Source organism: Haemaphysalis longicornis, unplaced genomic scaffold (genome assembly GCF_048455015.1).
Source record: "Haemaphysalis longicornis isolate Haplotype H1 unplaced genomic scaffold, Haemaphysalis longicornis Haplotype H1 scaffold_5, whole genome shotgun sequence".
NCBI classification, from domain to species: Eukaryota; Metazoa; Arthropoda; class Arachnida; order Ixodida; family Ixodidae; genus Haemaphysalis; species Haemaphysalis longicornis.
This window is the reverse complement of record NW_027526385.1, coordinates 64425905-64713174: the sequence shown is the minus strand read 5'-3', so window position 1 is coordinate 64713174 and position 287270 is coordinate 64425905. Positions and strand designations below refer to the sequence as shown.

At 46.2% G+C, this 287270-nt stretch overlaps 5 protein-coding genes across 7 annotated transcripts; 1 reads left to right on the top strand and 4 right to left on the bottom strand.

The window, feature by feature from the left end:
- Positions 1-81750: 81750 nt before the first annotated feature.
- LOC144139716 (cytochrome P450 3A19-like) lies at positions 81751-112241 on the top strand. The gene is made up of 10 exons (XM_077671998.1): positions 81751-81774; positions 82462-82699; positions 93393-93523; positions 96040-96136; positions 98953-99016; positions 101588-101696; positions 105431-105522; positions 106501-106641; positions 109105-109267; positions 111947-112241. Exons 1-10 carry the CDS (start codon positions 81751-81753, stop codon positions 112034-112036), a joined length of 1149 nt encoding a protein of 382 aa, XP_077528124.1. The 3' UTR covers positions 112037-112241.
- Positions 112242-117199: 4958 nt separating this feature from the next.
- LOC144138338 (cytochrome P450 3A5-like) lies at positions 117200-165082 on the bottom strand. The gene is made up of 14 exons (XM_077670571.1): positions 164903-165082; positions 150561-150660; positions 149761-149813; positions 144938-145034; positions 142270-142395; positions 140167-140404; positions 138524-138654; positions 136037-136133; positions 133617-133680; positions 126688-126796; positions 123940-124031; positions 123362-123502; positions 120758-120920; positions 117200-117307 (listed from the first exon to the last, which is right to left on the bottom strand). Exons 1-14 carry the CDS (start codon positions 164980-164982, stop codon positions 117218-117220), a joined length of 1581 nt encoding a protein of 526 aa, XP_077526697.1. The 5' UTR covers positions 164983-165082; the 3' UTR covers positions 117200-117217.
- Positions 165083-188385: 23303 nt separating this feature from the next.
- On the bottom strand, positions 188386-211267 carry LOC144138335 (cytochrome P450 3A4-like). The gene is made up of 14 exons (XM_077670568.1): positions 211018-211267; positions 207913-208012; positions 207482-207534; positions 205619-205715; positions 202540-202665; positions 200121-200358; positions 199598-199728; positions 198476-198569; positions 197050-197113; positions 194823-194931; positions 193514-193605; positions 191599-191739; positions 191034-191196; positions 188386-188496 (listed from the first exon to the last, which is right to left on the bottom strand). Exons 1-14 carry the CDS (start codon positions 211095-211097, stop codon positions 188404-188406), a joined length of 1581 nt encoding a protein of 526 aa, XP_077526694.1. The 5' UTR covers positions 211098-211267; the 3' UTR covers positions 188386-188403.
- A 19449-nt stretch (positions 211268-230716) lies between these two features.
- LOC144138336 (cytochrome P450 3A43-like) lies at positions 230717-260660 on the bottom strand. The gene is made up of 14 exons (XM_077670569.1): positions 260427-260660; positions 257447-257546; positions 251008-251060; positions 246672-246768; positions 245956-246081; positions 243223-243460; positions 241172-241302; positions 239650-239746; positions 239158-239221; positions 238488-238596; positions 237218-237309; positions 235080-235220; positions 233259-233421; positions 230717-230824 (listed from the first exon to the last, which is right to left on the bottom strand). Exons 1-14 carry the CDS (start codon positions 260504-260506, stop codon positions 230735-230737), a joined length of 1581 nt encoding a protein of 526 aa, XP_077526695.1. The 5' UTR covers positions 260507-260660; the 3' UTR covers positions 230717-230734.
- A 2635-nt stretch (positions 260661-263295) lies between these two features.
- Positions 263296-281164, bottom strand: LOC144138332 (uncharacterized). 3 transcript variants are annotated; one of them, XM_077670562.1, is made up of 6 exons: positions 278643-281164; positions 276902-277115; positions 275044-275157; positions 274503-274636; positions 270779-271084; positions 263296-267582 (listed from the first exon to the last, which is right to left on the bottom strand). In XM_077670562.1, the coding sequence occupies exons 1-6, from the start codon at positions 281130-281132 to the stop codon at positions 267370-267372; spliced, it is 3471 nt and encodes a 1156-aa protein (XP_077526688.1). In that variant the 5' UTR covers positions 281133-281164; the 3' UTR covers positions 263296-267369. The 3 variants fall into 3 exon arrangements, with proteins under 3 accessions (XP_077526688.1, XP_077526687.1, XP_077526689.1); XM_077670561.1 differs by having other exon boundaries at positions 275044-275235; positions 278643-281161; XM_077670563.1 differs by lacking the exons at positions 276902-277115; positions 278643-281164 and having other exon boundaries at positions 275044-275469.
- Between the last annotated feature and the right edge of the window lie 6106 nt (positions 281165-287270).

Sequence of the window (287270 nt, the reverse complement as noted above, 5' to 3'; positions counted from 1 at the left end):
TTGCTTTCTTCTAAATCAGTGCCCACTTAATGTATTTTTTCATCGGGGCTTCCCTTTACTGGAAAAAGTTTTCATTTGAGAGCGGGTTGCCCTGCTTTACTTTTCCGTCCACAGAATGGAGGGCAGCAGGTGTTAAAACACGGATGCTGGCAATGTACGCGCACTTCACGCTGAACCCCGTAGGTAGGTTGGTGTAGAAGAAAAATTAAAAAAAACGTGCTTCACATCTTCTATTCAAGCGACAAAAACAGAAGTTAACAGTTATCCCCTAATTGTGTCACCATTACTTCTATTGTGCGTAAATCTGCGGAAAGGCTGATCCTATAAATTTTTGAATGGTACACAGAATATATAGTTGGGCAGGTGTGCATTGCCTACATTTATAAAAAATCCACGCTTATATAATTGCCCTTGAATGATTGCCTGGTTGCTAAGGGCTAGTGATAAAGGCAAATGTTTGTGAAGGCAAAAAGACGATAGCTTTTATTGGTCAGACGTCTAACAGGTCACCACAGGCAGCCGTATACAATGTGCCCTAGTAATGCCGCAGAAGTCTGCGAGCAGAATTATCGCTTCGACAAGTCTACGAGCAGTGTGCTGTAGAGACCTTTCAACAATGACGATGCCAGTAGAATACACCACAATAAAAGCATAGACGCGCGAGTAAGCGGTCTATTGCCTTCTAAATGCGGGAGAAGAAGCAGCGTTCCAGCACACAGCACCTACAAAGCCTACAAGGCCATTAAACGGTATAACTGCCACGTAAATATCTTTATAATCTGCTAACAAGAAAATACCGAGCATATGTGTAATGAAGACTGTTTATCTTAACCACGAAGTTCGGACAGCGCAGCCTAAGGAATGGAAGGCCATTTTTGTGGTCTGCGAGTTGCAGAATTCGAGAAGGAAAACAGCCTGCTTATCCTGAATTCAGTCGTTTTTCTTCTGTTTTAGATGCTTTAGCCACCACTCGGGTCGATTGACGCACGTGAAGCGTGTCGTCGTTTACGCTGTGGAGAGCTGGTAGAGCACCACGCTTAACATTGACACCGCTCGTAGAACTTGGCCCGTATACTCTCTACAACTATTGCGTGATGACAGATGTGACAAAGAGAGATACGCTGCGGAAACTCCGGATTACAAATAAATCTAAAATATCCTAGCTTATTATAGCCTTATCTAATTCCCATACACTCATCTTCAGGTTTTCGTGCATCTGTTTAGCTTAGCATTGGTACATATAGCAGTTTGTGTGCCCAGTAACACTGAACCTTCTGGGCGCTCGTCAGGAAGGACTGCTTCGTCAGTTCTTGTTCGAATTATAACTTTGAGTCCTTTCGCTCTCAAAGTTAGCCAACATTCTGCACAGTCGCTCTCGATATTGTGGCACGCAGCCGCGAATAATGTTTTGTGTGGTATAAAAGGTGTTAGGCAGCAGTGAAAGAAGAAAGCATGACTCCTCCCCAACGGAATGATTAGATTTGTAGACTAAAATCAAGCGTTTATTAATAATTCGAGTGTCTATGCAATATTTTAGCCTTGATCAGGTTTGTTGTGTTCGGTGAATCTTGTTCGTTGGCTCAACAAACGAGATGTTCCTCACTTGTATTAACGTGAGATTTGCATGGTGTTCAGGGGCAAATGTCACGTTTCCCCCCCAATATTTGTAGCAGACTTGGCAAAGACTGGCAGCAATTACAACTACCAACAATTGTGCTCCTTTTCTCAGTCATCTCCGAATTTATTTACAATATACCTACTACCTGCAAAATATTTCCAGTGGATAATGGACGTTTGTGATCTATCGACGACGTCGCTTGATCAGTTCGCGGCCTGTGTTCATTAGCCGTCTTATGACAGCTGACTGTTGACTACTTCATACAGCGACGCTCAATTGAATTTCAGACTTCGTTAGTCTCCGGGTACTATGTCTGACTCTGCTGACGTCAACACACGCGTGATCTCAATGTATACTCGCAGCTGCGTGCGATGCGTACCTTGCGCGGTCTCCTCAATGGCCTAAATCGCGCAGATAAACTGTTTCATAAGCTCTCTTAATTTGTTGTCCCACCACGTAACAGCATGTACAGGTGTCGTCAGAAGTAACTGGAGCACGGGAGCTGTGGCCGAACCGCATAGGAGCACCGTGCAGCTGTGCCAGCGCTAAAAAAAGGACCAGAACAAGCATGCGTGCCTGCCGACGCCGATAGCCCCTCTATACTTCTCAACCCACTTCTTTTAACACAGCATCGAGGGTTGTTCGCCGCATACCAGCCTCGGCGATGGCTCTGGTTACAGACCCACCTAATAATATCAGAAAAGAAATATTCTCGCTTCAGATCCCTGCGATTGCGAAGCTTCTATAGAAGCTCCAGTCCGCTCAAAGTGTGTGAGCGACGCTGCCAGATACCACCTCTGCTATCGGCGCCATCGCTGACACCGGTATGCTGCGAATTAATGCTCGAAGCCGCATTAAAAGAGGTTTTGGAAGTAGAGGGCTATCGGCGTTGGCATGCACGCATGCTTGTTGTGCTCCTTTAATTTACGGCCAGTGCAAATACGCGGCGCTCCAATGCGGCTCGGCCACAGCTCCCGTGCTCCAATTACTTGTGACGGCACCTCTACTTCCATACGCGTGTGTGTGTGTGTGTATGTATGCGGTCTTGAGTTCTCGACAGTTTGAGTCAAAGTCGGCTTGGTTTGTGCAAATTCTCCTAAAACGGTGGGCTTGGCTGTATGGTATTGCTATCTTGCAGTGTCTGACATGGTCACTTTGGAAGTGCAAATACTGCCGCGTGTCTGTCGGTTTTCAACACCGTTTAGTTTGAAGCCGAGCTTGCGAAGTAGTAACGGTGACGTCCAGAAAGTTTAAACTGTTTCTAATAGGAAGGCGCAATGAGCGCAGTATTTGACTGCCGCGGTCGCTCCCAGGGGTCTCAAGATTAGAATAAAACCTGCTACTACAGAACTTTTACCGTCCAACATAGAAAGGTGGAAACAGGTAATCGATAAAGCATCCTTTCAATTAACTGAAATAATCCTCAATCACTACGAAACTACGGCCCATTCTCTCCGAAAAAAAGAGGAACTACTCAGTCAGGAACTAAGCAAAAGATAGTTGAACCTCTTAAGCAACTACGAATCCAAGAAGGACTCCGCCATATCCCGAACAAAAGCCCGCAATTTTCACCGAGATACGATTTCTAACACTGGCCACACGCGTAAAAATTCAACAAGCTCCAGCACTAGTAACTTCCACCCCTCTGACAATACAACCAATAATGTCCCTACGACTGTAATTAATGCTTCGACTACTCCACCCCAACCAGTACAGTTTAACAGCAGTACTAATAATTTTCCCTCGTCTGCCGTCACAAAAGAAAATTTAACCGGGAATGTAATGAACCTTTCAAGTATAACCTTCTCCCCAGTTCAGATGAACGTCTTGTCAAAGGGCCTAAACTTTTGCCCGGCTACTGGTGGTTTTGATGAATTTCAACTTTTTAAGCACTTAGATAATTTCGCCAGAAACATGAGGCTACAAGAATACTTCTACGATCACCCTGCAACGGAAGAAGCCCGCAGCACCATACCTAGCTATAAGCACTAGATCCGTCCCACACAACGGGATAGTTGCCTCGACAAGTACATCAAAGCTGTCCAACGCGATGTGCGAAAAGCATACCAAACACAAATGTCTTTCCACCATAACATGACTACCAACGAAAAGAAAGCCCCAGAGGAACTCGCGAGATGTCCCGACATAATTATTAAACCTGCCGATAAGGGAGGCGCCATCGTACTCCTTGACAAAACCGACTATGTTAACGAGGCCAATAAGCAACTATCGGTATCGACGTTCTACAAAGCACTACCCAATTATCCCACTCTAAGACTATAAACAAACCGTCAAAGATAAACTAGCCGAGCTTGTTAAAAATAAACAACAAATGAAACCACGGCTCGTTCCTTGATCACTTTAAGTTCAGTAGCCGGTAAATTCTATCTTCTCCCTAAAATTCACAAGGTGAACAAACCAGCACCCCCCCTTCCCCCCCCCCCCCCCCCCATCGTATCTGGCATTGACACTGTGACCAAAAACCTCTCGTTCTATGTTTATAATCTCATTTGCGACATTCCTCACAGCTTTCCCTCCTCCATAAAGGATACCAATGATTTTCCCTCGGACATCTCAAAAATTCAATTTCTGGCAACTGCCTCCTAGTTACCCTCAATGTAGCGTCACTGTATACTAACATCCCCCATAAAGATGGCACACTGCTGTATCGCTTGAGTATGAGCAGTCATCGTGCGACAAACCTATCGGTTCTTCTACTCTCCAAACTTTCCTTAGGCTTATTCTCGAACTTAAAAATTTTCAGTTTGATGGAGTTCATTACATGCAAGTCAGCGGAACGTCAATGGTAACCCGAATCGGACCCAACTACGCCAATATCTTTATGGATCACCTCGAATCAAACTTTCTTGACACTCAAAATTTCAAGCCACTGTACTATAAAAGGTATATTGACGACATATTCATGATCTGGCAGAACGGTGACGCCGAGCTCCTCGCCTTCATTGAGGCATTTAATTTAGCGCATCCTAGTATTTCTCTTGCGCATTCCTATACGGAACACAGTGTAAGCTTTCTTGACGTCACCGTTACTACTTCCCAAGGACGGCTTCAAATTAAACTGTATAGTACAGACACGCGGCAGTATTTGCACTTCCAAAGTAGCCATGTCCGACACTGCAAGACGCAATACCGTACAGTCAAGCCCACCATTTTAGGAGAATTTGCACAAACCAAGCCGACTTTGACTCAAACTGCCGGGAACTTAAAACCGCCCTCCTGAATAAAGAAGAATACCCCGAACAAGTTATCGACGACGCTATTGTGCGAGCCAACCAATTAGACCGTAACAAAATCTGTAAGAAAAAACCCTCGAACGTTAACCCGCAAACAAACTTTGTTTTAACCCGCTCAGCCTCCGCTCCAATCGTGTGAATCGTACTAAGAAAACATCACAATATCCTAATTCAAAATGAACTCTTAAAAAGCATATTCCCCGAACCACCACGCGTTGTCTACCGGCGTAATAAGAATTTAGGCGACTTTCTTACCAACTTACTTCTTACTAAAAATGTGACTCCAAAATTGCTTCTCCTGACGATAATAAAATGAAAGCCAACCTGTTTAACGATCATTTTAAGTCAGTCTTTACTTAAGATAACGGAACCTGTCCTGACATAAACATTCCTTTGAACCAGCAACTTCCCCCACTTACAGTGTCCGAAGGCAGTGTTCTCACCCTTTTGTTAATGCTTGATACTAAAAAAGGGGCTGGAACCGACAATATACCTAATGTATTTCTCAAAAGATACGCTGAATGGATGGCCAAGTATCTGTCCATACTTTTTACCAAATCTTTGTCAACTAGCTCGCTACCCGCCGAATGGAAAATAGCAAAAGTAATCCGCGTACACAAAAGCGCCAGCGAAGCAGATGCCTCCAACTTCAGACCGATTTCCCTGACAAGCACCGCATGTAAATTACTTGAACATATTATCCTGAAACACATAACTTTTCTTGCCCATGAGCACATTTTATCACCATGTCAGCACGGTTTTCGTCAAGGTATGTCAACTGTCACCCAACTTATTGAATTGATTCATGACCTCTCCTTAAGCGTAGACCACCAGAAACAAACGGACCTTATAATGCTTGATTTCTCGAAAGCATTCGACCGGGTACCTCACACAAAATTATTAAAGAAACTAGAAGCAACCATAGGAAAAGGCGCAATCAGGGACTGGATTAAAGACTACTTGTCCAACCGATCACAATACGTTCAAATTCATCAAGAAAGGTCATCCATAGTCAAAGTCACATCGGGTGTACCCCAAGGTAGTGTTTTGGCATCTATCTTATTTTTAATATTCATCAATGACTTACCTAAAAATATTAGTGTTAACATAAGGCTATTTGCGGATGATTGTATTATTTACCAAGAAATCAATTCCTCCCCCAAGACCATCTATCGCTTAACAGTGCTTTACAAACAGTGTCCGATTGGTGCTCCGACTGGCAGATGACCCTGAACACAACAAGATCAGCCCTTTTAAGAATAACCAGAAAACATCAGATATCAACGTTTTGCTACACCGTTAATAACACTCCCTTGACAGTCGTGAATCAACAGAAATATCTGGGCGTAACTTTAACACATGACCTTAGATGGGACTCCCATGTCGCCAATGTTACATCAGCCGCCTTACGCCGACTCTTTTTTCTGAGACGACGACTAAAGCAGGCACCACCAGAAAAAAAACTACTCGCTTATAATACATTTGTAAAACCAACTTTGGAATACGCAAACGTCACCTGGTTTCCTTACACTAACACACTTATACAAAGACTTGAAATGGTGCAGAGGAAGGCTATTAGGTTTATTTATAACAAATACAGGACAACTGATTCGCCCACAGAACTTCTAAAAAAAGCAGGAATATTAACTCTTAAACAGCGAGCAAAACTTCCTCGGCAGAAGATGTTTTACCAATTAGTTAACAAGCAGTTAAATATAGATAGCTTCATGTATATATCCAAAGCAGAAACCAGATCAACACGACACACGCATCCACTAACACTTCGGGAATACCAATGCCGCACCGACTGTTTTAAGTTCTCCTTCTTTCCACTCGCCATACATGAATGTAACAACTTGCCTTCCTCCGTAACAAGCAGTCCTATTTATGAAACTTTTTCTTCTTTGCTGGAAAATCACCTGCACACATCGATGTAATTCAGTCATAGTAGCTTCGACTTATACCGCATCATGTTGTGTTTTTTTTTCTTTTTTTTTTTGGTATCTCAGACGCTGTTTGCAGCTGCATGATTGTTGTCATGTACTAATACTGAACTGTTACACACATAGGTGCACAAACCGATACTGTCTTGTTTAAATTTTGTATAATGTTGTACGCGTAAATGTTGTATGTTTGTACTATGTTAAAATTGCATTATTTTGCCCTTCCTGCAATAATCCCGCATGGGATTGGCAGTATGAATAAATAAATAAATAAATAAATAAACCTACCGGAAACTACTGGCTGCATGCCCTGTAATAAACCCCGATGTAAAGTATGCCCACACAAGTCCACTACACAGCGGTCCACCAGCACGGCTTCAGACTACTACGTAAATATAAAAGGTAACTTTAACTGCTACACTGCTAATGTCGTATACCTTCTAGAGTGCACTATTTTTAGGCAACAATATATCGGCCAAACTGAAACGCCCTTCCGATTACGGTTCAATAATCACCGCTCTCATGCAAAAAGCTGCCCTTATTTGCCTCTGTCAAGACATGTGAACAGTCCCGGGCATGCATTTGAAAATCGTAAAGCCACGATTTTAGAATCCGCCTTCAAAACCCACCACGACCGCAAGGTTCGGGTATCTTATCTCATTTATAAGTTTGGGTCAGCGACCCTTGGGATTAATGAAAGTTACGGAAAAGTAACGTGCTTATCCTTCGATTAAAATTGGTGGCCTCATAATTTTGATAACTATGTTCATTAATCCCACCCTTGAGTTTCCCATCAGAATTCGCAGAAACTCTCCAAATAGAGCAGCTTTATTAGTCTAATGCGACTCAACAACGCGATTTGTCCTTGGGAACGAGGCCGCGTTCCCCCCACCACTTAGAAATGTTTAACCCTTTGTGATCTATGGACCCTGCCTATACCCTGTTAGGTGCTAGCTCCTGTGCAATGCTCTTTTGTGCTCTGCATCTATTATTTACATCCGCGGGGGGCACACCCAAAACACAATCCTCGTTCATGCCTGTATTTCTCCGTCCGAACCAGTCTCCCCACCCACTGAATACCTTATTGTATACTTTTCCCTTTTTTTTGAAACCGCGATTGTCTATTCTTCCGCACTGTTTGAATTTGCAGCCCATGCCAGGTACGTTTCGTTGTCGTGCTGCAACCTTGACAGCTGTCTTGTTAATACGACCCATTTTTCTCTCTCCCTCTCTCCATTCGCTTCCTTTTTTTTTGTTGTTTTGACATCGGCATACCCGGGCTGCCTGCATAATCTCCATTTCCGATATGTCTTCCGCTCCTTCTCACAGTTTTCTGCCAATCTATATAAGTAATGTGTTCCGAATATTTGTGAAAGCAAAAGCATGTAAGTGTGTAAGTGTGCTCTGTTGAAGGCAAGTCCCGTTGCCGCTACGTAAGTAAACGTTCTTTGTTGTTGTTCTTGCTGTGTATCTGACTCTTTAATTATACTATATATATATATATATATATATATATATATATATATATATATATATATATATATATATATATATATATATATATATATATATATATATATATATATATATATATATATGTCGAACCCGAGCCGAACTGGAAAACGAATAGCGTTTACCGGTTGGCCACAAAACGGTTCAACCATCAGCTGTTGATAATTGGTGGTCAGTGTCATTCGGGGCTTTTCTTTTAAATGCTCTATTTCTTAGCCTCGCCTGTTCCTGCGTCGGACGGTGTCAACAGTTTCGCGTCCGCAGCAGGTGCGCCTCTCCTTCCCTCCTCTCTCTCAACAGCAGCTGGCGCGCGCATGCGTCGTAGTCAGCCCGTTCACTCCGTCGCGGTCTCGGCCTAACAGGTGCGTGATAGCAGCGCGGTGGGTAGTGGAAGGGCGCGCTTTGCTTGCGCATGCGCGCCCTCCCCCCCGTACTGCTCTTCCTCTACTGCGCGCGCTGCAAATATAGCGGCTAGCGGTCGCTCGTGATCAGTCACTGCGTTGCTCCTTCCTTCCTTGGTTGACGCTCGCGCCCACGTTTACTCGTGTCTGCTACTCCAGCATCACGGAAGAAGCGATGGAAGCAACACTGCCTTCAATCAGTACTGAGGCCCCAATGCTCTGCATTTACTCGTGTTCCCCTCGCGGGAAGGCGCGGGAAGGCGCGGGTATTTTTTTTAACGTACCGCCCACTTCACAATCTCTCGCGCACTTTTACCCTCCAGGTGAATCAAAGCGCTATGAAGAACGCTCTTTTTTGTGGCTGAAACAATGTAAAAGGGCTGCGCATTAATACGAAATCGTATGTTGCTGCTGGTCGATCAAGCGGGTTGCAAGGATGGGCAAAACAAATGTGACACTCTCAGCGGCCAGGAGGAGATATGAGCTACCGACTTTTCCCTGTCCTCACTGAGACTATACAAGGGCAGCAAGGACGCGAGATGGCTGCACTGCACACCTATCAAAGTTCACACTCTAAACGTGTCTCGTATTAGTTCATAAAATGCGTTGAAGCTATGGCTGGTTGGCGCAAAATCGTAAAAATGAAAACAGCGCGACTGACGGGACACCGGGAGATAAAAAGAGAGGTGCGCACACTTTTACAAGCAAGACTAACCCCATGCAACAAGAAAGAGAGAAAAAGAATACAACAGGGGACAAGAGAAGACAGGTGCGAATGCAAAATTTCGTGTGTTCATTCGAAATTTGAGAAGATTACAGTCTTTCATATTAAAAGGTGCGGCCAGCATGGGTCACTGGACGCTCGAATTCACTGATTGCCAATGGAGTCTTTTGTGCTACAATCTCTTGTACAGGAAAAGCAGCACTTCATGGCGGTATGGAAGGTCCGATTGTGAGTTCCATGAAACCGGCAACTAAACCACTGGGCCAACCCAAATTCTCGAGGTGTACGGGTCTAGCAGCGGCTGGGAACAATAGCATGTGCAGCCGATTGGAACGAAAAAATGCTTCCCGTGGTCAGAATGAGGCCTTGGTCCCTCACATTCTGAAACCTGCCCCTTACGATTGAGCATTCCTGACGCACAGCATTTTCTCTGGATTCGTAGCGCGGGCCTGGGCTTTAGACTTGGCCGCGGGTTCTAGCACGTGCTAACGAGGTTCATGTTGCGAGAGAGGTGAAAGCCTGTGGACGAAACGTTCCGGGCCTACCAGGCATGGAAATCTTTAAGCGGTAAGTTCGGATGTCCATGTGAGGTGATGACATACGGAGCGGAGACTGGGCGGCCTGCTAAACAACTTGAAAGCAAACTTAGGTTGGGTCAACGGCCCATGGAATGATTAATGATCGGAGTACCAATACTTGGAGATAGAAAACGAGCTTCCTGCATTACAGGACGAACTAGAGGGAAGACATCATAGTCGTAAGAGAAAGAAACCAACTAGGGCTGGCCACGTAATTAGGCGAAATTACAATCGATGGATTACCAGTATGACAGAGTGGACCCTGATGGACGGTTCTAGAAAAAGAAGACGGCCAATTACTCGATGAAGGGACAAAATAAGGAAATTCGAAGGCAAACAATGAACTCCACGGTGCGGGACATGAGGGGTCGGAGGTAGATGGGAGAGGCCTTCGACCTGGCTGTTTGTTCGGTGATGGTGAGTTCCACCTGGCAGTTCGTTGATGGTGAGGATGATGCAACAGCCGGGTCTCCGACGAAGGGAAAGGGGCGCCTGCTCTGCTGTTTCTGAAGCCTTCTACCGCTTGTGCCAGCTGTGCCAAATTTCTGTAGATTGTTGCAGTATCAGGATGCAGACATCATTCCCTTTTGGCTGACGTGATAGCAGCCAAGATATCGAACATGCAGCAGCTCGTTGCCTACCCTATTTCTCTGCTGCGTCTCTTTACACGCTTGGCTTGGGACGAAAATTATATATTATGAAAAGAAAGCCCAACCTAGCTTTTTTAAATGCAGAGAATTTCAGTAACTCACGATGCCACCCGCGTTGGCGTCCGTAGTCCGCGTCCGCATCGCTCCCCCTACACTATATAAAAAAATAATACTTGCCGGCGCCAGGTTTCGATCCTACGACTCTGCGGGCGGAACGCAAGGTACTCTACCAACTGAGCCACAAAGCCGACACAGAGCGGAAGGTTACGAACGTGCCTTATATCCTTGACTCATTCAACCGTCGGCCAGAGGTGCGCCCTCTCCCCCGCGTCCTCCTCGCATTCTCTCCGCTCGCAACGCCCTCTCTCGCCGCGTTCGGTTCGGGCGCACAAAAGGTGGGGACGTGCGCAACGCCCTCTCTCGCCGCGTTAGGTTCGCGCGCAAGAACAGGTGGGGCGCTCGCATCGCGCTCTCTCGCCGCGGTCGGTTCGCGCTTAAACCACATATGTCGTTCGCGCGCGCTGCGGTCGCTAACATCTGTGGCGTGATCGTGACGTCAGCATCACGCGTTTGCGTGGTGGCGATTTCGGCGCTATAACACCCTCTCGAGAGGGGCATTGGATTGGATTCGATTGGATTGGCTTGGATTGGCTTGGATTTGGATTGGATTGGATTAAAGTGGATTGTGTTGGATTGTTTTGCGTCATAGCCGCGCCACGTTGCATCATAGCCGCGCCACGTTGCGTCATAGCCGCTCCACGTTGCGTAATAGCCGCGGCAGGGGGTTCACGGCAGGTTTCACCATCGACTTCATCGACAATGTCTACGCTGGAAGACAACAATTACAACAACAACAACCAATACGTAATCCATACGACTTGCAGGCGCGCCCCCCCGCAGAAATGCTCTGCATTTGATCGTGCCCCTCGCGAGGGGGATGTTTTTTTTAAATAACTGGCCTATGGTAGCCCTCTCAACCCCATTTTGGACTGAAGAACCTTCCACCAGAAAAGATTTTAAAAAATGATGAAATTTTCTTCCACACAAGGTCAGCAGTGGCGTAACAACAATTCAATTAAAAATTGACCACATCTTTCCCCGGGGGGAAACCATGGGGTGAGGCGACGCATCTGGGCGGTGCTTGTTACGGTTGGGCCGACTATCGTGGTAGCAGACCTGTTAGTCTCCATTCAAATCATCGGTGGTCATCAGATGTCATCGGAGCGGCCGCGGTGGAGCGACTGAGCGGAGCGGCGCAGTCATCAAGTTTATATGTACCGCGCGTTAACGGTGAGGGCAATGAGAGAGAGTAGCGCATGCGCATGTGTTAACCGAGCGCTAACACGCGCTGACGCACAGCTGGCATGGCGAGGCGAGCGAGCACTAACGCAAGATGGCGCTGCGGTGAGAGCAGCGTTACCGCGCAGCTGGCGTGGCGAGGACAATGGGGGAGAGGCGTGCGGATGGACGCCAGATGCATGCATGGAGGGACAAGGCGAGTTAAAGAGATGCGTCGCATCTAAAACTGAGTTAACAGTGCGTTATCTCTGTGGTAGCATTCGGGTGTAATAAATTAACATAACAAGAGGAATGAATAATAGCCAAACTCACGTCTCTTGGTGGTGCCTATTGTAGTACCAAGGACGATACAAGGGTTGGCTGAAAAAGTGCATATACGCTTACTTAATACTTGCCCTCATCGCTTCAAGATGGTCCATTGTACGACGCTTATTGAGAAAAAAGTATTATATTGATTGAAACAAATCTGCAGTTATGGCGAGTTGAAACGACTAAACGTTTTTTTGCAATTCATAATAACTCAACTCTGACCTGGTTCGCGAACCGGTTCAGGCTCCTAAACCGGTTCGCGAAACAGTTCGGTGAAATATTTACAGGAACCAGCTGGCGACGAATCGTCTTGTAAATTTACAGATATTTCTTCCTCCAGAAACTGCCTGGCTGCATTGGTGTGTGTTTAAGGGAGTCTTCCCTCATAGAAACAGCTTGCTTTAAACCGGTAATGGATGTGATTTGTTATTTTTACAGATGTCTGTTTCAGTTATGACGCAACCGGTACATACATACATGCATACATACATGCGTACATACATACATACATACATACATACATACATACATACATACATACATACATACATACATACATACATACATACATACATACATACATACATACATACATACATACATACATATTTTCGATATCCATGGGGATCTCCGTGTTCACGTTATTCTCTCATTATCTTTCGCCTTTCAAAAACAATTTTCCCATGAGACATTCACGAGCTGATGCACTAATGCCCTTTCCTTTTGGACTTCGGGCTTTTCTTTCTGCGTTCAGTCAAGCAGCCCTTCATTCCCAATCACAAGCTAGCGCACAGGGAGGACCTGCACTCTTGTGGTCTTATAGCTGTAGACACCATAAGGTGATTAAACATTAGTCGGCTTCCCCTGCCAGTTCGTGGACTCTACAGTCATGACCATGGCTCAAGACAGACAACTGACACATCTTGGCCGTAAAGAGACGTTGAGAGGTCTCACCGGAGTACCCAACGGTAGAGCCCGTAAAGACAGCAGATGACGAGGGAGGTTACCCACGCCAGGAGTACACATGGGGCATTGCGGGTGTTGTTGGACACTCTCACTCTTTCTGTGGTAATAACGTCCGGCTTCCGTGCGGTATTGACTGATTATGGGTGGCTGCGCCATTGCTGGTGTAAATCGATTCTGGAGTAGTAGCACACCACTGGAGCAGCAATAGGGACAGGTCACTGCTGACGATTGAGAAAACTTTGGGTCGGTGAGAGCCAGATGGCGGTCGTGCCTTCATATGTTCGACACCTCTTTGTTGCTTGTTTTTGCGATTCTGCAATTCTTTGTGAACGGTGTCTCGTGCTCGAAAACTGTTTCGATGAATAAGTTCCCCATGTCTCAAGCATATCTATAAACGGTGGTCTCAAGTGCTTCTGTGTGGTTTCCGGACAATTACTGGGCTGGACTACTAGTTTACTCGCGTGCCCGAGAAGGGACAGAAATTGTACGTGGCCGGGAACGCGTACGCCGTGAAAACAATTTGCGGGACAGACGTCTATGCGAAGTGCAATTCACAGCAAGGGAAGCGTATCTACAGCGCTTCTCTTCCGGTCAGTACCATTTTTGTTCGTGTATCGCGGCCTAATAAATTGACTCCAGCGTATACAACGGCGCTCCACTACAGGGGATTGCTTGTGTTATTGTTTTCTCTATTCGCGCAACCACACTAAAATTACTTTTTCTGTGGCCCTTCTTCAGCTCAGTTGGTGTTGTGACTGGTTAGCAATGTATTCTAAGCGCTATTAGGTGATGACAAAGTAAACCCACTTCCACCCAGTGTGATATCTGCTGATAGAGCGGAGCTGCGCGTTGCCTTTACGAAGATTCCGCTCAGTTTCGACTTCTCTCTTGTGAGTAATGTTAGAGCCGTCTTAGCGGCTAATTGTGATAGAATTGGTTCAAGCCGTTCACAATTCTCCGTAAAAGTGTTTCCTTCTCCTTCCCCTCCTTTGCTTAAAAAATAATAAACTCAACTTTCAGAGTACGTAAAACGCATTAAAGGAGACGAATAACGTGTGTCAATGCCACCTTACCTTTCATATCTTCATATCTTGCCACGCTCTCGCTTGGAATGCCTGGCCGAACTCTGAGCACTTCGGGGAACAAAGCAGGGCAGTAAGCGGGATGCGCCTTGACATTAGTTTTGCCACCACCCGCGAAGTGCTCTGAGCATATTCTTCTTCGGCCTTGTGGCGTACGTTCGGGGCCGTGAAAGACGCTGAAAAGAAAAGTTACTGCTGATAAAACAATAGTGGCGGAAACCTTACTATACCTTGCGTTATGCAAAAACTACGGCATGCGATTCATAAATATCGCAGTCTGCGATGTGTATGAAACACTGAAAGACAACGTTTTCGTTTTACGGCCATTCGCGTCGGCGCTGCGCATACGCGGTAATCGTACTCACAATTTTATTCCTTCCACTGACAAAAATGTCGCGGCTTTCTTACGTGACTCTACGTACTGTATAAACCTTGCGACGCTGCTTTTGCGTCCTTGCAACGCTACTTGCGACGCATCTTTCTTTCGGCGCTCCTTCTCCCACGGCTCCCCGGGAAACCTGCACAAAACGACGCCAGGCTACCCTTCGCGATTGTGGCAGTCCTTCATGCAGCAGTAGCGGCGCTGCCTCAAATTCTTTCGTGCAGCATTTCGATCCTTTCGGACACTGCAACTTTCCGGTATAACTATGTTTTTTTAAAAAAAACGTGCGCCACACAGCGTCAAACCGCACGCAGCGCGCGTGTTTCCACGTGTGCTGAACGGCCGGTCGCGATATCCACCGACCCAAAGTTGCTAAGCGGCGGCGAAAGGCGGCGCTGCAGCCGGGGCAAACTTGAGTGTCCGGTGCTTAATTGCGCTTGGCAACAGCAGCGTGTTTTTGTGCCCCGCTGTTTTATTTCTGGCTTTGGTGTCACCCGTACGTCTGTGCGCACTTTATGGCTGTTGTTACATCGTTTCCCCTATTTCCTGGAAATCGGTTCGTATTGGAAAGGCTCGTTTTTCTATTTTAATTTTGCCCTACCGTGCAAAACATGTTTGGAAAGCACGTGCGCGAAAAGCGGTCGAGGTAAGGTACACGCAACTCAACCTTGGGTCCGTTAGCTGGTTTATATAGAAGCAAAGCCTCCACAGACGTATCCCGCGGCTTGTTGAAGATTGATAAATAGAACCTCAGAGTTATCCCCGAATTTTTCGTTCCTCACAGTTCTTTCTAGAGGCAATGTACGGAACAATGGCTTTAAATTGGAATATTTGAATGGTACACCGGTAGATACAATAAAACTTATGGAGGTATGAACAATTCCTGTCTTTAAAGAACCCATGTTTATATGACGGGTGTTCAATGATAACTTTGTCGCTAAGCGCCACTGGTGAACTGAAGTTTATGTACTGCCGCAAGAATTCTAGTTTTTTTGGTAAGGCCCCTATCAATTGACAAGATGCCCCAGTAATGCTGCAGAGCCTGACGGCCAAAACGTTCACTTCGGTAAGTTCATAAGAGAGCATAGAGACCTGCTTCATGTGTCTTCATGGAAAGGATAGGCGTAAATGATACCACAAGCAAAGCCCAGACTCGCGTGTGGGTGGTGTAACTGGTTACGCCGGAGGAAAAACCGTGTTACAGTAGAAAGCAGCTACAGCACAATAACCAAGAGAACAAGATAAACAAATCGTACTTATAACAATAAATGTATTCATAATTAGTTAATAAACAGAGATACCAAGCAGATATATCTTTAAGGCGGTTTATATTAACCGCGAAGTTGCGACAGCGCAGCGTTAAAAATTAGAAGTCGTTTTTCAATCACTGCGAGCGTTTGTTTTCGAGCTGAAGTGCCGGTTGGCTTTTTTAATTTTTTAAGGCACACTAAAGGCTGAATGAAATCTTGTTTTAACTGAAAGAGTATGCGTTTCGTAGCACTCTCAGCTTTGGTTCGACGAGCAACGATGCGTTATTTCCTGCGAAATGCGCAAAAAAAGCTCGAATTCCTCTCTCCCACTTCCGTTTTCTTTTTTCAGGATTTAGGCATCACGTCACAAAATAGGCGCGAGACACCGGTGCGCTCTCGCAACAGCATCTTTTACTTCACTAAACCATGAACGACCAGCGGAAACGTTATTGACCGGGGAAGCTGGCTTTCGCTTTTATTTTTTCTCACCGAGCGAACGAGAAATGCTTTTAACGCTCCAGTGGCCGTTGTGCCAGCCTACACCGGACACCCAGATTTCACGTAGGTCGCGAAGGCAGCAGCGACAAGCGCCGTTTTAAATATCGCGCAAGAGCGGCTTCCCGGCTATCGGCAGCCGTCATTTCAGCTTCTGGCGATCACGTCCATCTCATATCCCGTTCTCTCACGCCATGCGCCAACCTGGCGTGAAAGGCGCACTCGCTTCCCGCAGCTGTCTCGAGTAGTCTTCGAGGCCGGGTGGCCGAACTTCGGAGCGGCTCCACCCGGCCCAAACATAACGAAGCGTACAGCTATGCGCGCACGATGTGCGGATTATTTATCAATGGCGGCTCGCAGCCAGCGGAAGAGAACAAGTTCGGGTTGGTCGGATAACTCCCTGCAGTAAGTGCTCTAATCATCTTGCTCCGTGCCCTAACCTTCCACGGGCGATAAGGTTCAAACGGGGTGCGGGCAAGCCTTAATGATAGCATCATACGCGCTGAGAACGGATTAGAAGCTCAGGCGGTTCGAGTCGCGTATTAAGTACCTGCTCATATCTGGTCCCTTTGCCGCTTCCTCCCGGCGATGTTGCTTGCAGAAGCTCTGTCACTCACCATGATAGGTTATTGACCTCGCTAATTGCGCACAAACGCTTCTTTTAAAATGAAACTGAAATCATGATGGCTGACGTGCGTGAGTGAAGCAGCCTGTCTTGCAGTGTATCAAATCTGTTGTCCGCGTATTTTAAATTACGTGATTTACATTTATCACGTGCTCAACCCCTTCGGAACTGTTTATTTTAGGAACATTAATAGATGCTTCTCCAATGAACTGTCACCGTTCACCACTTTCGTAACGACACAAACCATTGTAACAGAAAGGGTGCGGGTCGCCGGAACCCATTTTAACGTTTCTGGCATTTTCCGCATCCTTAAACAACTCTGAGCCGTGAGAATGGTCAATTCGGATTTCCGGTACCTTAACCTATCGATACAAGTCAACTTGTTTCCACCCTTTCTTGTCCCTTTAAAGAACATGGGCCGCCAGCCCACGGACGCAGGTTCAGCTTGTCGTCGTTTCCGCTTTTGTAAGGCTCGGCAAGCGCGACACTGAACATTGGTACCGCTCGAAGTTCAGTCAAATCCGTGGACAGCTTCGAATCATTCGTCTTGCTGCAGTTGAGTGGCACACGTCAGGCGAAGATCCCGATTTCTTCAACTATACGTGCGTCCACACCCGCGCTTGAGGCTAACGCGACTGTGCACGTGTTCCCAGTAAAGGTACACACTAAACTTTTTTACACCCTTTTAGCCAAAAAGGGTGTAGCATAGGTGGAAAAAGGGTGTTGGGAGGCCTTTACACCCTTTTTCGTGAGTCTCAACACCCTTTTTCTAGCTCTACGCCCTTTTTGTTTGAAAATAAGGGTGTTGATCAACTTCAACACCCTTGGTTTTTCTTAGGGTGTTGAAAGGGTGTGGAAAAGGTGTTCAGTTGTTCATTGAATAAGGCCATGTTCGGATGCATAATAGCACTGTAAAGAAGAAGACATCCCCTCATATACTCCTCTACTCGCAAGAAATTTCCAAACGCAAAAAAAATAATTGCTCTTATGCAATGATCGCTCGTTTCCTTATTGGGTGCACCTCATGTTTAGCTTTGGCACGTGAAACACCAATTTGAACCTTCAAAATTAAGAAGACTGTAGTCGTGTGGCGAAAAGGATGTTTACGAACTGCAACACGCTTGGCTTTCTGTAGGTTGTTGAAACGGTGTGAAATAGGTGTTCAGTTGCAAAAAAAGAACAGCGGAGCTGGGGGTCGACCTAGTTTCTTCCGGTGTTGCTAGGTTTTGTTATGTTTGCTAAGGTTTACAATGTTCTTGCTAAGCCAGGATGACCGCTCAGGGATGAGGCCAAATTTAACCGGATTTTACAATGCTGTTCCAGTGTGCCCGCCTTCTCCCCCCCCTCCCCATTTCCAGGAGATCCAAGAGGGAAACAAGGTAGGTCGGCACCCAGCGTTGCTGTTTCTCCAGCCTTGCACCACTATTGCAAGCTGCCCGAATTTTTTTACCTTTTAGAATCCAAAAAAGACTAGTACCTTTGAAATGGTACAGTAAGAGGTGCGGATTCATAGACGCCCTTGTGCTCACACTCTAACAAGCTCGAAAGCCGACTTCACTGTCATAATACCCTATCTGCGGTGGTGCACCCTTTACAGGCGCCCCAGTTTTTTTCTTTGTATTTTTTTGCTAATGCTGCCGAAACTACCTCCTGAAGCTTAAAGAGATCCACTGGTAATAAATTATGCCAATTCATATTGCTGTAAACACCCTGAGGCACAACCCCCCCCCCACCCGCCCGCTTGTAGAGAATGTTGAGTCCACCCGTGTAAACAGGTACAAAATGCCTCCAAAATACCAACCTCCAAAATGGAGGTCTCTCCACCTTTTTTCTTCGTTGGCGGTCTTTTCTTACACCCTTTTTTTCTTTACGCCCTGTTTCTTAGTTTCGAACACCCTAATTTGTAGCTTTACACCCTTCTGGGAAAAAGGGTGTTGAAATAATGAACACCCTTTTTGAAGGGTGTTGAGGTGGCAGGGAAGATTTGTATGGTATTTAATAAAATTCTTTAAGTTACGGATCAGAAAAACTACCGCGTAATTAAAAAGTTTTTGCAAATCCACGTGCTGATTTGTATATTCTCGTAGTAAAATCCATACTTCCAAAATTAGCGCTAAAATATCAGTTCTTTGCGACAAGCCCACCGACTCCATCTGGGGGCTTTCCTCTGCTGGGTATAAAAGCAAGAACAGCACATGTATTGCTAAGTATACACTCCCTGTACCGCTTGCATCCCGTGTTCCAACTGTAACTTGTACGTATTGGCTGTTTGTGTTGAATGCTGCGCGCTCCGCCGTTTGACATTGCCTCTGCGCATGCCATCACCTCAGAAAAAGGGTGTAAGACTCAATACCCTTTCTTTAGGGTGTACAGCATCCTCAACACCCTTTTTTCATCCACACACCCTTTTTTTGCCGAAACACCTTTTAAGGGTGTTAGCCATGGGACAAGATTTTTACACCCTTTTCGGCCCAAAAGGGTGTTAAAAAGTTTAGTGTGATAGTGCATGCTTTTCTTACGTTCACAGTTTTTACCGCGCATTTTTATATTTTTTTACTATAACGATTATCCAAAACAACGAACTATTTTTAGCGGTCCCTTGAATCGCCGTATCGAGATTTGACTGTACTAGGCGCGCACCCTCTCTGCAACGATTGCGAGGTGATAAAAGAGACACAGGAGATACACTGCATAAACCGGGGATGATAACTGAAAGTAACAAGTTACCTGGCACATACTAAAGCGCCTGAATCCGGCATTCCTGAACCTTGTGAGCGTTCCCTAGAAAACCTCTTTCTTGTTTGGGTCTTCCTGTACGTGTCACGTTTGGTCCTCTTGCTCTCCAAGCCCGCCGCTTTCCTGCCAAATCGCGATCGATATTCTTGCCCCCGATCCCGGAGACAGAAAGGAAAAATATCTATTAAGAGCATCGATGGCGTTTTTCCAGGAGTGGTTCCTCCTTCGAAGGAATCCATCAGCTGACGGAGCAGCAACTGGTCTCCCGGTGAGCAGGACCTGGTTCGAGAGGCTGTGGCTGCACAGTAGTGTCTCCTACGGCTCTGGGGAATGGGGTGAGTGATGCTCTTGTGTGGCATCTGCAAGTGTTAGGCAGCAGGTAGAGACGAAAGCATGACTCCTGTTGGAGCTTGTCGAGACGATTAGTTTGGGGATTAAAACTCATCGTATATCGCCAATATTCCCGAGTGGCTACGTGATATTTTAGCCAAGGTTCAGATTGCCTGATTTTTTTTTTTGCCTGAATTGTTTCTTCGAAACAATTTTGCTTGAGTAGATTGGTGTAGGATTTGTTCTGTATAGAGGAGCAAATTAAAACAGCTGCACAATAAATGCTGCAGACTGAAACCCGACAGCAATCCGGGCAAATAACAACATTTACCTTTCCTCTGTCGTCTCCGAATGAATGTAGAATATAAATATTTTGATGCACTACCAGAATGCCTTCGGGACGATCACAATTTCTCACCGAATTGACTTCAGATACTTGCTACATGAGTTCAAAGCCTTCTTATCACAACTTGCTGAGAACCTATGTCACAAATGGGCGTCCAAGCCCTATTCTACGCTCTCTTCTCTTAGCATTGTGTTACATGGCAGCGAGTGTCTCGTGAAGTTCACATTGATCACACGCGTGATCTCAATGTGTAGTCGTACCGGTGTGCAACGAATAGGCTGCGCGGGCTCTGAAATGGTCGACGTCATCTAATTAGATGGTTTCACCACCTTTACAAATTTGTCTGAATTCTTCTTCCACCCCGTGACAGTATGTATGTATATGTAAGTTTTATAGATGTATGTATGCATGCATGTATTCATTTGTGTATGTATGTGAGAAGGTGTGTCAGCCGGTGCATGGCCGATGTTCTTTGAATTGGCACTAATTGTTTTGCATAGCTTTCCACAGTGGGTAATGCCTATGAAATTAGTAAGTCAGCAGTGAAATCACAAAAAAAATGAAGTAAACAAGAAATAAAAGTAGCGTCTGTCTTCACCACTTGGCTTCTTTGTCTTTTCACGCCCAAGACAGTATACGTTTGCAAGTCGGCGAATCATATCTAAAGCATGCAAAATTTTCTTTTTCTTTTTAAAAGATTGAAAATTGATCCAAACGTCGTGTTTTAGTGCCGCCAGAAGTGCATATGTTCGGAGCTCCAGGTGTCGCTGCAAAGTCAAAGAAAACGTCTTGAATATCAACCCATGAATTGAGCGGTACCTGCGTCACCCGGCGATAATTTATGGTTCAGGTACTCTTTATTCTAGTTTTACAACTGGCGATGCACACCCTATTTAAAGGATCCCATTCTGAATAAAGACGGAATTGTTGCAAAATGTTGAATACAGCATTTCTTTATGGTACTGCGGTACGCGTATGTTAACATCAAAAACGCAAATTCAAGCTACAAAATTTATTAAATTGCTGAGCAATAACATCTAACCATTTATGCAAACCATTCATGGTAATATGTCAATCCAGAACGCAGGGACCACACTAACGTCGTGTCATTTTACTACAAGTTTCCGCATGGCATTTTACACTTTGCGATGGTTTTCTCTAGAAGGCGATGTCTTTTAGTAAAATCAGTAATTCTGTAAGTCTATATTTGTTTGTTGTATTTTATTAATCAGCACTAATCAAACAAGTCATAAAATTTAGCCATGTGTCTGCTCCCTAAGGTGGAAACTTATTGCAAACATGATAGTCTTGTCGGCTCCTCCAATGTAACGCCCTCTTCTCATTTCACTCCTACTCCTGAAACCCTCGTCCTCCCTTCCTACTTCTCTCTTTACAAATGCAGTGCCTGTTCCGTAATTTTATGCAATTTTCTGACGGCATTGAGTTAAAAGAAGAAAATTCGCGCACGGCTATAAGTGGTGGAAAGAATGCAAACGACGTCCAGAAAATATTTTTTTCGTGGTAATGAGTTGAAGAATTCCAATCCCAGGCTAGTAAAAATGTTCAAAATTTGACAATCTGTGCATAAAGCTTTAAACAACATTTCGTGTGCCTTATATGCCATTTTGAAAACTTTGTCATATATTTGGAGAAGGGGGAGAGGAGGAACGTGACATTTTTTCAGCATCTCCAAAATTTCAAGACTATTTTCAAAGCGAAGAATCGTCATTGGACAAAATAAATTCCTACAAAACGCCTCATTGCTCTCCTTGTAGCTTACACGAATGCGTGCATATCAACTATTTTTTCGAAATGTTTTAATGACCTCGGCGAGATTAGGTATGAACAGTATTACTTTAGCTCCGTAAGAGATATAGCAACATCTCCCTAACAACAGTCCTTATGTAGTGCCCATGAAACCGTTTGAATTATGTTGCTACCACAGGAGAGGCAAAATATTGCCGAGTATCTCCCTGGCGTATTGCGTTCAGATTCCCTAACGACAAGTGATTTCCGGGAGGCTGACGTGATCTGCGAAAAGCAGAGGAAAGTTGTAGTGCTGGTGTATATTACCCTTAACACTGGTACCACAACGTTGAACCAATACGGAGGGACAAAGGAGCCTTAGTGGGGGTACAGTCTCTGACATGTCTTCGTTCTTTGTCTCTCACTGCGCTGTCTGTTCGACAACCTGTGAGCATTGATGCTATGAGAAAAGGATGACCTTGTACAGAGTTATATACGCTTCTTTTTATGTAACTGTCGAGGTTCATTTTTTCATTGATTTTCTTATTCTCAGTAAATTGGAGTTGCAAACACATTGGGGTATGGGAGCATACCCATGCGCCATTTGGACATATTGCCTTTCTGCCCACATGAACGAAGCTATGCTTATCTTATTTGTTATAGGGGTTGCCGATTACAGCTTATTAGCTTGTTTATCCTTAGTGAACTCTGGCTTTTATGTCAAGCATAGGTATTTTTAGGTAGAGTTGCTGCACTATGAATTTTAGTCTGCTCTGTGCATACAATAATGGCATGAGTGACGGCTAAGACTTCACACGCATTCTGAGCGCCAAGAGGGTCACCACACAGTAGCCAGTATTAGAAGAACTAAAGTACAATTATCGTGACAATAAATAGCGCGAAGACTTCTAAGTGATAACAAAGAAGCCGTCACTGTCACTGCTTATTTTGCACTTTTTCGCGCATAATTAGCACAACATAAACAGTACCATTTGGCTAGTCCCCAGCGTGATCGCGAAATGTCGTAGCACTTGCGTCGTGACTGACGCGAGTTCCAAAAGGCCTAAGCGGTAGCGAATGCAACAATTAAGGGCCGAGGCCGAAGGCTGGCAAGCGATGGTATTGACGAGGTGCTTGTTCTCGGAAGTGAACCCGCAATTTCGACACAAAATTAATATGCACTTTTTCTTTTTCAGCATTATACACTTATTAGAGAGTTTTAGTATAGCGTTTTAGCTGTAGCGTTAACGTTTAGCGGGCCGCAATCGCGAACGGATAGCGCCTCGTTATGCTATGGTTAGCGTGCCCGCTAACGCTATGGGCGCGCTAAAGTGGTGCTTTCCGCTATACTAAAACTCCCTATTATGAGGCCAGCGTACTTAAACTAACATTGCAAGCATGCCTATATGATCTCATTGTCATTTGCCATCCTGTCCCCAAGGACCCACTGTGGGCTGTGGTGAACTTAAATTCAACACTGCAAATTTCCGCATGAAACTACGAGCCTAATAAAAGAGCTCTGCCACAATGCTTTATCAACTGTTTTGCCTCAACAGGACGCCAGCTACTGTGTTCCCTGTGTTTGAGCAGCGGTCGTGTATTATTGGCCACAACGCTTACAAATTCCTTCTTCCCTAGAAGCACGAGGGATTCGCTTGGCAGTATGGGTCCACTGCTTTGGAACCCAGCCCGCCGAAGTACACGATATAGATTCTGTGTTTCCGACAAACGTTCAGGCATGCAAGCCAGTTGTTCGTATCATATATCTTGTGATACAAGCGGTGTACACCCCTCGTGTACACCCATCTTTCTCAGTTTGCAATTACTCACGGTCAAGGAAGTGTTCACGTCCGTAGGAATATCAAACACTTAGGAAAACAGAAATCATTCCGGGAATGAATGGTAGCGAGCATTAGAGCGTGAAAATGCGAATTAATTGCAAATGTTTTAACCTTGGTGCCACTTGTAGCAAGCAATTCTTGTTCGCTTTAGCCTTCTGTGCTTGGAAGAGAAAACGCCCCTCATTCTTCCCGTACAGTCACACATCTTTAATGACTTGTTTTTAAGCCACTTACCCACGATCACCAATTTTCGTCCGATACTTCCGGAAAGATAATTTCGATACATTATATACAAGACATACATGGTATATTTCCGACAACTCTAAAATCTATGACCGCGTTGTGCTTTTAGTAAACGAATCACTACACACTACAGCGCAAAACCAAAAGGGTATGAATGGACGACATCTTGCATCCAGGGTGCGCGAAGCCTGGGTTGATCCTGCCGCCATCACCATTGGATTGTCAGCTTCTGCATCTTCCCTAGAAAAATACATTTCCTAGGGAGTTCTGAGCCAGGAATGTGTCAGTATTCGTGCCCTTGGTCTCTGCCTGCGTGTACGCTGTCGCGAGGCAATAAGAACTGCTCACAAGCGGGTTAAGACAAAACTTTTAGTTCCCCATTTTGTGAAAAAGTGTCATCGTTCTTGTAGCTGTAGTTGTAGTTGTTCAGTAAACAAGTGGCCACCGCTGTTAACAGTGAAAACACACCTGTGATCCCATGTAATTTCGAGCGGGGTATGCACTTTAACTGCTGGTGCTGTACTAGCTACGTTATCTCCGCCCGTATCTCCGAACAAGTTTTGTCGCTGTTTTTCAAAAAAAATAAAGTTAGCGGAAACTAAGTGAATAGAGAAACACAAGTAAACTGGATGAGTGCTGATGTGTTTCTCTGCTTGTGTTTCTCTGTCCCCGTCGTTCACGCTCTTTTTAATTTTTTTTTGAAGCGATCAACCAGCTCGTCCAACAAAGCATTTCATTAAGTCGGTAGTTGTTCCTTTCATCCTAAATCGCAGACGACCAAGAAATTGGGAGCTCTGAATGGGAACGATCCGGCTTCACAAAATGCACGCTACTATGACTCGAAAACGTAAAAGATGTAAAAGAGTGAGTTTCATGTGACACCTGAACGTCACGGCAGGTAAGTCGAAAAGTCGCCGGACGGCCGAGCGGAACCCTGATTTCTGAGAGGCTGCTGGGTGTGGCAGTCTACTTGGTGACGTAACCAGCGCTGCAAAACAAAAAATAAAGCCAAGAAGGAGACGCGTAATGGTGTCGCAGAAACGAAACCGACTCAAGTAATACACGCCAAAAGATAAAGAAGCGAAAATAAAGAAAGCAATGCAGGCGCGATGTCGCTGTAAATAAGTTGTTACTACGTATCGCCAGGCTATTGCCTTCAGAGCACCTAATTTTAGGTAGATGATCTCTAGAAAGCGAAGAACATAAAGAGTGAAAATGTCCCAATCCCAATCGAGGGCAATCACAAGTAGAGTAAGGGAAATACAGTGGTTTTTGTGGCCACAAGGAATGGAAGCCGAAATGAAACAGGTCCATGGGAGCGACCAACTGGGAATCGGCAAGTACAATTAAAAACAAAAACCGTGAGAATTGTTTCTTCATACCCAAGAAAGCTGCATAAAAATACTTACATGAGAGTATAGCACCCGCAGCATAAGGCTTCGTTACGCTTTGGTGAAGATTGCAATGGAATTGAGCACATTTTAATGGAATGCCGAAACGTCGTGGGAGCGCGAAAATGAAGACAGCTCTAGTTGCCGAAAGAACAGAAGTTTAAAAATTCTGAAAGTACTAACCCACGTGTTGTGCAAATTTGTCTTTGTAGCCTATGTGGGAAGAGATGGGGACATAAGAATTAACAGCTGCCACAGCCAAGGTTTTTGCAAGCGTACTGTCGACAGGAAAATGGGGCCCATGGAATACATAAAGGAATTCATAGCAAAACCTGAATAACTTACGTAGTCTGACATTTCTCATCACCAGGGGCCCAAAAAAGGGACCTTAGATGCGAATCATCTTTACCATTACACAAAAACCACGCCGGACATTTCTCTAGAAGCTGCCGAAATTGTCAGTACTTTTCATGCGCTCCATCGTGCTTAAACGAACGCTAAAACTTACCCAGCCAAAAAATACAGATGCTGTTGACGGCCACATTTTGTAGCGTAAGCTACACTGGGCCAGGTTGAGCGGTTTCGTGTGTGCCGTGAAGGGCCGTTCTGCGCATGCGCGAGGAGGATTGGATTGGTTTGGATAGGATCGGACTACATTAGATTGGATTGGCTTGGATTGGATTGGATTGGATTAAATTGGATTGTGTTGGATTGAAATCCAATCCAATTGGAGTACGGGTGTGTAGAGAATTGGGTGCTCACATTCGCCGGTCTGCGCATTCCAGAGGAGTGACGTCATAGCCGCCGAAGACACATTGGTGCCTGCGCGTGCCAAGCTGGGCGCCAACGTTGCGCAGTAGCCAAGTCTGACACTGCGCCGGAGCCGCTTGATAGCCGTTTCACGTGGCTCCTGAAGAGCCGTGCTGCGCACGCTCGAGGAGCAGTGACTGGACTGGACTGGACCGGGCTGGACTGGACTGGACTGGACTGGATTCGTTTGCATTGGATTGGGAATTGTTTTAGCAGCAGTAAGCATGACAACCAGCTAATCGTAGACAACCAGGAAACCTAAGAATAACCAGCTGAACATTAGCTCACGCTACGTATATCCTGGCATAGCCGAGCTAAGCCACTGCTAATTTTTTTATTTGTGTTGAAGATGGAGCTGCTGAAACAGAAAAGAAAAATTGAGCCCTTTCCATTCCGTTCAGGCTCACAGGCCAACGAACGAAGCTTACCCTCAGGTTGACAATTTACCAAAATGCCCTTATTTTACTGGTTGGTTTGCTGAAAGAGTAAGAATTTTTGTGCCGTCATAGAGCGTGACTTTTCTTGAGACTCCATGGCTATGTGGATGTCGGATTTTAAAAATTGGACAAAATGTGGAACAGCTCAAGTGAGCCTTTAATAATTTGGGTGTTGAATCAACTAGATGAATTACTGCTTTGAACACCCTGCCGACGCTACAACTGTACGTTCATGAAATGCATTTTTTTTTCTTCGAAGTGTTTGGGGACGCGTATTCGGTCGTCACGAACGCACCGTCGCAAAAGATCAATGCATTTCCACAATTTAATGGAACATTAGCTTCACCATCATCATCAGCCCTGATTTGAGTAGGTGCTAATAATTCACTCAGTTGTTTCTTCCAAAAAATTCCCTGAACGACGAGAGGAACTGATATGGTGCAGCGAACGAATTGTGAATCGTTCGAGATACGCAATTGAGCCGCCCAGGTCATTTACAAATTATCAGCCAATTTTGAAGCCAGTCATTGTGCACTTTCTTGACGCCGACGTACTCACGGAATACCCTGTACTAGTACTAGTACAAATACTAGTATTTGCATTTGTACTAGTATTTGTACTCGTCTATTTCCAACTCTGTCGGCCACTTATAGCTCTGGGTACCTATAGCTCTTCAATGGTCGGTTTTCACCCGCGGAAAGTATTATAGACCCCCAACCTGCAGTGCCAACGCCGCAATGCCCTTTTTTATGCTACGAGCAATATTTCAACAGCATGTACTTGTTACATCGCTGAAAAAGGCGTGTATCAGGTACAACAAACGGCTGTATATTCACATAACGTGGTGGGTGTCAACGTTTTCTGTTGCTCAAAAAATAGTTTTTCGTGTGTTTGGGATTATTTTCAATCATTTGCCTATGATCGTGCGGGCGGTAAACTCAATATTAGCAGGAAATGCTCAATACGACAAACATTTACAATTAATTCTTGCAATAGGAAAATTAGGGGGAACAATCTCCGTTAAAAACAATGCCTTTCTGGAGCAAAATCAGCTCCACAAAGTATCCGTTCATTTTTACGGAACACTAGTGCTAAAAACTAGGCCGCATATACCTCAGTCACGGTAAACCTTCAAACAAAACAAAAGAAACGCTGTTGGCAACTCTAGGCTCCACTACGAGACGAGAACTTATTCGTGGCTCAATCTGCCACCTCTTAGCAGTTGTTGATTAGACTTCGAAATGTTAACATCCACTGTATATGCTCAGGCAGGCGTTTTGCATTTTTACTCAGTGGAATACACCGGACATTGTTCATCCGAGCCCCCACAATCAGGACTCTCTACTCCAGCGCCGTCTTCCGTGTGGGCTGATTCGATAACAGTCTACTTTACTTTGTAGACTGTGTTTGGGAGTGGCCTTTACGAGAGCCTACTCCTCCCTCATCGGGATGACCAGTAGTGCCTACTGCGACACCTGCGAGGTTGAAGAGACAATCGAACATGTGCTTTGTTGTTGCCCCCAGTATTCATCGGAAAGACGTGTTTTGGCCGCCGAGCTCAGCCGATTAGAAAAAAACGTTCAAACTAGAGACTATTCTCGGACATTGACCTCTACAATCAACTTAAGGCAACAAAAACCCTCCAGCGTTTCCTGAAGGACACACGCTTGGATGAAAGCCTATAGTGCTACAAAGGGACTAAAGTGTGTGCGTGGCTCCGCTACTATCCCCTCTTTTTCTTCGGCCCTCTCTTTCATCCCCTGAACACCTCTTCCCAGTGTCCAGTCGCAATCCGGGTTCTAAGCCTGGATAACCTCTTGGCCTTTGCTTTCGTTTTTATCCTCCTGCTCCTCAGAGCGTATGCGGGTATGTGGCAGGTACGCCTGCGAGTTTTAGCAATGCCAGCGCTCCAGTACCATCGTTCCTTCTTTCCACGGCATGTACGCGTAGAGGCTTCGAATTGATATCAGTGTTTGTCGCGCCAGCTGCGCAGCTGGCTTGCAGTTGCTACATCTTTAGAGAGAGGGAAATGCCATTATAGCCGTACCATCGGCGACTGTAATAAAGGCAGCCTGTTTGCCATAGAGCGTACCAGCCTAAACCTGCCTCTGAAGATAACAACGACATGTGGGGAGGCTTCGTAACTAGCAACTTGTTTCCACTAAAGATGAACTATGGTGGTTTTTGTAAGAAATGGCATATTTGCAAACGCCTTAAAACCTCGTATCAGGGGGCGTTATCACCTCAAATGTGTTTTAAGCTTATATGTGTTTTAAGAAAACGTTGTATTGAAAACTATCTTTACGGATAAGCTCGAACGAGGAACCCAAGCTTGCTGCTGTGACGCGACAATTCGTGACCACCATTCCTCAATGTGTTGCAAATCTATGTCGCTGAGCTTTCTATAGCCGCTGAGTTTTCTTTTTTGGTGTGTGGCTGAACGAGCGTTGTTGAGGGTGCAATTTTGCAAGTTTGCTAATACGCAAAACGCATTTTTAATTAATAGGCTTCACTGACAGGCGCGTGAGAAAGCCAGCGTTTGAGGTATCAAGCTTTGTAAAGAGCTTCTCTACGTCGGCTTCCCTTCGTTGCAAAAAAGCGGTTCTACCTTAACAAACTTATGTCATATATAAACAACTTACGATTTCTTAGTCGCCCGTATGACGGTTTTTATTACCGGGGGTAGGCTTTTTACGGAATGTCCAGCAACTTCATTTTAATATAGCTTTTCCCGCTCTGTTTGTGTAGGCCGACCTAGGAATGCCACGTTTTCGCTGAGCCGATTCCGTGCAGGCTGCTCACGCCCTAAAAACCATTGAAACATTTCTTTGCACATCTAAGTCGATTTTATGCTTCATAGATTCTGTTCTACACACGATTCATGGACTGTACATATGAACACCACGAATTACAAAGGAATAACAGGAATTACAAAGAAAAAAGGCCGAAGAGCAGAACAGTAAGCAATCGTCAAAGCCGCAACCAATCATTTTTTCTTATACTAACAATACGTCTAAGTATATAAAAAGGCTCGGATTATACCTTGTTTTAACACGAAAGTGTTTTATTCCCGGATACACAAACATTTCAATGACGTCATATCCGTCAAGGAAATGACGCCATTTCAAGAAAGCAAGAGGCCTGTAATAGGTGCACCCCTGTACACAGGGTCTTCAGGCGGGGAAGCAATCTTTAGTGCTAAAGTGTCCGTTATACTGAGGGTTGCCGGCTGTTGGGTTTTATATTTTAATACGAAAGCGTCTTATGCAGGGATACAGCTAGATTTCACTGACGTCATATCCGTCACGGCAATCACGCCAGTACACCTTTGCCGATGCGACGCGCCAGCAGGACGTCGCTCACCAAGCCCACCTACAAGACAGCCGCCGATCCGCAAATCATGCTCAACTGCAGATTTCGCTGCACATTTCACTTTTGCGTTTTACCAATTCCTATGACAGAGGAAGAGACCAGAGTTATTTTTTTTTTATCTCAGGCAGTTCCTCGATCTGCCGTTGTCTATTTGCCACAGCGCATCGTCTATAAGATATTGAGCCATATCGTTCAAGTTGACCTGAAAGAACAAATGTCGTGCAGTGTTTCTGTTAAATCACATTCTTCGGTTTGTTAAACCCAACTGTTAAGAATACAAGTCAGCGATAAACATCTGAGCTGCTCGACGTGTCTTTAAATATCGTCTTATTACGCAACTAAGGGCATGACTTTTAAAAAAATCGGATCAACTTCGCAGGAGCGGCGCGAAGACTGTGCTTACCGCGGGATGGTGGCGCCAGCTGGGTTTTCCTGGTTCGGCTAAGTTCATGCGTTGTTGTACTTGGAGACTCGGCCACGTTTTCTGCGTGGTTATGCTTCTAGATCGCTCAAGTTTTCTGCGGTAGAGTTTTCTAAGAGCAATAAACCCTCGGTCATTAAAGTATGTACAATGTACGCGATCTCGTAGCTCCTGATCTATAACTAGCTGACTTTTCGCAGCCGCTTCACCTGCGTGATATTCAGGATTGGACGAATCCGTTCTAGATTAGCGGTGCGGCGTCTTTTCTGCCATGGTTCCTCTTCTTCGACAGTGATGCGCTGCTTCTCTCGCCACATCTCTCCTTTCGTCAGAGACCCGGCTGTTGCACCTCCCAATAATTTCCAAACTTCACGTTGAGAGCTCTCGATAACTGGCAAATCCGGATCGTTTTGTCCGCACGCTTTCACATGTCTCCCAAAGTAGACCGCGTTGGCACGTACACGCTAGAACCAGTTGCAGCCGGCTCCGCGAAGTCAACGTCCACGAGCTTTTCTGGGCTTCCCACTCTAGGCGCGAACGCACGTGAGCTGACTATGAGAAGAGCCCGTGAGAGATCGCGCTGCGAACCTTGGGCAGAGTGTTCTCGAAGATCAAGCTGTGCTGGCGTGTGCGAAGGAATTATCGCTCGGCGAAGTTTCCCAGAGCACGTTCCAACCACCATCTTAAACAGCCTTTGCTCTTAATAAACAATCACAATTTATACTGCAGGAGCTCGACAAGAGATTTAGACAGAATTGTACAGGCGTTGTGACAAATATAAACCGCCAGGCTACGGAAGACGGCTAAAAGCCAAAATGAGTGAACAAGTATTACGACCACTCACGCCTGATCAGTTGCCACTCTGTCTGCGAGGCGCAAACCAACCAGAAGGAGAACTGTATGAAGGGGAAATAATTCCGTTTGATTATTAACGTCAAACAGTGACTCATTTCTCTTATTGAAATAAATTTTGTATAATGAATTGGCACATTGGGTGCGAGCAAACCATTTGACTCCACGATTCGGCATGGAAACCACTTATATCCCACAACACCGCTTCAAGAAATATGTTCCACGTGACCCTCTGATGTAAATATAGGGTTCAGAAACAAGAGTTCATGTGGGTTTCTGAGCTTTATGTGGTTTCTGAATTAAAGACAGTATATGAGCTCGTTTATGAGGCCTGCATAAACAAGTGTGGAGGTCTCTAAGAGAGGAGTTCTGCTTGTAGTGGGCATAAGCAGGCTGATGATGATAATGGTTATGATGATGATGATGAAACAAGAGCGAACAGACATGTCCCACATTCTAGTCAAGGCACAAGAGTGAATTCAGAATCTGTAATACCTACGGATGACACAGCTGATATTGCGAATGATAGTATAGATCGGACAGAAACACCATTCTTTAAAAATCAATGCATCATCGATGGACTTTTACGATTGCAAATCACCGTCACATCATTTTATCGCGCTAAAATTTAATTGAGAATATCGGCGTTGCGTTACTTGTAAAAGGAGCGAGGAGGCTGCAGGTCTCTGATGGGTGGAACAGCGAAAGTAAACGGCCTGTCAAATTTTAGAGGCTGCAAAAAGAGCCTTTCGACGGTATTTGCAGCAGCGGAAGCAGATATTCCGCAAGTTTTTCTTATCTCACACTGGTGTAAAACTGAAGATGCACTACAAATCTGCCTACATATTCCCATGCCAATATCGAGGGGACAACAATGCCTACCACGAAGACAGCCTTAAGCACGGACCGAATCTCATCATTCTTAAACGTAACTGCAGTCGAACATGGATATATCGAACTCCAAGGGGATCGCGAAATAGTTCGATATATGAAAAATTCGATATAAAACATATGGGCTCTGAGACCTCACCTATGGCGAACGATCACTTACCGATGGGCGCATTCAAGAATGACAACTAAGTCCGCACTCACGACGCAACAGGACGCTTTATTTCCGTGAAAAAAAAATCGCTGATCCTGGCCTGCTTCTTCGTCCTGGAAATGAAATTAAAGACGCTGGTCTCAATCTTCTCGAGGCCGTCCAGGTGCGACAGCCCAGTTCCTTCTATGTCGCCGCAACAACGGCGAATCAAGCTGAACGCAGCGGCCACTTCACCCGCGGAGTACGATCGTGTAGCCGCCTCCTCGCCCGGACGATCTTCACCACTCGAGCTATCGGCCTGGGTTCCTGCGACCGCAGCTACAATATCCTCGTCACCGATGCTTGAAACAGCCTGAACATCGGTGTCAGGTTCACGAAGTCGTCGGCAGACACTCCGGCTGGAACAGCAACCGGGAAAAGGGACGACATCTCACGAAACGTGTCGCCCATGCACTCGTCGTCGTCGTCGCCGTCTTCTGAAGCTTCGGAAAGTTCGGCCGTCACAAAGCCTGCCTTCCGGAAGCAGTTGGCCACGGTCTCCTTCTTCACGCCGTTCCAAGCGCTTGTCATCATATGTATGGCTCCCAGCAGGTCAACCTTAAGCTCGGTGCCCACGCGGAGGTTCATCAAAAGCTTATCGAGGAGTCGCCTCCTGTACCCGACCTTCGCCATGCCCGCGCATTCCTCCACATCCTCCTCAACCTCAATCGGGGGTGCAGCGACCGCCGAAGAGCACCTACCAGCTCCCGCGGCGTTCGATATACCCGATGTCGGGAAAAATACGGTTCGATATAAACGTACGAATTCCTATATTTTTACACAGAATTTTCAAGGGGATAATTTATGAGTTCGATATAGACAATAATTCGATATACCCGTGTTCGATATATCCGTGTTCGACTGTATTCTCTAAGCTACTACAGGGCTCTTTATGTGTGCTGCTGATTGCTTACCTGTAGGCTTTTACGTCGAAACTCGATTACCGCTTCTGCTTTGCTTCTCGTTTCAGCTGCAGGAATCCATTTCAAGCAATGAAAGTACCGTCATCGGCAACCGAAATAACCTCGACCAGTTGTTCAGGTTATCTGAAATGACTGTGCAAGATCTCTGGTTTGATCTTTTCCTATGCTGTTTTAGTAGTAGTGGTTTTTCCAAATACTAACAGCCGAAAATCGGCTACAGGGCTAGGGAGACCAGGCATTTTCTGTGTGAAAGAAAAATGCCTCCCATCTCAGAGTTGCGGTTTGATGGAGCGCTTATCTTCCTGTCTGTACAAGCTGTGAGGCTTCCCTTCAGCTTTACGTCAACATGCATGAAATGTTCTTGTAGCACCAACTTGATATTCGATTTTTTTGTACATGCTGGCGTCAGAACACATTTGGTACAAAATACTCTTCCTAGTTTTAGTGTTCTGGAAATCAACCCATAACCAACGAGTCATAAATGCTGTAATTATTTTTATATAGTGATTTAGAGCCCCAAGAATATATCGGCTTATAAAGTTTTACTTTTTTAGCCTTTCCCGTTCCTCTTCCTCATCGTGATTCTGGTTCTCCCTCCCCTTACCACTACGCTTTTCTACAACCCCGACAATTTTTTTCTTTTTTATAGGACGAATGTCCATCTTATCACAGGATTACGGTGGTGGTCATATTACTGAACTGAGAAAAGTCTTTAGGGAAAGAGTCGGATCATCGCGCAAATGGTGGTCGTTGGCCCGTCACTTGGTGGGGTGGATTCGCCTCATTCCCCATTGGTCCTTGCCTGTAGCTTTGACACGGCAGACCAGACATATCTGCTCAGCGTGATGGGAGATGCTCAGCAGGCCCTGCTTATCAGCGAATCAACAGTGGCCAAGCAATCAGGCTGATCGCCTGCCCATGCATACGTGATGCGAGCCGACAGAACGTCTTCAGGCAAATCATCTCGCTCTGGCTCGCTCCCGGGTTTCTGTTTCGATAAGCAGTGTACATTTTTTGTGTTGTTCATTCAGATAGGAATTACAATTTCATACGATTGAAAGTCCTTCCTTGGAATAGTCAGAACGCCAATTGAGTAGCGTGCGATGTAAAAATTCTTTTTAAACTAAACGGTCACCGGTAACAGAAAACGTCAGACTCCTCGTGCCTAGCATTGTCGGTGCGTTTTGCGTATTCCGTTGAGTCGTTGGGAATGAGCAGCAACCATAATATGTGAAACTGTAATTTAACAACCTAGACAATCTATCGATTCTGCTATTGTCGGGGTAATAGATATTACGTCGCCCGCGGCAGGGGAGAGGATTCTCTGATATAGACAGGACAGCTAGCTATGGCCGCTTGGTCAGCGAGTTGTTCGGATTTTAGGTGCAGAGCACTTCAGGGGCCCGGCTTGTCGTCGTAGCTCGTTCGGTGTGGCCCTTTGTAGCTACCTCAACAACGCGGCGTACCGAGCCCACATAGGACCACATGGCGTCACGCAACCAATCAGAGGCTTCGAAAAGATACCTGCTTCTCCCTGGATCGTTCCCTCAGGCAAAGAGTTAATTGCATACTTTAACGAGCAGTTAAGGTAGTTATAACAGTTCGAAACTGCTGAACAGCTGGCACTTCTCATGCATATCCGCTTTAGTTAGCGCAAAGCACACTTAAGGCAAAATCTGTGTAATTAAGCGCAAGCTCCAGCGTTCATTAAACTAGGAACGCTCGCTGGGTTGGTTTCTAATATCATCATCATCACCACCAGCCTATTTACGCCCACTGCAGTGAAAGGCCTCTCCCATTGATCTCAAATTACCCCGGTCCTGTGCTAACTGCGACCAACTTTCCCCCACAAACTTCTTGATTTCATCTGCCCATTTAACTTTCTGCCGCCCCCTGCTACGCTTGCCTTTTCTAGGGATCCACTCTGTTACCCTTAATGACCAATGGTTATCTTGCCTTCGCTTTACATGCCCTGCCCACATCCATTTCTTCTTCTTAATTTCTACTAATATGTCCTTAACACGCGTTTGTTCCCTGGCCCACTCCGCTCTCTTCTTGTCCCTTAATGTTACACATATCATCTTCAGTTCCATTGCTCGCTGAGTCGTCCTCAATTTAGGTTGAAGCCTCCAAGTTTCTGCCCCGCAGGTGATTACCGGTAAGATGCAGCTGCCATACACTTTCTTCTTCAGGGACAATGGCAGGCTGCCATTCATTGTCTCACAATGCCTGCCGAACGCACTCCACCCCATTCTTATCCTTTTAATTATCTCTGCCTCATGGTTGGGATCCGGGGTCACAACTTGGCCTAAGTAGATATATTCGCTTACCACTTCCACTGCCTCGCCACCTATTTCAAACCGCTGTGCTGTCCCAAGGTTATTGATCATTACTTTAGTTTTCTGCATATTAATTTTCAGGCCCACCATTCTACTCTGTTTGTTCAGTGCGGTAAGCATGCTTTGTAATTCCTCCCCCGAGTTACTTAGCAAGACAACGTCATCAGCAAATCTGAGGTTACTGAGGTATTCTCCATTAACCCTTACTCCCACCTGTTTCCAATCTAATGTCCTAAACACTTGCTGTAAACATGCTGTGAATGACATTGGAGAGATTGTGTCTCCTTGTCTGACGCCCTTCCTTATAGGCATTTCACTGCTCTCCTTATGGAGGATGATGGTAGCTGTGGACGCATTATAGATATCCTCCAGTATTCTTAAATCATGCTCGTCTACATCCTTAATGACTGCTGCGGTTTCGACCTGGTCATATGCTTTCTCATAATCTATGAAGGCTACATATAGGGGTTCAGTATACTCCACGCACTTCTCTATCACCTGATTGATCGTGTGAATAGTCCATTGTTGAATAGCCTTTGCGGAATACCGCTGGTTCTTTAGGTTGACTGAAATCTAAGGTGGCAGAAATTCTGTTAGCGCTTACCTGGGTAAATACTTTGTAGACGACTGACAGTAAGCTGATTGGCCCGTACTTTTTCAAGTCCTTCATGTCACCTTTGTTATGGATTAGGATGATTTTCGCGTTCTTAGAAGATTCTGGTACACTCGCGGTCATTTGGCATTGCGTGTACAGGTTTGCCAGATTCACTAGTAAAATTTGCCCGCCATCCTTCAAGAGGTCTGCTGTTATCTGATCTTCACCAGCTCCTTTGCCCCCATTCATTTATTTCAAAGCCTTCGTTACTACTTCGGTCGTTACTGGTGGGATGTCTATCTCCTCTGAACTACTTTCTCGTTCGGCGTTGTACTGGATATCTGTACAGATTTGTATAGAACTCCTCGGCTACTCTGAATATTTTATCCATATTTGTGATGGCATTGCCTTGCTTGTCTTTAAGTGCATACGCCTGATTTTCCCCCACGCCTAGACGCCTCTTCACTGCCTTCAGGCTGGCTCCGTTCTTTACAGCATATTCGATCCTCTCCATATTATACTTCCGTATGTCAGCTGTCCTACGATTACTGATTAACATCGAAAGCTCCGTTCTATTTTGTCAGCTGGGGTGGAGTTTGTCATGGTTTGCCGTTTCCAAATTAGATCTTTCGTCTCCTGGGAAAGTTTACGAGTGTACTGTCTAGCCATCGTGCCCCCGAATTCTACTGCACACTCCGTGATAATGCGTGTAAGATTGTCGCTGGCTTCCTGTACCGTAAGCTCTGCTTCCTGGGTAAGAGCTGAAAGTCGGTTCTGCAGTGCGATCCTGAATTCTTCTACTTTACGTCTTACTGTTAGCTCATTTATCGGCTTCTTTCGTAGTAGCTTGTTGCGGTCCCTCCTCAAATCTAGCCTAATTCGAGATCTTACCATACGGTGGTCACTACACCTTACCCTTCCGAGCACTTCCACATCCTGCACGACGTCAGGGTTATCACATAATATGAGGCCTATTTCATTTTTATTCTCCCCATTCAAGCTACTCTACGTCCACTTCCGACTCGCCCGTTTACAGAAGAAGGTTTTCATTACGCGTAGGTTATTCCGTTCTGCAAACTCAACTAGTAGGTCCCCCCTGCTATTTCTACAGCCCAGACCATAGTTCCCAACTGCTTTGTACCCAGCCGGATTCTTGCCTACTTTAGCATTGACGTCCCCCATAACTACGGTATACTGTGTTTTTACTTTAGCCATTGCCGATTCCACATCTTCATAGTAGCGTTAAACTAACTGGTTGTCGTGGCTGGATGTAGGCGCGTAGCTTTGTACCACCTTTAGTTTGTACTACCTATTAAGCTTAAATACAAGACCGGCTACCCTTTCGTTAATGCTACAGTATTCGTCTTTATTGCCAGCTATGCTTTTATTGACTAGAAGTCCTACTCCCAGTTCTCTTCTCTTAACTAGACCACGGTAACACAGGACGTGTCCATTTTTCAACACCGTAAGGGCTTCACCTGTCCTCCTAACTTCACTAAGCCCTATGACATCCCACTTAATGCCCTCTAATTCATCGAACGACGCATTTATACTTGCTTCGCTAGATAAAGTTCTCGCGTTAAACATTGCTAGGTTCAGATTTCAATGGCGGCCTGTCCGGCTCCTGGGATTCGTAGCACCCTCTCCTGGATCCAAGGTCTGACCGCCGCCTTGGTCAGTTGCTTCGCAGCCACTGGAGACTGATGGCCGTGGGTTAATTGGTGTATTCATGTGAGGTTGTGGCCATTACTACACAAGGGTGGTCAATCCTGCTCTGGAGAGGGAGTGCTTTACCGGCAGTGGACGCCGAGGTCAGGCCGCACCCCAAGCCTCATTCTGTAATTCCATCATCGCGCGGAACTTTTTTTTTTTGGTGGGAATTGTCCGGCACCGGGATTCGAGCCACGGTCCTTCTGCACGCGCGGCGGATGCTCTACCTCTACGCCACCACTGCACCCTGGACGGGGGGGGGGGGGGGGGGGGGGCGGGGTTATTATAGTAAGCAAAAAAATTAGCAGTGGCTTAGCTCGGCTATGCCAGGATATACGTAGCGTGAGCTAAGCTTCAGCTGATTATTCTCATATTACTTGGTTGTCTAGGATTAACTAATTATGATGCTTACTGCTGCTAAAACGATTACCAATCCAATCCAATTTATTCCAGTCCAATCCAATCCCATCCAATCGCGCCGGCGGTGGCTCCGGCGCGCCAACTGTGCGCCGTGAGACGTCACTGGTCCTCGCGCATGCGCAGCACGGCTCTCCAGGAGCCACGCGACACTGCTAAACCTTCACTTCACTTAACTTTATTACCTTAAAGACCCCCTCCAGGGGGTATTACATAAGGGGTGGTGAGCAGATACAATAAACGAAATACATATGCGGGAGGGGTATAAATACAAAAGGGGTGACAACTTACTGTGAAAAAGGAGGACAGCGAGAAAATTTACACCATCTTCCCGCGAGGGGAACCATGGGGTAGATGCGACACATCGGGGGTTGCCGTTATGTTTCCGTTATGTTAGCTATGTCAACGTGTGGATTGCTGTTGTTGTGTATCCTATTTACGCAGCATGTTCACCCCCGATGCGTCGCATCTACCCCATGGTTCCCCACACGGGAAGATGGTGTAAATTTTTAACCGAGCGCAAGCTGCGCGCTAACGCACAGCAGGCACGGCGACGGGAGCGAGCGCAGCCGAGCGCAAGCTGCGCGCTGACCGCGCTGACGCACAGACGGCGCTGCGGTGAGAGCGGCGGATCGCGCAGCTGCCGCGGCGAGGAGAATGGGGGAGGGATGTGGACTACGCCGCGACAACGCGGGACAAGGCGAGTTAAAGGGTGGCGTTGCATCTAAAATACAAATACAAATACAACTGAAATACTAATGTATTACATGTGCAGAACGGGTTCAAAAAGGACTCTTGAGCATTCAATGTGAAAAGAAACGCGTGACATTTTGCGTAAATGTACAGTGGCACGGGACGGTACCAAGTTCAGCGGAATGTACATTCCACTCTGAGGCTGCGCGAAAAAAGAATGAGGGGCAAATGTCGTGGTATGGGCACGTGGCCGGGCAACATGATAAGAATGAGCGGTGCGGCGAGATACGCGGGCAGGAGGCAAGATATAGGGTGGGTGGCCGACTGTACTGTGAAAGAACTTACGGAGCAAAATGAGACTGGCAATTTGCCGAGGAGTATCAAGGTATAAAAGGGCAGATTTGTGTTTAAGGGATGGAACGCTCACGTTGTATGAATATGAGGAATGAATAAATCTAGCTGCTCGATTCTGGACAGATTCGAGTGCGTCGGTTAACTATGCTTGATGAGGGCTCAATATAGGCGACGCGTATTCAAGTTGAGTACGAAATAAAGATTTGCAGGTTAACAGTTTTACATGCGGGGGCGCGTGACGTAGGTGTCCTTTTAAAAACCAAGCGATCTGTTTGCTGATGATGTGATGATAGTAATATAGGCGCGCCATTTTAAATCGTTACTTCAAGTGACCCCTAAGTAGGTACAACTGTTGGCATTTACCACCGGATAGTTGCCGATATGATAAGAATAGATAGGTGGGTTCTGCGGCGAAGGTGAAAAGAGAGGGATTTGCATTTATTCGGGTTTAGTGTCATGAGCCAACGATTGCACCAGTGTAGCACATGGTTAATATCATCTTGTAATGCGACTTGAGAAGATGTGTTAGTAATGGTACGGTATATTACACAATCGTCCGCAAACATACGAATATTGCTGAATACACGCATCCTCGGCCAGTTCAGCTCACGCGACAAAAGTGGCCGCCGAAGACAAAAAACGGCGCGTTAAAAACTCCGTAGTAATGCTCCCGCACGTGCGAGGTGAAAGCAACCACGAAGAGAACAGAACTACCGCTCGTGCTGTTCTAGGCAAAGGGCGCGCCAGCACTACGAAGGCGGAAATTTGAATTGCATTGGACAAAACCTCTGCTCAATTCATCGGGAGATGAATGAGACAGGGAGGGAAGAGCGTGAGGTGCGGTAGCAGTGAGCGGGAAACGGCACCACCTCCCCTCTGGCAGATTATTCACAGCTTTGCACTTCCGATCGTTTTCACGTTCAGTGAAGCTGGTTTAATTTTTTCTGGACATATGTGTCAATGCTGAACGCTGTCTTAGAAGAGATGTGGAAAGTGTACCGCTCGCCCAGTTTGTTGGTGCCTTCTTCAGCTCCTCTGTCGGCTCTGGCAGCTATAACCTCTATAAACGGGCGCTGACCATCCAGTGGGGACGTCATGACCTGATAAAAAATCCTTATTTGACTAAGCATCGCATGATAAACTCGTTGGCGGTACAAATTATAAGGCTTCAATATATATGCTGTAGTCGGAACTAGCTCAGTAGGGCCTAACAGTTTTGGCAACGAAGAAGAAATTACGTTAGCGCAGTTTGAAGGTCCTCGTCAAACTCGTGATTAAGTCAGACAATCGCAAAAAACCTGGCTAATAATGAACAGACTGTTCCTACCACATAGATCTACCGGTGAATGAAAACCCGTATATAGTACACTTGAAAAAACAACGTCTTTTTGAAACCATGCCGCAACCAAACTGTGAGAGAAACAAGTGAGAGAATTCGCAGCCGCATAATACGGTGCTAGTATGTATCACAAGTCGGAACACCAGTAATTTATTTCAGCAAATAAAATGCTCCAATTATATAAAGACACTGTGATTACGTCAGCATCACTCACGCATTATCTCGCTCAGTTGAAGAAAAAAGTCACCAATATCCCCGTACAAGAACACGTTTAAATATTCTCCTTCGTTATATGCATCCGGAAACCTCTCATTAAAGTTATCATTTGCTTCATGTATTCCAGCCATCCTCATTAAAATTTCTCATTTTCATAAAAATTCTTCCGATGGCAGCTGTCACAGCCACTAGCCAATCCACCAAGTAAGGTAGTAGTAATAACTTTATTTTGCCCAAAAGTTGTGGTGATTTTACCACTGAGCTGTTCACTAAGTAATCTAGACAGCGGGGATCCCGGTGTTTTGGGAGCTCGGTGTCTTCAGCGAACTAGGCGAGGGCTTCTTGCACGTCGGCAGCTGGGCTAGAGGTGGCAGCCTCCCACTCTGGTAAAGATGGTATGTAATGAAGGATGGAATGATTTCTTCTACGTGATGCGGGTATTACTAGACATGACCAAATGATGTGGTGAAGTGATTCTCGTTCCACAGAACAGAAGAGGCAAGCGTACTTATATTACCCAGGATATATGATGGACATGAGATGTGGAGTGGGGAATGATAATGTTTGAAGCTGCCTGAGAAGGACTGCAAGCCTTCGACTGAGCGATGAATGCGGTGGTGGAAAAACTGCCTGATCGAGGTCGAAATGGTCGAGGATATCGCCGAAAGTATGGAGGTGGTCTTTTTAACCGAAAGGTTACGGGCTATCTTCAGGTGTCCCATGAGGCTCTTCGTGACCCATATCTCCAGCAGTCTCATTGGCTCTCTCAGAATGTGCCGGTGACCAGATGATGCGGAAGCTCCGACTATACGGTGTGGGCCCTTGCGACAGGGTTGCCAAGGTTCTAGATGATACCCCGCCGTTAATAAATTTATTACGGCCGATTTAGAATAGGTTTTATGTTCAGATGTGGACACCGGCTGTGGGCTATGGCTAGACCGATTGCCATTTCCTCTGCCTCTGTGCAGGAAGTGCAGCTTACAGATGCTGTAGCGATGGGGCTCCCCTTGGAGTCGACCACCACTAGTACTTATGCGTTCCTGTCCGGAAATGGGGCGGCATCGGTGTATACCACCGGAGACCCCGGTGGGTGTTGTTTTGCAAAAGCCTTCGCTCTTGCCTCACGGGGGTGCATTCGCCTAGGCGTTGGGGACACTCTGATGACATTCCTCAGAGGAGACGGAATGGCAACAAGTCGTGTGTAGTGTGGTGTTTGTGGTACCAGGCCCAAAGACATCAGGATGCACCAACCGGCAATACTGCGAGAGAGTCTCTCTATCTGTGCGGTTCGCTGTGCCTCTATAAGATCGGAATGGGTATTGTGTATCCCGAGGGGCAGTAGGTTTGCAGTTGATATGGGTTGAGGGAGGCCGAGCGCTCACTTGTGTGCCGTACAGATGAGGTTATCAACTTTCTCCTGCTCCGTCTTCTGCAGGGTGACAAGAGGCAATGCGTATGTAACGCGCGAAATGACGAAGGCCTGCACCATATTAATGAGGTTGGACTCCTTGATGCCCTTGTGCCTTGTCGCAACCCTGGAGATGAGCCGGGTGGTTTGATATACCCCCTTCTGATCTGCCTTAGTGCATCTGTATGCCGGCCATTAGCATTTAGGCGGAGTCACAAAACCTTTATGGAGTGAACTATGCGAATTTTGGCCCCTAATGATGTGGTTAGGTTAAATAGCGGTGGTTTTTTTATGAGGTTTATAGATGAAAAGCTCCGATTTTGGGGGGGAACGCGATAAGCCGCTTGTAACTGCGTACTCCTCAATAACTTGGCTTGCCCGTTGCAGGCTTCCTGGATTTGGCCGTCAAAGCCTCGAGACATCACAGGGTGATGTCGTCTGCATAGATGCAATGATGTAGGTAGGGTATGTCCGAGAGAAGCGCCGGGAGGTTTGTTATGGCGAGGTTTAATAAGAAAGGCGAAAGTACCGGTCCTTGGAGGGTTCCTAGGCTGCCCAGCTTAATGGGGTCCGAGCGGATGTTTCCGAAATGAAGGGTGAGTATACGAGATAAGAGGAACGATTTAATGCAGTTGTACGTGCGTTCTCCAAAGCCATTGTTATTCAACATCTGTAGTATGGTTGATGTCGTGTAGTGTCGAAGGCTTTGGAGATACCTAAACCGATCATAACCTTAGTTCTGTGCTTTGGCGCGTATGCCGCATCCAAAATGTGATGTTGTAGTTGCAACATAAGATCCTGAGTGCATAGACGAGGGCGAAATCCTAGCATGGTGTGAGGGAACAGCTGAGTCTCTTCGGCGTGTTCCGTGAGTCGCGTAAGGTGTGTTGGCCGTCGGAAGGCCGCTACCCATTGAACAATTCCCATGTCGCCACCAAAAACGCCAGGCGGGGGTCTGGCGTTCATTTGGTGTGGGCAGCCACATGTTAGTCCTAACATTACTCGTTCGTCCAGCGACATCAACCGGTGCCCGAAATTTACCGTACAGCGACGTTGTTTTGCACGTGGGTAGGCTCAACGTTAAGGCAACGTTAGGTCAAGTTGGATTATAAGCCTAACAACATAGCCCTCAAGTTTATTGGCCAGTGATGATGGGAAGAGCTGTCAAAGGCTGATGGCCAATTCACCGCTTCCAATTCGCCGCGCCGGGCACCTACGTACACATTACATTTCACATCCAATCGTGAAGAAAGTCGGATGCATTTTGACATCCCCAGAGCAAGTTCAGATGCCCCCGTATCTTTGATGCCCCCGTAACTAATAATGAATATATTTTGTTGGTATAAGCACGATCTAATTATCTTGTGCTGTTGGTTGATGTACTGGAGCTGCTGTTGACTGGAACACGGTTTTTTCTCTGGCGTAGCAAAATAAACCGCCCACTGGCGAGTCTGCGCTTTGCTTGTGGTGTATTCTACGCGTATCCTTTTCTCGAGGACACACGCAGCAGGTCTCTATGCTTTTTCGTGAAGTTCTGGATGCAATCATTAGGGCCGTTGGGATCTGCAGCATTACTGTGGCACTTGTCAATTGCTAGAGGCCTGAGCTAAAACATCCCGGGCCATCTCCACTTACGTGAAACCTGGTGAGGGCCGAAGAATGCATTGTATGGGAGTATTCTTGGCGCCTTGGCGTCTTTGCCAACGGAGATGAAACAGTTTGGGGGTACAGGTATACATTTTCTGTAAAAGTCTATTGTCTTTGAAGCACGAAGCTCTCTAGCGCAAGGTGTAAACAAGTGTTCCGGTGTCTTTTTAGTACGCTATATGAAGCACTCCACCACGAGGCGTACACGAGTGTCCCGGTGTTGTTTTAATACGCGTTACGTTCCAGCGCGAGGCGTAAACGAGTTTCCCAGTGTTTTAGTACCGTGACTACACAAGACGAATGACGACTACTGGTACGACAACGACGACAGGAGACGCCAACATCTCAGCCCCAAAAGGGCTTCGCCCCTAAAACTAGAATTCTTATGGCATCACATAAACTTCAGCCCACCAGTGTCCGTTTGCGACAAAACTATCATTGAACAGCCATTACATAAACATGGGTTCTTTACAGGCCGAGATCATTCATGCCTTCATAAGATTCCTGGTCTGGCAACCATGGTAGCCCTCCGAAAAAAATGGCGGGAAAATTTGCGGCTACGGCAGCCGAAATGCTACCGTTTATTTTTACGAACCGGTGAACCATTGAAATCTTCCAATTTAAAGCCATTGTATCGTACATGTCCGCAGGAAATAACGCTCAGACACTGAAAAAAGCCGGGGATAACTCCGATGATCTATTTTTCGATCGATAATCAAGCTGCAAGGTGCGTCTGTGGAGACTTTTCTTCTACATAAACCACCCAACGGACGGAATGTTGAGTTGTGTGTACCTTACCTCGACAGTTTTTCGCACACGTGCTGCCAACCATGTTTTGAACGGAAGGCCAAAGTTAAAATAGCAAAACAAGCCTTTCCGATGCGAACGCCTTTCCAGAGTGTACAGGACGCATTGTAAACAGAGCCATAAAATGTGCACAGACATATCGACGAGTTACAAGTCCAAATTTAGAAACCGGGGCAAAAAACTCGCTGCTCTTCCCAAGGATAACAAAGAACCTGTATGCTGCTCCAGTGGTGTATTACTGCTCAACGGATTGACTTACTCCAGCAACGGCACAGTAGTCGCATTTGCCGCACGCAATCGCCACCCATCCCACCCAATAACGCACGGAAGCTGCACCTTATTACCACAGCAAGAGTCAGAGTCTCCTGCAACACCCGCAATGCCCGATGCGTACTACTGGGCGTGGGTAACCTCCCTCGTCGTCTGCTGTCTCTACGGGCTCTACCGTTGGGTACTCAGGTGAGACCCCTCACTGTCTCGTTAGGGAAAGATGCGTCAATTTGTGTGTCTTGATTGGTGGTCATGACTGTAGAGCCTACGAACTGGCAGGGTAAGTCGACTATTGCTTAACCATCTCATGGTGTCTGTAGCGATAAGACCGCAAGAGTGGAGGGCCTTCCTGTGCGCGCAGCTTGTGATTGGGAATGAAGGCTGCTTGACTAAACGCTGCAAGGAAAGTTTGAAGGGCATAAGGCAAGCAGCTCGTGAATTTTCTATGGGAATACTGTAATTTGGGAAGGCGAAAGAAAATAAGCGAATAACACGGACACAAGGACACCCGCATGGGCATTACACATAAGCATTCATGCTTGCATTTATGCATGTATGTGTGTCTGTCGCTTTCTTTCTTTCAAAAAAATATACCTGACCTTCAACATTATCCCCTTTGTTTTCCTTGGCTTTCTTGACTGCCTACACTTATTTTTGTCTTCATTCAACGAGCCCTTCATTTGCCATTCTAATTCGCTATATGCATAGCGAGAATCCCGGTTATAGCAGTTTTTGTTGCCATAGGTAGCTTACGAGGGTTCAACGCTGCTCGACCGTTCCCACATGTCGTAGACGCTCGTGTCACGGCCCGGGGGTTAAAAAGAAGGTCCCCTTCACCATGAGCAGTCGGAGTGGCGCTGGCTAGCACCTCCAAGCAAAGGAAAAAATTACCTTGACATAAATACCCAAGAAAGGGGCGGGGAAAATAGCCCCACTGGTAGCGTAATGATCATCGCACCGGACGCGTATTCCGGAGTTCGTGGGTTCGGATCCCACCCGGCGGACGTTTTTTCTCTACTTTCTTTCTTTCTTTCTTTCAAAAAATATATCTAAATATATCTGACCTACCACATTTTCCCTCTTGGTTTCCTTAGCTTTCTTGACTGCCTACTCTTATTTCTGCAATCGTTCAACGAGCCCCTCATTTGCCACACACACACACACACCCATATAATTGTATATATATATATATATATTTATATATACATGTGTGTGTGTGTGTTGTGTGTGTGTGTGTGTGTATGGGTAGGTGTGTGTGTGTGTGTGTGTGTGGGTGTGTGTGTGTGTTTGCGTATATATTGTAAAGGAGATAGCCGACGCATGGGTAGCCGGTTAAAGAGGAGTTTATTGACGGTCGAGGCGTGAACACACAAGGACAGAGCAGGATTCAGCGAGCTCGCACGGCAAGCATCCTTCTGCTTATTTTTTTCACACCTCTGCACTGCATACCCGCATGGGGAGATAGCGCTGCGTTATGTCTACTTGTTCTAAGGCATCCGCTCATACTCCGCTATAATCACCCCGCCCCCTCAAAGAGGAGCCCTCCTGGCGTCTCACGGGGATGATACCACGAATGGTTCAACGTAAGGCTTGAGATACTAAATGTGAACGATCTCATGGCTGCTACCACACAGGTCGGCCGAAGGGGTTACCGGCTCGACAACGTAATTTACCGGAGACGTACGTTCAACATCGCGGTAGAGACCTTGATATCTCAAAATTAAGTAAGGGGATAGTCCAGTTGACTTCTTCGGGACCCACAGCCAGACGAGAGAGCAGGGCGAAGCGCTACTGGCAGGCGTGGATTCATCATGGCAAGGCTTCTGGCGAGCCTGTTCGTTGGTCTTGAAGGATCGTGCTAGTTGGCGGCACTCTTCACCATGTGTGACAACTTCAGAAATAGACCTGTTTCGGAAGCATCGGCGTAGTACAGAACAATCTTGTAGTTGGGACAGGAGGACTTACGCCCCTGAAAAAGAAAAAAGGGAGAAAATCCGGCTGTGGGCTGTGTGGCGGCATTAGAAGCGTATGTGACAAAAGAAAGCAGAGCATCCCAGTCAGAATCATCTGGTGCCACATACATAGCCAGCATGACGCCCTGTGTGCGGTTTAAGCACTTGGTTAGGCCGTTTCATGGCGGGAGGAGGCTCAAGTGGTACGGTGGACGGTGCGGAAACCTGTCAGATGCGCCCCGATGACTTCCGATAAAAAAACCTTCTCCGCTCATGGAGGAGTCGCGCGGCACTCCACACTCTAAGAAGTTGAGGAATGCTGGGCACTCTGTCTAGGAGTAAAAACTTTCGTCCCATATTTCACTCCCTTTTGAAGCATTGGGCTAATTAATTGAGAGACTAATTAACAATCGCCTCATGCACTATTTGGAGAATGTGCAACGATACTTCCACCCCTCCCAAACAGGCATTCGTCCCAACGTGAGCACATATGACAGCCTCTGGCTGCTGCGCAGAGTCATCAACCGATCCTGCTACGGTAGAGGAAACCCAGACATTGTCATGGCCGTTGACTTACGCAAGGCGTTTGACAACGTCCGCCAAAAAGTTATTTTGGAGGAACTTCCAAAGGCGTACCCGAATGTAAGAGCTCAAAAGTGGATACGAGTTTTCTCACAAGGCCGACCTTTAAGACTCCATGTGTCACACCCTGGCTGGGAACCCACTACCTATTACGTAGACCGCGGGGTCCCTCAAGGTTCGATTTTAGAACCGGTTCTATATAATCTAGCCAGGACTAGGGTGGCACTACAGTTGGAAGTCGACACGGCTGCCCGCTTTACCATTTATGCGGGAGACGTCACTGTTTGGACTGAAGCAGCCGACTTTGACTATCTTGGGGACCAAACAGTAGAACTGCAAACCACGGCACATAGCCTCGAGCTGACTCTTGCCGACCTGGGACTCCAGCTCGCTCCCGAAGAGACTCAGCTCTTGGAGGTATATGGCTTCAAACCACCTCAATCCGATGTCATACAAGTTATTATAGCCAATCATACAATACAAGCCGCTACAGAACCCATTACCCTCCTCGGCCTACCCATCGGAACAAAGAACAGCGTTGGAATATGGCTGCAAAAATTTAAGGAAAAGTGGAATAGTCTGCTCCACACCATCCGCAGACTTTCGAACAAGTACGGAAGAGCAACCCAAAAGGCCACCCTGACAATGGCAAAAGCTGTCACAGTGAGCACTCTCATGTACGGCGCTCTCGCCTATGAACTCAACAAAAGCCATACAAGAGCCCTCCAAGTGTTGCACAGGGCAACCCTTCGAAACATCAGTGGTTTGCCTAAGCACACACCTAACCAGAAACTGGAACAGGCAGTTCCCCTTCCTCCCATTGAGGACATCATCAACGAAACCAAGGCGCAGGCTGAATTCAAACGTCTTTTAACACACCAAGGACATGCCCTCACTGCATGGGACGTGCGCAGCCCAACAACACCTTGCACGTTCGCCACCCCACTTGATCGATGGAGTCACCCAGAAATCGTAGCCACTACGCACAGCAAGCCGATTAGGTGAAACAATCCCGCACTCCGCCAACAACGCATCCGACGCCTTCAGATGACAAAACTTGAAAACGAAGTTGACATCTACACAGACGCCAGCGTAAGCTTAAATGTCATCGGACTGGCCTCGACATGCCGGAGGTTCCTGCCCTCTCGGGGTATCAGACCATGTTCAACAACCATGCCACGAGCCTTAAAGCATAACTGCATGCCATCAACCATGCCATGACATTCCTTGCGTATGATACTCATTATCCTCTTCCGCCATCTATCCGTACCCTCACAAACTCTTATGAAGCACTGGAATAAAAAAATTTACAAGACCACATATCCCTTGGCTCATCAGATATAATATACCAAGCGCAAATTTTGCAACGGAACAAAACACAAGTACGCATTGAGTGGGTACCGGGCCATGAACCCTCTTAATTGGGCAACCAGGCGGCCCATGAGGTCGCACAGGCGAGTGCACATTTACAACCTCCACTCGCGCCGGACGAAGAGCCGAAAGGGTCACCTACACCTCCACCGGCGATGCGACTCCACCGGTATAAGAAGGACCGAAGACACCTACTGAAAAACAAAACTCAAGCAGGATATTTGAGCGCTTTAGAACTGCTACTACGCTCCAGTGAAATCTTTGTCAAGAAATGTCTCACCGACGCAGCCTACACACCTCAAATGTATCGTAAATGGTACACTCCCCATTCGCCCCCAAGATGCCCATACTGTCAGACAAGTACCTCAGCAAACCTCACTCATCTCGTGTTGTCATGCCCTACTTTGGCCAAACACCGAACATTCACGGCACCACAACTGCACCTTGATCTCCAACAACTTGACAAAAAATTAATCCACCAAATAACACTTTATTCTCTAAAGAGCGATCTGGCACGAGTTGTCTGAGCGGAGTCTTCACCGGTCCTACTCCCAATGGACTATCTTGCCTGGCCGACCAGTTGTGACGTTCTCGTTTCAAGCGTTAAGCTGAAAAAAACCGAACCCGCATAAGCGTGAACAAGACGCTACGCAGTGCAAGCCAAGAACTTCCCTACTGCCCCAGTGCTTTTACTACCCTCTACCCTTTCCCTTCCCCTGTTTAAACCAGTGGTCTACCGTTTTCAATAAAAGTTTTACTACTACTACTACTTCCCAGGAGTGGCGCTTGGCCGTCAAAACGAGAGGCGAAATAGTCTTCGTGAGATTTACTTGCAGCTTTCGAGGCGGAGTACTTGAGCTCTGTAAGAGAACTGCAAAATCATCTCCAAGGCGTTCCATCACTGTCCGTCACCCCTTTATGCGTGAATAAGCTCCATTGGCTGCGGCGTTACCGGGTACTACAGAATGGTACTACTACTCCCTCTTGGAAAGCATCCCGTTACGCCCCAAGAGCGTTCTGCTATTCCCCGCGAGGCAGTTTGTTTTTGCTCCGCCTGCTACTACCCCCCTCCCCACGATGGTACTGTAGACAGTTACAAGCAAACAGAAAAGGACGAGCTATTTTGAAACAGAAAAGAAGAAAAAGCGAGCTCAGACTTTATTTTCTAAGAAAATATCACAAAAATCCGTTCATTCTGCAATTTTACGCAAAAGACAATTTATTTGGAATTAAAATATCACAGCAAGAACAGTTCCTACACCACATCCACACAGAAGGAGATGTAGCTCCTATTTAGGACACATTCAAGAAAAATTCTGAAATAAAAATGCAGCAAAGCAACTCAGAACATTGAAACTACAAACATTAAATTAAGACTATAAAATTGACATTAACACACAAATGAAAAGATGCTGGCATTAGTAGGAAAAGCATCAGTAGAACTCCAGCAGTGGGAGGCTAGTTACAGTAATAAAATAAAGCAAAATGGCCTTAGTACATAGGTGAGGGCTTCACATGGACCGGAAAGCCAGCTCTTTTTTAGGACACATTAAAAACCTTTACAAATTAATTTTGCGAAACAAAAATCTTGGACTGAAACAATTCAGCTTGAATTACTATTATCGCATTACAGATGCCATTAACATAAAGATAAAAAGACATTGACAGAGAAACTCTGCAACACATATATGTTGGTGGAAATATAGGACACCGCAAGAAACATTGCCACGGGGTTTTGTAGTAGGGGTGGTTCTCAAATGAGGATGCGCTAGTAAGATTTAAAGAAGGCATAACTCGGCATTAAAAACAAACACGTTTGAGCGGACTGCTTCACAATGTTGGTAGCGGCATTCAAAACAGTACAAACCAGGACACTGGGCTTGACCGAAGTAACGTCTCCAGAATAAAGAAGGTGCGCTTCGCCTTTAAAGCGTATTACGCACTGAAGAGCCAAAACACAGACAGTACCAACTGGAACCCCTCCACGATGTCCAAGGCTGTGACAAGAAGTGCCTCGAATGCGACGGCCACTCCTCCTTACGCCTCGAGGCTCTCTCTAAAAAAAAAAAATCTTCGGGCAGATAGCATCTTTTCCTGGTTCGTAAATCGGCAGAAAGAGGGGACAGCCAAGATAAGTTCTACAATGAAAAAAAGAAATGAACGAGGTGAAACAACGTTAAATGAAGTTTATTGGGTGATAGCGTAGTTTTTCGCGCCGAGAGCCCGCAGTGAACCCGTATGGGAATGCAATACTGCTTGGCGCAGTCACCAATATATATGCGAATGCGAGGTGATCTTGGGTGCAGCCACCCTCCTTGTGCCAGTTGGCCAATGTCATACCAGACAGCGCGCCCTACAGCTCTATCTGCCTACGCACTGCGCGCCAAACCCATCAGTGTTTTAAAGACGATTGTCTTTCTTGGGCTACTTTAACCCAGAAATTTTGGTCTGTCTGTATCCATGTCTGTCCGTCTGTCTGTCTGTGACTCGATTCAGCCACCCGGCCAAAGAAAAACTGAAATTGCGCAATAGTCTTATATACTCACAGCCACATATATGTAAATGTCTAAGCCCGGTTTATATGTTCATACTTGTCAACTTTGTTGAACAAGAACAAGACATTACGCAAATATAAGACAGGAAATTAGTACACAAGGGATATTTACAGTGTTCCTTTATTACGAAATTCATGGATGCTTGGTTTTTCGATAGCAAATGATATTCTACATCTACTGCAGAAACCCGCCGCCTCCTTGCGGCATATAAAAAATCACGCGGCAACAGCAACGGAAGGTTCCACTAGCTAGCTTCCACGTTCTGCTTGGAACGCACGTGGAGCACGGCCACGCGGCTCTATAAACCTTCTAGTCGGCCGCCTCCATTCACGCGCGTCTCCGCCGTACTGGAGCGCTGGCATCGAGGAACCCGGCCTGTAGCAGTGGAACGCGGTAAATTCAAATCGCCTTGCGCAAACCTTTAGTGTGTTTACCTTGGAATGTGCGCGACAGTACCGGAAAAGCATGAGAGGTGAGCGGGAAAGAAAAGGGGGGCATTTCCTTGGCAAATTTCTACAAAGACTACCGTCTTTTGACGACATTTGCAACCAAAGGAGTAGATACGCAGCCAATTTTTTATGTTTACGTGTCCGTAGCTTCCATTGTTTACCCCGCTATCGTTCCCGGTAAAACCATTGCACAACATTTAAGTACAGAGAACTCTTTGTGTAAGGTCATAATCCCTGTTAATTTGGATTGGATTTCATCGTCTTCAGCCGACTGCAACGTAAGGCCCATTCATTATACGTGTGGAAAAGTTCAGTGTGGAAAAGTTTCTAGTGGGTCACATAGCTACTGTTTACTTCATTTCGAGTACGCTTGTTTACATACACGCTGCAGATCACAACATTTGATGAAAACCAATAGGCTCGTTATTGAGCTATCAGAACGCTCGAGCATTAAGGGGGTAACCACATGCAGCGACGGCAACAAGTGACGCGAAAAACGTAACGTAATTGGTACGACAAACAGTGTGGGCGACAGTGACAAGTGAAAAAAAAATAATGCATTGCCGCCAATTCCCTCCGTCGACGTCGCTGCCGCTCGCTTGTGGGCTGCTTCTGGCCGGGAAAAAGCCCGCGACGGCGACGGCCCGTCGCCTGCCGCAGTCGCCGCCGCCGCCGGCCTGTGTAAAAATTTTTTGCTTGTCTGTTTCGCCCACAATAACTGTTTGTTGTACCCATTGAGTGAGGTTTCTGGCGTCGCTCATCGCGTGGACGCATGTAGTTACCCCTTAACAGTTGCGGGCGTCCTACCGCCTCGCGCGTCGACAATTTCCCCCGCCTCATCCATCCTTTACGATAAGCCAGGCGCTTCTTTTGCGGCTCGTGCAAACGGATGCCTTCCCTAGCAGAGCTCGACTCCACCACATCCATTCGACAGAATTCCCTTCGTCAGCAAGCCACTGTGTGGAAGCACGCCTCACTAAATCATTTCGTATGTAAGTGCCCCCAAGACCTCTTCCCTCTAATCAGCAGCAGCGAGCAGTGGAGCAGCGCTTCTCTGACCACTTGCTGGGATAAAGTTATCTCCTCCTCCTCCTTGTCCTCCTCCTTCATCTCCTCCTCCCCGAAACATCCCGTTTCCGTCCATCGTGCCCTCAATCAAAACGCAAAAAGCCTGTCTGGAAAGAATTTCAGTCTGCTGCTGTACGCGCCGTGGTCACTAAAATTATTGTGATTGTAGTTACTGCTAGGCGCTACTAGCGCTCATATATCCACTCAGCTTATTGTGCACAATTCTTGGGAGCCGTCCAGGTAGCCAGCCACTGCACGGCAGCCACTCTAAACCTAGCCGCCGAGCTAAAAGTACAGGATAGCGCTGCCACTATTCGAGCGACCGCGCTTCTTACCTGCGAAAACAATCGGCTAGCAGAAACAACCGGCTAGGAAGTGGGTATGCTTGGGCTTGACAAGCGTGCTCAGGGGACACTTGGCGGTCGTCGGGAGGCACACACACCCGAAAACTAGGCATTTTCTTGGTTTTGTTAACTGCCGGGCGGTCGCCGCGAGACCCGCGCTCACGTGCGCACGCTCGGCAATTTCTTGGTATTTTCGACTGCGGACACAAAAATTATGCTTTGCTAACAGCTTCGCTGTATTAAGCACGTCTTCCACACAAAACTGCGCAACAGGGAGTCCATTATTTTCTCGAATTTCCCTGGAGCATTGTAGAGACCAAATGACAGAACCTGGAGTTGATAAAGGACATCAGGTGTCACGAAGACAGTTTTTTATGATTAGAAACAGTGCAAGAGACATGACGAGGAAACTGACAAGGACGGGCGCTGAATCCTTACCGACTCGCCCAGCTTCGCACAGTTTTTGAGTGGTCTGTCTGATAGACTGCTATCTGCCAGTATCCAGATCTCAGGCCGACGGAGGAAATGTATCTGGCACCGTGCAACTAGTCTTTAGAGTGGTCAATGCACGGAAGCGGGTGGACATTTTTTTCGTGATTTTGTTTAAATGCATTAAATCCATGCAGAAATGCCAAGCGCCGTCTGTCTTCTTAACTAACACGACAGGAGACGCCCACGGACTAAAACACAGTTAAACGATTCATTTGCTGAGCATTTTCTCGACCTCTCGTTGGATCGCGAGGCGTTCAGCATGAGATACGCGATAGGGCCGTCTGCGCATTGGTATTTATGTGGTCTTTCACAGCACGTGTTGTACTTAGTGGACGGCTGCCTAAACCAAATATTTTTATACGACGTCAATAGAGAGCGAAGCGCGTCGGCGACCAGTTGCGAGAGATCGCGGCCTATCATCGTTGTGATTTCATTCGCTGGGAGGGACGACTGCATGGTAGGACCTAAACAAGGAAGCACGGTCCCTACCGGAGTAGTTGCCTCATATGCATCCAAAGGGCTCAGTTTTGAAAGCGCCGTTTTCTTCGGGAGGACTTGAGGGAAGGAACCGAAGTTGGGGAAAGGAAGATAGAGCTCGTTGTCAACAATAGCTACTATAGTTTGCGGCAGAGTGACATTGCGTGTCAAGAGTACCTCCAGAATAGGTGAGACAATGTAGTCGCCGTCGGCAACAGCGCAGATCGGTGATAAAGATATGTAGCTTTCGGTGTTTGGCCGTAAGCTACACGTAACCATATAAAGCACTTCAGTAGGGGACCCGTAGATGAAATTAGAATGATCAGAATTTGAAGCCCGATAATCGATGGGTGACAGCTATACAGTCAGTGATCATCTTGGAGTGTCCCGTTTGTTAAAATTTTCATTTCGAAACTTCTGAATGCATCACACCTTATCACTTCCTCCCGATCGATACAAATTGTATTCGTTATGTTCGAAAGTGGGCAGCATAGTTTTAAATAAGTTGCCATCATTTGTACAGGTGCCGTCTAAAGTAACTGGAACACGGTCTCGTAAATTAACAGGAATTTCTTCTCCCCGTCTGCGTTTAAAGGGGTAATCCCTAACAGAAAACGTTTCCTGTAAACCGATTGGGCTGCCATAAAGCCAGTAAGACAGATATTCTGTGATATTCCAAAATCCTCGTTCCATTTGCTTATGACGGCACCTGTAACTCCTTGTTGCCTATTTTTTGCGGTGCAGGGAGCAGCGGAAGTGCTTCGAAGCTTTTAAGGACACTGGAATACCAGGACCGGCGATTGACAGTATCATCAATGGAAACGCAGACGCCTTTTGGAAGCCAGTACGTTCACCGACGATAATCTCATTCTTTGCCCTCACACTTTTCTTTGCAGAGGCGTTCACAAAACTGTTTAAACGTTTTCCACATGCCCTTAGTCTTACCTGAAACATGCGAGAAAAATTCCTCGGCAGACACCAGTGTTATATATACCTGTCCAAAAAAGTAAAGGCTCTGTGGAATAAAATTTCCTTTTGTTAGTGTGCGCTGCGGACAAGTGATGGCGCTGTGGAATAGAATGTTATCTTGTCAGTAATTGCGTTTGCTATATAAACACTTTGTTCGCATGCAGTGGCGCTCATGAATTCCATTTCTTCGCATTCCAGACTCAGATTGAAAGCCTAAGCCGCTGGCTCAAACAGTACGGTGATGTTTTCGGGTGAGTTCAAAATGTTTCAGCAGCCGCCGTGCATTCTAAAGTGTTTTGGACGACAGGAGGGCTAGAGAATCAGAAGGAGAGGGGGTGGTACTGGGTCTACGTGGTGGCGACCGCTGGGATGTAGAACGAAGGCAACGAATGCATGCCGATCCTCTCCTTCTGGTTCACGTCGCTTGCAACGAGTGGGGCTCGTTTTCGGCAACGCTGCGGTGAATATGCGCTCTGCTTGAGCACAGTGGCTTTACGTATGTATGGAATTTCGGTTGCTTTATCTACTGCCGAATAAAACCAACCAAAGCACTTGCGTCTCTGGGACACTGGTCTTAGCTCTTGCCGCTCTGTTCTCCTGTAAATTCGTTTGTGACGAGTACAGAAATTCCTAACCACAGTAGTATAGGACCCCAGTGGACCTCGTGCATATATACTTTTGCGACACTCAGAAAAAGTAAGTTTGGCTTGAAAACAACTCATACGAGTTTTTTTTTTTTTTTGGAGTCCGTAACGTTCTTTTCCGAGTAGTCGGGCAGCCAGGACAACGTAACGCCCAACATCCATGCAAGAACACCGAATTGGCGGAAATAACACATTTAAGTGCTATAATAGCGTAAATGGAGTTAATTGGTACAACGGAATTCGGAAAACTAGAAAATAAGAAACGTAGAAAAAATCAACTAACTCCAAAATCAACTAATTATACACCACTTAAAGAAAAAAAGATAAAGAGCAGACTTTATTGTCATGCCTTTTAAGACGATTACAACGGGCGGAAATGTCCGGTGTCTTCGTCCCAACGGACGGCAGTCAGGAACCCATGGTCCCTGAAGGCGTCCTCTGCCAGTTGGATGACAGCAGATTTTACCATAGCTGAGCAACGCGGCCTCCCGTTGCTCGTTACTTCTTATATATGTATATATATATATATTGTGAGGCCGTAGATAGCAGGCGACCAGACCGTGGCTTCGTAGCTCCTTTATTCGGAGGCGAGTCGACTAGAACGCAAGATGGCGATCAAGCCCCAGCACTGATGATGATCTCCGAAGAAGCGGGCTCGTCGATGATGATGAGTTTGTACAGGAAATGAAGAAGTGATCACCTCAAGCCGGTGGTGATGATAGTGGCCAATTGCTACCTATGGTGGCATACAGGCTGTAGCCTCAAACAAAGCTCACACTAATGCCCCCTCTTGGGAAAAGCGGCCGCCTGGCCGCGGATTAGGCAGGATCACGGCGAGTGAAGGCCTTAAGCCGGGACACGTGTACAACCTCTGTACCGCGACGACGACGGTCCGAAGTTCCACAAACTGGGGTGACGCGATAATTGACGGGTGAGGTCGCCTCGAGAATCTTGTAAGGACCAAGGAAGCGGTGTAAAAATTTCTCGCAGAGGCCGGGAACGCGGACCGGTGTCCAGATGAAGACTTCGTCACCAGGGGAGAAGTAAACAGATCGATGAGCAGTGTCATAGCGTTGTTTGCGGTCCTGTTGACTAGCTTCAGTGCGCGTGCGAGCAATCTGGCGGCAATGTGCGATGCGAGAAACGAATTGTTCGGGGGACGATGCAGAAGGGGAAACCGGAGCGGTAAAGAAGCAGGTATCCAAAGTGTGTGAAGGGTGCCGACCGTACACAAGGTAGAATGGGGTGTATCCTGTGGTGCGTTGAACTGCGGTGTTGAAGGCAAAAGTAACAAAAGGTAGGATAGTGTCCCAATTTCTGTGATCAGGCTGTATGTACATCGAGAGCATGTCGGAAAGAGTGCGGTGAAAGCGTTCCGTAAGTCCGTTAGTTTGAGGATGGTAACTCGATGTCATCCTGTGAGAGGTGTTAGCAGCTTGAAGTACATCGGAGAGGACCTGCGACAGGAAGCTCTTGCCCCGGTCACTTAGGAGGACGCGAGGTGCGCCATGGCGAAGTAAGATATTGTGCAAGAAAAAGTGAGCGACGTCAGCAGCGCTGGCCGAACGAAGTGGAGCCGTCTCCGCGTAGCGAGTTAGATGGTCAACGGCCGTGACGATCCAGCGGTGACCAGTGGCCGTCATAGGCAATGGACCGTAAAGGTCAATACCGACCACTTCAAACGGTGTAGCTGGGCATGGAACCGGCTGCAATAGACCGGCGGGTGGAGACGTAGATCTCTTGCGATGTTGACATGGCGGGCAGGAGGCGACGTATTTGGCGACACTGGTAGACAGTCCCGGCCAAAAGAAGCGACCTCTGATGCGCTCGTATGTCTTGTGAAATCCAAGGTGGCCAGCGGTTGCGTCATCATGGAAAGCTTGCAAGATGCTTGAACGAAGGCAACGAGGCACAACTGGAACCCATCCGGCACCATCGGTGTGGTGGTTGATACGGTGAAGCGCGCCATCAACCAACCGGAAATTTCGTAGTTGCCGACGTAGGCGGCTATTAGGTGGTTGCGTCGAACCGGTGAGCCGATCGATTATGTTTCGGCAGTAGCTGTCGGCGCGTTGACGGGCAACCAAGTCGCGGAGATCAGCAGACGTGACATCTATGGGTGCAATGGGCAGGTGGAGCTCATGGGTGGGTGTCACCAAGTCGTCCGACGACTGCGTGAGCGGGCACCGTGAAAGCGCGTCTGCGTCGAGGTGCTTGACTCCGGACTTGTACGTAACCGTAAAGTCGTATTCTTGCAAGCGCAGCACCCACCGACCAAGTCGCCCAGACAGGTTCTTCAATGAAGACAGCCAGCACAATGCGTGATGGTCTGTAACGACCGTGAAATGTCGGCCGTAGAGATATGGCCGGAATTTTTGTACAGCCCATACAACCGCCAGACACTCTTGCTCAGTGATTGTATAGTTCTGTTCCGATTGTGTCAGAGAGCGGCTCGCATAAGCTACGACTCGTTCACGCAACTGGGCATCTCGCTGTAGCAAAACGGCGCCGATGCCTTGCCTACAAGCATCGGTATGGAGTATGGCGGGTTTTGTGTCATCGAAATGACATAGTACTGGTCCGGAAGTAAGTGCCTGCTTGAGGTCTTCAAAAGCTTTTTCGCAGTCATCAGTCCAGACGAAGGAGGTTCCGGAATGCAGTAGCTGGTTGAGGGGCGAAGCCAGAGTGGAGAAATTACGGACGAAACGACGAAAATATGATGCTAGACCGAGGAAACTGCGAAGGGCTTTTTGGTGTTGGGGGCGAGGAAAATTGGCGACTGCGGAAATTTTGTCTGGGTCGGGCCGGGTACCATCCTTGCTAACGACGTGACCGAGAACCTTGATAGATTTTTGGGCGAAGTGACATTTTTTGGTGTTCAAAGTCAGGTTGGCGTTAGCCAGACTAGTCAATACTTCATCAAGTCGTAGGAGATGTTCAGAAAAACTCGACGAAAAAATTACGATGTCGTCAAGGTAACATAGGCATGTCTTCCATTTAAGGCCGCGAAGGACTGTGTCTATCATGCGCTCAAATGTAGCAGGGGCATTGCACAACCCAGGTTCTGAAGGACAAGTGCGTTGAACGCGAACTCGCCGATCCCCTTCAGAATGTGACGGACACGGTCGGACTCCTGCATATCATTGTCGACGCGGCGGCACAGTGCTAGAACATCTTCGATGTACGAGGTATAGGTCTCGTTAGCTTGCTGCTTGCGGACATCCAGTATCCTCTTTGCGTTGTCGCTCCGAGCTTTAGTGGAGCCAAAAATCTTTCGCATCTCCGTAGTGAAGCCAGCCCAATCGGCAAAGTCGTGTCGGTGGTTTAAATACCATGTCTCAGCGACTTGCTTAAGAGAGAAGCCAACGTTCAACAGTTTGTTGTGATCATCCCACCTATTGAACTGGCTGACGCGGGTGTAACTGTCCAGCCACTCCTCCACGTCTTCTCCCCGAAGACCATAGAAGTGGGGCGGGTCGCGCTGGGGGCTGGTCACGATGCACTGCAGGGGCGCTGAGACAGCGCCACTGGGAGTATCTTGCGACATGGGCATTGGTCCCGAGGGCAAGCGGCGACCGGAACGGAGCTCCAGGGGTGTCGAAGGAGAGGTACAGGTCGGGATCGAGTTGCACCTCCACCACTTGTGAGGCCGTAGATAGCAGGCGACCAGACCGTGGCTTCGTAGCTCCTTTATTCGGAGGCGAGTCGACTAGAACGCAAGATGGCGATCAAGCCCCAGCACTGATGATGATCTCCGAAGAAGCGGGCTCGTCGATGATGATGAGTTTGTACAGGAAATGAAGAAGTGATCACCTCAAGCCGGTGGTGATGATAGTGGCCAAGTGCTACCTATGGTGGCATACAGGCTGTAGCCTCAAACAAAGCTCACAATATATATATATATATATATATATATATATATATATATATATATATATATATCATCATCATCATCATCATCACCAGCCTATCTACGCCCACTGCAGGGCAAAGGCCTCTCCCATTATTCTCCAATTGCCTCGGTCCTGTGCCAACTGTGACCAATTTATCTCCGCAAATTTCTTTATCTCATCTGCCCATTTAACTTTCTGCCGCCCCCTGCAACGCTTGCCTTCTCTAGGGATCCACTCTGTTACCCTTAATGACCAGCGGTTATCTTGCCTTCGCATTACATGTCCTGCCCACGTCCATTTCTTCTTCTTAATTTCTACTAATATGTCTTTAACACCAGTTTGCTCCCTGACCCACTCCGCTCTCTTCCTGTCCCTTAATGTTACACCTATCATTTTCCGCTCCATTGCCCGCTGAGTCGTTCTCAATTTAAGTTGAACCCTCTTAGTGAGCCTCCAAGTTTCTGCCCCGTAGGTGAGTACCGGTAAGATGCAGCTGTCATACACTTTCTTCTTCAGCGACAATGGTAGGCTGCTATTCATTATCTGAGAATGTCTGCCATATGCACCCCACCCCATTCTGATCCTTCTAATTATCTCTGCCTCGTGGTTTGGATCTGGGGTCACAACTTGGCCTAAGTAGATATATTCGCTTACCACTTCCACTGCCTCGCCACCTATGTCAAACCGCTGTGCAGTCCCGAGGTTATTGATCATTACTTTAGTTTTCTGCATATTAATTTTCAGTCCCACGGTTCTACTCTGTTCGCCCAGTGCGGAAAGCATGCTTTGCAATTCGTCCTCCGAGTTACTTAGCAAGGCAACGTCATCAGCAAATCTGAGGTTACTGAGGTATTCTCCATTAACCCTTACTCCCACCTGTTCCCAATCCAACGTTCTGAATACTTCTTGTAAACATGGTGTGAATAGCATTGGAGAGATTGTGTCTCCTTGTCTGACACCCTTTCTTATAGGTATTTTACTGCTCTCCCTATGGAGGATGATCGTAGCTGTAGACCCATTGTAGATATCCTCTAGTATTCTTACATAATGCTCATCTACCCCCTGGTTCCGTAATGCCTGAATGACTGCTAGGGTTTCGACCGAGTCAAATGCTTTCTCATAATCTATGAGGGCTATATATAGTGGTTCAGTATACTCAGCGCACTTCTCTATCACCTGATTGATCGTGTGAATATGGTCCATTGTTGAATAACCTTTACGGAACCCTGCTTCTTCTTTAGATTGACTGAAATCTAGGGTTGCAGAGATTCGGTTAGCGATTACCTTGGTAAATACCTTGTAGACGTCTGACAGTAAGCTGATCGGCCTGTAATTTTTCAAGTCCTTCATGTCGCCTTTCTTATGAATTAGGATGATGTTCGCGTTCTTCCAAGACTCCGGTACCATTGCGGTCATTAGGCATTGCGTATACAGGTTTGCCAGTTTTTCAAGTACAATTTCTCCGCCATCCTTCAAGAGGTCTGCTGTTATCTGATCCTCACCAGGTGCTTTGCCCCCTTTCATTTCTTTGAAAGCCTTCCTTACTTCTTCGGTCGTTACTGGTGGGATGTCTATCTCCTGTGAACTACTGTCTCGTTCGGCATTATCCTGTGTGTCCTGACTACTGTACATATCCCTATAGAACTCCTCGGCCACTGTGACTATTTTATCCCTATTTGTGATGACATTGCCTTGCTTATCCTTAAGTGCATACATCTGATTTTTCCCCACGCCAAGACGTCTCTTCACTGCTTTCAGGCTACCTCCGTTCTTTACAGCGTATTCGATCCTCTCCATATTATACTTCCGTATGTCAGCTGTCTTACGCTTATTGATTAGCTTGGAGAGCTCCGCTAGTTCTATTCTGTCAGCTGCGGTGGAGATTCTCATGGTTTGCCGTTTCCTAATTAGATCTTTCCTAATTATATATATATATATATATATATATATATATCAGGGTGTCGAACCGGAACCGAACCGAAAATTGGAACCGAAACGGTATTTTTGCCGGAACTGAACCCGACCGAACCCGAACCCTTATTTTTTGAGTCGGCTGAACCCGAACCGGAACTGAACCGAAAAAAGAAATAACGGTTTCCGGTTCTCGACAAAACGGTTCGACCATCCCGTTATTGGTAACGGGTGGTAAGCGTCATTAAGGGCTTCTTTCTTTCACGCGCCATCAAATTCGCAATCTCTCGCTCACTTTTACGCTTTCAATGAATCAAAACGCTCCGAACGCGCTCATCACGGTCCCAACATGGTGACAATTGATTGATTGATTTATTGATTGATTGATTTTGAGGTTTGTTAATGCGCCCACGCAATGCAGGCGATGAGGCGCACCGCAGTGGAGGACTCAGGATTAATTTTGACCACCTGGTGATCTTTAGCGCGCGCCGAAATCTCGAACACACGGGTGCTTTCGCTTTTCGCCTCCATGAGAAAAGCGGCCACCACGGCCGGAAATCAAACCCGCGTCGTTCGGCTCAGCAGCACAACGCCATAGCCACAACATGGTGAAACTTCTGCACACCAGTATAGCAATTAAGGCCCCTAATTGCAATGGTATGTTGCTGATGGTCGAGCAAGCAGGGTGCAAGGCTGGGAAGAAGAAATGTCAAACTCTTTGCAGCGTACGCGATGTTTGAAGCACAGAATTCGCCCTTCCCGCGGTCGCCGGTGCACCTGTCACCACGCCCCCACAAGGGGCCTTTAAAGGCTCAATAAAACGTTTGTCGCTCTCTCACTCTCGCTCATTGGGACTGTGCGAGTGCAATCAGTCCACGAGATTGTTGCACCGTGTACCCGCCAAGGTTCAAGCCCTACATTTGCCTATGCCTATTTGCAGCAGCTAAAGAGTGTTGAAATTTTGGCTTTTAGGTACAGTCGGGGACTTAATTTTGCAGACCACGCGAGCGCGTGGCAAAAGCCACCGATGCGCGCTCTGGAGGCCCGGCGCCTGTTGTCGAGACCAGCGCGGCGCGCATGCGCATCCTGTTTTACTCGCGGGCACGCCGATTTTCTCGCTTCCTGCAGCGGTGCTGCAATGGTCACTCAAGCACCGCATAGCGACGCCTTTGTAGCATTCCTTTCTTCCCGATGGCACATTTGGGCCTAACGTGACGATTGCGAGGGCTTTGGCGCAAGTGCTCCTCGCGCCCTGATAAACACTTGCGCGGAATGCTTTATTTGTTTGTTTGGTGCTTTATCGTTGATAGACGATGAGACCAGCGGCTTGCGAACGGCGTCGCCGAATGAAGCGCGCATACGAAGCAGTCTCACGGCACCGAGCTACCGACGGCGAAATGCCAGCTATATGAATAGCGAACCTTTATACACCTTGTTTATTTTGTAATTTGGCCACTGAACATATATTCCAGCTCAATCTCCGCTGCCCATAAAGTAGGCGATTTGCAAGTTTTATAAATGAAATTATTTCGGTGTTGTTGCTCCCTAGTTAATTACATCAAAATGATAAAAATACGTGCTCCCATAAATTGTCTGTTCACTCTACCCACCGCATTCGTAAAAATGGCACCTCGGGTTCCCATTGAATGCCGCAAAATTATTCGCTACCTTTGAGAAGCCGTTTTTCAAAGGGAAGTTTGCCGGCTTACTAATAGACCAAGACATTCTGTTATCCCAGGAATTCTTGCTTACTGGGATGAATTGCTCCAAGGCCAGAGCAGTTCTTCAAGGTCGGCTTGCACTATTTCATTATGAGGTTTTAACGCGCCGATACTACACAGGCGATTAGGCACGCCGTAGTTGAAAGCTCCGGATTAATTTTGATTACCTGGGGATATTTAACATGCGCCGAAATCCCCAACACACTTGAGCATTTTCGCTTTTGGCCACCATTAGAAAAGGGCCACCTTGCAGATGCCAAGCGGACGGAAGGACAAGGTCAACAACGAAACCGGAGGACAAGCTGATTATTTTTCAGTGGCTGAACACCCGTTCATTAGTGACAAAAACATTCGGAAGGCCCTAAGTAGCGATCAGTATTACGGCGAAAAGTAGCGAATAATGTTATGGCATTCTTCGATGGGAACCCGGGGTGCCGTTTTGAATAATGCCGACGCGCAGAACGAACAGACAATTAAAATGAGTATGTCTTTCAATCATTTTTAAGTAAGGAAGTAGACATTAAAAATAAAACAGGATTTCTTTTATAAAACTTGCAAATCACCTACTTTATGAGCAGCGGAGGGTGAGCTGAAATATATGTTCAGTGGCCAAATTACAAAATAAACAAGGTGAATAAAGGTTCGCTATTCATATAGCCGGCATTTCGTCGTCGGTAGCGCGGTACCGTGAGACTGTGCTTCATACGCGCTTCATTCGGGGACGCCGTTCGCAAGCCGCTAGTCTCATCGTCTATCAATAATAAAGCACCAAACAAGCAAATAAAGCATTCGGCGCAAGTGTTTATCAGGACGCGAGGAGCACTTGCGTCAAAGCCCTCGCAATCGTCACGTTAGGCCCCAAATGTGCCATCGGGAAGAAAGGAATGCTACAAAGGCGTCGCTATGCGGTGCTTGAGTGACCATTGCAGCACCGCTGCAGTAAGCGAGAAAATCGTCGTGCCCGCGAGTAAAACAGGACGCGCATGCGCGCCGCGCTGGTCTCAACAACAGGCGCCGGGCCTCCAGAGCGCGCATCAGTGGCTTTTGCCACGCGCTCACGTGGTCTGCAAAATTAAGTCCCCGACTGTACATGCCTTATCACAACAATTATAACAGCGCCACAAACGGGACGCAGGAAGAAAGGGACGCACATATGTTTGTTACTGGTTCGAGACATCGGCTTTTTACAAGCGACGAGAACCTCACGAAACGAGAAAGAGTGGAAAATAGGGCGAAGGGGCCGGAGAAATAAGATTCTTAAACGTACTACACGGGGATAAGAGAAGCTTGACTGATTATGAGGTTTAACGCACTGACGCTACACAGGTGATGAGGCGCGCCGCAGTGGAGGGCTCCGGATGAATTTCGTCCACCTGGGGATCTTTAGCGAGCGCTGAAATGTCGAACCCACGGGCGTTTTCGCGTTTCGCCTCCATCAGAAAAGCGGCCGCCGCGGCTGGGAATCCAAACCGCGTTTTTTGGCTTATCAGCACGACGTCTTAGCCACTAAGCCACCGTGGCGGGGGAGGTAAGCGAAGATACGTGTCTATTCGAAATTCTAGAGATTGTGTTCTTTCGAATTGACAGGTGTGCCGAGCGTTGGGAACTGCACGTTTGGTTTCGCTGATATATACTAGCGTGCTTGACAGTCTCTTGTACAGGTAAAGCTGCTCTTCACAGGCGAATAAAACGCCATGTTGTGTGCGCGGGCGTGTGGTTCCGCCCTTTACGTGGAAGTTTTTTTTTTTGTTGATTGTTTTGCAATGGGGATGCAGGCAGCATTCGCCCTTGATTGTCGCAGTAAGCCCGATAACGAAGGGGCCGCAGCCCGTGGTCGGCGATATTTTCCCCCGCGTCTTCTTACATGCTTGGCCAAGGATCCCAAATGGACCATGAAAACGCAGCCCTACCTTGCCTTATTTGAAAGATCTGCCTTTGGTGACTCGTTAATGACGTTGTTTTCTTAAGAAGTGGTGATGAACACCGAAAAAACTTTCAAATTTTCTGCCACCCAGCATCAGCAGTGACGTAACAAGTATTTCAAGCAAAATGGGCAATGTCTTAAGTCATTATTAGAATCCCAGCAGTACAATGAAACGAAACAAGGGGATCCAATCAATAATACACCCATGTCTCTTGGCGATGGCTTTGTGTCTCTAGGACGACAGTAGGGGTGGTACATAGGGGTGGTACAAAAGAGGCTGGTACATTTCCTGTTACACCTGGCCTAGATTTTCAAATTTAACAGAAGTATTGCCGCTCATTAAAAAAAAAAAACCACTAGTTCGAGTGAAGAAAAAAATACTTCAGTTTTATGACGAATTTAAACTATACAAAACTGATTTTTCGCACCTTGCTAATAATTCAGTTCTGAACCGGTTCGCGGATCGAATTAGTCGAACCGGAACTGCACCCGAACAAAATAAATTTACCTGAACTCGAACCGTAACCGAACCCGTATTTTTTTCGGTTCGACACACTGATATATATATATATTGCCGCGAAACATGTACGGGTTTGTTTATTTATTGTTTTTTTTAATGCCCGGCCGCGCCCGGCTTTGTTATCTGTGTCCCACGGGAAGCGCGAGTTTCATTCTTTATTTTTATGCCGCACGGGCTACCTCATTCAGATAAGCAGACTGTTTCGCCCTAACGTCGCTAGCCAAGAATAATCTTCTGTGATCTACAATGTTCTGGATGTGAATCGACAGTTCCAGAAACACTCGCGCCGAAAGATAAAAGCCTGCAGAGCAGACGCCGCGGCATTCCTTTCGACGACACTCGCTCGCGCAAGTCAATTTGTCGACCGCTGCTTCGCAGCCTCTGTATTCTTTTGAGTTGTTAGGGGAGCACAAGTTCGCTCCAATAAACGTGTTTTCCTTGAAGACAACTGCACCGTCTTTGGCCACGTGACGTCTGGTAGAGGTGCTGGGTACCCCTCTGTCTAAGGGCGACGGCGGTTCAACGCGAAGCTTTCTCGTCAGAGGTTCATTGGTTGTCGTCTCAGTTTGGAATCTGACTCGCAGACGATGTGGACGTTATCTCGTTGACCTTTGATTTTGAATCTCGCGCAGTTTGTACTTTCCATCGCCGAGTGTTTGACTTTGAACATTCGCAATTTTGCATGAAGAAAGCTTTGCATGAAGAAAACTACTGTCGACGAAAAAACGAAAAAACCAGATCGACATGGCTCATACACAGGCACATCAGATGCTGCGGCTTTTGCGGGGCATTTTTTTAAAACGCAAGCTTTCGTGAAAGCGACTGCTGGTGGCCTGTCAGAATCCTAAGGGATTTGTTCATACACTGACTGGTGAACTTAAAAGCTCTGATCAGGTCTCTGGACACACGGCGCGTGCGTGATAACGGGCCTAAATTTTGTCAAAATGATTACTTAAAAATTGCGAAAAGGAACGGTTCTAGACACGGCAATACGCGCGTCGATCATAGCATACCTTTATCTCATGAACGACATATGGCTATAAACTTTGATCGTTCGTGGTTGTCTTTACGTTTGTAGTGGGCAAAAAGTTTGTCGCATGGGTCCCTTCTTCATTTGCGATTTGGGTCTTTCAAGTTTTAAGGATCGATTGAATGCACTTTCAGCGAAGGTTTGACGCACTTTAGGCAAAGATTTTGTTGACGCAGTGTTGATGTCACAAAACGTTCGCGCTTGTTTCAACCATCTGTTGAAACAGATGGTACAGCCTTTCATTCGCCTGTTCGCTACTTGATGCTCTAAGGAACTGAAGTTCGCAAATTTTCCACATTTTCTTTCTTTTCCATACGCAGATTCTACCTAGGTACGGTCCCTGTCGCTGTTATTAAGGATCTGAACATGATAAAGGAACTTTTCAATAAGGAGTTCAGCAAATTCAGTCCGAGAGGGGTGAGTGTGCATTGCAACTCCTGAACTTCTTGCTGACATTATTCATTCATTCAAATTTCAAGCACAACGACTTTAGTGAGTCACACAGCCACTACAATTTTTTTAAAACAGATCCAGGAACCACGAGCCAATCACAGGTGCTTAAATAGTCTCGAAAAGCCGAAGGAAGCCGCTGTAACATCGATAATGTTCCTGCATAAATAATGCTTCAAGTTGTGCACAGAACCTAATAGGGTTGTTAGATGTTGGCAGCCGCACACAAATTCGTCGCGCATATGCGTGCTTCTCTGCTAATTTGTCCGAAATGCGACAGTCTCCTGACCCCTGCCGCGTAACCGCCATCCGGACACATCCGCACGCACCTTATGCTGTTCCTCTCCTGCCTCGTTCCCCCTATTGGGGTATGGCGTAGATCAATTTTGCCGCGTATGAACTGCTGGCGCGACATCTTCTGGTGGCGCGCCAGCCTCCTTTGTATCTTGTGGTTAAAACATTCTTTTCAATTTCTTTTCTTTCCTCTCACAAAAATTGAGCACACATGTACGATTAATTAAAAAAAACACGGCAAGCACTGCTATGTACTGACGCTCTCCCTCAAATGTTGACAAATATAGAGAATATTTTTCTTAAATGTCTAAGGGCCGTATTCTGAGTCCCTCCTCCACTCCATCTGCTCCCTCCACTCGGTTGAGGAGAAGTTTCCGCGATGCTTATGCATGAAGAAATTATTTCAAGGATCTCCTCCACCGGAGGCTCGGGTGGAGGAAGTGCTCAGAATACCAGGGTAAGATAAAAAATAAAAACGTCTCCTATAAAATATAAACGTCTCATGCAAGAATTCCTTAAAAGTTTTCTCCGCTGCTGAATCAAGGCGCGGACATACATACATACATACATACATACATACATACATACATACATACATACATACATACATACATACATACATACATACATACATACATACATACATACATACATACATACATACATACATACATACATACATACATACATACATACATACAGACAGACAGACAGACAGACACCCAGACAGGCAGACAGACAGACAGAGAGAGCAAAATATTTGCGTTTGAGCAGCTTATGCACCCATTCCAAAGGTTAATTTCTATGCAAGTCTTAAGCACAAGAATAAATGGAGAGCCAAATGCTGCACAGCTGCACATGAAGCAGCTTTTATTAGTAACAGTCTCTTAAAAACGCAAGATGTCGGCGTTCTGACCAGCACACTCCTTAGTGTTCAGGTTATCCTGCTGTGACGCGGCTGTTGCGTGAGGCGTTTGGTCTGACAATGGAGCGAAGGCTTTGGCAAAGATGATCGCTGTCCCAGTTTCCCTCTCGGCTGGCGAAATCAAGATATGACTGCGGAACATCCGCAACAGCCGCGTCATGTCAGCGAGGCTCTTCGCGTCGACAGTAATTCTCTAGCATGCGTAATCGTGCGAACGACCATTAAAACGTGGAGCCGGATATGTATGAGCAGAAACACGCTAGAAGAATTCTTCCAATTGTTACTGTGTGGAAATACGATCGCCTCTAATTTTTCAAAACAAGCCTGCCCACGTATTGCCGTCAACAAAATGGTAATTACTATTTTTTGTCAATTGGGGCGCTGGCAGCAATAGTTATCATTTCCCATTGTGCCCCCTGGCCACATAGCTTATTCGCACACGTGGTCTTCGCGTGCCTCCCAGGGCTAAATTTTAAGAAAACCATAAGGCTCTACTTTGAACACCCGTTATATCTTCCCAGCAAAGATTTATTATATTAGGAAGTCCGACATCTTCAAGGAAATATTTTTCTCTTAGCACAGAAAAGGATTGTTGGCAAAGTGTAAGATACGAAATGATACAGAAGGAATGGGGCTTTTTAACAGTAATAATTTCAAACAGATTTAATACAAATTTTAAAAAACATCAGAACAAGAAAGTAACAAAACGCAAAAAGAAATGATGAAAACATTAAAGTGCTACTTTTCACAGGGACCACATAAAAATTTTGAAATGTACACTTTGAACATAAAACGCTTTCAGAATAATGCCGAAAATATGAGCTGCGTAAGTGCAACAGGTATTTACACGCAAAAATATAAGTAAAAACACGAACAGCCGCACGCTGCTCCGGAGTGCTACGCCAGTGTCAACACCAGCCCGTCTTCGAGGAGAAAACTCTCGACTTTCTGTGCTGTCGGATCCAAAGGTCTTCGCCGAACGACGTCGACACCCTGGACATACGAGAGTACAGGACCGGATCCGTTTACAACAACGCGCTCCCGCGATAGAGCGATCGGAGAAGAAAGCGATACGCACCGGCGCATACCTGGTGATGCTCTGTTGCGACTTGACGAGCTTTTGCTGTGTGCACTAAAGTCTGACGAATCGAAGTCGTATTTAGTGTCTGTCCTGCTATCATCGTGCACAGATTCAAGCTGAGGTACATCTAAATCCGTCGAAATTCTGTCTTCGCGCGAAGCATCGGCGATCGGTGGTGACGCCATAACTGAAACCACGTCAGCTCGTCTCCCCGCCGGTGAAGGACGTTTAAAAATTCTCCCGACGGCAGAAAACCGAAAATTAGAAGCGAAACTGATAAAATACTTCCTCCTTTACCATTTAGATGACGTTAACAATCCAGAAGGGCTCGAAGAGCGCCAGAAGTTGAATTTGTATTCATCGATAGCATGCTATTGATGGTAATAGGCGGGGCCACAAATGTGTTAAAGGGGCTTAATGTACAAACTAACGCCTTCGCCATTTTAACAGAAATCCTCCTCGGCAACTTTTGAAATTTTCTTCAACCAGACAAATAGATGATCCGTCACATCGAGTACCATTCACGCAATTCAGCCAATACAGGCTTGTCGTTTATATCGACTAAACCATAATGTTTTCCAAAATTCCGATGTAAAGGATTACATAGATTCATTCTCGAACATCCTCAACACCTGGTGACCTTAGCCCAGTTTGGCGTTGCCAGTGGCCTGGCGAACGTGATTTATAGAGCGTCTACCTCCCTCCGAAGGTCACCCCCTATTACCCCTCCAGTGACCTTCGGTCCTTCCCTTCCTAATAAATGAATTTATCATCATATAGCGACCACGAGACTCTATCGAGACTCGCAATAACGTCTATTATTGAATGCGTCGGCTTGCACTGTTAGTATAGCAATAATTCTTTATTAACAATGGGGATGTTGTAGATCGAACGTTTTCCCTTATCTGCTGTAGGTGGCCTGTCACGCAAGGGTAGGACCCGGTTCCCAGACCCGCCAGTGCACTCGTAGAAACCGGCTAACAAAGCCACCTATAGAGAGCGCTGTGGTTTCGCAGAAGCTTAGTCCTCTCCTCGCCATCGTGGGAGGGAAATGAGAGGGAATCTTCCGCCGCTGACGTTTTGCTGCCGGTTCTTTTGCGCGAACCCTAGAATTCTTGCGGCTCTCGGGGACTCGCCTGCTCCGACGAGTGCGCGTTGAAGTTCGAGACTACAAAAAAAAAAAAAAAGAGGAGCTCCACCGTTTCACTAAATTTCAGATTGGATACAGCGAGCTTCCAATTTTCTCGCGTATTTACGTCTAATGCTTACTTGAACCTGTTTCTTTCAGATGCGAAGCAGCTTATGGTCACGCATGCTTCCTCCGCCGCTGTGAGGCCGCCGTTGTGCGGCGTCCACACCCCCACTGCACATGCTCATCCTCCTGCTACCTCCTCTCCTCTCCTTGTCTTATCTCCTCCCCTCTCCAGCATTCCCCCTCTCCTCTCCGACGCTCCTCTCCTCTCCGGCATTCCTCCTCTCCTCTCCGAAGCTCCTCTCCGGGATTGCACAACGAATGGCGACACCTGCGGCTCCGCGCGCGATAATTCGAAGCAGCTTAGAGTTAGAGGCGCGACGGTAGCCGCTGCATACTCCGCTGGGGGCGCCACTGTATCTCCGCAATATATAAATGACGCACCCGGTAAGTGAAAAGTTTGGTAGTTACCTTGGAAACCAAACGGTAAATATAACGGTAGCTACAAACCTCAACTTAACGGAAACGACGAACTGAGAACTAATGGGAACTTGAGTCGACCCCATGGCTGCGTCGCATACTACTCAGCGTTACCCTACGGGAAAATGGTGATTTTTCTTCCGTTGGTTTCACCAGCACGTGATGCACCTGTACGAGGTACAGCCCCTCGTGTGTGATAGCATCGCGATCGCCTGTGGACCTGCATGGAAGGAGGCGAGGACATGCATGCAGCCGTTCTTCAGCCCATCGAAACTGAAAGCGGTATGTGATCCAGCGCTTTACCCTTGTTATGTAAGCAGCGTGTTCTTCAAAGTACGGCTCGGCTGGAGCGCCTGTGGTCAAGCCGGGGGTGGGGGGGGGGGATGGGTAGGGGGAGACAAATGGCAAAACCTGTGTTTAAGCAACCAAATTAAATTCCTGTACTCGCTTTCTAGCGTCACTTAAGAGCAGTACCAAGTTGTGACGGAAATTCCGCTATTTGAAGAGATGCACGTAGTCCGTCGTAATATATAAAACACAATCGCATAGACGTAATTCGTAGCTAAGTATAAGCCAAAAACACTTCAATGCAATGGGCCCATATTGCGCGTCCGGCGTGAAGCCACTCAGGAAAAAAAAATAAGTCACATGATTGGGTTGCAGAACCTCTGCCTAATTTTTCAAAAGCTTCAAACTAGTTTCTTAATTTGAACATCATTGTTCTTGCGCGAGTACAATAAATTACTGACCTCCTACTGCAGATATGCTCCGTATTCTGCCAAGCAGTTAAGAAAAAATGCAGTAGCGCCACCATAACGCAGTCCGAACCTACCCTGGAGGCCCGTAGTCAATTTTCGTACTGACTCATTTTTTTCCCTTTATTAATATCGAAGCTGTTGAGAAAGTCGTTTGTGTATGGTGTCCGCAATTAAAAATACAAACAAAATTCCGAGCGCTCGTTGACGCGTGGCTCTAGCGCAAGTTCGTCAAGCCAAGCAAACGCATGCACTTTGGGATATTGGCCAACATCGGCCAACATTGCCCCCAAAAAACAAACTTAGCATTCGCTATGTTCTGGCAACACTTGCTCGGAACAAGAAAGACACGTCATGGCGGCGTTCGTTCGTCCTCCTGTCGTCGTACGCATGCGCTCTGAACCGTAGCAACTTCAATGTCGAAACTGCTGTAGGAGATCACTGATTCCTGCACATGGTGCGACCCTTGTGGCTAGTTTGGACGGCCGAGGGGGAAAAGGCCGATCTGCTTCGTGGGGCTCGGAGTGTAAAGCTTCCGCTAGAGGCGATAAGTAGCGCTTGCAGAGTGACGTACAACAACATCAACCAAAATGGCGAGCTGACTACTCTGGACTTCCTCAACAGAAGGTCATTTAAAGGGGCCCTGCAACACTTTTGTCAACTTTTTTAAAATCTTAAATGCTTGCCGAACGTAGTCACCCAACACACCCAGTACTTATATTGGGGGTCGCAAAGTACCTCGCCAAATATTACTGCTGTACGCCCATCAGGTAACCTGGAAACTCGCTCAAAAGATTTTTCTCTCTTTCCCGGCTTTGATGCTCTTCGACGGCGCGAATTGCGGCAGTGAGGCCATGTAGCGGCTGTTGACCGGTTTTCCTTCAGTTGCATCAATGAATGCTTTTCGATAGTAACTTTAAAAATAAAGCCGCAAAAACAAAGAAGAAACGGAAGTCGTATCTGGTGCGACGAGCAAATCACACAGGGCTGCTCCGTGCTGGCAATAACTGTAGCTTTATCAGCGCTTTCAGACGCGAAGGAACGAGTGAAAGCGTTTATCGAAAGGGTTGCAGGGTCCCCTGAAATGCCATGCCGGCGATGTCAACTACTACACCGGAACTATGCTAAAACCCAACAGCTTCGCCATTCAAACGCCGCCTGTATTAACATTGCCTGACGCGTCGCGCGCTTTTCAATGGGAAGGGTAGGTACGCTTAGTTCAGGCACTGATCCGCTATGTGGCGCCTGCCGGCGGACATCTCGCCTTACGTCAATGCTCGCGAGTCGCGAACGCTGCACCCACTTCTACGACGTGTGTCTGTCAGCTTGCCTGTTGGGCTTCAAGGGCCGTTTCGCTTACATCTTAGCCGTGACGGGGCGCTAGTTCTGTGGCGCACTGGGGATCTCGTTGAACGTGTCGCTCGCTTCATACTTGCTGCATTTTTCCAAAGATAAAGACGGAGGCGGACTGAAATAGTCTAAGAACATACTGATTGTCGGGTAGACATATAGCTAACAGAAAAACGATATTTTCGGATGGGGCAGCCGTTTTTTTACTGATATTTTTCTTTCTGGAGTATTTAGAGAAGAAAAAATGGCGTGCACGTTTTTTGTTCAGGCGCTCACTTCTACGATTACTTTCCAATAAAATCACGTGCTTGTAAACTTCAGAAAATTATTTGAGACAAAAGGATAAGCAGCTGCGATCCCGCCACGCTGTCCTGGCGCTTCTACAGTACAGTCCTCAATTTTAGAAATGCGTACCGATGCGGAGTGCGAACAGGGGGGGGTCAAAACAATACCTAAATGCGGAGGGGATAGAGGGGTGATACTCCACTCAGAAAATTTCAGGGCCTGTAATCAGAGTAGATAAGCGCGCAAAGCCGGCATCAGCCTGCGGCAGCGCAAGGGATTTTGCTTGGTGACAAAGAAAGTTTTATCAGTGACAGGCCAAGCCAGACAGGCATGGTGAAAAACAAGAAGGCGTAGGAGCGCCGCCTCGGGAACGCTAAACAAACTTTCCACTATTTTGCATAGTTTCCGAGAAGCGGCGCTGGCTGGCGCACACAAAAGCACGCTGGAAGGCTACGGAGCGGGGAAGGGTAGGAGAGAGCAACAGGAGAGTGGCTGTTTGGCCATTTTTTGCTCACGCGTTAGGCACTGTTTATACAGGCGGCGTTGGCCATTCAAGTCTTGCGCGTGAGTGCAAGCTTCCCTGAATTTTTTTACTCTTCACAGTGAGGGCCAATATTTTGCACCACAGAAAGTCAATGGTGGTTTTTCGCACGATGGGGACTTACAAACTTTTCTTACTTGGGAGTCGACAACTTGGCAGTTTTAGGAAGCTGGTAATTTTCCGCGCGCTAACTGCTTGCTGGTGGTCGTAGCCAGAAGAGTATTAGTCGTTGTCTATTATGTATAGAAACTTTGTCGTTTGTGCGACAGAGAGAGACAAACAGCTTTATTTCCGAGACCAAATGACTGCTCGGCTCTTAGAATGGAAGTGTTACAAAGACTGATCAATTGTAGCGCTGTGTTTGTGACGTGGGTCATTAATGCGGTCCAATGGTGCTTAAGCTCTTCGTAGGTGACAGCCATGCCTCCTTGCTCGAATTGGCTGAAATTGGTTGGAGCAAATATCTGAACGTTGCTTGTATATTTGCGCATATCCAGAGGGTATGTTCATTGTTGGAGTAGGCAGTGTGGCCATTTGGGAATATATGAAAGCGCGTCCCTACTGCGTTAAATGTGTTGGGTTTGGAGCGTGCCGGTTTGTGCTTGTCGAATGAGAACCGGTTCAGGATGGGTGAATTTGATAGGGTAGGGTACGCTGGTTCTACGATTGCTGTCGTCTAGTCACTACTGTCCCGCGAGTGCGATTCATTTCTTGGCGGTACTCGTTTAGGTCATAGAAGTGAGGCCAGGGTATTTGGTTGCCCGTATCATAAGGAGCGGCATGGGCTGAGGCTTAGGGCTTCTTACTCCCCTTCACACCTGCGTGTCCAGGGACCAAGATTGCAATAGTTTGATGCTTAGGAGGGTTTCGTGTGATAGTAAAAGATGTTTGGAGCACATGAAAAAGATTGTGTTTTCTCGGAGATTGCTAATGGCCTATTTGCTGTCAGCTTTGACGACCAGCTTCGCTTTGTCTGTTGTGTCCTTCTACGCCGTTGGAAGTAGCTTGGAGCTCCAGATATGTGGACGATGGTGCGGGAGAGTACTTAGTTGCAACAGAATTGCATTAAATAGTATAAAGCGACGCCCTAGAGTACTTTAGCATTTTCATGCGTACACAAAAAACCCTTGAAAATTCACGTGTATTTTAAGACGAGGTGCTCCGTAGCACGCGCTCTGGGTCTGCAGTAGGGAAAAGCGGCTGCCGGAACAGTGCGCCGCAGACGACGTAACAGAAACGCAGAACGCAAACAAGCGAGTGGAAAGATGGGCGAGCGAATCCACCATAGTCGTAAACCTTTCATTAAATGGCGTCATGAAGCAAGCGGACAAGGCGACGGCGGTACAGGGACCCCGTTAGAAACCGTAGAGGGGAAGCAAACCCCCAAGAAAACCTTTTCAAAATGCAAAAGGAGAGAGAGAGAGAGAGAACAATCTTTAAAGAGTCTGGCGATGTCAGCCGAGCTAAACCGTCTGGCTTGCTACGCCAGATGAATGCTGTGACAATGATGATTACAATGATGAAGAGGAACACATGATTTGAACTATTTACAAAGTCTGATCAAGGGTTGTAGCTTTTAGATAGGTCAGTAAAGCTTTAGTGGCACGAAAGGCACGTTTGGAAGAATTCCAGGGACCTAATACGCCTCTCAGTTCTAATTGATTTGATTGATTGTAGGGTTTAATCCGCCGACGCAACGCAGGCGATGAGGGCCGCCGTAGTGGAGGGCTCCGGATTAATTTTGACCACCTGGGGATCTTTAACGTGCGCCGAAATCTCGTACACACGGGCGTTTTTTGCTTTTCGCCTCCATCAGAAAAGCGGCCACCGCGGCCGGGAATCGAACCCGCGACCTCGTGCTCAGCAGCGCAACGCCTTAGCCACTGAGCCACCGCGGCGGGTGCTTCTCAGTTCTAGCCCTACGGAGAGCGGCCGGCCCAGAGACACTGCAAGGCACACTCTTTGCGTACACAAAATCAATCAGTCCACCTCGCCTCTGTGGGCACAGAGGCGAGGTGGACTGATTGATTTTGTAGCAGCAGTATCGCGTGTAGGCCACGTTCAACCGCATGCGGTGGAGTACTGTTTCATCATGCTTCAAAATTCCAGGTGGCATGCTAAAGTTACAGTGCGGGTCGATAGAGTGGAGGGGCGCGTAATGATGGGATGCGTCTGTCGAAGTCCAACGCTGCATGCTCCATGCCACACTGGATGCAAGTGCTGAAGCATCTTTCCGAGAAAATGGTACCGGTACTTGTGGTCCACGTTTGTTATGCGCTATGAATGCAGCAGCGTCCGCCTTCACATTTCCAGTTATTCCGCCATGGGCAGGAACCCACTGGAGTGTTATTTGATGACGCGCCTGCAGAAATTGAAGATGCAAAGCATGTACATCAAGCACAAGCTGATCCTTGGGGAAAGACGCCAAACATTGCAGTGCAGCCCGAGAGTCCGTGAAGATGGCCCACACGCGTGCAGGCTGCTCGATGATATAAGCCAAAGCCAGCCGCAGAGCTGCGAATTCGGTAGCCGTAGATGAGGTTTTGTGGCTTAGAATGGCACTGAGGGTGGTGCGAGATGAAGGTATCCACACCGCGACAGTGGATGATGTGGATGACACCTATCCATCAGTGTACAGATGTGCGTGTACTCCGTATGTGTAGTGGATATATTCAAGGGCAAAAAACCGCAGAGCGGCAGGCGGAATATGCTCCTTGCTTGAAGTTCCGGGCACTGTGGTCACTATTTTTATCGTTGGGAACATCCACGGCGGATGCAGCGGAAGACCTGGCGGCTGGTAATGATGAGGTAGGAAGTCACGCACTTCAGGGACCGAACTTGGCGCTAAAGGGTGATCACATTGCCTTGCCACAATCCGCAGTCGCACGCGAAGAAGCTCCTGCGTGCTGAGAGCCAAGGGTGACAGGCGTCGGCACTCCGTCAGTGTTCCCACAGTCGAGGTAGTTCTCGGGACACCAATGCAGGTCCTCAATATCTGTGCTTGCATGGACTCTAGAGCCTTTATCGTTCCTTGAGAGAGAGGGGCCAATACAGGGATGCTGTAACGTATCAAACCGACGCAGAGCGTTTCTTATAGCCGAAGGAGAGAGTTAACAGAGCAACCGCCGGAGTTACTAGAAAGCATACGGAATATGCGGGCGATTGATGAGAGCTTCTCCTTGAGATGGCGGACATGAGGTGACCAGGTGAGCGACCTGTCGAATGTCACCGCCAGAAACCTATGGTTGGAAACGTATGGGATGTCATTGCCTCCAACAGTGAGCCCGTAGTGCGTGAGGTCCCGCTTCGTAAAAGCCAACGCTGCACATTTGCTTGCCGAGATTTCCAATCCTCGTGCTGCCAAGAACGCTGCAATGTATTCGATTGCTCACTGCAGTCTCGATCGTAGCACACGCCTGTTACAGCCAGAGCTCCATATGCAGATATCGTCCGCGTACAGGGAGATTTCAACCGACTGCGGCAAGCATTTCTCCAGGCCTATCATGGAGATGTTGAACAGCGTGGGGCTTATCACCCCTCCCTGAGGAACACCTTGGGTCACTCTGTCTGCTGCTGTGTCGCTGCTGTCTGTGGACATGTAGATGTACCTATCGGAAAGGTAGTCTGATAACCATGCATACATCCGGCCTCCGATACCTGAAGATTTCATAGCCGAGCGAATAGCTTCATGCTCTACGCATTCATAGGCTGATTTGATGTCCAGGAACACGGCAATGGTAACGTTTCGCCTATATTTGGCTTGTTTAATTCTGGTTGCAAGCGCGATGGCATTATCGATGCTGCTGCGGCCTTTGCGGAAACCAGACATCTGTGGCGGGTATACATTTCTGACTGTCAGATCCCAGTCCAAGCGATAGAGCACCATATTCTCCATGAGCTTGCCTACACAGCTCAAGAGGGCTATGGGACGGTAGGAGGCGATGGCAATTGGAATTTTCCCTGGCTTGAGAACAGGCGCAATGCGAGCGTGTTTCCATTTTGGCTCTAGACGGCCAGTCTCCCACGAGCGATTAAAAATGTTTAGGAGGAAGCTTTTCCCCTTTTCGCCTAAATGGGACAGGGTTGTATAAGTAACTCCGTCCGGACCTGGGGACGTGGATTTTTTTATAGAGGTCAGTGCCGCAAGCAGTTCTGCCATTGAGAATCTCATGTCCATTGAAGACCACAACTCTGGGGAATCCTCACTCGGGGGCGAAGATAGTGGTAGCGCAGGTGTCGGCGTCATGGTAATTTTCCTACACAAGGCGTTCGAAACGTGTAGATCAGTCGTGTCCGTGCTGAGTGCAATGGAGTTAAATGGGTGCAGATGCGTTGGTGGGGTCTGCAGGCTCCGAACCAGGCGCCATATCCTGGAAAGCGGCTTCCTCGGGTCCAGCTTCGAGCAGAAGGACTCCCATTCGTGTTTGGCAAGCTTGCCCATATGCCTCTGGACTGCCGTCTGAGCACGCCTGGAAGCTCGGATATCCTCAGGGGATAGCGTCCGACGGGCTCGTCTTTCTGCTCGTCGACGATCTGGTCGAAGCCTCGCGAACTCTGAGTCAGCAGCGCTGTATTTAAGAGGCAACCTCAGCACCTTGGTGCTAGACTTGCGAGCTCTTGACATTGTTTCCGCGAAGGACTCATATGAGCTCACTGAGTCCGCACACTCATCCATCACAGTTGTGAATCCTTCCCAGTTTGAGTAGCGAACGACACGCTGAGATCGAATACCCGTAAGGCCATCCACTGAAATGTAGGTCGGCACGTGGTCGCTGCCATGCCCTTCAATGTCCGCTGTCCAGCTCGTCCTAGCAATAAGTTGCGAAGAGACGACCGTGACGTCAAGCACGCTGGATATCTTGCCCCGGAAAAACGTTGGCTCTCCAGTGTTGACGACGCACATACCGTGCCGTTGAGCAATGTCAAGGAGGCACCGCCCTTTGACTGTCGTTTTTACACTGCCCCAGGAGGGATGGCGAGCGTTGAAATCCCCTGTCAAAATGTGCGGTCTTGGTGTGGCGCTGATTATGCTTTCTAGGCGGTTTGTGTTCAATGCCACTCCAGGCGGAATGTAAGCAGCAATTATTGTGAACGATAAACCAGCTCCCTGCACAGTTGCTGCCACGTATTCATTCGATGCGTCCGGTGGTAAGCTATGCACCACTGTGGTGAGGTCGTTTCTCAGGGCCACTAAAACTCTTGTTCTACGGCAGTTGTCGACTGCGCAACTGTGTACCCGGAAAGGCGTATATCCCTCGTCAATCGTGATTCTGAAATAGCAATCACGGGAAATTTGGGCTTTTGAGCGAGTTTACGCAGATCCGAAAGACGCTGTTTGAGTCCGCAGGCATTCCACTGAAAAATTGTCGCTTTGTCATGAATTTCCTGGACTCTGGGGGCAATGACTGCACAAGTAGTAGCAGCTACCGCCATTGTGCAAGGAAAGGAGAGACATAGTTCAGGAGAGTCAAGAGCGCCACGGCTACTGGGGAAGTAAGGGGGGCGAGAAAGATACGAACAGCCTCCGCGAGAGAGGACAGCACAGAACGCCAGCCCTCGGTGCTTCCATCACTCGCACGGTGAGCTGGCATAGACGCCCGACGAGCAGAGTTCGAAAACCGTGCAGCTGGAGTAGGAGTCGTAGCTGGCGACGAATCAGGCGCGACCACATGAACATATTTTGAAGAACGTGCAGCTGGTGTAGGAGTCCTAGCTGGTGACGGATCAGGCGCAGCTGTCGATGCAGACGATGCCGCAGCTTTTGGGGAAGACTCGTGGGTTGCCCTTGGAGCCCGCTCTGGCAGAGCTTCTGCAGAAGGATGCTGCTACTGCGGCTCGAGCCGTATGACCGGTAAATCCGGGAACTCCTCCTCGAAGTTCATGGATATGAGACTCGCAGGTGTCCGTTCTGGCTTTTCCGAGTATTCTTTGTGGCCAGCGTGACGCCGCTCTAGCAGGGTGGATTTTGCTGACTTGTACTCAACATTGTTTGCGGCCTTGAATTTCAAAATCGCCTTCTGATCGTGGCGGACGGAGCAGTGAAGAAATGTGGATTTGTGCGTTTTGCTGCAATTTGTGCACTTTAGCTTGTCAGCAGAACAGGATGCACAATCGTGACTGTCACCGCACTTGGAACACCGAAGCGAAAATTTGCATACTTCTGCCACGTGTCCGAAGCGCTGGCATTTTTGCATTGCCGAGGTGTTTCCCCGTAGTCATTCACACGGTAGCGCGTGTAACCGATGACGACGTACTCAGGTATAGTTTCTGTGGAGAACACGATTTGGACACTCTCCGAAGCTTTTCCAAGTCTTCGAGCTTTTCCAAGTCTTTCCAAGTCTTCTTTCCAAGTCAAGTCTTCGAGCGGACATGACTGGTACTCTGAGACGCAACGCGTTGAGAATTTCAGGATCCGAAAGGTCCTTGGCAACTCCCCTGATCACACCCATGCCGCAGTTGCTGGGCCGTGGCTCGTATGCCTTCACGGAAATTCCAGCAATAGAAGAGATTTGCAAGAGACGCTCGGGGGCGTCGGCACTGCGTGTGTCAATCGCGAGAAGGTTGAGGTGATAGTTTGGACGCATTTGCAGCACGCCATTTGGAGCCAGAGATTCCAATCCGTCTTTGACAGCACCCGCCGCGGTGGCTCAGTGGCTAAGGCGTTGCGCTGCTGAGCACGAGGTCACGGGTTCGATTCCCGGCTGCGGCGGCCGCTTTTCTGATGGAGGCGAAAAGCAAAAACGCCAGTGTGTACGAGATATCGGCGCACGTTAAAGATCCCCAGGTGGTCGAAATTAATCCGGAGCCCTCCACTACGGCGCGCCTCATCGCCTGCGTTGCGTCGGCGCGTTAGACCCTACAATCAATCAACCGTCTTTGACAGCAAGGGGATTGTACCGCGTAATGATTTTGGAGGCATCAACTGGCTTAATGACTACGACGACGCCATGTCGTAAGGGGTTCGGGATTGTGCTGAGATCAAGTGGCCTGTATGAATCTTTAGAGGCACGGCGGCGCTTCGGGGTTTGCACAGGCTGAAAAGGCTCCGTTTGCTCAGCTAACGAAGTGGAGTCATTAGCGTAGATGACAGTTTCGGAGGCAGAGTCGGTAAGTTCTGACACGCCATCCATGTCATCCGGCAGAGGTTGATCAGAGGGATTCATTACAGGACTCACTTGTCCCGGGGGAAGCGACGACCCGGAGGACCCAAGAAGGGTGCTGCAGGGGCTTGTAGCGGCAGGTACCTCATAAAACAACGGAAGAAAGCAAGGCGTATTAGGCTTTCAATCGGGCATAAACAGTTTCGCCTTCGGTAGCCCTTAGCAACGGTTGAAATTTCCTGTGACGTCGGTTTTGTTACGTGGCCTTACCATGGGGATTGTATTCGGTGAACTGAATGAAGATTTGTCGAAATCGAAAAGCGAGATTTTTACGCGTTTTGTATTGGGGACATTGTATAGCTGTGCCCCACCGACCAAGCACAACCGACCACCCAGCCGCGCACGTCCATCGGTTCGAATATAACACAAAATTGCGCCTGCAGTTGAAAGTACACCTATCAGTGTATATGATTGTGGCAAGTCACTCCGATAGTCATTAATTAATGACAGTGACTTTACAGTTCCGCCGGTCATCCACCTTCCGAGGATGGAATAGCCTTGAACATTTCACGATATTGCCAAAAAATTCACGTATACTCAGCCAATTTTGCTCTTAGCCTGTACGTTGAATCTTTATGTTTATTTTGGGACGCTAACAAACCCGGCATGCGCTGCATAACATGTTTTTCCTCAGGTGATGCCTTCCCTATGGGACTGCCAAAACGAGTTCATAGATGTTCTACACACCTGTTCCAACGGCGGTGCTGAAGTAAATATCTCCATGCTGTGCGAGCGATTCACATTCGACGTCATTTCCAAGGCTGCTTTCGGCATCGACACCGGGGTGCAAAGAAACCCGGCCAACCCTCTCTTCGAGACGGCCGTAACTGTCTTCCCAAAATTCATGAACGGGTTCGCCTACCACGCTTGTCGTAAGTTGCAACTCCTTTTATTCTGCCAGTATACAGAGATTCAACTTTTTAATTGAGCGTAGCTTGGGCAGATAGTGTTGCGACTCATGGCAAGAAACTAGTAGTAAAACATACCAAAAGGGCTCCAGATCACATCAGAAAAAAACTGTTGTTGCCATGGGTGGGTTCGTTTTCACGCCCTTTTCAGTGCCCTCCAGTGACGACAGTATTTATATAGTGCTCTGCAGTGTCTCCAGCCACCTGAGCTAGCGAGGCCTGGGTCAGAGGGTATTTGCTGAGCAGCGTGGCCTCCCACTGCTCCTCGTTCGCAATTTTAAAATAAAAGTCCACCAGGGGGCCAGCCTATGCGGGCGAGATTCACATCGGCTCCGCGAAGTACTCGTCCTCTGACGCATCAAGTTGATGCAAGGCCACAAAACCAGTACTGGTCGACAGACATTATCAGCGTGATCACCGGGAGAACAAATTTTCTTCAGGCAAGCCATTGTGTCTCATTTTACGAGCTCGGAAACTTTCGAAGCGGTGGCCGCCACGCTAACCCTAAATCAAGGGTTAGCTGGCCAGCGGCGGTTACGCAATAGCGTCCTTGACCATGAACGTGCAAGCAGAAATGGATACCACCCCTGCCCTGGAACCCGGCCCCGAGCTGAGCATCCAGGACGGAAGAATGGCAATCGCAGTCCACGGGTCCGTAGAGGACGAGGAAACACCGAAGGCGAGAGCGGGCTGGCTACAAGTGCGGTACGGTCGTGGCCGGCAGGCAACCAACAACAACAGCGACAACGGCACGGGAACATCATATCAACCCCACAAGTCGTCGGAGACCACTACGGGCCAAGGTAGGCCCACCACAACGCTCACCCGAGCACAATTCGCTCGGAAAGTCAACAATGCAACCGAGAAAGCAGCCCGCATGCCGCGCGACATGGCTAGAGACGAGAACAAGGTGGTGATCAGACCACGAGGCGGACTCACAGTGGGAAAAGTTAAGCCTACCAACCTCATGCGGGCCATCGCAAGGGCGGCAGGCATGGACCTACAAGATGCAGCGGCAGAAGACACGGCTTACCCCAACGCCGCACAAAATATCATCGTGGTCAGCACTCCTAGCGAAGAGAGAGCCAATCGATACGCGGATATCCGAAGAATCGAACTGGACGCACAAACTTTCGAAGTCTACGCCTACGGCACGGCACCGGACAACACGGTAAGGGGAGTTATACACAATATCCCCGTAGAAGACACAGAAGAAGACATCAACGCATATCTCAAATGTAGCTACAATTCGACGGTCCTCGGAGCACATCGCATCGGTACATCCGAAGCAGTCATAGTCCTGTTCCAAGGCGACCGGGTACCAACCCACGTCAGATACGCCGGAGTAATGATCAAGTGTACAATTTATAAGCAACACAGGGAGGTGTGCAAGCACTGCGGCCAAGTAGGACATCGCAGGGATGTTTGCCCCACGCCCAACCTCAAGGTCTGCTTCGGCTGCGGAAAAGCCGATCCGGACCAAGACCACGAAAAGACATGTCAACCACACTGCAAACTATGCGGAGGCCAACACCCAACCGGTGACAAGAACTGCAGGAACCGATACAAAACGCCGTTTCAAGTCAAGAAACGCCAGTGGGAGGCCAAAAACGCAAAGACCGCTGCAAACGCCGTCGGGGAGTCTCGCCCATCGTCAGAATTAAAGACGAGACTATCGAGGAAAGACGAATTCCCAGAACTACCAAGCGCTGGCAAGAGAATACGTCATCCTTCATCGCGCGGCGCCAGCCGCGAGAAATCGAGCAGTAAAACAAGAGGTGCCAAGACAGCGGGATCGCCGGCAGCGACCGCCGCCGCAGGTGTGACATGGGTCCGAGTAGCAGCCGCCAATGGAGGCGGAGCCAAGCAGCAGACCGGCCAAAGTGGCCTGCGCTCACCCAGCCGAGGAGACAACGACAGAATACAAGCTCTAGAGAAGATGGTCAAAGACCAACAGGAAACCATCGCCAAGCTAACCAAGCAACTCCAAGAAATCTTCGTCACGGGAAGGTGCAACATGGCAGCACCGCCAAAGACTCCTCACGAGATGTGGCTAACAACGACGGCAAACGTAGCAGTCACGGCACCTACTGCACTCCCACCAACAGAAGTAGACGTCAATCACAACACTGCAGGCGGTAACAATGAGGAAACAGAGACGGAGGAAAGGGAAGACGGCGAAATCATTGAAACCGACCAGAACACATACTCCCCGACGCCAAGGCCAGTTATAGCCGAAGACCCGGAAAAGCTGAACCACATCGGCTTCTCGGTGAGACTCAGCCACAACACCAGAAGAATCGAGAGAATTGAAGCTCGACTCGACAAGCAAGGAGCGCAAATAGACAAGCTTGTGGCACAGTACGGAGAAATCAAAGTCAGCCTGGACGAAACCAAGGCCCAGTTTCGAGACCCAATCGCCAGACTGGAGCAATACCTATACGAGAAGCTAGGGGCGCCAAGTACAAACGTGACTGGCCACAACGCCGCCGGAGACACGACCCAACAACAACAACATCATTGCTAAGAAGACCCGTACCACACTCAAAGTCTGGCACTGGAATGCCAATGGCCTCCGATGCCGACTGGCACTACTGCAACAACACGTGCAAGCCGCGGACCCCCCACCAGACATAATAATGGTCCAAGAAACACACCTGGAAAAGAAGCCAACACTCCCCGGATACAGAACGCACGCAACACCTCCCAGTACGAGAACCAGCTCCAAGGGTGCCGCGCAGGGAGTGTGCACGTTTGTCAGGAAGGATCTAACAATCATCCCACACGACCGCTTCCTCGGCCAAGACACCGCCCTAGAGATGTGTGCGACCGAGGTGGTGGTCGGCAAAAAGAAGCAGACAACAGTCTACGCCATTAACGTGTATAGCAATCCACAACACCGAAGTCAACGGTTCAAAGCGATGTTCCACAAGACGTTGCGACAGGTTGGAAACAACCCAACAATAATAGCCGGAGACTTCAACGCACAGCACAAGGAGCTCGGATACGGGCTCACCTCGGCTAAGGGTAAAAATCTGCTCGAGGAAGCCGAAGAGACCGGGTTCGAGCTCATCACAGATCCACAGCAACCGTCCCGCATCGGTACCTCCACCGCCCGAGACACCAACCCCGACCTCGCCTTTGTGCGTCTCCCCAGCGGCAAGGCGTCCAAGTGGCGAAACACGGGGCATAGTCTCGGGAGCGACCATTACATCATAGAAGTGGAGGTCCCCATCAGGGGGGCGGACGCAAGGACCAACAAGAATACACACAAGCACAGGTTAACCGATTGGAATGCCTTCCGCCGAATCGACACCGACTCGACCATCGAAGATATCGAGCAATGGACCACGAAGATGGTGGAGGCCAGCAAACAAGTCACAAAGGAGATTGAAACCGACGAACAGATCCATGTCATGGACCCAAAACTGGCCTATATGATCGAGGCCAGAGGATCCCTGCAAAGACGATGGAAGAGACCCCGACATCTACGAAGCCTGCGCAAGCGCATAGCGCACCTCGGCCGAGATATCGAGAAGTACATTCGCCAGCTATGCGCTCAACAATGGCACGCCATATGCAACGAGGCCGACAGACAGCCGCACGCCAGCAAGACGTGGAAGCTCCTCCGGCACCTGCAAGACGAGACGCAAAGCAAGGCATATCAACATCACAGACTTGCCCAGATCGTCTACAAGGCAACCAAGACGCACGGTACTGAAAAGCTTGCCAAGCTACTCAATGAACAATACCTGCCTGCCACCCCTACCACTGACCACCCACATTATAGAGGAACGGCAAACCCCGAACTCGATAAAGACATAGAAGAATGGGAGGTCCGCAGAGCGGCGCAGGAACTGAACTGCAGATCGGCTGCTGGTCCGGACGCCATAAGCAACAAGATTCTAAGAAACATGAACGAGACGGCAATCAAAGCCCTAACGATGTACTACAACAAATGCTGGCGCTCGGGTGAGCTCCCAAAACAATGGAAGACAGCCCGTACAATACTGATCCCAAAACCGAACAAGGCAGCCAGCATACAGAACTTACGACCTATCTCCCTTACATCATGTGCAGGGAAGGTGCTGGAACATGTCCTGAACAATCGGTGGCAAGACTACCTGGAAGAGAACGACATATACCCCGACACCATGCTGGGATTTAGACCAAAGCTCTGCACACAGGACGCAATGCTTCTCCTGAAACATGACATGCTCGAAACTCCCAGCAAAGTTGACTGCAAGGCGATCCTAGGCTTAGACTTGAAAAGCGCCTTCGATAACGTCCGTCACTCCGCCATCCTGGAACAGGTCAACAGACTTGGTCTAGGAAAGCGGACGTATAACTACATACGAGCCTTCCTGTCACACAGGACGTCCAGCATCCAAATAGGGCAATTACAGTTCGAAGACCGAAAGCTGGGCAGCATAGGCACGCCACAGGGGTCGGTCATCTCCCCACTACTATTCAACTTAGTAATGATACCGGTGGCCGAAAGGCTAGCCCAGCTGCCGGACCTACGACACACCATATATGCAGACGACCTGACGCTGTGGGTAACAGGAGGCTCGGACGGACACATCGAGGAGACGTTGCAGCAGGCAATACATACCGTCGAAACCAGCCTCCACGGCACGGGGCTACACTGCTCACCTCAAAAATCGGAGCTGTTGATCATACCACCCTCTGGCCACCGAAGAAAGAAGGGAGAACAAGAAGCACACAGAAACATCAACCTCTACACCAAAGACGGAACCACCATCCCGCACGTCAATACCATCAGAATATTAGGCCTACACATGGACGCAGGCAACGGTAATCACACGGCGCTCGAAAAGCTGCTAACGAAAATAGGCATCACCACCCGCCTCATAAAGAGAATTTCGACGCGGCGTGACGGCATGCGGGAAGCCAACCTCCTGCGACTACTGCAGTCGTTTGTGGTGAGCCACGTATCGTACGTGGGCTCTTTCCACCGATGGCTGCAGTACGAGCGGGATAGGATTAACGCAGCCATAAGGAAAGCCTACAGAACGGCTCTTGGACTCCTGCCATGTACTAGCAACCAGGCCTTGGCGTCCTTGGGAGTCCATAATACTCTCGAAGAGATATGCGAGGCTCAGCGTACAGCGCAGATACAACGACTACAGAACACCAGGACTGGCCGGAAGATTCTACAGCGTGCGGGCCTCAGCCCGACAACAACTAGAGAAGAGGAAGAGGCTAACATGCAAAGAAAGAAGCTGCCGGCTATCATTAGTAGACAGCTGGTGATCTCGCCGCTCCCGCGCAACATGCATCCGCAGAGGGACAAAGAGCGCAGACAGGCCAGGGCCAGAGCGCTGACCGAGACCTACGAAAATGACCGCACGGCTATGTACGTCGACGTCGCTCAGATGCCGGAAAGACCACAGCACTTCGTAGCAGTGGTAATTCGCGCTGCGGACGGAAACACAGTCAACGCGTGCAGCCTCCAAGCCACCAATGCCGAGCAGGCGGAAGAGGCCGCTATCGCCCTAGCTCTGTGCGGCGGCGACGAGGCCCGAACTGTACTGAGCGACTCGCAAATGGCAATCACCAACTACTCCAGAGGCAAGGTGGGAATGGTGGCAGCCCGCATCCTCCCCAAGCACAAAGAGACCACAACGCACATAAGGTGGTTCCCGGCTCATGTAGGACCCATCGCCGGGGGTGTTGCCAACCGCAACGAGAAGGCGGACGCCGTCGCACGAGAGCTCGCGCGCCGTGCGGCGCCCCACCGCCTCGCCTCTCAGATTGCGGTGGAGAGCGCCCCTGACATGGAGCCCATTCTCAACTACAGCGAGGTCCTGGCCTGGCATAGAGTGGAAAGGGCGCAACTACCCCCGCCCCACCCAAGATTGAACAGAAGAGAGGGGGTGCTGCTACGACAATTGCAGACGAGGACAGTCCTCACACCGGCCCTGGCTCGACACATGTGTCCCGAACTCTACGGGGAAGTGCTGTGCAGTGTGTGCGCGGACGAACCTGCAACTCTGGCCCACATTATGTGGGGGTGTGGTGCGAGTGACTACAGTGCAGTGTCGGACCCACTGCCACCGGACATGGTGGACTACGTTAGTTCCTCCAACCCGAAGGAACAGCTCATCGCCGTCCAGCGGCTCGAGGACGCCCTTGCCCAGCAGGCGCGAACGGGAGACCCTCCATCCCCTAGCGGGAGGAAGCGGGCTCGCCAAGTAGCCAAAGCTGGAGCACTGGCCTAGAGTTCCCCGACGTCTAGCCTCCCGATAGGGGGCGGTGAAGCCCTGCGTGGCCTGACCCGCCCCTGCACGCCGGACACAAATAAATGTCATTTTCTCTCTCTCTTTAAAATCAAACGGAATGCTCTTAAGTGTTTGTAAGGTTTTTATTGGCAGGACCAATTCACATGTGGTAGATCTGTGTATTGATAGGCAAAGAGGGCATTGCTAACAGTGCAGCACAGGGTCGTACACTAATAGGACGGCAAAGGTGGAAAAGGTAAATGTTTGAATTTGGCGCCATACTTGGCTTAAAAGCTGAAACCTTGCTGCTGCTAACTGCAGCTTTTTATATAGAAACCTGCATATTGTGGTTCGTGGTTATTTGGCATGCCTTATTGCCGATTGATAACAGGAAACTCGCGGTTGATTTGTGGAGGACATACGCTGCTGACGCTCGCCATCGACACACTGGTTATTGTTGGCGGATAACAGCAGTCATCATTAGCTTAAGCGGAAGCCTAAACCATAAAACGGTGTTTGTGCCTTTTGGTTCTGCCAGAATAGCACATGGGTGGCAGACGAATGAAACCGGAATTTTGTGCATCATTCAGTCATGTGTGAACCACTGAGAAACTGCGGTATCACTAAGTACATATTGGGCGTATGGTTATCTCGTTTCCAAGAAAATATTGCAAAGAAGAAACAAAATGGGTAACTAAATACATGTTCAGTACCGCATCCAATGGTTGTAGTTCTTCTACCCCGAAACACAAAACACATGAAGAAAACAATTTGATGCGTTTATCTCATTGACGCCTCAATGAATTTTTGGGGATCCGCTGAAGCAGAGTCCTTCAGTGCCTTTCTGATCATGCAACTGCGCCGTCACGCTATGCGAGAGCTTTGTGCACTGCCCAAGGAGGCCGCGCCGCGGCGCTGGTGTTGAACGGAGGGCAGCCAGGGGCATTGTCAGAGCGCATTTGGCAGGGAATGGACCACGGAGTAAGATACAACAGACGCTCGCCACCTTATCAGCAGCGCGCTTTCGCTTTACGTGTCATGGGCCGCTCAAATGGACTTATCATTTTGTGAGTGGCGAAAAAATTTGGAGCGAACGGGCATGCTGCTGCTGCGTTCCTGCCTGCCGGTCTGGCTACAGAGCAGCGGCGGCCGCCCGATGCCCTCCGATCTGCGGTGGCGCCCCTCGCGGTAGCCTTTGTGCCCGTACGAAACTTGGCCGGAAGTTTCATGACCAGAGAAGCATTGAAGGACTCTGGCTGAAGCTTAAAAAATTAGCAGTGGTTAGCTCGGCCATGCCAGGATATACGTAGCGTGAGCTAATGTTCAGCTGGTTCTTTTTAGCTTTCCTGGTTGTGTAGGATTAGCTTGATTATCATGCTTACTGCTGCTAAAACGATTTCCAATCCAATCCAATAGAATCCAGTCCAGTTCAGTTCAGTTCAGTTCAGTTCAGTTCAGTTCAGTTCAGTTCAGTTCAGTCCAGTCCAGTCCAGTCCAGTCCGGTTCTGTCCAGGACAGTCACTGCTCCTCGCGCATGCACAGCACGGCTCTTAAGGAGCCACGTGAAATGGCTATAAAGCGGCTCCCGCGCACCATCAGACTTGGCTACTGCGCAACGGAGGCGCACAGATGAGCACGAGCCGGCGCCAGTGCGTGTGCCGCGGCTATGACGTCACTCCTCTGGAATACGCAGACCGGCAAATGTGCAGACCGAATTCTCTACACACCCGTACTCCTATTGCGATCCACTACAATACCATTTAATTCAATCCAATTAAATCCCAATCCAATCCAATTCAATCGAGTTGAAGCCAAGCCAAGCCAAGCCAATTCAATGCTCCTGGCGCTTTCGCAGCACGGCCCTTCAAGGTCCCCGCGAAACTGCTCAACCTCGGCCAGTGTAGCTTACGCTACAATACACATGATTTGTTTCGCCCGCGCCAGCACATATGCGCTATTGCTTTAGGGGTAATTTAACAAAACTATTTGTGGGGCTAGTTGGTTCATGATACTTAAAAATGTGTTTAGCGTAAAAAACCAACGACAGTACACAAGCAAGGAGACGGGACAAGCGCTAATCTGGGATTTGGGGTATGCGTGGGCCTCCCACTACAAGCGCTCCAGAACTTGCCCACACTGCTTTCGAGCTCGTGTAGGACTTGAAAATGACTTCCACAAAGTTTAATTTTGAAGAAGCTTTTTCCTGGAAAAAACAAAACATAGATGCACGCAGGCAGCCACGTTCCTTCTTCGTGGCTTATAGACACAGCCTAATCATTGATCATATTCTTAAACAATAATCACATTCTACCAGGTCACTAGCGTGTTATCTGAAAGCGAACATGTTCTATAACCAATTAAAAATAAAACTGCGAGACCTTTGCGCCTCATTACGTGTGTTATCCGCGAAAAATAGGCGGCTGAATGGGTATGTATACGTAGACCGCACAGTAAATGGAAACTTCTGGATAGATCGTCAGGCTTTACAGGTGAATGTCTCCATCACTTGCAAATCCTCCTGACCGTGTGTTTGGGTATTATGGGTTGCAGTGTTGATGTAACAGCCGATAGAGAATAAGTGCATGAAACTCTGAGCTTTGGACGGCAGTTGTCTTCATTAGCCAAGTTCATTGAATTTGCACGTGACAATTGTGTTCGCCCTACACTCAGCGATAACTTTAGATGAACCAAACATTGAGTCTAGGCACGTAGCCCATGCTCGTGCAATGGGCCGGGTCTACAACTACTCCCGCTATCAAGGTGATAAAATGTGTGGGTGTGTGTTGCACCAGTTATAGAAACAGCGACCGGAGCACCCGCCTCAGCGACGAATTTTACAGGGTGAAGTTTTGTCAGCTCCCTACGCCAATCCGCTCTTGTACTATAAAGCGGATTGTTTTACTCGCTTTCGTACTCTGGCCACCGTACATAACAGGTAATGTAAATTATTGATTAGTTTGGCGCAGTTGTGGGAAACACCGGGAGGTCCTGACACAGGCACATTTTTTAAAGCAAAGCTTTCTACCTCTACCAGCCAACGGTTCTTTCGTGGCGAGCGGGACAAGATACTCCCAACGCGTCTGCGGAGGGTCAGGCCGGTTATCACTCACGGAGGAAAGTCTAGATGGCGCGGCGAATTTACCCAGCGTTCCCCGCGTGCTCACACCGGCGGACCCGTCGGCGCGACCCGCCTTTGTCATCTGCTTTAGCGACGGTTTTTTTGGGCCTATTCTGGCGCAGCTTCGCGTCCATTGCGCGCTCCCTTTGTACGGCTTCAATAAATTGTTCGACAAAACATCCTGGGTAACCCGCACACGACGGAATTAAGTGGTCGTACGGCAAAGATACGTTAAGGAATGGTTTGCAGGGGGGGAGATGGGGGGAAACAAGATAAACAGACCATATACAGACATGTGGCCGCTAGACAAACACTACCTTTCGCGCACTGCTTGCACGAATGGGACTCCGTTTTCTAAATTGGGGAATACCAGTTCGGTTGTGTTTTAACAGGTATTAGAAAAGGCGAAAGGAGTAATTTGTTCTGATCAACAGCGATTATAAGATTTCCCTCGGCATTCTCACCATTCTCAAACATACTAAACTAACTAGTTTATATCAGTGTACCACTAAGCGGAATTTACTCGGTGTCCGCGCTTGTGTCGCACGGTGGTTTTGGCCCGATCTAGCACATCAATATGGCTAAGTTAAGCTGTTTCACCCATCAAATGACGCTCCTCTCCGTTTTCTTTCTGCCGACGCACGTCCGGGCTACAGCGGCGGCGTCTGGCACTATAGCCCGGCCGTTGCCGACGCTTCTGCGTTCGGGACGCCGCCCCTGCGAATTCTAGGTAACCGAAGGCAGAATCTCTGGTTTTACTCTTTATAATAGAGCCACGTGTGTGAATTCACGTGACGTGGCGTGGGTAATAGTTGTGGGTGTCGTTTTCAGTTTTGCTTTCCAACCACCTTCATGGCGTGGATTGGAGCCAACTTTTTTACATAATACGAAATAAATACAAATAGCCGCTGTTTCATTATGATGCCGGCAAACGCAGCGCCGCGGCTGAATACTATAGTCCCGAGGTAGGCTTCAGAAACAATTTTATATTTCAGATTTGTGCCATACCTGTGCACCTAGCCGGAATCTACAAAAAAAAAATGGGTTCGGTGTGCTCGATTATTTTGTGCATGAACCTCTCCATTTGAAACGAAGTGTCACAGTTTGAACAAAATCGAGATAAATACCGGATCTTACATTAAAAAGTGGGCGTTTTTTTTAAACATGTAGCCACGGGTTTTTTGCTGTAGCCGTGTGATTACTCCGGGGTAGATTATTTCCTGTGAAAAAAAACTATGCAACTAAATTGCCATTGCGTACGTTTCTACCAAACGGTGTTCCGTGGTCATTTCAGAGAACCTGTACAGCTGGCCGTGGTTGCTTCGGTTGTTAGTGAATGTCCTCAACAAGCTCTTGTCGGATCCTGTCATTGAAATGAGGAACAAAGCGAAGGCTGTCATCGAGTTCCGACGCCAGAATCCCCAGGTCAGAACCATCACCAATGGGCGGCAAAGCAGCGCGGCGCAGTGCTAGCTTAAACAACAGGTGGTCTCATTGCCTGTGACGTCAATGTAAGGTTGAAGTTCTGGCTAGTTTGTCCAACAAGGTCCAGACTTCAGCCGTGCGTGTGTTTTTTTACCAACGCTTTCAGGAACACGGTTCCTTCAACTTTGTCTGATAGCTATTTTTCATGAGGCCCGATTTAGCGTGGGAACCAAAGGTACGCTTTCAATGTTAAGAAAGAATTATTTCAATGTACGAGATATGCTGTTTGCCATCATTATATAGAAGTTAATCGTGCCCCTTGCTAAGGACTTTCACTTGTATTATTCTAGTTTAAAAGTCAACAAATCAACCATGAGCGGTCATTAACAACTGAGCTGTTGTACAAACCCCAAGTTCGCCGCTGCAAAAAAAAAAAAAAAAAAACCGCAAGAAAATGCGGAGCGGTCGTGAGCGCGTGAAGCCCGTTCTACATGGGGCGAATTTCGCTTGCGAATTCGCAGCTGCGGCGCCGCTCGTGAACCAAAACGATCTATTCTCCTTGCTGTGGCGAATTTCCAAATGCTTGGAAGAGTCGAACTTCTCTTGTGAACGCCGCTTAGCATTTGGCAATATGTCGCAGCAGTGAAAATAGGAAAATAAATTGTTTTGCCGCACGGGCGGCGCCGCAACTGCGAATTCGCCCCATGTAAAACGGGCTTGACTCTCGTCGAACGCAGAGTCCCTGGTTCGGGCAGTGGTGTTCGCAAAATAAAAAAAAAATCTCGAGCGCTGCCGTCAACCGGTACCGCGCATGTAAATAAAATACTGCAGTACTTATGCTAAAGATTCAAAGGAACCCTACTTGGGAGAGGTCACCGCGGCCACCACATTCTCTAGAAGCCATTATCCATAATTGCAGAGATGGCTTCCCGAGTTCAAATTCTTCCCGTGACGAGTGGCAGGTCTCGCTACCGCAGCCTCGTGTCGATGACGAAGAGCTGGTGGAAGTCTACTAGACTGAGGATGAGTTTGCGTCCACCAATCACCGCGAAAAATACGGCGACCGCTTCGACGCATATGGCGATGTTTACTAGCACCGCAACTACGCAAATAAAATGCAGGCAGCTTGGTGTGGGACTTGAGCTGACGGCTGTTTTGAGTCCTTGGTCGGGTCCCGGTGAGGCCACACGAGCAACCAAAGCTCTCTTGGAATTTCTCCGGAGCACAGAAGTAAACAGAATTTTGTGAATGAACATTTCTGGTGCATCAAAAGACAAATTTTCGTTTTCACTTTTATTTTCCTTTTTATTTTTCTTCTCTCATCTTGCGTATCGAGCCAACGCGACGGCTCGGCTAACATAGCTGGTCTTCATAACCGTTATTCTCTCTGTGTCTCTCTCTAAAAAATGATACTAAAACTTAACTCTGTGTCCAGCAATTCCTACGTACAACAGCTTCGCCATTCAAGTTTTGCGCGTGGGGGCAAGCTTCCCTTTTTTATGCAAGTTCACCGCTTCTCTCAATTAACGCTGTTTCTTTGCCACGCTTTTTATGATGTTACTCTTAATTTTGAGGCAATAAGGTTATTTTTGCCTTCCTTCTGTATTAATCATGATTCTATAAACAGCGCCTGGGATGATTCCTATTGCCTAGTATTCCCCCCTGACCTGGCAGCGTCACAACTTTATTTGATTCGCGGTCATAAAATAAAAAAGTGGCTGCGTATCTGCTTCTTTCGTTACAAATGCCGTCAAAAGACGATAGTCTTTTTAGACATTTGCCAAGAAAATGCCCCTCTTTGCTTTCCTGCTCAGCTCTCATGCTGTTCCTGTTCCGTCGTGCTCATTCCAAGGTAAACACACTAAGGGTTTCCTCAAGGCGATTTGAATTTACCGCGTTCCACTGCTACAGACCGGGTTCCTCGATGCCAGCTGTGCAGTACGGCGGAGATGCACGTGAATCGAGGCGGCCGACTTTAATGTTTATAAAACCGCGTTGCCGTGCTCTACGTACGTTCCAAGCAGAACGTGGAACCTGACTTGTGGAACCTTTCGTTGGTGTTGCTGCGTGATTTCTCATATGCCGCCAGGAGGTGGCGCGGGCACCAGCAGGCGGAGATTTTCTGGAGTAGATGTAGAATATAAATTGCTATCGTGAAAACAAGCATTCAGGAATTTTAATAAAGGAACACTGTAAATATCCCTTGTCTACTAATTTCATGCCTTATATTTGCGTAGTACCTTGTTCTTGTTCAACAATGCTGACAAGTAGGAACATATAAACCGGGCTTACACGTTTACACTTGGCTGTGTGTATATAAGATTATTGCGCAGCATTCATTTTACTTTGGCTGGGTGGCTGAATCGAGTCACAGACAGACAGACAGATAAAAAAACCTGCGTTTCTGCCTAGTTTCAAATCTGAGCATAACCAGGCAATTCTTTCGTGTGCTGAGCTCTTATTTTACACCAGAAAGATTGTGGTTTAAGGTTGAAATAACGGTATTTTTGTTTCAGGTGAACCTGCCCGATTTGGCCCAAATCCTTATAGACGATGCACTTAGTAGAAGAGACGCCGGCAGTAAACTGGATCTTTCAAAGACAGAAAACCGAGGTACTTGTACAAACTTCCCTTTAATTTGACGCGGGGAGTTTCATTACGCCAACATAAATAGTAGCCTCGGCATGCCCAACTTTGCTGCATTCTCATTATCTCAATTAGGCTGCAGTGGAAATCGGTGTCTTCTAAAAGATATGAAGAAGCTTGGGCTCTGGAGCATTTATTATAATGGCCGTGCGAGTTGTTTGCGTATGAGCTGTCATAGCTGGTGCCGCACTCCTTTATTTCACTGTTGTGCAGCGTGCACCGAGTCACAACACCGTTTTAAGCTTGACAAGCCACGCCCACTGCTCCGTAGAAATGGGGATAACCTCACCGATTGCTCCTTTATTGAAACTTCTATTGACCGCATATCCTGTTCTTTGCGCCATCTCTAGAACAATGAATATGGAGCGCACGAGCGCCATCAATATGCAAAAAAATCGAAGGAATGTTTTTTGGATGACCGTCATGCAGGTATTCTTGGCTCATTTGGTGACAACGCAGTGTAAGTAGATTAGCGGAAACACAGAGTGCGGCCAGAAGCTGTCAGAAGAAAGCGTAGCGGGAACAAGTTGCGAATTTCTACCTACGGGCGATCAAAAAAGTCACGAGGGTTTAATATTTTGATATGGCTGTTTATGTTGCCTCTGAAGTCTTCCTAAGCGCTTTTGTGCGAAGTAGTAAAGTTGCCCGAAGGGTACTCTCTATACGAATCTTGGTATCTGCAAAAGCAGTTATCCCTGAGTTTGTGTCCCAGCGCAACCTACTCACAAAGAAAGGCTAAATTCTTGCTTCCTTCGCGAGATTGTGCACACTGCAACGGTAGACTGAGCCCAACAAAACTGAACCTCCACACGCATTCTCAAATCACAGAAGAAGATTAGCCCTCCCTGTTGGCAGTTATGGGTAAGCAGAATTTTAAGGCGACTACAGTTATTAGGTTGCTGGGTCAAAATTCAAGGGCTCCTGTGTACAGGCGGAACATACGATAACGCGTGGGTGACGGATTAGGAACAGGGTAAGAAATTTTAAGAGGAAAAGAGGTAAATCTGCGTCTTGCTCGGAATATAGCCAGCGACCCGACACTCTCACCTAATACAAGATGTCTAATACTGCAAACGCCTCCACCTGCTATGCCCTTTTATCCAGTATCCTTACATCTGTCCTGTTCAATTGAACGATTTCTAGTTCTCTCTTTTTCTCTGCCTCTCTCTCGCTTTTACTATTCTCATTAACCATTTTACACCACAGAAGGGAGTAAACCTTTCTATACATAACACAGTCAACTGTGACCAGCCAAGTTTGTTGCTTTAGCTTGTCTATATCCCAATGCCCGTCTTGATCTTAGCCCCTGTTTACATTTGGTATCATTTGATTATCCAATATACAATTACATATACACCATTAAACCGCGGCATTTGTACGGAGCAAAGCAAAAATACTGAGCAAACTTGCCGTATGAATTCGGTCTACCCAAACATAGCTGCCACCCTCAAACACATTGTCATAGTCAGCAATGTTCAGGATAGCAGCGGAAATTAACGTACAATCTTTGAACCTCCATGGCTTAAAGAATTGCCGTTTGAGTCGCTTCCAAAAGTTCCGTTTTATTAGGACACTCGTGGTCCAGTCTCGGGTTGATTAGGCAGGTCGCTGAGCAGTGTGATGGTGCAGTTGTTAAACACGGGGCCGAATCGAAGAGTTAGTGACGTCGTTCACTTTACCCTGTAGACGGTCCACCACTTTGTCCTCTCCGTAGTGGATTGCCCAAAGCTCTGACAACACATCTGCCGACAATTAACTACAAAAGTGTACACGCCACAATGGGGGTAAGATGGCAGGGCACTAACCAGAATTTTTTTTTTCGGAGGGGGTTATGGGTGTTTAGAATGGCGGAGTTTTGCCGATGGAACAGTAAGTCTCCCTCACACCCTCCTGGAGAATATATCGGAGGGGGTTAGAGCCCCCAAACTCCTCCTCTGGCTACGTCCCTGTAAGATGGTACCTACTACGTGGAGCTCTTCCCTTAGCATAACCCGGCCTGAAGATTGACATTGTGCGGGCCACGGCACCACCCACGAAGGCCAATCACTTTGCCCATAGGCAGGCCTAATCTGAAGTCATACTCCGGAAAAATCAAACAAAAACATCTCATCCGATTTTGCTACATTACATGTGCCCCAATCAGTCCCCCGCCACATGAAAATTCTGCGCAAAGCTATGTTCTCTAATTCATATAATGTTGGAGTGCGCATATAATCTTGGTGTACGCATATAATCTTGGTGTACGCACTCTGCGGTAAAACATCGGCAGATGTTTTACCGCAGATTCAAGGGTATACTTTCCATGTTTATTTTAAATTATCAGAAGCGATGGGAACTGGTGTTGCCGTTTATAACAACAGTTTCAGAGGAACCACCAGATCATTTGGCCTGCGTAACGTTGCAGTGGATTGTGGTGTGGTGTGCATTCGGCGCTCATTGAATGCGGCACAACGCCATATATTGAACAAAGAAGCAAGTTAGATAATTCATAAGATGCAGATTGTTCGTCTGTTTAAATTTACGCCCAAATGACAAAATAATAAAACGACTGGTTTCGCACATTGTTTTACGAGTCTCTTTCTTTCCACCGTAATGATAGCCCACAAGAGGCACAATATCAACGCTGTGTACCGACCACAAAGTAATTCTTCATGCATTTCAAGAAACCGACCACAAAGCCAAGCAAAATCGTGATGGCTCGTTAACCTGAGGCGTTTTCTTCGCTCCGTGGTAACGTAGCAAGAAATGAGAATGGCTGACGTTTTCTTGGTTTTCTCTCTTAGCGCCTCTAACTAAAAAAGAAATGGAAATCATGGCCGGACATATTATGGCTATTTTTGTGGGAGGGTAAGTTTGTTTTTACCTTTATCGCAATACGCAATCATAAAAAAATGTTAAGACCGATGTTGGCAGTTCATGCAGAATTTCCGGAGTGGTATTGACGTCCATGATGAGGATGACGATGCCTAATGCTGCGGCCTTGAATCGTAGTGGTGGAGAAAGCTTTGTAAGTAAAGGCCGAATTTTAGGCAATAAAAAGCTCATTTTAGGAGGCACAAATAGTCCGACACATCCGACTTCTATTCTACAACGTCTTAAATATAAGAACCATTAATATTGCATAAATTCAAATAAGTTCAAACGAAGACGTGTGGTAACTGTATCTACGACAGGAACACAAAGAACGACATTGTTTATGATGGCACAAAAACGCTAACAGCTCATTATAGGCTTTCAATGGTCCCATAAAACTGCTAAACTAATGAAGATCGATTAGCCTATTCCACAACACCCTGTTCACCTCCATGTTCAATGGCCACTGTCGCCAACTCGCGCTCCGTATTTAAGTGAAACAGGCATGAAAACCAAATATGTGAAAGCTGGGAATGCCCATTTCAAGCGCGCCACTTTGTTTCTGCCTAAAGTATTATAAATTGCGGGACAGCAAAAACACATACAAGTAATCAACGCAAGAGGGTCGCCGGTTTATTAAGAAATTAACACGTTCGTACATAGCGCTGTTACGCACAACCCTAACAATTCTGCCATAAAGAGTGATGTTATCCGAATTCAACGGCGAAATGTCAATTTAAGTAAAAAGTAGCACTCAAAGAAATCAAAAGCCACGTGTACTCAAGATTTGTTTTCTTTTTTTGCTTTTCACTATCCTTTCCTGTGTGGGATCTCCGCAGTTTTGCGTTCGCCAACCGCTCGCGCAGTGACAGCGCTGCGGCGTATGCTGGCTTACATGTCCAGCTCCCCTGCTACTAGAGGTTATTTTCCTTGAGTTGGTTGAACTATAGGTTGGACTATACAGAGTTCAGAACAGTGAATGTTGCCTGGTAACCGCAATAACGTTCTAAAACTGCACTGGAAATAGGAACAAGCCACGCATTTTACTGACTGTACGCCAAGCTACGGGTACCGGTTAACTATGGGTACCTAAATGTGTAATGTTAAGCCTAACATGGTACCGTGGCTTACCAGTGTCACCCCCTCCCCCCTTTTGCTTCCCCTTCTCTTTTCCGCTACCAACAAATAAACCGCAAAACCAGGGTAGTTTCAATAAAGCAACTCCACAAAGCAGTTGCGTCGAAACATCCTCGAAATCAGCTTATGTGAACTTGAGCAATTCTTTATCGGTCCAGTCTTTTGACTGTTCTTGCCAAAAGTCTGGCTACTGGGTGATGGTGGTCAATCGGGCTAGTGGGCTCTATACGCTCACATTTTTAACGCGAATGCACTGTTTGCCATGCACCACGGATCCCCGGCCATATATTGCCTTGTAGAGTGCATTTCCGAGGGGCTTGAATCTTGGCGTAAAATAAAATAGAACGGGAAGAACGGGAACAAACCAAAGACAAGTAGACGAAACAAGCACTCACTACCAGCTCACTCATTTCGTGCAAACTTGAAGGTAAATACAAATGCGCATACGCTATTCAGGAGAAAAACCACCCACAGAGCACGCTGATGGTGTTTCGCCTTCCTGGTGTGTCCGCAGCCACAACTGTGGGGCGATAGCATTTTGCGTAGGGCAGTTTTCATGATACCAATTAGTTTATATTGAGCGCTGGCTTTGCCCAATTGTCCATATTTCGTGCCCTTCTTTTATATATCTATTTTATTGAACACCTTGAATTTTCACAAAATGTTGAAGTGGCAAATGTCAAACATTTATTCTTTTTAATAGTGTCAACATATATTATTTATCAAAGAAGAGCAAAAGCATCATGATGATGATGAAGGGTTTTTTATGGCACAAGGCCGACTAGGGGCAAAGAGCGCCAAACTGAAGGTACGTCATGGGATCGGTGTGCCAGCAAATACTAAATAATTGCAGTTACAATATGCGTCAAATTAAAAGGCAATAGAGATGGCTGATGTAAAGGGCCAGGTGATCATTGTGCTGGATAAAAGATAAGGTGTAAAAATTTGACGTTGTTGAGAAATTGGAAGGTAGGGCTGTTAGAAATCATGGAAACATAACCAAAAAGTACGAGGGGGGCAGAGGAATGTTTCCTCTGTATAACTGCGGGAAGTGTTTATGTCGTATTGTGTTGAGTGCCTTGCATCGTATCAGTATGTGAATCACGGATAAGTGTTGCCCACACCTGCTGCACAGGAGTTTTGGAGATCCAGTGAGCAGGTGCGGGTGTGTTCCCTGAGTATGTCCTATCCGCAGCCTGCATAAGGCAACCTCAGTGAATCTCTTGTGTCAGTCAGTAGTGTATTTTCGCAAGTGTGGCTTTCTTACATGTAAAAAAACAGTAGCCAACGACACCACAAATTTTTAATCCTATCTACCGCCCTGATGTGAATAAGTGAAAAATAAAAGAGCCGAAAATCCCGGGAAGTGCAGAAACCACTTTGATTACCTCACGGGCCGAGATTAAAAATGTTATTTCCCTTGCTTAGCTATGACACTACACGATTAGTCCTGACGTACTGGTTCTACCTGATGGGAAAACACCCTGAAGTTCAAGAAAAAATGAGGAAGGAAGCTTTGGATGCTTATAAGTTAGAGGTAAGACACAATATAACAGCTATCATTGCCCAGATGAAAAGCTCTTTTGTGGTGTTGATAGCAGTTGGGTTTTTTATTTGGCGACAACTGGGAGGAACATTGCATCAATTTCAAGCTTGTGCGCAATGTCACATTGAACGCCGGTCAAGCTGTCATGCCATTTCGTTCCCCGATTGTTATAAAATCTAATTGGACAGGCACTAAACAACTGAACAATCTCTAAACATGTTGTAATCATTCATTAACTGGCTGTTAGAAATGCATCGCGAATGCTACGATTGTACGATGCGTAACGTTTCTGAGGTACATAAAACTTATCTGACGCCTATTTTTGGGAATAACGCCTTATTTGGTTCATATGCTTCAGTTGAAATGGCCGAAATTGATCCTGCTTGTTCTGTTAAGCTGAGTGCATTATACGGCTTAATAGTTGAGCCTATCTCAATTGCCTCACAACAGGGCGGTGCGCCCGCTTCTCACGCCGTATCTGACGTGGATGTCCCGCGCATACATAAACACAAACCGGCGCGGCTTGAGTTACCACGGGACTACCTTGACACTAACTACCCCACTGCGCAGCCGCGGCGCGTGCGCATTACGCGCCTCCTTCTTCTTTAGTGGGGTAGTTTAGATACGGTAGGCTTTCTTTGGGTACATAAACCCCAAAAATTTGTTCTGTCTGCCTGTCCGTCTCTCAATTCAGCCTCCCGGCCAAAACTTAGAAAAGTAGGATTCCGAAACGATAGATTATTTGTGGCAAGTCCTTTCCAAACCATTTATAATGGTTTCATACTCCATAGTTTACAACATTTCTTATTGAAAAGGAATTACCGTATTTGAGGCAAAACATAAATTCGTAACTAGTAATAGGCAGTATTCTTTTATTCGTCAATAGATGTTCGATATTTGATTTCGCTTGGTATTTACGATTACAAGTACAAAAAATCCGCGTTGAAAACACTCTTCTTGACTCCCAACAAACAAAAAGTGCTTGCGGCCGGGCCGAAACCACTCGGAGGCATTCCAAGACCAACACTGCAGGGCGCTTCTTCCACTAAATGGCGCGAAAGCAGTGCAACGCGGGAAAATTCACTTGATAAAGCAAACCCTCTTTTTTCCCTCCCGCCTGGTTTAGCGTGCGATGAGCGAGACGTAAGGAGAAGAGCGTGAGACGTGATTGGGGGAGAAAAAAAGAGGCATTAACATGGCACGGTCGACAAAGATTTTCGCCTTTTGACGACATTTCCAGCGTAGTGGACAGATATACACGGGACTTTTTTTTATTTTTTTACCACATGGCGAACGCGTTCCACTACAGTCCGCTCTCCCAGTGTTCGGTGCCTTTTGCAGCGAAAGCTACAGTACGCTACCTCGGGTAGTCTTCACGGGGTGACCAGTTTTGACCTTGAGAGCTAGAGGTCATACCCGAACCCCTTCCGCAAGCGCCAGGACAGAAGCAGCGGCCGATGGCGGGAAGAGATAGACGAGGAGGAAATGGAGAAGCGCGCGGGACCCGTGCCGCCGCCTGACGGAGGAAGGCGAGGACGCCGACGCCGCAGCAATAAGTTGACGCGACGAAGGAATGCCACGTGCGCGGAGAGCCGTGTGCGACGGAGTAGGACAAACATCCATCTGTGGCCGTTCGTACAGCGGCGACGCTTAAGCAACGCCGTGAGGCAAAAAAGCGGAAATACGGTACTGTCGCGTCCAGCTTCGCTACCTTCAGGCCTGTCGCGTTAGTGTGAGCTTCCTTCATTTTTTATTTGCCGCGTCTACACATGACTAGTGCACTGGATAAGAGTTCAGACAATCGGCACTTTTTTCTCCTATTGTTCCGTGCCGCCGCCATGATCATTGGTCAGTTCGCATCACGCGACATTTGTTTACACTCGGACGGTTCATGGGCGCGCCATTTTGTGGTTTATGCGTTTTTGGTCTGTCAACTGTGGTTGTCTCAGATTGTCCTGCCTGCTCTGCCGCGCGACCGACGTTGTTCCAAACGCGGATCAAACATAACGCGTGTAGCAACATTTCAGCAGCAGAAGTGTTTCCCAAGATGCCCTTTTGCTGCATCTACGGCAGCGTTGGTAAGAAACTACCCGGTCGAAGTTTGCGGCGAGGTCGTAGAAACGGCAGTCTCGAAACAGTGATGAGCACCGAAATGGTCGCTTTTGCTGACTTGCGTTCCTCAGTAGTGGTACTTTGATACCTATCTAGCGACACTATACGTGGCAACGCGGTCGATAAAAGCTGCAGTAGAAGCAGCCAGACGGGCCCGTCATCCCAATTCTGGCAAAAAGCAGCGGACGGCATAATGCGTGCTGTACAGCTTCTGCGGCATGCAACATAAAGCACGGCAAACTACCGGAATCCTATTACAGTTACAAAAAATGCAAAATAAATATATACGCACTGAAAAACTATCGAAACACGTGAAGATGGCATTCTTAAAGTGGGCCAGATCAACACAAAAAAGAAATATTGTTTTTGGTTAAAAAAACCCGAAGCATAACCTGATACCACGTTCTCTATATTCAAGGGCGGTCAGTGTACAAATATCCACAGGTAAAGAAAAAAGCATAAAAAGAACGAGTACACATGTGAACTACGCCGCAGTTCAAAAACATGCCATTAAAAAAATGAAAACGTTAACCAATGTGTTACCTGTAGTGGTCGAGATATATAATGGACTACGAAGTAACTCGTAAGAAATGTAATATTCATGCAACCCCCGAAGTGTGCAAACCGGCCAACAAATAAACATGAACAAGAAAGCCACCAAATAACTGCTTTTCAAGGCTGAATCTCAGTATTAAAAGGTGCTAACATGGGGATAACTGGATAGAAGAAGTAAGAAAAATCGTAGAACAACACTATCAATCTACACACTTCCTTTTTTTAATTAAACGCCAGATGAATATTTCCTGCATCAAGATTGTTCAGCAAGAGCGATAAAGTATTAGGGAAATGTTGCAGGGCGTATGAGGTATAAAATCTTAATATTAGCCCCAAGGCTACATTGTTAGTTTACCGTAGCTCAAACATTACCCTCATCTGCTGAAGTTCACAGCTTTATGTTGGCCTCGCCGGTACGCTTTCACAACGAGTGCCGATGAGCCTTTCATTATTGACGCGGGTGTTTCAAAGGGTATTTGAAAATGATTACTATTTTGCCTGCACATGCGCCGCTATCCAGAAGAAACTGATTCATCAAGCTCTGAATTCGCGAAGCTTTCGTATGAGAACAGGAATGATCGTGATCACTTTTCACTCATCTCCTCATGATAGTAAACGGTGGGAATAAAACGAATGAAGGAATTAGCTTGTTTGGTGCTACATTTAGTGTAACAAAGTTTCTCTGACTTTGCATATCAGAGCCCCATTAGGAATACTGCCGGGAATATTTACTTGGTAAAATATCTTGATTTTGATTGGAAAATAGCGGAAAGTGCCCAGCTGATACATCTTCCAAGCAGTTCGCCACTTAGATTCGTTAGGTAGACCTTAGTGCGCGTTCATCAGTTCTTCGGGCGGAATAATACCAGTAGGTCTTAGTCTGACATCAAATAAGGCCTCTCTCTCTCTCTCTCTCTCTCTCTCTCTCTTCATCAGGTTTAATTTCCTCGGAGATAAGTTTCCTTTACACAGCTTTGAGCCCTGTTGTAACGCTGTTTTGTGGGCTCTTTTGCGTCACTCAAAGGTCATCATTTCCCAAACATTTGCTTCGATTACAGGGAGACCATCTATCTGTGGACGCCCTTACGAAACTTTCCTATACCAACCAAGTTATTTCCGAAACACTCAGAATGTATCCACCTGCCATTACGTATGTATTCAGTTCAAGTTTCTTGCCTTCGCATGCTAGCATACTCGCAGTGGTGAGTACCACTGAAATATATTCATGGAATGAAAAAACCGGGTGTTCTAGTGTGGGCGCGGTGGCAACTACTAATGTTAAATTTGCCGTTAAGAAAAAAAATACAGCTTTCCTTTTTTTGAAGAATTAGTTTGGTATCCCCCAGCTCCATACCAGCAAAGAAACACGTTTTTTACTCGAGCAAACGACAGAAATAGTGAAAAAAAACTTCATATTTTGTGCCATAAAATCCTAATATGGGCAGGAGTGTTAGGTGTATGGAGCGACAAAAACATTATCAGTATGTACTATTTGACGTTAGTATTCAAATGACACAATCAAACAGAACTAGAGGCCCCTCTACAAACTCCCATTCATGTTCTTGGCGGTGGCTTAGTTTAGCGGCAGACAATCAGAAAATCAGACGATCAGGCAGCCAGTCAGACTAACAAGATTCTACGATGTCAGAGAAAATAAGTTGAATAAGTTTTTTTTTAACATTTCCATTTTGTGTTTGCGATTGGCGATAAAATACGTTTTGTTGTCGGGACCAAAAAACCTTTTTGACGAACTTGTATCTCGTCCTTATGGCTTCTTTAAGACTATGAGGACAGCACATCCCTTCGTTTCTGCTGCAAAGTGCAGCATATCGTCCTTTGCATGGCGTCATAATTAGAAGCTGTGTAGCTGTCGTCTATGCGGACTTTATGGTTAGAACATCTAAAGTTGCACAAGTTCTCTCAAATCATTGCTGTTTTTGTCACAAAACCATTTGTAATTTTTATGAACAAATTTTGAATAAGTACCTCAAGGCGTATGAAATGAACTGTCTGCGTTTTTTTTATCTAGTTTTCCCGATATAGCTGAAAGGAGGTACCAATTCCAAAATTCGAAAACGTTAAGCTTCTTTTCGCCAGCAAAACTCGTTAACTATTTTTGTCCCTGCAGATTCACGACGCGGTGTGCTGAAACGGACTACCAGTGTGGTCGCTACCTCATTAAGAAAGGCATCTCGGTAATGATCCCTGTATATCAGCTGCACTACGACCCGCTCTTGTGGGTGGATCCAGAGAAGTTTGACCCCGACAGGCAAGTTTTCTAGGTGCTTTGTTTTGGATTTATCGGTGGTAAAATCCAGCTTATGTGTGCTCGGCTTATGTGTGCTCGGGGACGAAAGCTAAGTGGTGGATGCATTGTGCTGATGAGCAACATTTTAATTTCTCCGTTCCGGGTCACGTCATGAGCTTTTCTCGTTGACTTGAGAGATGGTGCCATGTCCAAGATTCAAGACCGCTTTAAGCAAACCCAGAGATTCAACTTATACTCTACCTCAGCTAATTATCCCATTCGTAGCCTAGAAATATTGCATACGCGTAAAACTTTCATTGAAGCATTACAAAAGAAGATTTAAGTATTCTATGCTCTAACCCGGTGCTTCGTAGCGAGCGAACGTCATCGATACCTTCTTGATGCCGGTTTCGGGCTGCTCAGAGGCTGCTAAATGGAGAACCTAGCAACAGGTGTTTCTGTAAAAAGGGGGGGGGGGATTGGCTCCTATAGAGGGAACAGAGACGCAGGCCGATTTTATTACAGCAAAAGCATAAACCCCATGTCCGTCTTCGTTTCGGTCTTTCCCTCGATTCAGCCTGAAGCTAACTAACATTGAACGGGGGGTTTATATCAGCTCACCAAACAAAAACGACTGATTCTAGAAACAAACTTCATACTTTTCAAAAACATTGTTCCGCAAAAAAAATATTAGGCATATTTGAGCAATACATGAATGCATAAGTGGTGCCTGAAGTGCTTCTTCATTAAAAATACGTGGTTGCTTGTTTTTTTTCATATAGCAATTAGGAAAATCATCATTGATAACAGTGTTCTGAACACACAATACAAAAATCGCTAGCGCCTGAGCCGAGCTGTCGTGGCGCCATTCTAGCGGCATGTCTAAGAGTAACGAAACGTTCTAGTAGATTGCGCGCGACCAGTGTAACGCGGGAAAATTGAATTGACTTCACAAAACCTCCACCGTGTTCACAGTGGAAGGAGCGGGATGGTTACGGATGAAAGGTGAGAGGTGGGGTGGGGGAAAAAGAGAGGCATTTACGTGGCAGTGGTGGCAGCAGTAGACTATCGTTTTTCGACAACATTCGCAGCGAAGGGAGCAGATACGCGGCCCATTTTATACGTAGGATTCGAAATTTGATAACTTTGCCTCGCTACCCACAGTAAGCACTGTCAAATCTATAGCCCAATCCTTGAAGGTACTTAAGGCAGACATAAGAGGGACGAAACCTCGGCGCACTGCTCATTCAAGCTGGCGACCCATAGCGGGGGAGGGTGCCATTCACCTACCTAACCACATCCCGCTGTATTGATTTGCCTGGTCACCGGTGAGGGTAATTTCATCAATGGCAGTGAGGGGGCGAAATTCTGTTGCTCTACCTCTGGACAACATTCCGACGAATATAGGGATTTGTAAATACTGACGGAGAAACTCTACTATGTATGGTGAAAGAATGAGGCTTCCGAACTACAGCTCCGAAATTCAGCTACAGCAAGGAAGATAGCAGGCACCTGGAGAGATAAAATAGGCTATAAAAAGTCATCCATGATAGGGGAAGCCATACCAGGATGCGCAGCTGAGCCACATTTTATCGATGGCGAATGTTGGGTACACCAATGGTGTAAACGTCATCACCTCGGCATTCCGTTTAATGACTAGAAGCTAGTGGCTGCTCGGAGCTGGGTACGAGCAATTCCAATTCATTGCTCAGATTGAGCTCCAGGGCACAGAATATCATTGCGGAGTGCTTCACTGTGGCAAAATTTATATGGCTCAGAGAGCTTACAAGTTGGTGGAACCTGAGGCGCCAGAAATCAAGAGACACGACAACGGCTCAAACGCAATGAAGACGGTAGCTAAAGTACAGTTTAAGCAAAAGACTTCCGTGGACATTATGAAAAGTCACTGTGGCAAAGTTCTTTCGTTAGTGTCGTTGTTTGATACGAAAATTGCTGAGCAAGTTTACGCTTTACATTGCACAGTGTCAAAAGCTGGAGACATGTTGATAATTTCAATGCGTTAATACAAGTGTGCTTGCAAGACGACGTGATCAAGGCTACAGGCGAAAATTTCCATATTCAACGTGGTAATTATCATATTCATGAGCATTACCAGAATCGCCTTTACGGTAGGTTAAAAATTACTTTCCAGCCAACCACAGTCCACCACAGTAGATAGATGGTGGAGAGAATTTGCCAGAAATAGTAACTTCCATGTCTGTTCCTTCCCTATAAAATGAGAAAACTGGTGATTGTACTCCAACCAGTAGATTGAATGTTAAATATGGTTAGCGCAAAAAGCCAGACACTACACAAAAAAGGATACAGGACAAGCGTATTCATTTCCTTGAAGCTTTGAAGCTTTGAAGCATTGAAGGTTAGGTGTCTCATCGCGGATTGCTCAAAAAATGGCCTTAAATTTATTTGCTTCATTTTCTTAGCACGCTAAAAAACCGACTACGGGAATTTTTCTGAAAACTGCAGGTTCAGCCCCGAGAACAAGCATCTTATTAACCCGATCGCTTACCAGCCTTTCGGCCTTGGTCCTCGCAAATGCCTAGGTTACCGTTTGGCCCTCTTGGAGTTGGCCTCGGTCACGACGCAAGTGCTGCGGCATTTCCGGATCACGCTGGGCCCTAGCCAAAAGGTACTGTTTGTTTTGCACTAAACATACGGAAAAACACTTAAACACGGTTGACAGTGACGAGTTTCAACCTTTTGCAATTATATTTCTGATGCTGTCCAACTTCGATAATCTGGTTTCTTATTCCTAATACTATTGGATGCGTGGGCCTTTCATTAATCCCTCAAGTAGTTCGTACGCTATGTGACATCATTCAAGACCGTGATCCCAGGTAATTCCCAATCTCGGCCGTAACATCAGTTGAGCTACGTTTACTCAAAACAAATGTACGTTACAACTAATAAACACGTGCAACCCATATAACAAGAAAAGATCAGGCTAGTTTCTGGCACATATGAGGGGATGCTATATGCCCAAATGAAATTGAAAGAGCAGTTGAGGCATTAATCCGAAGTCTCCTACAACTACCCCTAAGAACAAATGTATTCAAACACATTTGCGCTCGCTGGTTGCCCTGAAGCTGCAAGTGAATTTTTTTCTAAATTGCATGTCACCATGAAGAAGATCTTCAACTACTTATTTTTTATTTCAAGGGCACTTAAATTTTTTATAGAGCCGCGTGACATCGCATCATGTATCAGGTGCCAACATAAGCTTGAGGTAAAATTTTGGCGCTTTGTAACTATCCTCCTATATGTTCACTCGGCAATGGTTACATGTGTAGTGAAACATTATGCCCATAGCAATTTAAAGAACTGCGTTTACACGCCTAAATAATCGAAACATGATTTGCGATTTCCACCTAGAACAATCTTCGTAATGGCTGTATCCAAACAAAAAGCAGGTTATCAAAAGGTGGCAATCAGCCAGCAACCGGCTAGCGAAAGTGTCAAAATGACTGTAACTGCTTGTGAAACTATTCGGTGAGAATTTCAATCCAACATACTTTAGGTGAAAGACTGGTCTGTGATAGTGGGCATCTAGAAAGACTACAATAAAATAGATAATCAACCTCTACGTGCGATGTACGCATACGGAAAAAATATTCGGTGAAAGCAAAGAAAATTATCCTAGCAGAGCAAACCTAAAAACGCAAGTGAAATGTTTTCTGAAGAATATGTCGGTAGACATGCCAGAAGGCATTTTTAATGATTAGAAACAAAAAATAAGCTGTATTCCTCAAAGAAGACGCCTTTACGAGCGAAATTCAGGGCCTACAAGGCTCTAACCATATGACCAGTTGGGCAGAGTGCATTTTGGCCACACAATTGACAAGAGCACCTGCTCAGACTAAAAGAAGGGGTAGAACGTGAAGTGTTTGAGACTAGCGATTGGTTACATCTCGACAGAACAGAAAAGATTCCACTGCGCACTCCGACGAATCTGTTAGAATTAGAATATTACTCATGACACTGTATATAATTGAAGACACGCGCGGCACCGAACGTATCACTTACACGCAGTCAACTCTGCCCGCATCAGAAGTCTTCGCCGCATCAGCAAGCTCGAGACTCAATCTAAAGAAGCCTGTGCACTTTTCTTGAGATGTCACTATGCGTTTACTGCTAAAGACAGTTGCTTTTTATGCACTCTATCAACGCGAAAACTTGTCGGTCACAATGCATTACGCTTTGGCTCTCGCTCGGTTTAACCGCCCCAGAAAAAACGGTTTAACCGCCCCAGAAGAAAGAACGATTGGACACGAAGTACATACATATAGCAAACACCGTTCCAAGCTACCAAAGACCCCTACCGTTGTTAATACACGTCCGAATAACTTAGCCGAAAGTAAACACCAGAAATATTAGGCGAAATATATAACCACACATCAGAAAGCCACAACGTTCTCTTAATTTATATTGCTCCTCGGGTTGGATTTTCCAATACGAAATGAAAAAAAACAGGTTGAAAAAATGTACGAGAGGAACGGAAAAGCTGAAAGAAGGCAGTTGGAACTTTTTTTATTTGATTTTTTATTTCTTGGCAAAAACCAAGGAGAGGCTGTGAAAATCCCAACAAAGCAAGAGCCCCAAAAATACTGTGCTCCAGCAGTGCCCCCACAGTCACGAATAAGCTGCGGAAACATCCTTTGCATTCGTAACGGAAATACCGAGAAATTATTGAAAGGGGATGAGTGGTTGCAGGAAAAGAGAGGAGCGGGCGTTGCGATGCACTAACGCCAGAAGACTATCATGTATTGACGAAATTTGCAGAAAATCAAGCGAGGCTCGGTCAATTTTTATTTCTTTTTATTTTACTGCTACAATGAAAAAAACGTAAAAGGCGAATAGAAATCTTCCTCAACGATTTGCGCTGAACGTGCCGTGCCGACTTGTAAGAAAAAAACAACTTGGATTTCGAAGGTCCATTGGAAACTCGTAGGTGAAATTCCGAGATGTTAGCGTTACCGGTGCATCCTGCTTTGCACTCTTTCCCTCAAGAGATCGTATTAAAAGCACGATAAAGTTGCTTTGATTTCTATGATAAGTTCGAAACGTATGTTGCCTGCATTTGTGCTTGTGACGGTAGCAGGCTTCTAGGAAAACAAGATGAACTTCATAGAAAAGCTTTAGGTTACGTTTGTGCATATTTTCTTCTTTTCCAAATGTGATCCTAATGACCAGAGTGTGGATCATCCATTGTTGATGTAGAGTAAAAGATTTCGGCGCGAAGGACTAACGTCTAGTGCAGATACATCTAAGTCATGAGCTTTTATCAGGCACATTCTCCGTTTTCTTACAGCCTGACCTGGAGCTGTACACGTATGCCCTCATGGCGGTACCAAAAGACGACGTTTGGATAAAACTCTGCCCCCTCAACGAAGAAAAATAACTTTTTGTGATGAAATTGGCCGTCTGCGGAGCTTCTGCAAGTTCTCCTGCACGGCGAAGCCCTGGAGAATCAGCGTGACCTTGTGATCCGAACCAGACACGCATCTGAAAACCGTGACATACCAGATTAGGGTCGCCATTCTCTTTAGATGATCAACGCTAGAGCACTGAAGATTATTCGTCGCTGGGTTTTTCCTCTTGTTGAACACGGCAAACGCGTATTTTCCTCTCTGATGTTAAAACATTACTTTCCGAGTTGTCAAAGGTACTATTCCTAGCATAAAAAACGGAGAGCCAGCGCGCAACACTCACGGTGCGTCTCTTCCTCTTCACCTATGTAAATAGGAAGGCCACTTTCCGATGTTCCTGTTATCGTCTGCTTCGCAATGTTACGCCCATTATATTATTACCTTTTAAACCAAAGCGGATCACACCCTCATCGGAAGTGACCCTTCGAAGCTTCGATCACATAACACATCGCGCCAAGGCTTACCCCCACCACGGTGGCAGCAGTCGTCGCTGCAGCTGTTTCCCCGAGGCCTTCAAATGCCACATCTTAGAGCCGTCGCCGCCATTCCACAACCGCGAAGAGGCAATGAATTCTGAATGGAGTGGTCGGGTCATCACGCAGGCTGACCCCAGCACTAGATGCTGCACTGCATTGCAACCTTACACATGCCTAGCCCGGCATACAATCTTGCCGGTTGTAGGCGGGGCTAGGTATGTGCAAGGTATGATGATGATGATGATGATGATTTCAAGTTGTAGCCTAGTCCTGGGGCGGTGGTTGAACCGTCTACGACAAGTCATGGGCAGTCGGCTATCGGGAACCCCCCTATGCTAACTTTGGCGTTAGGACAGCCAGAGGCAGGGTCCACACTGCGGGTACATCTTACAGTCGGGAATGACAGGCTGGTTGAATGAGCCTAAAAAGGAAAGACAGATGTCAAGAACGCCAGGGACGGCCAAGGGCAAGAATCGTATGTCTTTCTAATGGGAAAATGGGAATTTTTATGGGGACAAATGCAGCCGAATAATAAGATAAACCCATAGATACGCCTCCACGAAGACTGAAATGCACACGCATGTATGCATGTATGTATGTATGTATGTATGTATGTATGTATGTATGTATGTATGTATGTATGTATGTATGTATGTACCAATGTATGTATGTACGTATGTATGTATGTGTTGCGGGAGGCAATTCAGTACAGACAACGAAATTTTCAGGTCAATGAATGGTAATAAAAAGTACAGTGAATCGCATGTAATCGCGAGCGAAAAGAGAAATACAGTTATAACCCCCCATCACGGGAGGCCGCCGGAATCCACGAAATATTTAACTAAGTCGAGAACTTCGTAAAAACGAGACTGCCATTTTAGAAGCAGTTGATTAAATAAATTCGATATCGAAAGAGAGGCGCATCCCAGCAGCTACCATGACATCGCAATTGCGGCGGCCGCGTCACTCGCCTGCCGATAATTTAGCAATGCACTTAAAGTCCACGGTGAAAATTATAAGCTACAGCCGGAGCTTGCCGTGAAGTCGTCACACCTCATCTAACGCGCAAAACACAGCGCTTTCTGTACCACTTCCGCGTTAAGCGGAATGTTCTTGGCTCCCATATTCTTAAACCACATAGACAGGGCTTTCTGCAACTCCTTACGGGCTGGTCTTGAGGTTACCTTTCTTCAACGCAATTCAGGCAAAATTACAGGTATGGTGGTATCTTTTCCGTTCAAGACTGGGGAAGGTGTGCTAGCCGGGACGTCATGGTCTGCGCCCACGGAACTACTGAATTTATCTCGTACAGCTCCGTAAATACGAAACCCTATGCCTCCTTACTTTTGCTGACGTTGCACAATAATCTTTGGGCGCTCTGAAGAAACACATTCGAAATTGCTTCTTTGTAAATGGGTCTGTTTCTGGAAATACTTCGTTGAATCAGGAATGGAGTATTGAGCCGTATCTGCATCTGCGGGGGAACCCGCATTCCTTGCTTACATCGATACACTTGTAAGATCTGGTTTTATTACATCGAGTTTTTACTGTTTATACAATGAAACGTACGTGTTTTTTCAAAACTTACCAGGCTTTCTTTTATGACTTCGAAGAAAAACATCGCACGTGCCTGTCTCGAACAGCGCACACATTTTCATCTACACAAAACTTACATTCTGCGTGTGTGCGCGTGTGCATACGCGCCTTTACGACACATAGAGATAATGGCATGCGTACCTTTACGTGCTATCATTATGTATCCACATACAAAGTAAGAGTATCGGCTACAAGCCGTCTTCACCTATTTTGCCTCCTCTACGTCTTTAAGAATTTAAGTAGTCTGTATCCTCTATCCCATTGAAATAATTTTAGTGAATAACCTTAATGCCCGGTTTCAATCCATGTTTTCTTTTTGAAGGCGCTCCTTCTGTTCGGAGGGGCCTTTGTTTGCCGGTATATGCCAGCTGGCATCGGAACTGCTTTTTACAGCAATGCTAAGGACGCATTCCAGGTTGTCCACTCCCATTCATAGTCTGTGACATGACGGTCGTGCGCTACAGTATTCGCGATACATTTGAGCTCTGTGTGGCACTGTGTACAACTCAAGCTTGAACGGTGCAAGATGCAGGGGGGCCACGTAGTCCTATGCTCTGACGATTCTGTTTACATCTAGTCGGATACCTTTGGCAGAGGTTATACGCTCGAGTCCCGGCCCAGAGGTGAAAAGATCAGTCCCAGTAGTCGGAGCCGCGGTGGTTACCGGCTCTGAGCCTACCTTACGCATGCATACCAATAAGGACACTTGAGAGTGGAAGATTGTATAGCACTCACGCAGAGCAAATAGGTAACGCATCGGAAGCGTTATGCGAAAGCCGTCGGCCCAGATCTGCACAGGGGATCTGCGCCGACTCCGCTCTAATTAGGTGAGTTCTCTTTCCATCTCCACAGGGCCAGTTTACTTCAACTAAGATACACGAGCTACGCCACAGGGATGGTCATTTTCTCACATGGTGATCCATCTGCACCAATCTGTGCTGGGACTCGCTGAACTGCTTACAAAAAAAGCTTGCTGGCTCAATGTCTAACCAAGCCAAACTTCTGAAGTGCGTATAGCAAAAACACCCTTACGGATTGCTTTTTATGCTTCTGCCAGTTATGATTTTCATCTAAACCAGTCAATATTTAGCACTAAATAGCAGCACGTCGTAGCAGCCGGTATTTCCAACAAGCATAGTTCCGGAGGCCGTGCTTTTGGGGTTAGTTCCGGCAAGCTCTCTTTTGCACTTTCTTTCACTTAAAACGCACTTAGACGCGAAAAACGGCTTAATACTTTTCCATTTGCTTTTCGGGCCGTTTTTAACTCCTGGCCCTCATCTCCGTGTTCTATCAACAAGATTCTCATTCCAAATTCTAATTTGCTACAGGCATAGGGAGGGCCTTGTTTCTTGCTGCCTTGGTGCCAAAAATAGTCGAAGAGGGTCCCCGCTCGTTGACCTTTCCCTACACGCCTTAGACGCTCGATTCATGGCCCAGGGGTTTAAAAGAAGGTCGCTCCAACCCCCAATTCTCGGAGCGGCACTGGCTGCGTTCCCAAAGCGTAGAAAACAATTACGTTAACATAAAAATCCCAGAAAAAAGAAGGGAGAACAGCCTCCACGGTAGCCTGGTTGTATTTGGCATTGGACCCACATTCCCAAGGTCGTGAGCCGGGTCTCCACCCAGGAAGCATGTTTTAAACACGGCAGTCCTTTTTCGGCTACTTACACGCAGACGTTTTGGTCCGTATATCTGTTTGCCAGCCTGTTTTTCTGAGACTCGATTCAGCCACCCGGCCAAGATCTTATATACCCACAGGCAAATCTAAACGTACAAGGCCGATGTCAATGTTCATACTTGTCAACATTATTTAATAAGAACAAGACATTACGCAAATTTACGGCATAAAATCAATACATAAGTGATATTCCCGTATTTCTTTATTTAAACAATTACGAATCATTGGTTTTTCCGACAGCAAATGAAATACTTCGTTGACTGCAGAAAATGTCGCCTGCTGTTTCCCGCGCCATCATAGCTTCTGGCTGAAGTTTATAAATCAAGCGGCAACAGTAAGGAAAGGTTCCACTAAACAGGTTCTACATTCCGCTTGAAACACTCATAGAGTACCGCAACGTGGTTATATAAACATTGTAGTAGGCTGCCTCGATTCACGCGCGTCTCCGCCGTATGGCAGCGATGGTATCGAGGCAGCCGACTTGGAGCAGTAGAACGCGGTAAATTTAAATTGAGTTGAGCAAACCTCTGGCGTGTTGCCTTAGGAGAAACGAGACGGGAGAGGAACAGCATCAGAGGTGGGCGGGAAAGAGAATGGAGGCATTTATTTGGCAGGGCCATCAGTCTACGATCGTCTTTCGTCGACATTTGCAGGGAAAGTAGCAGATGCACGGCCATTTTTTTTCTCCGCATTTCTTCCTCACACTAAGCAACTAAACCTAAATTAACACAAAAACTTATGACTTCCTTCTTTTTCGTCTTTCTTGGCGCCTTGGCTGCTGGTCTTCCTTTCTGTGGTCATTCATCTAACACCTTATTTCCGATTCTTATTCGTTACATATCAGTATATATGCGCGTGTGTTTGTAGCAGTGCCGTGATAAGTAATTGGAGCGGAGATTTCCGAATATCACACAACATTTTTCTCTCTGGCTTTATGACAGCCATTGCCGGTTCACAGGAAGCTCTTTTTTCTATTAGGAAGGACTCTTTTAAACGCACACCGATACAGCCAGGCAGTTTTCCAAAAAATAAATAGCTGTAAATTTACCAGAACATGTTTTGTTTCTGTGATGCTTTTTTGTACACTTAAATGTACTTTTCTGCCTACCTGCTATGATCTCTCACGAGATTGGCAGTATTTAAAAAAATAGATTACTTTTGACCGCACCTGTGCGTGTGCTTGGATGTGTCTGTGTGAGTGTAAAATGCACGTGTCGTTGTTTATTTGTTGGTATTGTACAACTGACTTCTCTCGAAACTCTTGAAGGCGCAGGGGTAAGCGCTTCATGTCAAGACACCTTTAACCTTGACATACTTACCTGGTAGTTGCTCGCCAACAGGTTCCCACGCAGAGCAATACGTGCTTACAACTCAAAATATATTAGTTCGACGAGCGAGAAACTTTATTTTTTGTTGTTCAGTCGTTGAAGTGTGATCCAAACGGTATCTTTTGGTACTGCCAGAAGTGCGTAAGTATCAAGCTCCAGGTCAGGCTGAAAGAAAACCAAGAACATTTCGAAGATAAGCTCATAGTGTACCTTCTACTGAGCACGTCGCAATCTTGCACGCACTAGAAAATTTTAATGGTTTATGACAGTTGACACACAGCTCATTCGTACACGTGTACAAAAGGAAAACAGGACGGCGTAACGGAAATTACAGCACCCCTTTTACGGGTTTTGCGTTTTTGAACATAGGCTGAGTAGCATAAGTGCGTAGCGCAAGTGCATTTGCTAAGGGCTTTAGACAGTACTGTCATCAAGCACACAGACAAGAAAAAAAAACAGCTGCACTGTCTTAATTAAACACGGCGTCGTTTGTGTGTACCCTCAGTTGGCGTCACAAGTTGCGACGCAAAACACATCGACCGCACTAACTTGTTTAATTTGGTTTTTCCTCCACACAGTGACCCAATTCCCAAAACCTGCATTTACGCGTTGTGTTCGATAATTGCATCAGCAATCTCCCAATAATAAAGTGAACTTAACTGTACGACTGACATTCCAAACAGTGTGTATAAACCACATCTAGGTGAATCTTTAATTTGTTGACGTGACGAAGGTAGCAGAGGTCTGAACGCGAAACTGGCTGCGGAGCAGCTACCAAAGTCGGACCAATGTGCTGAGTCTAGATTTATATTAAACCAACTGTTACGACTACATCATTAATGGCATTCTTTATACAGCATTGGTAGTATAAGTATGTGTTGCTTCATGCCGCGGACTTAGCCTTGCACAAAACGGCCCGGAATTGCTGCGCCGAAGCGACACCACATATTTCCCAAAAAATGAAAAATCGCCACTCATCACTTTGTCCTGCAGATTTCAGAAATCTCACCAGTTGGCGAGACACCGAGTTTCGAAAAATTCAGTTGTCCCTAGCGAAAGAAAGGTCCCACGCTGTAGCATGTGGCTCTCCTAGCTTCCGGAGATCACGAAACAAGTTAGTCCACTCCACTTTCTTTTCAAAACAGTTGATAATATAATGATCAAGCCTCATTCCAAGTCCACAATGCAATCCATATTGGTCCAATGATATGCTGAATCCAGCACTTTAATCAGTTCCTGTATTGCTCCTTCTCGCCCTGTCACACTATACTGCTACGAATTGCCTATAATGTGCCACCAGTTTTTTGTGCACTTTGAAATACCCGTACGCCTCATCACAGCTGCGTCCCCAGACGCTCACTTCTCTAGAATGACTCGTTGTTGGCAAGCAAATGCATGTATTCTAGAGTTGCGGCGTCGCTTGGAGGGGCGGTAAATGGCGGAAATGACGTGGGGCGCCCCTAGAAGGCAACCTCGGGTCCGGCCAAAAACGACGCCGAAAGGGACGCGTTCTGTGCACGGCGCATTGCGAGTCGTTTTTTCCCGTCGTTTTTTCTCTTCGTTCATTTCGAAAAACATAATCCGGAAATAAAATGCATGCAAAAACCTGATTCTTAACTGAAGCGGTTCCCTGAATGCGCAAATGTCAGAAACTTTTTTGTAGCGTAGGCTACACTGACCGAGTTTGAGCAGTTTGGCGTGGACCTAGAGGGGCCGTGCTGCGCAAGCACGAGGAGCATTGGATTGGATTGGATTTGGATTAGATTGCATTGGATTGCACTAAATTGAATTGGATTTCATTGGATTAAATTGGATTGTATTGTGGATTAGAAATCCAATACAATTGGAGTACGGGTGTGTAGAGAATTGGGTCTGCACATTCGCCGGTCTGCGCATTCCAGAGGAGTGACGTCATAGCCGCGGTAGGCGCACTGCGGCTGGTGGCTGCCAAGCTGTGCGCCTCCATTGCGTAGTAGCCAAGTCTGACGCTGCGCCGTAGCCGCTTGATAGCCGGTTCTCGTGGCTCCTGGAGAGCCGTGCTGCGCATGCGCGAGGAGCAGTGACTGGACTGGACTGGACCGGACTCGACTGGATTGGATTTGATTGAATTGGATTGAATTGGATTGGATTGGATTAGAAATTGTAGCAGCAGTGCGCGTGATAATCAGCTAATCCTACACAACCAGGAAACCTAAGAATAACCAGCTTAACCTTAGCTAACGCTACGTATATCCTGGCATAGCTGAGCTAAACCATTGCTAATTTTTTTCGATATATCTAGGTCAACCAAAATTTTCAATTTATGCTTGGGGACAGGTATTTCCAGTCCTTTTAATTACTGCTTTCAATGAACGCTGCTTCAATTCCTGAAATCTTTAGACTTCCGCTTTGCAGGTTTTAAAGCTCTGCTCCTTTAAAGTTTTTGCAGATGTAGTTATGGTCACAAGCCACGGTAAAAGATTCCCTTTCTTCAGCTCAAGAAGATTATTTGGAGCAGCAGAGAAAATTGTCCGTTCCGGTGTTTATTTACATTGAGAAAAGTAGTTCGAAAAAAATAGAACTCTCAACACTGCCGATAAACGCTTTCACTCTTTTCTTCCCGTCGGGAAGCACTGCTAAATCTTCAGTTGTCGAAACCCCTGAGTGGCACTGCGTGAGTGCTCGTCGCAGCAGACGAGCGTGGCAGTTTCTACTTTGCTCTTTTTGCATTTTTGAAAGTGGCTTCTGAAGGCGTTTATTGTTGCAACTGAATGAAAGCTGGCCAATTGTCGCTACGCCGATTTAATGATGTAATTCCAGCGCTCGGAAAACGCCAAGACTGAGAAAGAGAGGAAGTGCTTTTTACAAAGTTCCTAAGTTATCTGATGAGTTGAGAGCCGCAATATTTAGCTGAGGTACTCTTAGTCTAAGATCTCAGGGTATTTGTTGATTACGTTCTGGAAGTGCCTAGGATAGTAAAGAGTCGAAAAGGTGGTTCAGGAACTTTTTAAGAAAACCGGTTAGCCAGGACATGAAAAAAGTAATTTTGCATGGTCGTTTACACGGATAAATGGACAGTTTACTTGGAAGTACGTATTCTTTTTGCTGTAAATTTGTGGGCAATAATTTAGGCAATATTTTTACACGTATGTTTTCATTGACCACTTCTGCACTTCGCAAATCCGACAGGTTGGCGCTGTTAAACATGTCTTTATCTAAGATCGCAATGTCGTTAGCTTGTAATCCATTCGTGCATATGTAACAGAAACAAAGTTCATTTGTCTTGTCATCATCCTTGCGGGTTTCGTTTTGTTAGGAGCCTGCTGATTTTGTCTTCAGGCATTCAGGCCTTATGCCTTTTTAGATTTAATGAGACGCCGCTGCACTAAAATAGCAGCCTGAATTTGTATTTTTTAGGCTATCCGTCGTGAATTACACCATGGAGTGAATGATAGCAGCACTTCAGGCATAGAGAAATACAAAGCATTGGCACTAATAAAATCATCCAACTGCTGTCATCCCCAACCATAAACATTATCAGGGTTCATAAAACAGGTCCAAAATAAAGACACATTATCGTAACTGCCATGGTGTCCTTGTGTTATGTACTGGTAGCATGTGGAACGTAAGCGGTACCTTTTGACTAGGTCCCAGCGTGATTCGGAAATGCCGTAGCACTTGCGTCGTGACTGAGGCGAGCTCCAAAAGACCTAATCGGTAGCCAATGCACATACGTGGACCTAGGCCGAAAGGCTGGTAGGCGATTGGGTTGATGAGGTGTTTGTTCTCTGGGCTGAACCTGCACATCAACAAACAAAATGATGGGTACAATGCAATTGTTTTCGCATCACATATAAATTAGATTCTACACACAAATATTTCATAGCCTCCATTAGCCAACGCTGGTTCCTTTTGCTGATTAGGGTACACTTTCTATTGATACAATTTCGTAGGTAACAAAAAGGCGTTGACACTACTCCTGAAGCAAATATTTCCTAGTGTCTGCTTGCTGTTGTAGACTGCGAAAGCACCACGGAGCTTGCCGTAAGCATCGCCTGGTGTGGATCAATATATACATTTATAAATATTGTAAAGGCCTTGGGTACTCGGTGAGGTAAGGCGTTTATTTTACGACCAAGCCGTCTCGGAACACCGGTCCAGCAACCAACGATGATGATGGTCAGTCTCGTAGTAGACGAAGCGTTCCTCGTTGTGTTTGGTGATGGGGATAAAGGAGCAGTGAAATAAATGATTTTCTACGCTTCGGAGCTCCGCGCTCACCATATCTGCTTTCTGCCCATAATTTTCACAGGCCGTTTTTCCACCTTACTAGAGTAGTACAGTGGACAGTTGCACCAAGTCGCCAGTGCCTCAACAATGTGACGGGATAAGCGTAACTTTACAGAGAGCATTCGCGCTGCAAACGACCAGCCTAATGCCACTTCTCCATACTGTTTATCACAATGACTTGAAAGAGCAGTATTTTGTTGAAGTGCCTTCAGTGACCAGGCATCCTTTAAGTCCGCTGGTGTCTCCTCCCTTTGGGAGATTGGATTGGTAAACTGGCTTCCTCCTATGTACCATTTCTGTACTACTTCATTTGGAGTACCGCGCAGCGATTACGGCTCACCACCAAGCTTTGAATAATAACTGGGAAAGTTTCGAGCTCACCGCCATACGCTTTCCGGTCTGTTGATATTAACGCATGCAATATGATGGCAACTTAGACAACTTTTGATGTACTGCCTTTCCCATTGATATATGCATCAATTAAAATTTTTTGACGTACCATGCCTCATTTACCCTCAGCCGACTTCACTTCCTCAGGGCTCCCTACATACACCTTTTCGGTCCAGTAGTTGTAGCTGCCAGGCCTCGTTCGTTTCATCACTCGTGGCAGAGTTCTTGCCTTAGTATTGCTTAACAAACTTGCTGAGCTAATTGGTTCATGCTTACTGGAAAGAACAAAATGAGCGCTAAAGAGACGAAGATGAAGTAGACACAAAGAACACATACAGGTGCCGCGGTGTCTGTATGTGTTCTTTTTGTTTACTTTGTTTTCATCTCCTTGGCGGCCATTTTATTCCTTCCAGTTAGTATTTCAAGCTATCTGGGTCTTACGCAAAAACCACATGCGCAGTTGCGACTTTGTTCGCTTCAATATCTACTCCTATTGACAGCATTATACCTACCGCCAGTGGAGAAGGGAAGACATGTGTGCCGGTTTTTGCCTGTAAAAGACTCTTTCAGGTGATATTTTTTGTTTTATAAAGAACACCAGTATATAATAACAGGGGAATATTTTACGAGGCACAAAATCGAAACTTTCCCTTAGATTGCAAACTTGGGCTGCCATTATTCATGGAATGATATTCAAATCGTGTCATTGCTTGGTATTAAACGAGTTCGTTCATATTTACTGGAAAGTTCAGCTTGAACGCAAAAACGAAGGACTGTAGAAAATGAAACAAGGACAAAATACTCTCACAACGAACACGGTCACTATTTTGTCACGATGCTGTCCAAGTTAATCAAGAAAAACACGGGCCACAATGAAAGACAGAAAAAAATTTTTCTCGGTTTTACTCTCTACCACCCTTCGTTTTGCGTTCCAGCTGAGATGTACTGTGAATAGAATACCGGTGATCAGGAGCTCCAAACTGCCGCAAGAAATATTGCCAACTAACCCTTAAGGACATTTTATCGTGTTGATTAATGCTAGACGCGGTACTAATATCAAGGATAAGGGTGTATGATAATTTTGCGCGCTGTATCGTGTATAGTCTTCGCTACTACTTGACACGTTACTTTCACTGCTCTGATTGGTCGTATATATGTTTACGTGTAAAGGCAGCCTTATATTAAATTGTAAAATGTCGTTCCATAGTGTCACTATGGTTTTCGCTTTCTTTGTTGCTGCAAACATAGCATATAGCTAAGGGTGCGGGTGCTTGGAGCAATCGCAGGGCGCCATTTCGCTTGGCCCTTTTTTAAGTTTGTGGTGGAAATTAAAATGAAATTATTGATGATTGCACGAGGGGATCCCTCGTAAGAGCAATATGCAAAGGTTAAATAACTTTTGTTAGTATTGTATTCCTTTGGTGTTCCTACTGTAGTTTTGCGGTCTCGTGAACAGAATAATATAATACCTGCCTCTCCGGGCCATTGAAATGTGTGCAAACGCAACCTTAACTACGCTGGCCACAAGCAGTGTCAAAACAAAGCAAGAAGGCCACTTGCCTGTCGGGGTCAAACTTTTCGGGGTCCACCCACAAAAGTGGATCGTGGTGTAACTGATACACGGGGACCATTACCGAGGTATCTTTTTTAATAAGGTAGCTACCCCACTGGTAGTCTTCTTCGGCACAGCGCGTCGTAAATCTGGGCAGAGCAACAAATCATAACAATGTGCGCTGAGGCAAAGAAAAGTATTAATTTCAAAATAAACTTGAAACTGTGGCTGCGCACTGGTAATCAAGCAGATGGTACAATTTTCCGTAAAAAATTGAACTGGTTCAGTGCGGAAATATACAGAAATTAAGGGTAAATACTGAAATACTCGCACTTGGTAGGTCTGGGCTTAAAGCAGCATTGACGACAGGTACACAGCTTTTACTAGTAACACTATGTAAATAAGGTCCGTTCTGCTTCACAGTGATTCCAGAATATCTGAAGCTTCATTTGTGTTGGTTATTTTTAATCAGCCAGCTCTGTCCTGCGTTTTGTGTTCTTGCTTTCACAGTTTATACTTGTATGCGGCTTACTGTTGAGAGCATAATTACTAGCAAAAAGAGAAACCCGTGCACTGAAATACTTACGAAATGACAGGCGGGTACAATCTCAGTGTTTCCGAAATAACTTGGTTTGTGTAGGTAAGATTTGTAAGTGTATCATGGGACAGATGATCTCCCTGTAACGAAAGGATATGTTCAGATGTTGAGAGCAAAACTAAAAGGGAGCGAAAAATAAGGGATCAATGATAATAACTGTTCTGTGCTAATTTGTCAATCTTTATTTTGTGTAAGCGGCTTTTTGTCATTTCTGCTGCCATTATATATCCTATATTTCAATATTTTTTTCACGTAGGGAAGTTTTTCATTCTCTACGTGTCTGTCTCATCTGTACCCTACATGAAGATAGCGCCGTTACGTTTATTTTTCGCAGACCTCGTTCGCAGCGCTGTGCCCCCATTTTCCGTCGAACTTTGGAGAACCGCGACACGAATTTTTAATGTTATAGTGCATGTACCACTTTCTGGATGTGAATGGGGGTGCACGAGTTACAGCAGCCAAAGTCCCACTTCCTCGTGCACTGCTACAGATGGCACGCTCGCAATCACTGACTCACAACTTCTCTGCAGGCCTACTCTCCCCAATTGCCCTCAAAATCCTCTCCCGTAGAGCGCAGTCCTACCCCGAGCCCCGAATGGACTGCAGTCTAAACAGGCGCAGAAGCCAATGTGGCGGCCCGCCGTGCAGCTCGAGCTCTTTTTACCCGAGCAGAATCTTCTTTTACCGGGAACTTCCAGATTTCCGGACGCTCTAGTCTCGGACCAGGACATCACCCAACACTTCCGCATCCTCCGCCGGATATATCCTTTCCCACCCCAATGCTTCGGCCACGACGAAACTCGACCGCCGCTGGCGGCTCCTCCAAACACACAAAACGTCCTGCCTATGTATATTTTACTGTATCAACTCCATACTATTTCCTTGTTTCTATTCCCTCAATGATCGCGCCGGACACCCCCTATAACTCTATCTCCGAGTGTCCCCACAATCCATTTTACCCTGACAAACCAGTCTGCCCTGCTCGCCGGAAAACACCGCATCCTCCGCCAACCCTCGCACCTAGCGCCAGTTTTAAATTAAAGTGTTCCTGCTCCTCCTCCCTCCAACACTAGCGCCTGGATCGAAACACACCGAGAACATTGGGTGCCGCCTTGCACCGGATTTTGTTTTCGTGCGGCATTCTGTCCCTGTGGGACCTTCGTTGAGAGGTTCTCACTCCATCAAATGACATTGGCCATCGCCAGTCTTTCTAGGCTGCCGCCGACGCACGCCGATGGCATTAAGAACCGGCATAATCCTTTCCCAGAGGTAGGCGACCTTTTCAGCCTTCCTACATATACACGACACGCGAATTTTTAAAGTGGGGTGTATACGCTTATGAGTTAAAACAACGGGAAGGTAAAACGCGAATCTGTTTTACTGAACCAATTGAACCCAGTTCCGCCCAGGGCGACATCTGCGGAATCCGCGGAGCGGCGGTCATTTTGCGTCGGTTGGTTCGGACGTCAACGGACGCTCGCCCGAGTACGGCGGCGGCGTCATTGCGCAAATTTACCCGTTCCCGCAAAGGAATCGGCAGCTAAACGTCAGCAACGGGAGGTTCCCTCCCCTCCCCTTACCTCAAGCGGGAGAGAGAGAACCCCGCCCCTACAATACCACTGCTCCCTCTATCGGCGGGTCAGGGTACCCGTGTCTGCGGGGCCACTGGCGGGTTTAGCAACCTGCTCTTACCCCAGCGTGATGCATGACCTACAGCATACGGACGAAAAGGCTACAACAGCTCTGATGTTGAAATTACCCTCAAGAAAATTCCGCGTTCTGAAGGTTCAGTGGAGTTTGTTTAATAAAAATGAAATGAAAGAATGTTTTGGAGAAACGCTCCAGGACAATTTCCTGTGTTTCGTATCACGTAGTAGGGCCTGATTTAAACTATGGTGTAGACTAGCGCTTCGGGTGGGGGGGGGGTAGTTTTGGGTGGAGCAAATTAGTTGGACACAGAGAAAAGCTTCTAGTGGCCACATATAGCTTTAAAGGGAGCAGACGTCTGCACCCAATTGTGAAACATTTCACCCAATGGTTTCAGTGTTACTCAGCTATTAGGGCAGAGCTGATATAATAGTGTGGACATTCGTTTAGAATCGCTTTAATACCCTCATTCACTACTAAGACCATGAGTTAGGTGTGATCGCGATCATGTTCCTTCATTGAGCACAGCGGAATGTCATCTTGCTCTACACTGTGTGCTCTGAGGGATGGTGACGCATGAGCAGAAACTTATAACTGCCCTTTTATCAATATCACAGCAGCGCTTGAAAGGCATACTACCAAACATAACGAAAGCCGACTCGTGGAGATACAAAACGGCAACGTACAACAGGGAAGAATACCAATCTTGCAGCCATAATAAGCCCATCATGCTACATTTAGACAATGGTCGGTTTCAAGCGCAGTCGCTTAATTCTGTATTTTTTGCGCAACATAACCCCGATGTACCACAGAGTTATAACAAAGTAATTCTGTAAGCCGCCGTCATGGAGTAATCATAGCTGCGGGACTGCTGACGCCAGAATATTTGTTGCCACATTTTATTTACATTGCGAAATGAACTGTCATAAGAAATTTCACGGAAGTTCCCAACAACATTAGGTGAAACTCGTCTATTTAAAGCGTTTTTCCTTGTTTGTCTCTATTTTCTGATCGGAAATGGTATCAAAAAGCAAAAAAAATAACCTTTTTTCTCTTCAGAGCCCGCTGAGCATTGGTTTGGTACCTCACCTCTGCTTTGTAAGCATCCAATGCTTCCTTCCTCATTTTTTCTTGAATATCGGGGTGCTTGCCCATCAGGTAGAACCAGAACGTCATGGCCAACCTCGTGGTGTCATACCTGCGCAACGAACAAAATTGTGGCAGCATGCGCAGCAAAAAAAAAATGGATGGTAATTACGATATTTAGTGACTAATGCGAAACTTGAGCTAAGCTGTTTGCCTCCCTCATCTTTCGGAAAGAACAGGCTGATTCTATATAGGCAGGCTGTGATTGTATAGGCAGACTTTATACTATCAATAACAGGCTACGAGTGTCGTTAATACCGCGGAAAATCGGTCTTGTGCAAAACATTTCACATCAGCCGTTGAAGACGGAGCGGAGCGCAGTGCGACTGCCACGCTAATCGTGACATCGCAAGATGCAGCGAGTGGGCGCGGTTCTCAGCAGCGCCGCAGAAACCTCATGTCATGCAGCGCTTTGTTTCAATGTATAGTACGGGTGGACACGGTTGCCCCATGCGTTGGTGATCGCGTCATCCGCGAACGCAGGATGGCGTGCGCTACTCAGACGCCATCTCGTAACGGGTCGCCGCCGCGCAGCACGTATCGAGTGGCACCCGCGGCACTCGGCTTTCCTGCTCACACTTTCGCCATACTCTCCTCCCTCGCTGTCATCATAGCTCTCTTCGGTGTCCTCTTGTGATCAATTACATCGTGGGACAACGGTGATGGACGCCGCGAAACCACAAGAGTGGTTGCGTAACACCTGCGCTCTAAAGCGTTTTGACCTCAGCAACTAAGGTAACTCAAAGCCCACTCGTGTACAAAAATTAATGTTCGCATCATCTCCCTTTAAAAGATCGCCTGATTGGTTAGGTCACTTCATAAATACCCTAAAGATAAAATATGCAAATTTCTATGTTCAGATGGATGTACGAAACTGCATGCTGCAAAAAAATAAACAAATATCACTTTTTTCTTCTATCAGCCTTTTGAGCAACACTAGAACCCCGATTATAAGACTTTCTCGGTACCCTTAAAAAATCGTCGTATAATGCGGTCATCGTGCTATTTGAACCACAAAAGTTACCCCTGTAAATACGGTTTCCCGCAACACATTTGCAAGAAATTTCAATGTAAACTCCAAGCAGCTAAACGAGTACAGGGCTCGCAAACACAAATCAATAAAAAATTGGCCGCGTATCTGCTCCTTTCGTCGCAAATGTCGAAAAAAGGCGATAGTCTTTCGTCGACCTTTGCCAATTGAATGCCTCCCTTCACTTTCCCGCTCAGCTCTCATGCTGTTCCTCTTCCGACGCAAGCCTCCCAAGGTAAGTGGCCAGAGGTTTGCTGAAGTCAATTAAAATTTACGGCGTTCCGAGGCTCTAGGCCGGGTGACTTGATGACAGCGATGCCGTACGGCGGAGACACGCATGAATCGAGGCACCCTACTTCAACGTTTATAGAACAGCGTTGGCCTGCTCCACGTGCCTTCCAAGCAAAACGGGGGACATATCTAGTGGAACCCTTCGTAACTGCTGCCGCCTGATTTTGTAACAAAAGCTACACTGGCCGAGGTTGAGCAGTTTCGCGTGTGCCGTGAAGGGTCGTTCTGCGCAAGCGCGAGGGACATTGGAGTCGATTGGCTTGGCTTGGCTTGACTTGGCTTAGATTGTACTGGATTTGGATTGGATTGGATTAAAATGGATTGTGTTGGATTGTGTTGTCATAGCCGCGGCAGACGCACTGGCGCCGGCGCGTGCCCAGGTGTGCGCCTCAATTGAGCAGTAGCCAAGTCTCACGCTGCACCGGAGCCGCTTGATAGCCGTTTCGCGTGGCTCGTGCAGAGCCGTGCTGAGCATGCGCGAGGAGCAGTGACTTGACAGGACTGGACTGGACTGAACTGGATTACGCTGAATTGGACAGGACAGGATTGGACTGGATTACTGAACCTTAGCTCACGCTACGTATATCCTGGCATAGCAGAGCTAAGCCACTACTAATTTTTTTAAATGCCGACAGAAGCTATAGTAGCACTGGCGACAGCATGCGACGGAGTGAATTTTTTAGTATATGTGGATTTAGTATGTCATTTCGCAAAAACCAAGCATCCATGAAGTTTTTTTTATAAAGGAATATTGTTTTATCATTTATGTATTGGTTTTCTGCTTGATATTTGCGTAATATCTTGTTGTTGTTGAACAATGTTGACAAGTATGACCATTGACACCGGGCTTAGATGGTTAGATTTGGGTGTGGTTTTATAAGACCATTGCGCAGCGTTAGTGTCACTTTGGCCGGGTGGCTGAATCGAGTAACAGACAGACAAATAGACATGCAGAGAGACCAAAATTTTTGCGTTTAAGTAGCCCAAGAAAGACGTAAACGTAAAACGTAAACGTAAATGCCCAAACGTAAACGTAAATGCCCAAAGAATAATGCAGTGCTGGTACCAATCACCCTGTATAAGACCAAAACTTGTACCGAAGTCCACTGCAGCGATTCCCGCCCACCAGTTAGTGCGAATCATGGAACCCACGATTACAACACACACATGTGGAAACTCAAAAGCCCGTTCACACGTTTGTTGTTATTATACCGCAAGCTATACTATGCTATCTGGGGCAGTATTCACGGGGTGAAAAGATTTACCCTTGAGCGCTATAGGTCAATTCCCACCCTTTTCCGCAAGCGCCCGGCAAGGAGCAGCGGCCCGATAACTGGGAGAGATAGACGGCAGGGGACAGATAGGCGAGGGGGAAAGGAGGCGTGCGCGGGACCAGTGCGCGAAAGGTGGCGGAGGAAGGCGAGGAGGCCACAGCCGCAGCGATAAGTGCTCGCCACGAAGGAAGGCCATGAGGCCACGTGCGGCGCAGAACCATGTGCGATGGAGGAAGACGAACATCCAGCTGTGGTCCCTCGTACAGCGGCGAGGCTTAAACAACGCCGGGAGGCGAAAAACATGAAAAGACGCTACTGTTGCGGAAATATTGTGTGCTTTCAAGTCTTAGGCATCAGTGTGAGCTTCCTTAATTATTGTCTCTCGTTTGGAACGAGCTTCATGGAATTTGAGTTTCCACATCGCGGAGGTTGAAATTTATATGTTTGCACTGTATGCGTCCCTTGCCATAGATGATGGGGTGCTATTTGATTGTGTCGATCAACATTTCTACCGAGAACGGGATCTGGGCACTCGTTTTCTGGCAAAGCACTCCGAAGAAAAATTGTGTATTCGTGTTTTGGCATGATATAGCGGTGGAAATCTCGCCTCCTCCTTCCAGGGAAAGAGGGACGGCGCGACGGCGGCGACAAAATTTGGTCGAGACCAATCTCTCTAGTAGCCGACGAACTCAATGACGGCGACACGAGCAACATAAATCGTGTCGCTTTTGTGGCTTTTGGTCGCTCGAGTCCAATGTGTGAACGGGGCTTCAGCCTGTCCGCGTAACCTCGTTGGCGATTCACTGCTGGGTGGAAGAATAGAGCATCTGCCCGCTGCCACCGCGAACGCTGCTCAACAAGAGGAAACGACAGCGAGGAGAGGGGGAAAGCGTTTGTGCAAAAGAGCGACCGCTTGCTGGAGGGGAGAGCAACGAAACATGAGACGAAGAAAGCTATGCCGGAGGACATCACTGATTGCGCGGGCTTTAGGTCCACGGAGCAGGCCCGCAACACTTTTCTTTGTCCTCCGGTCGGTTGCGTGCTTCGCGTGGGTCGCCTGATAACGTGGGTCCGGCATGAAATTGCGTCGGATAACCGGGGTTTTTATTGAAATATGCTACGGGACCTAGCCGGGACTGTACTAGTCCGTCAGAAAACCCGGCTCGTTGTAAAATGCGGGGTTACATAGAACCGGGTTCCTCTGTATGTAGAAGCAGCGGCCTATTGCATTGGGTTTTTCTTTTGGGAACTTTTGTAGCGAAAGCTACACTACGCCACCTCAGGCAATCTTCCCTGGGTAACCAGTTTTGACATTCAGAGCTAGAGGTCAAACCCCAACCCCTTCTACAAGCGCCCTGCAGGAAGCAGTGACCTGATGGCGGGGAGAGATAAGCGGAAGGGTAGAGATATGCGAGGAGGGAACGAAGACGTGCGTGGGAGCCGTGTCGCCACCTGGCGGAAGAAGGCGAGAAGGCCGTCGCCGCAGTAATAAGCACGCGCCACGAAGCAAGGGCAGGAGGCCACGCGCGGCGCAGAGCTGTGTGCGATGGAGGCAGACGAACTTCCAACCGTGGTCGCTCGTACAGCGGTGAGGCTTAAACAACACCATGAGGCGAAAAAGAGGAAACACGCTACTGTTTCGTACAGCTTCACTACCATCACGTCTTACGCAAGCCGAAGAGAGACTTCAGCGCTTGTCTGTGTTGTCCCCCTTCGTCCTTCGTCGAATTTTTTGGGCTTAATAAAGTTCATTGTCTGTCTGTCTGTTACTCATCCATCGAAAGCAGCTTGTTTCTTGCATTAGAACGCACGTAAAACACGGCGTCCTGCATGAAGACTGATTATTGGGGCTAGCCGCTTTTGAAGGCAGCAATAAGTTTCAAATCACCTCAACTTTCTGAATTGCATGAACAGCTGCTGCTTCAATCAATTCAGATTAGCTGTGAGTAGTACCAAAACAACTACGGCAGGGGCATGAGGGGGGACGCTTCGAGAAATATTTCCGGGTTACGACTCAGTATCAATATGTTACACGCTTTCTCAGCCCATCACTTGCCCCCTACCTCTCCAACAACTGAATACATGCGACCCCTCAACTGGTTATCCTGCTGTTAATTACGAGACGCAGATACGATATGCAGGGGGCAGACTTCCGTCGATGCCACCATAAATAAGATAGCGGCAGGTGTGGATTTCAACACATGCTACAGATTTAATTTAAATTTATTTTATTTCAATAAATGTAGATAAAATTTCATTTATTCGGAATTTAATTAATTTTAGAAAATCCGCCATCACTTCTTACGGTGGAATATAGGTCATTATCCTTTTTGGCTCTTTATTCTAGAACAACTACATTTTCACAAACCAGGCCATCAGAACAAGTTGCTCAGGAATGCATATGGCGTCATCCGCTGGCGGCCTCGACCAGATCACACGACCGCACAGTGAAAGTGAACATCGGGCCCTAAGTTACTACGCGGGTTAGTGCAAAAATAGCGTTCCAAATTCTTTTCTCGCCTATTCACGCTGACAGCGCCTTTCCATATTCAATGCCAGGCAGCAGCCCTAAATTCCGTCTGTGGAAGTGCGGACATCATTGCCACACGCCTATAGAGACTGCGGGCGACCCCCGTAAACATTGTTTGTGTGCAGCGGGCAGAAGAAGCATAAATTGTCGAGTACGCGACTGGATAGAGGGCGAGGAAAGAAGAGCAATTTTTGCGCTGTGTCACTTTACCGTAAACCTATTCAGGCTTGAGTGCATGTCGCAGTGTGCGATATTATTCGTCTCATTTCTTGTTTGGCTTTTCCTAAATCGTCGTCGTACAATTTCATCTTAGATCGGCTGGGTTAAACGGATATTGTACGGCCCGCCTTGATTATTCCTGCCTATACGTTCCCTGATAGAGAATAAGTGATCGTCCCACCCTCATTGCGGCCGCAATCCGTGATTCAGATTCCGCGCGCGTCTCGTCAGCGCGCACAGTTTGGCATGCTAGAACATAGACGTCGCAGCAAAAAGTGAAAGCCGCTGGGGAGAGCGAACAAGGGGAGAGCAATGCACAAAGGCAGAACGACGAGAGCGGTGCGATGGAGGAAGAGGGAATAGTGAGAGCTAGGCGCTCGGTGGCGCGGGGACATCAGCGGCCCACGCAAATGATTTTTTTCCTGGTCCACAGTCGGCGCTTCTCTTTATTTTAGTCCGTGGTAGAGAGCTACCTTAAGTAGCGCTTACTTTTCCGGCAGATAAGTTCGCTAAAATACGCCCTGTCAGCGCAAGTTAAGTTCTTGAAACACTTTAAGGGCAGAAAAATGTCCGTACGCAAAAGGGATACGTACGTTAGGTTTGTGAATAGGGGGCATCCTTCCTGCCTAGTTGTGGACTGTTTTCCTTGCTTTCGGAGACGCTCGAATAGGCTCGTCAACCAAATTAAATGCAGATGGTCTATAGGGGGCATCCAACTCAAAGTAATGAATTCACTCAACCCAGGCCGGTGTTCTACATGCACGATGGAGCTGAATGTCGCACGATAAGAAATAAGCACGTAAGCTTTGCAGGGATATCATCCCAAGGCGGGGTAAACAGACTATTATCAGGAACCATAGAAAGGAAAGTAGATGGAACAGTTAGGCGCCCGCCAAGGATGAATTTTAACAGTCAATAGAGACCTATAAAACCTAAAAAGGTGGAATGGGCAAAAATGGTTTTGGAATCAGATAGAAATGAGTGCACTGATATGTAATACACAAACGCAGTGCCGAATACAGGGCCTAGATGAACACATTCTGAATAGTATAGAACGTCATATTCTGTGAAAATATCGCGCTGCCATGGAGTGCATCGTAATAGGTTGCCAAAGTATCAACTGAACCCTAAGAGGAGAGGAGGTCTACGTTTCTGAAGCGCTATGCTTCAAAGATATTATAATAAGACGTATCGCAGGGTAGATTAAAAAGAAAAGTTAGGCTTTGGAATAAAAAAATAGGAAAAGAGGCAGTGACAGGGACAGGGCCATCATAACTTTAGTTTTAGATGTTGTAGTATAGAAAGTTCGGACATTTCGCATGATACATACCTGACTAATATGACACTTCTGATCACCCTTCCGATCCCACTTCTGATCACACTTCTAAATTACGGGCAAGCATTTCGACATCATCACCATCTATTACAACACAGCATAATCGCGCACACTCTCCTTGAAGTCACCCGGAACTTTCGGTATTTTTTTTTTCGCACGAAGAGTTGTGCGTAAAGGAACAAAGGAACTTACCCTCCCATAAACGTGGACATTCCATTTGCAGCTAGAGTGTTCATTTTTATAGGAGATAGAGGCGCTAAAAAGAAAAGGAAGCAAGGCAAACATTTGAACTCTCTACAGTAGACGAACTTGCAGGACATTTTAGATTGACAGTTTACGAAGATACGAGGCTTTATATTAAAAAAAATGAAATTAATCTGCGATTGCTGCAGTATGTGACTGTTGCATGACAGTGAGAAAGAGACAGAGAAAAAGGGTGAGAGGGAGAGAGACTAATATTAGTCCGGCGGGATAGTGGTTTGGTGTATTTGAAGTTCGGCGGTGGCAATAGCAGCTCTAGTGACCAGGAGTTTTTGGACTCACAAGTTCGAGCTGCCCATCGCACCCTCCTAGAGCTGGTCACTATTTACATATGCGAACGGATCTTAGGTTATGCCCACATAAAGTGAACCCTGATTATTAGCGAGCCCTGTATGAGCGGGGTGGATTATGGCGACGGGCAGGACGGTAATGCATCACCATGTTCGACAGGTGTTTATCGGGTCCTTATCAGATCGGACAACTTGATAGCGGTGCGGCTAGGCCCGGCACGGATTGTAAGTACTTGTGCGCATTATAAGCGACGTCAATACCACCACACAAGTGCGCTTACAGGCACAAATGAGCTTACCCAGTGTGTTCTGGGGTTAACAGAACAGAATTTCCAACTTTGATGTAGGACGGAAGGCCGAATGCAACTGTGCCGTACTCTATAGTCCTCACAAAATTGCGTATTTAAATGAGCCAAGGATATTCGGAACGGAATGAGACAGAATGTTGAGTAAATTTTAACTCTGAAAGTTGAAATAATTCAGAATTATTATTATCTTGGATGGCCTGAAAACGATGCCGGTGTCTGTTTGATGAACTCCGTGTTCATACTCGCAATTTGATGGTTTTTAGTGACCTTTCTGCTACTATTTTTGTTTCTTAGTCGTAGCTCCCAGCTTTGAAGATTTGACTCCAAGTTCAGAAGCGAGAGCTTGCTTTCCTTCCTAGACTAGCTTTTGATACGCCATTTCTGCCATAGTTAGCGCATAGGAGGAAACTAGCTGTACAGAAAATAACCGATACCTTTGAGCAAGCGGATTTATGGTCATAACTGATAGCTAAAAGTGTTGCATGAATTCGAAACAACAAACACGTCTCCGTTCCTAACAGAACTTGCAAAAGCAAAGCTCGAGGAGGTGAACAAGAATGGGGAAGGAAGTGGGTAAACCAAGCACATTGAAGTTTAATGTGTAAGCACTGCAAATTTAATGGACACAATAAGTTTCAAATAACTAACTTGAAATACATTACATGCTTAAAAATTTAACGGGAGCCCCAGAAGTCTACTCCGCGATGAACTAGCATAGCAGGTGATTTTGAAAGTCTAGAATATCAGCGCATACAAATATCGCCACAATCATTGTTATCGGTCATCGTCATCGCCGTAATAATGCTTATATCTAGTGCACAACCAGAGTCTGTCCTATGGACTTCCAAAACTCGTATATTTATTACACGTCCCCGTCAAATAGTCATCTTTCTTCCACTAACAGTACTGATGTTGCGAAAATAACGCTTTTTTTTCTTTCGTAGTAAATTCTGTCATTATCAGCTCTTCAGCTGAGAGCATTTTTCATAGTGAAAGCTAAACACTTATTACATTGATATGAGGGGGAAGCCACGCCATGAAGAAAAACATTTGCATTAGTAATCTCAATGACGTTAACTCACGTCACCATTCTTGCAGAACTTTAAAGCTTATGCTTAGCCTGGTAATACGTTGCGTCATCGGAAGATTTTTCAAGCCGTGCTGCGACGGGTTTTAAAAAACATTATTCCTAGAATAGTTTATCAATGTGCCCAAAACAGCTTACAATGTATTTCTTTGTAAATTGATCATGTTTAAATGATTCATGGTCTTCGTTCCATGGATCGTTCAATAAACGACCATGGATAGGCTTGATTCCGTGGGCACACGAGGTAAAAAGAATTGTCGAAAAGCAAGCGTATGGGCTATTTCTTTCTAACCTAGCTGACGCTGAAATAAAAGATAGTGGTTACTCGGCTTATAACAGTGCCCTGCTTCAAGAACTGCGCATAAATATGACCCGTATGAGCTACAGCGACTGGAAATGCCCAATAAGCAACTGAGACTGCCCTTTGCGTGAAACATAGAAAACCTAGAAAGCAATAGGTATCTTAAAACACAAATATTAGCGGCACGATGTAGTCTTACTTCCGCTTTTAAGGTTCCTTGATCAGTAGACATTAGCAGCGGATAACAATGGTCATTGCTAAAGCAATAAGAATACGAAAACGTAGAGGCGTATCATGTCAACTATATGTTTTTTTACCGTCGAACAATTCGCAGCATTACAAACGCTAAAACTTTTACTAAGCACCTCGGTTTTCTGTTTTGGAAAGGTCCCCGTTTCGATCGCCGTCTCTTCGGCTGAGCGCGTCGTCTATCAGAATTTGTGCCATATCAGGCAAGTTCACCTGAAAAGATAAAAAAAGATAAATAACAGTCAGTTCTCTACTAAAGAACGGTGCTTGTTGGTGTAAAAAGCAGCATTTAACACGCAACATATTGCCTAAAAATGCATAAATCTTAGAATAAACTCGAACAAATTTCTTTTTGATAACTACAACATAAATTAGTGTGTGGCACTACCTTGCTTTACAGCTAGATCTAAACACAGACGGTAGCTTCGGATTTAAGATGTTGATGATGTCATAGTTAAGGGGCTAGGTGTGTGACGTATCCAGAGAGGTCTGTACCCCAATAATTAATAATCTTTGTGACATAAACTCGACTTTCAGGTGTACCGTAAAAGCAGCTAGTTTAAATTTGTAACGATAGGCAGTGTTAGCATGGTTGATTCATTGGGTTAATGGAGGCACACGACTTATTTTTATGTGCTTTGTACAGCCGGAATATTCTGAGCAAATGTTTTTTTGGGAATGAAATATTTTGTCGTTACCAAAAGTTTTGTTTGAAAGTCATGCTCAAATACAAAGCAACGGTAATGTTCTTGACCGGATTTTTTTATTTTTACACCTTGCTTTATTGAAAAATTTTACCAAAATCACGTTTGGTTGCAGTGGCAACCGTTATGGTCCATTGAATGCCATTGTCCCCATATTGCATTATCAAATTTATGTTTGTCCTATTCCCAAACTTGAGTAAATGCCGTACAACACTAGAAGATAATCGATGTGCGCGGAGCATGTGCACGCTCGAAATCAGGACGAAAAAAGGTGCTAGAAAGTCAGTGAAGGAAATTAGTGCTACTTTAGGCATCCTGAGATTAAAAACCTATTTTACGTTAAATAATATGCCAAACAAAGAACGCATTCGAAGTGTCTGTGAAATTTTACATCCCCCTTTAAAACCACAAGAAGCGACGTAATTTTCAAACAGCGCAAACGACAAGGACGGCGCTCGTCTTCAGAAAAAAATTGTAGTGTCTCCGAAATGTCGTTCCAGTCAGAAGGAAAGCCAAGTGTTGGTTCCTTACTGCGCGTACGCTTCGTTGCAGCCTAGCGGCAATCTTTCTGTTAATCGCCCTATTACCGTACTTACCCGATTCTAACGCGCCCCCGATTCTAACGCGCACCCGATTTTCCTGGCAAAAAAACCGAAAAAACTTGCACCTCCGATTGTAACGCGCACGGAACTTTGTGACCCAGACAAACGAATGCGAGAGAAATGGGCGATTTATTTCCCGAAGTAATCTCACTCATCTCACTCCTCGCCAACTTTCCGCTGACCACAACATCTCGTCCTCGGTGCCGTCAAGAGCGTTCGCGATGCCACACTTCTGAACGAACGAACTTCTGAACGATCGTGGCCCACGCCTCGCACGCCCATCCCGCGAGCTTCTCCAGAGGCGCACGCTTCAGCCGACCGCTCGTTTTGAACGCGTGAGAGCCGCTGCTGCCATTGATGTTATCAAGCGCGCAAGTGGAACGATTTGACGATTTGTGTGAACGCCGATTGAAAAGCCTAGGCGCCTATGCTTCCTGCGTTCGAAAAATTGCTGCTAAAGGCTTTGGTGCCATCTTGAGATGGTGATGGCGATTGGTGGGACGAAATTTCCGCTGTTTCGGCAGTTTCGGTTTCGTATCCGATTCTAACGCGCATGCGATTTTTCTGCCTATTTTTCCGGAAAAAAGGTGCGCGTTAGAATCGGGTAATTACGGTAGTTAGCATTCTTCGTGTCAGGCTTATCAAGAATTCCGCAACAGTTGTAACGCTTGTGGAAACCCAGATACAGTCGAAAAAAGGGGCCAGTAGATACGGTTTACGGACACCTCCCACTGGCGATCAGTCACCTCTGTAAGTGTAGTTTACGTGGTCGACAGATATCAGCCAAACCTACCAAGATGATTCCTAACTTGTAAAAAAAGTGCGCCTATGGACGCCTAGGAGCAACACATGTTCATAAATCCCCTCTGCATCGAGTGAAGTGAGCTTCTGTGTCACAACGCAAATGCTGGTATGGTTAACTACAACCACCACCAGCATTCTTGTTCTCTCAACAGTAGTACTTGCAACGGCAACTGTATTACCAGAATGGCTTTTTTTGGCGGTGACTTGCAGTGACAACTAAAAGACCTACTGCACATATAGCCAATGGAGAACTCCCATCGCACAATTTTGCGGGAAGTCGTAAGCCACGTTCCCTTTGAAGTACCCTATAGAATGTCTATTTTCACTGACATGGCGCACTCGTGGAAGCTGAAATCTTCAACCATGCATTACCATCAATATTGCAGTGGCCGCAACTGTTATTGCAGTAGCAAGTGCGGTCTCTTTCTCGTGACGAATAAACGGGATGTATTTTTGAGGGGCACCAGGACATTTTCTGCATGTAGCGGATTACCTGTGGGTTCTGCCGCCGGAATTCCATGACTACTTTGGCTTTGTCCGTCATTTCAGATAGAGGATCCGAAACGATCTTCCTGAGCAGCTTCACGAGCAACCGAAGTAACCACAACCAGTGGTACAGGTTCTCTGTAATAAGGGCATTAACCGTACATTGAGCAATTTATGTGAAGCCCATTTGCAGGTCAGTTTTGTGCTGCCGAAGGGTGGTCCGGAAATATGAAGCCACACGACGACAAGCGAAACTAAACGTGGAACAGTTAAGCACTTTCTCAGTGGAAGAAGAATACGTTTTGGTAGTGAGATAATGGTCCAGCATTTATGTTGCTTCCTTTTCTACTAAGGTGCTCAAGTTTAAGGCAGAGGGCACTAGGCAGAAGGTGTCTCACAGAAACCAACCCACCTCCATTTCTTGTCTATGCATCATCATCATCATCATCACCAGCCTATCTACGCCCACTGTAGAGCAAAGGCCTCCCCCATTAATCTCTCGTTTCCGCGGTCCTGTGCTCACTGCGACCAATTTATTCCCGCAAACTTCTTGATCTCATCTGCCCATCTAACTTTCTGCCGCCCTCTGCTACGTTTGCCTTCTCTAGGGATCCTGTCTGTTACCCTTAATGACCAACGGTTATCTTCCCTTCTCGTTACATGCCCTGACCACGTCCATTTCTTCCTAATTTCTACTAATATGTCTAACACGCGTTTGTTCCCTGATCCACTCCGCTCTCTTCTTGTTTCTTAATGCTACACCTATCAACTTCCGTTCCATTGCTCGCTGAGTCGTCCTCAACTTAAGTTGAACCCTCTTAGTGAGCCTCCAAGTTTCTGCCCCGTAGGTGAGTACCGGTAAGATGCAGGTCTCATACACTTTCTTCTTCTGGGACAGTGGTAGGCTACCATCCCTTATCTGATAATTCATGCATAGTTTAGCATATTTAGCCCGATATCTGAAAAATGACAAGCTTCTGTTAGTACAGAATTTCTGAAGATTGAACACACGTCCTCTGCGTCTGAACCTTGTATCATAGTGAAACGGCCGTGATTCCTTGATGATAAAATATAATGCGAAGCTTTAGTGTTTCACTGCTGCCGTTGCACGCCAATACGCTTAGCAGAAAAGCCAACTTTCTCTGGCGGTGATGATGAATGATCGGCGGTGAAGTGAAAGAGAAAAAACACTTGCCGTGCCCGGAATCAAATTTGGATCCCCTGCGTTATGAAGCCGGCATTGATCCGATTGCGCCATGTCGACACGGTCGAAGCCAACGCCAAGCCGCAGGTACCGATGTGCGTCGTACACACCGAACCCAAACGTTAGACCTACGGAGTGCGCACCCCAGAGTAGCTGTGGGTGTTCTAGAAAAGGGGGGCGTTCCTCCAGAGTAGCTTGTACTCGCAGTGTGGGATTGGCTAACCAAAGAATCCATCACGAGAAAGCTTCGCGTTCAACCATCGTCATTGCTAAACAAAGAGGGGCATTACGTTTTTACTGCAGGCGTATTTTTGTAAAATTTACGAGTGACCGAACGCACTCCCTAAAGTTTGTAAGGTGACTGTAGAGGTGGCTGATTACTTAGAAGGCATTAATAAGGGGGGGACTCTATTGGTTCTGCCAGGGTGTAAGCAACTATCACTTACGGAATGTATGGTAAACAAATCCGTTGTTGAGGTTCGGAAAAACAGTAATGGCCGTCTGGAACAGTGGGTTTTCAGGGTTTTTCTGTACCCCTGTGTCGATGCCGAACGCTGTCTTGGATATGACGTCGAACGTAAACCGCTCGCCAATCTTGGCGATGTCCACTTCAGCGCCGCTTTCTGCACTTGTGCCTAGAATTTCTATGAATTCACGCTGGGCGTCCAGTACGGACGGCATGACCTGGGGAAAGAGATTGATTTGAGATTAATTAACATTCAAAGTTGATGGGAGGCACATAATAATTTCGTGGGCTCGAAATGTATTAATTATATTGTCTCCCGTCACTACATGAACTCGTGGAAACACTGTTAGTTTGGTGGGTACTTTTGGGAACACAGCGCAAAAGTCTTTCGCGAAGTTTTTTGTCCTAAATGGCACTGAAGAGCTAAGTGCATGTTCATTACAAGCCGTCTACAAGCCTTATGTTCGTACCCTTAAATTGAAGGTTGAATAAAAACAGCAATTTTGCATCACAAATGGTAGCGGCTTGTGGGGCAGTTAGGGACTCCTAACTTCAACTTGTGGTCGATGCGAGCCAAGTTGAAGGCGGAAGCAACTATGAGGTCGTGCATTAGGATAAAGTTAACGAGTAAACCTTGTGAATGGTAAAAAGGTTCAATTTATATTTGTCAAATGCGTGGTTGTCAAATGCGGTTCCGCGAACCGCAGTGGTTCTGCGAGGACAGTTAATGGACCCTCGAAGCCCCCCCAGAATTATCAGCCCCACCCCCTCGTTCTTTTCTCTTTTTTGCCAACCATTGTTGCCAACGCAAAAAGGTGCCGTATATGCATGACTCGTACTTTAATTTATCAACGTACCGCAAATTTTAGCGCTCGATTTTTACCAGCATGCCAGCCATGTCAAAAAGGAAGGCACACAAAAGTCAGTATATATATGTTTGGGTAACTTCTGTGTGCAAAAGCAAATTAGACTATACGATACGCTTGGGCGTAAAAGGCGGACCCACACTGCGGGCATTGAATACGCATTTAGACGACTTTAGCTGCAGGTGCAAATTGTGTGCCGTTAGTGCACGGATCAACAAAAACCGGGCCATCTCCACTAGCGTGAAAACTGAGGAAACGCGAAGCATGCGGGGTACAAGTGTATGGCAGAGGCGCCAGAACTTCATCGTCTTTGGACGGCATTTGCAGCGAAGCTCGCAGCTACGCGGCCAACTTTGTAGTATTAGCTTTTATCTGGACACTGTTTGGCACGGCTTTGTGGAGTTAAATCCTTAAATATTAAATCCTCGAAAGTAATATGTGTAAAATTCAACGCTGGTGCTCTCAGTTATGTACTGTTATTAGCAATATGAAAGGGAAGACAGGAACGCGCGACAAACAGCCTCGAAACAGACTCGGAGCTATACGCGGATGGCGCAGTGAAAAACAAAGGGGAAAAGGAGGGCTCTCTTCCACTAACTGTTGGCACTCCCACCACGCTGGCATTTCTACAAAGCAGCAGCTTACAATATTTCGCCGATAATAAGCTATCGTCCGACAGCCGATAAGACGCGCGGCAGGAATGGGGACAGTTGTTAGAACAGCGACCCCCTTTCCACTTTGTTTCCGACGGCAGCCGCTGGGTATCACTCATAGCTGGGTCTTAAGGTATTTTCTACGTGTTCCTGTGTTCCTTTTCATTTCGCTTATAATAGTACTTATATTTTGCCTGATATTCGCCAGAAGGCTTTTCTGCCCATCGTAAGTGAAATATTAGGAGCTGTATCAATATTATCGAATGATCCACGCTACATATTCTTCGCGTGTTCCATCATTCTTTCAACAGTTTTCTGAGAGGGTGCGTGACAGGCAGACAGACAGACAAACAGACAGACAGATGGACGGACAGACGGGCAAACAGACAGACAGACAGACAGACAGACAGACGGAGACAGACAGACAGACAGACAGACAGACAGACAGACAGACAGACAGACAGACAGACAGACAGACAGACAGACAGACAGACAAAAATAATGAACTTTTGGGGCCCAAGACCAACCACCGTCTTTACAACGGTAAAGTATTGTAAAACATACCGCTTTCAGTTTCGAGGGGCTGAAGAACTGTTGCATACATGTCCTCGACTCTTTCCACACACGTCCACGGGCGAACCCGATGCTGTCGCCCACAAAAGGCTGCAGCTCGTAGAGGAGCAGAATGTGCTGGGGCAACAATGAAAGACAAGATAATGTAAACAGTATTGTTACTCACCGTTGCAATCCACATAAACTTACCACTCTTATATCTAACAACCGCAGTATGGAAAATCCTCGTATAAGCAGTATTGCGAGTCTCCATAGTAACCCTGTTTGCGGAGTCATTTAAGAAATTTGAACCGCATAACCAACTCATGTGAAACGCACTCCCACAGAATATTCGTTTTTTATATCACATAAAAAGAATATTCCGTGCGGAGTGACTTGCAGAAATTGATTTTCTGGACTCTTCTGTCTACCCGTCCTCTTTGCGATGTCTCCCGGCGGAGGTTAGGCTTTTACCATGAAATAATGGATCATGTTCACAGCTTCCTTGGACGAATTTTAAACCAATCGCGCCTAACAAAAACCTTTAAGCTCGCAGTGTATTTCATGGGGGTTGCAGCGGTGCCACATATCTTTTGGTAGGTTCATCAAAACATGGTTTACAAAAAGTCTGCACGGCAATACAAGTAACTGCCCCAATTTTGAAGTCTGCATACTAGTGGGAATTCCAGCTTTATTCTTGCACGTTGGCGGTTATCTGAGCTCTTACTACTCCTGAATCACATACTCCGTGACATATTGAGCGGGTTTAGTTGCGGGGTTTTTTATTTTGCTACAGGAATGAAAGATAAAGCAGAGGATATTATTTTTACTCTGCTCATCTTTTTCAAGTTGTTTAATTGTATTACTACTTTGTTCAAATGGAATCGAGTTTTAATGGCGTTAAAGGTGGAATTCACGAGGACACTCGTGAGGCTTGCGTGTACCTCGGTGAAACTGTTTGTCTAGATTAAATTGTCGATGCCATGGCAGTTTATTGTTACCTTAACTTCACGGCCACCAGGAATTAAATTCGCCCACAAAATGACGGTAACAGAAACACGAAACCCTATAAAACTGCCGCCAAACAACTCAAACGGCTTACCACGTCCGATAGACGCAGCAAACTCTTATTTAAAACCCCCGCTGTGGTATAAACCTTACACCAGCATTGTTCAGGGGCCGTATTCTCGAGTTTTGTCCCTTTTGCGTCCCTTTAAAAAGTGTCCCTTTTGGCGAGCCCTGATTGGATAAAAGCTAACAACCGGAAGTGACGTAACGCAAGCGCAACAAACCTACTGCCAACGCCGATTGCTTAACCGGAAGTACGTCACGACGGAAGGGACTCGAAAGGGACGTTTTCAAAAGGGACAGTTACGAAAATACCGCCCCTGGAGAGCGCTGTTCTAAAGACGCTATTTTAGCAACTGCTGCGGGTTAGTTGTAGGTATGAGCATAGCTCGATTGGCTCCTCATGCAGTTGATGCAAGAGGATTCAACTTGGAGCCCATGATTTCTCTTGATTTGTTCAGATAACAATAAATTTTCCTCAGACTGCCTCACAATTTTACTATGTTCCCCAACCCCACTTACGAGCTGTTCTAAAGACGCTATTTTAGCAACTGCTGCGGGTTAGTTGTAGGTATGAGCATAGCTCGATTGGCGCCTCATGCAGTTTATGCAAGAGGATTCAACTTGGAGCCCATGATTTCTCTTGATTTGTTCAGATAACAATAAATTTTCCTCCGATTGCCTCACAATTTTACTATGTTCCCCAACCCCACTTACGAGCAGTGGGTGGACCGGCTGACCAGCTCGGACCTTGCGGCGCAACAAGAAGTCGTCGCTAGAGCCCGGGCAGCCAGCAAGGACCAGGGCATCCCGGACTAAGGTCGACCCCTACAGGGCTGGTGCCCCTTCCATCTGGCACCTAACTTGCTCGTTTTTATTAAACGTTTATTTCTCTCTCTCTCTCTCTCTCTCTCTCTCTCTCTCTCTCTCTCTCTCTCTCTCTCTCTCTCTCTCTCTCTCTCCCTCTCTCTCTCCCTCTCTCTCTCTCTCTCTCTCTCTCTCTCTCTCTATCCTCTATGTTGTTGTACAATGTGAAGTATACAATGCTTACAGGGCTTCCTTTTACGACTGTTTCATTTTGCTATCAAATTCGCAACTTTTTGTTTGTTTCGAGAGTTAAAATACGCATACGCGACAGTGTAAACACTGGGGGTGCATTTTTAAAAGTAGATATTATTTCTTTTCTGCAGTGCCTGTTATCTCCTAAGCTCCGTCGCCAGTCGTTTAAAACGACCACATTAAAGACGACTACTCGCCGGTAATTTTTGCTGGTGAAATTATTTCTGATTAAGAAGCTGCGCCTTCTCAAACAGATCGCTTAGCCGGTATTGCGAAAATCAACGTTAGAGAAACATATAATTCGTGCACAACCTGAGTGACTACAGTCGACGCCGTTATGTTATTGGTGGCACATTCGGTCGCCTAGGTTCTTCTAGGGATTTTTGCCTCTTCCCTCTCAGTTGTGCTTTAAAGCGTCACTCGAAGGCGAATCTAGTCATTATGTGACTGCATACAAAAGTTGTCCTCGAAACTTGGGTCACTTGATCACAACCCAAAAATAGACCGTGGGAGGAAGTCGACGAAGGATTCAAAGCTTACAAAGCAGACCTACCCCTCGAGCATTAAAGTTGCTGAAGTTCTTGTAAAAAATGTCTTTTATCATTTCCAGGTCCTTCACCACAACAACTGGAACGTCTCCTAGAAAGAATCTGGGGAAGTTTTACAAAAAGAAGAATATATTTATTATAACATCTCAGCTCCATCTTGTTGGATGCAAAGCAGCGAACTGGCAACTGTAGGCACTCTACTCTGCACGGGCGCGTGACAGCAGCTAATATTCCTTCTTCTGGAATCTGTTCTACGCTGCAAAACTGAAGGAGGATTGGCAACGTGTTATAGCATACTGCCTTCTGAATGAATGCGAAGAAAGAGGACTGACAACTTGTTATGGCATACGGCCTTCTGAATGAATACGCAGGTAACAATGCGGTGTGATACCTAGCCATTCATCTACTAAGCGTTTATAATGTTCTTGTGTTCGTCATGCTTTTTTAATTAATAGAGGTCCTTCAAGAACGAGGGCACCGCTTGATAGGCATTAGAGTGCCAGACAATAAAGGGTTTTTTATTTTGTTCATGGGAATGTTCAACCAGTTGTGTCAGCATCTTTGCGTGGGTTGATACCTTGATCATCGTTACACAACGGAGATCTTTAAAGGGGCCATGAATAACAGATGCAAGTTTGGTTCATTCAAAAGGTATCCTCGTTAGGATCATGCTGACACCACTTTTAACGTAAACTTCGCTGAAATAAGCTGCATAATTACGACAAAAGGGAATGGCCATGCGACCCACTAGCTCATTTCCCGCAACAGAACCTATGATATCATACCAGCCAGCTCTTCGATTGGCGGAGGCTGGCAAAAGCAAACGCAAGTAAGGCAGAGCTAATAGGCTTGCCGAACGAGCTATTTGCGCTTAAATTTAGGGCACATTTTTTATATCAGTAAGAATGGTGGGACAAACAGTGGAAGTTACGAAAGCACACGTAAACATAGAAGGACCGATGCTCATTGCTATTGGTACTGCACGCACTATGTTTGGTTTAGATGCACAGCACTGCGGGGGCTTTGGGGTGGTCTCAGACGACACTGGCCGATTGACGCAAGCAACGGTCTCTTACTTGACCATATTTGTCGAGCGAGCACCATGTTTCACGAAACGATTATGTTCTCCATGATCAAAAACAAGCCAGGTTTAAGAACCACCACAAACAAACCAAAGGCATAAAACGGCTAGCCGTGGTGTGGTGGCGCCATCTAGGTTGACTAACAGTAAGCAAGTCTCCGCTCCACACCAAGTTTAGCGGAAAGGCCTGTTCGTATGATGTCATTGCGAACGTCGTTCAAACACACGTTTTGGCGCGAGAATCAAAATTTTAGCTTAAATTGATTAATTTCGCTGTCAATGAAGCATCGTTTGCTCCCGGACAAGCGCTGGGGCACTATAGAAGACGAAATCTTTCGAATGAAACAAACTTGTATTTTGTCTTCATGGCCCCTTTCAGCTAGTGTTCTAGCCGTGCCGGGTGTCACCCACAAATCGGTGGCTCAAGGTGGACAGGAGGAATATGCTAGGCCAAGAACTTTGAGGGAAACAGCCGAGTAGGCAAGCGTCCGTCGAGCAGATGTTGGGATTTCGCGTCGTGGCACAGAGGATCGGGTGGAGAGGCGTGCGTCGAGAATTGGATGCGCCTTGGGATGACATAAGCTCGTAGAAAGGCTACGTTAAAGCTAAAGAAGATCCAGGGTAGAGCTACAGGTAAGCCAAGTTAAAGCAAATAAAAGCCAAGTTAAAGCTATCGAGAAGCAAAAATGAAGCTGTTGAAAATATAAACTTAAATCTATGAAAACATTTAAGGCAACCCTAGTGAAGACAACCAGCTCTGCTGTACCCTCAGTCGGATCGTCTCAATTTCGAAGGTGGCCGAATTTTTTTCAGCCTTATTTTGATGTAACCATTTGTGACACTGTTTTTTAGACTACAAATGGCCTTTCAAGCTGGTTGAACGTTGGTTTCCAGCACGTTGACGTCTACAGTCATGAAGCTTAATATATTACCGCTAATTAAACTGCGTGCGGTGCATATTTTCGGGTAGCCCGTTTTCTCATCGTAATTAAAATGTAGTAGTAATTTATTTAAAAACGATTAACAGCCTCTGTTTTCATAGACGTGGCAACTACGGTTTATCAAACGGGTTTGGCAGTAGTTGCTCCTTTGAGGGCATGCACGGATACTCTAGAGTAGCATTCAGAAGAAATGAGCTACCTTTTGTGCCGAGTTGGATACTCTTATTCGGTACTCTACTAAACCCGTCTTTGGTTCGTACTCCCGGACAGCCCCCCTTTTTTCGCCACGTAACGGTGTGTAGATTCCTTTAATCTGTGGGCAATCATAGTGACTCGATACACGCGGAAACATATTATAACCATAGCAACGTCTGAAATAACTTTCCGTTCCTTATAAAAATGCTAATTTACAAACACTTCTCCTACCCCATGCAAAAAAAACATCAAAGACAAGGCGCAGTTCTCTTGTGGTTGACACGTAACGTAATATCGCAGGGTGTTGTATGTCTACGCACATTTGATATTAGTTTCAGGTAAGACTGCTTGAAGGTCAAACGTTGCTTCGCCCTGCCGAAGGAGGCAGGACGGTAGCAACGGGGAATCACTGCCAAGAAAGGTGAACGGGGAAGTGATCGAAATCTTGTGAGAGTGTAAGAAACATACAAGTATAAAAAACAACCTTGCCAGATAATGAGCGGGCCGCGGCTGCGGGCCGCTGCAACTCAGGATCGAAGCTGCAGTAAGAATTCTTTCCCTACTAAAGCGAGCCGACGTGAAGGCGTGGAGGCTTAAGCGCGAGACACATGGACGATTGGTACATGCGAATAGCATGCGACCGATCGTTACGACTGTCGCCACGACTAGTCGTACGCGTGAATTTGAGACACATGGCCCGATCCGCACGTGCGATGCGTCGTCGGTGCCGCTCCGCCCACTGTTTTTACTCCATGGTCAACTACGACGGTCGCTGAGCTGAATTTGTAGATTCCGTGCGTCTTTCGCAAGAAGTGGATAAAGCAGGCAATCGTGAAGCGTTTTCTGCCTTCGGAAACGGTCCGCGCACACGCCTGCCACGCCTGCCAGCTCGACACACTCAGCGGCTCGAACCGGCGCAGACTATGGTAGCAACCGCTTGTCGCTGCTCTTCCGAATCAATCTGATCGCTAAAAAGAAGTTCCACATGCGAGAAAGTAGGTGTTAGTGTGGTGAAAAATTGTGCTAGCGATTGTTGTCAGGGCTTATACTAAAAGCGGCGATCTCATATATGCCGCGATGCTAAGCCTACGCTGACCGGCCGTGGAGGTTCGGTGGCCCGACTGGTCGCCGCAGCGCGTGGTGCACCGAGCGGCCGAGAAATGGCGATGCCTGCGCGGACGCATCGAAACAGGCAACGCAGATGTCTTGGTCACCGATCGCTCAAACGGCAATTATAGCTGAAATAAAGTTCCACATGCGAGAAAGGGGATGATGGTGTGGTGAAAAGTTGTGTTACGGATTGTCATTCGCAGTTGCACAGATAGCGGCGATCAAATATCCGCCACGATGCAAAGTCTAAGGTTCCCATCCCCCGAGCGGACCCGAGCAACGCAAGCCGGTTGCGGGCTCAGCGGGTTCTCAATGGCTGTGGCCTCACGAGGATCGCAACGATGGGACGACTGCATCTGGCTCGTCAGTCGCGCGTCGTGAGCCTCCTCCGACCAGCGAACGACCCCAAAACCGGTCCTAACGATCAGTCGTAACCATCAGTCGTCACGATCAGTCGCATGCGAATCGCGTGCACCAGTCGTCCATGTGTCTCGCGCTTTAAGCTTCAACATCAATCATGGCGTTCGTGTGCACTGCCAGCCGCTAGTCACGTGAACACCTCCGGGCTTCCACACTGACGCACGCGTATACAAAACAGCGATCGTAAGGCGAATTGTCTAACATTACATGGTTCGCACCGGTTCCTAGTTCGGCCAACAGTCATGCTGAAGGTGGGCATTGACACCGGCTTCTACGAAGCCCACTGTCAACCCTGCAGGACGCAGGCACCGCCGCTCTCCGGTGGCTAGTACCGTGAGCAGTGGCCACTGACAACAGAGTTTTAGCATAGCGGCTACCGGAGGCTCACGCTACGGCGGCGGGTTACCGAGACTCAACTGCGCAGGCGCGCACGGGGAGGGCGGGGAGGTTGCACCTCAGCGGAGCGAATGCGCGGGCATGGCGAGGGCCGGCCCGCGGAACTAATCCACCCTACGGGAACGAATGTGCACCTGCCCAGTCGGGCCCCGCTACCCGCCCGCGTGGCGTTAGCCGACGGTACCCGCTATGCTAAAACTCTCTAATGACAGCTTCCGTGACAGGCTGGTGGCCGATTCGCAACTTTCGGTTTGGCTGCCATATAAACATACCAACCCTCGTTTTTCAGACACCCACTCAGAGGACTTAATCATTCACAGTCAGAAGCTCATGCCTGATTCGCCGATTCCCATTCGCAACGAACTCAACGTAGCCACCCACACATACTCTTTGACAACCGAGGGAGAAGTGATAATAAGTGATAATGAAAGTTGTGTCTCGAACGTCTACTGCCTGTCATGAGCGGGCAACTGGCAGGAAACCCTCGTATCACACCTTGGCATAAGGCTTTATCATAAGAAAAACCTTAAGTGCCAACGTAGCCTTCATGTTAACTTGTGGAAGCAACCTTAATCACGTGCATAGGCAACATCACTATGCTCCAGCAATATGCAGGTAAGAGGGTTTCTTCTATTGCTCCGTTATCGTTTTATCAAGGCGCAAAAGATTTAAAAGTTCAACTCACCCGAAAACGTCCCCATACTCCTTCAGCCATTTGCCGATGCTTTCAATCTGCGTCTAAAGTGCGAAAAAAATTTGAATTCTCAAGTACAGATTCAGGTAAAGCACTGGTTTAACCGGAAAGTGAGCCATACCCCCTAAGAAACCCAAACCGTATTCAAATGTTCCGCTACTTCTGGGACTGCCTTCCAGCAGCTGAAAACCTTCAAAACGAACCTAAAAATTAAAACTAATAAAATAAAGTAGCGATCTATAGCAGCGCCTCAATTTTAAATTTAAATAATAGACAAACGTTGGACACGCGTAAACAGCGGGTGTCACAATTTCGAACCTAACCCAATTTTCTTAAGCATTCAAGCATGGAATTGTGAACGCTGAATTCAAGTGGGTGAGTAACATTGCAGGTTCAAATAACTGACCAACGTGTTTATCATGACAGACAAAAATACTGTCGTTTAGCGACACCTCCATGTAACGGAAAGGCACGTGCCTCGTTTAGAAATTTGAAGCCGCTGTGTAATTACTAGAGTATTTTTATGACTTAAATCAACATCCTAAAACCCACCATTGGAGCATTCTTTGAGAAGGTGTTTCTCACGTATCATAAACGGTCCTGAAGCAGTTTTTTTTTTTTGATGTCACTACTTCTTTGGGACTTCCGAACCATACATTATCTGTTTCGCCTGTTTTTATTGCCTAAGCAACAATCGCTGAAAGTAAACATGCTTTTCTACGTGATTTTATCCATAAAGACACAGAAAACAAAAAGCTGTTTTTTAATGAAATATCTCTCGTCAAACGTACCGGCTTCCAAAAGGCGTCGGCATTTCCATTGATAAGGCTGTCAATAGGTGGTCCGGGTATCCCAGTGCCCTTGAAGGCGTCGAAGCATTTCCGACGCTCCCTGCGTCATTTAAAATTGACTTAGAAAGTGGCACGAAAGAAAATAAAATTTCTAAATCAATATTTTCAACTACAAAACTTACATCCACGCGAAGTATTAGAAATGGAACTTTAGACCTGCAGGATTTCCCGTTTAGTCTTTGGAAAAAATCAGATTTCGCGAAACTTCTGATTCTGATTGCGTTTTTGTTCAGCTCTCAAACATTTGGTTCCGTTTTGTATGCTTTGAATGTAATATAAGCGCAAGCACTGCAAGTGTACTATCACCTCCACTGTTAGGCACGTTGGCCAAGGCCGAGGAGCTTGGTGTTAAAGCCTACCTTACAGGCCACCTCCAGCCGGTGTGCATACTTTCCGAACCTGCTAGAGTTTCTGACTTTGGGACCTATTTCTTTACATCACCCCATGTATAATTTTCATACACAAATAACTTTGATCGAGTGATTGATTGATTGATTGATTGATTGATTGATTGATTGATTGATTGATTGATTGATTTATTGATTGATTGATTGATTGATTGATTGATTGATTGATTGATTGATTGACGGGAAGTGTCCTAATACCCGAGTTTGCAAAAAGCGTGGCCACGACCTACCATCCCAGTTTTTCTTCTCCATGTAACCGGAAAACCCAGGTCAAAATTACTTGTGCGATTGAGAAGTTGAAGCTTGATTGAACAGCCTTTAACCCACACAAATGGCCTGATGATGGATGAGGACGACGATAAATATGATGATTGTTATGAAGTATACCCGGGGACCAAATGATGAGAACACTTTTTGCTGGAGCCTTTCGGGTACGTCCAATCCAGAAACAATAATGATGACTGTGCACACCCAAATAGAAAGGGTTCTCTCAGGATTTGTGTTTTCAGCCAGGACTGCTTTGACGTCCACACCCAGATTACGCAGTAGATTCTGGAGGCACTGACACTTTCCCTCCTGTGGCAAAAGCTGAGAGATCTGGTACAAGTAATGCACAGCTACCCACATTAGAAGCATAGTTGTCTAAAGAGTTCCGAGGAGAGATACACTCAATGTAGCTCACTCACTCACTCACTCACTCACTCACTCACTCACTCACTCACTCACTCACTCACTCACTCACTCACTCACTCACTCACTCACTCACTCACTCACTCACTCACTCACTCACTCACTCACCCACCTACTCACTTACTCACAGACTCACTCACTCACTCACTCACTCACTCACACACTTACCGGACCATTACCCTTAGTTCGCGGCTCAATTTTAGGATACATAATTAAAACTTCGTCCTCTTCAGCCATGCCCATTTCTCGCCCTAATACTGAAGCCGAGCAACGTTACAGTCGGCTGGAACGGCATTGCCAAATGGCGCTGTTGGTGTGAAAAACAAAATCCCGGACCATCGCCACAAACATGAAATCAGGGGAGGGGTAAAGCATGCAAAGTATATGGGTATTCTTGGCGCACTGGCGCTTTTTCCAACAGAGAAGAAACCTTGGGGGGTAGAGGTATACAGCTTTGCTGTAAAAGTGTCTTGCAATTGAAGCACGAAGCTCTCTAGCGTGAGGCGTAAACGACTGTGCTGGTGTCTTTTAGTACGCGTTACGTTCTAGCTCAAAGAGTAAACGATTTTCCCGGTGTTTTAGTACCGTGACTACATGAAACAACGGTTAAGTCGACGACAACAGGAGATGCCAACAGCCGCAGCCCCCAAGGGGCTTGGCCCCTAGGAGAGCTCCGGCTCAATGTAGAAACAAAGCGTTGACCTGTAAATATTTTTGCCACACTTGACGTCGGTGCTCGCAGAGTTAAGGTTTTGCACATGTAGCTTATCAGGAAAATAGAGTCGTGTTGCGTACAAAGTTTGTTTTGCAGACGCACACCATGCAGACTAGGTTTTTAGCAGTAAACAAGCCACTCCAAGAGCACAAAGATAATATAAAAACAATTTAAAGCATTTTTCAAGATAGCAACTGTACCGCCGAAGACGTAAAGTCTTCCGGAAACAATGGTCCTCTGCACTGTTTCTCAGAACATTTGCGCAAAGCCCATATCGCTAACCGTAATTACATTACGCAAGGAAACGTCGTAACAAAAAAGCCCGACGCTAGCTTTCTTGTCGGACATTGCCTCTTACTTCACCCCTGCTCACCGATTACCCCCACGTTTCGAGTGCGGCGTCGTGCGGAAGTAAAAATCATTCCGGATACATGAAAGACTACACTAGATAGGTGCAACCATACAGGAAGGCTGTCTGGTGACACAAAGAGTACACCTTCACGAGAGAAAGACCTGGTCATTGTGGTGCAATAAAAGGCCAAACCTCGTATGGCCAAATGAACAAACACCCCAACTCTCAGCACTCAGTCCCGAGCAGCTGTAGAGCACCTGACCACGGCTGCGGCCAGACCAACTGTACAGCAGAGGGTGCTAAGAATCGCTAGGTCTGGACAGGGCACCTCTGGAACTTCAACTTGGCAACGTACAACGCACGAACTCTGTCTAACGAAGGGAGCTTAGCCGTACTATACGAGGAGCACTCGAACAATATTTGGGATGTCATAGGATTAGGCGAGGTTGGACGAACAGGAGAGTATTTCCTGGAGCTGAGTAGCGGGCATATTCCGCGCTAACGAGGCCTCCAGAAGAAGATGGAGAAGCAAGGGGTTGGATTTCTGATCCACAGGGAAATAGCAGGGAACTTGGAGGAATTCTTCACTATTTCTTTCATTTCATTTCATTTATTGGTACTCTCAGTATCGGGAGGTATTACAGAGGGGAGCGGTACCTACACATGGAGAAAAAAATTACAGAAGTGCAGCGGTTGATATGCAGTTGTTACAGGAGTGCGGCTCCTACTCATACAGTCTTAGCTAATGGCGTTTTTAAGCAATTCATGATCTCGGATGGTTGCTATTGATGCGGGAAGGTGATTCCATTCAATGCTTGTGCGTGGTGGGAGTGACGTGTACCAGCCATTTGTTCTGCATAATGGTACTCTGACCTTGTGGCGATGATCTAGATGAGGTGAAATATAATCTGGTAGGGATATACCTTCTTTGTGTAATTGGGGATGGTGATTACGAAGTCGTTACGAACAGGCAAAAAGCTATACAAGTTACAGAATATACAAGATTATGCACCCCCATATAGTCATTAGGATGAGGCCGTAGACAGTGTCCACAAGGATGTCGAACCCGCAAAGAGAAGATCAACATGGTTCACTATTGTGAAGGGAGACTTTAACGCAAAAGTCGCTGAGAAGCAACACGGAGACAGGGCAATCGGAAATATTGGAATAGCCAATTGCAATAGCCCAGGAGATACGCTGGTTGAATTTGTGGAGAGAAATAACTTGCGGTTGATGAATACATTCATCTGCAAATGAAGTAGGGAATAGACAGGAAAAAGCTTAAACCGTGAAACGGAGAACTTAAGACAAAATTTACTTCATTATAAGGGATTATCCAGGACTTCTGGAGAACGTTGATGTACTAGACAGAAGTAGGAACAGAGATCATATGAATGTTAGGTGCACAATAAGGATTGATTTCGAAAGGAAAATAAGGAAACGGGTGAAGAATAAAAAACCCAACAAAGTGCCAGTTAGAACCAAGACGCAGGAGTACAAAATAACCCGTCGTAGTGTATTCGCGCATTTAACCAGTGAGAACGAGTACAGAGTGGACAGTGAATCGCAACCCGCCAACGGTAATCACAGAGTCAACAGTAACTGTAGAATAACCAGCGTGTCCGAAATTAACTGGTTAGCTTAGAAAAAAAGCAACTCGTTTTCAAAACAACGAACACAAAATATTCAAATAAGGTGGATCAAGTTAAAGTGCAAGAAACTGGCAATTGGTTAACAGAAGTAAAGCGATTAATGACTCGTGCGTACAAAGTGAGAATGATTGCGGAAACGCTGAATAAAGGAGTAAATATAAAAAAAACTAAAAACAAGCTTGCTGTTGAAACTTAAAATTTACGCACTCCGAGAAGAACAGGGTATTATTACCCGCAACTTGGACAAGAAAAAATAGCGAAAAAATTTACACCATCTTCCCGCGAGGGGAACCATGGGGTAGATGCGACGCATCGGGGGTTGCCGTTGCGTTTCCGTTATGTTAGCGTGTGGATTGCTGTTGTTGTGTGTCCTATTTACGCAGCATGTTCACCCCCGATGCGTCGCATCTACCCCATTCTTCCCCTCTCGGGAAGATGGTGTAAATTTCTATCGGGGTGGCCCGTGCTTGTTACGGTTGCGCCGACCATCGCGATATCGGGCCTGTTAGTCTCCATTTCAAATCATCGGCGGTCACCGGAGGATGTCATCGGAGGAGCGCCGGCGGAACGACTGAGAGGAGCGGCGCACTTACCGCGTTTATATGTACGGTGAGGCCAATGAGAGAGAGCAGCGCAGAGCAGCGCATGCGCATGTGTTAACCCGCACCCACGCACAGCTGGCACGGCGACGGAGCGAGCGCAGCTGAGCGCTAACACGCAGATGGCGCTGCGGTGAGAGCGGCGCTAGCGCGCAGCTGGCACGGCGCGGAGAATGGGGGAGGGATGCGGACGCCGCCGGACTACGCCGGAGGGACAAGGCGACTGAAAGAGATGCGTCGCATCTAAAATGAAACAACAGGCTATACGCTAAGGATGTTTGTCTAGGTGAAAAATACTGAGTCTACAAGCTTAGCAGGTCCCAAAGATGTAACAGGATGTAGAAACGGCACTCAGGGACATGAAAAGTGACAAAGCTGCAGATGAAGATGTAATAACCGGAGATCACTCACAAGAAAGGTAGAGATGTCCTCGAAAAAGATTACTCAGCTATTTTCAACATGCCTAAAGAATTCAAGCAGGCTAAAGGCTGGAGAAACGCCAACATAATTTTGATCCACTGACAATGTAGTGAACAAGTGTGCGAAGCTGGGCGAGTCGGTAAGGATTCATGATTGAAAACAGCGCAAGAGACAGGACGAGGAAACTGACAAGGACGGGCGCTGTCCTTGTCAGTTTGCTCGTCCTGTCTCTTGCGCTGTTTCTAATAATGACAATGTAGGCCTCGAAAAAAAGAGAGTACAGGCGCCATTTTGAAAAGTATACTTAACAACATATCACATCAGTGTCATTTATCAAGTATTAGAAAAAAATACGCTGACTATCCAAACCTCTCTATATGACAATTAGAGGCCCACAAGGCGCCTGATCACATAGAGAGGACAATAGCACCGGTAGCATTAAAAGACCAAGGAATAGAGGAGACCTACATAGGACACTTGGATGACATACTAAAGGAGTCTATGCGGTAGATAATCGTCCACAAAAAAGCGAAAAGTTCCCAATCATAAATGAAGTAAAACAAGAGGATGCCGTGTAACAAGAATTGTTCGCAGCTTGTGCTGAATGGGTATTCATTACGGTTAAATTCAAGAAAACAGAGTTCAAAATAAGTGGGGAATACTTAAGCCACACGAGATTTGCCGACGACATTGTTTTTTTTTTCAGCGTGTCTGAAGAACTGCGGTAGAAAATGCATCGGGTCCAACAGTGAGAAAGCTTGGTGTAGGATTGAAAAATTACTAAAAATAATTTGAGCGAATGTAAATAAAAAATACATGTAGCCTCTGCGCTCTAGATAACCTAATTCCAGAACAACAAGGCGAATTCACACACCTTGGACAGCTTATCAGTGCCGATCCCTAACACGAAAGAGAAATCCGGAGTAGAATATGCATGGGTTGGGGTGAAGTCGCCAAGCATTTCCAAATAATGGAAAGTAAGCTAACAGTATTACTTAAAGAATGGTATACAACCAATGCGTACCGTCGGTGATGGCACACGTGGCGGAAACTCGGCGCATTACCAAACGCCTTGAATGAAACTTACATCAGCCCAACCAGCAGAAAACGAGCGCCCTCGATCAGGGAACAGACCAGGGTGGGAGAGCCCATAGTCCAACTTTAGCGAAAAAAATGGACTTGGACTGGACATGTAGTGAGGCGAAAGGACAACCAAATTGCGAGAGAGCAAAGCGAAAACAGTATATGACTATACGGTATCACCACATGGGTATTGTTGAAAGCGCATGCGGCCTTTCGAGTGGCTCGCTATTGCTCCGTCGTTCGAGCGTTCTCTCCCTAAAATATAGGTTTCTTGACAAACCACTTACTACTAACAAAGGCCAAAGTAAGCTTCATTGTGCGATGTGCGCGCGCTACGTAAGCGGGCTGAGAAGTATAATCGAAATTAGAACAAAACACCATTTTTTTGTAACAATTCATTCAATTTCTCTTGATTCCTTGGCTGCAGGGGCTACATGCACACTTGGTGCGCCAAGCTTCCAGTTTTCGAACCCCACTACCAACTTCGGAATTAACAAGTGAAGCGAAATGTGTATTGACGGCGGAGATGGAATCATAATTTAACAAATGTTTCCCTCGCTGAGTCATGTTTGGGAATAGGAAGCGATCAGACGGAGCAAAATGGGAAGAAAAAAAAAGGGGGGGGGGGGGCAATGAAAAATTGTTACCATTTGGAAAGTAAAGTAAACTAATTATGTTACTGTGACGTTTGATCTATGGTGACTCGTCCAATGCTGCTGTCGCGGGCCCAGTCGGAGCCGTTTTTATTAACGCAGTAGAATTTTTAGAGCTTCCTAAGCTTCCTTCTAAATTTCCTTTTACGTTAGCCTCTGGGTACCAGTTGAGAACTTGAGCTCAAAGCTTAACATTAGGTCTAAATTCACTACGGCACACACCCACCCTTTCGCACTGATACTGCGCCATTTGGTGGGGCACAGCCACTGGATCTCAGGAACAAGCAAGATCACAATTTTCTATTTCCCTAGGTTGTGCTTCTGCAATTAGCATGCTCGCAAAATGATCTAGACCTCAATAAATGTCTCAAATATCCACTTCAAAGTCGAATCTCACAAAGCATTTATTTACTAGGTTCAGTTCTAGCCAGCTAGGGACTCGACCTGAGTTGGCGTTGGTGATGCGTGATCCTTTCCAATTCAGAACGGCTTGGATTCGATTGTCATCCGTACTCAAATTTGCGGGATTTTTCAAAACTGAATTGCTTTTCTTCAGCTGTCTCAGCGCAGTGGGGCCTGTTCGTCAAGTTTTCCATTTGTTGGCCGCGCAGAATGCCGGATTTTGAGCCAACCGTTAACTGATGCTTTATTTCAATTCAATTCGGGTTCATTTCCTTGAAGCAAGTGGACGATTTCCTGGCTAAATTCTGCTTGAGCAGCTTATAAAGGATTTTATCATTTTTTGTTTTATAAATGATTTTGACTCTGTGCAAAAGCGCCAATACTGTTACAAGTGGAAAGTTATAAAGTGGAGAGCATGCGCAAAACATGACCGCGAAAGGCGGTGTGCTTTCTATAAAAATCTCCTCGGTAAATGGGCTCAGAGCACAATTCATCAAGTTGCGCACCTTGGTTCCACAAGACCATATCACGCAGCACCTAGGTGAGCGCTGTACTCACTTCAAGCGCAAAGTTTTTATGTTGACCTCATCCCCGCATGTCTTACACCATTTAGATTCCTCTTAAGGACCAAATTCCTGCGTACGAATGAGGTGCAAGCCACAGGGAATACGGTATCTCCCCGTTGAGTGTTGTGATGGTGTGCCGTACGACCTCATAATGGCTGTAGCATTGCATTCAATTTGGAGGTCGCGTATGGCTGTACGCCATGCGGACGTGCACGCCCAAACCGTTAGCAAGTATTTTGAAGAGCATGATTTCGATGTACGATATTGCTACAACCCAGGGTATAGAGCTGGAATGGTTGCCAATTTTGGAAGATTTGTGTACTTTTGATGTTTATTTTAAATCTTTCCGCCAGCCAAAGCATGGTCGGCGGTTTTTAACCTATCATTGACGCATTTGTGTTCTGGTGTTCATACAGGCAATAAAGAGAAAAAAATGAATGAGGTGCAAGCCGTTTACTATGGAAGAAAAAATGAAAGTTGCCTTGGCGATTGCCTTTCACCGGAGCTCTACCCAGCTACGCGCTCGTGATTTTTTACAATAAAAATCAGCTCAACTTTTATTTTTTTGTTGGTACAAAATGCGGAGAAATTGCCAGGTAGTTAAACGCCGATTGAAGCAAACACCGAACTTTATGGGAGGCATTTATGGCGCCCTCTTGTGCCACGCAAGTGAGAAAGCGTGTCGCTTACTCTTGTCAACGTTGTTCCCCTGCACCGAAAAAGAAATAACATTTAAATAACTGGTGATGTTGCGAAGAAATCAGAAGCAAGGGGATAAGTTTGTATTACATCAGGGGAATTTGGGACTGCAAGTGAACCGAAACAGGGGCGTCCGCATTTAAAGTCTACCGTGCACTGGCTCTAACGGATGAAGGCAAACATAGTGAAGGCGTAGTGGACTGCTGCTTAGAAAGCGTCGTCATCCAGTGTAGGCAGCTCCATATGCAATGAGTTTGACGTTGCATGGCCCGTTGTTAGGCTCCAGATTAAGGTAACCACAGGTATAACTTCCCCACTTAGGCTAAATACCAGTGACTGGAGCAGCTGTCTTGACAATTTTGCCTTCGCTTCACTAGTTCCCGTTCGGCTGCCACGTCAACATAAAAGACCAAAGTCTTCCTATACGTAGTAACTAAGTGAGATTGGTCAGTGACGATGACAGCTGCCGTAAGGAGCTCAAGCCCGATTAGTACAATTTTATTATCTACGACGGAAATGTACCCACAGGCAAGAGCACTGCGGCGTTAAGCTTACAACTTAGGCATCCTGGACCTTGTCGGCGCAAGTGTTGTTGAAATTTCTTACTGCTGTGCCTACAAGGGCATCGAAAATAAATGTCCCTACATCGAAATGTCCGTGCACCCAAATAAATGTCCCACACTGAAATGTCCGTACACCGAACTGTCCTAGACCCGAGCGGAGAGGGAAGGGGGGGGGGGATAGCGTTTACCGCCATCGTACTTTGGACCCTCATCTAAATTATCGCAGCCGAGGGAAGAAGGAATAACGCCTCAGTGCTACTTCGGGGAAGCTGACCCAATCATCTTCTTGAGAAGATTGTCCAACCTTACTTTACTTTAATTAAAAAAAATTATAGTCACCGAAAAGAAAATGACGCGCCATAATATCGCCCCGGGAGAATGGGACGGGGAAACTGACGTCGGGGCAAATGGCACGCGGGGATACTGCACGCGGGGCAAATGAGACACGGGGCTAACGTCGCGCGGTTTTCGCGACGGGGATTCTGCGCGCGGGGCAATCGTGATACACCCACTAAGAACATCCTGCTCATTAGTAAAATCCATTTGTCTCTCTCTCTCTCTCTCTCTCTCTCTCTCTCTCTCTCTCTCTCTCTCTCTCTCTCTCTCTCTCTCTCTCTCTCTCTCTCTCTCTCTCTCTCTCTCTCTTCTCTTCCTACCTAAGCTTTGGGACCATTTTTTCCGGGACTAATTTGTCCGGGACAGATTTTTCCGGGACCATTTCTTCCGGGACCATTTTCTCCGGAACCATTTTTTCCTATACCCGTCTGGGTATCATACGTAAGCGGTTGGTTCATTGTACCTATTTTTTGAATGAATACTTGTGAAATAAAACATTGTTCTTTGCGCCCATCTCGTCGAGCAATGGCTGCGAAAAAGAAACTGCGGTTGCACGCTCAAGCGCGTCATCCCCATTTCATATTTGCCGCGCTTTCGAGGCGCTTTTTCAAAGAAAGTGCTACGAGTTGTGCCGCGCCTCCGCCAGATGGCGCCACGGGTTCCGCGACCGAGTGAAGACGCAGTGAAACATCCCCCTCGCGAGGGGCACGATTATATGCAGAGCATTTCCGGGGGCGCACGACGTTAAGTAGTTTGCGTTACGTTAATGTTGTTGCACTTGTGGCAACTGCTGACGAGAGAGCGCTCGTCAGCAGTAATTTGAATGAGTCAAGGATATAAGGCGCGTCCGTAGCCTCCAATTCTGTGTCGGCTTTGTGGCGCAGTGGTTAGAGCACCATGTACATTGTGTTCCGCCCGCAGGGTCGAGGTATCGAAACGTGGCGCCGGATAGTATTTTTTTTATATAGTAGGGAGGGGTGCGGTGCGGACTACGGACGTCAACGCGGGTGACATCGTGAGTTACTGAAATGCTCTGCATTTAAAACGTTCTTTCAAGGTCAGTCTGTGCACGCATGTCTTTTTCAACCTGTATTTGTGTATCATAGTTCCCAGTACATCGGATATTTGCTTTAGTACCTAAAGGTGTATCCCTTCTATTACATATTTTCACGGGACAGGACAATACCCGCGCCGGCATGGCCCACCACTAATGATGACAATGAAGAAGATGGGTGCGGGGCGCAGCGAGCGCGGGCTCAGAATGGCTGCCTACAAACAGTCGTGTAAATACATCACTTGATCGCCTCATGGTTCGTGTCATCTGCCGCCACGTTACAATATCACTGTGGAGCCTACTCGGGTATCAAGATTCGGTGAGGGAATTTCGTCATGCGCGATAAAAACAAAAAAAAAAAGGAAAAGTTGCGTGATCATTGCCGCACCACTGGGTTCTGGTCGGGCACCAACTATAAGTAATCTTTTCGTTCTGCGACAGGCCTTGACGGCGGTTCCAAGGATCCTTTACAAGGAAAAACCTCACTTCGCCACCGTTTGCTGGAACGCCCTCATGCATAAAAGAACGCGTTCCGGTTCGTTAATCTTTGCTGTTGTTTACCCAGCCGGAGGCATCCACGGACCACTCAAGGTTCCCCGAGTTGTTGTTTGCCGTCTGCCAGCTGTGCCAAGATCTACAACTCGGGAAACCTTGTGCGGTCGGTGGCAAGCGTGGCAAGCGTGTCCTTGAAAGGATTCGTGGACGTCGCCGAAACTATTTTCTTCTGTACCATAAATGCTTGGAGAAACAGCAGCAAATATACAGGGTGATGCAATGATGCCCCGACGTGAGCGGCTTTAATTTGCAGCTCATTTATGTATAATGACATTACCATGGGCGCCTTGGCTCAGTCCGCATGCCAATTATAACACGTACTGGTGCAAACCGAGTTGTGGCCGCATTTTTTCGCGCTTGAAGCCGTTCAGTCACCAACGGGTCGACACTCTTTTGCGTGCAACAATGATAACGCTGCGTTCTGAAACCTTTCGACGCTTTTTAGATTTATTTGTTCCAGCACTGTGTTTGGATATTACCTGAACAGGCTTGCGAGGGAAGGTGCAAAAAGGTGCATCACTTGTGAGGAGCACAGTTTCTAGCTTTCACTACGAAGGAAGCACTTAGAGAATTTTTAGTGTTTTAGGAGGGCAAAATGTTTCGTCCGCTTTATGTCCCTTAACCCTAATCGCGCAGCTGTTTGCATTTCGGTCGTACACAGTTCATGTTTCTCGTATTTCTCTCTGAACGCAGTATTCTTGCTGTTTGAAGCACGCATCATAGCGTAACGTATTAGTTAACTGATAAAGTGCAGATGATCACTTGAATGCTTAAAATGTGGCTGTTAATTTAGATAGCCTTTTAATTCCCATACAAAGCGCGAAGCTTAGCTCATTTGTGAAATTCTGTTTCTGCGTCAAATTAAGATCTAAATCAATGCCTTTTACAACCCCTAGAACACAAAATGGTTTATATTTCAACAAAGCGTTTACGATTTTCTACGCCTGACCGTTCATTGTTCGAAAAAACCTCTCACCCTACATCTAAAAAGCTATTTTATACCCACCCATTGTTCGTGTGCCTTTCATTGACGTTTTGAAATTTCCGAATTATAATTTCTTTAAATACTCATCGCTGGAACTAGTGCAATCGTTAAGGGAGCCACCTTATAACATTTATTTCGGGTGATTTACTAGCATAACACGCGCTGTTATCATCTTCAATGGCATTTTGATTCCTAATTTACTGTATCATGAATTATACCGAAATTCCATAATGTCTCATCCAGCCAAACCCTCAATACAGCATGGTATCATTTGTACGCACGTCGGTTGAACAAATATTTAAGAATGATAAATTTTCATAGAATCCAAGCCGAATCTAGGGCTTGGATTCCCGAATCTAGGGAATGCAATGCCGAAGTCTTTCAGTTAAGCGAATATAACAATAGCGAATTGTTTAGTTCAACTAACTAGGTAGGTCGACGACGGCTCATTTTTATTGAAGTTCAGCATATTCTCGGGCCTCTTCGCCCCGAAGAAGAGTACGAAGAACAAGACCCAACGGTAGAAACGGCAGTTCAGACAGAGGTATATAATTCCTGTGACTGTAGCGCAGGCTGTTGGATATCTTATAAGAGTTGGGAGGCTTTGTGTCTCAGCAACAAGCTGTGCCAGGCGAAATACAAAAAAAAAACATGGACTTTCTGGGCAGATTCATAACTTTCGCGCTTTAAGATCTCCAGTACGAATAAAAATTACAGATTACTCTAAAGGTGAAATGTGCTACTATGTGCTGTTATGCATGTCACGTAATATCGACGCACCTAATAAATTGAATTTCCCACTTCCGACAATTTCTGCTGTGCCCTATGCAGCTCCGTATTTTTTATAGTAAACATTCAGTTTATTGAACTTAAAGTTTAGTGAACAACTTCCTTGGTAACCGTAAAGTTCACTCAAGTTAGACAAGTGCATTCGAATTGTATGGCATGCTTGAGTACATAACTTTAAGTATGGGCGTGGATTTCCTAAATTATTTCAGCACCGCGGATGGTAAGCATAAAAGTTCACGCTATATGACACAAAGTTTAGGCAGATGCGCAGGAAATCTTTCAGCAAAAATCAATTTCTAATTGTTCTGCACCGCTGCATGCTCTTCACAGCCTGTCAATTTATTTTATTCGCCATTACCCCTTGGAATAAACTCCATTATAATCGACGTCACTGTGAAGCCTAGGTTGTGAAGCCCTTCCGTATTGCATTGTGATAATTGTTATTCCCATAAAAACTGATTGCATATCCGAAAACAAATTTATGCTCCTGATAATAATCGATACCACTCTAATTAGTAAAGCGAAGCTTTTAATGCCTCACTGATTGAATGTGTCGCATCAATAACACAATGCAGGAAATGCAACTTTCCTGGAAATGACGACTTTTGTGGTTACAGTGAAAGTAAACTGTGCATCCGGGGGTCGGACTAAAACTTGGTCCCTCGCGCTATGAAGCCGCGTCTATTCAATTGTGTCATTACGACATGGTCGAAGCATCCTGGATTCAGAGAGGGAAGCTTGGACGTGCAAAAGTAGAAAAACTTTGCACCCCCGTTCTAATGACGACGATGGTTCAGCGCCAAGTTTTCTTCGTGCGAAAGAAAATGTCGAAAGATCAATGTCAATGCCGCTGCAATAGAAAGTTGATTCTGCGTGCGAGTCAGGTCGAAGCTCAACGTGTCAAAGTCCAAACCGCGTGCGAGCCAAATTCTAGATTCAAATTCTAGATTCAAATTCTAGATTTAGATCGCGGCTTTATCTGGAGTCTCTGGAGATACAGAGGACACGTGCCACACTTAATCGGAATGAAAGGTCCCTCCTCCCGTCGTACACGCGCTGGTTACGTCACGTGCTGAAGAGAACATAAGCGTGCATCAACTTTCATTCACCCCATTGTGATTGATTTGATTGATTGTAGGGTTTAACGCGCCGACGCAACCCAGGCGATAAGGCGCGCCGTAGTGGAGGGCTCCGGATTAATTCTGACCACCTGGGGATCTTTAACGTGCGCTGAAATCTCGTGCACGTGGGCGGTTTTGCTTTTCGCCTCCATCAGAAAAGCGGCCGCCACGGCCGGGAATCGAACCCGCGACCTCGTGCTCAGTAGCGCAACGCCTTAGCCATTGGGAACAAGGCTTCCGTAGCGAAGCCGAAACGTATTGTTGGTTGTTATTTTAAAGTTTTTAAAGTTAACAGTTTCTTTTGATCGGCGTTTACCTTTTAAGTCAACATGTTGTCTCCCGACCAGATGGGTTTCCGTCAAACCGTTGACTTCAATTCTAGATTCAGAGTGCAATGAAGGAATCCCTCACGATAAACCTTCGCGTTCAACCATCGGCGTCGTTAAACGCAAGGGTGCTTGATTATCTGACCGCCTATTTTTAAGGGATGACCGCTGGCACAATATAAAAGGCGCAGTAACGGAGGTGTTTTAAGGGATTGTAAAACGGGGCCCACAACTAAAAACATGCGCTTTTGCAATGTGAGAACTCTTCACTCAACACCACCATCATCCAGCTATTCAAGAATTGTAGGCTCTCACCTCAGCAGCCACTGCCCGACGCTGTATAAGACGCAGGTGACCAGAGCCAAAATCCATGACTCGAAGCCAATTTCCAACATCTCGGCAGCCGTGTGCACCCCTCTGTGGTTAACCGGGAGAACGACCAAGAGCCACAGTGCCAGATGCGCCTGCCCGACTAGGCGGCGCGTCTGAATGCACTGCCGGTTATCGGAAATGGCCTTGCAGGACAGACTGCGCCCGTCGGGTACGTACTTTCCTCCCCTCCTTTCGTTTTGTAAGCGAAGCGTATCTTTGCGTAACACGAATGGTTTTTCTGGCGTACGTGGGTTTGTCTGGCGTAGCGGTTTAGACGCCACCTCTATAGCGAAGCCGTCTATATGACTAGTTTTTGAAAATTCTTTCTTCCGCAGTCAGAGTGACGTGGACAAAAAAATTCACGCATCTCCACGAAGTGAATCACGACGAGTGGACGAAGCACTGGGGATCGTTTTTACTGTAAATCACCCGCGACATTTCTCACTCGCGCATGTAAATGAGTGACAACGCGTGTGTACAATAAATACTCCGGGGTAGCTTGTTGCCGGCGTTGCCGTTTTGCGCCGCTTCCCGAGCTCTCGCCTCCGGGGTAGCTTGTTGTCTGCGTAGACGCCGAGCCGCCGCATCTCGCACCTTACGTTCGTTTTCATCCGTGGCAGAAAAAGAATGTGCGGTCTGTAACGCACTTATATACGCATTTGCACCGCAGCGCGCTCTCTCTCTCTCCCCCCCCCCCTCTCTCTAACCTTTTGTGAATATTTTTATTTTGTTCTTGTTAACCGTTTATGAATCTTTTGTTCACAGATGTTTCGATTTACACGGGGCTGTGCCGTGAGCACGAACGGCGGACGGACGCCGGACGGACAAGCCTCGGTCCTAAGGTGCTTCGCCCCTAATAATTTCCCATCTAGCGGGAACGCTAACCTGATAGGGAGCCCTCCGTAGCTCTTATCGACACAGAGGCGACATATCATTCAAGGGGGTCTTGCTGAAGTACCCTACACGCCGCCAGTTTGTTGCCCGGAAGCGGAAAACATAGGGGCCGCAATTTCGGAGGCGAGAACTGCGCAAGACCCACTAGTTCTCTTGCATATGTTATCGATGTTGTTGCGGACTACAACATCAGTACTTAAAGGGCACTGCAACACTTCCTTCAACTTCTTTCTAAGTCTCAAATGCTGTCATAACGTAGTCAGCACGATCATCCAGTACGGAGAGTGGGGGATCACAAAGCACCTATACCAAATGTCACTGCTGTACTCCTACCATAAAATATAGAAACTTGGTCAAGAGATCCTTCAAGCTTCCAGGGTCTCTGCGGTGTTTCAGCGCTCGAATGATGTCATTCGAGTGATAACAGGGCTTCAAAGGGGGCTAGTTCGTGCTTCATAGCTGGAGTGGAAAGTGCCTAAACCGTGCACAAGCGAACCAGGACCAGAACAACGACACAGGACGAAGCGCAACTGACGAATGATTTGTTTATACGCATTGTTCACAGTTTAAGCGATTTCCACTTCAGCGATCCGAGCGATGTAACGGCTATCGGCTAGCTTTCTTTCGTTTGCAGCAATAAACGCATTCGATAGCCAGTTCTAAGAAAATCGCCGTGCAAGCAAAGCAGGTACCGGAAGGCTTATTTTCCGCTACGAGGAACGATTGGGGGGCGGCTTTGGGCTGTCGTTGACTAAAGATTTTGGACTGCTTCCAGGCACAAAGAAAAGAGGAAAAACATTTATCGAAAGGGAGGTGTTGCATGATTGCTTTAAATTAAGGACCGAACCGAACTGCTTTGGACTGCTTTGGACGGAGCTCACGGTGACCGCAAGCAGCTTCGAATTAACCGAACTCCCAATTAAACCAGAAGCACAATAAGAGCATTGGTAGTGGTCCGCAACACGTCTCCCTTTTTGATTTCGTTGACAATCTCGACTTTCGTCGGCAGTTCTCGCGTATGATAGGTTTTTCCCTGATAGTGCGGACTCATCACTAAAGTCGAACCCTGAAGCGACTAGCAGGCAAACTACCCTCATGGAGCTGTGCGCAACAAACAAGGTTAAGGACATCAAAACAAAAAGATGCGTACGCTGGCGCTAATCTCAACTGGGGCCCCATTCTCGACTGCATAAATTCACGGTGGATTCGTCACGTTTTTTTGCGTAAGCAACACCTAAGCAATGAGTGACGTGATGCACGTCACTGATTACTTACGTGTTGCTAAAGCGTAAGCGATCCGTGACGGAGTGCTCTGACGACTTGCAGTGTAATTTGGCGCTTAGCTCATAAAAATCACAACCAAGGTATCAAATATTGTGCATAAAATATATAAAAACAGTTGGCATGTATTATAAAAATTAGGATGGCTGCGGCACCGGGCAAGAAAAACACGTTTCATCGGGTTAAAATTGGCGTCAACACCATAAGCCGATCAAGTTAAGTTGATCCAAATGGAAGTGAACGGGGGATGTTAAGAACATCACGCAGTCTTTTTTGCCATATTTATTTACTATTTCAATCGCTTTTAGTAACATAGTTGAGCTCTCTGCATCACAAGCAAGCTTTGTTGCGTTATCACCCCGTCGCCACTGCCATGCTATTGTCTGCTGCTATGTTACAAGCTTATGGCGTGATCACAGAAAAAGACGACCGTGGCCATCGGTTGTATGACGCGGCAAGTGCAGCAAAACGATACACCTCGTAACGGCAGAGCGTACTGATGCCTCCGATTCACTCAATCGTCAAGCTCGAACTCAATCAGCGCCGTTATGACAAACAGTCAGTTTTCTTTGTTATTTTTCTCTTGATTTCGATCGTGGGACCCCCCAGCTTCCTAGTAGGAGTGTGGACAAATGCCATGGCTTGTACTGCCCGCTTATGTTGCTCTTACGCCAAACAAATAATTTTTATTTTATTGCCAAATATAAAAACAAAATATGGCACATTATTTGTGTGCTCCGTCATCGCTCACTTGTAAACAGCCAAAACTCTTAAAGCAGCTTTAAACCACGCATCCTGCAAAACTGCGCCTGCTGGAAATTCACGGGGATTTAACGGCGCCATAGGTCGATGAAATGTTTTGCCCTATTTTACGGTGACAGAAGACGCCATTTGCAAGTTGTTAAGTAACATCCCGTCACTTTTACGCAGGCTGAAGTTGCCAGTCTGGAACGTAAGCGTTCCCACCAACTATTTAAATTGAGTCACGTCTTCTCAGCCAATCACAGAGAGGGCGGGCCTACGTTATCATTTCCGCTGCATTTCTAATTGCTGCCTAGCCAGCTTCCAGGCTTGAAAGTATCATCATCATCACTCCCCCGCCACACCTAATATGCGGCGATTTCAATGCACACAACGAAATTTGGGGGAACGCACAATCAAATTCCCGCGCAGCAAGACTCGCCGAGCTGATGATGAAATATTGTATAGAGCCACTGAATGACGGCAGTGTTACGTTCCTGAAAAACGCAGCAATCCGCAGCTGCATTGATATTTTGTTTGTATCAAGCCATTTAGCACGAAAATTTGCTTGGAGAACAGTTTTAGAAACGAGAGGGAGCGATCACTATCACGTTCTCATATCCTCTCCCAATGCGGCTGTGCGCCGAGGTGGAAGGAGGATCCAACTGACGCACAGGGAAGCCCACAAAGCCCACGTAAATCACAGAGTTACGGCGGCAATTCCAGACGACGACCTGATTCCAACCATGACCAACTGCCTTCAGGAGTCCCGCCGATCTACGGTCGAGCGCCTCAACGTGAAGACAGACCAAGGCTGTGAAAGATTACGAGCCCTACGCAGGCGTGCGGAACGTAAGGTACGACGCACAAAGAAATTAGAAGACGTTCGAGAGGCACGCAGAATGCGGAGGCAGGTAATACGCCACTTGGAAAAATTTAGCAGACCGTGATGGCGGGAATTCTGCTCAGAACTGGACGTTCGCAAGCCTCTGTCGCGAATTTGGCGCGTCGTTAAGGGAGTGCGCAGCGATATTCAGCAGCTGCACCCATTCCGAGTGCTACCGCTGCACGACGACATTTCACCGAAAGAGGCGGCTGAAAAGTACTGTAGTTTACTGTCTACAAGATCAGTACCGCCGACACGCCCCACAAGTGCCCCCTCCGAAGTCCCGTTTGCGGCTTGCCCCGCCATCGATTTTCCTTTTTCCATACACGAACTCAACGCAGCCATCTCCGGTTCCAACAAACGTTCTTCGCCGGGTCAAGACGAAGTAACCTAGGACGCCATTTCTCGCCTGTCCCATCACTTTCGACTGCGTCACGTGGAATATTGCAATTCAATCTGGCTCTGTGGCACAGTACCTTCCCAATGGAAACTAGCTAAGCTAGTGGCCATACTAAAACCTGGTAAACCACTAACGACGTATGACTCTTTCCGGCCAATAGCGTTGCTAAGCTGTGTCGGCAAAATTATGGAGAAAATGATATTCAGAAGAATGGCCTGGTTTATTGATAGCAATAAACTCTATCCGCCTCAGATGAACGGCCGTCGCGAAAATAGAGCAGCCGTATACTGACAACGTGATTTCACTAGTTTCATCTCTGGAAGAAGAATTACATAACAGATATGTTCTATTGCCGTATTTTTTGACATTAAATCAGCATTTGATTCAGTTTTTATGATGCCATTTTGACATCCCTTGCTGCTTTTGGATTTGGTGGAAACCTTTACGTTTGAATTTCAAGTTACCTGCAAGGGTGACAACTTTTCATCTCCTTGCCACACGGCCCAACTTCCTACTATACTACTACCCGCCGCGGTGGCTCAGTGGCTAAGGCGTTGCGCTGCTGAGCACGAGGTGCGGGTTCGATTACCGGCCGCGGCGGCCGCTTTTCTGATGGAGGCGAAAAGCAAAAACGCCCGTGCGTACGAGATTTCGGCGCACGTGAAAGATCGCCAGGTGGCCAAATTAATCTGGAGCCCTCCACTACAGCGCACCTGATAGCCTGCGTTGCGTCGGCACGTTGAACCCCATAATGAATCAATTCCTACTATACTATCCAAGAAGGACTACTTCAAGAAGCCGTCTTGAGCCCTCTGCTATTTAACCTTACTCTTATCCACCTAAAGCGAGTCCTCCCTCCTGGTGTCCATGTCACACTTGATAAAGACGATATTTGCATCGGTAGTGCGTAGTTATCGCGTCGTACCCCGCAGCAAAGACTACAGAAAGCTCTCGCAAAAATATATGCGTAACTTTCACCCAGAGGACTCCACCTATCTTCCTAGAAAAGTGTCGCCATTGCTTTTACTCGCAAGCACATGAAACGAAACTCTACGAACGCGCCTTAGACCCTTCCCTATGAATACTTCAGATGGTGCTGCCGTTTAGGATAGGCGAAGCGAAGTAGCGCATCATGATGCGCATGAGCGCGAGAGTTGGAGCCTTGACGCCAGCGCCTTCGTGTACGGGAGACGCACGTGAATTGATGCACCCTCCGCTGTCGCGTTGTTCCCATGACCGTTTGGTGTTTCAAGCTGCTGTTTCAGTGCATGTCATTTTTTGTTTTATTGTCCCGGAATACACCGGCTATTCTTTTGATTCTTGCGTGTCGGCGTCACTTCGTCTGGCGCGGTCAGGCTCACGAACCCTTAGCACATGAAGGAGGTTCCTTCAACATTCAATAGATCCTTCGAAGGCACCTTTCTCTTCAGTGTTTTACCGATTCCTGTGAAAGAGGATCGTAAATAGGCCATGTAAATACATTTGCGCGCTTACACTCGTCTTGTCCCCGTGCACGTGGATAAGCAGAGACTTGAGAACTGCAGTGAGATCGCCAAGAACCCCCCCACTGGGCGTAATATCTGCCTGGAACTCCGCAAATAGTGCCTCCACAACAATGAAATTTATTTTCCGTTGTTGAACCTCTGAAGTTTGATCCAAGCGTTGTTTTCGGTGACGCCAGAAGTGCATATGTAGCAAGCTCGAGGTCAGGCTGAAAGTAAACAAAGAAAATACACGGGGTTATGAGCTCATGAATTTATCGGTTCCTGAGCACATCGTATGTTGCACGGCCATGATAACAGTCACTCGACTTCAACTGCGTCCGCCACACGGGGCCACACAGAATGAAAATAAACATGGCGTATCGTTTATTGATTTATGAAAGAATCGTGACGTAAGTATATGATCCCCTCTTTATGTTTATAAACATCAGTTAATGTCTTAAAATATACATGCCAGCAAGAAAACGGATCTACCATATAGATATGTTTTGGCAGGTTTTTGGCCATCTATTGGTGTCACGGAGTTTAGAAACGAACCAGTTCATCGCGCTTGCGTATTGCCATTTTAACTTTAGAAATATTTTCTTTCGGTACAAGCCGCCGTTCTCGAATCGTACCACGCAGACGCACGCTACATATGTATGGCTGAGTTATCTTCCGTAATGAAACCAGCAAATTACACTGTGATAAAAGTAAACAACTCACGAGCCTTTTTTAGGGAAAAGTATATACGTTCTACACGTTTGAAAGGAATCTCCCCATGTAAATAATTCGGTGAAAACGATGAAACCAAAAGAATCAACTCATGTGTTGCTTCATATTAAACTTATCGGTATCTACTGCATCATTAACGGCCTTCTAACATCTCCTTCCCTGTTAGCAGTACTCTGACATGGGTATCCTTTCTTTTAAAAATCATGAGCTGAGAGACCACCTTCTCCCGGGGCCCAAAATTAGGATACAAATAAAGTTTATTCTTTCGTCTCCTCCTGCTTATCCATTCCATTCTGTGAAGGAGGATGACCACCGAAACTTTGTAGAACGCAGTACAGGAATTGTACATAACCCGGGGGGAAGGTGTGAGCGAACTGTACTTCTTTTGAGCATTGACGGCGGGCATCAATTCGTAAGGCACAGGCGTACATACACGCACACACTTTTATTTTTATTCTACTGATTTGGGGTATGGCGTCTATTTCAACTAATTTACTCAAAATGCGTATCCAATGGATAAAACGTATTAGCAGAAGTGTTGTAAGCTCGGCCAGTTGGTACTGTTTTATGATGAATAACAGAGCAAAAACGGGACCCGCCGTGGTGGCTCAGTGGCTAAGGCGTTGCGCTGCTGAGCACGAGGTCGCGGGTTCGATTCCCGGCCGCGGCGGCCGCTTTTGTTATGGAGGCGAAAAGCAAAAACGTGAGTGTGTACGATATTCCGGCGCACGATAAAGATCCCCAGGTGGTCAAAATTAATCCGGAGCCCTCCACTACGGCGCGCCTTATCGCCTGCGTTGCGTCGGCGCGTTAAACCCTACAATCAATCAATCAATCACGGAGTTTAGAAACGAACCAGTTCATCGCGCTTGCGTATTGCCATTTTAACTTTAGAAATATTTTCTTTCGATACAAGCCGCCGTTCTCGAATCGTACCACGCAGACGCACGCTACATATGTATGGCTGAGTTATCTTCTGTAATGAAACCAGCAAATTGCACTGTGATAAAAGTAAACAACTCACGAGCCTTTTTAGGGAAAAATATATACGTTCTACACGTTTGAAAGGCATTTCCCCATGTAAATAATTCGGCGAAAACGATGAAACGAAAAGAATCAACTCATGTGTTGCTTCATATTAAACTTATCGGTATCGACTCCATCATTAATGGCCTTCTACCAGCTCCTTCCCTGTTAGCAGTACTCTGACATGGGTATCGTTTCTTTTAAAAATCATGAGCTGAGAGACCACCCCCTCCAGGGGTCCAAAATTAGGATACAAATAAAGTTTATTCTTTCTTCTCCTCCTGCTTCTCCATTCCATTCTGTGAAGGAGGATGACCACCGAAACTTTGTAGGACGCAGTACAAGGATGGTACATAACCCAGGGGGAAGGTGTGAGCGAACTGTACTTCTTTTGAGCATTGACGGCGGGCATCAATTCGTAAGGCACACGCGTACATACACGCACACACTTTTATTTTTATTCTACTGATTTGGGATATGGCGTCTATTTCAACTAATTTACTCAATATGCGTATTCAAGGGATAAAACGTATTAGCAGAAGTGTGGTAAGCTCGGCCAGTTGGTACTGTTTTATGATGAATAACAGAGCAAAAACGGGACGAGGACACTAAAGGGGAAACACAAACAGCGCTTGTGTACTCCCCTTTCGTGCCCTCGTCTAGTTTAGGTGCTGTTGCTCACCATAAAACGTATTACATTAAGTTGACCCCCGGAAGTCAGACGGGCTGGTTGGTATGGCGACATAATGAAAAGAAACTTGAAGTAACACAAGACGAAGGGTAGAAGAGCAAAGCACGGGCGCTTGAGTTGAAGTCATATTTTGTCGTTTTAAACAGTGCCCATTATGAATAATTACACTCAAGGCGCGTATATAAGTAATTAGAGGTCTAAGCTTGAGCTCCAAATTACGGGTTTGGTGGCGTGCGATCATGGTGGTGACCACGTGTTAATAGCACACACCGCGATAATCGTTATCCAACTCTTAACGTTATTGAAAACTTCGTGCTTCATCGACATGTGACGCCTCGTGTGTTTTTTGTCGCGAACATGACAAATACGTGTCGCCATAGCCAAAGACGTTTTGCCCAAAACTCTTTAGTAGTTGAGACAGCATCCCTGTCACATGATCAATTGGCACTTGTCGTCAGGAAAGTCTGTGTCTATTCTGTCACCTGCCTACCCACGAACTTCACCGCACTATTGTTTTGTAGACTACCGGCTCCTTCACTGACACATGAAATTCGTATTCTACCTCTAACCACAATATTTTCATTCCGGTGTCCTGCCCTCTTTGCCATAGAGGTGTGTTTACGTGTCGCTTGGTTTGGTATGTTGGTTTGTTTATATGTGAAGAAAATACATTTTCTCTCTTAGTTTCTCTCTACGTTGAGAACGGGAAGTACAGATTTATCGCATATTTTGCGTATAGAAATTCAGTTTCCGCCACTTATGTCCTTGGTGACTTCGCACCATCGAATACTCGTCGTGCATCTCCCTTATTTTGGGTACGGACCCTGATGACTACATACAGCGGCGTTTATCAGTGCACCGAATATTTATTTCTGGTGGCTATCTGTCATGTTTCATCTCTTGGCCGTTGCTAGCATACAACTATCAAAAAGCTTCTCTCACCAATTTTTCGATTTTTCAGGCATCAAAAAGCACTGATCTGCGACATTCTCGACATAAATCCGGGCCTACACGAGAGGCGTTTTCAAGGTGTAGGAGGCTTCGCAAAAAAAAAACAAAAAAAAGCGGAGCTCTCTGTTTTGTTCCTAGATCTTAAATAAATCATGATTATGTGACCCTATAACGTATGAGGATGCATTACGGATGAAAATCAGAGATGGTGATTTCGTCTGATTGGGACCAGGGTATAAAGCCCAAAACCAACGTACGGCAACACTTATCGGGAAATATTCCAGTAAGCTGCTCAGAATTGGGCATTTTTTCTCAGAAACTTAAAAACAATCTCCTCTTCTGGCATGAGAGCTTTGCTAGCCTGCATCGAAGGCTTTTTTACAGAATGGTAAACACCTGTTGGGAGACACGGGTAGATCTGTATGGAAGATACCGGAGTATCTCTATTCACGACATTAAATCCAGACATAGTAGCAGTGTTGTACGGAACGGCGTTCGTTGTTGTTTGTTTGTTTATTTAATAGCCTCAAGGCTTAGTTCCAAGTAACGGCGTTCGTGGAACTAGTTCTTTTTTGGAGTAACGAAGGAACGCCGCCGTTCCATTAAAGGGACACTGAAGTGATATGTAAACATTGCGGGATTACTTGCGCAAATTGTAGTCCGGAGTCCCCAGGCCATGTTTCGACCACCCTGGGCGCGTTTACGCGATTTTATTTAGTAGAAAAATTAATTCGAAAATGCTGTCCTCCTCTCTTTACGCTCGCCCATTTTCTGCGCCGTTTTCGTGTGACGTCGCGAGGACCCGAGCTCGCAATTGGCTGCGCTACTACACGGCTCCCCGGCCTTCAGACAGAGTCAGTCGGCCCAGCGTTTCGTCCGCCGGCCGCCGACTGGTCGTCTCAATTCGTTCGCTCAGTTGAAACGAAGCCAGGACACGTTTGTGAATGGAAGAATGGGCCTTTCTTTACTTGGTTAGTTTGTACACTGTATCTAGCTCCAAGTCAAGGTCGCTTCACACAAGCGCTGCACAAGCGCACATGCGACGCTTCGCTGACTGGTACGTCAGTAGGAAAATATAGGGCCTCTTGAAGGCGCGAGAAGAGTCAGCGAACTCAATATAGGTGCTAAGGCAATAAAATCAACTGATATTTTTACCGTACAGCGTAAAACTACGGTGCGGGAAGCACTTTTTTGCGCTGGGCGAACAAGAAACAGCGGTCAGCAGCACGACTACGCATCTTCGGACGCTTTTCCGTCTACGAAATGCAATTGCTAGACGCGAGCTATTGTGGAAACTCGGGCGACGCTTACTGCACGAGCGCAATACAACAAATAGTCACCCAAGCTGCCTGAAATGCCAAAACTAAATAAAAGTGTAAATTGGTTGTACAATATATACCCTATATTACCAAGGCCACTGAGCCCGCCCCGTGGCCGAATGGTCTGGGCCGCTAGGTATGTCACCGCAAGTATTTTGCAAGTCACGAGTTCGGATCCCCGCGGGTTGCAAGTCACGAGTTCGAATCCCCGCGAGTACGTGCTTTTTTTTTGTAAGTTAACTTTATCGTTTTCCGCATATGTTTTCTATTTGGAGTTCACCTTTTTTTGGGCCGCAACGTTCATGGCTCCACGAACTAGTTCACAAAACGCGCGCAGGCTGGCAGTGGCGCGTTAGCGAGTTCTCGTTGGCGTGCTGTTGCCATAAGCACTGACTGCTTGCAGGCAGTAGGCACAGGCCAGAATGAACAGACCCTTGGCCTGGTGCGAACACGCTTTTTACGATACAGGCATGAGGGAGGCAAGCTCCAAATATGGGGGAAAAGCGCATGACATTTGGGCGTCTGCGGGTACGCGGAGGGCGTTCATGCACTGCGTAGGTCTCGGCTAGTGAATGCTACGATTCCAAGCCGTCCTGGGAGGCTTATCTTTATGCATTTTTACAGCTGACAGCATGACAGAAGCGCGGTACGATGATTACTGAGTTATTGAGAATGCCCATCCAACAACGCCACCGGTTGTGTTTTACAGAACCGAAACCGAAACCGAAACTTGTTTGGTTGCTGACATTGGGCATCGTCCAATCACGGTACCCGCTCCTCCCAACGTCACAGCTTTAGTTGGTGCGGCCGCCGCAAACCGCGCATGGTAGTTTTTCTTCTTTCGCGCTTTGTAAAATAATTACCGATTTGTCAACCGGATAAACGATGAAAAGTGTGCTAATTTGAGCCAGCCTACGCAGTGCAAGCAAAAACGGGAGCTTGACAAATTCACTTCAGTGTCCCTTTAAGGATGCGTGGAGCTGTAACGGTAACTCATTAGGTTTATGATGGAACGCCACGAACGGTGTTCCTTCTGTAAACGTTACATCGCTAGGATTTGGCTGTTTCTGATGTCAAGGCTCGAGTACAAAAATCCACAAGTCGCTTCTGTGTTTGTCTTTCTATAGGCAGGCCAATTTGTCCGTTCTACAGCGGTACGTGGTTCCTCGAAAATCAAGGGCAGAAGAATAACCACGCAGCGGGCCGCAGCTTGTGCTTGCTTGTATGCCGGTTTAGCTTACGAGGCGGCGTTCGACGGGTGAATAGCGCAGCAGCGAGAATGCTTTTCACCTTTCATCGTTTGTCTGGGGAGGCCAGGACGCTTGTCTAGCCAATAGAATCTAGCCGATAGGCTGCACTGCCCCCTTTCGGTCAGTGTACTCCAAATACACTAAGCAACTTATCACCGTGAGCCTTTAAACTCCGGTGTGCTATGATAGCTAGTTTGGTGTTTACGCTGCACTCGCAAAAATACGAAGATAACGTCTTACAATCTCGAGTGTGCGGAAGCCTTTTCACGAATAATCTTGAGCGGCACCGTTGTAGGTGTATGATTCCCTACATATACTGAGACCTCATGAACCTTCTCAAGCGTAGTCATGCTCAGTGGCCACGGTATTTGGTTAGCTTGGTTTTTAATAGGTTTTCGATAACAACGCCAATGGCCTGCCCTCCACGAATAGTGTCATATACCGATTGCGTAAATACGAAGCGATAACACTGTCCGACGGCCCGAGGTTCGCAAATGGACCTCGTTAAAAGCGCATTTGGAAATTTGAGGTGCATCGTGCTGCTCTCTGCGTTCGAGAATAGACAACTCATTTGATTTCGCAACGTAGTCTCCGTTCAAGATATGATGCACGCTTGGCTAATGAATGTTCTCTTTCTCTGGGCCCGTCACCAAAGTGCGCTAATTGGCAAGTGAAGCGAAATGGTCCTTGACGACGGTGGTGGCAAATTCACCAGACATCAGTTTTCTGTTGCTAATCCCGAGATACAAATTTGCGAACAAGAAGACATAACATCAGTCAAATTATAAAAACTGCCAGCTCAAAGAGTAAGTCAGGTATTTAGCAATAGCAAGGGTTGATACCGTGAGTGGTGCATGTTCCTTGTGAAAGGATAACAAGGATGGAAGGCCACTCTGCAGCATTTTTTTCGCTCTCCTTCCAGTCAGAAAAACAACCCTACCGAATACTCTTCTATAATGGTTTCGGCATTCTAAAAGTAGTTCATATACATTATTCATTGGTTGCTCCGAAAAGCAGTTGTCATCACAATACGACCATACTGTATACTTTTCTCAACATTACTTGCATACCCCACAACTGCTAAGTACATGCGCCTACTAGATACGAGAAATTTTTATTATGCGTTAAGTGTATAACTTTAAATACCTTTTGGTTATACGGGCGATTTCCTTCACACACGTTCTTTACAAGAAACACCAAGTCTGAGTGCAGTCTGACGGCGCTGTAGCTAAGCGCTAAAGTGATGTGATAGCTGTGGTGCAGTTTGACAGTCTCTGAATTTTCAAATGACAGACTTTTGGGGGATACCTAAATGGAACATTTTAGCCTGTTGCTCTGTATTTAATTCAACTGAGCCGCTTGGAATAATAGTAATGAACGATTATATAAAAAAGTTATAGTAACAAGTCGCTCAAAACTGCTGCCGTCGCTTATACATGTGCGCATTATGATATGCAAAGTAGGCATATTTGATGCTAAATTTAAGTATATTATCTACAGCATCAGAGATATTTAGTAATGAATATGCTTTGGATAGATTTTACGGTAGTAAAAAGAAAACCACGCGCCACTAAATGGGTCGCAATGGCGGGAAAGGGAAGATAAATGATAAAAAAGATAAAACATGAAAACCAAACGTCCGCTTCCCCTGTTGCAGGCACAGCAGAAAGAAAACCCACCAAAAGGCGGCGCGAGAGTAGTCAAAATGTGGTAAGGTTTATTTGAATAGAGCAAACCTTTATTGCATTCATCATGGATGAAGCGGGACGGAACGAGAAGAGTGGGGGAGGAGGGGGGGGGGTTAGAAGTTCAAAGAAGAAAGCGTTAACTGGCAGGAGCGGCGGGAGATTTCGACATTGGCAGTGCAGGGAGCAGATGCGAGCCATATGTAAGGGCAGGACTGGCACGCTCCACTGCGGGCGATAAACAGGTGCATGACAAAGTAGGCTCCTACCCGAGCTGGTGTCCTCTGCCTATGCAATGCTTACGGTGGCCCGCGATTTAAACCACTGGCATAATTGCTCACGACATTTAGCTTGGTTTTATTCCTTTCCCCTTAGAGTTAAACGATTTCTATGAGAAATGATTTCTGTAATGTCACGCCCTACATCATTGCGATGTGTGAATCTATATTTTCTTAACAAAGAAAAACAATGATGTAGCGGTAACGTCTTAACTTCGCGATGCGTTCTTCCATATTTCAAGTTTCGCGGACGCTCCTTTGTAAAGATGACAGTGTTTCTGCCGCTTTGTTACGGAGAAACTGATGTCTGTCCATCCGTCCGCCCGTCCGTCCGTCCGTCCATCCGTCTTCATGTCCTTCAGTCCGGCCGTCTGTCCCTCTGTCAGCCTCTCTGTCCGTCTATCCCTTGGTTTATCCCACTGACCAAACATATAGGCAGGCCTATGTTCAGGCGCAAGAATGCTCCAGCCTGAACTGCATACAGGCAGGAACATTCAAATTTACAAAAAGTACTGCAATGGCTAATGTATGCCCACAATTAACAGCGCCAAAGAGGCCTCAGACAAGTCTGGAGGAAAATGTGAAGGCATAACTGTTGGAGCCAGCGCACTTTTAATTATATCAATGCAACACGTTCAAATTGGTGTTCAATATAAATGACAATAAACCGAACACTAACACAAAAGAAGTCGGCTCGAGCTCTCCCAACACCCCAAGAAACCAAAGGCGCTAACAGATTGCACTCTAGCTGTAAGATACCATTTCTGTAACCCTAAAATGTCGATCAAGATAGGTGAACGCGTCAGAAAAGGATTGAATTTAGGATACCTTCACTCATTTATCCTACGAAGAATGAAAGCGATGGAAAAGAGCGCGAAAAGCGGGAACAGAAAGAAAACATCGTGTTACGCGCCATGAGCGGCACGAGACCGACGTATTTAACGATGTTTGCAGCGTAGCAGGCAGAGACGGGCAATTTTTTTTTATTTTTAAATTAGCGGTTTTTTTATGTTCTAGGTTAATTTTAGCTATCGGAGATATCAGGGACTCATTCCAGTTCAGTTGCGTTAGGCTTGGGCGGTCAAAGTAAGGCCAGGCGTGGCGCTACACAGCAGATCGCACTCGGACGTCCCTTTTTTGTGGTGTTTATTGTATCTTTGTACGGCACTCTAGACACCAGACAAATGTGGGCTTGAAATTCAAAATATTGAATGCGTGTTAGAAGGAAGTAAATGTCTTTATATTTACATCAGTGTAAGGGTAATGTAACAAAGGGTAACAGGGTAACAAAGCAAGGGTAACAGAGTTACCGTGCCCCTGCGATGCTTGTAAGAGAAGACAAGCGTCGCAGGGGCAGCAGAAAGTTAGATGGGCAGATGATATCATGAAGTTTGCCGGGATAAATTGCTCACAGTGAACACAGGACCGGCATAATTGGACATCTATGCAGACGTCTTTTCCCTGCAGTGGGCGTAGACAGGCTGCTGCTGATGATGATGAAGTGCCCACCTAATTCTCTGTGGGGCACATATGGAGCCAAAAAAGCTTGAACAATAACGAGGCAGGCGTGCGCAAGTATAACGAGGCAGAGGAGTGGACAATGCCCTATAAATCAATGCTGACAAATCACGCAATACGAAGAGCGACTAGCGTGCAGCTTTTCTGGGGCTCACACTTGCAGCTGGCATGACCTTCATGCCTCACGCTCGTTTCACTTGTTCTGCTGCCACGTAACAATATGAAAACCATACCTGTAAACGCATTGCGGAGGTAATTGTTTTTTAGGCGAAAAGCAAAAACGCCCGTGTGTTTGAGATTTCGGCGCACGATAAGGATACCCAGTGGGTCAAAATTAATCCGGAACCCTCCACTACGGTGCGCCTCGCGTTGTTGTTAGATGCGACGCATCTCTTGCTCTGAGGCATGTCCCTCCCCGTCAGCGTCGGCGGCGTCCGCATGCCACCTGCGCATGCGCGACTCTCCTCCGCTCTTCTCTCCGACAGCTGTGCGCTACACTCTCACTCCATCTCATTATCAAAACAAGAGCTGCGTGTGCGCGCTTCGCTCGCTTCGCTCCGCTCCCGTCGCGCAAATGCGCGCATGCGCGACTCTCCTCCGCTGTCTACTCTCCTTCAGGCGCTGTGAATATAAAGCGGGTAGCGCGCTGCGGCGGTTCAGTCAGCGCTCGCTCTCGTTCGACTCCGCGTGACTTGCTTGACGACTTCCTGCTTGGCTTGATTCTTCCGATGAAGACGTGATGGAAGCGACAGTCCCTTCAGCGAGTGCACTGACGCAATCCAATACCAGCGTCAGTCTAAACGCTCCCCCCTGATGCGTAGCATCACATCAGGGTTCCCTCACGGGAAGATGGGCGTAATTTTGTTAAATCTTTTATTAAAAAAGGGAAGGCCGGAGGCCTTGGGGGGGAGTTGGGAGGGGAGGATTCATGGTTGAAGGGGGCTCGTATGAGTTCCTGGTCTTCGGGAGGCGGCAGCAGTTTCTCACAGGACAACTGTTCAGCATTCACTGGTCCATTCACTGGTGTAGGCCGTCGCTTATAACTCGCGCTAGACCGCTCTTATTGGCGAACCGTATTATAAGGTTAAGGGTGAGTTCATCTAATGTGAGGGGATCGATACGGGTTGAGGGATCTGGGTTTGGGGAAGTGAAATTTTGGTATCGATAGAATTTGGGGGATATCCAGACCAGGTGGTGCAAATGAGCCTCGGCGGCTTGCTGACAGCATGGACATTTTGGGTTAATGTGGGGGTAGTACCATTTGCGAATTGTTTCCGGTGAAAATTATGCATCTGTATAGAATTTGTTAATAAATATTTCTTGGGTTCTTGCAAGGGAAGGTCTTTGTGAAACGTGATCATTCAGCGTAAGTTGCTTGAGTGGGAGTTTTATTTCGTGTTTGTACCGGTGTATGCGGATGGCGGGAAGTACGCTGGTATTTTAGGTCGTGTCCAAGCATTCAGGAAGGTCTGAAGGACCTGTGTGGTTGTGTCGCGTTAATCCCCCAATATTAATTTAGGAGTTTGTTTTCAGTTTGTAGGAAACATCGTTCGTGTGTGTTGAAGGCAGTGTTCAAATCAACTGTAAATCGGTGAATAATGACGTTTGCCTTTGAAATGAATGTGAACCTAAGAAATATTTCTCATGTATAAGCAATCTGCAGCTAGTTTCTTCGAAACATCTTGCAAACCCCAAGTTTCCAAGACTTACTCACCGTTCCCGTGGGCAGTGAGAGAAGGAACTGCCCATCTCCGGTCCCTACTCCCGTCTTCGGCTGGTGAAAAGCGGCGTTGTAGCAGAGTTTCCAATGGCCTAGGACACTAATCCCCCGTACGATTCTCGTAATAAATTTATTCTTTCGCTCTCTTGTGTACTGCTATTCAGCAAATCACGCGCTAGGTAAAAACATTTCTTCACGGGTAATACGTTATGAACAAGGGCTGGGCAATAGATATCCACCCTCCGTTTTACACCAGACTAAACCAATTGAATATTAAATAAGATATATCATTAGTTTGAGCTTTTCACTTGCAGTTCTGCCCAGTTACTTCTCTTGCATACCGTTCAATTAACCTGCTTTTACGCTAAGTATTCCCTTTTTATTCTGTGGCTGCAATTTGAGAGTGAAAGGATTCCCATTGATGCGTGGTGTAATTTTATTTTACTTTCACTTTATTTGTTTTATGCAATTCTACCTGTTCGAAGCTTCGGATGCTTCTCTTTTCACAATACCTCCTTTCTCTACAAACTTACATTTAACTATGGAGGACCAGCCACTAAAACGTCCACTGCAGCGCGTAAAAATGCTGCTGGTAATGGTCGCAATCAGTCTGATTATTTAGGAATGTTTCTGGAATCATGACTGCTACCGCAATGGAGAAGATACTGTGATTGAAACATTATAGAGAACCTAAGGTAGTATAAGTAACACACACCTTCTACGAAAGTAGCAGAAGTAAACAAAATGCCGCCTTTTTATGGTGCTCGGGCGTGCATTTTTGCAACACACGAGCTCGTTAAGGTTCATCAGTATGCAGTAATTTGGCAATCGTAGTTTCCAACCTGAGCAGCCACTGTCACGCTGTATAAGACACAGGCCACAAGAGCCAAAACCGATGGTCCGTGGCCAATGTCGACCATTGCGAAAGCTTGTGCCGTCTTGTTTAGGCCTTAATCTGGAGAACGCCAAAGAGCCCCGTCTCCCTCTCACCCGTGCGACGAAAAGGAATGCCTGAACCATCGCTGTTATCGGACACAGCCTTGACTCGACAGATTACGTGCGACGTCTGCCAGCTTTCGTCGCCTGTATTCATTTTATATGCGGAGGATAACGTTGCAACTAATAGCTGTTTTTTTTTTCTGTCTAGATGTCTAGACGTTTCTGGAGTTGTTTTTTTTTTTTTTGGCGCCGCTTCTTTTTAAGCCAGTTGGGACCGTACATTGGCAGACCGCAATTCTGTCAGCATATAGGCTCCACGAGTATCACGTTTGTTTACGGAAACAACTTTGCAAGCTTTAAAGGAACAAAGAGCCAATCTTTGTGCTGCTGTTTGCTGTTGGAACGTACATTTACTTTGTCCGCACAGCTTTTCTACAGAAAACTTGAAGGCCATGGCTACGAAGAACCCGGTTCCGGTGAATGTAATTATTATTTCCGACCCCGCGGACCCCCTGTGTTCACCACAAAAGTCCAGGGCACCCCAGCATCAACAAAATAAATCCGTGCACCAATCTCAGGGTGTTCAGATGTGTACATCTTCTTTTTTTGCCGCCAGAGCAAGGTGCTTATAGGTTGCTGCCTGTTACGGTCGTTTAAACTGTCACGGGCCCCACTTTCCACGCTTTGCCACCGTTTTTCCAACGCAATCTGACCGGAAAACTCGCTGCGACGCCTGAAGGGCCGCTGGCCGCTTCTGTTCATAATCCGAAAGGTTTGTGACCCCTTCCCCTCTTCTGTTCTTCTCAGCTGTTAGGAGGCAGTGACAGGTGACATCGGCAGCACCAACGTTCAGCCGTTTAGGAGGCTTAGCGACGCTAACTCAATTATTTACTCGAGGCCACCTTCTCACCTAGGTCAGTCGTGACCGCAGCGTGCGCCTCCTAGGGTAAACAAAACAAAACAAAACAAAAAATGTCCGGCCCCCAGCCTCCGTGAGCCAGAGTACAGTAAACTAGAAGCCAAAGTGAGCTTGCGTGTTTGAGCGTCGGGAAGCTGTTTTAGGCAAGCGGATCGCCACTGCGAAGCTCAAAGAGACACCAGAAGCTTCTTTAAAGGAAAACCAGATTCCTAATTTAACGTTACACCTGTAGGACTAAATAGGACTAAATCATTTCGAGCTAGCCCGCGTTCTCGAACCCGTAGATGTCCTTACCACCGCCGCCGCAGCTGCGTAGCCTCCGCCATCGAACGCCCGTTGAAATCGCTTTACTTTCAAATCAATCCCTGCAGGTAAACTTCATCAGACCCAACAGTCCCGATCCAGCCCTTCCCGCTGAAAACTTTAGGTAGAACCACTTTTTGGGGTTCTTTTTTTCTTTTTTGGTACCTGGTTCTTTTTTTTTTGCTTTTAGTTTTATCATTCATTTTTCCGACGAAGTTTCTTGTTCAGCGTGGCCCCGCCTTTAACATAGCCCATCAATTCGGCCTGAGAGCCGTCTAGGTACATGATTTTTTTTGTATAAAAAATTATCCATATTTTTGGATAAAATTTGGATAAAATTGTAATTTTTTGACACTTTAGTCCACAAAGCATACTTACGTTTCCTTCATTAAGCTGTCTCTTTAGTTTTAATGTTGCGCAATGAGTCAGCCACACGGGCCCACACTGGGCACCTAGATGTACCACGTATGAAAGATGCATCAGGAAAAAATGCAGCGCCCACCATATTATTTTTTTAAAGACGATAGTTTTTCTTGGGATACTTAAACCCAGAAATATTGGTCTGCCTGTCGGTCTGTCTTTCTGTATGTCTGCAACTTGGTTCAGCCACCCGGCCAAAGTGAAACAAAATCGGCGCAAAAGTCTCATATACTCACAGCCGAATTCAAACCTCAAAGTCCGGTTTCAATGTTCATACTTGTTAATATTGTTGCACAAGAACAAGATATTAACCAAATATAAGACAGAAAATTAATGAGTAAGTGATAATTACAATGCTTATTTATAAAAAATATTCATAGATGCTTGATTTTTGTGAAATGAAATACTACATGCACTACAGAAAAAAATTGGCTCCATCACCTGCTGTCGCCCGCGCCACTATTCCTTCTGGCGGTATTTTAGGAAATCAAGCGGCAACAGTTACGAAAGGTTCCATAGACAGGTCCCACGTACTACTTCAAACGCACGTGGAGTAGGGAAACGTGGATCTATAAACGTTGAAGTAGGGCGCCTCGATTCACGCGCGTCTCCGCCGTACGGCAACGCTGGCATCGAGGCACCCGGCCTGGAGCAGTGGAACGCGGTAAATTTAAATTGACTTGACCAAACCTTTAGCGTGCTTACCTTTCGAGAAGCGCGACGGAAGAGGAATAGCATGCGAGGTGAGCGGGAAAGAGAAGGGAGGCATTTATTTGGCAAATGTAGACAGAGGCTATCGTCTTTTGTCGACATTTTCAACGAAAGGAGAACATATACGCAGCCAATTATTTTACCTTTTCCGCTTTGTTAAAAAATACACATTTTAAGCAGACGAATAGACGTCATGAAGGTGCAACAGCACACGTGTCGCCTGATGAACAGAGTCAGCGAGCACCGAATAACAGCGAAAGGAAACGAGGTGACAGGAGAGCTTGTCAATGCCGCAAGGTGGCACGATCGAGTGCACGCCAAATGCACCGGCAAAATCCCTCCTGAACTCGAGAAGAATATTCCTAGTATCTTCAGAACTCGCCCCTCTCGATCCTCCGGGCAGCCGAAACAATTTCCAAAAATGATTTTTTTCACGCAGTCCTCTCAAATCAGCTACCGGAAGTCACATGGCAAGCTACCATATATCTTGGCAGCCGAGCGCGAACGGCCTCTAGAGCGGCGGTAAATTAATGGCCTCCCATCAGTAGTTGTAAGTTCAGGTCACGGTATTTTACCCATGGTTTCTACACTGCAAGTGAACACCGAGGGATAATGTGCGCGACGATATGCTGTCGTTCAATCGCTCACTCCATGCGAGAATAGGGAACCAATGGCTTCTCGAGCGCACTGTTATAAACGTTCATAGATTAGTGGAGTATAATATTTGCTGAAACTATTTTGATTTAGGCGCTCTCGGTAGGGCTGATGCAACGTGATCACGTAGAAGCATTCATTGCATGATAAAAATGCTGCGGGGGGAAGGGGGGGGGGGGAAGGGGGCGTGCCACAAGAGAGTTACGCAATATCGCCGTTAGACAGAGGCCGTTCGCACGGTCACGGACAAATAAAATGCGGGCACGAAATTGAGACCCAAAACACGCAAAATTGAAAAATACTAATCGTGTAGGCGGAATAATGGCTCGCTCTTGGTATAATTGGAAAGCCACATTTTCCAAGTTGTTACTAAAGTTAATTCAGGCGTCAATTTAGCTTGCACAGAAAGAAATCGCCCTATCCGTGTGTACTGGTCGATGTTTTCGTAATGGCGTTTCATTTGTCTATGACTGTACATAGAGCAAAGCGAAACCTTAGGACATCTTCGTCGAAGAATGCTTAACGTTCCGTGTCAAAGTGCTTCTACTGTGCTTTTGCGACATCGTACCGAAACCACAGTCTGTCGCAAACGTTAGACAAGGCTCCGAATTCGTTTTTAGTAACATTTTTTGTGTTTGATTGCGGCGTTTTTTTACGGCTGGCATCAGTGCGTTGCTGACGGTGCCATTCTGTGTCTTGGAGGCGTTTTGGCTGGATTTGTTCCTCGTCCGACTGAGCCGCCTGTCCGCGGGTACGCTCGGTCTTCCTCCGTTGTACACTCTTACTTTCTTCCGGATGGCATCCTGCTCTTCCTTCAGGGATTTCTTTCGGAGCCGACAAGTTCGCTGCCGCTCGTTGATTTTGCGCCTTCGTTCCTCATGAGTTGAGGGGTAGGCTTGGTGAACAACAAGAATCGGTGGAGCTCTCTGCCCCACCTCAGCCCAGTCGTTACACCACTGTGCATCAGGGCCGTGAAGAAGAGCACGCGTGCTTTCTTCGTCTTACGTCACGTGCAGCTCACATAAACGAGCACCCTCAGGCACTGTTGTTGTTGTGTTGTTTCACGTCTTTATTTCCCTTGGATTGCCCCAGGGGGGGGCAGCTGTGAAATGAAAAAGGAAGAGAAAAAAACTTCTTGAAGCGGTTGCTAAGCGCTTTTCGTCTGAGCTACCCCCAGCACTGTTTTTGGAAATAAACTGCCCTGACTTGATGTTAACGAGCACTGTGTGGACTAAGCTTTGCGCCGCGTCGGCAATCTTTGGCAACGCATGACTGGACAGTAATTGTTGGACCTCTGGGTCCTCCAACTGCGGCGCGATGCTCAGGAAGGGGAGCGACACGTCTGAAAAGGATGAGGCTTTAATGGAATCTACTAGAAGAAGTGGCGCGAGCCTGCGCAGCCACAAGGACATGCGGCCGCTCTAACGAGCGTAATGAAATGATAACGATTAGCGTCGTCTGCTACAAGGGACTACAAAGAGGAAGTCAGAACAGCAATGAAAACACAGTAAACCATGTACGCTTCGAAATCCTTCGGTGTCGTTCTGGAGGACCCTGACTGTGAGAACCCTGTGAGCGAGCACTTAGCAGCCAATGCGATAAACATGCGACCTGTTTTGCGCCTGAGGACAAAGCAGCAGTGTAGTGCGAAAAAAGTGGGGAATTCAAACGCATTAGTGTGCTGGGTACAATGATAACTCATACTGGGAAAGAGCGAACTGCTAAATTTTATGCTAAGAAACCTATTACGAGTCAACGTTGCGGTCAGCCGTGGTAGCATGCTATTGATAATGACGGCGAAGGGTAATGTTGTATTTACGCTGGCGAGCAGGTGCATCACTATCCATCAACACCGCGCCATAACTATCAACGTAATAATTTTCATTATAATAACTGCGGAGCACTTTAAGGGCTCTCCTAGTCATCGTAGCTCGCTCGCAGGACCCAAGTAGAACCACACGCCGTTCCATCGTAGCGGCTGTCGTAGCGGCGTAACTCAGAGGCTGCGAAAGCAAGCGGTTTATATAGTCATAAGCGTTCGAAACTCGTTAACCGCTGGCGCGTGTCTCACATCTCCCCGTCTCGTACTGTCAAGCTGATTTCTAGGCGCCGCCATACCAAGCTAATCTGATGGTTCTTTTAACAGCTCAAAGAAAACTGCACGTACATGGGGGCAAAATATACGTAATTTACAGACAGCGCCCGCTTCCATTTAGTTAGGAACGCTCGTTGGGTTGGCTTTTTACAATAGTAAGCAAAGAAAAGCGGCAGTGCAACGCCGGAATGTTCGGGAGGAAAAGCAAGCACAAGAAGAACAGAACTCCCGCTGGCGCAGTTTCAGGCAGGGGTCGCGCGAACACTGCGAAGGGGGGAAATTTGAATTGCATGAGGTGGTAGCAATGAGCGGATAACGGCGCTACCGCCCATTGCGGCGAATCACATCTCTGCACTTCCGACAGCTTTCACATTGAGTCGACCGGCTTTAATTTTTATTAGTTAAGGCTGTGGGTGGCGGAACCACGTCGATAACCATGCGCAGACCCTAACGTGGGAAACTTGGCAGTTTTGCATTCATATTCATTGATTTAGACCATTTTAAGAAAGGCACAAAACACGACAAAATCTCAAACACGAAAATAAATTTATTTGACACTGTTGGGGAGCTTGTGCAACTGAAGCCAAACACCATCCTTGGGAGCCGCCAGAACAGAATACGTGTGCAGTTTCAAATCACGCTGAAAAGAGGTAATCGGGCGTCAATTACAATTCAAACAATCTTGGTAACGACACGCAGCGTATTGATGGAGGCGAAAAGCAAAAACGCCCGTGTGTACGAGATTTTGGCGCACGTTAAAGATCCCCAGGTGGTCAAAATTGATCCGGAGCCCTCCACTACGGTACGCCTCATCGCCTGCGTTGCGTCGACACGCAGAGTAATGTAACATTGCCGTGCACGCCGACAGCTGGGTGCGCTAGAAAATGTACAGTCAGTCTCCCGACAACGTACAGAAACAGGCTTGATTTTTCAGTACCATGCAACTACTCGGCTACAACAGGGAACTTGAAACCATAATCGCAAAAGCGTTATGTCAAAGTTTATGAGCGCGGTAACGCACTGATTGGTGATGATTTTTGGCTTTTTTTTTTCTGACGCAAGCCACTGGCAGGGCAGGCAGGACATTTAAATTTTAAATTTTAGAACTTTAACAATCAAGTGGTGTTGAGGGGAAACGTAGTAAGGTGGTTAATTTTAAAGGGTGTTTATAATACAAGCAAGACGGCTGGCGAATAGGGCCGTGTTCTAGAGAGAACTCCTTTCAACCCAGATAAGATGACGCGTGTATAGAACCAGATAAGGCAATGGGTGGTGTTAAATGACGTGTACAAATTAAATCTCTGTCACATACTGACAGACACTAATAATTAAAAACATATATAGGGTTGTTGGCCAAAAAGAATGGGGTGTATAGGGACAAATCTTGTCTGTAAAGTTCAGAGAAGGGTTTGCGTCGTGTTGTGTCGAGTGCCTTACATTGAACATGAACGTGCATTACAGATGCTCGGAACGCCTACTACACATAGGTTTTCGAAATCAAGTGAGCAGGCGTTATTGCGTTAAAACTAGTGTGGCCTTGCCGTAACCTTACTCAGGGGGCTTCAATGAACCTGTTATATTTGGCAGTAGTGCCTTGTCGTAAGGTTGCTTTTATTACTTGTAGCTTGTTGTCTGTCCGTTCACTCAAGTCAGCCTGCCATGATTTCCGAAGTTGTTGTCGCATGTGTGTCTTGAGGTCGGTGTAGGGTGCAGTTATGTCGACTGTGTTCGGGAGGGCTGCAGCTGAGCCCCTTCCTCCCGCCATCTCATTCCCGGAGGGTTAAGCATTCACTAGTAATTTTTCTGAATTTACGAAATTGGGTATGCATTTTCATGTATGACGCAGAAATGCTACTCAATATGCCCTTGTAGAAGCCTTATCCTCATGCTGTCAATCTTTTTTCTAGGCGCCGCCATACCAAGCTGATCTCATGGTTCTTTTTAACAGCGAAGCTGTTTCGGAAATCGTTATAGTTTGGTGTCCGCAGTTAAAAATACCAAGCAGAAGTCGAGCGCACGTGAGCGCGTACCTCCCGGCGACCGCCCGGCAGTTAAAAAAGTCACGCATCTCCACGAAGTGAATAATGACGAGTGGGCGAAGCACTGGGGAGAGAGAGAGAGAGAGAGAGACAACTTTATTACGCAATAATGCGAGAGTGGTTCCTCAGTCCAGGAGCCCATGTGCTGTCCAGGCTGCCGTAGCCCTGGTCACAAGCAGGAGCTGGTCCTCAGGTCGACAGTGGGGATCGTTCTTTCCGTAAATCACCCGTGAGAGTGTTTACTGCTGCTAAAACGATTTCCAATCCAATCCAATCCAATACAATACAATTCAATCCAGTCAAATCCAATTCAATCCATTTCAATCCAATCTAATCCAATCCAATCCAATCCAACTACAAATCCAATTCAATCCAATCTTATCCAATGCTCCTCGCGCATGCGGAGCCCGGTTCTACCGGAGCCCTCTCTCTCTCTCTCTAGCCTTTTGTGAACCTTTTATTTTGTTCTTGTTAACCTTTTGTTAACCTTTTGTTCTCAGATGTTTCGATTTACACCGTGCTTTGAGTCTCTCTCTTTCTCTCTCTCTCTCTCTCCCTAAACTTTTGTGAACCTTTTATTATGTTTTTGTTAACCTTTGGTGAACCTTTTGTTGACAGATGTTTCGATTTACACGGTGCTTCGATTTACAAGCCTCGGCCTTAAGGTGCTTCGCCCCTAAAACAAAAAACGCCGAGCGCCCGTGATTGCGTGCCTCGCGGCGACCGCCCATCGTCCACGGCGCAAGTTTGTCAAGCCTAGCATCCCCACTTTGGGAGAGTGGCCAAGATTGGGCAAAAAACTCCAGCGTTCGCCGTAATCCTCGCAATACGTTCTCGGAATGACAGTCTCCAAAGAAGCTCACACGTATAGCAACAGTGATGGTGTAAACGTCATTGCGGCAGCGAAGGACAAGCAAATCAGCTGCAATTGTGGACTTGAACCACCGTTATGGTCGTGAAGGTTGTGTACAGCTTCGCTGCCTTGAAGTCTTACGCCTTAGTGTGAGCTGCCTTCATTCCTATTATTGGTTGTTAGTCTTGGTGTCCTAATAAAAAGACACTCAGAACAAGTTTAAGCAGAAATGCTGACGTCCAGAAAAAGGGGAGAAGATCACTCTAGGTGAAGAATAAATAGTACCGCCTGACTGGGGCCCAGAGTGATCCGGAAGTGACGCAGCACTTGCGCTGCAACGGAAGCGAATTCCAGAAGGCCCAGGCGCTGGCCGACGCAGTTTCGTGGACCGAGGCCGAAAGGCTGGTAGACGTACGGGTTGATGAGATGCTTGTTTTCGGGGCTGAACCTGCACGTGCGAAAAAAAAGCCCTGTCCTGTATTCTAAGTTACTCATTTGCTGTGTTCGCCCATCGGGTGTTAGGGCAGAAAAAAAGAAAAAAAAAGAGTTTGTGACAGAGCAATACAAGGTGAATACGCCAATGCTATAGAATAGGAATTTTGTGAAACCTGCCATATATGTCCATTCTATTTCAACACCTTCATGAAGATCTTGTCTGACTCTGCACCAATTTTATAAATGACGGTTTCTCTTAAAGCCTTAAATTCTGTCTCACAGTATCTTAGCGATTCCTATTTTTTTATCGCTTATTACTGAAAGATTATTATCAATATTCGCAACTGTGTGGCTCTCTTCACTTGGGGAGACTGCAAGCCGAGGATCACACTGACGTATACTCCGGGACCCTTACCTGTCGGGGTCGAACTTTTCCGGGTCCTCCCAGTACAGCGGGTCACGGTGTAGTTGGTACACGGGCACCATGACTGATGTACCTTTCTTGATTAAGTACTTTCCGTACCGACGGTCTTCGTCTGCTGCTCGCCCCGTCAATCTGCTCATTTCAAAAATTCGGAAAAAATTATCTTTTTTCAAACAAAAGGATCAGCGCAATGATTAAGATATGTACTCGCGTTGCGGTAGTGTCCAGTTATATTGACACACACACGACCTCACACACACAAGCTACCTCTCTCTTCTTTTTTGTCACTTTTTTGTTCTTAGATCTTCCTTTCTTTTCTTTTTTTCCCCTTATTTCCTATTGTGAATTTACTTCCTCATCCACATCTCCACAGAGTAGTATGTATAGGCGCCAGAAAGCCGGCCGACCTGTCTGCTTGCCTCCCTCTCTTTTTCTTCAGTTATATTGACATCGCTGGCAGTTATCTTGCAGGTACAAAGCAGCGTCAAAAACGATGCGTGTTACAGCGAATCTCGCTATCGAAAAGTAATGTCCTTCCAGTCAGAGGTGTTCTATACTTTGCAGAGACATCTAAAGAAAGGGGCGTCGCAATTGAATCTCGCATGGTGTCTGCAAAAAAGATACGTTCGTAGCTGTTGCACTGCCTTAACGCATTACGTCCGAACTCGCAATCAGGACTGGCATATCTTGAACAAATACGTCCGTTTCGTTGGGGCCCATCTTTGGTAGCCTGCTTGAGCGATCCTTTTATGTATCACCACTTTTAGTGATCTCGCACAGCGAACGCGTTCATTACCATCAATCAATACATTCTGCAAGGAAGCACAGATCCGCGGTATGACTGGAGGTGACTGAGTACTGCGTACACGCAGCGTTACACGGCATGTTGTAAAATACAGTATACAAGCACCATCTACAGTGAAGATATGCTCAAACAGGTGCGTATCACGTAATGATTCACCTTCATGTAGTGGCCAAAGGTGTGGCTAATGAGTGAGAAAAGGCAGATACGCCTGCGAAGTACTGGTCTGAAGCGACAGACACTCTTTCGGACATTGCATCTGGGCTATTACTGCGTATTTGATGGCGTCACTGGTAGCGCGTTGCGTAGCAGAGGATGGCCGACTGGAAATGGGAGGCCGGGGCATGCTTTTTAAAGCCCTGGAGAAACAGTGCTGTTGGTAAAGTGTGAAATAAAATTTAACTGCAGGTCTCGTACACGAAGAGGCATAGGCCCACTCTTCTTATTTTGAAAGTGCGCTGTTAAGGAGACTCTGCAGCACTGCCGATTACCGCTGGCGCTCTTCCTTTCACGTATGGAAGCACTGTTAAAGATACAGTTATCGCCAGCCCGGTGCGGCATTGCGAAATTTGTTTATCGCACAATTTGCGCCATTCTTTTTTTTTTCTTATGTGCCATTTTTTAAAGTTCCTATCAAATGCGTTTATTACTGCAACTAATAGCCGCTACACCGGCTACACCATCCTGTAGCCGCTACACCGCTGTAATTACGTAATTCTAGTGTTTGAAGAACGCCTAGACTGGGAAAAAGTGAAAATTATTTCAAGCATCTTTCGAGACTTATTTGATGGGAATAGAGCAGAAATGTTTGGTTCAGGTACACTGTGGCCCCTTATTCTGAGTACTGAGTGCGTTTGTTGACAACGTTTTGAACGCATGTAAGATTTTAAAAAGTCGAAAAAAATGTGACAGGTTTTTTTTTTTTAAATAAAACATGCACTCTTACTGTCCCCTTAGGGCAAAAAGCAGAACTGAATACTCCAAGTATCTGCAGGTTGCCGCTTCATGTTCCCGTAGTCCAAACACTAGGTGACTGAAACATCACAACAAGTGTAAATATCACCGTTATTTTGTATAAAACGATACTTGTAGTTTGCAACTTACGTGACGATTGGTGGATAGAGTCGCAGCGTCTCACAGATTACTTGGTTGGTGTACGTGAGATTTGTGAGCGTCTCCATGGATAGGAATTCGCCCTGTAACAAATATACATATCCTATCAAAACATATCCTATCCACCATATCCAACAAAAACATATCCTATCAAAACTGTTGAATTTTAGGCGTATTCACAATTTTCGAACATACAAAACAAAAGTGACTCGAAATGCGAAGTACACGTTCGATTGAGAGACAATCAATAAAAAATTAGGTGATTTTAATGTAATTTCGCCAAAGACTTCCGAATGCCAGTCAATCCAAAAACTAAATTCACCAATTGTCGTTCGGCACGTCGATTCCGAAAAAGCGCACGGCTTGGTTATTTCTGCTGTTGGTAAACAACCACGTTTCGCGGCAATTCAGGAAAAACAATTTTTCTACCATGGCACACAAGGAACGAACTTTTCTTGGCGGTATTATTCAATGTACTTGGCTTAGCCCAAGCAAATCGGCGCTTTCTTCAAAAAATCCCTCGCCCAGAAGGCTTGTAAAAGGCTACCTTCTATCTTCTCTTCCCCATTACTCTATCCTTTTCCTGCCCAAACCACCTTTCTACCACTACCTCAACCCATATTTCTACCCCCTCCTCTTCCCTTTCTTTCGCTGCGATACATATGTGGTGCAGGCTGGGAACCTCTTTCCCTCTCACACTCACTCACCTTGACTTACCATGAGCTCATTGTTACGCACATATAACTATCATCACCGTATTTATGTTCACTCTAGGACGAAATACTCTCCCAGAATCTTCAAATATATTATGTGTTGTCAAATGACGTGTGGTAATATTATATGTGGTTATAATCTGTGTAGTTTGTTCTAGTTACTGTACCAACAGCTGTTCTTATTGTTCTACTCAATTTTTTCTATCTGTTTCTACTCTAGCGATGTAAATTACTTTTACCATGTTTAGTTATTGTGTTTAATTGTTCTTTTTGCAGTTTTGTGACACCAGTGCAACCCCCCTACCCCATGTATTAGCCTCCTCAGAGGGCCGTTAGGGTTTTGTTTAATAAAAATTATGTAGTATTAATCGGTAGGCTTCATTATACCCAATGCCACATTTACTAAACATACTTTTCTCACGCGTGAAGCCCGCTGTAGAACTGTCTTAAGTGGATATAAGGCGCAAGTTTCCCTCGTTTAAGATGTCCGTCCTTATGGTCAGTATTGGCACAAGGCAGAAATGTAAGAGAAGCTTGGTGACAGTTTCTCGTTCTTTTTTCTCGTGCGCGCTAAACGCGGACCTCACCTCCGCATCGAAGGCTTTCAGCGCTTCCTCTCTCATTTTCTCTTGAACATCGGGGTACTTGCCCATCAGGTAAAACCAGCACGCCATGGCCAATCTTGTGGTGTCATATCTGCAGTGAGCAAGAAATGGGCAAAAGCAGGAAAACTTTTATTGCCATAGCTCCAGTTAAATATGTTGGTCAAAATTCCATCACATCAGCGGGAATCGCTTGCCGCATTATTTGATTACGTGCAGCAAATCAGCCTCAACGCGGCGATTTAGAACTAAATATCGTCATGCTGTGAGACTACCCATACTTTATGTCCCACTCAAAGCTACAAGTTTACCTCTTTTTCCCTCTTCTTTTACCCTCTCGTTTGCGCCTTACCTGCTTTAGTGCATAAATTCCCCCCTCCCTATTCCGCAGAGTAGCATGTGGTTGGAAACATGCCGGGAGTCATCTGTACTTTGCACTACTAAAAATTTCTCTCTCGCTCACTCTCTCTCTCTGTAAAAAAATCCGGCATCCGTGACACAAAAAAAAGCTCTGCGGTTGGAACACACTATCGCCAAGTGCACACACAAAGTGGGCACTTGGCGAACGAATAAAAAAGACGTCCGTAAACGCTCGAAATGACGCCCGATTCCTCAGAAAAGTTTCTAAAAACAAAACTAAATAATTGAGCTAATGAATTCAACTAGCCTACTCTGTGAAACAGCGTACCGGAAGAGAAGGCTTCTGAGAGGAATCAAAAAGTGAGTACGCTTTTTCGGTGATAATTACGGCCTGGCCGCCGCTACAAAGATTCTGAGGTCGTCACGTTAATATTGACCACAGAAACCACGCATACTGGAAACAAAGGCCATTTCTTCGCCCAGCGCCACCTCCAGCGTCATGGTATCAGCACATACTTTACCGGTCTACTTTGGTCGTCGTAGGCGTGGTAGTTGTTCGGAGCCACAGATACAAATATGAAAAGTTGCTCAAGTACTTAAGTCCGCTGATGTGATTTTGAACACGAAAAAGTTGCGAGAGCGATAAAACACTCCTTTATTGCTACATCGTGTGTACGTCTTTGTGCTCGCTTTCATTTTTTTTTTCTTTTGGCAATAATGACTTCGACAAGCCGACTGGCCAGTGGCCACACTTCAAGCCACAGCTCATACAGAATCAGTTTTCCGCGACTGACGTTCATCTGATCCCAGCAAGCTCACTCTCTGTGGGCCACTGGAAACGTGTTAGCGCACTCGGTTCCTAATCGGGGGACCAGAGTTCTAGTCAGCCCCACACAAACCGAGAAATGTTTTATTGCGAAAGGCATATTTATTTATTTATTTTTATTTATTTATTTATTTCAATACCTTCAATGCCCGGAGGGCGTTACAGAAGGGAGGGGTAGGTTGCAAATACAAAAACAATTCTACTTGGAGAGGCTATATAAGTTACGCAAGAAATGCGGTTTCGATAATGCAAACAATAACGTTTCCAGAAGTTATACAGTGCTGGTGGTAATATACAGTTTCCAACAAAGAAGTAAATGCAAAGGGAACATAAGAACAAATGTAATTAAATCCACCCATACAAAATCTGCGAAGAAGACAAAAAATAAAATCGGAAGTACAAGCAAAAGAATATGCAAGGCGAACATATAAACACATGAAACCCCCCCCCAAGGAAACCAGCATAAAAGATTAAAATAACGAAATAAGTATCCCATTAATATTGTTTTAGTCCAGTAAGTTTTGCGGTGCGTGAGAGTTTCAGCTTGAAGCAACACCACGTGACTCGTTTCCGACGGGCGAGTGCCGCCGCCCCTAGGGTGACGTTCCCCCTTCCTCCTTCTCGGCCCCGCGGCATGAAGGTAAGAGAGTGAGTGAGGGAGGGTGGGTTGAGAGAGGTGGAGGCCGAGTGTAACGGCCGTGTGAAGAAGAAGGATAGGGCGTGCGTAACGTCACTGTGTTGTGCAATTTTAGGAATAAATTGATGCCGTTCTCTCTTCCTTCACCTCACGCCCCCGTTTTTTACCGTGTTGTTTTGGTTTGACCAGCAGTATAAAGCTGGCGTCTCGATCCTATTAAATCATTTCGTTGATAGTAACCGCAAGTGTTTGTCTTCATTTTGTTCCGTCCTGTTTCTTACCCTGCCGCTTTCTTACAAAGTTATGTAGTAACAAGCTCAAGTTTCAACTCTTTTGAGTGCATGCTTTATCAAGGGCGTTTAGTGGCAGATGAGGTAGAAGGAACTTACCCTCCGAGAAATATGGCCATGGAGTTGGAGGCCAGCATATCCATTGTTGCATTGGGAATCGGCACTAAAACAAAACAGAAAAGACAAGGAATATTTTGACTAATGAAGAAGAAGCAAAACACAGCAAACTTTCTGTGAAATAAGCCATTTGGTGAAGGATAAAGAGTCTATCGTACCTAATGCTCTTCTTTAACAAACATTTTGATCCGTTCCCCACTAAAGATCGTCTGTCTGTCTGTCTGTCTGTCTGTCTGTCTGTCTGTCTGTCTGTCTGTCTGTCTGTCTGTCTGTCTGTCTGTCTGTCTGTCTGTCTGTCTGTCTGTCTGTCTGTCTGTCTGCCTGTCTGTCTGCCCGTCTGCCCGTGTTCCTCCACGCGGAATAATGTCATAAAATCATACACAAGTCTACCATGCGAATCGAGCTCAGGCCTAAGGCATTGGAATTTTTATGCAAGCAGAGCCCAGTTCCGGACTCTATTGGATGAGGCCTATTTATGTGCTACCTCTTATTTCGGAATTCAAAACGTACCGATGCTGCCAATATTTACTCCATAAATATTTCCAGGCATTTCAAGTGCGCCATGAGAAAATACGCTATCTTACGATATTATTTCGAAACGTAGAAGGTGGGAGCAACCTTGCGAATACCCCACAACAGATGAGTACACATTACGAGTGTTATGACCGCCGAGTCAAAAGGGACCAGGGGCGGTATTCTCGTAACTGTCCCTTTTGAAAACGTCCCTTTTGAGTCCCTTTCATCGTGTCGTACTTCCGGTTAAGAAGTGGGCGTTGGCAGTAGGTTTGTTGCGGTTGAGTTACGTCAATTACGGTTGTTTGCTTTTAGTCAATCAGGGCTCGCAAAAAGGGACACTTTTGAAAGGGACGCAAAAGGGACAAAACTCGAGAATACCGCCCCAGCTCCGTTTGAATCTCGGGAATGCCCACTTAAAGCGAGTACGCCGACATGCAAGCAAGGAAAGATCAGAGAAAGTATTGGGGCGTGGCAGGAGGTAAGAGAGAGAGGTACGACAGCGGCGCCTCCAAAAATAGAGGGCGTGTGGAAGCAAGGCCTTCACCAGCATCGTCATCAACAGCAGCAACATTAAGGCGCTGTTATCGTTCACAGAAAAACAATCTCCTCTCCCACTGACTTTCGCAGTTTTTATCCAGCCTGACGTAATTTTGCATTCTTGTCTGCGGCCCTGACCGCCCCCAAAGACCTATTGTCCTGCTCCCTGTGTTAAAGGTGTCCTCCATAGCGGTATCCATGCTGCAACTCCTATGGTCCACATATTTCTACTTTAACTTTCTACTTAGCTGACGGGAACATGAATATACGGCCCCAGTGCAAAAACCCGACTATCATTCCCATTTTATGCGCAATAAAACCTGTGTAAAATGAAAAATAAAATGCGAAGACCAACCTTTCGGGTCTATTTTGGCACTGTTTTCACCAGCTTCATCACCGCGCCCCAGCACATAATCTATAAGAATTTGGGCCAGATCTGGTCTATTCACCTGCAACATAAGAATTGTTTCTCAGCACAAATGATGACATTAAAGAGGTTTACGCCTGGTTCGCAAGCAAAAAACGGACTGTATCCATTTACCCTATGGTGATAAAGAGTGTTCTTGTGGAAAGCTTTTGCGTTTTATTGAACACAATAAATAATTGTCTACAAAGAAAGCTCCCCCAACCAAAAAATATAAGTCCATTGAAGTACACAACTTTGTTTTTGAGGGAACCACTTTTGAGAATACAAAATAATTTATTTGATTGAAAGGCAACGGAGAATCAATTACTAGACAAGCAACTGTCAGACAAGGAACTGTCAGCGGACGAAACTGTCACGTGAGGTAGCATAATGTTCATTACGACACGACTGCTGTGATTAGCGGATCTTTCGTATGCACCCATTGGTGCGTTAACATTTTAACTACCTTTTACTGGGAACTGCAAGGGCTGTTCCTAAAGATCATAATGCTATTGGGTATGCTTCTTCGTCTAAGGTCACCGTAAAGAACGTCCATGAGTTTGATTAGACACGGTCAGCTGTACATCACCCGCCTGAGAAATTCATATAACGAGTACTGCCCCGTTAAAGAATTGATTCTTTGGTTGTAGGGTTTAACGCGCCGAGCAACGCAGGCGATGAGGCGTGCCATAGTGAAGGGCTCCGGTTTAATTTTGACCACCTGGGGATCTTTAACGTGCGCCGAAATCTCGTACACACGGGCGTTTTTGCCTTTCACCTCGATCAGAAAAGCGGCCGCTGCGGCCGGGAGTCGAACCCGCGACATCGTGCTCAGCGTTAAAAAATTTACTCGAACAAGAAGATTTTCGCAGTGCTTTAAGCAATTCTTGAATATATTATTCTACTAAACTTGCGAGGCAAGCTATAAAGTAAAAATAGTGAGAAGGACCAAAAACACACATGCAGTATCTTCCTACACGTAGCCGATTAGAAAAGGCTGCTGTATCATTGGTCATGATTGCAAGTGTATTTCGGCAGATTTGAGGTGATTTTGGGCGAATGGCGGGTTACCTCTGGATTCTGGCGACGAAACTCGATGACGGCTTTGGCTTTGTCAGTCATTGCAGCGAGGGGATTGGCAAAACAAAGGCTTAACAGTTGCAATGGACGCCTAAGTAGCCATGGCCACGGAAACAGGTTCTCTGAAAAAGCGGCCCACACCGCATGCCGTTGTCAACTTATGGTCTAAGTCACCGGTAACACTTCTTCCTAGGAACGAAAAAATGACGGCTTCTACTCTTCGCGACCGTGTGGCATCACAATTCCTCGGTCCTTATGATGTGCATTCCTTGCAAAAATAAAGTTGCTTACAAAAAGTTTCAGGCCTAATTCCTCCTGTAAAGTACGTATTTTAAAGACAGAAAATGCGAACACACAAGTGATAGGTAAATATAAATCTACTGCAACGTCTGAGAGTGAAAATCAGCATGCACAGCTAATCTTGTGATATCAGCAGTTGCGTTTGTGCCGACGTCCGCCTGTGGCATATCCAATAAGCATCAATTATGCTCAAGTCAGGGGAGGTGTAACTTACGGCCCGTGTTGTACACAAAACCCTTGGCAATGTTTGGTAGGACTGTAAGCGCCGTCTGGAATATTGGATTCTCCGGTTTGCGCTGTACGTCCGTCTCGATGCCGAATGCCATCTTCGAAATAACGTCGAACGTCAGGCGCTCCAGGTATTTGGTGATGTTCACCTCCGCGCCTGTGTCAGCGCACTTCCCGAGGACCTCAATGAACTGCCGTTGGCCATCCACCAGCGAGGGCATGACCTGCGACAGGGATAATGTCATGCTTCATGGCAAGCTGATTGTGCTTAGGTCTTCAACTAGCTGTCACAGGGCTGTAGTTGACCTTAGTTTTTTTGGCTCCTGGAACAATGCCGCCTGAAAATTTATCTAAGAAGTTGCCCTGTAAAATTCTTTACTTGTTCCCGGTTCAAAAAGTTTCAACAAGGTTAGACGACAATCAGCGTACCCATCTGCATAGGTGAATACATTCGCGGAAATCTTGACGAAATATACAGTGTGATAGACTGTATTATTTTTACTGCAACAATGGAATTAAACATGGCACATGAGTTAAATTTGCGGCATACAACAATTCCAGGGTAAACTGGGGCTACACCACGATGCAATTACATTGCTTCATACGTGGGTACATATTGGATGTTAGAGTAAGCGAATTTGCCCCATATTAGTATTATTGCTTCCAACTGTAGTTACCTAATTTCACCAAAAGTGAACCTAGGAACTCTACAGTAAAGGCTGAACATTGGATTCGAAGATTCGAATGGTTCCACGAGGGGCCATCCGTACAGCTTTGTAATATTTTGAACACATTCAGCATAAGTATTACGCTTAGTTTTCTGATTTACGTTACTTGCTGATTCTTTCGATTAAGGCCTAGAAAAGCTGACCACCGAACTTATTAAATATTATTTGTTTTCCTTCTACAAATGGAGTGCGGCAGTTTTTACCTAGAAGCTTCAAGCCATTAGTCGGATACCGAGGTTATTGCAGTGAAGAGCCGTCCACTGGGTTGATTAAAGTCACACTACCAATCTATTTCATTACTGTCGGAAATCGTACAATTCATTTCTCAGTAAGCTGTCGTGGCAGAAAAAATCTCCAGTTAGTTAGGCTTTCTATTTATTGAGGTTACACTTTTATTTATTTGGACTTATTTATTTATCAGAATAACTTATTTTATTAGTTTATCAGCGTGATGTACTACGGAAATAGCCCTTTAAAACACCGTAATGTTACACAGATTTAGATAATCTATACTATACGCTGATGATTGTGTATTATATGAGAATATTAGTTGCGTTGAAGATCAGGCCAGCTAAACGAAAACTGCGAAAGTAATTTGTTGGTGCGATAAGTGGCAAATGTCAATAAACTTTGAAAAAACGGTGTTTATGAAAATAACACATAAAAAGCGACCGCTTTTGTTTTGTTACACAGCAAACAACGTTTTCCTTTGAGAAGTACAGGCGTACAAATATCTCGGTGTTTGGATTTCAAATGGCCTCTCTTGGACGAAGAATATTGATGTTGTAACCGCAAAATGTCTTCGGAAACTTTTTTTCTTAAGGCGTTCGTTAAAGTCCGCCACACCCGATCTACGCCTTCTTGCCTACAATTCAATAATTCGCCCAATAATGGAGTACGCAGTCGTCATTTGGGACCCTTCACTAGGAATAATATAGAAAAATTAGAAAGAATACAAAACTCATATGGTCGCTCCTCCATTACTGAACTCCTCAACAGAAGTGGGTTCCAATCAGTTTACGAGAGAAATCGCATCTGTCACTTGAAATTTCTTTTTCAGTTAGTCAAAGGGCACTACCGTGTTGATACGTCGCACATTTTATCCTTTTCTTCAGGTTATGCTACCACAAAACGGCACTCCCTTATGATTACACCACTTGTTCCGCGAAACAACTGTTTTAAATATTTTTTTTTTCACACGTACCATTGTAGATTGGAATGTCCTGGCGAATGATGTTGTCCCACTAAGTTCATTATCTTTATTCGAGTCGCACTTGCTTTGGTTGTTGTTGTTGTCTTTCGTTTCTATTACCTTCCATCGACAATGTTTCTGTATAACTTTGTGTCATGTTATGTACTGGTTACAAAGATGTAACCCACCCGGCTAAGGTCTCGTTACGAGATCGCAGTATCTACAAATAAATAAATAAATAAATAATAAAGAAATACAAAGCACTTTTGTTGCATGCCAGGTATTTTGCACTGAAAAACATGACCTCTGTTGACAGTCAAAAGCTTGATGAGAACGATTAGCATGACTTTAAAAACGGGATAATTTAAAAATATACTTCAATGTTGAATGCTACATTTACGTTTTTCTACAATACCTTTGAGGATACAAGGCAAAACCATCCTCATGCACTTACAGCTTACGTCAAAACAGATGCGTTGCCATACCATTTTAAGCTTGGCCGGAGTGAAGAACTGCCCCACACAAGATCTTGCCTCCTTCCAGGCACGTCCTCTTCCGAAGGCAACGTTATTACTCAAGAAGGGCTGCAGCTCGTAGATGAACATGATGTGCTGATACAAAATAAAAAAAACACCAGGAAGAACGCCCGACATCATTTGAGTGTGTTGATAGAACTCACGAGCACATCCAGTAAGAATAAAATCAATGAAATACTGGTCAGCCTTAATTTAGCTGAGGATGCAGACAAAGACGAAAGGCGAAGCACAAGCGCTGACACTACCAACTGAATTTTTATTACGAAGCCCCCATAAGGGGCTTCGCCACTAAAAGCACAGGCTGACCTTAACGCTCTGCCGCATTTTTAACTATCGGTGCCAGCCTTTATTCTACACAGGTGGTAAAATGGGGAGGGGAGGAAGGAGGATTTGTAGCTAGCGCTCTTGGGTGATTAAATTGCTTTGGCTCTTGATAAAATAGCGACTACAAAAGCGGAATCCCGCTTCGGCGTTCAGGTTCCCATGCTGTCTCTCATGAAAACCGAAGGCACAAAGCTCACGGGTACAGAAAGAAAGTGTAAACTGCCTCGACGTTTCCACTGCCACAGGGTAATCGAACCCGTTCGAAAGTGTCTTTCTATTCAAATCCCAAGTATCGAGGCGTCCCACGGTTAAGGCTGGCGTGGAAACCGTAGTAAGTGAGACCAGTGAAAATAATTTAAAGCGGTAGAAATGAATACTAATACTGTAGTTTTATTTCTACTGATATCTGGTGGAACCAGGCGCCGAGCGCTGCAAAAAGCGCTCAAGTCAATGTAGCCGATATTCAACCTTAGAAGCGTCCAACGAGTTTGCTTAGCCGTTAGTGCATCTAAAAGCCCAACACATCTGGCTGGACTTCGTTTCAATGCACATATCCGCTTACAACACCACCTAAACATTCAAAGCACCTAAGCAAACACAACAAAACCAACGGAACGCTGCGTAGTCCAATGCGCCGGCTCATTCCACTAGCGAGGGTAGCGCCGAGTGGTTCGCCACCCGCCCAGCTGCCCTGCGTTTCTGGTCAAGAGGTTCCTATAGCTTCAGTGATTTCGCGCGCAAGCCTATCGTTGTTTTTATGCATGGTAATGACGCCATGGAAGTCCACTTCACACTTGGGGAAATCTCGGAGGTGCATGGCCAAATTTTCTGGCGGAATGTTCTTTGTTGAGGCCTTGTGCTCTCGAACTCGGTCAATGAAACAGCATCCGGTCCGGCCAAAGTAGCTTGTTCCGCACGATAACCGTAGCTTGTACACAACCCCCTGCACACATATCGCGCACTCGGTACGGTGTTTGGTTGTGCAATGGGTCGCTATCATTGGCTGGTTGACGCGGCGGAACGTGGCATACCCTTTGTTGGGGCTGAGCACACAACTGTCACCCGGGGCCACAAGGCCTCAACAAAAAACATTCCGTCAGGACATTTGACCATGCACCTCCGAGACTGCCCTAAGTGCGAAGTGGACTTCCATGGCGTCATTGCCATGCATAAAAACAACGATAGGCTTGCGCGCGGAATCATCAAAGCTATGGAAATTGAAGAGAGCGTCGCCGATTGTGTCAGTACTGCGTCGGTTGCGCTAACCGATAAAGAAAAACTATTTCTGCGCACTCTTACTCCTGGACCGCGTGGCTAGAGGAGGCTATAAATGTACAAGACGAGGCGTAATAAAAATTCAGCTGGTAGTGTCAGCGCTTGTGCTTCGTCTTTTGTTTATGATCCAGTTAAGTCAGATTCTGCCTATTCTAAGAATAAAATCTGCTGGAAAAACGTAATGAGAATTTTTTCCAAGTTTGACCCTTTCTGCACGGAAATTCGCTTGTGGGAGATACGCTCGCGTGATAAAAATTCTCTGCCATGGAAGCGCGTGATGCTGGTGAATAATTGTGCAGGGCCCCAACATTATACATATGTTGTCCGCCCCAGCAGGCTCTCAATTTAGCCGATGCCCCCATTGTATTCGTGATGACATACCGAATCTCTTTCAGTTAATTATGCTCTGTCCTGTGTTCGCTCGCAACCACCGTCACATGCTAACTGTAGGTCCCGCTGCCGTGACTAAACTGGAACACGTTAGTCGTGTCCGTGACGACCACGCTACTCTAGAAATAATAACCCAGTACACCCTTGAAAACGGTCTCTACAAATTGTGATAGCGGTCTGACAGACGTTCCCGGAATGGCCATGCCCATACACGACAAATTTCAACAGTGCAAACTGTGCATTGGGGCCACTGACTGCGGGAATTGTGCATTTCGTGAATATGACCCCAAGACTGGAACTGTGTACAGTGTGCGAATTGTGACATTTCCCTTTCTCATCCGCCTTCCCCATCGTCGCTTCCCCGCAGGGCCTCATGCCCTCTCGTAATTAATAAAGTGTTTCACTCACTCACTCACTCACTCACTCACTCACTCACTCACTCACTCACTCACTCACTCACTCACTCACTCACTCACTCACTCGCTCACCCACTCACTTACTCACTTGCTCACTCACTCACCCACTCACTCACTCACTCAACCTTAGGGAAACCTTGCCGTAATCCCGACAGCTTACAAGCAACCACTTTTTTGCGACTTGTATTGCGACTTGTTTTGGGACACAGTGTTTCTGGCCTATATTTTCACATTATTCCACCTGTATCTAATATAATGTACACGCCGGTATTCATTTCTCCTTTCAAGCAGAAAAAAAGGCCAACTTCAACCACGGAGCAACAATAGATGTGTCTTACTACGTGACATCAACACACATGCTTACAGATTACAGTTAGCCTTATGGGTTACTCTGGGAAACGGCGTAGTTGACGCAAACAATTGCGATTAGGACTCTTGACAATTTTTTTATTCGCAGATGGTCTTGTCTTGCCTGTCTAGGCTAATGTGGTTAGTATTCAGAATTACGTTCCACACCTGTGACAGCCTTCGTAACCTTATTTTCCTCTCGTTCATCAACAAAGATTTTCTCGCTCCCTGTTTGGAATCAGGCAAGTGGTAAACGCACTAAAAAAATCACTCACCGCACGGGCGTTGAAGTTGCTGAAGTCTTTGGTAAAAATTTGCTTTAATATGTCAAGATCCTTGATAACAACGATAGGTGCGGCACCTAGGTAGAATCTGCGGAAAATAATGAAGGAAAGAAAGCTGAGTATATTTTTTTCTCCAAAACGCAGTTCAGACGTGCGTATACAAATATTCGATCTTTGCGCAAAGGGAGAACGTCTTAGGTAGGAAGATAAAGCTAAAAACGATGCATTGTAAACACGAAGAAGCACAACGAAGACGCCTTGCTTGTGCGAACTCCTTTGTCTTCACCTCGTCTCGTCTTTCTGTAGCTTTCCATTTGTGGGTCGTCCAGTCTGTTTAATTAAGTGGAGAAAAGAAGCTCTGCGACTTTTGTTTTAACTACAAGGTCACACTATTCAAAGGTGTTCTGGCGTTTGTTCGACAACAATTGAGGCGTTGTTTTTTGCTAAACAAATAAAGCTGTCATTTCTTTGTTTTGTTTCCCTTTCATTTTAACGTGATACAAAAGATCACGTGACATATCGTCAACAGGAACCCCTGAAGTCATACTAGACAGTTTGAGCAAAGCAGGTGTCCCCCTCTAGTGGTTGCAGTAGTATCTACTCATGCAAATAAATTCCCATCATGGCGGCTGAGTGAGCACTTAATCTCCGATTTCGCGCCGCTTGTTGTGGTGTACAAATGATTACGGGCAGTAGAATCGTCAATAGCTCTCGCATAATTCGGCTAATGCTACTTACTACTGCTCTAAACCCTGAAACGAATAGAAACTAAAACAAGTCTCACCACCGCTTGTAGTAGAATGTTATGGTTGACTGCAGGGCTGGTTAGTTCATGAGCTCGGTAAATATAAAACCATTGAGAAAGCGCGCACAAGAAAAGAAAGACAGTGGTCATTCGCGTGTCTCTTGTTATTTGTGCGGCGTCATTTCATTGGATTAGATTGGATTGGAAAAGGCTTTATTTTAAAATTTGAAGTATTTATCGCTTCGCATAATAACCATGATGTCACAGACTCTAGTGCCTCAATGATGGTCACAAAAATATTTGTGATGACAAGAAACGTGCTCCGGAAAAGTGTATGCTGTGGCTGCGCCTCTTTTCACGCTTTTGGCATTTTCAAGGTTCATGAACACGTGCGGCTGCTGCTACGAGTGGTATAATTGTACTCGTACACTTTATCTACCGATAGAGGTCAACTTTTTTTCACACTTTCCCGTCACTTAGGTCCTTCGAAAATGCGCAGGCATCCACTAAAGTTATTGTCGTTGTTGCCGAACCTCTGGTCAGAGAATTACCATTGTGGAAATTCAAAAAACCAAGTGTCTAGACAGAGGTTACCATCTGAACCTGAGTGGCGCTTGTCACAGATGCCTAGTCCTCTTTCTTGTTGCAGACGTACTTCGTCGCAGTCAGTTAACGGTTGTTTTACTACGGTATTACATCTCTGGCACGAAGGTGACCGAGCAAGTTTAATAGTTTTTTCACTCTGTCGTATTAAAAACGTGAAAGATGATCACGCCTGAGGGGTTTTTAAATATTTGTATGTCGCCGGAAATTCCGGTGTCAGTGAAACAAGGAAGGCCGGAAGAAGCAGCACAGGAAAGGCGGAGTGTTTAACTAGTCATTTTGATAGATTCGGCGACATGCCGGCAGCTTCACTTGGGCAGGCAATTTTCTTTGCTGCTCCTGCTTCGACCGCCCTTATGTCCTTGGTTTGTTAGACCGACGAAGATAGTTTTCCTATACGTAACATCAAAGTGCTCGAGCAGGATGCAGGCTCGGTGCGGAGAACCCGCGTGAATGAGCTTGGCCTATAAATAAGAAAAGACGAACGGAAAACACATCTGACTTACCCGAAAACGTCCCCATACTCTTTCAGCCATTGACCTATGCGCTCAAACGTCGTCTGAAATCAGAAGAAATTCATAATGCTTACAGCAGTTGCTAGTGTGCTCGATGTTGGAGCAATACCTAACAGAAGCTTAACATATTTAGGTTAATTCTACTGTGCGCTTCCATAGGCTTCAATACTTATAGGACAACTCGGCTGTCTCCGCGGCCAGCTTGGAGAAGTTGATGTCACTTGAAAAAAACCTTTTTTTTGTATTTTTAAATGCTTAGTATCTAAGCCTTTCTCACGTAACAAGGCCGGTATAAAAAGCCCCATGCGTGACAGCGCAGACGGCTTATACCCTTAGTTATCATAATTTTCTTTTTTGGCTGTTGTTTCTGCAGCAGTGCTGAGCAAACTGTGCTGAACATGGGAGGATCCTTTTCGACGTACCGGATTCCAGTACTCGTCTGAGTTTCCATTGATGAGGCTTTTAACTGGTGGTCCCGGTATCCCGGTGTCCTTGAACACTTCGAAGCATTTCCGACGTACCCTGCATCGTGGAAAGTAGTTTCGAGAAAACAGGCACACTTCCATCATAAGTAAACGGAGCGAGGCAGCGGTGACCAAATTGATCGCTACGCCGCCTTCGAAGACCGGCAGAAATCGAAGGGGGGGGGCATTCTAGTGTGAGCTCTCACTGCACCCGCACCTTTATCTGACGATTCGGTTCGTTGGCTGGTGCGACTGGGTGTAACAGTTCCCAATGGGCCGTGCTGGGCTATTCAACTACCCTGGTTACATTTCCGCGCACAGCCGTCAGCGGCCGTCTAACACGTAGCTATTGAGTTCGAGGAAGCAATGTCCGCTAGGAAACGGGACGTGTTGGGCGCTACCAAGTGTAAATAACTATCAAAATCCTGTTCAGGGGCGCCGTGAACAGGATTAGCTTTCTCTGTTTTTAGTTTTCCCCTGCGATTAGTTTTTCCCTGGCGTGCCTTCCCGATGCAAGATGTCAAAAGCGAACAACAAACTTGCCCTTGAAAATACACGAAACACTTTCACAGGGAGAACGTCCAGGAAAATTAACGTTTTCCAAAACAAAAAAGGAAATCCGCATATGAGATTGTTCTTTCATTTGGTGCCGCCTTACAGTTTGCTCTTAGATTTTGATTAATCAGTCCAGGACACTTTTGATGAAGAAGAAATACATCATTCTCGTGGCGAGGAAACGTCTTTTGGGTTTTAAACACCGCTCTGCGGTATACAGAAACCCGCAGACAGATCTTCAATATAGGGGGGCAATTTTGATGCGAAGGCTTTTGTTACGGTAGGGTCCTATAATTAGCGTCCCTGTTTTGATAGATGCGTGTAGTGTCACGCTAATCTGTCTTTGCAGACAACCCGCTCGACTGTACAAAGTAATTTTCAGCCAAATGCTGCGTGGCACCCTCCCAAAAATCGTCTTCAAACAGCAGGTTCAAAATTTTGTCGCCTTTTTATACCGAAATTCAAATTTCCATAAAGCATTTATTCACATCAGTAAAAGATTGTTCGCGCCAACACAACTGCCTTTTTAACAAGAGTCCTAGTTCCGGTTTGGCTACAGATTGCTCCCAGCGAGATACCGCCGGCAGCATTCTGCTTTTGATGCCCTCGGCACCATTCTATACTACGCAGTCTAACAGCAACATAGCCATATTACCCTTTGGCAACATTAACCCACAAATATTATTCAATTAAAATCATATGTAATGTAATCACACTTTTCAACTGAAGAATTCTGTTCCGACCCGCCACGTTGGCTAAGCGGCGCAGGGAGTCTGTGCCTCAGAGGACGGGGGTTCGACCCCGGTGATCGCGGTGGCTTATTTTCTGATGCAGGCGGAAAGCGAAAGCATCCGTTTGTCGACATGTTGACGCACGTCAAAGAATCCCAGGTGGTCGAAGCTTATCCGGAGCCCTCATCTACAACGGCGCGCCCCATAGTCCGGGTATTACTTCAGCGCGTTAAACCACAAAATCAATCAGAATGCTGTTCATGCTCTTCAAATCCAATTGTGCCAACAATAGTGGGCGTAAATTTACTCTTTACCCGAAATATTTACTGCCTTATTTAGCACTATCTCCGAATAGGTGTCAAATTAAAACTACTTTCGGATGCCTAAAGTGTCGAGTCGTAGGGTCGGCTCATCAATATTTTTCTTGCCTTCTCGCATGAACCGCACAAGAGGAGTGAATTGAAAGCTTACTACTAGATGAATCTTTTTAGGAAAAAAACAAAATACAACAAATACAAAATAATACAAATACTACAACTAAAATAATTGAAATACAAACAATACAAATACAACAAGTACAAAATAACACAAAATACAACAAAATACCGACAAGTCAACGGCCATTTTGTATTTCTTATCCTTCACAACCATCGTGAGCGAAATTTCACTATGGTGATCGTTTTTATTTACAGCTGGTGTTTACCACACTTCTGTACACGCTCGAGTACAGGGTTACAGAATGATTGTCATCCTTCAAATATTTTAACGCGCGCGGAATTTTCGCACGTGGTCGCGTTTTGAGATTTCGTTTTGAGCACAGCACACTCTCAGTGTCCTGTAATCGAGCCCGTATGCACATTGTGGGCAGCAGCCCGGCACCGTAACCACAATGTCAGTAGGAGCGGCGTCATACGTCCGAGCGGACGTATGACGCACAGTCGTTTCTCTACAATTTTTATGCCCACCTCGTTTATTTGGTAGAACCGTGAGGTAACAGTGAACTTGATGTTACGGTAGCTGGCAACACACATTGAGCGATCCTAAAGTAACTGAGCCCTTTTTAGTGACTCTAAGCTATCCTGTATGTAGGAATATAATTTGGTTTTTGCTAGAGGCATCGTCTATTGAATGAAAAGTGATCTCAAATGGTAGAAGCTTCTGTGCGATTAGTTTTGCAGTTGAACCTCGTTATAACGAACGCTGATATGGCGAATTATCAGCTATAGCGAACTAAATACGACCTTTTGTTGGTCACACTTTATTTCAATGACCCTTCTTCTTTTCTAACGAAACTGAAACCGCGACAGCCGCAGTGCATCGAATATAACGAAGAAATGTTTGGCGAGGAGGCTGAGAAGCTACTTGGAAAAACTTTCCGGCATCCGAAACTGCAGAAGTAAAAAGGCCCTCTGGTTCGTGGACCCTGCGAACAACTTCATCCTGCTCCGTGACTTTGTTCCGTTGTAATTTCACGTACTCATGTTCCGGTTCAGTGAGCTTGAAATGCAACAAGGAGCAAGGTGAGGTTAACCTTGCTTATAGTGGGTTCGAAGTCTAAAAAAGGTATTTTTTATACCAGGTATATTTGGACGAGCGAGGTTGTCAATTTTTTGAAGCCGATTTTTGCCTCTACTGTTAAAATGAACATCAGATATAACGAACTAATTTGCTGCCCCGACAGTACTTCGTTATAGCGAGATTCGACTGTACAGCGAACGGGAACAATTTCGACCCAACTACACCACCCACTTTGAGGAAAAGATGTGCACAATCTCACCTGAGTAGCAAACGAGCAAAGCCGTAGAGAACGCAGACAACCAGGGCCACGACCCATGGCCAGTGACCGACGTCCTGCATCGCTAGCAGTTTTGCAGCGCTCGACGGCACTAGCGTTTGGTTTCCCTCTTGAATGGGAGAGGCGGATGCCGCCGAGCGCTTTGCTTGCGCTCGCTGCGACTACACGGCAGTGCAACGCGCGTGCGCGCCGTATCGCTTGTGTTGGCGGCAGTGGGCTGTGTCCTTGAGGGCAAAAAATAAAACAGAAAACACCGCTACAGCATTCGCCGCTGCTCCACCAATCTGAAGCGCTAATATACTCACGTCGCTTACCTCTTTTCTTTGTTGTTCCGCGCGGCTTGTTGCGAGAGCAACGTATCTCGCTTCGCGATTTGTTTTTTCTTTAGCGCCAGTTCTCTGCCAAGAGGTCAACGAATGCTTTGATAGCGCAAACGCAGATGCAAACTTTTTTTTTTTCTGCGCCTCCTCCGAATCCGTTGCAAGCACTTGCGAGTTTGCCGTTGTATTACGCGCGACTCTAATAGCGCAAAACCGTAGCCCGTTTTGCAAACGCTTTACGACATGCATAATTCATTTCTGTGAGCTATGCGGTCGCTTACATTACACTCTCGAGAGTGGGTGCGCCGCTTTAAACATATGCGCACCCAAAAAAAGGAAAAACGTTGCAACATGTTGTTTATTTGGAGGTAGGCAAATGTTTGTTTAGAGCGACTGAAACTATAAGTACGCGAGGAGGAATGTGGTGCTGGTATCGCAGGCGTTTTGTTCACTTTTAAGCCAATGGTGGGTGTCCCTTGTGCGCCGGATTGAAAGGCAGTCAGTTGGCGCCAATTTCAAACGATGCAAGTGTGTCGAACGCCTACAACGACGACATGTAAAGTATGCTCTGGAACAGTGAACAGTGTTGTTTTGGTGCACATTAAGAGCTCCGATTCTGAGAAGAAAACGGTAAATATGTCTCACATATGCTATTGGCTATCGAAATAGTCAATAATAAAGCAAGTGCAAGCGAAAAAAATATTTTTAGTGTAGATTAGCGGCATGTTTGTTATTGCACACGGCGTTTAGCGTCCCGTTGATGCCTCTTCCCAGATACTTGTCCTTTCGTGCTTACCCGGAAACCATAGGAATGTGTGAGCCTTAAATTGCGCTTTCTGCGTGTTTATATTCGCCGTATTTATTTTGTCACGAAATATTTGCCAATAGCTCGAAGGCACTATAACATCTCTTGCGTTTTATGCTCGTCGAGGTCGTGACAGCTCACATCTTCGTTGAAACTTACCCCGTGTGTCGAAAAAGCTCGATTTTATAACCTTCGGGCCGCAGGAACCTAGCACCAAGGTATAACATAAAGTCCAAACCTGCCAAAACGATATTGAATGCTATTACAAGAGTGCATTGAACGGGAGGTATCATCCCTACGACGACAAGAAAACTCGCCGCGTATCTGCTGCCTTCCCTGCAAATGGCGCCGAAAGACGATAGTCTTCTGTCGCCCCTGTCACGTAACTGCCTCTCCTGTATTGCCCAACTTACCCTGTTTCCCTCTGTCGCGCTCCGCCCACGTTAAACACGGCGAAGGTTTGTTGAAGTCAACTCAATGTTCCTGTGTTTGCACTGCTGCCGTGCCGTCTGTGGGGAACTTTCGTTGATCGTTTGGCTTGGCACTCTACCCACAAGCTCCAGGCGGGAGCGGGAGCACTTAATTATCGGCATTTTCTGGTTAAATGTGTTTTTAGCGGGTACTCCCACGTCTACTTTTTAATTAAAAGAGCAGTGCTAGTATACGTTTTGTATTTATGCTTGACCTGAAATATCCTAACGACTTCTTTTTGCTCAACAATGTTGAGAAGTATCCAGTAGGCTACAAGATTTAATAGTTTGGAAATGTCTTGCTTATGTAAAAGTCTCGTTTATTGATTCCCACAACTTTAGGCCGGGAGGCTGAATCGAGGAACAGAGACAGACAGACAGACAGACAGACAGACAGACAGACAGACAGACAGACAGACAGACAGACAGACAGACAGACAGAAAGACAGACAGACAGACAGACAGACAGACAGACAGACAGACAGGCCTAACTTTTCGCGTTTAAGTAGCCCAAAAAAGACTTTCCCCTTCTGAAAGGCCGCGAGCGATACCGCTAGCACTTGATAAAAAGCAGCGCAACTGGGAAAATAGTAAAGCAGGGGCGGAGATTCAGGCGGCCAGAGTCGCGCCGGAGGGGGCAACGGCCGTTGAAAATTCCCAAGCGAGCGCCGGCAGAAAAACCCGTCAGTGCTCGAGTAGCAGACAAGGTCGAATGAGGAAATGCAACGAAGTGAGGGGAGCCGTTTGTGTTTTTTTTTTGAATTCTCTCCTCACTTCTAGGAGGTGTAGGAGAGGGAACAGGGAAGGGCAGCTCAGCTGGCAGCGATCGCTGCAAGCAATCGCTAGCACTCCAACTGTCGTCCCCGTAGTAACGGCAGCCGACGGCAACATTCGCGATACGCGTCTCGGAGCGGGCGACATCAGCAAAAACATCAAGGTAAAAAAAGGCGGAAACCTAGGGCTGCCTACCTGTGGGAATGCGAAAGCATTATATGATCCACGTGGGAGCTATTTTCGATTAATGTCTATAGCGTAGCTCCTCTACGAGGAGCTATTTGTAGTGTCGATGGGTGCGGCAGGTATTCACCTCGTCCTAGCGCGAAAATTCGTAACTACTCTGCGGCGCTGCACGTGTTCTATCACTCAAGCAAACCTTACCGGAACAAGCCGGTTCCCAGAAATGTATTAAAGGAGCCATGAAGGTAAAATACAACTTCGTTTAATTTGAAAGAGCTAGGATTCAGTAGCTCACTCAGCTCCATTACAGCCACAAAACGTGTTTTTAACGAAAAAAAAGCAAGAAGTATTTAAAAACTTTCAAATTTTGCGCCACAGTGACGTGTTATGAGCAAGAAAGACGTTATACGGGCCAACAATAAAACATAATTTTCAGTGCGTTAACTGCACGTTAGCATTCAAGTGGTGCGGTCAAATGGAACTAGAGGCCCCATTACAGACGTCCAGTCATGTGTCGTCGCGACAGGTCAGTTAGGCGGCCGCCAATCGCACAAACAAGGTTCCGTGACGTCATAGAAAAGTTGCGGGAAATTGGCTAGGGGGTCGCGGCTGCTTCACACCTTTTTTTCATATCTCCGTTATTTGTTCCAAGATTGCGATGATATTGGTATCATTGTTATCGGGACTAAGCGGTCTTTCTAATAAACCCAACTTGTATTTTGTCTTTATGGCTCCTTTAACGAGAACAGCTGCAGCATAACAGCGCTATTTCGCTGAGGTCGCCAGCCCGCTCCGTTCACTACACGACAGTCCGAGGTGGTGCACACCTGTTAAAAAAAGCACCCGCCCCTTTTTTCGTGGTATATTTCTATGCACTGCGCATGCTCCATAACGTTTAATGCGAACCTTGCTATGCCTCACTGATGGCGACCACCCAGTCCCCAAACGCACTGAAGGAAAGCCAACTTTACAAAATGGCTTCTCACAAAACGACGACGACGACGATGATGATGATGATTATGATGATAAGCGAAGGCACATTGTCCGGAGTCAAGGTGCGAAGACGGTGGAAACGACGATTAAGAAGGGATAAGAAACGAGAAATTTCTGGCAGCGGGTAGAGAAAGAAAAACGAGGAGAAGGAAGACGAAGAGCGGGTGGACAGCGCCCCCTGGTCCGGATCACATTACTACTGAAATGTTAAAACTACTATACGATCATGCACCGGATGACATCCTGAGTATGATTAATTATTCTCTCAGGAATGCATGGATTCCCGATGTGTGGCGGATAGCTAAAATACTTCCTATACCGAAGACTGTTGGTCAGGGCCTCGCTGTTGATAATATCGGGCCTATCTCTCTGACTTCGAACGTAGTAAAACTAATTGAGCGGATTTTGCTTCACCGAATTATGGACTTTTTGTCTGAGTATAATATCCTCAGCCCAAGTCAAATTGGATTTCGCCCAGGTTGTTCTATTTGGAGTCCCCACATCGACCTTGAAAGTCGTATAAAACTTGCCCGTCGATATAAACAGGTTGCGGCTCTAGTGACCTTGGATATAGCAAAAGCATACGACAGCGTGGAGTACCCCGTGTTAATGTCTCGCTTGCAGAAATTAAATTTCCCTAGATACATTATACGCCTCGAGCTTCGCGATCGCTGCGCCGCCTGCCGCAGCTTCTCCGCGGCGTTGACGGGATTTGCGCTGCGTGGCTGATAGGGGCTCGTGCAGTGTTTTGGTTCTGTTTTGCTTCTTTTCGCCTTTCCGCGCCCCCAAAAAACTTGTTATGATGACGTCTATAAGCAAAGAGTACGTTTAGTTTACTGAAAAAGCAGATGCCTCTTCGTAGAGTACGCGATGGCCTGCAAGAGCTACCCGGGGACGCGGTTCTGCGTACTTCGTCGCCGCTCTTACGGGCGTCGGCGACGGTAGCAGCATATCACCACTGCCACCTCCAAATACGTCAAGCACAAATGAATTTTACTGTCGCCTCGTTTACACCTGATACTAGCGCAGTGAGAGGTTAACTTCATTTTGCAGCGTGGACAACGAATGCGGCTTCGTTTCGAATATATACGTAGCACAAAAATATGTTTCGGGGATATGATTACCCAATCCCGGACAATAGCTTATGCCTTTTATAAGAATATAAACCATGCGAAAATGTTAAGTATATTCCAAGCCTGTGCGTCGTTAAATATTTGCCCACACACGCCTTTTAGCAAGAACGAAGGCAAGTTAATGAACGGAAAAATAAATGCTGTGCAGGTGCAGAAGAAACATAATAGATCTAACGGAAATGAAAAAAAAACAAAAACAGTGCAGCTTCTGACACGCAAAAGACGTTCGTCGAAACTTAAGCCAGGTAGGGCTCACCAGACCAACTATACGCGAAATGCACTGCAATTTCGCGAAACATAGGGGGGGGGGGGGAGGAGGGGGACGCTGTGTACAAATACTGAGCGGAATCAAGCAATGAACGTATTAGTAATCACACACACGAATCTCGCGTTCACTGTCCTTTTGTTTTTCGACTTCAACGAACAGCTGATCGTACGGCGGACGCATTTTTGGAAGTATACAGGGTAGGTAGTTCAACAACTTAAGCGATGAAAGGGGTCGTTGGAACAGTGTGGCATGTGATAAGGCCCTCTGATTCCCGTTTCTGCTTTATTCTTCAGGCTCCGTGTGCCATATGACGATATTTCGAAGAAGCATTTAGTCGCGGACGCGGATTATATTCTAAGCCCGTCTCCGCACTGCTTGCAGAGGATATATGTAGCAGATGACTGTTTGCGGGCGCTCACCTCACGACAAGACGACTCTGTCTTGTGCTGATCCCCGGGTATAATTATGCATTGTCCATCGTACTTTTGTTGAATATTCCCGGAATTAACAGACGGGCTCATAAATTGTGGGGATCAATATCAGAGGTATAATATTGGAAACGTAACTGGAAGGTATGAGTGCTCCGCTGAATACGTAAGCGCACAAAACTGATTTGCATCGTAGTGTATACCCGTAGCATGAATATCTGAGAAACCGGTGGTTACGCAGACACTGCTAGTAAATTCAGGGCAGTGTAACTACACTCCGCTCCATCATACGCCAGTTCCGCGACGCTGTCCTGTGACACACACCTGGCGCTTATACAGACCGATTATGCCACACTAAGATCGCGTCAGAAACATTTACACTCTCGTAAACATACCCCATTTGCGAACAGAGTGACTCCTCCTCATAAACATGGATTTCAAACGCCCGAAAACGGTAAATCTCAGTCGTGAACGTGCCGCAAAAGCTGCGGCGACAGTGGGGAGCGGGACGCGGACTCCCGCGGCTGATTTCGAAACGGGCCGCTAGGGGGTTTTCAGTGGCGCCCCTACAGGCCGCGCTCGAGGCGTATAGCATGGCTGCGTGAATTCCTAAAGGACAGGCAGTTCTGGTGTGTGAGGGGTAACATTTGTTCCTCTCGGCACTCACAGAAAAGAGGTGTACCACAGGGAGCTGTCCTTTCGCCGGTTCTTTTTAATATCCTGTTAAGCTCGGTCCCTGTGGTTTCGGGTGTCCAGACTTATGTTTATGCCGACGATATCGCGTTTTTCGCGTCAGCTTCTGACATACACGAACTGTATGTATTAATGCAGTCATATCTGAATTCTTTAGATTCCTGGTTAGATAGCATCTCTCTCACAATAAATGCCAGCAAATGCTCTGTGCTAGCTTTTCAGTCCACTTTTTCCTTTAATATCACTCTCTGTTACCGTCAGCACATCATACCCCAGGTTGATTCTTTAAAATACCTTGGGGTAGTATACACCAGCCAACTTGACTGGAGTCCACATATAGAGCGTATAGCTACTAAAGGAGCACGTGCTGTTGGCATGTTGAGGTGCCTCAGCCATAGAAAGAGGGGAATGCGCCGTGAATCTCTTCTGATGATATACCGTATGTACGTGCGGCCTATTTTAGAGTTCGGGTGTGTTCTATTCTCGGGTGCTGCTACGTATAAGCTCCATCGCCTAGTTCTCCTGGAACGCCAGGCTCTTCGCTGCTGTTTAGGGTTACCTAAAAATGCATCTAATGCGTTACTTTATTTGGAAGCCCGAGTTCCCCCTCTGATACACCGATTTAGAATACTCACTGTGGATACTTTCCTGAGAGCCTATGGCGCGGGGGTTAACAGGGCACAATTTATCTTTGTAGCTGAGCCAGCTGTGTTTTTGGCGGCCCAGTGGCCCAGGTCCTATCGACCGCAAGTTACTCTAGCACAAAGCTTGGTGTCTCCATTAGGGGTTGCGCTCAATAACGTACTTCCATCTCTTGATATGGGTCATACGATAACGGTCAACTTCCGGAACATCTTTCCCCAAAATGTTAAAATGCTACCTGCCAGACTGCTCAATAGTATCCTACAAGATCATTTGGCCTCAATTCAGCAAGGTACTATCATATATACAGATGCTTTTCAACGAGATGAAAAATCCGGAATAGGTATAGTTTCCCCTTCCTTAAATTGGTACTTTTCGGTTCGTCTGGTGGATTTTATCCCTATATTCTATGCGGAATTCTTGGCAATTGTCTTGGCAATACGAAAGCTTGACATATCGGTGTCGTCTCCACTTATAATTACAGATTCCCTATCCGTAGGCTTAGCCCTTTCTTCTCCGAAAGACTCACCTCTTCTACGGACGTTTAGATCCCTTCTACCACCTCATATTACTGAAATTGACCTTCTTTGGGTCCCTGGGCATGCGGGAATCACCTTTAATGAAACCGCAGATTCACTGGCAAGGGTAGCACTCTCCGGGCCTGTTGTTGATGTCATTGAGACAACGCCTTTATTAGCCGCTGTAAGATTCCGTAGATTGTTGAAGCTGCAAGGGCAGCACGAATCAGTCTTATTGTCAATGCGAGATTTTTCTCATCTAAAATTCTCCTGGAATCCGAATTGGTGCCCCTCACGCGACCGGGAGGCGATTGTAACGAGCCTTCGATGTCGTGTGCCCCAGTTGAACAGATACCTCCACAGGTCTCGTCTGGCGCAGACTGCCATGTGCACTTACAGTAATGAAGAAGAGTCTGCCGACCATTTCCTTTTGTCATGTCGGCGATTTTCAAGCCTCAGACGTCAGCTCCTTGAAGTGCCGCTTCATCGCCTGGGGTTGCTATTATCAGTGCCGGCTCTTTTATCATTTGGGGCTTCAGAAACGGGATATTGCCGCCGGGATGTTTGTTCTGCTCTTCTGCGCTTCATAGAAAATTCCAAAAGATTTACAACCTAATTCGTATCTTGTTCTGGCTCCTCACCTGAGCCCTCCAAAAGCATCCATTTCTATTTTTTTCTCCTCCTCTCCTTCCTTCTTCTTCTTCCTCTTCTTATTTTTCTTTATTTAATTATTTATTTACTTATTTTCTTTTTTTTTGTTTCAATATTACCCAAATTCCAAACTCAATTCCTCCAACACAAGAAAAAGAAAAGCTTCCAAATTTTTATAATTTTCTTTGAATCATTTTAATTTTCTAATTTTCTTTGAATCACATTCGAATTAACGACTGATGTTTGGCCAATCCCCTGATTGGGTATGCGCCAATATACAAAGGAACAACAACAACAACAACAACAACAGAGATCATGGTTCGAGGCGACCGAAGGAGGCGGGACCCGAGGTCTGGGAACCCGCAAGGCACCAGCGGCACTGGCCCGTTGGCCTCCGCAAGCATTTGGCGCGGGTGCTCCTGGGCAACGGCGGCTCCGATGCGCTGGCTTCAGCACCGGCTTGCACGGGCACACACGCACCAGTGGCTTCGCCCCACTGGCCCCGTCACCGTCTTCATGGCGCTGCGCTCAGGGAGCCATCTCAGTGACAACGGATACCCCGCTACCCCAACGATCCGGTGCAACGCAACGACAGAATGTGCGGTAGGGAAAGGGCATTTAAGAAACTATAGGGACCAATAGATATAGCGAGAGGGCATTATTGCAGTTCATGAACTGAAAGCCATTTGGGGTCTTTTTTGCATGTAATGTTTTTCTAGCACTTTTACTGTATATTTCCCTTACATTCTTCTTCCTTAAAGTCTCATCTTAATTTGATCCGTTTGTGTTCGGTCTCCATTCTTTTACCGAGGTGACGCGTGACACACATCAAGCGCCTCAAGGAAAAAACGCTTTCCGTGGTCGGAATCAGACATGGGTCCCTGGAAATACGAAGCAACGTCTATCCTATTGCGGCGTACCGGCATGGTCAGAGCTGTTTCGATGTAAGGCATATAAAGCCTTCTTGGTCGCACTGATGGCGGCCGTCCCATCACAAAAACACTTGGAACACCCGCTCCCCCGATAAGCCAAGCGAGAGCGAACGACTGCCTCAAAAAAAAAAAAAAAAAAGCCGAGCATTTCGACCGCCGTTGTTAGATGAAGGGGCGCTTGATTTTTTTTTTTTACCCTAGTCATATACAGTAAGGTGCATAAGGCTGGATTCCGTGCATTGTGCAGGTCCGTCAACCAAAACACACTCTCCCTCTCTGTGACGAAAAAGGTGCCAGCCTTAGAATCCCATGGATTCCTCGGAACTACAGGGAGCTTCGGGGCCCGTACCACGCTTCAAATGGCCTATGATTATAATTGTGACCCCGCAGTTACAGTCTATCACAAACCGGACATTCGTTTCCTCATGGAAGGAACTCGAGATTTGCACTGAATGCGACATATTCCTCGGATGTGCCGAGAAAGAATTCCCGCAAGGAGCTACTGAGGGGGCTGTCCTAGGGTATGGTCAAGTGGTGACAGGCACGGCCACAAAGTTCAACAAAAAGTTCAGCAGAAAATTCAACAGCAGATCATGAATCGCGTCTAGCTAGGCCTTTCCAATCCCATTCTTTTAAAGTTATCAGCACACATCGCGATCTCCTCGCTAAGTGCTGAAAACCACCAAAGCCACCACTTCTTTTCGGTAATGCATTCATATCTAGTGATAACCTTGGGTACCAACTCTCATTGTAAAGAAAACTATAAAATTTTGTTGGATGTTCTTTTTCAAGGGATTATATTCTCAATGTAGGCCAGAAGATCGCAGAACACTTCAACGTGTTTACCGCGGTGAGCTACTATCGGTGTTTCACCCGACGATAAAGCGCAATTGAGGGCGCATTCTTAAAACAAACATGTAATCTAGTCAATCGGTGGGTGACATTGTTTGGCTGTACTCTATCTGCTGTGCTGTACTCGGTGGCTAGACATCGGCCGCCATTCGAACAAAAGGGTGCATAACCTGTTGTATCGTTGAAGGCATTGTCTGCCACTCGTCAAGCTGTCCTAGCACGTACGATTAGTAAAACAATTTTAACGCAATTTCTTTTGGAAGAACGGTACTGTGGTCCACTTATAACGGCGCTACGCAATAGCTTCTTCCTCTATAATAAGCATATTTACATCGGTGTTGTATTATCCGTGATTATCAAGAAAATAACGCGAAATTTGGGCCACATTCTCAAAACAGTTGTGCGACCTATAGACACTCAGTGGGTGCCATTGGTCGTCCTTTTTCAGATACTGTGCCCAGGCTGGACGGACGGAAAGTTTAAGAAAACGTGTATAATCTTCTTATCGGCGGAAGAATTACCTGCCTCCTTTCAAACTAGTTTACTGAATACAATTGGTCTAACAATTTTAACGTCGTTGGTATTGCGGGTATTGTTTTGTAATTGTAGGTTACAACGGCGCTGTGCAACTACAACTTGTACACAGAAACATGATTGCAGGGGCGTAGTGTTATTTGTGGTTACAACGATGACAAGGTGAAATTGAGACCGCATTCTGAAAACAGGTGTGTAATCTAGTCTAACGGTGGGCGACATCGTCGGCCCCTTCTTTGACATTGTTCCACAGGCTGTGTGGCGAGATGTTCGCCTACAGTATAATAAAAATTTGTATTATCTTTATGTTTGTAGAGGCTTTGCCTGCCCCCTCTTAACTACTTTACTGCACATGACTCGTAAAACATTTCTAACCTTATTTATTTCGCACTGAACCGTATTGATATGGGAGCTTAGAACGGCGTTCCGCGCTTACAACGGTGCCCGCAAACGTGATCAAAGGGGCGTAGTGCGATTAGATGTTACGGTACTCTACGATACTAGCGGGTATGGTAGGAGTACCGTAGCGGTTTCGGTACGGTACTTGGTAGTACCATAGAATACCGTAACCTCTAATCGCACGACGCCTATGTGACCATATTTTCCTGCACAACATGGTCACAGGGGCGTAGTGTGATTACAAGTTACGGTACTCTAGGCTGCTACGAGGTACCGTACCCTGCAACCGGCTGGCGCCGCTACCCGCCCGTGGAGGGGACCAAACGAAATCTTCGCAGTTGCATCGACCGTATACCAGGCGCCACAGCAGGACTGGTCCTCCGCACTTCTTTTAATCTATTTCTGTTTCCTATCAAGATAAAAAAATGTGCGCCAATCCACCTTCTGAAGAGGGTTGGAACGCAATGCTGCAAAACGACACCCACAACGATTACCCATGCCACGTCATTTGAATCCACACACATGGCTCTAGAAAGAGTTAAACCAGATACAAGTGAAATGCACTGAACCACATCCTTGATTACTTCAAAGAGATGTTCTTTGCTAAGGGTAAATCAATGCATGATTCATGAATGGTAGCTGGTTGAGTTGTATTGGTGAAACATAAGTGCAAACTTTTGTATGTAAAATTAAAGGAAGCTCAAACGCGGTCGACGATCAAACTTTTGCTCCGTCTCTGCCGCAGACGACGGAGGGGACGGGATCGGCGTCAGAGACGGAAAAGAAGTGAGATGCTATGCGTTGGTGTGAGCTTCCTTTAAGTTTTATAACTCCAAACGCATACCCAAGGCGCGCACACGGTCGCAAACCTGCCGTGGGCGGAGCGCACAGAGGCGCGAGAGGTCGTGTGACATTATCACGTGGCATTCAGCCAGAACGCAGGGTGTAAACTCGCAGACGTGCTCGGTGAGTGCACCGTCTGTCTCCCCTGTCCACGCGTGGGCTCGTAGCTCAATCAGTTAGACAACGAGCACCCGCTCCGTTTCTCTATTCGTTCAGGTTCGTTTCCTGGCGGTGCCAGTAACTTCTTTTATTTGTTCGCGGGAGTGTTCTGCTGAAACCAACGGTCGCGACAGAACCCTTGAAAAGTAGAAGTAAAAAGCCTCGCTTTAAAAGGAAATGAGAAAACATTTCTAAAAAAGGTACCACAAGGCTACACATTGGTCTACAGTACTACAAAAACGTGTATAACTTGTGTCAGTGAACTCAGTGTTATTACACGTGCAACTTGGTTACCACGCCGATTAGTGAAACAATTCGCAAAGACAGCCGTTGCTGCTAGAGAGTTCCTTATACTTTTAAAAATGATAGCCTTTTTGGGCTACTTCAGCCCAGACATTTTGGTCTGACTGTTTGTGTTTCACTCGATTATGCCGCCCGGCCAAGTTAGAGTAGATTCCGAGCAAGACATTTATATACCAACAACCATTTCTTAGCATATAAATCTGCTTGGAATGTTCATGCCTCTCAACATTTTTGATTTAGAACAAATCATCCCGCATATGTGAGGCAAAAGATCAACGTGTAAGTGACTTTTGCTTTGTTTCTTTGCGAAAAATTACATGTTTGATTGTTGCGATAGCAAAGAAAATGTTATTACAGCCCCAGTAGTAAAACACTTCGCTGTACAATAAGGCGCCGTCTGGCGGTGGCCCTGGCAGAACCATCTTGTGCGTTTCTCAGGGCCAGTGCCAGGCTGCGCCGGTGTTATCAAAAGAAATATCTCCGCCGCTACGTTGCACAGTTTATGCTTCTTGTTGCCATTATACGGCGTCTAATTTCGTTGTTTGGGGAGTGCACATAGCTCTGAAAAGGACGCGATTTTCCATCTTTCAATGACCATAATAGTGGTGACGAAGTGCCAAGCCCAGACGCGAAGACGTGTCTACAAAATCCAAGGTAAACACCGAGTACACGACATTGCGACGGAGGAGTGCCGGCGTGCCGACGGCCATCGTCCCAAGCGTGCTCAGGAAACGTCCTACCAACGTGCCGAGTGGCTAGCGAAAGACTGCGAAGCGGTGCCCACTCGTGGCAGCATGACGCACTCCTGGCGCGCGACGCTTGAATTGTCCAGTTCCGGACCCTTCGGCGACAACGAGGTAAAAATGAAATCTCCCTAAAGAAACCGGAATTACACTTATGCCAGGACGTGGTAGGGGAAGAGCATCACAGGTGGGCGGTGGAGAGACGAGGACTGATGCAGCAGGGGCGGCAGGAGACTATATCGTCCATATATGAAAAACTTGCAACGAAGCAAGGAGATACGCGGCTAATATTTTTCACGGAAAGCACTGGCTCAAGCAGGCACGTCATCTTTCGCAATACCCTGTTATACGGGAGCACTGAATCATTTCAAAGGGTCAATTGAGCATTAAGTTTCGTTGGTATAACACTATAAAACGACATTTTTATTGGTTACTTTCTACCGGTATGCAACGACGTCTCCAATGGCTGTCGCTGCAAGCGAAGTACGGGGGAGGGGTTGAAGAGTTGGGTGAACGTTTTCAAGCTTTTCTTAGATTGCTAATTTTCACGAAAGCCGTGAAGGGTAGAAGTCACGCGGAGTTAGGCAATCGCGTGGAAGTCAGGAAAGGGTGGAAGTCAGCGTGGAAATCAGGCAATCACGTGGGGGTTGTTACCTTTGCGGACATGCGTGTGGTGATGTGGTGACAGGCGTCCAAGGTTACGACGCAGTGTTCCCAGAAGCTTTTAATTTCCGGCTTTCAGTGATAACGCTTCCTACTGAAAATTGCAGCAGTAAGGGACATACCATGTAAACGGACCCGAAAGGGAGAAACGTGACAACGACAAGAATTTCCGACACTTTTTAGACGGTTTCTACGGCTGCCTTTCAGCGCTGATTCTGCTGGTTGGTAAAGCAACTAAGGAGCAACGGTAATTGCGTCACCTTGGAAAGAAATTCGGCGTCAGAACAAGTGTTGTGTGCGAATGCTCTCAAATTATGGCTCGACGTAGGAAATTTCCTATATGCATAGTTCTGGAGGGTGAGCGTGTTTCCAACCGAATAACTGTGCGCTTGAGCGCACGTACGTAGGGTTCCTGAGGGCACATCGCCGCGGCCATTATCATCACCACCTGACTCTCAGAGTAGAGGGCGGCGGGGAATCAAGTGTCGCGATAAAAATTAACTTCCCACAAGAATCATTCACCAACGGCCATAAAGAGCTTCGTTTCTTTGTCCTTGGGTCTGCCTGTCTACTCCTGCAGGAACAGGTCAGCAGAAAATAACAAGCGTAGAGTGGCAGAACAAGCATTGTATGAGACGTATCGAACGGCGACATCATAAGGGCCTCCTAAGCGACGATATGGCTGTCCTGTCCGTTTGCGCCCACATAAAAAGAAGTCCGGCTATCTCCCGGAGCACTATAGAAGGCGAGTACTGCTATCAGCTGTGAAGGCCGTTCAACTTCACCTCTATGGAGTGCATAAATAGTCGTTAAAATAGTTGAAAGGTACATTTTATCAAATATTAAAAACAATTCCTCCTCATATATGCAGTTGTGTCTGCTGGTAAGTCATCGGTTTATTGGAGGTTTGCGAAATTGTAAAAGAAAAAAACTCGAAGCCCCTTTCTGAAGAAAAATATGCTTAAAAAGTGAAGGTTTCTCCCTTGAAACATGAGTCAAAGTCAAAGTCACAAACCGAAACTGATTCAACCGTGCCAAAATGGCGCACTTGGAGAGACGTCTGCTTGATTACACAAGGGATCCAGGATAGATTGCGACCGCGGGAAGTGTTTTTTTTTTTCTCGAGCTGCTTGATGTGCCTTCGCCGATAATCATAATCGTTTTGTTAAACCCACTGTGCAGAGTTCACTCTCCTGCAGTGCGTTTCGCTTCAACACCGACACCATCAGTCAGGCACACAAAGCTCCGGTTTGTGTGCCTGCGCTGTGACCTGTAGCACTGGAAATAGGGAATAAACGTCCAGCCCCCTGGTTAAATACATTACGCTCGTATTGAAAGTTTCACTGCACCAATTCCGCAACGTGACTGGATGTCTTTTGGTCCAAACTAAACGCAAGCTGTGTTGCACGGGCTTTTCATTGTCGGCTTCGTGCATGGACATCGGCCAATAGACGAAATGAAGTTTAAATCTTCAAAATCTTCAGCCCTTTGTAAGCAGTCTAGGGTATCGTCAATTCCTGGCAGGAGATAAGCGTTTGTTTGGGGGGTGTTTTCCTGAGGGATATAATCGACACAAAAAAAAATTGGCTTCAATCCACGCTGTGAAGGTGGTTGGAAAGCTAAGCTTTAAACGACACCCACAACAATTGCCCAGGTGATGTCACTTCAATTCACACGCGTGCTCTACAAAGAGTGAAACCAGTGATTCCGCTAGCCGTTACCTGGAATTCGCCGGGCCGGTATCCCGAACGCAGCAGCGTCGCCCATGGCCGGGCTCGAGAGGCGGACGCCACCGCTGTAGCACGGCCGTGCGTCAGCAGAAAGAAAACGGAGAGGGGCGTCTTTCGAAGGGTGATACAGCCGAACCTATCCATCCTGATGTGCTAGCTTTGGGCTATACCATCGCGCGACACAAGTGAAGACACCGAAACAATTTGGCACGTAAGCTTAGTGATTCCCATTTATGCCGATTTAAACTAGTTTTGTATGTTTGAGAATGGCGAGAAAGTTGAGGGAACTTTTATAATCGCTATTTTTAAGAACCAGTTGCTGATTTTGCCTTTTGTAATACCTCTCAAAACACAACTGAAATTAGTATTCAGCAATTTAGAAAACGGAGTCCCATTCGTGGCAAGCAGTGCGCAACAGGTAGTGTTCCTCTAGCGGCTTGATGTCTGTATGTTGTCTCTACATTTTGTTTTCCCACCCTGCCAAAAATCCTTAACGAATATTTGCCGTACGACCACTTAATTCGGCCGGGTCCGGGTTACCTAGGAGGTGCTGTGGAAAAATTTAATCAAGCCGTGCGAAGAAAGCGCGCAATAGACGCGAAGCGGCGCCAAAACAAGCCCAAATCTACCGTCGCTAAAGCAGACGACGTCCCGCCGACGCGCCCGCTGGTCTGAGCAGCGCGCGGGGACCGCTGGGTAATCATTTGCGGCGCCATCTACACTCTGCTCCGGGAGAAAAACACTATTCCCTTCCTCATCCATGTTGGGCGTTTCTAGTCCCGCACGCCACGAAGGAACCGTTAGCTGGTAGAGGTAGAAAGCTTTGCTTTAAAATTACAGGCGGGTGCACTAGCTTTTAGGCATCAAATACGACAGCGTTATGGTATTCTGGCACGAGCAAGACTCTTGTAATCGCCCGGCACAAACACACGGCAGCGCATCCCTCACACGCGTACTAAAAGCAAGCGCGCGCCCGGCATATTGGAGAGTTCTAGCATAGCGGCTAGCGTTCGCTACGCTAACAGCGGCAGGTACCAGATCCCGACTGCGCATTCGTTCCGGGTATTTCCTGCCCGTTCCAAAACGAATGCCTTCGAGCGCATTCGTTTCGAGGAAGGGTGGTCCCCGCACCGTGCCCGCGCGCGCATGCGCAGTCAGATAATGGTACCCGAAACCGCTAGCGTAGCGTTAGCTAGCTGCTATGCTAAATCTCTCTGATAAGACCCATTTATAGTCCGGCGCAGGGCGTACGCTGGGCTGCGGCGGTCGAGGTCGACGACGCAAGGTCGGTATTGTCACGTTGGCACAAAAACTCATTTCTGTGTACTCCAACGCGCTCTGATGTAGCGCTGTACCACACTGCCATGACGCATGCGCACATTATACCTAGTTACGTTTTCATGCATTCCACGGAACAGCGGGTTCCTGCACCAGACACCGTGTATTGAGGGTGACGAAGCTGCAGTCTTCGGCGCCTTCTGTTGGGGCGGCTTCATACAATTCTTGGCTTTCAGTGGGCGCCGCAAGTGGCGTTACGGGATTTTGAAGCAAAGCTTTACTAATCCTGTCCAGAGGTTTTGCTATCGCGGAAGTTTGACCTTAATTTGAACGTAGCTACGCCGTACCCTTGGCAAGGCGTCACGTTACTTGCCGGGCCAAGATCCGCCGACGGCCGCGTTCGCCAGCCGATGCCAGCTTGGCGCATGCGCTCTCCGAAGCTGATGCGCACCTGCACCACGTGACACGGCGCGGGAATGCCATCCTGGCCGTTAATGTGAGCGACGTCAGGCCGTCTCCTCTGAGCGTTGGGCGGGAGCTGGAGGCTTTGGCCGTCATCGACAAGCGCCGCCTGATCCCCCAGCCGATATCGCCCGACGAGCCGTTAGCCTTGGAAAACGCTGGAAGCGAGACCTCTACCATAGACAAAGGCAGGCTTCGGAAGAATAGTATATTAATTTCAGCTGTACCAAAAGGTTAACCAAGTGAAACCAAGACTAAATCAGTCTAAGCAAAGCTTTCGCTTCGTATCCAGAGTTAGCCGTGCTAAGCCGCAGCCATTTTTGGCCCCCGGTCAATGCCGCCGACGACGCCGGCCTTTCTGCGCTCGGGGGCCCTAACCGCTCCGCGCTTAAATCTCCTCAGTTATTCCTTTATCTGTACTGGAATAACCGGAGACAACCCAGGATTGGTAGATGGGCGAATAATTTTGCGCTGAAGCATGCTGGCGAAAATGTCACTGAATATTGGTCCATTCTGAAGAGGGTACTATGTGAAAGAGGCGGCAAGTAATACTAGATCGTTTAGTTTAAAGGGACCCGGAAACACTTTTTTTAACTGTTCTTGAAATCTTAAATGCTTGCAGAACGTAGTCACCCAACACAACCAGTACTTAGATTAGGGGGTCGCAAAGTACCTCAGCAAAAATTAATGCTCTATGCCCATCAAATAACTTGGAAAGTCGCTCAAAAATTTCTTCTCTTCCCTGGGCTTGACGTTCTTCGACCGCCCGAATTACGCCACTAACGCCATGCAGTGGCTGTTGGTCGGTTTTCCTTCAGTTGCAGCAATGAACGCTTTCCGATAGAAACTTTAAAAAGGACGCTAAAGAAAAACAAAGCACATAACGTAAGGCGTGTCTGGTGCGACGAGCAAATCACGCAGTGCCGCTCCGTGCTGGCCATAACTATAGCTTTCGCAGTGCTTGCAGACGCGAAAGAAAGAGTTAAAGCGTTTATCGAAAGTGTTGCAGGGTCCCTTTGAAATACGGCGCGTGGCCACTGATGGCTGACTGTGCGGTAAAGAGAACATCAAATAATTCTTTCTCTTAATGCAATAAAACTCGCGTAACGAGTCGGTCAATGCACAGTATATTTCGAGAGGTCGACTGAAATAAATTAATTTGGATTTAATTTATTTAGTTGGATAAATTTAGTTGGGTAATATGTAGAACGAATAAATACATTGCTTGACGTTCATTTCCGCAGCTTCCCTCGTGTCTAACCGTGACAAAATTTTAAAAATCACAAACCGAACTCCCTTTTGTCTATGAATCCGCTGTTAATTTCGTGCAAGAAAGGGGCGTGGCTGTTTGGAGAGCATTTTGCACCAAAAACATCTATGGTGAAATCACGATTGACTGACGGGTTCCGGTTAATCACGCGTTGTACACACCCTGAGACACCAAGGAAACCACAGGGAAATAGCTTGGAAATTTATTGTTTTGTGAAATTAATCTTTCCATGTTCGGCTGGGAAAGAAAGTGAAGAAAAAATAGACCATCTTCCCATGGGGAACCATGAGGAGGATGCGAAGCATCATGGGGTTCCGCGTAGGTTCCATTGTGTTGCCGTTATGTTGTTTCATTTATCGGAGCACGAATGGGAACGTAGTGTGAACCCCCATGTAGAGACAGAGAAATGTAGAGAAATGTAGAGACAGTAAAGAGACCGATACCCACGTTACCTGATCGAAGACCTCCTGGTTCTCGTCTTTTTTTATTGCGTGCTCACGCTCCTACCCCTCTGCCCGCCCTCTTCGTCCTTTTCTCTGGTTGAGCTGCAAGGCGCGTGGCGCTTCCCGCCGCAGCTTTCCCGCAGGAAATTCAACATCCTCCTCTAAAGTTTTCAGTTCGTCGTTTCCGTTGAAGTTCAGCTTCGCGTGCCTTCGTTGTATCAGTAGCTTGTGGACGTAGTTTGAATGAGTGAAGGACATAAGGCGCGTTCGTAGCACAGGCTCCCTTTTCGGTTCGTAGCGCAGTGGAAAGAGCGCCACGTACCTCCCGTTGCAGCCAGAGAGTCGTGGGGTCGAAACCGGGCGCGCCTATGTATTTCTTTTTATAGTGAACTGCGCTGACGTCAGCCCAAACGCTGACAGGGCTGAAGAGACGCGCATGCGCAGTAGAGTACGGACGGTGGACATCAACGAGGGAGGGAGGGACACAGCCCCGAGCATGAGATGCTTCGCATCTAAAACAAGCCTCTAGATTAAGCACCGAACTCGCGCCCTTCCGATTAAATCACGGGTGCCTTCTCAATTCTGAAGTCTGGACAACTTTTTTCTCCGCCACTTTCTTAATTTTTATGTTTAGTACAACATAATATTGACGATCCTACCCATCGCTGTTCCGACAACGCACCTTCTTTCTAACGCATGGACCAGTGTCTCCAGCATTTACGACCTGTAACGACCAGTCAACTAGCGGAAAACCTCCTGATGCCACCTTTCGTCACCACGGCGGCCAGAACCGGTGCTCTCACCATGCGTGCAGTCTAAAATGATTAGTAATGAAGGGAAATTTACTTGAATGCAGAAAGAACAGCAAACCGCCTAGAACGCCGATAAATGCAGAGGGGAATAATTTGACTGGTTTGTTTACTGAAGTTAAGCTTTCTCATTTATGTTATGCAATAAGAGGACGAAAGTGCATGCGCACCCAGACACACACACGAACGCACGCACCCACACATGGTGAAAATATTTGTGTATTTTTTAACACCGATCCGTTTTTTATTTTTAACACACAGTCTTTATTTTTAACACACAATAATAAGCACACACTGTTAAAATTATTTTAAATATTTTGTCCCGAAGTACGCTTCTGCCGTCGTCAACGCATTCGTGAACGACATCAAGTGGTAAAAGTAAAAAAAAAAAAAAAAAAACTTTATTTGTTGCTTTCAAGCCTGTGCACTTGGACCCACACGGTGTCTTTTGGCACCAGGAGGAAGGCGTAGGTGTCCAACTCCAAGTCCCGCTGGAATGAAAAATTGCACTGTGTTTTTTTTATTCAAATAACATTGCTGTCTGAAATCAGATCATCTCAAGGGGTGTGCGAAATCGAGACGAGCTGTGTTCCTCAACGGAAGCTAACAAGTTGAGTGAACACCGATTGTTTTTCGGGTTTTTTTTTTTTTTTTTTGTAGCACCAACAGCAAGGTCTAGGTGTCGCAATGTCGACAGGCTTACAGTAGGCATCTCCAGCTTCTCGCGCGAGGCCCAAAACACGGACACAATTATTATTCACAAAAGCAACAAGCAGCGACAGTGCTAGAGACCGAACCACCTACACTCTTTCTAGCTCCATTGAACTGTAACATTGATTGTTTCGAACGAATGTAAAAACAAACTCGCGGTAGCGTTGAATATTTTGCTTTGCTCTTTAGAAATTGAGGCAGCTACAAGCCGACGTCACTATCACACCTTAATGGGCAGTAGTTTTTTCTTGCAGTTTTCAGAAAGCGGGCTGAATAGGCTCAAACGTAGTACATCCTCATAGGAAATGCCTAACGTCGTTTGTGTGGTTCGTAGTTTCTTGCCTCCATGCTACTACAGTTGAGATTTACCCTTTTGATTGAGTTTTCTGGTAGGGGGTAGAGGAGTCTGGGAGGGGGAGAGGAGTCTAGGAGGGGGGGGGGGGGGAGTGGCAGCTATGGATAACAGGGCTTTGATTAAACTCTAAAACACAATTTCACAATTCAACAGCATGCAGGCGCTGAACGCTTCCAATCTATGAGTGGAAGGCACGAGGCTTCCTTTAACAAACGTATTTCGCTTGCAACCATTGCTACTGCCACCGAGATATTAAATTACTCTCGGACGATTTCAGTTTACACCAAAATGAGCATCGAAAATCAATTCTGTAAAAGTGTTCATACTCAGCGTCGCTCAATATAGCCCACTATTGACAGTGCGTAGTGATTTTCGAGTTCGTTAATTTACATTAACAAGCCTGCCCCATTTGAAGTAACCCGTAAAATGTCTCAAAATTAAAAAAAAGGACTTTTATTTAACTCCTTCGCCGTGATAAGAATGGGAGGTGTTTTTAGGGCGATACTCAGAAACTAATGCTCAGGCATTTTATGGCTTAAATATAATCAGGAAAAGCAAGCTAGAACTAACAAAGAACCCGCGAAATATTCTGCAATTCTCAAAAAAATACTATTTAGAGTCTTTTTAGGGTTGAAGGATTGCATCAGTTAGTTTAATGTGACCCACACTACAGCGCAGGAAAAAACACATGCCGGGCAAAAAAGAGAAACGCAGCACTGCCAATGTCCTTTTCCTGTCCTTTTGTGTGCATGTTTTCTTCGCTATAGTCTCTACATCCTTACAGGTGTAAGAATGTGTGTAATTAAAAAAAAACTTTGTGAGCCCGTACGTCATCATAAATATGTATTGCAGAATTTCGTAGCAGTGTTGTGGCAGTACCATTCTGGAATTTGAATGACTCCGCACTCCTACCGTCCCGCCACTAACCTGGAATGGAATAAGTATAGAATACCAGTGGCGTTGGATGAATGCAGTGGAAATGCAATTAGGCGTCTTTTCCCGGAAGGAATGGGCTGCATTTTTAATCCAGTTGTATCGGCCTTCAGGACGGACCTACGCAACCGTGTTGAGCAGCCACGGTAGTTCTTGAAACAACATCACCGCAACCAAAATAGCTGATCGCTGGCCCTAGTGTCATAAACCCTATGCGTCCTCGTGGATGAAGCTGGTCAATGACTTCGAGCGAAGCAACAATGTATGAGAAGTTGGAGGCGAGTAACATGATTTCAGCATTCGAAGAGATGCCAAAGCAACTGTTGCACACACTGTCGTCGCACTCCGCACACGCGCGTAGCGTGCAGAATCAGTCCAATCTTGGAAAAGTATTGCTAGGTTGTGTGGGATGCTAGATTGCGCACTGGTGTCGGAGCGTATGAAGCCACGCAGCTGATATTGCGAAAGGTTTAAGGCAACAACCTGAAAATCCCCCAAATGCGCCTTCGCTCTCTAAACTTGAGTGAGCGCGTAATGAACGTCCTTGCAGCTAATTCATACAGGACGACCTCCAACGCGTACCTGAGAATTTGGCATCAGCCTTCCGGCCCTCTGACTGTCTAGAGTCGCTTGCGGCAGAGCCGGTATTAACTTTCGTATTAACGCTAACAATGGCACGAGTCGAGGCTACAGCAATGACATACAATATTAGAATGCTAAAAAAATGACCGCGTGTCTGCTCACTTTGCTGAAAATTTCGCCAAAAAACGCCCTTGCAATAGAGCACGCTGCTCTCACTGTTCCTTCTTCTCCGACTGTCAATCATTTCCGATGGTCAAGAAATATCTTAAGAAAGCATTTAAATGAGCTGGCAGCGCAACTATTTGCGTCGACAGACTGAGAACGTGGTGGAACACAGGTATTACCTCTTGACTCGGGCCCAGCGTAATCCGGAAGTGACGCAACACCTGAGCGGTGACGGAGACTAGTTCGACGAGTGCTAGGCGCATGCCCAGGCACTGACGGACGCCCAGGCCAAAAGGTTGGTACACGGCTGGATTAATCTCGTCCACTCTTTCGGGGCTGAATCTGTGCAAGAAATCGGACACATTGTTAAAGCCAAACGCCCATTCCTGAAAGAAAGATCGTCGAAACTCGATGCTTTCTCTGATACAAACGCAAAGTACACCCTTTGCTACGGCGCGCCTCATCGCCTGCATTGCGTCGGCGCGTTAAACTCTACAATCAATCAATAAACGATCGAATCAGCCAAAGTCCAAATCTACGACAACGCTCAGCTAGCCGAATGTAATGTTGTGATTGCTGATTGGATCATTGGGAAGTGCTTATTTGGTTAGCTCAGTGATGTCGTTGATTTGGGCTTCCCATTGGTTGATCGTGTGGCATGATCAACGTTCCGTTTGTGCACCTGTTAGAAAACGCTTTCATCATCATCATCGCTGAACCGTAGCCCCTGAACTACATTCGTATATTCCAAATGCATTCACAATAAAACCCGCTACGCGTGTAAAGGCATCCCGTTGTTTATGCGTTCTGTGGTGATGTGCCCTTCGCGGAAACCCATTGTATATAGTGGCTTTCCTGCAGTGCATTTTTGACAACGCCAGAAGTAAGGCATACAAAGCTTCGTTTTAAAATAACCATTGCACCGTGCTCAAAGTAAAGCTTTGGAAGCTTAATGTCGATCAATTAACGTGTGCAAAAAAAAACTGCTTGATTGCTTTGAATTCTATCTGAATGCAAGCTTTGACAATAAAACTAAAATATCCAAGCATTGGTGGTGGTGGTGTTCTATTTATGCACGAATTCAAAAACCTACAAAAGATAAAGATAACCGGACAAAGCAAATCCAAGCCTCGAAAAAGAAACCGAAAGAGTACACTCTAACCGGAGGAAAAGACGTGAGTTTGACGGTACGTCACTGTCGTACGGGCCGTTTTTATTAAACTTCTTCCTAGTCAGAATTTTGAGTCCAAACTGTCAAGAGCACGAAGAGCTGTCTGTAGACAATAGTTGACTTAAAACCAGCCGTATTGAGCAAGCAGAACGTCAAAGTTCTGCTTTGTATTTGTATCAAAGTTTTGTATCAAAGTTGAACATAATGTTCTATGCGCAGAAAAAACATTGTAGCTAGTAAGTTTGAGGGAAATACTTCAGATAACGAGGCCTTCACGAGAAAAAAACAGTTCTGTTATTACCTAATGTGGGTAATTTTAATTTTTCGGAGCAGGTAAATGCAAACAAACTACCGCTCCAGAGTACTGTGTACGGCCCTTTACATTTGTTGTCGAGTATCTTCTGGATACTAGTACTTGGACTATGGCCGCAATGGGGGAAAAAAACCAGTCCTAACACAGAGCAATGGCTGCGGTTTTCTGCTGCGGTTAATTTATGACCGCCTTATTATCGGTGAAAACAAAGGGTAAATAAAACTAGTTCTCATCAGTTCCAACTCATTAGGGTACTTTGGGTGTCTGGCATGTTTCGCTCACTACTAGTTTAAATATATTGGCAATAACTAATAAACAATCGTCGACAACGAAAAGTAAATAATACAGCGCCTCATCAGCGTCAACTACGACAAATTCTTTGAATTGTAAAAAAATATTGCTGGTACTAGTAGCTGAGTTACGTCGGCAATACCGGACAAAACGTCTAATATTTCTCTCTCACTGAAGTTCGTGTAATTAATTCTTGCGCAAGACACTGGGGAACGGAACGCTTACCTTTCAGGGTCGAATTTATCTGGATCAGTCCAGTACTGAGGATCCCGGTGCAGATGGTAAACGGGCACCACGAGGGACATGCCCTTTTTGATAAGGAACTTCCCGTACCTGTAATCCTCTTCTGCCTTTCGCGTTGTGAACCTGCGAAGAGTTTCAAATAATGGCACTAATTGAATTCGTCGTATACTCTCGCATACTCGTATTAAACCTGTTCGTTATCATCATTAGGAACCTCTTAGGCTTGTTGGTTTATGCCAGATATATACAGCGGAGTCCCGCGAAGACGAAGGAAGAACAATACATCACGATGTAATCATCATCATCCTCATCGTTATCAGCCCCACCGTATTTATAACAACGCGGCGGTGAATTATAACCATTTTGCTGAACCTGGCTCGCCCATAACATTCCCCTATAACTGTAAAAAATATTGCATTATTCCGAATATGACGAACTGAATGGGTAACATCAGTGCGTCTCTGCATATTGGGACGGCTAAAACAGTTGGATAATGCTGGGTGCACGTTTGGCTTGGTTCAAGAAAAATTTCGGCCAGGCGGCTGAACCGAGGGGCGTACAGAAACAAAGATACTAGCAAACCCAAATTTTCGAGTTTCTGTACCCCAAGAAATAAAACTATCCTCTTAGAATACAATTATTTTCACGTATACTTGCCCTTCGAACAGCATGTTTTAAGTGCGAATGCACTTTATAAGCGACCCTGAATTCCGGTGACCGCCGTCCGTCCACATAGCAACAGCTGCGGGTGCGCGCGCTCCTCGTCTTCCTTGGCAACGGGTGGAGATGGGCGACATGGCACATACCCACGTGGGGGATTGGCCAGGAATCTCCTCGTCTTCCTTGGCAACGGGGGGAGATGGGCGCGCGCTGCCTGGCCGCTGACATGGCACATACCCACGTGGGGGATTGGCCAGGAATCGGGCGTGAGAAGGGCTAATGCACCCGGTTAAAGGAGTACTGACACGAAATTTCAAAGCTGAGATCCGCTCTAGCAATCAAGTACAACGACAACACAAATAGGTGTCTGTGAATAAATGCAGCTTTCTTTCTTGGTAGTTGTGTGTGTGTGTGTGATCTCTCTTTCGCGAACATTACCGAACCGCGCAAATTCAACTCGTGCATTCGCACTTTCACATTCTTCCCCTCGGGGAAATGCGGGGAAATTTTGTGATTTGCCTGCATGGTTTAGTTTTCTTTCGCACAATTTGCGATTGCAAGGGGAAGACACCCCGTTGGTACTCTGTATACTAGCATTGCGTAAAGGAAAAAGGAAGTTTGACGTACGGTAGCCATAATGCCAAATTTTTAGGGCACATTTGAAATTTTATATTTATGTTAATGTTTATTGGAAGTTTTCTTGCTAAGTTACGAGGACGAAACTTGACAGCAGTAGCGGCACCAAAACATGGTGGGGGAACACTGGAGGCTTCGACTGCTGCTGAAAATTATAGTGTAAGTCGGTGGACCTCTTTACATATTCAATGACATTAAACTTTCGAGGACTGTGTGGCTCGCAGGTAATTTTAAACGTTCGGAAAGAAGTTTTTCCTCCTTTTCTGCACACATAATATTGTTATCATAGTGGCGCGTGTCCTTTATTATCCAATAGAGACCATTTATGGGACAACGCACAACGTCATGTTCGTGCATTTGCGGACGAGGTGCAACGTTGACTAGGGCAGCTGTACATGTAAGCACGACGGTCACCAAACTCGTCGCAGATGTCTTCCTGTTGAAAGTGAGCACTTCAGGTGGTTCTGACAGCTGAAATCCTCCGTCGAACGGAAGCAAATAAAATAGTGCAATGGTGCCTACGTGCGCCAAACGCATGAACTACGGCGTCCTCTTTATTATGGGTGCGGGAAGCACTAGGGGGTCGAAAACATAAAGGCGCGAAAGAACTATCTATAGGGTCTGCGAGATTGCTTGCAACCATGCCCAAGAACATTCCAATTTACACCTGCTTAAATGTAGGCTACTTTCAGTGCCAATTTTCTCGAAGACTAGGGAGTAAAACAAATGTAATTATTCAAAAACAAATCAAAATTCTGACAACACGAGTCATGTGTAAACATTCTAATTCAATTAATCACAACGAACTTGCTGTGGGAGCTTACGTGTTGACGGCAGGATATAACCTCAGTGTTTCCGAAACCACTTGATTTATGTAGGGAAGCGTGGCCAGGGTTTGGTAGGACAGTTGGTCTCCCTGAAACAGAATATGGAGTTGTTTTTTTAGGTGGAATGAAAGCGGTGTTAAAGCTGAAGAATAGGCGAAGCCTGATTTGCTTTAACAAATTTGATGATTTCCTTTAAGAATTCTTTTCAAACTCTTCGTACAACCCCCCTCCACACACACACATGCACTCAATTTTTTTCCAATGCAGTCTCCACAAATGCCTTGAGGATAGCTCAACTTAAAATATGTAATATGTACTAGCACTCATACGGTTTAGTGGTAAAAGCAAATTCATGGATTCATAATGGTATTCACTTTACTTTCTGAATCACTTGCTTTGGCGACACTTTATAGAAACGCACTTGAATAACTGCGCGTAACGTCTTCTACGAACGCTTTCGAGCTGTCAGAGGCAACTATACACAGCCTTATCAGGGTTGCTGTGCAATGAAGCGAGAAGACTGCATACGTTACATAAAATAACGTTCCAACCCTATTTTGTTCACGCTATTTTGGTTCCCACGCGTGATGAAGTTTCACATCTGGTAATATTCTAGTTCGGGCTTCCGACACGAGACCCATAGATGTATTTCGGACGTCCGAAAATATTCCTTCCATTTTCTTCAACATAGTGTTGATGCCATCTGCAAACAAAGCATATTCCCTCATACATTTTTACATTTTTTTTCCTGCTGGAAAAACTTAAACTTTGTTTTAAAATCGCGTAGCCGCTTCACTGGTTCTGCTGGAACTTCGGCAAATGCACATAAAAACGCCACACAAACCACTCACTTTAAGGTTCAAACTGCTCTTAACCAGTTATGTACCAGCGTACACGTGTTACAGCCATTCAAAGTCTCCCTCCTTGCATTCGCGAACTACTAGCCTTATTGTATAATTTTGGAAACAGCCAACTAATTCATTGAGTGTTGGCGAACAAGACATTGCGAGATTCATTTATGAAAACTTTAGTCTATTGCGCTGAAAAAAGCCAGAAGTTATATAAAACATGCTACGTAACATTAAATAATGGTCCCAATTTGAACTGTAGTATTGAAATGTAAGCAACAGTTGCAGGTTTAACAGTAGATGGGAATCTCAGAAATACGAAATAGGTCGTGTTTCTACGTGAATTCTTAGTGATTTCGGTGTCTAACTGGGTCACAGAATCTGACTTCTTCAGGTACAGGTTTCAATGAAACACTTACTTCTTTTTTAAACGCTTCCAGCGCCTCCTGCCTCACTTTTTCCTGCACGTCCTGATGTCGGCCCAGGATGTAGAACAAGAAGGCCAGGGCCAGTCTTACGGTGTCGTACCTGCGCCCAGAACAGATTCACGAGGTCTTGTTTTAAAGCGAAATCATCTAAGTAGTATTGCAGACGTCGTTCTTTAAAAAAGTTATTGCATTTCTCCATAGACCGGTTGGTCGGCCGAAAAGCTCTGATAAGATCTCTGGACACACTGCGCCTGCGTGAAGCCGGGCTACCATTGTGTCAAAACGGTTACGTGAAATTCGCTAGAAAAGAGCGGTTCCAGTACCTATCATGAAGCCTAATATAGTAGTACACCTTTATCTCATAAAAAAACGTATCGGTATACGTTTAGATCATTCGCAGATGCGTTTACTTAGCGCGCGAAATATTGTCGCATGTGTTCCTTCTTCGTTTATATCGATTTTGGTCCTAGCAAGTTTGATGATCGATTTGACTAACTTTCAAGAAGGTTTGGAAGCACTTGCCGCCTTGGTTTTGACGCACGTTTGACGTACTTTTGATGTTGGAAAGCTTTCGCGCTTCTCTCAACTTTCTTTAGGAAGAGCACGTAATTTTTTTTTTCAGACCACAGCGTTATCGTTTCGAGAAGAGAAAGAGGTTTACCCTCCAAGGAACACGCTGACGCAGTTCGTGGCCATTTTGTCCATAGTCTCTTCTGGTAACGGCGCTGTTTAAAAAAAGAGAAGATGACTCGCATAAAAATTTGAGCCTTCATTCTCGTAACCATTCACTTTTCACGGACATTAAAACACAGTTCTATTATAAAGAACCCATTCATAGAACGAAAAGAGCCTCTAGAGGCATTATTTGTATATGCCGCTTGCGACCTCATAGGTGCGAAGCATGCCAAGACGAGCCGCTACAGCGCGAGACACAACAACATAAAAGTAATCGGGACACCTAAAGCGTCTTAAGTGTTTTTTTTTAAATTGCCTTTATGCCTAACTATATAGGGCATAATTTTAGAAGAGAAAGAGACGTGAACTCCCCCACCCCGCCCCTCGAAATCGAAGCTCAACTACATCCGCCACTAACATTTCGCTTGCGCCCATATAACGAACTTCCAAATGAATGATGCACAGTATTTGGAAATACCTCTGTTTCCCTCCGCCGCCCCACTTTTGCCTCCGGGTGACTCCCGCTTGCCAAGTGCGTCATCCAGAAGGAGTTGTGCAACATCGGGCAGGTTGACCTGCAAATCGAAACACCGCCAACCCGCTCATTGCCACGCACATGCTAACTTTCCATCGCTCCAGCATTGCTGTGTGATCGGTCCCTTCGATTTCACAAAGGACAATTCCCCGCAGAGAACTAGTTGCAGAACGTGCAGAACACCCGCTTGGGGAACTTTCAAAAGCCCTTTGTGAGGTACGTGACTCTAACACTGCTTAGACCTTAGTGCTATGCAACAGCAACACGACGCTCCGTTTTTAAAGACGATAGTCTTTCTTGGGCTACTTAAACCCAGAAATTTTGGCCTGCCTGTCTGTCTGTTTGTCTGTCTGTCTGTCTGTCTGCGTGCGACTCGATTCGGCCTCTCGGACAAAGTGAAACGAAATCTGCGCAATAGTCTTATATACTCCCAGCCAAATCTAAACGTCTAAATCCGGTTTATATGTTCATACTTGTCAACATTGTTGAACAAGAACAATACATCACGCAAATAGAAGACAGAAAATAATACACTAGGGATATTTTAAGTGTTCCTTTATAAAAAACTTTATAGATGCTTGATTTCTGCGAAAGGAAATACTACATCTACTGCAGAAAAAAATGCCGCTGTCGCCCGCGCCACTGTAGCTTCTGGCGGCATTTAAAGTATTCAAGCGGCAACATTTACGAAAAGTTCCACTAGGTAGGTTCCACGTTCTGCTTGGAACTCACGTAGACTAGGGCGAAGCGGTTCTATAAACATTGAAGTAGGGCGCATCGATTCACGCGCGTCTCCGCCGTACGGCAGCGCTGGCATCGAGGAAGCCGACCTGGAGCAGCGGAACGTGGTAAATTTAAATTTACTTGAGCAAACCTTTAGCGTATTCACCTTGGGTGGAGCGCGACGCAAGAGAGACAACTTGAGAGGTGAGCGGGAAAGCAAAGGGAAGCATTTACTTAGCAAATGTCGACAAAGACGATCATCTTTTGTCGGCATTTGCGAAGAAAGGAGCACATACGCGGCCATTTTTTTTGTATTCTCACACAACTTGTTTTTGACAAGTCGAAGCCCATTCCTTTAAAGGAATCTGGCTGAAACGGTAACCTTTCTCCCAATGAACCTCAGTAAAAGCAAACTCCAAAATCAAAACAGCTTCTACCGCGTCGGAATGGCGAAATCTAATAGACGTAGAATTCATAACGGCAGGGACCCGGGTTTGATTCTGACCACGGCAAGCGTCTTTTTTTTATTTCTTTAGGAGATTTCTGTTCCTTCGCGTAGCATCGTCGTCGTTGTAGTGTGAAACCCATTGCGTAAAGTTGGCTTTTCTGCAGTGTGTTCTGCTAAGACGAACGGCGCAATCAGTGAGACACAAAAATCTTCGCTTTAACAAAGACAGCAGCGTAGTTTTTGCATCAGTTGTGAGGATATTCGCGCTATTATGGCGTGCGCATGCCAGTATACCTGCGGGTTTTGACGCCGGAACTCTATTATTTCTTTTGCCTTGTTGCTGAATTCGGCGAGCGCATTGTCGAAGAGGAGGTCAATCAGCTTCCCCGAGGCACGAAGTAGCCAGTTCCAGTGGTAGAGGTTCTCTGAAAAACATGACAAAGTGCTCTGAATTGAACTACAGTCAAGTACCTCAATTTTTTTTCGTGAGCCTGAACTGATGGAAGGATATTTCCCCCAATCCAAGACAATCTGTTTGATGTTTAGGCCACTTTATCGACGCACTATTTTGGTACATGAAGGTTTCTCCTAAAACCCACTATAATATGCTCTTTGAGTAGTTATACCGCATATCCGCGGAAATATGTTGTTAGTTCATTGTGTGCATTCGCAACCTTTCTCAATGTTGGAAAACTTCTACTCGTAGTTTTACCCACTTAGTCTTCCACTTATCGCAATTGTCCGAAAGTATCACAAAGTGGTATTGGCAGTTTGCGTTGACTGGATACATACCATGGGCATGAAAAAAACCAAAAGTCACGTAAGGTCACGATTAGTACAACAAACGTTTGGCATCAAAGCGTAAACGCGCAGTAGCTTGCATCGCTCGAGAATTTGGGCCTTTCTTTCTGAAGCAGGCAATTTGCCGGCTCATAGCGAGCATCTCGCCGATTAAGATGTCTTCAACCGCTAATGCCCTGTCGGGGAGACTGTACTCGGATACAGAGAACGCACCCGTATGGCTAGCCTTACAGCAAAACACCTAAACAATGCGTAGGCGGGGGTGGCCTGGTCGACAACAGTCATGCGTAAAGCGACTTTCAACCATGCGGCACTCCGCTGGACGCAGGGAGTTCGACACGCCACTGCCGTATGAACGTGGGGGCGGCACTATGTTGCTATAAAAAATTTCGAGGTTCGGTCGGAAACCTGGACTTTTACTTTACGGTAACTATTGTTACCGGTGTCCTCTTGATAAAGGCTCAAGGCGCCTCACCCTTCAACTTACTCTTTTACAATGCACCGCAGCGGCGGGGTTTTCTCCTGCGAGAAAATGCTTTGCGGCGAAACCCCCTTTATACATAGCTTTGACGTGACATCACCACAACTCCTTCTGGAGTACTGCTTTCAGATTTCCCAGTGCTGCTCGAGATACGAGCGGTACGTAAAGTTCACAGCCCTCCACAGTGAAAGCAGTGCTTCATCAAGGCAGCAGCAGTGACGTCATTGTAAGCTATGTGTAACGGATAAACCAATATCAGCTCGTTTTAGATGGACCAAAGAGAGATTTTCTCGCCATTTTGCGCCTGAAATATCACGTATGTGGGAAATGCGAAATAGCGTCTTAGAAAAGAGCACAGTTCCCCCGACTGAATTATCAAGCGAAGTCTGACGCCAGCTCCCTCCTCCCTGCCGCTGCGGAAGAGTCGTAATAGGCGCTGGGCACAGCATGGGTTTACAGCGTGTTGTCGAGTGGTTCGTCCAAGAAATACGCCTTAGCAAGCGCTCAGTTTGTCCCGCTTTCGCCAGGTTATCACCATAGCTTCGATGTCATTTTGTTATCTTCACCAATGATACCTAATAAGCTGTCCAGAGTGTCGTACGACGGTATTATAACCACTTCCCTAAAGGGACGTCCATCGGTGTTTCAATTAAACAAATGCCGCGTCTGGCACTACTTCCTCCTCCTTAAAGTAATCTAACGTACACCAACCTAATGTAGCTTATCAAAAAGAAAAAAATATTTAAAACACCCAAAATTTCCATATTCATTAAAATTATAATTAAAACTTATGTGTAAAAAAAACAAAGGAGGCAAGAGCCGGAGTAAAACCACCGCCCTTACTAAGAGGAAGCTAAGACGGAACGTCTGCACCACAACGGCAGACGCTCTGGACAGTGCCCCCCTTGCTTAAATATTCCAATGTTGTTGGATGGCACTCCATCCATGGCTCTAGCACTGACCTGGAGTGCCATCGGAATGCACTCAAGGCACTGCGTACCTAATGTCATGCTACTGTGATGAGCATTTGTTCGGTCAATGAGCTGCGGCGATCGTTACTCACGAGCGAGATTGTAGAAAGGGCCATCCATAATGTTGGGCAGCACCGCGAGTGCCTTCTTGAAGAGGGCGTTGTCTGGATTGCGCTGCACGTCGGTCTCGATTCCGAAGGCCGTCTTGCATATGACGTCGAACGTGAACCTCTCGGACTGGCTCATGGCGTCGATCTCTTTGCCGTTGTCGGCGAATTCACCTAGTATCTCAATGAACTGCTTCTCGGCGTCATTGAGATGAGGCATCACCTGTGCAGAAGAGGGAAGCGGTGTAAGCTCGTGGTTCGCGTTCATTATATAAGTAAAGCTTAAAAAATGGTAAACGATTCCGATAATACCTAATGCAAAATTTGTTTTGGGCGCAGCGTGAACGGCAGTCTTCTCGGTCACGGCGCATATCTGCTGTGTCTCCGGAAGTGCCTGATCGCGTGATCAGGCAACGCACAGCGGCACGTGCTACTCCGCCCTAATCTCGCAGCGCGCTGGTGCCGCAGAGCATGTTACAGTTAAAGGTGTTAGGGTTTGCGTAAATTAGGGTTTGCGTATAGGGGGAAGAGGAGGAGGAATAAACGTGTCTCAAAAGCCGTCCGCCCTGGGGAAGAGTCCTCATTCCAGGACCCCTTGAGTCCGTCCGACTTCTTGGGCTCTCTGCACCAGCCAAAGCTGGTCGTCAGGGTCCGAGCTGGACAGAACTCTCTCCCAGTGCTCAGGGGAGGGGAAGGGCAGGGGGGATAGGTGGGGGTTCTTATGACAGCCCCACATGATATGGTAGAGGGTGCCCGGAGCCTCGCAGAAGCGGCATTGCGAGGAGTACAGGGTGGGGGCCAGAATGTGAGCTCTAGTGGGGTGGGGAAAAGTGTTTGTTTGGATGCCTCGGAGGTGGCGCTCTTGTTCTTTAGTGAGGCTTTTGTGCGCAGGGGGATATAACATTCGTTCCAGGCGGTAATGCTGGGTGATTTCGTGGAACGACAAAAGGGGGCAGACCTGCCACTGCTCGCCAAACTCCTGGCTTGCCCGGTGGGTCAACTCTCGGGCACGCTGATGGGCAGCTTCATTGCCAGACCCGGCGGAGTGGGCTGGAGCCCAAATAATCCTCACGGGATGTCGAGGAGGATGCTGGAGTAGAGTTGTTCTGGCAGGTCACGATATGCAACCACTGGAGAAGGTTCTACATACTTGTTGGCTGTCTGTGATTATTATTTCTGCAGAGGTTTGTGCAATGGCTAGGGAGATGGCCGCTTCCTCCGCCTGCAGAGAGTGGATGGTGGGAATCCATGCGCATGTAACGAGGTTTTCGGTTGTAGAAACGACAGCGGTCATAGCTTTTCGCCCTGGATAGTTAGCGGCGTCTGTATAGACTGTGGCAGAGTTTCGGCCGTATTGATTAACAATCGCTTTCGCTCGAGCTTCCCTACGAGCCTCGTGATGTGTCGGATGCATGTTGCGGGGCAGTGGGGCCACATCGATGAACTTGCGAACCTCATGGGGAAGCTGAGTCGCATCGGCCTGCGGGTGTCGCAGAGGAGAGCGCCGGTGCAGTTGCGACAAAATGGCTCTACCGGTAGGGGTAGAGCTAAGACGTAAGAGTTGGCTCAAATGGTGGGCTTCGAATAGCTCAGCTAAGGTATTGTGGACTCCCAACAGCAAGAGTTTCTGCGTTGAGGTGGTAACAGGTAGTCCTAATGCTACTTTGTACGCCTTGCGTATCATCGCTTCCACCTTTTCCTGTTCGGTCTTGGAGAGTATGGCATAGGGGAGGGAGTAAGGGGGACGTCAGGAGACGAGTTAGGGGGCAGAGCACGGAGCAAAAAATCACGAGAATATAAGAAAGCTGCACAGCGCCAAGTTAGGTGCTTGAGGTCTGTGAAAACATTTTGCTGACAATTGGGACAGTACGAAGAGGCTGATGAGTCCGAGTGGAACCATTTCTGTGAAGAGAAAGTAAGATGGGCTCGGGCGGGATTTGAAGCATGGTAGCCAGAGCAGCAGTCTGGTGCGCTAACCGCAGCGCAAAGCTAGAATACTGCCAGGATGGGGAAGCAATCAGCCTGCTGGGTGCACCGTGACACGTGCACGGTGCCAATGTAAGGGGTCGGCCAGGGAATCTATGGTGGTATGAACTACGGAAATTGGGTGGCAAATGGTGGCCTCAGCTAGACTGAATAGACGTGGCGAGAGATCTTAGGGAGAGGTCTTGGCCCTGTTGTGGGCACAACCAGGATGACGATGATGGCCATGATTGTGATGAAAGGGAAACTAGAGTGTAAGTAAGGAATGCCAATTTAAGTCTAGTACAGGGACATAACAACATTTATTTAACTCGGGGAAGCATAAGGTTCCCACCAACGCAGGAAATGCCTAAAACTGAAAATGACTATACCTGCCCCACCGCGTTTTTCCAGTTAAAAAACGTCTTTTATGGATATAATGAGTGAGAACTCACTAAGCGTCATTACAGACGCAGCCTTTGGTAACTTTACCAAACGTCTTTCGTGACTGCAATGATAGAGAGCTCAACTCAGCTCTGTTACAGTCACAGCCTTTCGTAACTTTACCAAGGGCTTTGTTCTTTCAAATTCCACAAATTCGTAGGTTGTTTTCATGGTGCTTTAATGATTTCACGAAACTGGCCGCACACTCACGCGTGGCAAGATTTGTTTACTTTTCGATTTCAGATAAATCTGTGACACTCATTAGTGCGGGCAATAGCGCCTTCACGGTAAGCGGCGGGAATCACAGCTTACCTGCTTCAGCTTTACTGGTGTGAAGAACTGGGCCATACAGTTTCGTGTAGCCTTCCACTCGCGGCTTTTGCTGAAAACCAGGTTACCAGCGAGGGCGGGATTGAGCTCGTGGATGTGCATGTGAGTCTGGCCAAAGAGAACAAAATCAGAGCCCCTTTATTAAAAGAAATATGGCTAAAACGCGACGCTTTCTCCCTTACAACCTCAGTTAAAGTACAAGTTCAAAACCTAACGTTCTTCAACCGTTTCGGAATGCCGCAATCGGTTAGACATCGGCTTCTTAACGCGAAAGGCCCAGGTTGGACTCCCATGACACAAAGTATTTTTCCTTCAGCCGCTTGATGGGCATTGGCCTATCGTCATCATAGTTTCGCGAACCCCATTCCGCAAGCTTGGCTTTTCTGCAGTGCGATTGGCGACACTACGGTACAAGCGAAAAATGGAAAGCTTCGCTTTGAAAAATTGCGTACTTTAGTAAAAATGTCTAGAGTCGATAAAACCATATTCCCTCTATTTTTGCATTGTACACGCTGTAAAGAATACTATTCGGAGCGTGAGTAAGCAATAGAAGACCATGTTTTTTTTTGTTCTGTACTCACTGGTGCATTATTGTAACGTAAGCGGTTGGTTATTATACCCTGCTTCAGATACAAATAATAAGCTGCTACAAAATATTTCTTTGCTAAAAATTTTCACAACGTTGCATGTACACTTACCCCACGCCCGGTGAACTTGACGAATTCTTTAGCGAAGATGTCCTCTATCATGAGTGGATCTTTGACGACGACAAAAGGAGTATCACCGAGATAGAATCTGAGAAAAAGGTAACGAAAACAATAAATGACTGAATATTACCATGTTCTTTGTTAAGTAGCCTTCAGAAATTTCGGACGCACGGCTTCTTCAGTAACGGAACATCTAGTGCTATCGTAATGAAGTAGTCAACTTCAGCCAATATGTACCCTTTGGCGTTTTACCCAATTCGCTTTATTCGATGTATTCATAAGGTTCCTTAATGACCTTGATAACAAGCTATGCACGCGCATCAAGGGCCTCGGTTGTGGCAGTCTTGGGGCCACGTGTATATTAAAAGTGTTTCTCGCCAGTCTACCGCGCTTGAAAGGTCGTGGATGCCGCAGTTACAAGCCCCAAAGAAAAGAGAGTGCGCTTTACATCGAGTTGTTACAGTCTACACGGTATAAACACCGTGAAGCATATAGCACACACAAACACTCGCAAGAGCGCTGAAAAGTACAAAGGAATACATTAACGCCTGTCGATGAATTGGAAAAACATGGGGCGCGTAACGGGAAGGTTGATTGTTATAATCCTACCCGGTACGCATGTTTCTTAAACTTACTTTCCCATCATTTCAAAATTTTAATTATGATTCCAAAAGACGCCGCGCTGATTATCTTGCTACTTCTTCGTCTTTCAATAAAAAATCTCGGTTATGATGATTTTTATTATTAAGACGAGCAACACCCTTTTCTCTATTTTGTGTGCACAATGCAAAAAAAAAAAAAAACGCCGGCATAAGAAGAATTTCTCGGGAGCACATTTTCGCTGTTTCTTCCAGTTCGTATTAACGGTTGTTTACTGTATAAGATTTGTTAACCACGAATAAATTTGTTTCCCGTTTCAGGTTTTTATACAGTCTTTATTATGTTGCCAAATTTTTGAACAAGAAGCCAATAACCAGCCTCAGCAATAACTTGGGTAATATTTTTAATTTATTTACAGTCTGCTTGTAATCTATACCTATAAAAAAAAGTTCCCGACTGACTGACTGAGTGACTCATCAACGCCCAGCCTAAACTGTTAGACCTAGAGACCTGAAATTTCACGAGTGTATTTGCGTCATTGAGTAGGTGCTCACTAAGGCGGGTTTTTCCGAAATTGCCCTCCTAACTGAAGAAAAGGGAGAAATTGTGGTTTCGCGAATTCGTGATTTTCTCGGTCACCCATTCACATATCGAAGCGCTTTTTGCTGATATAAGTAGTCCTTAAGAATACCTAAAAAGTAGTTTTGGGATTTCACCCTAACCTACAACAGCGAGGTGATTCCGTATTCCGGAACTAAAACGGTGTTCCTAAAGATTCTCAAATAAATCTCACCGATTCAGTAATCCAACTGATTTTTGCTAGAATATGTTACTCATACAAATGCACAGAACCGTTTTTAAGGATTTCGCTCTGCGACGCCGCTAAAAGGGTCAAATTGTTTTTACAAATGACACGGCTGATGAGCCAAAAAGGCCCGACAGGTTATGTACACGTCTAGCCAAACTGCTCTTTCAAACGGCTACAGATTACAAGGGCACATTCTGATTACGCTGTTGGAGGTCAATATTTCTTAAAATTTTAAAAATTCCATCATGGAGAGAGTGAAAAGCGGTAAAATAGTTTTTCAGATATTAATTTTTTTACCGTCCGCCATCTGAGATATCGAACTGATTTTCGTTGGGATAGGCAGCTTACTCACGTATCTCAACACTGTTATACAAGATTTTTCAATGACACCTTCCCAATAGAGGCAAGTGGGATTTCGGGAAAATACTGTGTTTTTTCACTTTCGTAAATAACCACCCAGCCAGTTGATATCTCCCATTCGTTTTTTCTTGAAAATGCTGCCCATTTAATTGCCCAAGAACCACTTTCAGGATTTTGTCCTAACGTGCGGATAAGGAGGCCAGCGAGATTTTTTAATCTGCATTCTTTTGGACGTAAAATTCAGTTGAGTTTTCCCGCGTTCGCTTAGCGGTCTACATCTGTTGACACTACGGCAACTACGCGTCTCCCGTTGGAGCAGGTGTCATCTATACCTATAAAAAGAAGTTCCCGACTGACTGACTGACTGACTCATCAACGCCCAGCCTAAACTGTTAGACATAGAGACTTGAAATTTCACGAGTCTATTTGCGTCATTGTGTAGGTGCTCACTAAGGCGGGTTTTTCAGAAATTGCCCTCCTAACCGAAGAAAAGGGAGAAATTGTGGTTTCGCGAATTCGTGGTTTTCTCGGACACCCATTCACATATCGAAGCGCTTTTTGCTGATATAAGTAGCCCTTAAGAATACCTAAAAAGTAGTTTTTGGATTTCACCCTAACCTACAACAGCGAGGTGATTCCGCATTCCGGAACTATAACGGTGTTCCTAAAGATTCTCAAATAAATCTCACCGATTCAGTAATCCAACTGATTTTTGCTGGAATATGTTACTCATACAAATGCACAGAACAGTTTTTAAGGATTTCGCTCTGCGACGCCGCTAAAAGGGTCAAATTGTTTTTACAAATGGCACGGCTGATGAGCCAAAAAGGCCCGACAGGTTATGTACGCGTCTAGCCAAACTGCTCTTTCAAACCGCTACAGATTGCAAGGGCACATTCAGATTACGCTGTTGGAGCTAGGTCAATATTTCTTAAAATTTTAAAAATTCTACCATGGAGATAGTGAAAAGCGGTAAAATAGTTTTTCAGATATTAATTTTTGTACCGCCCGCCATCTGAGATATCGAACTGATTTTCTTAGGGATAGGCAACTTACTCACGTATCTCAACACTGTTATACAAGATTTTTCAATGACACCTTCCCAACAGAGGCAAGTGGGATTTCGGGAAAACACTGTGTTTTTACACTTTCGTAAATAACCACCCAGCAAGTTGATATCTCCCATTCGGTTTTTTTTGAAAATGCTACCCATTTAATTGCCCAAAAACTACTTTCAGGATTTGGTCCTAACATGCGGATAACAAGGCCAGCGAGAAATTTTTTAATCTGCATTCCTTTGGACGTAAGATTCAGTTGAGTTTTCCCGCGTTCGCTTAGCGGTCGCCATCTGTTGACACCTTCGGCAACTACGCGTCTCCCGTTGGAGCAGGTGTCATATATCATAAATGTAAAAGAGAAAATGTACCAGTAAAAAGCGCAAAGGTTAGCCGTCGGCATCTGCTGGGACATCCTGCAGTCTCGCACCTCCCGTAGGGAGCCCATGTTACTTATGATAAAACTGTACCGATGAGCATCGTTCATATCTTCTGAGATAGCACTTACTACGAGGAAGAATAGCTCTCACCCAACCGGCCTCCATCATGTGTTGCCAGCGCAATCTCCTGCAGAATTCTAGTTGTGTTTGCAACATGGCACTCTTCCTCATATGATATTAAGAGTGCAAGCAAAGCAAGCTCCTTCTTCCATCCACTTTTCCAAACCTTGAGCTGTGGGAGAACCTGGTGACTAACAGCGATCTGGATGTCCAGACAATACTTCCTCCAGAGCGAAGGTTGCCCACTCATCACATGGCTTTCTGAAATTGGGAACCACTCCCACTTCGCCGGCTCAATAAATCCTTTTTCACTCACTGACTCATTCGCTCAAACGCCCCATCTTGGTGCAATTTGTTTAGCGAGAGTTGGAGTAAAACACGAGTACCAGTCGTTTCACATTACCACGACGCGCCTGCAGTAGGAGCCTATGTATTGACCGCAGGCAGACGCTCCCGAGTGTGTACCGCTTCCCAATGAAGTAGCCTAATATGGCGACTAACAAATACCAATTGCTGTCCCTAATATAATGGCCCACCCGGGAACTGGCTGGTACTACCGCTAGTACTCTATACGGACATCAAGCAACTTTTCTGAAATGAGAATACCTGCGACCGGCTGTATAGCTTCAGTGTAGCGACCACATAAATGGCATAAAAAACATTTATCCAGAATAGGTGGCAGACATGCAAGTGCGAAATAATTTTATATTTTCTATTCTTCGGAAAAAAAACAATAACGTATCATTAGAACGCTTCTAAAACACACTTACATATGCACATTATGTGCACATTTTTATATGTATACACGTTGTTATGCCCTCTTCAATACAGATTTGTATGCACATTGAAGAAAGTGAATTTATTCATTAATTAATTTATTAATGCATTCATTCATTCACAATGAAAGTACACCACGAGGTTAGTTCACCTATAGAAATATGTTTCCGTACTGGCATGAAATCCAGCAATATTTTCAAACTACAAAAACCAAAGTATATCCTCACCCAAAAACGTCTCCGTATTCGTCGAGCCATTTTGCCAGACTTTCAATCTGGTTCTGAAATCAAACGGCGGTTACAATAGGTTAACGCAGAGACAGGTGCCGTATATAGGCGCACTCGTAGCATAAGTATACATATACCAGTGTCCATCCTTCTTTTTCTTGTTCACTTAGGCTCTTTGTAAATCTCGACAACACAGAAACACTATTAGGTATTTAATCCGACAAGAAGCCATTGCTATTTTACAAACGAAGCTGTTTAGCAAATCGCAAATTTTTATGTCCGCAGTTAAAAATACAAAGAAATTGCCCAGCGCGTGCACGTAAGCGCGGGCTTTACGGCGACCGCCAGACAGTTAAAGGGGCACTGACACAAAAATTTTGCATCTTGTTTTTTTTGTTGCGATAAGTAGCTAGTGACCTACTTATAACCTGTAGAAACCTCATTTGCTTCAGCGTGCGACGGTTGTTTAATTAGAGGCATTTTAAATGCGGCCAATCGCAGTTTCGGTTTCAGCGAGTGCCGCGAAACGATGGATTTTGTGTGAACAAAGCTGACCACGTGACCGTTGGAGGGATATCACAGAGCAGAGCCGCCGTAGCACTGTCGAATCCGCATAGACGGCAGTTTCTGCGAATGCCCCCACGTACTGATCTCGTGAGGCGCTTAATTAAAAAGCGACCGTGGATGTGACGCAGGCGCTGCGAGTGCAAATGCTACCGCGGCTAAAGAACGACGCGCGACGCTCGAGACGGTGGGTGGCAAGACGCGCGCTGGGAGCAGCCGGCCGGTCTGCCTACAGGTCCGCCTACAGATGTGTTCGGCTTAGCACTGCGGCGGATATTCGAGTGCCGCTCTCGTAAGCGGTGCAGATGACAATTTTTAATGCAACCCGCCATCGCATCATTAACTCCTTTCTCATGTAAGCCACCATGGTCGGGACTTGGGGACAATTTCGTGCAGCGGTAACTCGAGCTAGCTGCGCCGGCCTGGGCCACTTCGCGGCCGTGGCCGCCGCCTGCACAGCGACCGTGCGGCTAGCTCAGTGGGCTTTTCGTGCCTCCGGCGCGTTTTCGCATCCAATGGTAATAAACAGTAATAGAAAGAGAGTGCCTGGAATCGCTGTAGAACTTTGGTAGCGGCCAGCTGCCCCATGAGCTGACGAAATCACGGCGCCTCCGCCGCCAACGATCGGGTCGTTCGTTCTCGAGAGCAGAAGCTCCGCCCTCCGGCCCTCCGATTGGAGCGGCGAGCCGGGCGACCCGGCGAAAAACGCCGGCAGTGCGGAAGCGGCAAACACAAACTCGTGTCGTGTTTGGATGTTGTTTATTTACACGATATCCTCGGGATGTCGATTGTGCGTGGTCCTCTGCTGGATGCTCGGTTGCGTTTCGCACACTTTAAAATTGATTTTAAATATGTTCTAGGCTGTATTCGCCGCTGATATTTTGCAGATGATGTATATGTATTCCCACCAATCTATCTCCTAAGTTATCTCGCCTTCAAAATTTTGTGTCAGTGCCCCTTTAACAAAACCAAGAAAATGCCTAGCTCTCGTGTGTGCGTGCCTAGCGCCGACCTCCCACTGTCCCCAGCGCACGTTTGTCAAACCAAGCATACCCACTTTGGGAGATTGGCCAAGCTTGTCCAAAAAATACTTCAGAGTTCGCCGGAATCGTGGCAATACAGGGCCCGGAACGAGAGACACCAGCGTTCGCCGTAGCTGTGGCAACACTTGCTCGTAACGAGAAATACACGTGATTTCCAATAATTATCAATTAAAAAAATGAAAGAACCTCACACTTAAAGCAAACATAATTGAGTAAAGGTCGTTGCGGCAGCGAAGAAGAACCAAATCGGCTGCAATCGTGGAGTTAAACCTGTGTGATGGTCGTAAAGGTTGAGTACAGTTTCGCTACCTTCAAGTGTTACGCGTTAGTGGGAGCTCCCTTCATTTTTCTGCAGCCTACAAAAAAATAGCAGTGACTTAGCTCGGCTATGCCAGGATATACGTAGCGTGAGCTCAGGTTCATCTGGTTATTCTGAGCTTTCCTGGTTTACGAGGATTAGCTTGATTATCTTGCTTACTGCTGCTTCAATGACACACTCATGGTACACGCATTATGTGACACATGTATATTTATCACGCGGCTCCGGCGTAGCGCCACCAAACGCCCCAGAGGTGAGCTGGTTCCACAGGCGCACGCCGGTGTTGCTGCGACGCACGAGCCATCGGTTGCACACCCGGCCACCCCTCGCATGATCATCAAGTGGACCGGGCGGCCACATGCGGAACGGAGGTCGGCGAAGACTCTCAGCGCGTGGGGTGTGTAGAGCAACGTTCTGTGCGCCGTGTGACGTCACTGCTCCTCGCGTATGCGCAGCACGGCTTTCCAGGAGCCACGCGAAACTGCTGAACCTCGCCAGTGTAGCTCACGCAACAATAACTCATTGCAGTGCATCCTTCTATTCACTTAAAGTTAAACTTGCAACACGAATTGCAGGTAAGCGACGGCATAGCACGGCGTTCCGGTAAGTTGTACTTTCTCGTTAGGTGGGGCGTGGTAGAAACAGTGACAATAAGAAAAAAAATAAAAAGCAGGAAGTATGAAAATGAAATTTTCTAGTGCCCTTGAACACTCCCCATCTGGTGTGCGTTGTATTTCAATGAGGCAAAAAACGCTATCCGTATTCTGAGAACTGCGCCATCTGTGGAGTTCGCTGGTTACCATCACCATCAATAAAATGTTATCACCATCAACAACAGCAGCAGCCACCACAACAATACCACCAACATAAGTATTACAATCATCAACGAATGCAATAAGATCCGCTCTGAGGCAGACAGAATGCTTTCTGCTCTTGTCCTGTTCCCCTTGCGAATGGGGTGTGAACTTTTAGGGAAATGGACCAAGTAGCCTGAATTTAAAGGTTTGAACGACGGCCGCAATAGAATAACAACATGTAAAGAAGGCATTAACAAAAGTTTGAAACATTTTAATAATAATGGCGAAGCCCTTTCAGTATCATTTTTTTAGTTTATTTATTATTCCTTCATTTTTGTTTTTTATTTTGAGCACAGCTATAGTACAAACATTTTGTGGCTTTTTTTAGCTCGCCAAATTATTGTGGGACTACCCTGTGAAATAAATAATAGCTCGTATTCTCTCAGGGTATTCGCAAAGAAGAAATAGCGGAATAACCACGCAGAACATTTTCGTCGTATTTCGCGTAATGGTTATTATTAGAGCCTGCCCTCGTTTACAAATAGCTCTTACCTTAAAGGAGTACTGACACGAAATTTCTTGCTTTCAGTTTTTATGCTGTAAAGAATACCTATTGGCCCAGTAATTACGAAAATCGAACCGAAAGCCGTTAGCCGCCAACACAGAATTAATTATAGCACGTTTATTGCAACCAGTTTCAAATTTGGTCGCCGCGCGGGAAATGGCCGTTCGAAGGCCAGCCTGCAAGCGGGCCAGCCTTACCTCACGGTCTCACCCGTGACATCAGGGACGTTCGCCGCATCGTCTGCTACGATTGCACATGGTCCGCACTCATCCGCGCAGTCGACACGTCGTCTAAATCGTCAGACTCGGATGAGTCGCTGCCACCCGACAGACAGAACAACTTTATTTGGCCAGGCGATTAGGCCCGCGATGCCTTCGCCGTCGTCCGTTTTTTAATATCACTGCGGCTCGAACCGGCGCAGACCGCGACAGCAACAGCTTATCGCCACTCTTCTAATCAATCTGATCGCGAAAAAGAAGTTCCACATGGAAGAAAGTAGATGTTAGTGTGTTGAAAAATTGTGCTAGGGGTTGTTATCAGCGCTGAATTTTAAAGCGGCGTTCAGATATTCGCCGCGATGGCCTACGCTGACCGACACCGGAGGTTCGGCGCTCCGACCCAGCACTGCCGGCCCCGCGGTGCGGCGAGCGGCCGAAAGTTGGTGCCACCTGCGCGCTAGAATCAAAACAGGCCACGGCAGATGTCTTGGCCACCGATTGCTGAAACGGAAATTATCGCCAAAATAAAGCTCAGTATGCGAAAAAGGGGATGATAGTGTGGTGAAAAGTTGTGTAAGGGATGGTCATTCGAAGCTGTACAGATAGCGGCGATCAAATATTCGCCAAGCTGACGCGAGCAACGCCGAGCCCGCTGGCTTGGGCGACAGTTCTTGCGGCCGCCGCCACGCCCGAACTCAGTCCACGTTTAGCGCTGCATGTCGTCGCGTGGAAAATGATGCATCTTGGCGTCGTCGTCGATTTGCTCGGACAGGCTTCCACGAGCAGTACTTCGCATTCCGCGAGCTTGCCAAAGCACAACTTGGTCGAGCTCGGCGACGCGCACCGCCGCGTCGCCTCGGTGCGCGTCGACATCGCGCACCGCGCGGTGCCGGCACCGCGCAGTTTTCAGCACCAGTGCAAGGGAACACCATGCGCCGGCCACGAACTGAAGAGCAAAGACGTCGAACACGCAAAGTGCGCAAAGTTTGCAAGCATTGCTCACACAGCTACACCCGTACGTCTCCTGCCCAAACGAATACCACCGACAACAGCAGCGCGCAGCACAGGATATCGTTTCCGGTTCCGAAAACGACTATATGACGTCACCCTGAACCGGCCAGACACGCAGGCCGATGTTTCGTCACGCCGAAAGCGATTTCGCTAGTGCTGCCGATTTGTGGAAGCTCGCGGCCGGGACAATCAAAATCGATTTTAGATGTGATTCCGCCCTCCGATCGCTGCAAAAAGTTCTGTGAGGCATCTGTACAAACTACTGAAGCCAATAATATCATTTTTTAGGTGTCGAAATTTGGTGTCAGTACTCTTTTAACAGTGAAAGCAGCTGTCACTGGTACCGTATGCTACCAGTAAAATTGTCTTTACCTATCATGCACCTTCGGGGAAAAGGCTGTATATACAGCGATAGTTATGCTTATACGTTTTTGATTCAGTCTGTCTTTCTTGAAATCAATAATTCACATGGGGCATGCGATAATTTTATTTATAACAGTTGTTTCATTTATTTTTGGGTGCTTGAAAAGTGGTGGAACCTTACGATTAATGAACTCATACTTCTAGCGAACTTTAACCCAGGACGAAGAAAGAAAAGACGAAACACAGCGTGTGTTTCGTCTTTTCTTTCTTCGTCCTGTGTTAAAGTTCGCTAGAAGTATGAGTTCATTAGTAAGTAACCAACTCACCCAACTCTCCACTTTCATTAACCCTACGATTGTCAGTACTAAAAAAAATCGAGAACATAAGCGGAGCAAAAACACATCAACGTACCATTGTGAGCTATTGTCTACAAGCACAATTCACTATTAGTAAATGGCATAGAATGCAAACAGGAACTAACGTTATTTGTAATACAGCCTTGTACCCTTTATGTGGAAATATTTGGCCAGTGCGCGGCGTGTCCGATAAAAACCTAACGCCGGTGCAGCGTTTATGAGCGAAATCATCACTAAGTGAATTTTGCCGGTGAGGTGCCCCGGCCCTCGCCCTAAGGGCCGGAACACCTAGTGACTGCAGCGGCGTGAGGCGAGAGCCGTCGCCCTCTCATCTTTTCACGTGGCTCTGCGCTTTCCCAGGCGTTACCTGGATGCGTGCCCTCCTCTTTGATCCACGCGCTTCTTATGTTCTGTTTCATTACTGAGGAATGCGCTATGGAACGCGGCAAAGCCACTAAGAATTTAGAAGCCCGCTGCAGGCTCGAGACAATGCAACTCCACTTCTCTCTCGCAGGGCCACTTAGGGCTTTAGCATTGAAAACTGCGAGGATATTTTTAATTGCCCACGCATTGCCTCGGAACGCTGTGTCAGTACAGTCGGTTCTAAAAATACTCACATCTGCACGACCAACTTTTTCAATACCCGTCCACGGACAAGAATTCCATTGTGTTAAGAAAACGCCGCTTAGAAAAAATTCCCTTAAGTGTTGGTGCTTAGGGTGGGAAATTTAAATTTAAAACACCCACTGCTCTCCACAAAGTACCACCTGATCTGGCAGCGTTGTTATGCGTTAATCCTTCTATCAGGCATATCAGGTTGAATGTGCTTACAAGTAGCAAAAAAGAATTGCTGACAAGATATTTCTGTTTGTACGTTCTTCACGGGATATACCTTCGTGTTTCGTGAACTCGCTCGACATCTGCTTTCTATCGCATAAAAGGGCAGTTCATGTAAAATATTTCTTACTTATTCTTGAGTACAAACATAGAGTCCCTTCCTGTACTGCACTAAGTATTTGCAGCTGAATTCTTTGAAACCCGCAAGTCTACTGGTTGAAATGAATTTTTTCTGGCTAAACGCCGCATACACCCCGGTGCTTTGCCGCTGCTGCTGCTGCAAAAAAAAAATAACCTGGTGTTCAAGCGATGCTCTCCCTACCTAAGGAAGACACACTTAAAGCACAACATTACCCTAGTACGTACCGGTTTCCAGAAGCCATCGGCGTTTCCATTTATGAGACTTTGGATCGGCGGTGCAGGTATGCCTGTGTCTTTGAAATCTTCGAAGCATTTGCGGCGTTGCCTGCATGCGAAATGCCAAACGCCAACTAAAACAAACCTTGCCATTACCACTCATCTTACCTTAGGGCAGGCCGTAACGGTGAAGAAGCTTCAAATAGACAAAACTTCGGAGCAGTATACCATTGAACTTTAAGCTTCACCTATTGAACATGCGATGCACAAGTCCATTCCAGGACACCCACGATCTTCCGCGTAACAATAGCATCACGAACACCGAACCCAAACCAAGAAAACTGTCTTTTTATGCGGGGTGCAGTTTTGTTTATCACAAAATCATGAGCTCAGCGCTGTGCTTAATTTTCCATCTTTCTCGTACCCTGGGTGCTGTATATAAATATGGCCAGCAATCAAAAGCACGTTCAAATCTTCCTTCTCGTTACAGAATGGACAGTTTATGCTATCATCAGTGCGTATACTGTTTAATGCACTGAAATTAGTATGTGCTAGGGGAGAGTTATAAGACGGAAAAGAAAAGAGTGTATCGAGGCCGTCTTTTGTGACAGGTATTTTCGGTGATCGCGTGGTTGCAAAACAGTAGAACTGTAATCTTTATTTAAACCGTGTAGATTGGTTCCTGACATGCTGTTTGGAATACCCTACCATTAGGGAGTACTGCTGCAATTTCCTATCAATTTGGACTGGGTTTTCGGACAGTATTTACGGTGCTCCTCGATAATTCATAGATATAAACCCCGTCGCCTTAAAGACAGAGCAGTCTGTCGTCGACTGTACACCCACCCGTATGTCATGAAGGTATGTCATCCGCAGGGGTAAAAGAGCATCGCACGCTGAATATTGCACTGCTCATTTCCACCAATAATGTTGGAGCCTTTCTTAGTGATGATTTCAATAAAAGTTTGCCTCTTAATGTATATCCACATGAATTCAAAAAATACAGGCGACTTGCTGTCTTACATTTCCAAGTAAACGTTGACATACTGCATCGCAAAGTTTGAAATAAGCCCAAGGACTTTTTAAGTGTTGTGCTAAGGTATCGGGCATCAAATAAATTGGCTTAGCGTTGTTTGGCACATTTTGCCCGAATTTAGAGCGATGAACATGGTGCCACTGATTCCCCTCTTAAAAAATGTGTTTCCTGAGACCCTCAACTGAGAATGCGCCAACGCTCGGGGGAGTTGTTTTGAAGTTGCGGGCTGAACATTTTCATTTGGCTGACCTTATCTGCAAGTTTTTTATCTTGAGTGTTCCCTAGGCGTACCTGAAAGAAGCGTATCCTGCGACCAGTCCTTCTTTGTCAGCTTTCTAGACAGGCAGACTGCTTATCTAAGAGGTACTTGTACTTTGCCAGCCGTGCAAGTGCAATATAGAAGAGGTTTGCTTTTTTGGTTTCTCGAGAAAAGAATCTATCTATATATCAGAAAAAGTCGAACACTGTGTGTGCATTCTTCCAAGAACGCTGTGCCATAAAAATGTAGGCTGAACTTTGCATCAGATGATAACAACGAATAGTAACATCCGAGAGGTTCAATGGTCAGAAACGAGGTCAGCGTCGAAAAGGGCGGACAAGGCTGAGCTGTAGGAGCACGGAGTTATAATGAGTTCGACGGGTAGTTTTGCTGAACTTAACGTTATCTTTCCTTTTTTGTATCGAGATCGTACATTTTGCGGATCTCTGTAAAACTTCTTTGATGATACAGCATGCAATTTAATTGCAACATTACACATGATTCGGGACAAACGTGTCTATGTTTCCGCACTTCTTAAATGGATGAATGTTTGCTGGATTCCGACCGCGGCGACCGTTTTTCTGATGAATACGAAAAACAAAAACGCCCGTGTGTTCCACATTTCGGCGCACGTTACATATCCACAGCTGGTCAAAATTAATCCGGAGCCCTCCACTACGGCGTGTTAAAAACAACAGAAAAGAACATATGAATGCGCGTCCAACGCTGGCACGGTTATTCGACCTTCGACAACATTAGAAAACTTTTAGGAGATATTTGGTGACAGCTTTCAAAGACGCCGTTTCTCAGATGCAATACATACAAAAACTTTTCCTGCGATTGGACAAAACTTTCTGCAGTAACTACCATCAGTGCGTTACGTCCGTAGTTTTAGTACTATGGCACGGTGTTCAAAAACCAGCACGTCTTTAGTTACTATTGAAATTATTTTTTCGGCTACCTTAAAAAGGTACCGTTAAGAAAATAATGACGCCCTAAAGTTTGCGGCGTTTGCTTGGCTCCACGCAAGCCATAGCAATTAATCCCTGGAAGGTATAGACATTCCTGCGTCTAACGTCCAGCATCTTTGTTTCGTTTTTCTTTCTTTTTGGAAGGAAGCTGAAACGTGCCTTCAGGTACACCAAGAAAGCTGATTTTACATTGCCGTTATGTCAATAGCTTCAATATTTCAAACCAGGAAACACTGTCAGTTTCCATTTTAAGAGGCTCTACATGCCTCCCTAAGTTGCACACACGGTGCTTTTAAGAAGTCGTGAAGCAAACCCAGGTGTATAGACACTGGAGGCATTGGTACCTGAATGTGACATTTCCTTACGAAATTAATACTCTGCCTTATCTGAGGACCCGCCGGAAGACAGAACTTATCCGAAATGTCAGAAATCAAAACAAAAGTGGGTGTTAGGCCAGTTGGCAGAGGATCATGAAAAATGACCTGTGCACAAAGCGGTGGTGTTGTCGCTGTCTTCTTCGTTGACCGTCTGTTTCTGCTCATGCTGTATTTTTTTATGATTAGAAACCGTTCAAAAAGGCTGAAAATATTGCAAGGTTCAGCGGAATGGCATGGCTCAGGGGGTAAAAATGACAGATGACGGCCATGGTCTAGACTTCACCCAAAACAAAACGTTGGTTTCCGGAAACAACAGATCCCCACGAAAAAAAAGGAACCGCCTTACCTGAGCAACCACTGGAACACGCCGTATACCAGGGAAAAGACGAGGGCCGCCACCGAGACCCAAAAGCTGAAGTCGAGCATAGCTGACGTTCTGATCACGCTGCCCTTCACAACAAGGTATCGCTATAGGCACGTGGGTGCGCCCGGCAAGGTAAGAGCCACTTATGCTGCGGCGAGACTCAGGCGCGCCTCCGTACTCGAGAGTGCAATACCTTTCGCACCGCCATCGGTCAAGGTTGCACCGAACGAAGCGGCCCTTTCTTTTTTTTTTTTGCTACGTGAGCTGCATTAGGAATCAGGCTTTTTCACGTCGGTATGTAATACGCTCGCCAAACACGTGCCTTCGATACAATTGTTTTCCTTTTTTATCACAGGCATTTTTGTCGCTGCTTTACTGCGTTTTACTGCGTACTGTACTCGGACTGATAGCGATTAAGGTGACACTACGAAGAAAGATGTGGGTATACTGGGAACGGTAATGCTGGGAATGCATTTATAGTGTTTCGGTTTGAAGCACAGTCCGCTTGCTTCCGTTTGCTGTCATTTGTCCAAGCACAAAATATATATAACACTCGACGTCAGGATGTCTCTCTGACGCACAATTTATTTTCTGTGTCACCGCAGGTGCACGGGGCAGTGTTATTCACTGCACGTATGCCGAGACATCAGTATGCACCGGATATAGCAATGGCACGCACACAGCCACAATGATTGCTCTATTAAATGAAAAAAAGGCTAGGATCTGTGACATAAAGGGGTTAGACAGTCGGCAGTTTTTAGGATAAGCTGCGGGCGGAACTTCCTTTTAATACCAGAGAAACACTGCATTTACTGTTTGATTCCTTTTAATGGCAACGCGATTCATTCGATTCAGCTGTTTGGTTACCGGCAATTTCTGCGTTTGCACTGCAATGCCTTTTCAATAAGGAATTGCAGCGGGTTATCGGTAAGCCTTCCTACGGAGGGGAACAGGGAAAGGAAATCAGTTCAGCACATTCACCTAGAACGTTTTGCTATTAGCTTGCGACTATTTTCTTTTGACGATGTTCGATCTGTTGCATACCCGTGACGCTTCATGTGGTTGTCGACGCTGGCCGGTAATAGACATTATATGCATTTACCATTGTCTGAAAATGAATTAATATCGCTTAAATCATGGTTGAGATGCTCACTGGGTAGTCTTAAGACCATATAGCAATCGAGATTAGGAAGGTTAATGGGGCAGACAACCGACGTTTGTAGAGTACATACATCTCTTCCAACTTATATGAAAGCCATCGTTCTATACATAGAAAATGCCACAAGGAATGTCTAAATAAATTAGGCAATAAACTTTCTGTAATCCTAAACGTGGTGCCATGCAATGTCTGAACGTGACACTACCGTACGTACACAAACAACTCCGTCGGTTTAAAAGGGTGTTTCAAAAACCGCAAAAGGAATAGGAAAGACTTCATTTCATTACTGTTTTCCCTGGGGCAAGATTTTGGATACCTCTTCTCATTTCACGTACACTTAGTATGTTGCTGCGCAGCTCATTGTTAGGGTTGCCGGCATTTGTTTTGACCGCCTACGTAAGACTGGTAATTGTAAAAATCCTGCTTTCAAACTTTCTATGGCGCTAACAAAAACAAACGTTTTCGTTAAAGGTGTTTCAAATGATGCCATTTCACTTCGGATAAAGGGCGCATACTCCACAAAAATAAAAATCGACTGGCTGTCCCTTTAAAGGAAGCATTTTGCAATAAATGCGGTAATCCCCGCTTTGGGCGGAACAACACTTGTCCGAAAGGGGAAACTTTAGGACCACTTCCTAGTCACCTCTCCTTTAATGTGCTCCACATAAGCGCTCGAAGAGTGTGTGAAGTTTAAAAACGTTCTGACTCTGCTGGTTGGGACACTTACCCTTCCTCGTGCCTGTTTTGTTGAACGACCGTCTTCACATGGTCCTCTTTAGCAGTCACTGTGTTCAAAAAGTGTATTTCCGGATTTCTATGCAGATGCCGAACCTGGAGCAGAATTCTGACCCGAAGTCTTACACCACTATATATACTACAAGCACCTGCGTTATGAGGTACGTAAAATCGCGAGGCACGAGAACTAGGAACGAGAGCCTGGGAAGGGAAGCCCCCTCTACCGGAGGATGGTTGGAGAAGAGCTCGGAGAAAGGGCGACAGGAGATAATTGTCACATGTTTCCTAACACCGGCCCCACGAGGCGACTGTACTGTAATTGACGACGAAGAAGTTACGACGAAGTTACGACGAAGAAGTAGTTGGGTGCGCGTGTTTTCGGATCATCGTCTTAAAGAGCTCTGCGCTCGCGTTTGGAAACCTGTGCTTGAGCACTCCCGAATAGCCTCCGGCTGCCCCTACTCATCTGGTCATCACCTTCAAGGACCCCGGCTCAACAACTGCGTGTTTATAGCACGCGACAATATGCTGCAGCCGCACGTGCAGCAGGAGCCGCCTTTAAGGTACTGAAGGGGGTGCATAAACTGTTCGTCGAAAGGCAATGCGTAGGAGGGCAGTTCATAGGGGGTTAATTGGTCACGCACAGCAATGCGTCACAGAGGTCTATTCGTTGTTGGGATAGCAGACGTTTAGAAAAAGAAATGAACATTTAGAAGATTATCGCTAACCGAAATTGGGGGGATAGGTTGGCACGTGGACCGTGTATGTATGCAAGATAACATTCTGAAGCCCTCTAAGAAACTTTTAATTCACTCTCAAGCTTATAGCACACGGGAGGCCACGTGTTTGCAGGGAGAGTTGACTGTTTCAGTGAACGTGCAGCTTGTAGAGCGAGTTTTCCAGGCACACAGCAAAGAGTTCAAGCGCAAAATGGCAGAAAATATGTGTTATATGCATTTATTTTCGTGGTATATACAGCAGAAGGCATGGACAGAACTACCTTAATAAATCAACCACTTTTCGTGAACCAATGCCTGCGTGGTTTTAAGTCATAGTGAAACTGACTTATAAGTCGACTGTGGCGTATTCCCACAAAATTAGACAGTGTCCACTGCGAAAGTACAGAATGTAAGCCAAATCAGAAGTAATATGCTACACAGAAAACACGAAATGAGGCAACACCTTCGTTCGTAGTTACAAATTTACCTTTCCTTCCCACAAAAAGTTGAGACAAGCGCGAGAGCTAAAAATGTGTCCAACGTTCACTGAAAGTGCATCCAATCGATCTTCAAACCTTCAAAGACACAAATTGCGAACTAATAATGAACCGGTGCGACGGTGTTTCGCCCATCAAGTAAACGCCCCTGCTAAATATCGAAATGTATACCCATACGTGGTTTATGAGATAAGGGCATACTGTTGTGCTCCTTCATGATCGAGGCATATTTTGTCACTACCTAGAAGCGTTCGTTTTTCGCGATTTTCAAGTAATCGTTTTGTCACAATGTGAGCATTTTTCATTTACCTGCCGTGGTTACCGAAATGGCTGTACTTAAATATGGGGAAGGAAGTTTTAATGAGTGGTATATTATAGGAATTTCGGTAACATAAAACTCGACCTAATATGAAATAAAAGCAATTAAATAAGTGAAATCTGGGAGTCTGGTCACTTCTTCGAATGCTTCTGGAGGTTACAATCGCGTTTCATCCCCAAAAGCGCGCATCAGGCCTTTAGTTTAAAAACACCAAACATAGAAACCCCCGTCACGCTGCCAGTTATTTCAATTTAATCATTCTTCGCGTAACAAATCCAACTATAATCTTCCCTACAAATAAAAAAAACAAAGTGCTCTCATCACACGATTCTGTAAGGCAGTATCATTCAGCCCGCGCTTACTTTTCTTGTACAATTTCTATTACTGCACACCTTTTACTGCGACAGCTGTACATAATTTATTAATCCATGTATACTTGTATTTCGCGTTTGTACCAGTACGACAATACTCATAACTGGATTCAGGCAGAAAACCGAGATATTTGGTGGCAAACTACAGATATCAGGAGAGCGGGATAAGAGTACAGTCGAGTCCACTTATACGATACCGTTTATAACAATATATCGGATATAACGATAACAGCTATGACACCGTCCGACTTTTTTTGCTTTCCATGGGAAAATAAACCGCTTATTACAATGCACCAGTGCCGCGATATCGGATATAACGATTGAATCGGGTTACAGCAAGTACCGAAAATGCGAGCTGCCGCCGGCTTTCTGCGCCAACCACGCCGACGCCATGCGCCGCGATGCGCCTCGTATCCCGTCTACCCCTAGGAAAACGATTCAACTGCACCGCTTACGAGGAAGCGAGAGGAGGAGGGGAACAGTTATCCTTCCAAGCACCCTGAACTTCGTCTTGTAAATATTTTCAGTTTAATAAATACTTTCTCTCTCTCCCGATGCTGCCGCTTTGCCCCGTCCCCGTGCCTGCTGCTTTGAATTCGACTGGGTGCCTCTTAAACTACGTCCGTTTTTCCGCGGATCAGACGTCAGGGCCGATGTTTTGGAAACGTCTGTATGCCTCACTGAATATGCGATCGTTGCGCGGATACGTGCTGCGGACAGCGGTGGCAATGACACCTCTGACGACGCGGTTGCACAGCCTACTGGATAGCACATTCGCAGGAGGCCCAACGCATGATAGTCTCTCAGGAACTTCGTTTCCACCAAGGACCCTTCGCTCAGCTAAGCTATAGTGCCTAGAATATACTATAGCTAGGTAAAGCACCTATAGATGCTCTGAAAAGATGTGCACCAAATTCGTGTGCAGGAAACAAAGCTGACCGTGTATGGCTGCTTTTCCACAAATAGGTAGCAGTACAACCTTGCTTGCCTGCAAATAAAATGTTTTGAGCTCTGCTCCGTCTTTTTATTTAGCAACCCGCATATAACAATGCTCGGTTATAACGATGGGATTTCCTTGGCACTTGGATATTGTTATAAGTGGACAACACTGTAGTTGTAAGTGAATCAGAGAGCCATTCGTCCTGCAGTGGTTAACTCACGTACTCAGACATCACGGACATTACCGCCCCTTCAGCCGCAAATATCCCCCCGCCCACCCATCCCTATTAGTGGAAGAGAATGTTTTTGGCGTCAGCTTCAAACTTAATCCCTCTTGTTTAGCCAGAACTGCGGTAAACGGGCCGTAGTAAAACTTCACATGTGGGCCTGCGCATCTGAACCCTTCCCCCTCACCCCTCTTTCGACCAGTGGGAAGCAGCGCGGAATTGCTCAAACCAGCATCTCCAGAATGAGCTCACGGATCCGGCAGCCATAGTCATGGAGGCGCTACGGTCTTCGTCCATCAAGCTGCATTAAGCCTTTTTTGCAAAAAGTTTCTCTCACTCTCCTGTCTCTCTCTCTCTCTCTCTCTCTTGCAGTGCATATTAAGAGCATGATGATGACGATGACGACGATGACAACGATGGTGATGGCGAAGGGTTCTCGTGGTGTGTCCGGTAAGCTTGTATCTGATAAGAGAAACGGTGCTTGAATTCGTGTTTTGTGTACAGTTTTAGAACACAAAAGGAGGTGGATGCAAAAATCATCCTGGCTTGTATAAGTTTATCACCGCAGCTTAAAATAGCAACACAAACCTTGCGTACGTTTGCTGCTACAGACCCGCTCCCATGCTCAGATAGACACGTAACACGTATTCAAACAACGGCGTCGCCAAAAATGTCAACTTTACTAGCGTATTTAGAACGTCATGTCTGCGCAGACATGACACAGGTGCAGACATGACCAGGTGCGCAGACATGACACACGAACATGCTCGTCACATCTATTATTCCTGCTTCAAAGCAACAACTTTTGATTATCCCAAATGAACTATTATGCGTGTAGAACTATTAGATCGCCTCCAAACACGGCGACAGCTGGTGACCGTCGGTCTTCGTTTTTTACACGCAAGACTGCGCGTGTCAGTATTTTATTCCCGTATATTCTCAGCATGTGGCAGTCGTGATCCCATAATGTACAGCTAACAAAACTTCGAGTAGGCATTTAGTAGGTAAAACAATAATCGGCTTTCGTCGTGCAGGTATTTTCTACGCAGCGACGAAACGACTACGTCGCACGTGCTTGAGCCACATTGCTTAATTTCAAACATGTACGGATACAGCTTTGTTGATCCTGGTATGCTGGCTAATTCGACGAATATTCATTCCAGGAACTGCAGGTTATTGAACTTCTGAAAAAACCAAACAGACAAGCGCCTCAACTTTTTTATAGCATTCATCATTTGTTCGTCCGTTCCCGTGTTTTTTAGCGGATATAGCGCCTACAGCACTGCTTTGAACATGACATCTGCAGCAGCAAGGCTTCTTTCTAGCGGGAAAGCGGGCAGCGTACAGGTTGCAATATTCTTTCATAAGGTAATCGAGGCAATGTTCACACCTCAATTACTCTACGGGGCTTCCGCTGGGGTATGAGCCCTGCACGCATTATAAGAGATATGGAATCACACCTATTGATACATAATTTCATTACGTTAAAACAATGCACAGAGGGTAACAGGTAAGGGAACAAAGAAACTGTCGAATAGCAGGCAAAAAAAACTTTCAATTCGAACTTCACTGCCAAGTAATGTAAACACAGACGACCTATGTATCAAAACATGTTCGACTTTTAAAAATGCTGGCTAGCTTTACTTATTACGTGCTCTATTCGTAGTAACACTAACAGCTGCAAACACACACGCACAAGAACACGCACACGCACGCGCAAGCACACACACACGGGCTATAAGACTTTGCAAAACAATTTTTTAGAGGAACGGGCTTTTGATACCTGTAAATATAACTGAGATAAACATTTCAACGAGTGTTTATTAGAGAAAAAACACGTCCAACCAAACAACCCGCAAGGTCATTCAGAGTGCTGACATGCGAAGAAAAGTGTGGGATAATGAATTCGCGGATTCCATGCCGAAATAAATAATTGGCAAGCCACGCATTTTCCTAGGCCTATTGAAGATGGCCGTTTTCCCCGCTATGCTTATGCGCGGGTACTCTCGTTGCAGCTTGACCGAAGTCGCCACTGTCCGCTGTCCACATGCCGTCTTGTGTAACCAGAGACACTGAGGTGACGCCGCTGCCCACTGGTCGGAAACTGGCCTCTGACGCCGACTGGGATGGCGTTGCTGACCATGGTTCCAATGAAAAACCATCGCTCGGTGTCTGGAAATATAGGTTTAAAAAAACACCAATGCTTGTTGAGTATGTATGAAATAAACAAAAATGCGGTAGCGTTTCGGCTGGCGTACCCGCAAATGTTCCCGCCATTTTTTCGCGGGGCTACCATGGTTGCCAGACCAGGACTGCTCTCTGTTGGTTAGCTCGCATCATCCGTAAAGGCCGCGGATCTCTCACACCACTCAGGTTATACAAACGCCTGCGCGCTCGCGCCCCGGGCTCGGGCTGGAGCCCGGGGTTTTTTTCGCTTCGTCCCCATGGTTGCCAGACCAGGACTGCCCTCCCCTTTACGGGCTGCCTTTACAGGCCCCATACGTTTGTAGTACCTCCCATGGGGACGAAGCGAAAACAAAACCAGGCTCGAGCCCGAGCCCACGGCGCGATCGAGATGGGGGTTTGTAATTAGAGCGGGCTGAGAGATCCGCGACCTTTACGGATGAAGCGAGCTAATCAACAGAGGGCAGTCCTGGTCCGGCAACCATGGTAGCCCCGCGAAAAAATGGCGGGAAAATTTCCGGGTACGCCAGCCGAAAAAAATGCTACTTCTAAGTCATAAGGAAAATTTTGAAGCGAAGCCTTTTTGGTCTCACTGATGGCGGTGTCGTAGCCAAAACGCAAAGCAGGAAAGCCAGCCTCACACAATTGGAGACAGCATGATTATGAAGCAGGCGATGACGACGATGAAACAAGAAAAAAAAAACATTTCTGTTGGAATAGAACCTGGGTCACTACACTACACCACACTACGCTGGGTCTACACTTGTGTGCTATCATCGCATTCAGGTCGCTCAGCACTTCCTTTGGGTTCGTTGCTCATGTAGCTGGCTTTGGACTTGGCTTGGCTTGGCTTTGAATTGGTTTTGCAATTTGGCAGTTTGTATTTTGGAGTTTGGGAAGCAAGGATACTTTACACTGATTTGACTCAGTTTTCTCAGAGAAAGATTCGCGTTTTAACCACCTTTATACATATGAGGGGCCTTTGATTTTTGCAATTCAGGCCAAGTTCATATACACCATCATGTATCAAACAATCTACGGTAGACAGATATATGCCGTAGACCATTCCACAAATATGAAGGAGCGATGGTAAATAGTTGCCACTCGTTAGACGGATAAGCAGTGCTGATGGTATTCTTAAAGCATGCGGTATGTACAAACGATATCCCCGTGGTCGCAGGGGACGTTTGAAGCAAAATTTCTTAGGCTTGGGGTGTGACGGGGCAAAGAGACAACTGACATTCCAGGACCACCAGCGGTGGAGCACTTGGTAATTCCTTCAAATCACCTGGGCATGTTTAACGTGCACTCAAATCTCCGCGAGCGAAGTCCTTATCTCACGTAAAAAAAAAACCCGCCGTGGCCGGGATCTCACTTTCGCGGAGAAAAACCTTTATAAATATTTTAACCCTGTGCAAGATAACCTAGCTTTGGGGACTTGTACATGGTTGGAATATACGGCGTCCGATGGCGTTAACTCAAAACACAAAAATAAATCCAAGTCCTTTTCTTAAAAGAAAGGTGGTTAAAACGGAATCTCTTCTCACATAAAACCTAAGTCAAATTAAAGCCAAAATCCAAACTGCTTCGACCGTGTCATAATGGCGCAGTCGGATAGACGTCGGCATCATAACGCCAGGGACCCAGGTTCGACTCCTACCACCGGAAGAGTTTTTCCTTGAAGCGTTTGATGAGCCTTGCTCATAATCATCATCGTTTTGTGGAAACCATTGGGTAGAAGTGGCTTTCCCGCAGTGCATTTCGCGCGACAGATGGCGCCATCAGAGAGGAATAAAAAGCTTCGCTTTAAAACGGATATGAAAGGGACGAGTCTGCCTCTCGTCTTTTGCCAACGTCTTGCAGGCAAGTTATTAATAATTTGCAACGTTGCTGTAAATACCGAGTCTCATTACTGGAGCGTTAAAATTAAGCCTCTAACGACGGGTGTGGAAAGAAAATCAACCCAATATATTTGGAATGTGTTTGTAAACGAAATACAGCCGTGAAGTCAACCTGAAAAAAGGCATAAGAGGACGGTTCGTTTCTGTTATGTGTAGAAAAAGTAATTTTTCAACGTTGGGAAATTATGCAGGGCCAATACCCGAGACGGGTGAAATCCGAACGCACAACCCATGGACAATGCATCCGACGCTTCACAAATTCAGCAGCCGGCGCAGCTGCTTTGAACTGCACTCTGTGCCGTCTCGGACCCGAAAACCCCAAATTTATATTATTAACTTGCATGCGGGAGTGCGCCTGCGTGTTTGTTGGTTTGTTTGTTCGTGTGCTTCTCCCAGAGGGAATCCTCACAAGGCCCCTGAAAGCGATTTTTCTTGTGTTGTGCTTCCAACATGTTCAGGTTCCCGCTAAAAGTTATAGGAACACTGTCTCCTAAGTTTTCAGGTATTTCTTCTTACGGAAACTGCCTGGCTGCATCGGTGTGCGTTTAAAGGAGTCCTCCTTACTAGAAAAAAATCTTTTTTTAAACCGTTTATGGCTGTCATAAAGCCAGTGAGACAAATATTTTGTGATATTCACAAGTCTTGTTTCAATTAGTTATGACGGCACCTGTACAGCCATATTATAAGGAGGATGCAAATCCATGAGCCATTCCGTCTTTATAAAACCTTGAAAGTTCCTAAACACAAAATTTCCGCGTTGATAGAAAGCCCGCCAATAGACAGCCCTTACATGAATCCATTTTAAGAAATATTCTCAACAACACTTTGACCTAGTGTTTGTTCCACTCGTTTTTTAGAGATCACCCATGCTTTCATAGTGACTTAGCTTCATAGACAGAGAGAGAGAGTAAATGTTTATTGAAAAGGAGGAGAGGTCGGCCTGAGAAATTGATCTTGGGCCTGCTACTTCCCTCTGGGGGGAGGGTACTGGGGACAGAAAGAGAAAGGAATGAATATGGAAGGTATGGGGAATGACAATGAAAGCGACAAATGAACTATGTACAAGCAGTAAACCAATAAACGTCTCACGTACAACGGGGCGCTGAATCAGATGACAACAGTTCACTTTTAAGCACATGGCTATCATCCATGAAAAAAACTGCTCAGCTTCATAGGTTATGCACAAAACTAGGGTGAAGGGGCTGTCTATGTACATGCCACTTAAGTCACAGACTGTGCTTGCATTAGGCACTCAACTGTTGTCGGCTAGCTGGTATACTTACAACGGATGAAGGCGCCCATGGGTGCGACTGCCATGTTGCAGTAGAACGCTCCCGGACCTCGTTCTCCACGTGCACCGAAAGTGATGACAGAGGAAGTGCGTCGCTTCCGTCATCCATCGAAGGGTGCTCGTAGACAGGCGGGTCGGGAACCAGAGATTTGCGAGGAAGAATCATGGCGTCCCGAAGGATGCTCCCCGATGCTGGCCCATCTAGTCGCGTGCTCATCAGCACGTTGGGCGAGGCGAGACGCAGGAACCTGCGCTCTGGTTCGTCCTCCTCTTCTTCGTCTTCCTCGGCTCTTAAATCCTGAACAACATTTAGTATTGTTAGCACAAAATAGACCTTACGTCTGAGTTGTCTATGCTCCGTGTTCTGTCTGCATTTGAAATAACAGCATAACTGAGTGAACACACACTCCTAACAAAAAAAGCTAGTTAAAAGGTCCACTCGGTTTTTTTGCTCAAGTCATTCTTTATTCATTATGTGCCTGCTAAATGTGTCTACGTCGTGCTGCGTGCTCAGCTGATCCACATTGCCACGCGTAGCTTTTTACTAGGTTATGCGTGGACAGTTAGTAAAAACATAGTACCTAGTGGATACTGTGAAAAGTAACTGGTTAGTGTTCTGTTAGTACGTTTACCCACTAGAGGTAAACAGGCCCAAGAGCTACTCAATAATTTTGTAATTGTATTCATGGTTTGGCTTCGCTTATGCAACTACCCCTTCTTTTCGATGCGTGCAATTAGAAAGGCGAAAGGACAATTCGGGGTCGGGAGAGCTGACAAAACGCGAGTAAGTATGCATATAGTGAGTGTAGTGAGGTGTGCAATGGGGTGTGCAAGTAGTCGAGAAGTGAGTTCGGGCGAGACCAAAGTGATACGGTCGTGGAGAGGACCCACTTAGCAGTTCTTCAAACACACGGAGAGGACAAACAGCCGGCCAGGCGAAGCTAACACGGCCCTGTGCCGTGCCATGAGCCAACCTCTTCGCGAAGAGAGAGCTGCTCGTTTCCTCGGGAGCGAGCACACAAACATTCGAGTCGAACATTGTCCAAGCGCGGACGGTGCCGATGGCGTTTGCATGCCACACGGTCAGTGTCCAAAGGTTCGGGTTAAAAATGTTCCCTGGACCGGGAGGCTTATCATTGCGAGTGCAACGACTTCTGTACGTTTTTATTTATTGGCAGGAGGCCCATGGCCTGAGGTCATGGGGACGAGGAGCTTGGAGGCATTGTAGACACGAGCCACCAAATTAATATTCTGAGGTCCCAGCCAACACAACTACCGTACAGTGGCTTGGCGGAAGACTTCAAAAACGGCAGTTGTTAACAAATCTTACACAACCTAACTTAACCGCTATTGGTGAGTGAGTGAGTGAGTGAGTGAGTCAGTCAGTGAGTCAGTGAGTGAGTGAGTGAGTGAGTGAGCGAGCGAGCGAGTGAGTGAGTGAGCGAGCGAGCGAGTGAGTGAGTGAGCGAGCGAGCGAGTGAGTGAGTGAGTGAGTGAGTGAGTGAGTGAGTGAGTGAGTGAGTGAGTGAGTGAGTGAGTGAGTGAGTGAGCGAGCGAGCGAGCGATCGAGCGAGCGGCTCAGCAATCAGAACTATTCGATTTCGGCATCTCCGACATCTTTGTCGTCTTAGCGAGATTGTATTTAACTCAACCTCAACGAAAATAGACTTATTAGACTTATTACTCTGCCCACATACACACATTATCATTATAATGATGCTGTATGAATATTCCAAGTCCACTACATAGCGAACTAGTCCGTGCATTTTCGTTAGTGGTACTTGAGAGCCAAAGTGCATTTATAAGTGCGCGAGCCGTTGGAGATACGTCGTTTAATGAATAATTGCGGTGTTAATGCCAAGTACGCTAATTATGGCATAGTAAAAAGGATGGAGGACGAAAAAGAAGACTACTTATGTTGAGAATGCCAAAGAGGAACATGACGCTTATTCCCTGCACGACTGTGTCGGGGTGCCTAGTGAGAAGTGACAAAAGACGCTCACCACATTAGCGGTAATACGGCACCCGGATCATGTTCGCAAAGTGCCTAATGCACACCGCCTTCAAAATCAGCGATTAATCGCGAGAGATCAGTCTACCGAACCCTCAAGTCTATACAAGCACTTAAGTAATTAGCGATTAACAGGCATGACATCTAATTAAGTCATCAGGTAACTAAATAATCTAAATTGCAGAAGACGCGTTTTTTTCTTGATTTACTTTATTTTGTAAGGCACTGACCGCATCTATAAAAATTAAAGCAATAGTGCATGTATTTTTAGATTTTAAACCACGTCATCAAACTAAGACTTTGACTTTTGGTTCATCCCGACGTCAGTTTGGTCTTCAGTGCAACAACTTCCTTTTCCTAGCGTTAAGCTGTCGCAAAAAACGGACAATGGTGATATCTACCAAAAGAGGTATCCTTGAAGAACTATTTCCCAGCAAACTAATAATTGCTTTAACAATTTTGGGTAATGTCTCAAGTATATGACACCAGTGCCGGAAGGCTAATGGTCAGGAACCGACCAATGTTCTCTGGTAACGGTTGTTTTCGTGGACAAACCAGGAATGAAACGGAATTTATATAGCTTATGCATAGGATTTTGAAAGCAAAACGGGATACAGATTGAGATTGACCTTTATTATCGTACGCTTGGCTACCAGCCTGCTTAAAAGATTGAAGGCGACAACCGTCTGTTATAATAAAGCTTCAAATTTAATAACTTCCCAAAGCGCGCAAAAGTACAGCCTTTTGTTAGCGCAATAAAGAGTGTAGTGCTTTTAATCATCTGAGGGTAGATAATCTCCTTGCTGCACATAAACAAACATTTAAGGCTGTTGAGTTTAAATCTTCTCGACCTGTAACTTTGAGTTCATTTTTTTCACAGGTACTCAAGTGGGGCCCTTGCGTCACCAAAAATTTTTCGTATAGTATTTGTGAGCTTGCCGTTTCGTTACACCACGCCAGTATTTTGCTTATTTCCGGGTGAACACTAGTTCAACTTCGTTCAATATTTATGTTCTTGTCTGCCTTTTTAGTTTCGGAATGCGCACTCGCCTGCAAAGATATCCCACATGCTTCAAAACAATGTCGTACCGATCATTTGTTGTTTTGACAGCAAATTTGTCTTAAAAAAGTACTTCGTGTAAGTTGATAAATACTAAATGAAGCCTCGTAGTTCTGTCGTACTGAGCTCTTCCTCAAAAGTTGGCATATCATTTTGCCCCGCGAAATCATTTAAGTGCACCACAAGCTCAGTATTCCAGGCTGAGGAGGGCACACAATGGCGCCACGTTAGCTATTGAGCTGCCGATCTTATGTCCCTTTGTAGGTTTCTTAACACCTTGGTTACAACCCCTTATCTTAGACAGCATGTGAATCATGCCATGATTATTTTGCCATTCGATCAGTCACAATCCCGCAACCTTCGGATCAAGTTTTAAAAAGTTGATTGATTGATTGATTGATTGATTGATTGATTGATTGATTGATTGATTGATTGATTGATTGATTGATTCATTCATTCATTCATTCATTCATTCATTCATTCATTCGTTCATTCATTCATTCATTCATTCATTTATTGATTGATTGATTGATTGATTCTAATGATGAAGTGCAAGACGCTTAGTTAGGGAAAAAAGAAAAATCAAGTTTGGCTTCATCTTCGGAAGTTAGCGAGAACACCGTGGGCAATCCCAAGTGCACTTACTCTTTTCGAAGAGGGAGAGACGTGAGCTTCATTGAGATGCTTTTTGGCGAAGCAGAAGGCCGCCACGATCACGGACGCCGCCGCCACGAACATCGCGGTCAGGGCCGCGAGGAGCGCCGGAGAGTAGGACGTCCCTGCGCAATACCGTGCAACGTCGGTTACCAACGTCGCATTTGTCCCAGAAAGATTCTCATTCTGTACCCGTAGCAGTTTTTGGCACTCCTTGCTTTCAGCGGGCCTTCAGGCCTTAAAATTCGTCATCATCGTCACCCTCAATCTACCACGGCTTGACCATTGAACTGCTTCCGTCACTGCCTAAGACTGTACGATGCTTTCAAGCTTGCGTTACGCGCAGGTTATCTGATGGGCATAGGGCAGTAATTTCTATCTGAGGTACGTTTCGACCTAATACTGGATGTTTGGCGGAGTACGTCCTACAAGCATCCAAGATTTAAAAAAAAGGTTGAAAAACGTGTTGCAGAAACGCCGTAGCAACGGTTAACATTTAAAAGTTACATTTGTTTCTCTAACGAAGGCTCACCATGGGGTGGCTGCAGCGAGTGAACTGTGCTGGTGAATACCGGGAGGCGGTTTCCTTCCAAATCGGTGACTAGGACCGTGCCTTGGTCAATGCGCTGTTGCAGGTCTGCACGGGCTGCAACCAAGGAAGCTTTGTCCAGCTGAAGCGTAGGTGTCTTTACGGGAACCAGGTCAGCCTCTATTACGATGCTTCCTTGCAAGCAAAAAGTGAAAAAGTTAGAACGGAACGGTGTGTCCTTCCCATGCAATATTTCGTTTGCCGTGTTGACTGGCCTAAAAAGCAGCTGGCCGATGAGTCACCGTGGAGCGAAAGGATACGGAATATTTCAGGCTGCAGCTGGCCCTTCGCTTGTGGGGAAAGTGAGATGAAAACTTTCCCATTGTGGTTTCTCAAAATATTGCAGCTGCAGGTTAAACGACGAGCTTCAAATGCTTGTGTAAGAAAAACTGCGTCCGCCCTATACACTTTTCTCGTATCGTTTTATGTTAATTTCAGCTCCTGTTTGGTTCACAGTGAAAAAAAATAGTTAAGTACTAAGGGTTAAAAACCTTACAAACAAAAATAAATGTTGCTTGTTGGTTTGAGAAAGGAGTGTATCCGCACACCATTGTTAAGTATTGTGTAAGAAACCATCGTTACAATTTTTGCGACGAGGTAATTATCGCTGAAATTCGGTCCCTCCTACCACCTTTCGCATTTACGAAAGCCGTAATTTGCAACGTCCTTATTATGGTCGTACACCGCTGAAATCTGGCTTTTTCGGCCTATTTGTTCAATTTGGTGACATCCCAATCCAAAGAAATTTAACTTTGCGGAAGTTGTGTTTATTGCAATGTCATAGAAACTATCGGAAATAAAATTGTAGTTTGCTCTAGGCCCACGACTCTTCTTCAATTTGTGCCCATGCTCTCTGGCCTAAAGTATACCTGATATTCAGGGACCACAGGCGAAAAACTATGCTTTTATGTCCACTGGTTTCCCACCCATATGTATTTACTAAAGACTAGACACTTCTTACAGCTCAGCGTTCTTCGTGGCATGGTCGTGCACATAAGTGTGCATAACGTACAATAAAGTATGCCTGACACCCTATAAACTTAGTTTTATCATTGACATAACTAGCGAGACATCTATTTTGTGGGCATTTAGTACTTCTGCGAATTCGTTGCGGCGTCTTGATTTCTAAAGGAGCCAAGAAAACGATGCTTTCAGCATATTTAAACTGAACTTTACGACATCGTGCCATCACACTAAACTGCCGCTAAATTACCGCTACTGACGACAAACAAAAAACACTACTATTCTTACACATCTAGTTACTCACAGCAATCAGTGCTTTTATATTGGCACTTTATCAAAATAAAACTTCTACAATCGACGTAGTCTTCCAACATAAAATACCCCAGTACGATCGTAAATTGCTAGTGGCATGGTATAAAATTTCCCTTAGTATCCAATGGACTTAAAAGAGCCTAGAGTACAGAAAATAATTGTGCAGTTATAAAAAAAATGTATAACTAGTATTCTTACACTTTTCTTTCTCGATGAAATATCAATCTGAAAGTTTGTGCTGATTTGTGCGCAGTTTTGATGACTCAGCCACCTCCATAAAAATGTGCAGGCGAAAGCACAGTTGGTGTAATAAAAAACGTCGGCCCCAAACGGCTACATCCTGCTATTATGTCTCTTTCCATGACAGAGCTGTGCACGCAATCACTCCTCTTTGAGGAACGAGTTCGTTGAACCGGATGCTCAGGTTTACCACCTCGTTGTTCTTAGTACTGCCAATTCCTAAAAAGCCTGTTGCACGGATTCGCTTTCTGTCTTCATTGATAGCGGTATGCTCAGCCCTGCTCACCTGGCTCAACGCGGACGTTTCGGATTCCAGGAAGCGGCACCCTGAGCAAGACGCTCAGCTGCCGCCTCATATGGTCCCGAAACTGCCACTTCCGGCCTCTAACGCAGGCATCGTAGTCGGCATCTAGGCCGATACGCACGAGCACGCTGTTGACGCTAGGATAAGCTTCCGGCAGCACTGTAGATGCCTCTTTCGTCTTACGCTTGTCGGGTCTCTGAAACGAAAAAAGAAATATCGGAAAGTAGAATCCCCTTAACAAAGAAAATAAATAAGCTTGCATGATGCACGAAAAAGCGTTTGTTTGAGACTGTGCTTCGTTGTAGCTGCGATCATTATTTTCGTGGATATGCGTATCGGGCATGTAACTTCACTAATGTACGCGTGAATTTCGCACGTGTTTTCACAATTACTGTACAAGGTGATTCCTTATATTTGGCTGTACTGCCACTGCGAGTTTAGCTGTTATATGGTACGGTGTAATGTCGAATGCGCGGTAACCAAAATTATTTAAAGGACTGATGCGTCCCTTCGCGAGATGGGTCTGCGTTTAGGGCTCTTCAGTGGTGACCCTGCGTGAGGCGCTTGTCAGTGTGCAATATAATATAATGTTTTACGAAAGGAGAGCGTTAGTGTGCCAGTAATTAAATTCGCTGGCGGAATTATTATTTTAGGTCAGATGCGCAAGCCCCAAACAGCAGTTAAAGAAAAAATTGGCCGTGTATCTGCTCCTTTCGCTGCAAATATCGCCGAAAGACGGTAGCCTTCTGCCGCACCTGCCACATGAATGCGTCTCTTCTCTTTCCCGCCTACCATTCTCGTTCTTCCCTTTTAGTGCCGCTCCTTCCATGATAAACACAGTGGAGCTTTGCTCAAGTCCTTTCAATTTTGCCGCGCTCCAATGCTGCGCGCAATATACTGGAACCTATTCTTAGTGTTGGACTTCTTGGAATGCCGCCCCGAGCGCGTGCCGCGAGCGCTTCATGTGTTTGTGGGTCAAACCTTTTTTTCAAGCCGCATTTTTTTGCAATCGCAAGAATAAAGAAATTAAGCATTTTAATTCAAATAGCACTGCAAACGGTCCTGATTTACTGATGTTTTGCCTCAGATATGTCTAATTTTTTTTTCTCGCCAAATGTTGACAAGTATGAACACTGCAACCCGATATAGTTGTTTTAAAATAGTTTTGCCTACATAAACGTCTCGTTCAAGAATTCAGTTAACTTTTGGGCGGGCGGCTGAATTGTGGGACTGACAGACATACATACATACGAACACACCGACAGACAAAAATGTTCGCGTTTAAATTGCCCAAGAAAGGCTATCATCCTTAAAAGCCGCCTGGATCTGAGTGTCCCTGAGGCAATCTGCTGTATTCTTTCGAGGTTAGTGCGTTGTTTCCTTCACTCTCGCCTAAAGCACTTCTTGCTCTACTTCATTTTGCTTAGATGTGCAAGACGTTCTGAAAAACTTTCACAACTGCTGCAGTAATATGAATACTTATAACGCCACTAAATCATCAAGCTTGCCTTTCCGCTGAAGCTTTTCGGAAACGGCACTTGAAGTCAAACTCAGTGCCCTTGCTATAGCTTGGATCGACTGCACCAGACCGACTGGCCAAAGTAGCGAAAGCGACGTTGTGCTTTTGCTTTCTAACATTCTAATAAACCAAAGAGAGCTTCCCCAGTCGCTTATTATCATCGCATGTAACTAGCAAAATTTAATAATAGTGCTTAATGCTTACCTCGGTCACCTTGTCAGGGTTCGGAATGGCTGGTGACACTGGTCCTGGTACTGGTGTTGAAACTGAGGAGACCTTTATGGACTTCGTGACTGTTGTCACGTCTGTCATTCCTTGACTTGCATCTGAAAACGCAGGTGAAGATGCCGGAAAACCAGAACTTGCCGTTACCGGCTGTTCAGAAGCGACTTGAGTCTGTTTGGATTCCGACGTTTGGTGGGCTTCTGGCTCTAACGTTGTCGTAAGCGAAAAATCGTACCCACTTGTGGTGAACACGCCCAGAGTGGTCTTTTCTGCTTGTCGTCTATCACCCACCAGAGTTGTTGGCTGCAAGGCTGGTTTATGGGTTGACAGAATTTGTACTTCTGTATTTGGAATGCTTTCTTCGGTAGGCTTACTGTAGTCAAAGGACGTCGGCAGCTGGTAACTTTCGGTTGATGATGGAGCGCTGTCAATACTCATACGAGTAATGTCTATTTCTTCATATGTAGGCGTCAATCCCTTTGAAGTTTGTGACACAACACCCCGCGTAAATTCTAGATCTGGCTTCGGCCGCAGGGATGTCGTTGGTAATGGTGACGCATAAGCTGATTGAGTATCGGGAGAAGACCACCCTGTTACTTCCTGCCCTGGGTTCAGCGTGGACGGATCCCTGGACTCTTCAGTGTCTGATACAATGGTCTCAGTAACACTGCTATATACTAGCGTAAACGGGCTTCGTGTAGTCATTGCCCTGAAACCTTCCTCAGTTCCTTCTGGAACTCTCGATTCAGAAAGCTCTGTAGTTGGTATGTTTGTGTCTTCCGTCGAGGTCAGATGCACATTTTTATCGGTGTAAAACCGAGATTCCGTGTACATGTCACTGGTGGCCACAGCAATAGGTGGACTTATGGAAGTCAGAGGTGGTTCTGTAGTGGACAAACTTGTTGCTCTAGGGCTTCTTGGTAGTAACGTCATGATTCCGTCCTCAGATACATTAGCGCCCAAAATTGATGGCGGGCTGAGGAATTCTGGAGTAGGAGATGAAAGTGCTTCGCCGGCTGTGCCCATTTCTGTGTTGAACTGATCCCCCGAAGTGTGATCCCGCGGCGTCGTAACAAACTCTTTTTGTGATGTTACAGCTGCCGGATTAGTTGAATGGGAGCCGAAAGACATTTCTGTGGTTTTTTCAGTGACGTTGTTAGAGGTCAGCGCGCTGTGCCCCACTGGTTCTTCTCTCGGCGTAGACACTTCATCTAATGCTGCTGTCGGTTCAGGTGTCTCGTAAACTTCAAACTCCGTAACAAAAGAAGCTGTCGCCTTTCGCACCTCACTTCCAATTGACGTTACTTCTGTCGTTTGGCCAATTTCTGATGCTCCAGAATAACTCTTGGTTCGAGTGACGGCGCTGGCAAGGGGTGTAGAAGTATCTGTCATCCTAGTTGCCGTAGCGCTTTGTAAAGTGGTATCGAATTCGTCATATGCACCTGCGGCTGCTGTTGACGAGGAGATATGCTTCGGTAGTTGTGTAACCGAAGTTGTTTCCGTTGTCGCACGGCTAGCACTAGAAGCAATGACGTCAGTATTTTGCGACGTAGTATGTAGATCTCTCTGAGTAGTAAATGTTCCACCAGAATAAACGGATGTGTATCCAGGCTCATACGTATTGTCCGTCGCAACGTTTTCAGCTGTAGTGCGAAATGCATTGTCATATTCCGTCGTGACAAAATCTTGTTCTGTTACCCCGACGAAGACTGTCGGTGTTTGAGTGAATGAATCTTTCATACTTGTTGTCCAAACCTTTGTGCCTTCCCCTCCGTGTTCTCGCATTGTTTGATGTACTGCAGGGCTATCCGTTGAGCCGCTTGCGCTAACTGGGGCATGAAAGGGGCCTGTGGTCTCGATAGTTCCATCGTATAGACTTGTCGCAGTCTCAGGATCTGCATGGGTTTGCGCAGTTGTAAAATCAGTTGTTGTTTTTCTCTCATGTGAGTTCGCCCCAGATGTCGTAGGAGCCTGCATTGCCGTTGTAGTCTGACTACCTTGTGGGTCGAATGCATCAGTGTCAGAGGACTTACTGGTCGCAAAATGCCCTAATACTGTAGTACTAGAAAATCCGAATGCTTCAGGTAAAGTTCTCCCGGTTGGTGTTGTGACGCTGATTGTAGAAAGATGTTCGGGAGGCAGTTCTGCGATGCCAATTTTTGTTTTGTGAAGTGTTTCAGGATTCTGTGTGGTTGTAGCTATTGTGATTTCACCATCATCGTCTTGCACGGTGTCACCGATGAGTTTTGAATTATGTTCAGGTTTGAGATCTTCAAGTGAAGAATTTATCAAACTTGCTTCCGTTGTGAAATCTTCAACGTTGCGTTTCTGTCGTCGGTAAGGGCTCAGAAGTACCGCCAATGGCTTCAGTCTTCTTTTAGCTTTGCCTAATCCTCCCCGAAGTCCCCCAAGAAAATGTGGCTTGTGCCGGATTTTCTCGTCAACGCGTGCGGCGCCTTCCATGCGCATGAAAAATCTTCGCGAGAAAAGAGGAGCAATAGACTTGAGTTTGGTCCTCCAGCATAGCCATCCTTGGGGCAAGATGCATTCATGTGACGTTCCTCTCGAAGCCTGGACATATTGAAGAATAAAAGCACAAGTAATATTTTCAGAGTGAAAAGAGGCATGCATCTTTTCACACACAACATAAGAAGGTACAATGTTTAAACATACAAGTTCCGAATTTTTTCTGTGAGGTACCTTGTAATTGCTTCTGATAATATGTATAATTTTTGATGCACTTTAATAACTTCCCTCGCTATGTGACGGGAAATACAAAAATTAATAAAAAGGGAAGGTATAGAAAGTTTTGTACTAATAGGTTGCAGGACACACCAGAATGCGACATGCCAAGAACTGCATCAATACTCCATCTAATGGATTAAGGGTGACGCTAAGAAAATCAGCAAAAATTGGAAGGGTGTGAATTTGGTGACTCAAGCTCGCACTGAACGACAGCCACTACGCAGGTGTGTGATGGTTAGCTCGTATTCATGATCGAAAGAGTCTTTGAGAGTAAATACTCCATGTTTTAACTGGAAAGTGATCGGAAGAGCACTTACGTAGACCTCCGGCAAAGCGCCGTGTGATGCTCAGCTTAAATAATGAAAAAGAAGCTATCCAACATTGCCCACAACTGTCACGAAGACAGATAGTAAAGCGCTTGCCCGATAAACGAAAAGCATAACAATACCCCCACTGGTTCCCTACGTTAAGTGGTGCTCGATACGCGCAGTACTGAACGGAATCGTGTGTCTAGTTTTAAATTTCCTTCGTTTTCGGTCATGTATAGCTAAGGTTGTCTGGATGGCTACAATGTGTAAGATCTCTGTAAAAATACATTTACTGCCTCCTTATGACGTTGTTACGCCAAATGAAACGACAGTGAATCGTCTTTTTACAATCGTTCGTTTTGACATGGTGGCGGCCTAAATAGGAGTCATTTGCCTAATGAAATCACGAATAACTGTAGTTGTTGTGAAATGGCGCCTGCTGTGAGTTGCCCGGGAATGCATGGTGCTGAGGACGCATGACCTGTGTGTGTGTGCATCTTTGCATAATGACGAAGCGACTAATGGTGACTTTGTCTGGAGGGAGACGTGGTGACCTTTGTGCAAATAAAAAGTAATAAAGTCTGCTGCAATTACTTCCGACAAAAGGTCGTTATGCATCTCTAGTTTCCGTGTGTCACGAAGGAAACGCAGTGGTTGGGAGGAATTCACGCGGAACAACAAATTCAAAGTGCATAGGCGTCTTCGGACTATTTTCACAGACTTTTCAACGCATCCATGCATCGGTATGACGCTCAGTGAAAAAGCAAAACATAAAAAAATACAGAAAAAATAAGTTGGACCTTAAAACGGAGGCTGGGAATCTTCACGAAACGTAAAATTTGCTAATGCGAAATGACGTCAGTTTGAGTGCATGAAGCACAGCCCGCAATTAAGGACAAATTTGAAAACTTTGTCAGGATGTTGAATCCACGAAAAAATCCTAAAATCCGGAACAGCTCCATTGAGCGTAAATAGGGCTTCTTATGCTAGGAGAATACAAATGTATGTACACAAGTTTGGTGATGTCGAAGAAATCTACATCTATTGTTTTTTAATTACTTTAAAACCTCCTCTAATGAGCAAACGCTGACTGTCCCTGAATTTTAAGAGAAGAATAGATAAATTCACAACCCGTATCGGCAATAGGCAAAAAATACTAACTACCGTAAATTATCGCGAGCCAAATTAGGCACTTTCCATCAACAAGTAATTTGCGAAGCTGGGCCATACTTTGTTGCGACATTGGTGTGGTTCCCAAAGCTCATAAGTGATCCGCAAGCTGCAATTTATAGCAGCGGTATTAGAGGCCGCGGAAAAAGTACGTTAATGCGGCTCAAGGGCCGTATTCACTTACGAATTTTCTGTGCGCAGAGGCGATGGATGAGGGCTCGAAGAAACCATCGACAAAAGCAAGTGATACCATTTGTCAATATCATTATGAAGTAAGTACTGACGTTTAACTCGGTAGGAAATGTTTCACGTTGCAGCTTTTTTAGGAGCCGCGGGACCTCGTATTTTTAAATCGGCGGTGATGAATTTTAGTAAATAGTGTCAACAAGATTATGAACAAATCAGGAATAAACTGCGCGGGGATATATTACGAAATAATTTCTTCTCAAACAACAGCTGTTACCCTAAAAAGATTGTTCCAGGTGATAATATGCGCTTACTCACTCAATTTCGAGCACCTAGAACAAGACAGTAAAGGCGAACGGGGTGGCTGAGGCCTCTGTCAGGCCACGTTCGCCTTTAGTCTCAGCCTCCCCTTGGTTTTGCCAAGAAATCAATTTTCAAAGTAATGCGTGCACTTACAAAAGCAGCTCCTCTCCGTCTGTTTTCCAGGGTCTCGTAGGTGGGCAGTACCAACAGCACAAGGATCCTAGTCGAAGAGCATAGGCGAATGCGATAAAGCACGTTTCTGTGGCTCAGTATCACAGTTATTGCCAGGGGAATGCCATTAATGAACGGTAAGAAAGTGAGTCTGCGAGCGTGTTAACGTTCGGAGTTCTTTCTGTGAAGCTGTCTTTTTAACCGCAGTTGTGCTAGTAGAAAAATTAGTACCGGTATACTCACCAGCTTAGGAATCGCATTTGTTGCAATTTTGGGGGGTAGTTTTCTTGTTTTGTTTCTTCAGCTAGGTGGTTTAGCAGAAGCTGAATCGAAAGACAAGTACGTTTGTCATTAAAACATAAATCTGAGGATCCATGCCTACAGGTAGTGCTTTGAGCGACGTCGTAATGGGGACTTCGGAATAATTAAAAGCAAAGCACGCATCCCTCAGAGAGTTGGCAATCGACTACGTGCGACCTGTGGCAGAGAGGAATAAGCAGAGGGTTCTATAGAGTTTTGCACGAAAGGTTTTTCAAGCCGGTGAGGAGGTTGGAGGAACTGGAAGAGACTCAACGTCAGCAAACTCGAGGCTCGATAGCTGTAGGCGGGACGGTTGTCAACAGCAACCGAAGTCGCGCAGAGCTGTCGATTAGTCTTGGCCCGCGCCTGTCACCTAGCGGTCTCTCTCTCTCCAACTCTTTCGGGAAAAAAATAAAGCTTCGTGCCTTACCAGGTCAACCACGAGAAACAATATAGATCGTGTGTTGGTATTTTGTACGTTCTTCAGCGGTCAAAATGAAAACAAAGGAGACACTACGAGGGCACAAAGGTAGCCGTGTACATCCTCTAGATTTCCTTTATATGCGCGTTAGCTCCTTCGCAGACCCGCTCAGTTTTTCCGGAGATACGGTATATGCAGTATTTTACCTGTGGCTCTCTGCGATAGTTCGAAAGAAAATGACTTGCATATAACATAAACTTAAGGAAACCTGGTGTATTTGTTTCTGGATTTCATGTTCAGAATATGGGCCACTTCAAAAGGCAGAAGGTTTTACGAGTTGAAATGTGCAGTTTGGGACAGATTAAGAGCACACGGTGTATTTTTTCCTTTCAGAACTGTGACCAAGGCATTGACTACTTAGCAAGGCAGAAGGTACAGGAGTAGAAACGTTCAGTTTTGGATGAACGACAGGCAGGTATTTTCTCATTAACACCAAATAAATCCAACTACTCTTCGCACCCAGCGCTACGTAAAACATTCGATCTGGTATGAACGCTAGTGTTAGGTACTAGCCGTTAAACAATTTAAGTTGAATACCCACGCTGGCGACGTTAATATCAGTAGAACGCCAGAATTATTACCTCAATTTTTTTTATTGTAACATGCACATAGTAGGACAATTTAAATCTGGTTCATTTATTCCGAAAACTCTACAACGGTGTGATGTTCACGTATTTGTGATTACTAGCTACTCTGTGTTAAGGCGGCAAAACATTTGTAAATTGTCGCTACATCTGTAGTAAGCACTCCATCGGCCTCCAATTGAAGAGTACAGCCTACGCAGAAGGCAGATACTCCCATTTTTCCTTCTTCTGACCAAGAGTTTGTTGTCATTATCAAACCATCTGAGCGGTAGCGTTCAGTTTAAAGGAGCCATGAAGACAAAATACAAGTTTGGTTTATTAGAAAGACTGCTTAGTCCCGATAACAGTGATACCAATATCATCGCACTCTTCGAACAAATAACGGAGATATTAAAGAAAACGTGTGAAGCAGTCGCGACCCCCTAGCCAATTTCCCGCAACTATTCTATGACGTCATGGAACCTTGTTTATGCGATTGGCGGCCGCCTAACTGACCTGTCGCGACGACACATGACTGGACGTTTGTAATGGGGCCTCTACTTCCATTTGTCCGCATTACTTGAATGCTAACGTGCAGTTAACGCACTGAAAATTATGTTTTATTGTTTGCCTGTATGACGTCATTCTTGCTCATAACACGTCACTGTGGCGCAAAATTTGAAAGTTCCTAAATACTTCTTGCTTTTTTGTGTTAAAGAAACATCTTTTGGTGCTGTAATGGAGCTGAGTGAGATACTGAATCCTAGTTCTTTCAAATTACACGAGCTTGTATTTTCTCTTCATGGCTTTAAGGAGCGACTAGCGGAACTTCAAAAATATTTGTTTCGTATCTGCCCACTTCCCAACAAATATCGTCGAAAGACGACAGTCGTTTGTCGCCGCTGCCACGTAACTGCCTCTATTCCATCCTCCGTTCAGCTTTGACGCTCTCCCGCTACGTTTTGATCCTCCTAAAAGAAACACAGTAAAGGTTCGTTAAAGGCACGTCAGACGCAATTCAATTTTCCCGCCTTCAACCGCTCGCGCCTTCTACTGGAAACCTGTGCTACTCTTAAACGTGGAACACTGCCACGAAGTCCCAGCTCGCACGACCTCTTCTCCCATTTTTGGGTAGAAATATTGTTTTCAACACGTCTTTTTTATATCGCATATATCAAGCACACGTCCAATTTCAATTACAAAAGCACTTCAAGTACCACTTGTGCATTGATGTTTTGCATCAAATCTGCCTAATGTTTTCTTTTTGCTCAACAATGCTACCAGAATTAGGGGTTGAGAAAGGTTTTAGTTATGATAAACTTCTCGTTCCGGACTTTTCTTTCCCTCGAAGAATGTCTGAATTGAGGGACAGAGTCGTCTCTTCGCTTCTCAGTGACGCAGAAGCTCCGGGAAGACCTTAGATCTTCTACTTTATCGCTCCCTCTAAACGCCTTCTTTGCCCAATAATGGCCAGCAACCTGCAGCCCAGTGCAGCTATCGCATCGGGACTTTGCAAGGCCGCCATTAGTTTAGTTAAGAAAATTTGAGCGTTAGGTGACGATATTGACATTATGAATGAACAACCTGCCAGTCGATGTGAAAAACTAGTTACAGCGAGGTCGGCCAAGCGAGTAGATCCACCAGATTTTCCCTGGTTACGTACGACTTCAGTAAGGCTGCCTGAAAACGCCTGGAACATTAAGTGGCAAAAAGGTAGGCGAGTTTTTCCAACTAAAGCCACATTATTTCGCTGGAAAGTAAAAGAACGCTTTCTGTCCCAACAGCGACCAACCGGATCCACAGCACAAACTCTCTGAAGATGCACTGTAGCACGCTGCTTTTGGCGCTTCATACGCGGTGCCGCTCCAAGTTTGGGGCTTGCAAGTTGAGAGATCATTGCCCTAGCCCTCCCCTTGGATAACTATTCGCAGTAATTGGCGATGAAGTGCTGTGGTGTAACAACTGTAGGGCCGTTGAACAGAACCGCAGGCTGCGTATGCCTTGTCCTTTGCTTTCCTATTTCAGACACTTCGTGGCATTTTGGAGGGTGAGTTGGTCCTGTCGGGTGAGAGAGAGTTTCTGCGATATTAGTCAACCCGATTTGTGGAGGTGTCGAACAAAACGGTTATTATTCATGCTAGTTTTCCATACTTGTGCCCTTAGAGATATTTGTAGTTACGATTGGTTATTTTGTTGTTAGTGTTATTTTTTATTGTGCCACAGTATTCGTACTGGCATTACACAACCCTTGTACCGTATCTTGTTGCATTCTTGAAGCTAATGATTATATACCTTGTTTCCCTTCCATGTTAATCTTTTGGGTGCAACCAAGCCTAAATTGTTTGTTTATTAACATTTTGTTTCAATCAACGTTAAATTA

Bases quoted from the DNA above. Each gene is read 5' to 3' on its own strand.
- LOC144138336 (XM_077670569.1), bottom strand. From the start codon at position 260,506: ATGCTCGACTTCAGCTTTTGGGTCTCGGTGGCGGCCCTCGTCTTTTCC. The intron at 246,082-246,671 runs GTAAGTGTACAT...CTCTTTGGCCAG, and splicing joins TCAAGTTCACCGGGCGTGGG to ACTCACATGCACATCCACGA. The intron at 238,597-239,157 runs GTAAACCTCTTT...TTCTGGGCGCAG, and splicing joins GTCAGCGTGTTCCTTGGAGG to GTACGACACCGTAAGACTGG.
- LOC144138332 (XM_077670561.1), bottom strand. From the start codon at position 281,132: ATGCGCATGGAAGGCGCCGCACGCGTTGACGAGAAAATCCGGCACAAG. The intron at 277,116-278,642 runs GTAAGCATTAAG...TTTTCGTTTCAG, and splicing joins ACCCTGACAAGGTGACCGAG to AGACCCGACAAGCGTAAGAC. The intron at 271,085-274,502 runs GTAAGTGCACTT...AATGTTGTTCAG, and splicing joins TCTCTCCCTCTTCGAAAAGA to GATTTAAGAGCCGAGGAAGA.
- LOC144138335 (XM_077670568.1), bottom strand. From the start codon at position 211,097: ATGCAGGACGTCGGTCACTGGCCATGGGTCGTGGCCCTGGTTGTCTGC. The intron at 207,535-207,912 runs GTACGTCGAAAA...TTCTGATTTCAG, and splicing joins CAGACGAGTACTGGAATCCG to ACGACGTTTGAGCGCATAGG. The intron at 188,497-191,033 runs GTACTATTTATT...ACCTCTTTTCAG, and splicing joins CTCTGGGCCCCAGTCAGGCG to CGTGATTTGAAACTGCACAC.
- LOC144139716 (XM_077671998.1), top strand. From the start codon at position 81,751: ATGACAGTTTCGGAGGCAGAGTCG. The intron at 81,775-82,461 runs GTAAGTTCTGAC...GTTTTTCCTCAG, and splicing joins CAGTTTCGGAGGCAGAGTCG to GTGATGCCTTCCCTATGGGA. The intron at 105,523-106,500 runs GTATGTATTCAG...TTGTCCCTGCAG, and splicing joins ATGTATCCACCTGCCATTAC to ATTCACGACGCGGTGTGCTG.
- LOC144138338 (XM_077670571.1), bottom strand. From the start codon at position 164,982: ATGTTGGAAATTGGCTTCGAGTCATGGATTTTGGCTCTGGTCACCTGC. The intron at 142,396-144,937 runs GTAGGTCTGCTT...TTGTTGCCCCAG, and splicing joins GCAACTTTAATGCTCGAGGG to CACATTCTGCTCCTCTACGA. The intron at 123,503-123,939 runs GTAAGTATTTCA...TGCTCTGCCCAG, and splicing joins TTGTACCCGCCTGTCATTTC to ATTTACGACGCGCTGTGCCG.